Source organism: Eschscholzia californica, unplaced genomic scaffold (assembly GCF_041429995.1).
Source record: "Eschscholzia californica isolate CP2 unplaced genomic scaffold, dmEscCali1.0.p SCAF_5, whole genome shotgun sequence".
In the NCBI taxonomy this organism is placed as follows: domain Eukaryota; kingdom Viridiplantae; phylum Streptophyta; class Magnoliopsida; order Ranunculales; family Papaveraceae; genus Eschscholzia; species Eschscholzia californica.
Window position 1 is genome coordinate 53492394 of NW_028238472.1, and position 276705 is coordinate 53769098.

The window sequence follows — 276705 nt, forward strand, 5'->3', positions numbered from 1 at the left end:
GTTTTAATTTCACTTTCCAAAATGCATGTAAATGTTTCTTCTTTTTGGCACTTAAATTGAACTAAAAAGAACTGAAAACGGTGAGTTTTATTTCTCTTTACTTCTTTCCTTTGATTGAATTATTTTATATTGATCTTCTCCTTCTTCTTTGCAGGAACCATATTATCTCAAGGTTTGGTGCATGTTATTATTCATTTTATCTCAAGGTTTGGTAAGAAGTTTTCTTTTGCGTTATGTGATTGAATTGTAACAGTTTATTTGAAAGTTTTCTCCTTTATTCAGGGTGAAAACCGAATAGCGTCCCTTAATTCTCTTCACCAAAACCTAATAACTTGGAAACGACTGATAAAGCCGATCCCCTATTTATGTTCTTTTTGTAGGTTGTTTGATTTCGAAGTCCTCAAACTTTTGTATTGCAAGAAAGATTTGAGCCATCTCTACTTCCTTACTGTATATATTTTATTTTTGCTTGATCTATCGCTTAAGATACATACCACATTTTTAACTAAGTAGTTAGAACCACTGATTAAACTCTCATCCTTTACTTATTTTCAACATCTCCACCCATTAACTTAGATGAAATTAAACTTCTTACACAACTGCTCAAATTTAAAGTTATTTGAGTTTTTAAGTTTCTGATTTTCTTATTTATTCTGATAAATGATTATGATTTTCCTTTCAGGCTTAGAGTGGTGGCACATTTGAGACTAATAATGTTTGGACTTTCCGAATTTTATTTTCTGTTTAGTTTGTTTCTCTTTGTTCGTTGACAAAATTATATTAAGGTAATTGTAATTAATTGTCTCTTTCAGGTTCTGATTTTTATATTTTTTTGGGTATTATTCATCTTTCTACGTTGTTTGAGTTTTTCTAGGTTATGATTTTTATATTTGTTTGATAAATGGTTATGACTTAATCAAATGGTTATGACTTAATCAAATGGTTATGACTTTCATTTTCAAGTTTAGAGTGGTGGCTCACCTTCCCATACCACATTCGAGAGTGCTAAATTACAGACCTTCCCAATTTATGTTCTATTTATTTTATCTCTCCATGTTGTGATTGACGAAATTATATTTTAGGTCATTGGAGCTAATTGTCTCAGTTTAATAAGGGTAGTGATTGACTAACACAAAAATTTAGACGTGCTAGCACCACATAATATTCAGGTAGTAGGAGAAATCATGTCCGTTGGCGTTTAAATTTCCAAAAAAGTAATAATAAAGAGATGGAAAGTTTGAAAAACTGAAATATCAATCAAATTAAACCATTGGATGAAAACCTCAAGAGATTGAGCGACCAAAATTTATAAATGTCACTTATGACATGGCAAAAAAACTTATATATAGACTAGGTATCTCCCGCGCCTTGCGGGCGCGGTCAATCTCGTCGGACATACGCCAGTCGTCAAGCACAACGATTTTAAACATCCACCGGAGTGCATGTAACACGATATCTACGTAAATCGTTGTTTGACGTGGCGCAGACCGAGCAAAAACCTAGACGTGCTAGCACTACATGACATAAAACACAATGCTAGCACGTCTAGATTTTTGCTCGGTCAAACTAGTTGTTCAAACACGTCTCTAGGGTAAAACTTTGCAGCAAGATTGCAAGTATCATCACATCACTATGATTGAACGAGCAAATTAAGAGGTGTTTCATTGCAAGCAAGAGGAATTCACATCTATTGTATCATTAAACAAGTCAATATTGAAGTGACCCATTAATGTAATATGGTCATATTGTTGACAAGATCGCCTTGTACCCACTCTTAACGAGCACCACAACATGATACATAGTTTGAGGCTCTGAATAAATATATCCGAATCATCTTCTCTTACTTGTATCGAAAAAATTGCAAGTGTGACTAGATTGAAAATCATACGGTTATACCATTGAGAGGTGCGAAATAGGTATATATAAGGAAAATGGGACCCTGTCAGGACTCAATCTTGGCTGGATCTCGATCGGACTATGTGGCCTGAAAGAATTTAGATAGAGACAATCTCGCTTCAATCTCGACCTGGGTATGTGGCCAGACAGACTCACTTGATATATGAGGGTCTAAAGAGAAAGAAAGATTCTCTAAATGTACAAGGTTTCCCATTAGAGTTCAAGATTTACAACAATTGTGAACTACCAAAAACATGATGCGAGTTCTTTTACATACAGGAGAGATCGAGAAACAATCTTTAGTTCCAGATATTGATGGTTTAAGCTGTTGATACTTTTCTAGAATAAACAATGTACATCAGATCTGATCGCCCTGGATTTGGAGATATATCGATAGCCTGCATACAAAATCATGGGCCAAATGGATTAGTTTTGGGCCTTGATTCAACTCATTTGCTATATCAAAAGAGAGTCGAACGACAAGTAATGGGCAGAAAATCTCAGCCATTGTGAAAAGTAGTAGCATAATAGTCCATGGTTGTTATTGTTATAACAGAAACGATATCGGTTGTTATATTATTTTTCATTGAAACATGCATGATAAGAAAGTTAGCAAAATGGAAAAATTACATTATAAACGTTTACTTTTTCACATTAAGACAGTTATTTAGCTAAAAAACGGTCACTATAACAGTCAGTACGGCAAAAAGCAACTGATATCGTTTCTGTTATAACGTTTCTCTCAGGATGATACACATTTGATATCTAAAAATGAACCACACTACAAAACTCTATAGCGGAAAAAAAATATATATTGGAGTACCTGAGGAGGTTCAAAACCGCCGGAATAATGAAAATAAGATGCAACAATGAGAGCATGATCAGCATCACCAGTTGATGTCCATATAGATATCGCTTTTGTGAGAAAACAACGATTCGAGAAGCTGATTTCCCAATCATAACAACAAAAACTAAGCATATATTTTACGAAACAATAAAAGGATTTTGGCTGCTGAAATTCACAAATATAACTTTCAGGAAGTAAGCTATGTGATTAAAAATTTAAAATCATTTGAACCAATAGGCAATAGCAACCGTAAAATTCAAAGTTGAACTTTCAGAAAGTAAACGGTTAGTATTACCTCATTATAGCAAAACCTCCTGGCTTACGAACTCGGGACATCTCTTTGAACACGTCGATAGGTTTTGTTAAGTAATCAATACTTACCTGTTTGATATAATAAGAGGCAGGATAAGCCCAAAAGTAGAAGTAAACTAAGGAACAAGATCGAGGAGAAAAAGATTGGTAACTAGTAATCCAAGACGAGAGGTTTTGAGGGAAAAAAAATCAAGTTAAAGGTATTAACTAGTATCTACTTGTAGAACTGCTATGTGAAACCAATTTCGAGAAAAAATATATATGGAAACTAGAATAGGAGAAAGAGGTCGAAATTAAGGAGAAACTTACCACATTAGTTATGACATCAAAAGAGTTATCCTCGAACGGAAGTTTAGGGTTTAAATTCAAATCTTGTACAATATATTCTGTTAGTACCTGAAACATAAATGATTTGATTTACTGATATAGTGAGTATATTATAACGGTTAATTTTCCTTCAACTTAACCCCTCAAGGCTTCGAGTTTGCAACTAGAGATTCGTAGTAGGTTGTGCCTACTTAGAAATGGCAAGGCCTGGCACAGCCTGTCTACGATGCCAGCCTGCCACGGTCTCGAGGGTGGTGGCATTAGGGGACATCATATCGTCAAGCTCTGCCATGGTAAAGCCAAAAGTAGACACGAACAACCACATAACCCAGCCCCTCATGTGACCGCCCATGAGATGCAAACTGTTTAAACTTTAGAGTAGCTGAGCAAGTACAAGGAATCTGCCATGGAACTCGGGCGCCAGACCTTGCCCGCCACGGAATAGACCCATTGCAGATATGTTGATGCCCTAAGCAACGAGTGCTGTGACTATTTTCGACAAACAGTGAATCTCTATGTGAACTAGATCTGAAAGCTCAACATTGTTCTTAGAACTTCCAAAACTTCTAAACATCTTATGCACCATTAAACGTACCGGGTTACGCTTCAGCTCTTCATCGTTCATACCCATGCCTACTACCCTATCTTGCTTGTATCCTGATGGAAAATGGCTCACCTTCATTCACATAATATATTTTCACTAGTAAGATTGAAGCAACGAACAAAATATAGCAAGTTTAGTTTGAAAGAAGTGAAGATGCAGATAACATAAATTTCTTACCCAACTGCTGCATAAATCTAGTAAGCTTATTCCAGGAGTGTTACTAGGAGGGAAAACCTCCGAGTAGTACTTAGTAAGTGCAGCGATGGCAGGATCATCAATATGTGTCACAAAGCGTGGAGACTCGTAGAATACAGAATCCGATGACCTAAACAAGCCATCTGTTCTATTTTAGAAACTTAGTTATGTTTATCGAGAAAATGAATGATCCTTATAGAAACAACAATAAACATCTTGTACTCGTGAAACCCACTTCTGTAAGGTGGTAACATGAGTGTCTCCACTGGCAGACCAGGGTTTGCATCTTACTGTTTCAAAAAAGAACATCTCCCTAAATCCAGAGTAGGAGAATTAGAAGCTCGTCTCCTATTTTTTCGTGAAACGGCACGGTGGTTTTATAGCGAGGAACCGAGGACCATAAACCTTCAAGACCAAGAATCAGACTATGCTCTCGGAAATGAGAGACATACATGTTAGTATGTTACCACCCAACCAAAACCCGTTTTTCAAAAACCCGTCTTTTCCTATTGGAGAAACCAAGCTTTAAAATTTAAACCCAAATCTAATCTTAACCCAACCACAAAACGGACTACTTACTATACACAAAAGGGAATGATAAAAACACAAGAAGCAAAAATATGGAAGTTATGACAGAAAAGAAGTATGGAGTTGGGAGTAAATATACTCATCAAATCTCTGGAAATCCTCTGGTTTAAATGGGAATTCATCTGGCCATTCCACATTCTTCAGTACCTATTCAAATTTGATCCCAAAAACAAAAATAAATAAATTACAGTACACTTTTTCTATTTGCATTCGTGATTCTAAACTATAAATTAAGTAAACCCCAGAAATAAATAAAAAAATCCTAAAATATGTAACTTAAGAACCCTAACTCATTTAACTCCAAAAAAATTTGCCCTCAAAATGAAACCTAAACAAAAAAAAAAATTGTCACATAAGATCCAACTCAATCTGGATGCTTTTTCCGGATTTTATGTTGTAAGTCTAGCATTTCTCTTTAAGTTTACTTTCATCTCAAGTACACTCTTTGGTATTTGAATTATCTTGCTCTCTTTTTTATTCGCATGGAATACAATATAATTGCATTGGTAGTTATCCCTCGAAAGCAAACAAGAGTACACCATACATCTGCCGACCACTATTTATGCAAGTCGTGATCGTAGTTTGTCCTTGTAGTCTTCTTACATTCTTTCCAACACCGTTTCTTTGGATTCTAAACCTTGAAGCACAAACCCATCTTTCCATCATACAAGCAAACTACTTTGTAGTTGTTATAGTAATACGGAGAAGAAGAAGTAGGCCCAAAGGCTAACGCGAAACTCCAATTATGGAAATGTTTAGAAGGAGGCGGAATAAGTTGTTTTTTCTTCGTTAAAGGATTGAAAATACAAATGTAATTTTCGAGCAAAACCACAAGAAGGCCATGACAACTAGCTGAAATAATTGCTTGGTCGTTCTCAAACTCTTTAGGTAAGCCAAGAGAGATGGTTTCACAAAGTAAGTGGTTGGGCGAAGAGCGATCGAAAGATTTCTTCACAACGATAACTAAAGGATTAGTAATACTGCTCGAAAAAAAACTAGAAACGTTTCGATTAGTTTGACTACTAGTATGTTGATTTATAAAGGAAGAAGTAGAGATTAAGGAACCCCATCTTTTGTTTATAACTTTGAATGCAACTACGGTTTTTGCAGGCAGTCGTAATGATAAACTAACAGGTAGGCAAACCAAAAAGCCGATTTATATCCAGTTCACTTAGCTATTCAATTGTTATAGATAAAACAATGTGAACGGTAAAATTGACCCGAGATCGATTTTTATCAAAATTAAGACAAACAAACATCCTGATATCCAATCAGAAACAATTCCGATGTTGTGACATTCGAAAACAAATACTACCTTTAAGTGACATTTTCAGATGAATTTGTTGGAGACTGGTTAGAAGGAAGTTGTTCTAAATCTTCATCTTCGCCTTCTCCTTCTCCTTCTTTAAGAAAAAGATCTTCATTCTTGCTCAATCCAGCATGAACCAAAACAAGAACCATTCCAATCGAAATCGAAACAAGAATATTAACCGTCACATGAGTTAACAAAAGGGATAAAATCGTAACAACAAATAAAATAATCAAAATTATTCGATCGTCAATTTTGTAATTGAAGATTAATAAGGGATCGTCTTCGTGATCACGTAAGAAATAAAAGAAAACCCATAACAACATCATCAAAATGAAAATGATTAGTGAAATTGGATGATAAAGTAAACTAAGAAAAACAATTAGTAAGATTACGATCGAGTAATTTGTACGAAAGTAAGTGAGATTAAGTTTAATTCTTGAAATTGATTCTTCGAAGTTTATGATGTTGAAGGTATGAAAATTGATCATTTCTCTCCATGATCTTTGAGTTTTAAGCTCATATCCTAGCCGTTCTTTTGCTCGTGAAACGAATTCTAGACCGTTTGATTCTTGTGATGATGATGAAGTTGGGATTGATCCATACATCACCATGGATACTCTGAAAACTCCAAACTCTAGAGGAGGAGAAGTGAGCTGTTTTTTTATAGTTAGGAGGATTAGTGTGATATGGTGTATCAGTGTTGTTGGTTAATATAGTACACTTCAAATTTGTTAGACGAGATCTGGCAGTCAGATTTTGATAGAGGTTATTAACGCTGTTATTGAATGCCACGTTTACAAGGAGTATTGGAGATGGTATGACAGAGATACATGGTATTATTTTATGGGAGATTTTAAAAGGCCTCCCCATTTTTGTTAAAAGGCCTCCCCATGGTTTCGTTGACTTAGTAAAAAACCTTTGACTTAGCTTGGTTAAAGGGCCCCCCTCTTTGAATGGGTGAAAAAAACCCCTTTAAAGGTGTATTTCACCCACATCATTTGACCACGCCACGTCATCACCTTCTCCGGCAAGGTCGCCGGCCAAATTTCCGGCCGGCGACCTTCAATCTAAAAAAAAAAAATTCTTTTTTTTTTTCTTTCTCTCCTCTCTCTCTCTCTCTAAGAACTCCGGCGAAGGAACCCTTCGCCGGAGTTCGTCTGTTCGTGAGAACAGATCTGTTCTCACGAACAGACGAACTCCGGCGAAGGGTTCCTTCGCCGGAGTTCTTAGAGAGAGAGAGAGAGGAGAGAAAGAAAAAAAAAAAAAAAAAAAAATTTTGAAGGTCGCCGGCCGGCGACCTTGCCGGAGAAGATGATGATGTGGCGTGGTCAACATCACCGGTCTTGGGTTAAGTTTGACCTAACGGCGTTAACTTTGCCGTTAGGTCAAATATTGATGAAGGAGGTGCTCTTTTGTAGAGGGGGCCCTATAACCAAATGGGTCATAAAGAGAGGCGCTTTTAGCGGGGAGGCCTTTTAACAAAAACGGGGGGCCTTTTAAAATTTCCCTTATTTTATTAGTTTAATGGTGGGTTTGGCGTGAAAGAGCCGTTTAAGGAGTGTTTGATTGGCGTTTCTATTCTGGTACGGCAACTCAAAGTGAGAGAAAAAGTTTTCTCACGGTTGAAGTATCCAAGAAGAGAGGAAAAAGTGTCCACCCTTCACGTGTACATTAAGTAAGCCGTATCGTACGGTGTCCACATAATCAAGTTCTCACGCTACAAGTACGAACCCGTCCGAGACACGTGTATTTTATAAAAAATATAGGGATCTCAATATTTACGTTGTGGACTATCTTTTTTCTAGAGGTGTAGTTGAGTCGAACCGAGTGATAAGATGTTCAAGTTCGGTTAGTGTCTTTAACTGTTTGTTCTAGTTCGAATTCGATCGAGTAATTGTTCAATTTCTCGAACTCGAACTCGACTCGTGTATGTTAGAAAGAGCTCGAGCTCGATTGTTTTAAATTCGTTATCAAAATACTCCAAATCAAAACAAGTTCCTAAATTATCAAAATACTTCAATGATCATTTGTCGCAGACAACAATAATGATTAATGATTCATATTCCAATAATCTCTTAATGGTTGACATTTTAGTACAAGTTTCAACACTAATACGTAACTATGTACTACATTATTGTAGATATTATGTTAAACGAGTAGCTCGATTGTAGATATGTAATGATTTACATAAACTAGCATGCTTTTGGGCACGTGTTAAACTCGCACTTGTTAATCTTCGAGTCGAGCACGAGCAATCGTAGAACCAGAGTCAGAGCATCTCGTTATAAGCTTTGACCCTGGTGGATTCACTGGGAGGGACCAAAAAAAATGGAAGAAAAAATACAAAAGATAAAACAGATGAATCTCAACCGTAGAGACTTAGGGCAAACCATAGACATCATCCCTCCCTCCGGCACATTCCCACTTCAACTCCTCCTTTTTCATCTAACTAGGGTAAGTCATCTTACTTATATTCATACTAGTAGTTTTCATCTCCAGATTTCTCCATATTTTGTTATCCGGTTTATAGAAGTTATTGTTGATTGATTAATGAATTCCAGACAAATTAAAGATTGTTGTTCAAGTGATACTACTAATACTAGCAGTACTAGGGTTTGTAGTCCCCATCCTGTTAATGGTGATTGGTTGATATTTGAGGTACTAACCAGACTCCCTGTGAAAACCCTAGTTCGTTTTAAGACTGTTTGTAAGAGATGGCGTTCTTTAATTCAAAAAGATCAAAACTTTATTCATTCACACCTTCTTCTTAATCGTTTTCGTGTTCGTCGTCTATTTATCGTCAACCCTTTACCGTATAACGCAGAGAAAAAGAAGAAAGTGTATGGTGAAATCCACCCCATGGACACTTGGCCACACGAGGAAATGTACGTTACAGCTGAACTAATTTTGTTTGAAGGCGACGACGACGAAAATGTACTAGTGTACGTTGACACAGTAAGGGAGGTGGATTCGACTGATTACAATCGCATTTCGAACCCTGTTAACGGTTTGATATGTCTCATTGACTCACATTACAAGTATGCTGTTCGTATATGCAATATCAGTACCGGTGAATTATCACCATGGTTTGAATCGTCGTTGTTATCAGGAGAAAAAGAACGCGATGGGATCCCTTGCAAGAGGATGCAGCACAATCTCAATCGCGAGCCCAGCTACCAATTTGGTTTTGATCCTTCCACTAATCAACACAAATTGGTCTGTTTGTGGGATGTTTTTTCTGAAGGTCTCCAATATTTGATTTGTGAGGTATTGACAGTAGGGCGTCAAGGTATAAATGGTGATACTAAATGGAGGAGGATCGAAGAGGTCCCAGATGTATCACCTTGGGAACTAGGGGAGGATTCTGTTTATGTGAATGGTGTTATTTATTGGTGCAGTTGTGACCTTAATGTTGGAGCCTGGAAAAGTGAATATCGTCCTATATTCATAGTGGCATTTGATGTAGGAAGAGAGAAGTTCAGAAATATCACGGTCTCGGATTTCATCCTTGATCAACCTCCCTATCGTTTCCAAGGAGAATACAACCCCCTCGATAGTCCATATTATCGACAGTGTGAGTACGTTATTTTATTAGAAGTGAGTGGGCGTTTAGGCATGTTAGTTAGAATGAACAATTGTATGTTCAAGATGTATATATATGAAGATGATGATTACAAGTTGGAAGAGGAGATCAATAAAACGCCTATTGGTAGCAACGGTTGTTTTCCAAGTAAGAGCGTTGAAAGATGGAGTCAGGCGAGTAGTTTCACACTACCTTTTAACTTGGAGAAATGTGGTGTTAGGTTTTGTAAGTTTGTAGGATCAGATGACGAAATAATCTTAGCACAATCTGAGCGACCGGATTGTTATAAAGAAGTAGGGAAGAAGAAATGTGTGTCATTTTATTCTTATAATTGGAAAAAGGGCAATTTGAGAGAGTTTGAAGTAAGTGGAATCCCCTCGTCGGTTCCACATTTATGCACCGGAAGTTTTGTTACTACTTTCTTGGAGAACCTTCTACCAATTAACGATGACAAAGATCAAACTTCTAGCTCATTGTAGTGGATGGATCAAACTTCATTCACAGGTGATGTTATAAGCTTGTATGGAGTATTCTTTTTCGCTTTTGAGTGCACAAAGCTGACTTGTCTCTTATTCGAAACCTAGTTCATTTACATAGTCAAGTGTTTATGCTTTTAGGGTTTAAAAAATGGAAAGGAACCGAGAAACCACCTTTACAGAGTTCGAGAGTCAATATCATTATTGTTTTGTTTTTGGCTTGGTTCGACATTTCTTAAGAGGTGTGTGGCTGATGATTTCTAGAGCCTCGGCTGTTGGGGACAACCAGGGATATATATATATATATATCGACTGGTAAGATTCTGTCTCAGCCATGAACTACAGTACGAGTAATGATAGTAGACACCATCGTTTGCGCAGCTAAATATGGAGATGACATATTGTGGCCCGGGCATTTGATTATGAACCTGAAAATCTGTTCAAAATAGTGGCATAATGGTCTCTCCGAGTAAAATTTTGTTGATATGCATAAAAATAGAAGGTAAATCTAGAGAAGGTTTATAACACTTAAGTGATTGCTGTGGTTTTTTTTTTTTTTTTTTTTGTTGAGTGCTATGTGGCTTCTTGGTTAGTATCTTTTTGGTATGGAACAATTTGTATCTCACTATTCATTTGGATAGTCTTGCTTGATAATTGAATCATTTCAGTAGATATAATGTGAGACTTTATATTCATATTGGCCACATAATGGTGTTGGATCATTTCAGTAGGTATAATGTGAGTGTAAACAGTTCAACAAAAAAAAAATAATGTGTGTAAACATATTCGTATTGTTCACATAAACATATTCGTATTGTTCACATAAACATGTTTAGGATCATAAAATAGCACAATTGCTACATTTCTTTTATCTATACGTATTTCATTACTACTGGTACCTTCCTTAATTTTTTTCTGTTGTCAAAACGAATAAAAAAAATGTAAGATGCTTTTTAAATAAAATTTAAACAAATTTTTTTAGAGAAAGTATAAATGATGTAGTTGAGTATTTAGATCATAGTTTGTTGAGCTTTAGGCATAATTTGTTGGACTTTAGGCCATAATTTAGATGAACTTTAGTCTTTAGGTTTGTCTTGTTAAAATGTGACGGTTATAGTGTTTATCACATCTTAGATGTATCAATGTCATTTTAATGACTATGTCAGTCAATTTCTTAAAAAAAAGGTTAATTCTATTTTGGCCCCCTAAAGATGACCAACTGACCAAAATGCCCCCCTATAGATGTCCATCTTCTAATTTGGCCCCTTTTTTTGTTTTTACGTCCACTCTTCGGTTAGACGTTAGTGAAACATCATTTTTTTACCCAATCTACCCTTATAACTAAAGAATCTTGTTAGCTCGAAATTTTAAAATCCCAATGGTATTTATTATTAGTCAAATCTTGTCTTCAAATCAAACTAACTTCTTTAAATTTTTAAAATATCTTTTTAACTTTTCTTCTCTCCATTCACATCAACTCCATTAATATGCAAAAAAAATCATCTCCCCATCCCCATTAACAACCCTCCATTAAAATCCTAAAAGCTTAAAAACACTAACGGTACAAAAAAATCTAGAGAGAGAGGGAGAGAAAAACACTCCATTAAAATCTCATATTTCTTCATGTCTTCATTACTGAATCAATGTTAGTGCCTCCCCTGGACATTTTTTGTCTTCCCAAGCAGTAGGATCAATGTTGGTGCCTCTAAAGCTTGAAGCCTAAAAAAAATTCATAGAGTTAGTGGGTGGAGTAGTTGTAGAGGAAAAGAGGCAATCCTGGTGTGATTGCTCTCACTGAATCTTTGTACCTTAGAGGAAGACCTGAAAAATCAATTAATTTTAGAAATGAGTGAATCATGAAGAAATATGGGATTTTAATGGAGTGTTTTCTCTCGCCCTCTTTAGATTTTTTTGCACAGTTACTGTTTTTAAGCTTTAGGATTTTAATGGAGGGTTGTTTATGGGGATGGGGAGATGGTTTTTTTTGCATATTAATAGAGTTGAGTGAATGGAGAGAAGAAAAGTTAAGAAGATATTTTAAAAATTAAAAGAAGTTAGTTTGTTTTGAAGACAAGATTTGACTAATAATAAATACCATTGGGACTTTAAGAGTTAGGGCTAACAAGATTCTTTAGTCAGAAGGGTAAATTGGGTAAAAATTGATGTGTCACTAACGTCTAACTGAAGAGTAGACAGAAAAACAAAAAAAGACCAAATTAGAAGCTGGACATCTTTAGGAAGCTATTTTGGTGAATTGGTTATCTTTAGGGGGCCAAAATGGAATTAACCTCAAAAGAAAAAAAAAAGGTATTGCATCGAAGACCAAAAGAAGATTATATTCAAAATTGTATTTGAAATAGCAATTTATTTAGAAAAGAAGCATAGAAACCGTTGGTTATGCCTTTGTAGTTTGAAAAATAAAATCTCTTTGGTTGACCTGCAAATCTTGCCAATAATAAAATTAGTGTAGATCTTACTATCAACAATATCAACCAGTTGCAAAATTAAAATTTAGACTCGTCAAAATCACCATCTCATCTCCTATAAAAACAACTTTCCTTCCCAGCATCTGCCAACGTTTTTTTAAGGTCTGTTTGGTACCTATGAAAACAGGGAGTAAACATTGGTTTTAATTACGAAAATAGTTTTCCACCCTCTTCTTTTTTCGCTTAATGTTGTTAAGCGAGCAATGGACCCTTGTCGCTGCCTTCAACAACGGTGCAATGATAAAGTCATCGAGATGTAAACAAGATTGAGGGCGAAAAATAAAATCGAGGGCTAAACTTTTTTTAGACCTCATACGCAAATCTAGAGAGAGAGTTGACCCTCAAATCAGAGTTGTCGATTTTTAATCCTCTCTCAGATTTGCTTTGAATTCTTGTTGTCCTTGCATTTTCGTTTATAGGTGGTTTTATAATTGGTCTTTAAATATAAATGGACTTTTAAAACTTTCTAGCCACGACAATTGTTGAGGAGGCCCCCCGATCAGTTTCTTATAAAAGACTTTGCTCATTCTAGGCCAGAAGTAATTCTGGCAACAGTTGGCTAAAAAGTTAAGTATGTAATCTTCTACTCCTAAACTAAAATAAACATAATTTTTAACAGAGTTAAAATTTCAAAGCGAAAGTAATGTTAATGGATTGTTGGCCCATATCTAGTCTTCTAGAAGATTTTGGAATAAGTCCACTCATGGAGGGGCTTAGCATAGAATCCTTATAATCAAATGAAAGGGCTCTCCAAAAAAAAAAAGATCAATTCTATCCATGCTCAGGTTAAAAATTATGCATGCGTGAAACACGTGTGGTATTTTGCGAGTGCACGAAAAATAAACGTGATTTTGTTCTTGTGCAAAACACGCGTGACAGTTTTTTAGTTTTTTTTTTCTTGAAATTAAACTTATATTACACTAACCAACCACTAAAATTTGATTACCAACGAACCACTTTTAATTACATCTTTCATAACTCCCTTCTTTTGATTATAAAGCAGAAGTTGTTCAATTTTCTTTATGTTTTGTTCCAACTAGGGAATTTTGTTTATCGGACAGGAAAGGTTCTAAATCATGATGGTTTCATGGAGACAAATTAAAGATGCTCGCTTGAAGAGTATTAGTCTTGTTGATGATGAGTTGTAATTCACTCCTACATCTTTAATTGAAAAAGATGTAGGTGGACCAAACTTCATTCATTGATGTTCTTTAATTCAAGAAGATCAAAACTTTATTGATTTCCATATAGATCTCTTCTAGCAGCCAATGGATCAAACTTCATTCCATCCTTGTAAGAAGGTGGCTTGTTTGTTTCTTTTAGAGTGGTGATGAATCTGAACCATGAAACAACATTGAAAAACTTTCATCATTCAATTCATTACCACTCAAAAGAAATACAAGGTGATTACTTGGAATGCCCGAACCCAGAAGTACCATTGGCGCATGAGCCCAACTTAATTCCCACCCCCACTCAGACCTTTACTTACACTCCGAGTTACAAAAATCTATGGCTATTAACTTGCTTAAAATGAAATACAAGAGAAAAGAAACTGTAATTCTCATACTGCAAGTATGGCGCAGTTGAGTTCTGAGACATGTGTACTGTGTTACTTCTTTTTATTTATAAAAGTATACAGATCGTTGTCAACACTTGATAGCCCAAGTGATTAAAGTGTTGACGTATACTCCAAAGGTACCTGGAAGTCCGGGGTTCGTCCCCAGAGAAGGTGGAATTTCTGGATTATTGAACTTGGAATTAATAGGGCATAAATAATTGTAGATGGACTTGACCATATGTTAGTTGGGCTTTAGGCTATAGTTAAGATGGATTGTAGGTTGCTTTGGTAGTTATAGTGTTTATCACATCTTTGATGTATCAATGCTGGTAGTTATAGTGCTTATCACATCTTTGATGTATCAATGTCAAAGTAATGACTATTGTATATCGAAGTCAACTGAAAAACATGTATTAAAAAAAAAGGTATACAGATAGTTGAAATAATTTTTTTATAATATACATATTGACTATATTAAAAGAAGTTTTTGTTACTACAGACATAGAAAAGTTAGAATACATTTACATGTTCTGCCTGACTAAACATTTCTGCACTTTTTCTTCTTGGCATATAAGATACGTACGGTACATATAGAACTAACAAATGCAACAAAATAAACAACCTAATGCCGTTGTTTTATATAGTACATTCGGAGCAAAAGGAAGGCTAAATACGATGATCAAATACGGGGAAGTAGGTTCATATCGAATACGAGGAAGTAGATTCATACCGGGGGATTCGCCAAATCGATTAACCCTTTTCTCGACAGGTTAGTTATAGAATCTGCTATAACTCTAGCACTTGATTTCATATAACCACCTGAAACATCAATGTTTTTAGGTAAGTATCTTTGATTAGCATATGAGATAAGCAAGAGGCACTAAAGGAAGAAGTGACAGGAGGGAGAACTCAGTTCCAATTCCAGGGCAGGCACTGTGGAAGACTTAACAAAGTAGTCCAGAGGCAGAACCCACGCCATCGATCTATTGTCATGATTGGTTACTAGCCATTTTGAGTAGTACTATATGGAATCATAGACCACATTAGCTGCCATTATAGGCACACACACGCTAGAATAAATAGGTAGGGCCCAATGGTGGACCAACTGTCCAAGACGGTGCAGATATCTGCTTCCCCAAGAAAGACAGAATCTTCTGCACGTATTGTGGTCAGATGACGTGGTCCATATAGCATTACTCCATGTACCAACTACTGTGTACCATTTCCTCGACATTCCAAGGGGATAGAAAAACTAGACAGGATTGTATAGTGCAGCAATGTGCCACACGTTGCCCAACCAAAGGACTACCAAGTCTGACGGCTGACGCTAGTGGTAAAATTTAACCTAAAAGCTATCAGATGCTTCATTTAACAACTCACTATTATCAAGTCGGTTAATTCGTATTTGGCCACAACTATTGACAACAACTCTCCCCCATTTGGGACTCTTCTGCCCATCAAACCAATTGGGCTAGTTGGTCAAATGTTGGGAACCAAATGGGAACTAACCATATAAAAAAGTGGAAGAGCAGGTAACCTGACGTAAGCATAACAAGAGGGATCTTCCTTTCTTTCGCAAACCTAAACACCTTCTCATCTCTATTGATTACTCCATCTGGGCTAACCTGAAAGTTTAAGAATATAATTAGTACTTTTTGCCTAGTTTCTGGGAGGCAGTAAACACATTGTAGTGCATATTGTGTGATAATTTTAAAGCATGTTGCTTTTACGCTTCGCTAAAGCATGTTGCTTTTACGCTTCGCTATATTAATAAATGAAAGCTATGCGTTTATCAGTCATCGGATAATAAACATTAAGGGTAACTAAATTCAAATTTCATTAATCTTGTCTGCTCGGAACAATTAACTTAACCCGAAGGCTACATTACCTTTAACTTGCCCAATGGATCACCATCGAGGATATCAGTCCCAGCATTGTACACAACCAATTCAGGGTCAAATCTACTTCCAGCAACCTATAACTCGCATTGAGATGGTGCATGAGTTGCCAACAGTATAAATCAAGTAATAGAAGTTAGGAACACCGTATGGTGTTGAAGATAGAAAGAGGAACTGTGAAAATATTCATACCTCAAGTGCTTTATTTAATTGTTCCAAATACGCTTCTGTTGTGATACCGCTCTGTGAGAATCAAAGAGAAGAGAATATTATATCGATAAATGGAGCAACACATGTTATCACTACTTCAACGGGAAAAAAAATCCATTATAAGAGCGATAAATAGTTGTTTACCGCTACTTCAACCTTTTGATCAATGAACTTTCTTGCCTCAAAATCCTGAAAATATATTGTACACAAGTCGTCGAAGAATAAATGCATGTAACCGAGATGAAATGATAAACAATCATGGAAGGAAACAAAGCAGCAAGAAAATACTTTATTTTGGACAGAAATCAGATATGATTCTGTTAAATGAAATATCTTACAAAGGGATATATCTCAGGATTGTACATGTCCAGAATATAAACTCTCCCTGTGGGTATCACAATTCACAATATCAATACCAATAGACAATTCAAAAAGAGGGAAAGTTTCTGCCGTAAGAGGAAGCTAAGAGAAATCGTACTATCATTAGAAAAGTCTGCTTCATGCCCATTCCCCTGATGTGCATCAAGATCAATAATCATCACCCTGCACGTATTTACATAATGAATAGGTCACTACAGAATGGCTTCTACCCACAGATTATATGCTGAATTTGAATATCTACCTTGAGATATTCAACCGAATAAATGCGAAGATGATACAGAGAGAAATGTCTGCATATACACAGAATCCCCCTCCTTTATGTGCACAACAGTGATGAAATCCTCCACCGACGTTAATGGCCCATCCCCGCTCTTTTGCAAGCTTTGCTGCCAGAATGGTCCCTCCGACCTACCACTAGCATAGAATCAGAATCTTTGGACAGAGAAAACTGCAAGTAAATCAAGAAGCTGCAAGAAGAAAAAATTCACCTGCTTGCAGAATGGATGGAGGACTTTCATCTGCACGAGAGGATTGGGTAGTAATGCGACAGGCGGTACCTACGCAAGGCAAAGAAATTATTTACTAGTCATGCATAAAAGTAGTCAAACTATACTAACTTCGATTTCTCATCAATCACATTGCCTCTTCGTTCTTTAGAAAAGTGAACGTTGGTACCGTCGGGTGTCGAAAGAAAAAAGATTTTACTGGGGTTTCGTTAGACAGTCTTTTAGCTCATGTCGTCTATAGTTGAATCCCACTTACTAATTATACTGTTCATTTGATTCGAGACATAAACATTTTATGTGGACTTCCCTACTCCCATAAAGTGAAGTCCAAGCTAACAAACACTGATGTCAAGGTTACCAAGCAACCTTGTAATGAGAAGAGATATAAAGATGTAAGAAACATTCAGTTTCACGTACCTCGATTATTATAGACACGTTCAAACTAGATTTCAGGCTGCATAGATATGATTCTGTATGTACCTAATAAAAAGGGTTTAAACACTTCAATATTTCTTGATTGGTCAAATTTGATATAAAGTAAGGTGAAATTTTCGATAACATTAATTGTCCGTTAACCAAGCCAGGTAAAAGCTAATCTCTCCCTTTCCTTCTTTTTTCCAAATAAGGGTACCAATGGTCGGAAAGTCTATGATAAGTTTGACATTATTGATTCATATTTCATTGGCATGAACCCAACCCTATTGAGAATAAACTGATCATGGGTACTCGCTTTTGAACGAAATTAACAAAATCATCAAAGAGAAAGCACCATTAACATAGAAATACTAATTTACTTACGTGGTTACCAAAAAAATTAGCTTCATAATCAATGAATATGGTGGTGTTTGTTTTTTCTCTGTGTGAATTTGACTCGTCAGAATCTGAACTTTCTGAATCAAATGGACCCAAAATCAACCAATAAAAACTAACATTCTGAAATCCGACCTAGAAAGAATAAACATCACCTATATTTGAGCAGCTACTACTATAACAGTATAACCTAGCTCCACCAATCATGTAGTTAAAAAATGCACATATATTAGCATAATCGAGTCGCATTCGAATAATTGAAGCAACAATAAAAGTAAGCTATGAATAATATAATGCAACAATTACCACAAGGAGATCATCTTTTGAAGCTTCAACTGGTTCAACTATCCGACTTTTCTCCAAAACACCTTCGTTTATGAGGAATTTGCATATTCTTCCCCATTTTGAAGAATCAAATGGGTGCCTATAGTAAAATTAATTTTGTTCAACAATCAAAATTTCATTTCTAGCAAACAACATAATCAGAGCAATTACTAGGGTTTCAACTGATTAATGAAGAACACACTTACAGTTTTTCGATACCGAAAAATGAGATGTCGTATGAAGAAGAGTAAATCAGAGGAACCTAAACAGTAGTAGTTCACAAAATTAGAAGATTGAAAACACGAAGAGATTAGAGATTGAATTTGAGATATGAAGTTCTGGAAATTTTTTACCTTAGTTAGAGGAACATCAAAGTATAGTTTGCTAGTAAGGACTCGGTTCCGTTTTAGGGTTTCAACATCAACTGAAGAAGAAGAAGAAGAAGGTCCTGAGATGGCCGCGGAGGAAGAAGTAGTAGCCATTTCTCGTAGCGCGACTGCACCAGTGAGAGCAGAAGCGTAGCGAGTGAGAATTTGGTAGGGTTTAATGGCCGTCTGAAGAAGGTCTAGAGAGAGAGAGAGAGCACGGATCGGACGTGAGAGGGAAAGAGATGATGAGTCAACTCGAGATGGTCTCTTAAAACTGATACGTGGCAAGCACGTAGTATTTACCGCGCGGATGGAAAATGGTTATAGAGAAATACGTGGCTCTGTAGGTGGGTAATCTAATGAAATTTGCTAGGATACAAAATTATGGTGGCCAATACGTGGACAACCGTTTTTCTTATATGGACAACTATTTTCGGGCCCGATGTGAGTCAACTATGCTTGACTTAGTTGACTTTAATTTAATAAGAGGACAACTCTATAAAACCTTTAATATTAAGAGTTAGTAACTTGTGGACCATTAACAAAAATAATAATTAAAAATAGAAAACCTAGTTGTCTTCTTCATCATCATCTTCTTCATCTTGTTAATCTTCTTCTCACCTCATGAGTTTTGCTAAAAAACATGTACTCATTTCTTCGTCCACATTTATATTTCAATACATGAACTAATAAAATAGTAAAGTACCAATGTTCAGTTGTTTAGTCGTTCAAATGATTAGGAAAATGCTAATTGTCTTCAATTATCAATGAAGATTTGTAGCAATCTGTTATACTCATTTTGGTACTGCAAGGATACTGTTAACATGATTTTTGTTTTGTTTTTTGTTTGTCAGATTGATTATTTATTTGGAAGCAACCCTATAGAAGGAGGTCCATACATAGGTAGGTTTTGGAAACAACTCACCAAAACAGGCTCACCACAGAGGAGCATCAGTCTCAGTGATGAACAATAATGAAATTATAGATGGCCCAATGAGTTTTGCTTCCTATTTCTCAAAGAACCAACCAAACCCTAACGAGTTAATCGGTGCAATTGTTGGTGGACCAGACTTTTTTGTAACTTCATTGATCAAAGGTGGGGATCTCCTTACCAGTTTCCGACTCCCCTTACCAATAGCCATGCTTAGACCATGTACTTTTGTTAACTCCTCAGCTATTGTTTTGTGGGAACAATCACTGCTACTATTTCGTGAGACACTCCCAAAACAGTAGCAGTTAGTGGGCTCATTTAGATCTACTTGTTTGCCACTCCAAAAGTTTTCTCTCTCTAGAAATTTGAGTGTTGGTGATGAAGAAGAAGTAGTTGAAGAAGAAGACCAATCTTAGGGTTTATGGGGGAAAAAAAGATTTAAAATAGAACATCTAATTTCAAGAGAACTTGAGTGAAAATAATCGAAAGTTGTCCCCTTAAAAATTGTTGTCCATATAAAAAATTAAATTTTTCTGGTTGTCCACGTAAAATAGTTGTCCATATAAGAAAAACGGTTGTCCACGTATTGGCCACCAAAATTATGAGTGGAAAAAATTCCAAACAACACACTTTTGATGTTTTTTTTTGTTTTCTTTCTTTTTGCATCTTCTCTTCACACTACTATTAACTCTGGCAACCATTAATTCTAACAAAGAGACCAACACTAATTCTGGCGACTATCTCTTTTCATCTGTTCTCTCTCTCCCTCTCTTGTTATTCTCTTCTTGTGTCTCGGCAAAGGGGAACCCCTTCCTGGTACACTCGTAACCAGACGATGGATTCCAGCGAAGAGACTATACCCTTCTGCTGAACTTAAATAGAAAAGATGGAGAAAGGGAGAGGAAAGAAAAGTGAGAGAGAGAGAGACAAAAGAGAGGAAAATATATCGCCACACGTTGTCGCCCATCTCAAACGAGCGACTTGAAAGGTGTGTTCAGCAATTTTTTTTTTTTATTATTTTCCATCTTTTTCTCCGATATTTTCCCTAAACATTGACCTTTTTCTATAGCCACGGTGGTGGAAAGATAAGAAAAAGTTTCTGGTTGTTTGGATCTCCCCAATCCAGCACCATTCCTTCTCACTCTCATAATGAGCGCCAACAAACGATCAATGACAAGGACATTTTTGTATAAATGTTTTTCTCTTCTCCATCTACCTCTGCCACGGCCATCGATTCTACACCATCATTTCTCTCTCTCTCCTCACCCCTACTTTTCGTTGGAATAGATAGAGAGTAGGAGATGGATGAGGGAAGGAAAAAAATAAGTGATGTTGGAATGAAATGAAGAAGAAAGTAAGAGAGAGATATAGAGGAGAGAAATGATGGGGGAGACGAAGAAGAAGAAGAATTTTTGTTGGCGCCAACAAATTTGACAAAACCATCCCAGACAACTTTTAATGTCTAGTAGTAGCACACATCCGTATGATAAATTCACGTAAACTGAAACCAAGAAAATAGAGATGCAAATAGAAATACAAACAAAACTGTTATTTTGGCTTCAAAAAAAAAAGGTGGCCAATACGTGGACAACTGTTTTTTTATATGAACAACTATTTTCGGGCCCGGTGCGAGTCAATTATGCTTGACTTAGTTGACTTTGATTTAATAAGGGGACAACTCCATAAAGTCGTAAATACTAACAGTTACTAACTTGTGGACCATTTAACAAAATAATAGTTCAAAATTGAAAACCTAAGTTGTCTTCTTCTTTATCATCTTCTTCCTTCTTCTTAGTCTTATTCTTATTCTTGTACTGCTACTAAAAGTAAACTATAGTTTCTATCACTTCCTTTTGTTTTTTTTATCAAACCCTAGATGAATGAAAAAGATAAAACTCATCAATCTCCACTTCCCTTATTTTTTAGTAAACTATAGTTTCTACCACTTCTCTTTGTTTTTTTAGTGAACTATAGTTTCTACTACTTCCCTTTGTTTTTTATCAAATCCTAGATGGGTTTTAATCAAACCCTACATTGATGGGTTTTGAAAGAATACAAAACGATTTCAAGGCAAAAAATCAAAGTGAAGAAGAAATTCCCAGAATTTCGTGGGAAATCTACGAAAATATGCTAGATTTTCGTGGCAAGTTTCCTTCTGTCTTGCCAAATTTTCGTAGGAAATCTACAAAATTTGCAAGTCAGATTTTTTTTTTTACAAAAATTCAGAAATTAAGATTCTCGTGTTTTATCGATTTTCCACGAAACACGAGCAACTCTACTTGTTTGTAAAAAAATATAGGGTTTCGAAATTTTTGATTTCTAGGTTTTAAAAGTTTAACAGGTTTTAGGGTTTTTAGATCTAATCTTCTGGTTAGGAATATCCTTCAACAATTCCCTTCCCTTTGTTTGATGTCATAATCTTCTCCAAAAAAAATTCTCTCTCTAGAAGTTTGGGTTGATGATGAAGATGATGTAGTAGAAGAAGACCAAACTTACTTAGGATTTATGAGGAAAGAGGGAGGTGTTAAAATAATATATCTAATTCTAAGAGGACTTGAGTGAAAATAATAGAGAATTGTCCCCTTAGAAACTGGTGTCCATATAAAAAAATTAATTATTTTGGTTGTCCACATAAGATGTTTGTCCATATAAGAAAAACGGTTGTCCACGTATTGGCCACCAAAAAAAATGTTATTTGGTCCGAAATTAGGGGTCAACCACAGGTCCAAGGCTGATGTAATTGGTTCCCATTAGTTAGGGCATTTCTCTCTCTCTCCGCATGGGCCGATCAAAGAGAGTTGGCCGCATCAGCTTTCGGCTTGGGATTGACTCCCAATTTCCGGCCAAATAGCATTTATCCAATGACAACACTATTTTACAATATGATTAGGTTTCATGAACCATGATCATGATCCAAATCATCTATCCCTTTCGAGCTCTGTAGTGCTCATTCATATATGTGGTACTAAACTCAGACAAAAGATCGAATAATCATGAAAAAACAAATTTCATTTCTTAAGAAGAGATTTGGGTTACAGAATTACAGTAAATTACAGAATGAAAAAATGAAGATAAGAATACTAAATAATATGATAAATGCATCTGAATTCTTGTCAGTTGTGTTTAAATAAAAATAGAAATATACATATTTACCTTAAGAAGGCCTACAAATATGAACTGAATCGAGCGGTTAATGTCCGATGATCATGGAAGGAATCGGAGGGGAGGGCATATTGACGCGAGTAGAGAAAGTGAAAGAGCTACCTTGAAGTTTGTTATGTCGGAACATCTTTCGGAGCAGAAGAAGCTTGAGGAAGGGTAATATCTCCGACACCTTTGGGTGGTCCGATACTACAGCGATCTGTGTTATGTCTTGCTATAGCATCCTTTAATTTCTGAAACTGCAGATTATTTCAAGAGTATCATAAGTACACGTCTAGAATTCAACAACGAAAAAAAAGAACGGTTATGTGTCTCGGTTCATGACTAGAACTGTTAGAGTTATAGGGTAAGAAATTGACAATATAATCGATTTTCATCCAATGGGGTACTACATAAAAACAGTTAAAACGGTTGTGATGGAAGAAAACGTTCATCTTCTTTCCGAACCACGTTTACTCGAATGACTTCAACATATAGCTTTAGAGTTTAGACCTTTAGTATCTCATGATGGTTGCAGCATAGATGGTGTTTGAACTATTAAAACTACTCAATTAAGCAATACAAAAGCAAGTAAAGATTCACGAAAATCATGAACCTACCTTTGCAAGTGAGCATGAAAACGATTCCAACTCTCCATCTGCGCCACGATAGAAGTGGAAATAAGGTAGAACCTTTACGTTCAAACTTTTGCACATTGGCTTGTTCTCATCAAAATTCACTTTAAGGAATAAGATGTCCGGGTGCTCTTCAGCGATCCTGCATAGCTGATAGGTCCATAAAACGAAAATATCAGGACAAGAAAACGTCAAAAACACAAGTTTTTTCGTCAAAGTAAGAATGAAAAACATTGAAAATAATATCCAGATACTACATAGAATGAAAGTGCTGAGTGAAGTCTCATGTAATTGACGATATAGAATAAATCATTTCAAAGAAACACATTAATCAATGATATTGAAACTTTCCTTCAAGTCGAAAAAGATAATGAGCCATCAGTTGATCTATTTAGGAAAAATAGGAGACAAGTACTTTATGAGTAGTAACTAAAAGTTCATAGACGGATAAAGTAACTACAAATACATGGTACCTTAGGAAATAAAGCACGACAAGAACCACACCAAGTACCATAAAAATCAACGATAACCAGTCTTTCTCCTGCTTCGCTTAAGGCATTTAAAAACTCTTCTGTAGAATGAATGTCAATCATATTCGGTAGTGAACACCTTTCCCACCATTTTGGGCCATCTGTTTCAGCAATGCGCCCGTGTACCTAAAGTAACAGAATGAACAAGAAACATTTATCCATGTCTTCTCTGTGTTTACGTGTGAAATTTACTAAAGCATATTTTAAAAAGATATTCAGGATAGCATGCTTAATATTTTCTATACAGTACAACTTTCTCTAACAAATAAGACAGACATGAGAAAGATGCAAACAGTGAAACATGATAGGTTGTTTTCCTTTCGAAAGAGTTCACTCACAAGGTTTTTCTTTCTTCGATTTACCTTTTCCGTGATGGATGAACTGAAGTATTGGGGTGAACCTAAACTTTGTATCATATCATAGATGTTCATTTTATAGTAAAATTAAACACTTCTTACAGGAACGAGAAGGAGGTGTTTGTGATACGAATATTTGTGAATCTGATTACTCCGTTTTAGAAGCAACTGATTAATTTTAACCTCATAACACAATTCCAACAGTAGCATATTCATAACTCTTATCGAAAAGTCACATAAGAACATCATTATGATAGAATATTCCTACCCAAATTGTTCCAATACAATATTATTATCCAGACAAACCAATATTATTGAAACCTCTTAAAAGTGGGTATTCAACGGAGTGATGGAATTTATGCAGGAAGCTATCAAACCAGTCAAACCCTCTTTCCTATTTTCAGGAAACAACATCAAATATGCTCAAACTTTAAAATAAACCTTACATTTAGATAGTATGTATTATCGACATCAGACCTAATTACTCGATAATGAGAACCCAAACCCATATTTCACTGTACCAACTACATAGGACCTAACTACATAAGAGCATCAAGAGTTTTGTGTATAAACTGATTAATCTGCTAGAAAGCACCTCATTAAAGAAACATCAAGTTTCAAATGTGTCAGAAAACAAAATTTTGAGGTAGATATCATAAAAATTGAAACTTTTTTCCGCCTAAATGTGCATAAACGAACAATTCTTTACGTTTCAATTGTGCAAGCACCTAGTTTAAGGCTAAATCATCAACTAAAACCCTAATTTAGTGTTATCAAATCTGTAATCAAACAATTCTAATCCCAAATAGATCCAAATAATTCAAGGGTAATCATTGTTTTAACATCAAATTATACTAAACAAACAGTGTAAATTAACTAATCTAATCAATACTATCCAAAATTCTACCAAGATTACCAGAAGAAAAAACCCTAATTAAAGAAATTACTACTTACCCTCCATGTCTTTCGTCCTCTGATAACAAGGGGAGAAGAAAAAATCGTGTTATCTGAGATTTTCTTTTGTGAGAGAAGACTACTAGATTGTATTGAACTGGAAGAAAATCTTGGCAAAGAAGATACAGTAAGAGAAGAAGAAGACGAACAAGAAGAAGAGTGGAGTGAGTAAAGAGATAAACGAAGGATATCCGCCATTGGAGGAGATATAGAGAGAGAAAGAGAGTGAGAGTTTTAGAGAGAGAGAGAGAGGGGGGGTTGAGAGAACTTCTGTTGAATTTGAATAAAATATTAGTTTCTCTCTCTAAACTCGATGAACAAGTTCATCTGATCCGCCATGAGAGAGTGATGATAACTAGTCTCTCTCACTAGTCTTCTGGTTCTGGACAAGAAGAGTAGAAATTCCAAGTCTAGTAGATATGTGTGGATTGTGTGAAGGCAAGTTTCCGAACCTCAGTTACTAGACCAATACCTAATTCGAACCAGACTTTAGTTAGTTGGTTCTATTTTTATTTTTCTTGCAATCCAAATTTGCTTCGATAATCATTGCAAACGTATTGATACGAAGTGATAAGCACGATAGCTATTGAACTTAAATTTTTATAGAAATTTGTAGAAAGCAAATAAACTACTGGTCTAAAGTCAATCTAACTATTTTATTTATACTAAGTTCAATAATCTTGGATTTACATTCTTATAGGATCGAACTTGGGACTCTCGTATTATGGGATTGATACACTACCGACTGGGCTACCCGCTGTTAACTAGTTGGTCCTATTGTATAACCTAAACCGGCTAACAAGATCCCGACTACTAGGATTAGGAGCTTACCCTATTCAACTGAGGCTAGTCCAATAAAAATAGATCCATCAATTTGAGAGGGGTTGATTTGATATTAACAAATATTTAGTGATTTTGTTTTACGCGTCCATAACGAAAAATGCTCACGCGTTAACTCCCATTTTTGAATTAGGTGAAAGAAATCTTAAGGTAAACCATGTTCTTAAGACTTGGCTTCTGGTCTCGTGGTTATTTAGAAGGATGCACAATCAAGTGAGCTTCATGTGCCAATAAAATTTCAAATATACGCGATATTGATTAACACATCGTTCATTTCTTAAACCGATTTTTCTACATCTCTCTTATTCATTTTTTTCGACGACTTTGTCACCATCCACTCGCTCTCGTTAGGGATTCCTCATTACGACCCCGATTACCATCAATAAGATAACGTGTTTCACATTGTAGTTACCATAAGAGGAGTTTGGAGTTTCATATTTTGTACTTTTTTCTTATAAAGCTTTAGAAAAAAAACTACTCTATAACATTAGCAAAATTGTCTCATTCATAATCTCTTACAAAATTGTTGTTAAAATTTCACAAACTACATTGAAAAATGAGCAAAAATGGAGTATTATTCATGAACTAGACAAAAGAATGGATTTCAAAAATGATTGAGTCCCATTATTAGGAGCTCCATGAATATTCAAAATTGAAGTAATCAAGTTATATATCTCAACATTCTCAAAAGATGGAACTTTAATACCTCTACCAAATTGAGGACCATGAGCTATAAAAATACTTCTCATTGAGAAGAAAGAATTATCATAACCATGAGATCCACCACATTCTTTTCGCTTCGATCTTTTATGTTCTACCTTAAACCCTTCTTCGATTAATCCAATTACCGGTGGAATTCTATTACTCGTTGAGTAATGAAGTCGATCGGGTAAATTTTCCTTGAGAAATATCTTCAAATTCATCCCATTTTCAACTTTTCTTGATCTTAAGCCTTCCATCATTTTCGAAACAATGTTGGAATAAGTTGAATATGAACTTGTTGGAGAAGGATTAATGGAAAGAACAGGACTATAAGTTTGAACCCATTTTTTCGGAATTTCGATCCATGGTTTTAAATCATCAAGATATATAATTTTCTTATCACAAGTACTAACCATTCCATGATCACCCACCATTAAAATAGTAACATCTTCGAAAATATCTCTTTTTTCTAATCCATTTATCAATCTACCAATCATTTTATCAATTCTAGTTATTGCTTTTGTGATTTCAGGATCATCTGGTCCAAATTTATGACCTTGATGATCTGGGTCATCAAAATACAAACTCATAAACACTGGAATTTCATCAACATCAAGATCAAAATAACCTAAAATGGAATCAACCCTTTCTTCAAATTGAATTGAACTATTAAACTGTTTACAGAACTTTGAAGAGCAAGTCCAAGAACCCTTTTTTACCTCAGAACCAGGCCAGAAAAAGGTAGCAGCTTTGAATCCATGATTAACTACAGTTTCCCAAATTGGTTCTCCTAACCACCATTTAGGGTTATGAGATTCATGACTACCCATATTGAAATTTTCACCATTACCCAAATCTTTAAAATGATTATTGATTATACCATGATAAGCTGGGTAAAGACCAGTAACAATGGAGTAATGGTTAGGGAAAGTTAGGGTTGGGAAAACAGGGATCAAACCCAAATCTGCTTCAGTTCCATTTTTGATTAATCTATGGATATTAGGTGTTGGGGTTTTAAATTGATACCCAAATCTAAACCCATCAGAAGAAATCAAAATAACAACTGGATGATTGAGTTTAGTTAGAGGACGAGCTTGGGGAGGAATTGAGGGTTTTGATGAAGATGAGGAGGAAGAAGAAGAGAAGAAGAGGAAAGCAAAGATTATGGAAGTTGATAGAGAGATGAATGTGATGATAGAAAGAGAAATGAGAATGATTGTTGGTTTTGGATTATGGGGAGGATTTGAAAATGATTCTGATGAGATGGTATTTGAGGAGAGAAGAGAAGTTGATGGATTTGGAGTTGGTTCATTTTCTTGTTCTAGGGTTGTTGATGAAGGAGGAGGAGATGGTTTTGATATGGAAAATGGATCAATACCCATTGAAGAGATTTTGATATATTTTGAATGGTTGAATCACACAAGTTTCACATTAAAGTTAGTTAGTTAGTTAGTTGCCCCATTCCTAAATTTTAGATGAGTTTTGTATATTTTAGGCAATAAAATTTATTTTTCTTCCTAGTGTATTCTCTACTGTAGCCACCCCTACTGATTACCACCTCCGACCACTATCGAGAGGTCAAGCAGATACAATAGGCATCACGATGCAAAGAGGTTTGGTTGGAGATGAACGAACGCGGTGTGCTTTAGAAGAAGTAATATGTTATCGAGGAGTCTTATTAGAAATGACGAAACCGTTTCTGAATACTCAAAGTTTCATATCCGAAACGATTTTCCAAGAAATTGCTCGTCCTCCTATTCCAACAAAAGTATGAAGTGGTTGGGGGAGTCTCTCAAACCAGTAACTGATCTAGTTTGCAAAAATGCCCCAAACTATCACTTTCGTGCGACAGAAACCTCCTCTTGATCTAAACAGATAGACGATGGTTGTGGTGGTCAGACGAAAAGAGAGAGATGCTTAGAAAAAAATAATTAAATAAAAATGTTGGTCGCAACAATGACAGTTTGTCGACAACTATTACTAGCACAGAGAAAAGAAAAAATTGTAGTGTAGATGGTGGGAAACAAAATAAAAACACCAAATAAAAAGAAAATCAAAACAATTGTACTTTACATTTTGCACCCAATTTCCTGGCCCAATAAAATATATGGACATGCCTGCCTAGTCATTTAAGATAACATCCTAAAACTAAAGGTATAAAGCAATTGGTGCCACTAAGTCTTTTTCTCTCACTCCCTCACATGGTATAGTTCATCATTCATGGCAACCAAACTCTCCTTCTATTCACTTAATGATTTTTCAATCTCACCCAAGAATTTTACAAAACCCACTTCTCATAATCATCTTCTTTTCCCTCCATTGATTAGATCTCTTAGTTTTTGTGTTCCTAAAAGCATTTCATGTGGTAAAGGAAAATCTTTAGTATTTATAAGTCATGCCCTGAAAGAAGAAGAACAAGAAACCCAAACTCTTAATTCTGAGGAAAAATTGAATTTGGAATCAAATCTTTCATCTTCTAAGACTATACTTGTTATTGGAGGCACTGGAGGTGTTGGTATATATCTTTTTTCCCTTCTCTTGCTGCTAGTCTTCTTCCTATTGTCACATATTTTTCTTCATTCCAAGTTTCAAATTCTGTAAGTAGATTCAAATTTGAGTCTCTTTGATGTTATTAGAAGCTTTTATGTTGGGATAATCCCACATTGGTTGTGGAAGGAGTAGGAGTGAGTTTATAGGTTGGGGCGAGAGAGACCCAAAACCACCCACAAAAAAAAAATCTTCATTTTGCAATTGTATAGGATATTTAGGATTACTTTCTCTTGCAGGACAACTGATTGTAGCCTCCTTGCTAAGTCGAAATATAAAATTGCGCCTACTGCTTCGGAGTCGTGAAAAAGCAAAATCTTTGTTTGGTGAACAAGATGGAGACTTGCTACAGGTAATTGCTGTTAGGATTTTATAAGTTTGTAGACATTGAACTCAACCCAAATTGGTAAAATGAGGGGAGAGGTCCTTATTTTAAGCCTAACACTGTGTCTTTTTGTTGGGTTATATATAGCATAGGCCACCGTTGGGTTTACCATTTGTGGGCCTAGAGCATCTTAAGTTTGTAGGCATCCAATTCGAAACCAATTTGAGTGGAGGTTCCTTCGTTGAGACTAACGCGCGTCTTTTTGTTGGGTAATGTGGAACATATCATTGTGGGTATATCGTGTGTGACTCTTCCTTTGGTACCATATAAGTTTACTGACATCCAACACAAAACCAATTAGCAATGTGTGAAGAGGTCCTATATATAATATTGTCGGTCGCTCCTTTTGTCTACGTGAGACTATTCTAATAAATATTTCAATAGTTCTGTGTATCTAAACAAATTTCGATATGATAGGTACGGGAAGGGGATACAAGGAACCCAAACAATATTGATCCAACTATATTCGAGGTTTGTGTTTTCTAACTTCTTCTATTGCTAACTTCTCTATATATACTAAAGTTATATAATTATATCGGCGTGTAGGGAGTAACACATGTAATTTGTTGCACTGGGACAACAGCTTTCCCTTCGAAGAGATGGGTTGGAGACAATACACCCGAAAGAGTAGGTCAGAACATTATCAAGTAGGAGTAAACCATTATAAATACTTGTCCTTCCGATCCTTGGATTGGATTGATACGTTATTTGTAGATCGTTGTTTATCGAGTATTGGCAGGGCCAAGACGTACTAATCATCTCTATTCATCGTATTAAATGTTCATATTTTTCACTGAAATAATTGAAATATATCATTCGGACCCGATCATGAAACTTCACAATTGTAGTATCCCTTCGAATATATATATGCAGTAAAATGACCAAAACAGTGAAATATTTGGATGAACATTATGTTTAAAGTGAAATTTGGAATCCAATCACAATTCTATAACTTGGAGGGCCTATTTGAATCTTCTTCTCCTATTATCTTGTTCTCAAATTGTTTATACATCTTAATTATCGCCTTTAATATGTGTAAATATCTTGTAGACTAACTAGTATTTTTCATGTATGAAGATTGGGAGGGTATTCGTAATCTTGTAAGTGTTGTGCCTCCGACGGTGAAAAGATTTGTTCTCGTTTCGTCAGTCGGAGTGACGAAGTCCAATGAACTACCATGGAGGTATGTAAGTACTACTATACTAAGTACACCACTTATTCCCAAGTATATAAAGGCAGCGAGATGAGGTTTGTGACTGTGGAAATGCATATGGATCGAAACGGATAATGATTTTAAGTTGTTGTTAGTTATGGGTAAGCCATAAACACATTTCTTTAGAACTATTGATGTAATTGACACTTGACAAACTTTTTCGACAGTGTCATGAACCTCTTTGGTGTGCTCAAGTTTAAGAAGATGGGAGAGGATTTCGTTCGCAATTCTGGAATTCCTTTTACCATAATAAGGTGTTTTCTTTTTGGCATTTTTACTAGTTTTCAACTTTAGTTCTTCACAAGTAGTTATCTATAATATGTTATTGTGTTTGTGCATTAGACCGGGAAGATTGACAGACGGACCATACACTTCATATGATCTGAATACTTTGCTAAAAGCAACTGCAGGACAACGTCGTGCCGTACTTATAGGTCAAGGTATGTTTCCTTGACTAGGGTTTGGTTCATGTTTCCTCATACTTACGATAAACGTCGAATCACAAGAGTAATATAAGAACTTCAATGGCAATTTTATACTATAACCTAGTTCCCGGTTTGTCTAAGTACTAATCAACTAACAAAGGGCAAGCTACTAATAGTCTAGTTTCATTTTTTGTTTAACATTTCAGCTTCCATGCTGTTTCTTTTCGCATAATTTGTGCAAACTCTTTATCGTTATTGTGATTAAATCTTCAGGAGATAAGCTTGTCGGGGAAGTCAGTAGACTAGTAGTTGCTGAGGCTTGCATACAAGCATTAGATATCGAACTAACTGAAGGACAAATATACGAAATCAACTCCGTTGAGGTACGTACTGATAATCAAGTTTGATTTATTTGAGGTTGACCAGAAGGATCAAGTACTCTATTTAGTTTGGTTCTTAATAGTGGAACTATCTCAGATGAAGAGCTAATATAGAGATTATGTTTAATAATTCCATTAAAAAAACGAAAAGTTTAGGCCCTCTACGCGTAGCATTTAGATCTCCCCTAACTAATTAACGAAAGTATGCAGTCGGAGTGATATCAAATCACGTTCTAGCAAGACTAAAACCCATGTTCAATTCCGCCTGTAACTATTAAGATTTAACCACGAATTTGTCCTTGCTTATTTAAGAGAACGAGAAAATTGGGCGCTAGTCTTGGTTAGATAAGATATACTAGTATAGTTCATTCGCGTAACTCTTGCAAGGGTAAAAATCGCTTTGATGTTCACTACTGAGTACTTGATACTGGTGCAGGGTGAAGGACCAGGAAGTGATACTGAAAAGTGGACAGAGCTTTTCAAAGCTGCACAAAATCAATAATTTGTTATTTTGAGGTAAATATGTTGCTAGATGGAAAATGAATGTATACTATACAAAAAAAAACCTTACCCTTAAAACACTATGATGTTTTGCAAAGTGAAATATATATTTGAATCGGAAATCTCGTTTAATAATGTTTACTTTAACTGGCTTTGCATGCTTTTATCTCGAGATTTTGAAACAAATATCTGTATCAAATGCGTGTATTTCAGCTTATAAAACAAGTCTTAGGGTTCTCGTGGAAACCCTAAACCCACAATCTTGACATGTTCTAAAGGCCTCGTACCATTTTTAGGGTTACTCCATCCAACCTTCATGAGGGGACTTGGACAGATCATATTATTGAAAAATTTCTAGTACCCACAAAAGAAACTCATGATTTTAACATTCAAGCATATCCTTTACACAATAAGTACCAAAAACAAACCAAATCATAATAAGAAAAGAGAACAAAGCTAACCCAACAACAAAAGGCCAACCAACCATTACTATACCTAGACAAAGAACCAAACCAGAGAAGAAGAAAGACCTCACCACTGCCATAGCATTAACCCATTTCCCTTTCAAGAAAACCAAGATGGCGATATCGATCATATTCCAACCCATAGTTCCACCATAACAGATCCTGTTCAAACAGTTAGCTACGTATGAATGGCAATTACAAGTGAAGAGATTATATGTTTTGTGCTCAAAATGATTCATGCTTGATCGTAAGGCATCGTCCCATGTCATTGCCGTTCCGTTCTCTGAATGCCTATACCCTTGCTTACATGTGTGCGCAGACAAGTTTGGTGGGTAGCAACCCTGTGAAAGAATACATCAAACATATTATCGGCTAACGTTTCAATATTATTGTTACTAGTAGGTATTCTTCATTTGATCGACAAAACAACTTTCAATAGTGGAAAACTACACTAGGGAGGAGATAATCGTAGCATTAAGGGGTTCTATAGGAGACTCCCAAGTGAAAGCTAAATCTCGAGAAGAAAAATTATGCCGTCCCGAGCTCATGCAAGGACGGAACTGAGAATGTCTATGAAGGAGGACTGGTTTATGAAGGCTAGTCTAATGGATGGAATGGATTGACCCGGGCTCATTAGTATAAACCAGGAAGATCAAGATGATCCTAGTAAGGTCCTATAAGTAAGCATATATTAACTCAAAACAAAAAAAAAAAGTAAGCATTATTTCTCCGCGAGCTTACTAACGGGTCCACCACTCAAAGGGTGGGAGTGAAGGCCAGAAGCACCATACCCGTCATTTTCGCCCTAGTTTGAATGGCCCCTTGACATCCAAAGCTCGGAGGCAAGTAGCGCCTGCCACTTGCCAGGGCCGCTAGATTTAATGGGCCAGGATAGCGTATTCTAGATCGCCTATTACTCAGTTGAAATGCAACCCCAAGATTACAAAATTCTGTCCAAAATACAAAAGAAGATTGTTGAACACAAACTAGATGACAACTTATGCTAAGTTAATCGTGTTTGTCGACAATCAGAGTAGATTTATTGAGCCAAACATTTCTAAAATCCGATAGGGGTTCAAATACAAAAACGGAAAAAAGAAGACACTAAAGACTTACCTGTTCTCTGTTAAGTTGAACATATCTGGCTACACCCCCATATGCAAAGGCATCTACATTCACAAAATTTGATCCGTCAAAATCCAAGATAACTCCATCCTCACGGCATATGCCTACATGTCCGATAAACGGGGCTAGCCATGACACTACCGGCAGCGGAGTCCATACAATACAACATGGGAATCTCGCCTTATTTGGATCAACTTCATCAAGTGGCCATTGTTCGTGGAGCATGCTTTGTTTCGAACTCCTATCTTCCACATTGTCGGTCGCTTCCAGATCCATCAAAGAAATTCTTCGTGGGGACATTTATCATTACAAACTTCAATACTTCATGTTAAGCTACTCAAAAGTTATAAATACACATCAATCTTCTATCTTAGCCATAATAAAAATATAAAGTTCTTCTTAAAGCAACATACAAGGAGAAATGTGCTGCAACCAGATACTCTATCTAGACTTTCCTCATATAACATATACTATGGTTTCCCCTCTTCGACGTTTTTAAAAAAGCAAAAGGATTTGCAAGATTGAGAATGGAATGTTCAAGCTAAAGATCTCATTTATAACGAGGAATCCAAGAGCATTAACCCTTTAGAAGACAGACGCTTGTATCCATATCTATATTTGCCATTTGATAAATATTGCTCCAATGAAGTTATTGGTTCATTATGCAAGATAAGGTCCATGTTAGACGACTATAAGATTAGTAAGATAAACTGAAGGTCCAAAATTGATTTGAAGTATGTCACGGTAAAAATTGGAGGTAGTGATAGATTAAGTTTCTTAGTAGTAGGAACATATATATATTTCCTTCTCACATTCAAAGAAAAAATGTAGTATAAATATGATTTACTATGGTAAATCTGCTTGGTTACTGGAGGAAAGATCATGACTTTATTACAAAATATGAGCTCAAATCAAGTGTATCGAAAAGTAAACTAATGCATTCAAAAGAACCGGCCTTTAACACTTGATCCATCAAATTTAAGTTCACCACATTCAAAAGCTCTTATGTTAGTCCAAACACACAAACCAATTTGCAGTTAGTCCACATGAGTTAACAAACAACATGGTGTTAACGTTTACATTCATGTCTGAATCTACAAATTGTCATACCCCATTGAGATAAATTCATTTGCATTATCTACAAATCATAGCCCTCGAAGAAAACCCACCAAATCATAAAAGAAGATGCAAAATGCAAAAAATCACCTAATACCAAGCGAAGCCCATGGGTTTAATATTACTAAAATAAAGTGCAAAAACTCACAAACTTTAAGTTTAATCATAATGCAAAATTTAGTCTTTTTTATTATTTTATACACCAATATTAAGTTTACATAGTCCCCCCTTTGTCCATGTGGGACTATTCTCACAACCTTAATCTATTTGATTTTTCAGAATCTCAATTCCCAAGCATTAAAAAAACAATCTATTCAAATCAAAATATGGTATAGAATGTGGGGAAGTATATAGCATTACCACTTAATCTTAGAACTACCAACTTTTATACCAATATGACTAAGATTTTTAACTCACAATCACCAATTTTGACACTTTCAAGTTTCAAATAGATCATAGAATCTTTAAAATACAATCCACTAAAATCTTCATGAAATATAACCTAATTAAAAAAAAAACCCACTAACCCACAATCAAAATTGAACTTTGGGTATTCAAAAATGGATCTAATTTAATAAAGGAAAAAAGAAAATATTGGGTACTAACCTTTGAAAGGAGATATTTTTGAGGTACCCTTTGATGTTTGAGATTGAGTAGGTGAAGAAGAAGAAGATCTCAAAACCCAAGTTTGCATTTTTTTTTCTAGAGAGAGAGAGAGAGTTCAGAGTTGGTTTGAATACAAAGGGGGGTGGGAGGGGGGTTTCACTTGAAGGAAGACAAAGAGGGGGACGGTGAAGTAGAAGAAGTGGGAAGGTGCATGAACCTTTGGATAATATTTTTTTGTTAGTTAAAACATCAAAGTTTTGATGTCCTCAACTCTGCAAGAGGGTCGGGTCGGGTCTATGAGCCCTAATTCGACTTGTACACAGGTCGGGTTCTTTGATCCACACTCCAATTGGGCATCCTCACGATAAAAATATTGAAGGCACCGAGAAAATAACTGTGCCGTGAAAAAAATTTCTCCCCCGAGAATAAAGACTTTGATCAATTAGATTTGATTTAGGAGGCAATATTATTTTGAGTCCATAAAATCGACTTGTTTGTTTTTGTTCTTTAATCTTCTATCTAACCACCGACCACCACCACTAGCAGCACCACTACTTCCGACTACGAACACCACCACCACTTCCAGCTACGAACACCACCACCACCACTTTCAATCACTAACACCACCACCACTTTCAATCACTAACACCACCACCACTTCCATAAAATGAAGTGTATATAGCAGTAGTATAAAAAGAATGTGTCAAATGAGAAAAAAAACACAACAAAACATTATCTCTATTTCATATTTATCAAGTAATTGAGAAGTTGATGTATGAAAGAAATTACGAAAGTTGAAGCAGCAAAACAAGCATGAAGATTATTCAAATTGCATACCAACGGAAAGAAAAGGTTAAAAAAGTACGTTTGTAAACATTGATATTGAAATTTAAAAAATTGAACAAAAATAAGAAGAAAAAATTCAAGTATGAAAGAATTTTAGTCGCCTCCTTTTATCCAAGTACATTTTATTTCCAAAAAAAAGTTGATGATACTAGTTCGACATATGGATGTTAATTTGAGTTATGGAAAATTTGGAGAGCCATGATTTATAAGAATATGAGTCATTATGTAATAATCTAGAGAATCATAAGTTACTAATTTAAAGAGACATAGTTAATTATATTGATGTTCTAGAAAATCCTTCGAGTAAACAAGATCTGAAGTCTTGAGAGAGACCACGCTATAAATAGTTGTACGGAGATTTTCTTCAAAATAGAAAAAATGCAAGAAAAAACAACAGATCAAGTAGAAGCGAAAGAAAGTTTTGTGCAAGAACATGTACTTAAAGAGCTCTGTGCGAACATCTGACATGTATATCTACATGAAAACCCAAATCTAGACCAAGGCGAATGGGGGGGGGGGGGGGGGGTGGAGAGGGTCCTTATTCTTTTTAGATAGAGCAATTGTCCGGAGATTGTCGAATGAAGAGAAAGAGAAGAAAGGGTTGATAAACAGTCCCAAAAATGAAATCGTCTCTGACCATACATGGTTAATGTTTTGACCAACTCGAAAAACACATCGTCTCTGACAAGTATGGGCATTGCCTGTAAAACTTCCACATATGTAAATGGGAGAGGAGAAAGAGGGGTTTCGTTGTTCCGGTTTTGGGGTTTGGAAATTTCAGTTCTAGTTATTGGTTTAGAAAAGTTCAGATCGGTTCCTTTCTTATTCTGGTTCGGCAATTGTAAATAGGGTAAACTCAACTACCGATTATCGTTGAGTAGGGCTTGATGCGGTAAAGAAAGAAATCGTGATTACAGTATTTTAGCCTCTCTTCTCTTTTTTCCCTGGTATTTCACTTTTTTCCATATTTTAGGGTTTTTCTTTTATCTGGTACTAGCTAGGGTTTGTTAGGATTTTGTAATGGAGTTTGAAGTTGATGCCGCTACTATGAAGTTTTATGATGCCAATATTGAGAAGAAACGCAAGACTGAGTCGACGGTCATCGGACTTGTCAGTCCGTTTGGTACTTTTCTTGTTCACGACGATCATCAATCAGCATATCCCAAAGAAAACGGTGGTCAAATTTGTCCTGGCATTTACTGTCTCAATTCTGGTGTTACTTGGTTGCTTCAGAAAGTTCGTCATGAAGCTACAAAATTTGTAAGTTTTTTTATTCAATTTTCAAAAAATTTAAACTCATACTGAATTAGATGTGAAGTCAGATGTCAAATGTCTGACGACGATTTAGGTAGACATCGTATTACGTGCATCCTAGAGAATGCTTGTAAGTTGTATCCACTTTACTTGCACTACAAAGGTTTTCGACCCCGACGGAACTGGCCGCGCCCTTGTGGGGACTTAGTTCTGATAGTATGTTAAGTTTGTGATCATACAACTCAAAACCAATTAGCAATTGATTGGAGATGTCATTCTTGGTTACTAGGTCATCTTTTTCCCATGTGGGATTATTCTCATATATGTATCTAAAATGTTGTTGTTGTTGTATGTTTGTCATGAACCTTCCTGTAAAAAGGCGATCGCGCACCACTCTGAACACAATTCTGCTCCTACAGTGCAGCAAATGGTGATGTATTGTGAAAAGAATTTTGAATGGAGTGGGTATGAAGATAATGGAGGAGAGTTGCTTATTGCTGGGTTGGATGGGGAAAAACCCCAACTGTCTGTTGTCACTAGACATGAGGATGGGCGCGTCAAATATCGGAATGTTCGATTGTGTGCATGTGCTGGGTCTGGAGCTAAACATGCTAGAGAAGTGTTAACCAAGTTCAAGTTCACACCGAAAACCAAATTTGAAGAATATATTCATCTACTGAAGAAGGCTTTCGTCGCTGCTAAAAATGGAGATGGTGTCACGGGGGGCATTATATCGAGTAAGCTCGACAAACCCATTATTTAGATTTCAAATTTGCATATTTTAATTTGTTTCGGTTTTGTTTTTGTGTAGTTACGCGGGTTACCCTAGGGGGTAGGTGTAAGTTCATTTCTAACGAGGACATCGGAGTGCTTGAGCGAGAGGTTGAAGGAGTTGATGAAGCTCTCCAAAGAAAGAGAGAACGACGCAACGAAAGGAGGGTGCAGTCAAGAAGGCGAAAAAAAGCAAGGAATATGTAGGGTAAGAACCATGGCTGAAGAAAGGGGAGGATACAAGAAAGATGAAAGTTACTTTTTTTGTTTTAGTATCTGAGTTATAAGGTTGGAATGGATTCCGATGGAATGAACTGTTTGAGAATTGCTTTCTCTTCATCGAGTTTATTCTTCTCTTCGATATTCTTGGGTTTGATTTTCCTCTTTTCTTCAAGAATCCATTTCAAAAGCTTGTGTTGTTGTTTCGATAGAAATGGGTTGCTTCATTAATCACAGACTCTGTGATTAATGGTTGGAGCAACAGAACTCACAATGGAAGATGATGGAATCTCTGTCGCAATTTCACCTTTCTTTTTGCCATCTCTTCTCCATGTCGATAAAGGTCGTCGGCAAACATAGAACTCACAATGGAAGATGATGGAATCTCTGTCGCAATTTCACCTGTCTTTTTGCCATTTCTTCTAAAGGTCGTCGACAAACAACCATTGCCGTTACAAATACTCTATTCATACAGGGTGCTTGGCGCCTTATGCCTTCACATTAGTATCTCTAGTAAATCTCTTAGACTCTTACTCATCCAGGTGTAAGTGGAAAATCATGGAAAGGTAGGTACTTCTCTCCTCGGAAACCTCTCTGTTCTGGACAGTATTCCCTTTCTAAAGCTCGCTTTTCTGTTCGAAGAAATGCCGCAGAAGCATAAAACAACTTGATTTTGGGTAACCATAATTTCATCATAAAACTTCTAAAGATCGAGTTGGAACACTATGATTTCGGATCTAGGGTTCAAATAGATGACAAAATAGTTCTTAAATGAACTCTTGAAAGGGTAGTCACCGTAATTGGTGGTGGTGATGGAACGATAGGAGTAAGCAAAGATGGCGGTAGGGGTGGCCGGAAGAGGTGGTTGGAGTTGGTGGTCGGATATGAGGAAGAAGATGTGTTGTTTCCCTTTAAAATTTTGTATCCTAGAAAATTCGATAAATTCATAATTTCTCTTTAAATTTTCTACTCCGAATATTTTTTTTGTTTCCCTAAAACACCCCCCTTTAATATATCCATCACTATATATATGTGAAAACTTAACAAGAAAACCAAGTGCAGTACTAGGAAAGGGGGAAAAGAAACTCAATACTAGAGAAACAATAGAAACCTAGATCGAAAACCATGTTAAACTAGTTTCTCATTGATGATGCATGTGTGGAAACGAATAAATGGTGAAAACCTTTAAATTAGCATTCCCAAAGACGTAAATGAGTTTGAATGTCATCTGATCGATCATATGCGACTTCATTACCTAAAGTTCAAAATCGTAACCCTAGCCCATCACTTGGAACATATCTATGAATCCACGACCTATATGCAAAATATCCTAAAACTTATTTGTCATAAGCAAGTCATGGGCACAATGTCTTTGTGGTCTAAGTAGAATATGTACTTGGATTCATAATCTACTCAATAATTGTACGTGTCGATATTGATATACATACATGTTTCGCTCATTTCTATTGAAAATCAATGAATTTCGATCATCAATAATCAAACTCAAAACCAATTGGCAATGAGTAGAGAAAACTTAGATACTATATTTTTGGTTACTAGATCATCCTTCTCCCATGTCGGACTTTTCCGAGATACCCAGTCACAAATGGTCTTCAACAACATTGACAAGGTAAAAAGGTGCTAGATTTCAACCCATATAATCCACCACCATTAAAACTTAAGTAGAATTATATGTTAATTGAATAATCTTGGGATGGTATACTCTAGTTTGAAACCCTAACCTGATAGCAGATTGAAGATAATAATATGGATAAAGGAGTGGACTGTTTCAGCAAAGGAGATTACTTAAGATAACCATTAGTGGAATAAACTTCATCAAAATCCAACTACAAGAAATAGCGAGATAATAAAAATCAAACATCTCATATGCAAACTTCATAAACACGGAAAGAGTGAACATCAAGGCACTCTTTACGTCCTTTCACAGCATGAAGTTTGATCACATAAGGCGACAATAATATCACAGGGGATTCACTAGCTAAATGGGCAAGGAAACACAAGAGTAATTAATCGTACATGGTCTTATATACCTCCATCTATCTATCATTTGTATAATCACCATACTCTTAGTTTTTAGTTATCTGTCTTTGTTTCGACAACATACATAGAAATAAAATATTAACTTTTAAAATTTTACGAACAGACTATATTCTTAAAATGTTGAGAAATAGAGGACCACATTAGAATTAAGTCATATTTATTGTTAAGTGAAAGCACAAAGAGACTCATTTATTCTCAAAATAATCACACAAACAGAACACAAGTACATACAATTACATATACTATAATACAGATTACATGTCTTACAAGCTGCCCAATTATTATTTCACCAATAAGAAGAAGACAATCATCAACACGAAATAATCGCCACACACATAGCACTCCTTTTATGGAGATACCTATTGATCTTTATGAGCGGGTCTTAGACCTTAATGTTCAGATTCGGAACCTGAATTCCTCTTACACAATTCCTGAAAGAGGCGTAAGTATACGACCCTATGGCGCAATGTTCTGCAGTAGGCCTGTGAGCGCGACACTGCGTCATCTCTACAATAATTAGATTATTGTGTTAGTGTGATTAGTCACAATTAATGAAACAGATTAGTTTCCTTCTGAGAATTTATTATGCTATAAAATTGTAGATCCATCTACTTTATTTAGCACATTCACATTACTAAACAAGATCTCGAAACTCCAACACAATAATTTGTTGGTAGTGGTTCATAATAGTTCGGGTCGGTACGAAAACTCAAAATGAATTGTTCTCACATATAATATTCGACAAGTAAAGCTGATGGAAAAAACAATATGTAATTTATCTAAGTTGGAATTAGACTTAAATGGAAGAAAACATAAAATTCTGATAATACAAGAGAGAAAATTGTTACTTACCTGAAAGGAAGATAACAACCAAAACAAAGAGAAAGCAAATAAGAGAGGTTCTTGCCATAATCTCAAGTATACTTAATTAGCCTCTAATTAATGATTTTTGGAGATGCAATTAAAAGGTACTTCATTTATAGCATCATTACTCTTATTTATTTTTTTGTTGAAATGGGGAACAATATTTCATTAAAAGAGTGGTATCCCATTACCCTGTTTTTTATCAAGACGCGTATGAAGATTTGTCTACCCACTCAATCTCTTCTTCGTTTTTTTTATGACAATAATATTTCACTGTAGATTATAGTACTATTTACATTTTTTATCAAATGATGTGAAATTTATTGCAATACTGGATTGTGTGCATGTGTTTGGTCTGGAGCTAAACATGCTAGAGAATTGTTAACCAAGTTCAAGTTCACACCGCAAACCAAATATAACGAATATATTCTTCTAGTGAATAAGGCTGTCGTCACTGCTAGAAATGGAGATGGGGGCACAGGGGGCATTATATCGAGTAAGCTCGACAAACCCGCTATTTAGTTTTCAAATTTGCATTTTTTAATTTGTTTGGTTTTGTTTTTGTGTAGTTACGCGGGTTACCCTAGGGGATGGTGTAAGTTCATTTGTCACGAGGACATCAGAGTGCTTGAGACTTGACTAAGAGGTTGAAGCAGTTGATGAAGCTCTCGAGAAAAAGAGAAAACGACACAACGGGAGGAGGGCGGAGTCGAGAAGGCGAAAAAGAGCAAGAAAGATGTAGGAGAAGAACTACGGATGAAAAAAAGGGGATGATATAGTCTTTAACCTAGTTGATGAATGGTACCGATGTTTTACCCCCAAAAAGAAACACGAAAGAGGAAAGTTACTTATTACTTTTATAGTTTATAGTATCTGAATTGAGGTTGCTGTGAAATAACTCTTTTTTTTGAGAAAGTGTAACACCAAGCGAAACCTAGATGTTTTAGTTTCTCCCGTCGACATGCTCGTTCGATAACACAAGCGTAGGCGAAGACGAAACAAAAACAATATTCATTCACAAGGTACACCTCAGAAAGAGATCATAACAGAAGCTTAACTGTGAAACATCTACAGTTTTTCAAGCTATATGTATGTTGTTTCTAAGGGTTATAAGGTTGGAATGGATTCTGATCGAATGAACTGTTTGAGAATTGCTTTCTCTTCATCGAGTTTATTCTTCTCTTCGATATTCTTGGGTTTGATTTTCCTCTTCTCTTCGAGTATCCATTTCAAAAGCTCGTGTTGTTGATCGATGGGGATGGGTTGCTTCTTTCTAACAGGCTCTGTGATTAATGGTTGTTCTGTCACTGGAGCAATAGTACTGACAACGGAAGATGATGGGATCTCTGTCGCAATTTCGCCACTCTTTTTGCGTTTATCTTTCTTTTTCGTCCTCGTAAATAGGTATGCTACAAAAAAACATTGAGCCAGGCCAAAAGTTTAATGAATTGATCATTATATATGTGAAAACCTAGTGAGGGATCAAAGTGCAGAACTAGCAAAAGGGAAAAAGAAACTCAAGATTATAGAAACAAGAGAAACCTAGACCGAAAACCATCTTAAACTAGTTTCTCATTGATGATGTACGCATTTAACCTTAAACTAGTTTCTCATTGATGATGTACGCATTTAACCGAGTAAACGGTAAACCTAGTTTCTCATTAAACTGGCATCCAGAACGACATAAACGAATTTGATCGTCATCCATGATAGAGCGAAATCTCCAAACTCGTAAGCCTAATGCATCACTTGGAACATAGCTACGAGTCTATGAGCTATATGGAGAGTATCCTAAAACTTATTTTTCATAAGCAAGTCATCGACACGGTGTCTATGTCATAATACAATATATATAATATACTTCAATTCATATTCTACTCAATAATTGTATGTGTTGATATTGATACTAGATATAGATTTCACTCAATTCTATCGAAAATCAAAGAAATACAATCATTTAGATTTATTAATACAACCTCAGTCATTGTGTGATCAATCATAACGACTAAACCAAGTACTATTGAATGTGATTAGCAGAGTTAGCTCTACTGAAAGGATTATAGGACCTTAGGTCGAAACACCAACATGACACTTGTCTCAGAGGTTGGTGAAAGCAAGACCTATCGAAACCAGAAGCAATAATCAATAGTAGAAATGATATCGATCATGTACGATTACCCAATCACAAATGGTCTTTAGCAACATTGACAAGGTAAAGGTGCTCAATTTCTACCCTAGTAGTACTCAGTTCTGCTTTCTTCCTAAAATGAGCTTAACCAATTTCAGCTACTAAATTAGATACCCACCACCACTAAAACTTGATTAGAATTATAAAATGTTACTTGAATAATCTTGGGATGGTATACTCTAGTTTGAAGCCCTAATCTGATAATAACATGGATAAAGGAGTTCATTGTTTCAGCTGAGGAGATTATTCAAGATGACAATCAGTGGAATAAACTTCATCATCAGAATCCCATTACAAGAAATCAAAGATACCCAGTCAATAATAATAATCAAGCATCTCATAGGCAAACTCCACACAATACAGAAAAGAGTGAAAGAGAGAAGGGGAGGAGGGGGGAGCTAACCTCCAATGGCAAAATTGACAGTGAGGAGAAGTGGCCAAGCTGATTTGAAACGTCTGGCATATGATTCCTTGTGGGGGGGAAGAGTTGATGAAGAAGGTGGAGAATCCATTTGATTTGGTGAAGAAGACATGAGTTTGCCCCTGCTTCTTCTCTCTCTTTCTCTCACTCTTTGTACATAAATTTGTCTCACAATAAATGAAGTTTTGAGTAATAGGAGTTTTTCCTTGTGAATCAGACTCTGAGTAAGACTCTTTATATTCAACTTGTTTGTACATAAATGTGTCTCAGAAACGTTGTTTGCGCACAACCCTCTCACATGAGACCTCTCAATATACGAACAAATAGGTTTTTTTTGTGCAACTAAAACAATAGGAAAAATCTGAATGATATTCCCGGTCGAACTATTATGACTCATTAGAGCAACATTACATTTAAAAGATTAAAGATGTGACCCTTCCCTCATTGAGATTTGAGATTTGTTGCAGACGGTCGTCTAACTGTAATTGATTTAATGAGCCATGGTCACCTCTGGAAATTATGTTTGTCCACGTATTTCTTGTAGAGTATAACCCACGATAGACTTTTCTCCAATCCGTAAGACCGAACGGTGTCTCATTTTTTGCTAAAAGTCCGAATGACTAAAGTTTAAATGTTTTACAAGTGCCATTAAAAAAATTAAACTTTGTTTATATCTTACAAACTTGTTCACAATTTCCAGTTTCCAATGTGGTAAGAAATGACATTTTAGATATTCCATACTCCCACCCCCTTCCCCTTGTAAGAACAACTCTTTCCCTCCCTTCCTTGGTTCTCCAAAACTGATCTCAAGAAGATAAAGAACTAATAATATTATCGAGGGAAAATTTCGAAAGAATGTCATTAACATCAAAGTCATACGGTTTCTAATCTTCAGCTCTATTTTCTACCACCAACAGGACCACCAAATCCTCGTCCACGATACCCACCGAGACCTGATTGATGAACGAGTCAAAAGTTGAACGAAAATCGTGTTAAGAAAAAGAAAGTTGAATGAAAATACCATTTCTAATTGAAGCTTAATATCTTAAGAAAACCCGATCATGATTCACATTTCTAAACAAAACCAGAACGAAAATACCATTCAAGTAACGAAAATACTAATTATAACTAAAAAAAAGCAAACGGTGTAATGAAATAATTACTAACCTGATGGTGGAGGAAGTGCTCTCCGGCCCATTGCTGCCAATTCAGCACTAACCTTCTGTCCAGCTTCCTCGAGGATGCCGATAAGTTCCTTGGCAAATCTTGCATTCGCTGCTGTAAAAAATGTATATGCGGTTCCCTTCGCACCAGCCCTTCCTGTTCGACCGATTCGATGTACATAATCCTCCAGAGAGCCCGGGAAATCATAGTTTACCACATATTTCACATCCTTCACATCTGCCATCACCACCATATACATAAATACATATACACAGACAATGTCAGATTTCTTGATTAATACTCTTTAAATGTTCATACTTTTACTGTCAATTCTAAGAAATGACGAAAACTCATCGATCTGATAAGTGATCACCACTTAACCAGTACAATTGTTCGTCGTTCAGACAACAAAACAGTATGATTTTTAAGAATTAAGATCGAGTTTAGCGGTGGTGAAATTGGATTATAAGATAGTAGAACGATGTGGATGCGGGATATAAATGATAATAACATTCTTATTCTGGTAATACATACCTAAACCACGTGCGGCCACATCAGTTGCAGTCATGATTGGACTCTTGCCAGCCTTGAATTCTGAGAGAACCCAATCTCTCTCTGCTTGACTCTTATCACCGTGGATTGAGAGGGCAGGCCAACCATCCATCCGTAGCTGCCTCGTGATTTGGTCGCACCCTTTCTTGGTGTCCATGAATATGAGTATCCTGCTGCCATCCATGATATCTTCCAGCAGCTTCACCAATCTAAAATATCAAAATGCAAGAAAGTTAAATGACCCAATCCAAGGAATCACCGCAGAATAAACAAAATAAGGACACATACAGACGCACACAGAGATGTATGTATTATGAATTCCACATACTTATTGTATTTCTGACTCTCTGTGACGATATCTACATGCTGGCGAATTGAATGGTTAGCCTTCAAGTCGACGGAACCAATGACCACCTGTGCCAAGTAACCAATGATTTAAGCCTGAAATCAAAACAATATTTGGAGGTACTATAAGAGATTGCTAAGATAAGGGCTGGAGATTTTACCTTATATGAGTTGTGCAGAAACTGCCTTGCGAGTTGCTCAACCTCCTTTGGCCAAGTAGCACTCCAATACAAGGTTTGTCTATCGGGACGAATCTATATGAAGCAGAAGACATGGGACATCTTACAATTAACCCAAAAGGCAGTTATGGATCTATGTTCAACTTTTGGTATGTGACGACGTTAACTTAAAATATTCTTTACACGAGTGTCACAGAAAAGTTCTTCATTTCTCGTATACTTATTCCCGACACTTGCATAATATCTCAAGGTTATAAGTTATAACCAATTTGGTTTTAATGCATAAGGGCTCAACCGGTATATATTCTTATCAGTATACTCTAACCGAGTTTGTATATTTCTAACAACCAAAATCACAAATGACTAAGCTTTGATGGTTTAGTTGGTATTCAATAAAATACATGTAAATATAAGGATTTCTAACACACTGCCTGGTAATATAGAATGTATTGCAATTTGATTATACTCATGTATATTGTTAAGAAGAATATTTTATACCTGAGCAACAATTTTCTTCATCTGAGGTTCAAAACCCATGTCTAGCATCCGGTCTGCCTCATCCAAAACAAGGTAGGTAACCCTCCTCAAATTTGTATGATGGGATTCTATCATATCAATCAGCCTTCCAGGAGTAGCAATAACAATTTCAACACCTGAAGCGGGAAACTTATTTTATTTAGTTGACAGATGATAATAACCAAGAGTACTGTACACCTCTAAATCATCTCAAAATTACAAATTTTTGTTACCTTTCTGAAGATCTCGAACTTGAGGTCCTTTTGGAACTCCACCATATATACATGTGCTCTTAATCTTTGATGAAGCCCCAAACTTAGTAGTTTCTTGCTGTATCTGAACAGCAAGTTCTCGGGTTGGTGCTAAGACTAAAACAATTGGACCATCTCCAGGAGCTGAAATTGTTAAAGAAACAGACAAGTTGAGTTTAAATTCCACCTAATTTAAAACATAACTACATAGAGAAATTTTCAAGTACTTGTATTGAATATATATACCCAAAAATGGCTGAGCATTGACATGGACTATGGCAGGTAGTAGATAGGCCAGTGTCTTTCCTGATCCGGTCTCAGCAATACCAATGAGATCTCGACCCTTTAAAGCCATTGGCCATCCTTGAGCTTGAATTGGGGTAGGTTCCACGAAACCAGCCTTCAGAACTTCCTCCATGACATAGTCTGTAATCGACTCCAAGTAAGTACCATATATTTGTGCTTCATATAATACAGTTGACAAGAAATAGTTGTGGATATGTATATCATGTGATTCTTTACTACTGCACATGGACCTTACAAAAAATTGGACTTCTTTTAGCAATCGAAGAAAAAAAATATACATACGGATAATAGTTCATACTTTCAAACAAAAACAATATGATAGATTTTCATATTTTATAACATTACACTTGCTTTTCTAGCTTGGAAATACATTTTAACCAACTAAACTTACGAACAAAACTTCCATGCGTTCCATTTGATCATATTTTAGATGTCAAACATGAAATTTAGAGGTTAAACAAGTGCTTAGATACGATCTAACTCCTTTTTCTTTTCATTTATTTATGGTTGATAACTATATCTCAATTCAAACTATTTCTTTAACTAATCTTGAAGAAGACCTAAAAAATTACCATTTCTTATCCCTATGTTTCGATAACGTTAGGGTTTTAATTTCAACGAAATTTAACTACAGTTCTTCTAAAACCCCAATCACCCTTCGTACAAAATAGAAGCTCATGCCGCAAAACACCTAAATCTGATTGAATTTTTTTTCTATTTTTCATTTCTTTATGGTTGACAATCATTGCTCAATCAAAATTATAGATTTGTATAATCTTTACGAAGACCTCACCATAAAAAATCATCATTTCTCAGCACAATGTTTCACTAAAATTAGGGTTTCAACTTTCAATTCAAAACATAGTTAACTAAAGTTCTACTAAACCCCTATCACCCTTTCCCTAAAATTCAAGCTCATACTAAAAAGCACCTAACTTTAAACATTATTAAACCCAACAAGATGATTAAGAGTTCACTAACTCGAGCTAAATTAATCAACATTGAGCTAACTAAATTAAAGAAGCAATTGAATTTTCTAGGGCAAAAATTAAACCTGGAAACCCTATGTCACTGAATTCCTTAACTGGCTTAGGTACGTCTTTGCCCTCAACTGTTATCTGTCTTCTAAGACGATACTCCTCAACTTCTCTCTCTGTCATCGACGCAACAGAAGGAGATTCCTTATAGAAATTCTTCTCAAAATGAGTTAATCCGTCGAAATCAAACTTCTTCGGTGAAGCTGTACCATCACGTTCTCTCTTACTAGAGGAAGACGACGACCAATCACGACCATTTCCTTCACCACCACCACCTAAACCAGAATCACTAAACAAAAAAACCCTAATTTTAGAGAGAGAAAATAAACAAGTAGAAGTGGAGAGAAAGAGAAGGTTTTTTTTACCTTCGACGATCACGATATGAAGTAGGGTCGCCAGACCGGCTATCATAACGACTCATTGTGAGGATTCTAGAGAGAGAAAGAAAGAAACCCTACAAGTAAGTAGGAGTAACAGCAGTGGAGAAAGTAGCAGGATTCTAGAGAGAGAGAAACACCACAATGGATGAATAGAGAGAGAGAATTTTTTTTTTCAAGTTCGATTTTACCCCTCATTTTCTTATTAAGCTATCAGTGAGGCCCATGGGCTATTGAGGCCCAGTGCAAATTCATGTGGGACAGAATATAGATAATCTATAGGCACTCCCCGCGTGAAGTGGGCTCACTTGTAGGCCATAGTGAAAGGCCCATGAGAGCATGTCTAACCCCAGCCGGGCTGAGGCCATAAATTCAAATATATGGCCTCAGCCCCCCGCTCCAAGCCCAGCCGCTTGGAGCGGAGGCTGGGGCTCCTCATTCAGTCGCCCCTAACATTAGGGGCGACTGAATGGAGGCCCCAAGTGACCGTTGGGGCCCCAACGGTCACTTGGGGGACAGATCTGGCCGTTGGTTTTAATTATTTTTTTTAAATTCTAGAAAAACATAAATGTTAGTAATTAAAATACATCCCACCAAATGTCGGTCCCCGAATATATTTTTTTTCGAAAAATAGTTCAAACACGTATTTTATATATACATAAAATCACACACGTTTTTCGCACACCAACTAAAAGTGCACACACGCGTTTCCCACATGAACAAATTTTCGGCCTCAAGAGAGGCTGGGGCTGGAGCTGAATTTTAGAGGCTGAGCTGAGGCCAATAATTATAGGTGAAAAAGTGGTTTTTTCGGCCTAAGACAGGCTGGGATTGAACTTGCTCTGAGTACCTTGACCCGAAGTGAGGCGCATGGAGGTAGGTATATAGTTGCTCGCAACGTGAAGAGGGTCGTTATAGAATTTCCCCGTTTATGTAAAGTTTTCAATTTACGGTAGCTCATTTACTCGGAATTGTACAAGAAAACTAAGTGACTAGTACCGATGTCAAAGTTATATAAAATATAATATTTTCACCGGATTAATATAAAGTTTAAAAAGAGACATAACGGCTACTAATTAATGTCACATTTAAAAGAAATCATATGTACTCAATCTCCAAAATATCATATTTGCTTGTTCATTAATTTTATTAGAAAACTAATGCAACTTGCAGGTAAGAATAAATAGATTGCATTTTTTGCACACCTAAGAATTGGGTAGGTGCGGATTTTTCTTTTTTTTGTTGCAAGGGGTAGGTGAGGACTTTCCACAAATATTGTGAGCATGGGATGAAGTGTAAGGTTGAAGATGTATAGTAAACTCCGGAGGGATGAAATACTAGATGTACCATGAAATTATGTTTTCTCTTTGTTATACTCAAATACCCTAAGGTAGGAAATAAAATAAGGTGGAGAGTATATGGACGGACGGTCTTTGTTTGCAAAATCATCGGTTGTTGCAACAATGGTTTTGAGACGTCAACAACTAGTAGCCCAGCTAGTAAATGCATGTACGTTATAATGTGGAGGTCCCAGATTTTATCTAGTAAAAGTGTAAATCTAGAAATATTGAACTTGTATATAAATAAAAGTACTTCATTGACTTTACACACGATGACAATGGGTGGAATTTGGATATTCCTACATTTCAATATTTTGTAGCGTAAATTTTGAAGGAGAAAGGTCATGGGAGTTTCTCAATCCATTTTAATGCTTTACACATTTAGTAGTATAAATTTGAATTCCGAAAAGATCCTCATCTTAGTATTATCTTAATCTAAGGCTTTTCACATTCCCAAAGTATAAAAATATTTCATTATGATTCCACTCAAGTTGTTGATAGTGCTGACATAAACTCTAGAATCCTAGAGGTCTTAGGTCCGATTTCTACATGAAGTGAAATCCATAGTTATTAAAGTTGAGTTATTAAACAGTATAAATAGTAATAAAATTGTCAGGCTTACTGTTCTATGTTGTTCGGCATTTAGGTCCATTTAATTATCGAAGATGTAGCAATGTCTTGTAATAACTAACGTAGATCTTAGAGCATCTCCAATGGGACACTCTAATAAACACTCTAAAAATCTAGTCGTCAAGTGTCAAATAAAGATTCTCTTTCCTAGTGTCAATATAGAGACACTCTACATTTGTTTGGTCTCCAATGGAGATCTCTAAAATCTCTTACTTAATACACATGTCCCTCTTCAATTCAATAGATAAAAAGTAGTTGAAAAGTAAAGTTTTCTATTGGTTGAAATAATAAAGTAACACTTAGAGAGTCTCAAGTAGACACTCTCATTTTAGAGATTCTCTCTCTAGACACTCTATAATAAATGTGTCCAACTCATAATATATAGAGTGTGTAACAAAGTGTTCCATTGGAGATGATTTTTTAACAAAAACTCCAAAAAGTCATATGTGGCACTCTAAGTGTTAGAGATTGAGTGTCCCATTGGAGATGCTCTTAGTCGCTTTCTAAAATATAGTACATGAGAATGAAGTTGTCTCGCAATAAGATTAACACTTAAACTCTTAAAAACTATTATATTTGAGGTCAGTTCATTATATAACTTATAAATGTAATAGTTCCACATTATGTAATAGTTCTACATTGCTCGACAAAAGCGCGTAGAAATCGAACTCACTGAAACATCTTAAACAGAGGTCCACAAGGTTGTTGAAACATGGGATGAAATTGGTTGACTTTCGATCAATGATCTCAACGGTCAAATATGCAGGCAGCGAGTCTTGCGCTTGGGATGAACAGGAATGGCTCTATACTCAGTGATTCTCGACATCTTCTGACTTGACAAAAAGCTTTCTCATTTTTGGGAGCCAACCCATTCATTACCTCATTCATCATCTCTCTTTCTTTCTCTCTAACTCTCTACTCTCTCTCTCTCTATAAAAGGAAAGAAAAAGATAAAAGCTGAGAAAGACTGAACTCCATTTGCTACCTTCTATTTTGTCACATTCTCTCTCTCTCTCTACCAAAAAAAAAAAGAACAGAGAGAGATAGAGAGACAAGAGATGGGTTCAGACCTAATAATGTATAATATCATATTAATCGTTCTACTTCTACTATTCTCATGGTGTTCTTATGTTAAATCCTCTGTTTCTTACGATGAAAAAGCTATTATTGTTAATGGGCAAAGCAAAATTCTTATTTCTGGTTCCATTCATTACCCACGAAGTGTTCCTGAGGTATTTTAATCCAACTTTGATTCATGGGTATCTTCAATTTTGTAGTTTATTTCACTTTTTATAGGTCAATTTGATGTTTTCCACAAATGGATGTCTCTGATTTTCTTCTGTTCTGTTACTTCTCAAGTTTTAATGGCCATCCTGAGGTACTTTAATGGAAATTTGGGTAATGGGTATCTTCAATTTTCTTGTTTATTTCACTTTTTCTTGAGCAATTTGACGTTTTCCACAAATTGGAGTATCTCTGTTTTTCTTCATCTCTGATTGTTCTTCAAGTTTTAATGGCTATTCTGAGGTGTTTTAATGGGAATGTGGATAATGGGTACCTTCAATTTTCCTGTTCTTTCTCGCTTTTTTTCCGATTAATTTGGTGTTTTTCACAAATGGGTATCTCTGTTTTTCTTATTTATTTTGATTGTTGTTAAGATTTCTTCAAGTTCTTCAGAAATTGATTATCTGTTCTTCTTGTGATGATTGAAGATGTGGCCAGATCTTATTCAAAAAGCAAAAGATGGAGGTTTAGATGTGATTCAAACTTATGTTTTCTGGAATGGCCATGAACCTTCTCCAGGGGAAGTAAGGAACTATTACTACTTCACATTACTTCTTCTTTTTAGGGTTTTGGTAGAAAAATATAATGAACTTTTTGTTTTGCTTTTGTAGTACTATTTCAAAGATAGATATGACCTAGTTCATTTTATCAAGCTGGTGAAAGAAGCTGGTCTTTATGTTCATCTCAGAATTGGTCCTTATGTTTGTGCTGAATGGAACTTCGGGTAATCGAAAATCGAATACATGGTTGATTCAGTTCTATAAAACTTCAAGAATTTGAGTACTATTTTGTTATTTGATGATAGGGGATTTCCTGTTTGGTTAAAATATGTACCTGGGATCAGTTTCAGAACAGATAATGAACCTTTCAAGGTTTAATCTTTACTACCCATTGCCTAAAATCACTTGTTTATATTGTTTTTAGGGTTTACTTGATTCGCAGTTTAACTTTACGACAGAAAATTTATGTTGATAGGTTGCCATGAAAGGGTTTACTGAAAAGATTGTGAAGATGATGAAGGCAGAAAAGTTGTTTGAAAATCAAGGAGGTCCAATAATACTAGCACAGGTTAGAGTCTAAAAGACTATGATTATTCATCTAACATAAGGAAAGTTAGTTGAGAAGTTGAATTTTGACCTTTCAATGTGAATTACAGATAGAGAACGAGTACGGTCCCGTTGAGTACGAATTGGGTGATCCTGCTCGAGCTTATACTCAATATGTTGCGGAAATGGCGGTAGGTCTAGGCACTGGAGTGCCATGGGTTATGTGTAAGCAAGACGATGCCCCGGATCCAATAGTAAGTGCCTTTTTAAGATGGATATATGAGCCAAAATATTTTTGTTTTCATAGTCAAATGAATGAGTCCTACCTAAATAACCATCAAACGACATTGTATGTTGGAAATTTGGTCGGTGGGCGACGAAACCAAACGATTTCAAGATTTCAACTGAAATATGTCGAAATTGAATTTTTTTTTGTGATATTTGTTTGGTTATCTTGTTACAGATAAATACTTGCAATGGTTTCTACTGTGATTGGTTTTCTCCTAACAAACCTTTCAAACCGAAAATGTGGACAGAAAACTGGACTGGCTGGTAAGTCTCCTATATACTAACTCCAATCTTGCTAAAAAATTTGTTCATGTCATCCAAGTAGCATCAAAAGGAAACTTATAGCAACCTTATACCAATATATATATCTTGGTGTCCTTGTTTCGCTTTTGAACTGGCAGGTTTACTGAATTCGGTGGTGCTGTTCCTCACAGACCAGCTGAAGATATCGCATTTTCAGTAGCGAAGTTTGTACAGAAAGGTGGATCTTTTGTTAATTATTACATGGTAAGTTATTAAACGCGGTTTTGTTATGGTTTCCTGCCAGAATCTCGATAGTAACCCCATATCAACTAAAGTTACTATCCTTTTTGTTTCTTTGCTTTAGTACCATGGAGGAACGAATTTTGGTCGGACGGCTGGTGGCCCTTTTGTCGGCACTAGCTATGACTATGATGCCCCAATCGATGAATACGGTATGCAGATAGATATCCGTTTACATTGATCACAATAAACTTTGATATCGTGGTTTCCAGAATATATGACACGTAATGTAACGACCCGAGCCCAAACCCAAAGAGTACACGGGGCTTTGTTTTTGGTAAAGGCATCGCTAGCCCACCCAAAAGGCCTCGAAACATAATAAACTCGAGCTTGCACCTATACCACAGTCTATGCATGCTCCCCTAAGCAATGTGGGATATTACACATAATACATGTGCATTCTCGATTGAAGTACTATCATACTATTAGTTTCCAGTCATGGTTAAAACTATTTAGTAACGAGTTTCATTTTGTAGGATTACTAAGAGAACCAAAATGGGGTCATTTGAGGGATCTGCATAAAGCTATCAAGTTGTGTGAACCGGCATTAGTTTCTGGAGAACCCACTGTCATGATATTGGGGGATAAACAAGAGGTGCGTTTCAACTTGTTATTGTGAACTCCTCGAAAACTATATATTTTTTAGCTAACCTTTTAATAATCTTCTATTCACAGGCTCATGTTTTCGACTATAAGACTGGAGGTTGTGCTGCATTTCTCGCAAACTATAACACAGAAATTTCTGCACTAGTGTCTTTTGGGAATATGCATTATCATCTACCCCCTTGGTCCATCAGTATCCTTCCTGACTGCAACACCACCGTCTTCAACACGGCAAGGGTAAGGGTTAACTTACAGTTCAGGCATGTTCAATACAAAAACAGGTGCTTGTAACGCTCCAAGTCCAGTAGTTATCAATATTGTCCACACTTTTGGCACAAAACCTAAGCCCAGTGAATACAGGGTTTTGTTTCTGGCGAAGGCACCATGAGTCCACCAAAAAGGCCTTGTCACTTACTATGATTGAGCTCGCACCTATAACTATAACCTAGTCTCTGAACAATTTCCGAAGCTATGTGTGATATTACATTGTACAAATTTTCTTGGAGAAGTTCTGAAGTTCGATCAAATTCTCTTAACAGGTTGGGTCTCAAACCACACAGATGAAGATGGTGCCAGTAGGTACAAGGTTCAAATGGGAATCGTTCATTGAGGCACCTGCTTCGTATGATGACACACCAATCACAATAACTGGCTTATTGGAGCAGATAAATACCACAAGAGATACCACAGACTATTTGTGGTATTCGACAGAGTGAGTACTTGTCACCGTCTTTGCCATTTGGGTCACTGATAAATGAAACGGTTAGTCGAAAAATTGAAAGAATGCTAATACTGTTAGTGACATTTTTCTCTTTCATCTTCAGCGTAGAGATAGACCCAAAAGAAAAATTCTTGAAGAACGGACAATATCCTACGCTCACAGTGGTGTCAGCTGGTCATGCTTTGCACATATTTGTCAATGGTCAGCTCTCAGGTATATAAAATTTTGAAAGCCTCCTCCCCAGTCCCCATTGCATGAAGGGAGATATTTCAAAGTAATCTAGGCCTAGGGATTATGTTTCTTCAAGTTGTAATCGTTTATTGCATTTTTGACAGGAACTGCATATGGGAGTTTAGAAAACCCAAAACTCACATTAAATAACAAAGTGAAACTAAGAGCTGGAGTGAACAAGATATCCCTTTTAAGCATAGCTGTTGGCCTTCCGGTTCGCTTTCTCTCTCTCTCTCAATCTCTCAAACCCATTTTGTTTCATATTCTCTTTGATGAGTTTATCAATCTTTTTCTAAGCTTCCCCCTTATTATTATTGTGTTTAGAACATTGGCCCACATTTTGAGACATGGAATGCTGGGGTTCTTGGTCCAGTAATGCTGAGTGGTCTAAATCAGGGAAGAAGAGATTTGACATGGCAGAAGTGGTCTTACAAGGTTTCTTATCATCTTTACTTTTTCATTCCTTTGAATTCTTACCAAGAAATTAGTTCAACCTTTGATTCGTTTTATATGTACAGATTGGTTTAGAAGGCGAAGCATTAAGTCTTCATTCACTTAGTGGGAGTTCCACTGTTGAATGGGTAAAAGCATCTTTATTGGCTCAAAAGCAACCATTAACATGGTACAAGGTTAGAACCCTAAACCTTTGGTCTCATGAAACTAGAAATTAACTTTTATTATTGCAAAAGTCCAAACCGAGCGACATGATACGGTCTAACGTAGTGGGCCCAACAGCAACAAGGCCCATAACTCCTAAATGACGTCCGACTAAAATATGAAGACATTTATTGTTATGTAACTGTGTTGATTTTACGAGCGATTTATCGTGTGAGAGAGAGTTCTTTGTTTTCTCATTGGTGTAAATATCATTTGAAGCTTCAATCAACGATGATGGAACGGATATAGAATGGTATATAGTCTAGTCAACTTATGGTTCTTATAGTACCATATTGCATCATCTATTCATCTATATAAACTCTCATTGTTTCAACGTTCTTGATTCCCGCAGACTATTTTCAATTTACCGGATGGAAATGATCCACTGGCTTTAGATATGGGTAGCATGGGAAAAGGGGAAGTATGGATAAACGAACAGAGCATTGGTCGTTACTGGCCTGCTTATAAAGCATCAGGTACTTGTGGTAACTGCAGTTACGCGGGAATATACGATGAAAAGAAATGCCTAAGTAATTGTGGAGAAGCCTCCCAAAGATGGTAAGAGAAGGTTTAATCTTTCAAGTTTTTTGATAACTTCAATTTTTACAAGAATGAGAATGTGAACTAATGATGAGTTACATTAATATCAGGTATCATGTTCCTCGATCGTGGTTGAAACCAACAGGAAACCTACTGGTGGTTTTTGAAGAATGGGGTGGCGAGCCAAATGGGATTTCTTTAGTCCAAAGAGCTATTGATAGTGTCTGTGCCAATATATTTGAATCGCAACCAAATCTTGCAAACTATCAAATGCAAGTTGGTGCAAAAATTGACACTACAATTAGACCCAAAGCTCATCTACATTGTGGCATTGGGCTGAAAATCTCGTCGATTAAGTTCGCTAGCTTTGGAACTCCAGAAGGATCTTGCGGAAGTTTCAGAGAAGGGAGTTGTCACGCTCATAAATCGTATAATGCTTTCGAGAAGGTATATAAAAATAAGTTTTTGATTTCTCGCACTTCATATTGTCACTTTGAATAAAAAACGGACTCCTTCGTTCGTGAACTGTGATTGTTAGGCCCATAAGGCCGATTTCAGTCTTAGTCCGGGCTAGCCCACTAATAGTTCCCTTTCGAGATCCATAATGAGTTAAATATTTTTTGGATTAGCCTGGTCAGTCCATTAGTCTCTCTAAACAAGCCCCAGTGTACTGAAAAGTTTTTCCTCCTAACACGACGTGTTAAACCTAATATGACATATGAAAGGCCTACGTAGTTATTTGACTCGATCTCGCCTTGGTGATCTCTATAGTTGGATGTAGTCTTCATGCATTTATAGGAAATATAACAGAGACGTTTTCCGTTTTGTTTCTTGTTTTAATGTTTGTACAGAGATGCATTGGACAAAATTCATGTTCGGTATCTATAGCTCCTGAGGTTTTCGGAGGAGACCCATGTCCAGACACTCTGAAGAAGCTCTCAGTCGAAGCCATCTGCAGTTGATCCTTACCAACTTCCGTGGTCAAACATAAAAAGTTCCACACTTTCAAGATCTTCGTGACTTCAATTTAGACTTGTCCAAGATAGGTCCAAGCCTTGAGTTCATTAGACCACCCACCATGTCGATAAAGGCGACTAATGTGCATACATTTAGCATTGTTCTTAAACATGGAGGTGAAAGGAACTCAAAGTTTTGAGAGAGGCTTTGAGCACATTGGATACTGCAGCTTTTGTATCTCTTGTGCAAAGTATTCAACTCTTATGGAAAATGTGTTTTTGTATATGGAAGAAAGCCAATGTTTCAATGCCTTTTCCTTATAAGAATAAATCATAGGAGTTGGAAATTTTTTTTGTCTTTGGAATAGCACTACGGGTATATTGGTTTCTACATAAATTATTTGTCGGCAATAAAGTTGTGTTTCCCAATTGCATGCATCTTGTCTTACTCAACCGTCGTATCATTTCAGATTCTTACTAACATCTAACTATTTGTTTAGACTTACTATAAGTCTCACTAAAAGCTGGATAAATTATTCTTCGACAAATCAGATACAATGAGTATGACAAAGAAAGTAAGATCCTAAATTTCAACTCGAGTCATTTCGATTCCAAATTGATAAATAAAAAGTGGTTGTATTTTTTCTTTTTTCGAAAATTTAACTGGACTGACCCATTTAAATACGAATTGTTTGAATCAAATAGACTAGTCAAACAGGTGAGATTTGATAATAGCAACAATTTTTTATCCAATTGATACAAACAAATATAAGCCACATAGCAATGTAATTTGTTGCAATATACTAAAACTATCATTTTTTTAAATTTCATTTTTTAAAAATTTTCATTTTCACCAAAACACCCTTCACAGTTTCTACTTTTCCAAAATAGACCTTCTTCTTCTTCTTCTTCTTCTTCTTCTCTATCTCTCTGTGTTTCTCTCTCTATTCTATTGACAGTATTCTGACCAAAATACAAAAGAACCTTCACAAAACCCTAATCACAGAAACCACAACTTTCTCTCTCTCTACTCTCTCTCTCTCTCTCTGCAATCTTCAAAACTCAAATGAGATTTCACTAAGAACATTCTCAATCCACTCTTCATCAGTCTCCAAATCAAAATCAACATCAGCACTAAAGTTTTTGATGTTTTCTTCGTTTTTCATCACAACATTCGCTAGATCAGTAGCCGGCAAACTCAAATCCGGCAACGGCCAACCTGAAAATTGAATACTAGCCATCACAGATGATGAATCGTTTGAAATCAATGAACCACAACTCTCTTGATTTATCAAAACGAAATAAGATGATGATGAAGATGAAGATGAAGAGTATTTGGTAATATTAGGGTTTGAGATTTCTTTCTCTAGTAACTTCATCGCTGCTTCTTTTTCTTCATTCTCAAACTCACACAAAAACTCTTCTAAATAGTAATCTTCATCAGTCATTTCTACTGTTTTTCGCCGTTTTCCGACGCCACCGATGACTGATTCTTCTTCTGTTGCTGCTTCATCAACGGCGGCTGCAGCGCCGGCGTCTTCAGATCCTGGTCTCTTCCTCGTTCCACTCATTTTTTTAGAGAGAGAAGTTTTTTTTCTAGAGAGAGAAAGTTAGAGAGAGAAAGAATCATCCCGTCATTAGTGATGGGAGGTATAAATACTGACTTGTTTGACAGCGTGGCGGAGGCAGGTAGAAGTGCCACGTCAGAGGGAGTGTGAGTGGAGAAGACGATGACGTGGAATGTTGTTTGTTTTTATCTGGCAAAAGGGCGGGAATTTGGGATATGTTTATAGTATGTGGAAGCCGGACGAGAGAAGGTACATCTGAAATGTCGGTGGTTGTTATTTGAGTAACTGTACGATTATATATTACCCCTCCATGTTTGAATATTTACTAAGATGGGATTGCCACCCAGTGTCCTCCAATATAACGGCAGTTGAGGTAGACTACACGGTTGATGACCCCCATTTAATGAGGGTTAACAAAGATAACCATTAGTAAGATTGATTTTGGGGGAAACAATCTTTGGTACATCCAAGATTTGAGTGAAAAAATGTTAGATGCCCACCACCATCTCTTCACTTTACCCCCAACAAAAGTAAGTTAATCTCGGTTGTGTTCGACTGTAAATTTGCGGTTACGCAAGCGACTTTGTTAATCTCTCTAATAATTAGAGAAAATTATACTATTGCGGTCTCATTAGAGAAAATTATACTATTGCGGTCTCTAATCAATTTTGACAAAGAACATAAGTTCGACCGAGTAAAAATGAGAGAGTAAAAGCTCGAAGCGAACGGTGAAAACAAAATAAATTTTATGATTTTGGTTCACCCACATATAAATTCAAAGAGGAACACTCTCTAATGAAAGAGTATATTTTGTCGTTCACCCAGGTTAGAATAAAAACGTGGGTGAGATCCCCCATCAAGATGGGTTTTGGTTCTTTGGGTTTCACAAACAGACAATGTAGAAGGAGGTACAGAAGAAATGATATCCTTGCAGACTGCAGTGGTGGGTTATGGTGGGTTGTGCAGGTGAATTAAGGGGAGTCAAGAGTCTGAAAAAGTGTATTTCTTGAGGTGTAAGCAGGGACGGATCCAGGATTTTCACTTAGGGGATGCGGATTTATGTCCTTAAATAAATTTTTTTTTTTTGCAACACAGGAATTAACAAAACATTTATATTCATTAATTATATCAATACATCAACGATTACAAACGCAATTGACCTCTATGAGAGTTCATATTTTGAAATGTTCGCATAATCGATTCATTGTCTATTTCAATAAAAAAAAATTCAATAAAGACCACTAAACTACGCGGATCACTCATTTTGTTTCTTATGCGGGTTTTAACTAGTTTCATAGCTAAAAAAATCTTTCAAATGAGGTTGTTGCAACCGACAAAGTTAGTGCTAAAGTGATAAGCAAATAAACTAAATGATATGTTTTATCTCTCTAAGTTTCCACCAATGTTCTAGCAAGAGGTCCAATCCCATATTAATTTGAGAAATCATCATTTTGTCACATATCGTAAATGTAATTATCAAGCTGAGAACTAAGTAGCATAGTGTTAGGTTAAAAAAAAAATAGCATAGTGTTAAGACTACTGAAATCTGACGGATAAAATTCATCAAGATGCATCAACTTACTTTTACCGAAAAGGACAAAACCTCTAGATGGACTCAAAATTCATCGTTCGTGTATTTGGCTGTTTTCCCGAGCTCGAGCTTGTTCAAGCTCGACTCATATAAGTTTGAAAGAGCTCGAGCTCTCATTGTTTTAAGCTCGTCTATTAAAATACTTCAAATTAAAACAACTTCCTAAATTATCAAAATACTTCAATGATCATTTCTCACATACAATAATAATTATGAATGATTCATATTCTAATAATCATTTAATGATTGATATTTCCTGTACAAGTTCCAATACTAATACGTAATTATGTACTACACTATTATAATAGTATGTTAAACGAGTTGCTCACGATACACTAAAGAATAATCAAGCTCGGCTCGTTTACATAACCGAGTATGATTTTGGGCTCGTGTTAAGTTCGTATTTGTTAATCTCCGAGTCGAACACAAGCAATAGTCGAGCCAAACTCGAGCAGCTCGTTAAAAGCTCGGTTCGTGTACACCCCTAAACTAACCAATGTCGGAGTCAGTTCCGGTGTTGGAATGCAAAAATTATAGGGTTAGGGTAGATAAATTGAAATTTATAAGTTAGCATAGTTTAATTGAATAATTTCAATATAAAACAGTTAAAATACTTCAAATTGCTCTAACAGGGATTTGAACCTAGAAACTCAAGCTCCCACCCACCCACAACCCCGTGCTCGACCACTGGGCCAAACTCTAATTGATGTTATCTATATAGACGATTGGTTATATAGGTATAGTCGTACAGACACATATATAACAAAAAATAATACTTGAAGTGCTTGTTGAGGGAATCGAACTCACCTCCTCACTGTCATAGCCAAACCACATCTCACCCTTCTTCCACTGAGACAAGGCCGTTTTGTGTCATTGTAATCAGAAAATATATACATATAATATATATAACTATATATATGGATAACAAATTACCACTATTAGTTTTCTTTCTCGGGAGGATCCAGGGGGTGCGGCCGCACCCCCTCGCACCCCCATGGATCCGCCCCTGGGTGTAAGTCCCAAGCACTCAATATGTTGCATGAAAATGGGGTGACCATTTTTATCTGCTGAGATTACATGTTAGGACGGATACTATTGATTCTAGAGGAAAGAGAAATTAGAGAGAGAAACTAGCCAGATAGAAAGTCTGTCTGTCTGTATGGATCTGCAGGGATGGTCAAGTGTAGAGGTCCATACCAACAAATACTACATCCCTAATTTTATTAGATAAAGAACAAAAAGAAGTCATAAACTTTGGGAGCTGACCATGGTTCGAAAGTGTAATAGTCTCAATTCGCTCGCAAGAGTGTTTGGAGACTGAATTATACGTGTACACACAAACTTAGTAAATACCGAGACCTTTTGAGTAGGATGGTGGAATCTTAACAAAAAAAACAAAACTGTCTACTTCAATGGAGGACTGTGACAAGTCTCACGTGTCTCTCGAAAATGTCCAGAAACTGCACTATGGGTGTACGCTCAACAAAGGAGACGTGACTTGATTAGCTGAGAAGTGAGAAACAACATGCTCAATCGAGGTTGGCCATGTCACCATGCGGGTCGTGGTTGGCCACGAAAAATCAGACCATTTGGCACAGATTTTAGATGAACAGATTAAAGAAGCCCAACTATATGAATTTTCTCCAATATATGTTGTAACTACTATAGGGCATGAAAATATAGGGTCGTTATCTTCGGTTAAACATCATAATATTTTTTTTCTCGAGATACGCCTTAACTATAGGGCATGAAATCCTAGGATTGTTCGAGCTTGTTAAATCATTTTTTAGATTCAGACAAAAATGTCATAGAAGAAGAGTGTTTTTTTCTGTCACTAGTATGATAGATGCGTATGAAAATTTAATTGATGTATTTATAACCTTCCTCATTTTAATATATGCATAGAAAGGAATAAATACAAATCGAAAACTGTTCTTCAATTTTGAAACTTGGGAGTCAGTCAGATCTGAGTAAACGGGTACCTTCATTCTCACTCCTCCATACAACTCTCTGCTGAATCAGATCTGAGTAAATGGGCACAATTTTTGAGGCTATGATGCTATGAAGTTTCTCTCCATCCTCCATCCTGGGTCTGCAGAATTACTTCTTTCAAGTTCATGGACAAAGTTATGCCACATTGCCGTGTCGTCTTCCTAGTCGTGGAAATCTACATTTTATATATTCGAAGATATATCAGATGACCACGCTTAAAAACCCGTTTCTGCCATATATAGGTGGCTCTAATGAGATTGAAAGATCGAATAACCTGATGTTTAAAACCTGAAATCAGTTCCATGTTCACTAACGCTACCTCTCGAAAGGTCTCTAATTCTCTGCCAAAATTCTCTAGTCCTTCCTGTTCTCAACGGCCCGGAACTAGAATACCTCCGAAACGACCCAGACTCTTGTCTATCGATTCTCGAAGACGTACTAAACACATCTGAAGCTGATAACTCTCTACCAGCTTCGCGACTAGAGTTATACTCTCGAAGTGAATAACGGGTACGTGAAGATTCTGGCAAATGACCCGAATCGGTGCTGGTTCTAGTGTCAATATCGACACCAGACAAGTCTTCTTGTTCCTGTCCACAACTTTCCGATCCTCCTGTTTCTTTTGTTTCATCACATTCATTACAGACTAGTTTCAAGGCTTGAACAACTTCACCCATGAACGGTCGGTGTGAAACTTCTGGTTGAACACACATTGAAGCTATTGCTGCTACTTTTGCTACACTGTCGAATGGAAAGTTGGCCCCGAGAGATGGATCAATTATCATTTCCAATCCTTCTTTACTCGTAAGATATGGACGAGCCCAAGTAACTAAATTCTCTTGACCTTCCGGTTGTGTCATATCCACTGGTTTTCTTCCTGTTAGTAGTTCGAGTAGGACTACTCCGTAGCTGTAAACATCACTTTTCACGAGAAGGTGGCCTGTCATTGCATACTCGGGAGCAACATAACTGCAAAACAATAAAAAGGTCCCTATTAGAACAAGACAAATGAGCTAAGCTGTAATCAAATCCCAAATCGGAGAAAAAAAATACTTTGGAAATGGAAGAGGAGTCATCACAGCGTTATAACGGCCATGTGGCAAAAATGGGGTTCAAAAAGAAAAGGGAAAGAAACAAGAACATTTTCAACCTTGGAATGACAAATGGGTGTTATTTTCGTTTCTAAAACATTATATTTAACATTGATCCAGATATCATGAGAAAGAAACTCATACCCGAACGTTCCCATAACACGTGTTGTAATCTGCTGGTCTCCCTCCTCCAAAGCCGTTCTAGCTAATCCAAAATCAGCTACTTTGGGAGTAAAATCATGTTCGAGCAAGATGTTACTACATTTGAAGTCTCGATGAATTACATGAGGACTTGAATCTTCGTGCAGATATGCTAAACCTCGAGCTGCACCGAGTGCAATCTTAATTCTGGCTCCCCAATCAAGTGGAGCAGTATCCTTGTCTGGTCCTGAGAAAAATGAAGGAAACATCCAATCCATTCTTACAAGGATAAGAGAGAAAATAAAAAAAGCGATATCATATTCCTTAGCAGAACTAGTAGTTGGGATTGGTGGATCCACCCACCTACCCAAGTAACGCGTGGATCATGTCGGGATCAGGGGTAGGATAGCCCGAGACGATCCGATGTCGAAGTCTAAGTGTATAGAAGAACCCCAATATCATATGTATTTATATGTTATGTAATGAGTATGTCTTATAAACTTGAGTAAGAGGTAGTGAAATCCCGACCGCATTTCAGCCGAGTTACTCGGCTAGGATTGGTCGTGACCGGGTATCACCCACTCTAATACCAAGGTGATACCGTCGTCCCTAATGCTTACAAGCAGAAGATAGTACTGTGCAAAAAAAATTGAAATTACCATGTAAATGAGATTCAACACTGCCATTTGGAATTAGTTCGTAGACGAGGCAACGAGCGTTCTCCTCTATGCATATACCTAACAACTTGACTAAATTTCTGTGATGAAGGCGGCTAAGCATCTCAACTTCAGCAAGGAATTCCCTGCCACCTTGTTGATCATCTCTCTTAAGGACCTTCACAGCTACCAAAGTCCCGTCATCTTGAATACCTTTATAAACACGGCCAAATCCACCCTCCCCAAGTATTCTTGAAGAATGAAAGTTATCGGTGGCTTTTTCTATCTCTCTTGCACTGTAAGTTCTAGCAGATCCGGCATATGTTGTGATGCTTGAGCCAAATGACATTGATGCTGCTGAACTGGGTCCACTTCCGAACATCATAGACCCAGCAGTACCGGCTGAACAACAACAATAAAATGAGTAAAAGGAAATAAAGGAATACGAATTAAGATGTTGTTCGAAACCACTAGAGTTTACCCGATGGCTTTGAAAGAGAAGTTAGTGGGAGTGGGGTTGATGCAGGAACACGTCGAAAACACTTCAATACGAGAAGCCAAGCACCAATTATGCATAAAGCTACAGCTATGGAAGAAGATAAGACAATGATAGCAATCATGCTTCCACCAAGTCCACCATGTCTTTTCTTCCTCACGTCGACTCCTAGAGGTTGAATTGTCCTTCCGTTACTTCCATGACCAGGGTATGGTACTCCATCTATTGTTGTTATACTCGAGGCTGACGAAGGGGGCGAGGGAGGAAGACCTGAAGGCGAGAAGCAAGTTTAAAGCAGCTAATGATATCCAAGTTATTGTTAACGTTATAGATATCCAATTGGGAATTAGTGATTAAAGGCCCCAGACATTATATTCTTGATTGGGAGACTTCCCTTTTCCATGGGGATTATTTCTAGACGCCCCCTAACGTGTGACGTCTTTGAGTCTAACACATGTTCATTTTGTTGGGTGACGTGGACTACGCGCGACTGTCCGGCCTATCACTTGTGGACCTAGCTCTGCTACCATGTTAAGTTTGTTGAATTCAACTCAAAGCCAATTGGCAATGAATAGAGAGACCGTAGATACTATATTTCTGATTATGAGACTCTTCTCTGTCTATATGGGACTATTCCCACAGTTATAAAGAAAATAAATAAGAAGCTTAGTTATATATACCCGGATAGTGAACATATAATACTTCATAGTCACCAAAGAAAGAAGCCTTTATGGAAACTTGTTTGTGCCAGAATCTTTGGTAGGCGAGAAATGCTGTAGTGTAATCGAATCTTACTCCAAGTGGAACTAGATCAATAAGAACGACTGTTTTGTCTAGCTGCTGACCATCTGCATTTGCACCCATTATCCGAACTTGACTTAGTTTCATGAAAACCCCAGCTGCAAGTTCCTCAGCGAGCTCTGAAACTAATGGGAAAAATGTATACAATGCAACACCGAGACGTAATCCAACTTGCATCGGCAATACACAGGCACAAGGTGACCCAGGAGGACTATTCGTTAATGGCTGTATGCATGTTACTGCAGTACAATCTACACATGAAATCAAACTTATGTCAAATCTCCAAGGAAGATCAAAAGCTGAATAAAAGCCCGACATATATACCTTGATTGGGAGGCGGAGGCGGTAGTGCCGTAATTGGTGGTGGTGATGGTGACTTTGGTTTCCTTGAACTTGTAGGAGGAAGAACATGCCCTAGTGGTTAAATTATATCATATAGTAACAGTCATCAAACAGTACTTAGATTTCATTTCTGTCAATGAAACAAGTTTAAAAAAAGACATAATAAATATTGTCACATACTGTGTAAAGGGACACCTGGTGCTAGTAATGTTGATGGAGGAGACACGGGTAAATGGTGCCTGACCGTTGAAGGAAAGGGTGGTTCAACCGTGGCAACTGAAGGGGCTGTGACATAATATAAACATTAAATAAACCATAAAAAGGTATTACAAACAAATACATATATATATATATATATATGATATGTATTTGCTTATACACTAAAGGTTTCAACTTGTAAGCATGACTTTTGAACTATTTCTATTACCATGAATTGACGATGCAGGATATTGATTGCTTCGCCTCTTTGGGTGCACTGCCGGAGAATGTGAAGTAGTTGGGGGAATTACAGGACCTTGAAGAAAATAAAAATGCAATCAAAAGAATCAGCTTTCGGTTGTTCAAAGATCTGACTTGACGAATCGTTTTTTTTTTCAGACGAGATAGATGCTAGTAAAAAAATCAAACCTTGGTTATGAGACATAGGCGGAGGAAATGTACGAGATGGTGCGGGTTCAGGGCTACTTGCTCTTTTCCTTGAATGGTGATACTTATCAAATGAATGGATGGGTGAAGATGCAGGACTGTGTAACCAATTTCTTTCCACGGGTTTAGACAACTTTGAAGGTGCAGGTGTCGGTGACGAGGCTACAAAAAGAAAACAAATCACGAAAGATGTTGATAGTTATAAGCCAATCTTTTACTTTCTATATTCTAATCCAATTTTTTAACTAGAAATAACGATTGACTTGGAAGTTACTGTTTTTTGAGGTGTGGTTTATTGGTGGAGAATGGGCCGGTGTAGGTGAAGCAGCACTTGGAATTCCATGTCTTTTATGAGTGGCGGTGAATGGAGGAGGTAGTGTTGGAGAAGAATCACGACCTGCAAAACAAGCGTAAAGGCTCACAAGTATAAGTAATTTTCTCTCATTGCCTACGAGCTAACAATATTAGCTAGGTTATCACTACTGAATTAAACTATCAACATAAATATTCAGCATGTATCAGCTGGATTCATTTTGTCTACCTATGTTTCATTTCATTATATTCCTTATATGATTTCAATTAATTGGAGTAAAATAAAGAGGATTCTGTCTCGAATCAATGATCAAATTAGTATAATCATAAGGAGCACCTGGTACCATTGAGGGAGCTATTTTTGGAGTGGATGCGTGAATAATTGGTGACTTCGGTGGAATTTTTTTGGGTGGTGACTCAAAAGGTGCTGCATTTAGTAAATGAAAGAAGGTTTATTAATATTAGTACTTGAATAAGAGTCAAGTGATGGGACAAATATTAGTGATTCCACTACCTGGGGCAAGTGGCATTTTGATAGGAATCCTCTTTGTGGTTCCTCTTTGAGAAGGATCACTTGGTGCGATGGATGGTACAATTCTTGGAAGTACTCGAGGACTCGGAGCTAACTCATGTGAAGGCACAATCCTTCGAGAATTAGGAGGCATGGATGGAACAATTCCTTGAACGACTTGGGGAACTGGTCCCGACTTATTTGATGGCAGAACCAGTGGAGGAACAGGTGACACAGATGGTACTATTCGTGGAATGACTTGAGGTGTCGGTGCTGACTCATTTGGTGTTAAACGAACCGGAGTAGGTGACGCGGACGGTACAATTCCTTGAGAAGAGGGCACTGTGGATGACTTATTTGATGGGACAACTGGTTGACTTGGTGCTATTGATGGTACAATTCCTTGATCAACCGGAGCCGGAGGCACTGACTTTGACCTGTTTGATGGCACAACCACTGGAGAACTAGGTGGTATCGACGGCACAATTCCTTGATCAACCGGAGCCACTGATTTTGACCTGTTTGGTGGCAAAACCATTGACAAACTAGGTGGCGTGGCCGGTATAATTCTTGGAATAACTTGGGGAACTGGTGCTGACCCATTTGATGGCACAATCACTGGCGAACTAGGCGAAACGGATGGCACAATTCCATGATCAACTTGAGGCACCGGTGTTGGCTTATGCGATGGCGCAACCACTGGTAGACGAGGTGGCAGTGATGGTACAACTCCTTGATCAACTGGGGTCACTGATGCGGACTTATTTGATGGCACAATCACTGGAGGACTAGGTGGAGTGGCTGGTTCAATTCCTCGGTTATCTGAGGGCACTGGTGCTGACTTATTTGATGGCACTGGTGGTGACTTATTTGATGGCACAATCAGTGGAGGAGTAGGTGGCATGGCTGGTTCAATTCCGCTACCAATTTGGGGTGTCGGTACTGACTTATGTGATGGCACGACCACTGGTGCACTAGGTGGTGTTGACGGTACAATTCCTGGAGCTACTCTAGATTTTGGTGGTGGCACAGGTAATGGAGGACTACGAGACATAGATGGTACAATTCCATGGATGACTGGGGACACTGCTACCGACTTAATAGGTGACGAAGTTTGTTCCCTTACTTGGGGCCCCGGTGCTGATTTATGGGATGACACAACAGCTTGAGAACTAGGTGGGATGGACAGTACTGTCTCTTGGAAGGGTTGGGGCACATCTGCAGATTCATGAGGCTGGAATAGCATAGGGGGTTGTAAAACTGATCCTGCATATATAATAATGAAACACGAGGAAATTCACACTTCTGTCGCAATTGAACAGCAAATATCAAATAGAAAGTTGCCAATATTGGGGCTAAGCGCTCTTACCACTAGGCTGAGACGGTGAACTTGTTGGGCTGATCCTGTCATAGTTGATGCTAGGTACACTGTCTTCACTAAGAGAAAAAGTAGGAGAAATTCTCGGTGATGCCAATATACTGTACCCTGAAAGAAAGTATGAAGTAAGTCCATATTGTGTTCAAACTTTTGATCTGAATTAAGATTAGTTTTGTAGCACCAGCAAGTCCTCGTAAATAGTAAGTATGAACGATTTAGCTAGATAACGAGAAATCCATTAAAAAAGAACATCATTATAACGAGAAACCCATTTGTTCAAATATTCACTTACTAAACCGTTACAAGCTCCTATTTGTTGGTGTTTTAACTAAATTTACATGTAGGAGATAAGATTTTGTTGGATAATTTTGGGTCTCTCTCACCCCAAAAGCTAGCTCAAGCGGTATGACCTTTCCCACACTCATAAACTCACCCTATACCCCTTCCACAGCCAATGTGGGATTTATCCCAACAGATTCTATCGAGAATCTTTCTTTGCTTTTGCTTGAGGCAAACCTCAAATGAAGCTTAAGCAACAAAGATTACATTAAATGGTCATAGAAATTTGCCAAGACCGTATAAAAACGGGTTCCATGTGATAATTAGGGATAAGTTAGTATGCCAATGAACCTCTAAATAATGCTAACCACACTAAACATAAGAGAGCGGGAGGGCTCAATTTCTAGATCAACCCCTTAGAACGCCGAAAAACATGATTCTTTAAATAACAAGAAGATCTTCACAAAAAAGTTAGTGGGATTGAGCTACTAGAGTTACTCAGATATCCGAATTTCAAAATGGTAAGTTCTTATTAACAACTACCAATGCTACTCATGATTTATTTGATCTCCAACTTCATGAAAAATTGGGAATCTAAGCAAATTAAACTAAACTTCAAGCACGAAACACATCTAATATACCATTTTCGAAAAATTCGAATACAAATAAAATAAATTAGTTGCTGAGTTATGTTACATTTTACAGTGTTCTTGTCTCCCCAAACTCACCGACATCGAAAAATCCACAAATTTTAAACAATTATAGTCACCTACCCAGATCCCCAAAATTGCCTAAATTAACAAAAATCATCTAACCCATTAACAAATAGATCAAATCATGACATGGGTATTATTCAATCAAATCTTAAACCTAATAAAAACATTAGAATGTTAAAGTAAGTTCATTATTACCTGTAGATTTTTGAACCGGAAAAAGGATGAAGATGGTGATGAAGCAGAGTTTCATCTGTACTGGAAAACCCACTTTGATCTCCATTATTTTTTTCTCAAAATCCTAACAACCCAAACCCTTAAATTGAATTGAAAGAAGAATAGAAAAGAAGAACATAGTAAAGGAAGTGAAATTAAGATATGGGTAATCCTTGAGTAAGAAGAAAGTTAGATAACAGGAAACCCAGAAATAATGAAGAAGTGAGAAGAAGGTGGTTTGGTTAAAACCCAAAAATGAGTTGAAATCAAGTTTTGGGGTTCCAAGAAAAAGCTCTGAAATTTGTAAAAGTGAATTGAGTTATCCATGCAGATGAAAGAAGAACTCTGTTTCACCTGTGACTTATTATTAAACAGGGCTCTAACCAGAGTGGTGTGTGTTAGAGAGAGAGAGAGAGAGAGAGAGAGAGAGAGAGACTTGATTGTGAAAAGAAAAAGAAGCAAAACCCACAGCTCAAAAACAGTGGTATTTTAGAGAGAGAAACACTTTAGAAAGCTGAACAAAGTTACAACATATCATACAATCATAATAGTTTTTTCTAGAGAGAGAAACAGAGGTTGAAGAAGACAAGAGTCACGGAGCAAAAAACAGAGAAAAGGCTGAAAATTGGTTCAAAGGGGAAGAAATGGATGGAAAAGATGGGAGAATAGATTTGGTGTTAGAATATCTTAAGTGGGGTGGTGAGATTTTTTAACTCATTAAAATATTGAATTTTTTTTTGTGGTTTGTCAAACAACATTTTATTACTTTGATTTCTTTGAAGCCATCAAGACATAGATAAATGTGACATAGGTCAACTACAGTTGACTTCAAGTTTCATTGGTCGTGTCAAACATTTTAACAAGTTCGATAACGTCACTTTGACACATAATCTATTACAACATATGTCGAACATTAGTTTGACATGAATGAAAAATGAAACTATGAAAACAAAAGCATACACTTTAACAGGTCTAATATAGTTAAAGTCAGCTTAATATAAAATCTATTACAACATAAGTTGATCATCAATTTGACATGAGTGAAAAATAAAACTATAAAAAAACAACCCCATTCTTTATTATCGTCAATCGTGTAATTGAAAACCGACGATCTCTTTCCGGTAACTTTGATTTTTGTTCAGAATTTTAGATCAAATGTACCCCAAGGTGTGTCATTAGTTGAGGAACAAGTAAATAATACTCCACTAGTCTTTCAAAAAGTAATACTCCAATACTAGTTGAGTTGGGCCAATAAAAGGGCTATTGTCCCCATAAGTTTATTGGTTGTATTCAATAGGTGGGTCCATTTTCTGCCTATAAAAACTTGAATTGCTATCCCTAAAAAATGTTAGATTTTTATAGAGATTTTCAACCATTAGCTTGGTGAGATCCCATTTGTGGTGGACCATTGGTCTAGAAAAAGTAATAAGTTCCAAGGGCACAAGTTGGACGATTGATTTTTGTTCAAACTCTTTTTATAATGTTTTGTATTCTTCAACAATGGGAAACTTAGATTCCCTGCAGTGTTTTAGTGCTATTTACTACAAATCAATATCCCCATGTTCCTCTTGCAGCTTTTTATTTGTTTTGAATATTTATTTATTTTCTTATTTTTAGTAGTCTTTTCAACCAAAATAGTTTTTATGTACATTTTCACTTATCTAATACGTAGAAAATTAAACTGAAGACTAAAGCCGACGTTAATTTGCAACAACAAAAATACGCCGACGTTAATGTGTTGTAAGAGGGAAATGTTGCCACATTACAAGAAAACCCAATTAAGTTTGTTGTTAATGTGTACTCGTTTAATTGAGATTATTGAATTTTTTTTTAGATGTCCACTTTGTTCAAAAGTTTTTCATTAGCATAACAAAAGATAAACAAACTCTGATTGTATTTGTTTTACATAATTTTTAAATCTGTAAATTGAGATAAGAAATACAGAGGGTAAATATCTGACGAGACCAACAACACACATCTGTTTTAGTCAGTTCTATAGTTATTTGATGAATTAAATTCTAAAGTGATTTGACGTACGACTTTGTCATGCGTACAATCTTTTTTTTAAAGAATTTGATGGCCATTGTCAATAAAAAAACTTGTGTTTTCAATTTGAAACACTTCGGTATAAAATACTTATTAAGATAAAGTACTTTTTTTTTTGTTGAAAGAAGATAGATAAAGTACTTGACATTCGAACAAAAAATAAATAAATGTATAAATAGAGAATCAATACAAAATTCCAAACACTAAATTCTAAGTACAAAAGTAAGACACAAAGTAAGAAATCTATTTTTCCTTGAGAATACCATACAAAAATGGAGATAAGTGATTATGTAATAGAAAGTTAGAAGAATGAAAATGAGGTCTTAACTTAATTTCTTACCAAACAAAAGGGAATCAAATTGTTGAATCCTACCAAACAGCCTGAGAAGTCATTAGGTAATAACTTATTTTTTTTCTTGTATATTGTTAAATTTGGTGAAAGATAAAAAAATGATAATATTGAAATGAAAAATCGACAAACAAAAAGGCTACATCAGTAGATCAAAGATGTAGTATCTAATCTTTTGAGCTATTGACAATGTAATAGTATCTCAATTGATTGAATTCAGAGTGTGGCGTATTAAAATTCTTCATCATCTAAAATGAATTATTTTATACAACTTCTATTTTGTAGACTTCCGCTCATGGTTCGAGCTCAGAAAAGAAAGAAAAGAAGTCAAATTCAGTGGTAGATTATAATTTCTTTTCTAAGAAGAAGAAAGTGGTGGAGTGCCTCAAAACTATAATCTTTTTTCTTGGCTAAACTCAAACTACGAAAGCTAGTGGCTAGTGAAAGGAACATCAATGTATTTTGAATTATTATCAATATAGATGGGATAAAGTGTACTAGAGCCCACTTTACCAAACCCTAAAATATGGAGTAGTAATATTTGTGTTCTCCTTTAACCCATCTTATAAAGGTTGAAGATGGTCCTCCTTCCCAAACTAAGTTAGTGGTTAGTAAATTTCAACAAAAAAAAAAAGTTAGTGGTTAGTTTTTGCAACAAAAAAATAAGTTAGTGGTTGGTATGGAAATGCATTTTAAAGCAGAGTAGGATATCACTCTTTATATCTATTGGATTGTGATGTTTCTATTGAGTACTTTTGCCTTTGGAAAAGAGAAAAGAGGGAAAAATTGATAAGTAAGATATTTGTATTTAGATAATGAGGTCAATTATAATATTTTTGAAGTAGAAATTACCGGAAAAATAAAAATGTTTCAAGACCAGGAGAAGAATTTCTCCCAAATTCAAACCTCCTCTTGAAGCTTGATCTGTAAGGAAAAATAATATTTTTTTTCAAAGTAAAACTTAAAAATCCAACTCAAAAGATGGTTCTACTTCTACTAGTAGTACAAGATGATTGTTTTTATATTTTATTTAAGGGTTCGGCTTTAGCCTCTAATTTGTAACCAATTCAGCGTTTTGGTTCATACCTATCCGACAATTCGTCTTGGCCTCCGAAAACAAAAAATGTTTCAATATTTTTCGGAAGTACCATTACATGTCAAAATGAATTCGATCCCCAAAAATTTAAAACACTAAACGTCACCTCATCTCCTATTGTTTCATCCACTTCTTTCATATATCACTCTCTCCTCCTCATCATCTTCTCCGGCGAAGGTCACGACCAGACAAATTTTTTCGGCGATCTTCAAACTTAAAAATAAAAATAAATAATAATTAATTTTTTCTTTTTTACTTCTTTCTCTCTCTATACTAGGATTTGGGGATCTTCCCCAAATCCTAGTGCAGAGAGTGAGGGAAATTTTTAGTATGTTGTCGTCGGAGAAAATGATGAAATGGAAGAGAAAGAGATGAGATGGAGGTGAGATGTGACGAAGTGAACGAAACAAGAGGAGATGAGTTAACCTTTAACTTTTTACAAATTAGGGATTAAAATGAAATTACCCCTTTAATTAAGCTTCGAGTAATACTAAACAACCCAAAATTTGGGGCGACCACATGATAAAAGGTGATATAATCGGCCCATTTTTCTTTTCACACGACTTGGAATCGGCCCTAACTTCAAGCCCTTTTAATAATTTTATTAATTTTCAGCATGACTTTATGTGGTTAATTTATTTATTTATTACCATTATCTAATACGATAAATTAAGAGAGAGAGAGAGAGTATTATCACATCCTCTCAAATAATTTATAATACGATAAATTGTATGTGGCAAAAAAGCTTAATTAGGAGGTTCCCCACTCACACTTTTTTATGACATGTTATCTATTGTTTCTTCTTATTCACTTCTTGCCACTTATAAAGGGTTCCACTCATTCTTTTGGATTACCTAATCTCTTTCTATATAGTATCATATCAATCAATTAAACTAGAGAGAACTAACTTTGACATAAAAAAGAGTCCTATAAACTACCTTTATGTTAACCACCAACTGCTAATTGGAAACAATTTTAAATTACAAAAAGGAAAATCCCACTAATTTGATCTCTTTATCATAGAAATTACATTTTGGTGTGGTTAGACATAGAGAAAATTATGTCCGACCATATGCCGCAGTCGAATTAAGTTGAATAGTAGTGGTAAGCTTCCTTTTACTAAGGTAGACAAAAGATCTTCACAACATGTATTTTTCCTTTTAGAGAGGAATGCGAAAGGCTTGAAAAAGAAGTGTCATTACAAACCTAACACTCAAAGAACATTTTTATTTTCTGCATGATGTGCTTTTGATGTACCATAACACAATCATAGAGATGTCTTCTTCAAGCAATAATATCCATCTATTCTTCCATGAGAGCAATAGTCTAGCTATCATTCACATACTCTACTACTAATTTCTTATGTTAAGATGCCCTCAATTCCTAGTTCGTGTTTTTTTTTTCTTCAAATCAAAATTCAAAATGTTTGTTGCAGTCTAATTCCTCCGAGTGACTATTTTGGGTTTATTTGAATTATACGACATAAACTTAGATGATTGGGATTTAACACCACCGAAGACGATGTTTTTGGCTTTTATGGGTCTATACTTTAAAGATTGTGACTTAGCCAAGTAAAGTATGAGAGTGTGCATAGTAAGAAAAAAAACCTTGTGTGCCTATATAAATTCTTCTGATCTAGTTTGAGCCCAATCAACACATGGTCCTACTTTACAGTTTACACCCAAGCAGTACAAACTACATCTGGAAATTCTATTGGCACCACGTCATTTCGCTACATCTGGAAATTCTATTGGCACCACGTCATTTCTCATTGTTTGAGTGTGACACGTTTGAATCCGAAAATAACAACATCATAAATCCAAATTGAGTTAATTCATAATTCGAGTCAAATTTCAGATACGACTAAAAGATGCAAAATAGTTTATTTAGTTTATTTGTTGATCCACTTTCACATATGAAAGTGACTTGATATTGCATTATTGTGAGCTAAGTAGTTGGGAACGGGATCATACCTCTCCTAAATCACTTTTCTTATATTTAATATCTTAGTTAATGTAAAGTAGACAACAATCTCAATCTCATTTTTTGTGAGTCAATTGTCTACTCATTAGAATAATCTAATAGTGAACTAGGGATGGAGTTGGACCCATCCGAGTTACTATGAAATTGATGTTGTTATTCATGATTCAAGTTCATTGATCCTTATTTTAGACGTGAAGAAAACTGTTAAGTTTATGATCATCAAACTCAAAATCAATTGACAATGAATAGAGATGATTGTGGACATTATATCTTGGTTGCTAGATTGCTCTCCTCTCATGTGGGACTAATCTCACTCGCTCCTTTTGTTTTCTTTTCGGGTGACGTCGAGTACGTGTTTTAAACCTATCACGTGTGTGCCTAGCTATGATATTATGTTAATTTTGTAATCATCTAACTCAAAACCGATTGGAAATGAGTGGAAATGATATAGATAATGTATTGTTGGTTGCTACATCGCCATCCTTTCATGTAGAAATGGAAGTGAGTTTTGGCCTTTTTATGGTACTCTTAAAATTGAGTTAATTCCTATATGGCCCCCTACTTTGTGACCAGCTTTCTTTATGGCCCCCAAATTTCTGTAAATTCAAATATGGCCCCCTATTTTCATGGAAATGTCATAACTACCCTTCCCATTAATATATTTTCAAAATAAAATTAAAAACAAAATCCTAAATTCCACCTCACTTCCCTCTCCACCACTCATCTCTCTCCACGTCACCTATCTCTCCAACTCACCTCTCTCTCTCTCTCTCCAAGTCACACTCTCATGAAGGTCGCCGGCCGGAAAATTTTCCGGCCGGCGACCTTCAAACTTTAAAAAAAAAAAAAAAAGTCAGCACTCACATGAAGGTCGCCGGCCGGAAAATTTTCCGGTCGGCGACCTTCAAACTAAAAAAAAAAAAAAAAATTTTTTTTTTTTTTTCACTCATCTCTCTCTCTAAAAATTCCGGCGAAGGGGGTTTCCCTTCGCCGGAATTTTTAGAGAGAGGGAGAGATGAGTGAAAAAAAAAAAATTTGTTTTTTTTTTTTTTTTAAGTTTGAAGGTCGCCGGCCGGAAAATTTTCCGGCCGGCGACCTTCATGAGAGTGTGACTTGGAGAGAGAGAGGTGAGTTGGAGAGATAGGTGACGTGGAGAGAGATGAGCGGTGGAGAGGGAAGTGAGGTGGAATTTAGGATTTTGTTTTTAATTTTATTTTGAAAATATATTAATTGGGAAGGGTAGTTATGACATTTCCATGAAAATAAGGGGCTATATTTGAATTTACAGAAATTTGGGGGCCATAAAGGAAGCTGGTCACAAAGTAGGGGGCCATATAGGAATTAACTCCTTAAAATTTATTTATTGAGATTATTTTTTTCAACATACTCATGTGGATGCCTTTAGCACTTATGGGTCTCTCAAACACTCTCCTCCAAATTTATTTTTGTTGAGGGTGTCTTTAGAACTTATGTGGACGCCTTTCAAAGTTCCCAATTAATGATAGCTTGACATCCAAATGAAGTACATATAAAAATGATGAACCACAGGCATACCAAAACAATAATGAGAGAAAAATGTGATACATGTGTTAAAAGTATCTACTTTTATAATATGCCAAGAAAGCTTGTTGACCTAGAATGGGAAACAAATAAAGTAGTTTTAACTATTAGGGAGGGTATCTCATCAAAAAAAAACTATTAGGGAGGGAGGGGGTGGTTGATATTGAGACACATAACAAACTAGTGTCTTTATCTTGACCCAATTGGCTCAATGTGGGCCCAATTTCATCAAACCACATCATTATACTTCTACTAAAATCTTTAATTTTGTTTGTCAAACAAAGATTATTACCGACATGAGAATGTCTGTTGTTTGTGTATCCTTTATCACATTGTAGATTATGGTAGTTCTTTGTAACCTTTTAAGGTCTATATTATATTTAAATTACCATATAGTATGAGTTTATTTTGTCATCTTGGTATATCAATATCGTATTACTGATGGTATTTTGTGGTAGTTCTATGTTCATTTCGTTCTTAAATGCATTTGTATGATATAGATCTAATCTTTCACGAAAAAAAATATATTTGATAGCGGAGTTTCAATTAAAAGTATGAAAATTACAACTCATGTGTTATTTAGTTTTCCATTAAAAGTATTCAAGTTTGTAAGGGCTTGTAGATACAAACACAAATTCTTTGGAATCGTTAATGGTAGTTTCCTTTTCGTTGTTGCGATCGTCAGTGGTAGTTGAATTTAGGTTTTTTCCGGCTCATTTGGATGCATCCCATCTTGACTACTATTTCACCTTTATGTATCTAGATCACCCAATTTAAGTAACTTAGTCATATGAAATTATCATGTTTTGTTTATATTTTTATGAGCTTATGTACTTACAAAAATATGAACTATAAGATTAACTCATAAAATAAAGGATTGACTTGAAAATGGTAGAAATTAGACACATGCAAATAGAAAATTTTCCCTTAGATTATGCAAAATCCATGTGAATGAGCTCTTTAATTCAATTTAATGTTAATTTGGATTTAGCCGTTAGATATCAAACTTCTGTCGAGATGTTCAACCCATTGAAGATGGGTTATTTTCGTTTTGGTCCTCAATTTTTGACCAACGTTCCATTTTGATCCCTATAAGTATCTGACACTACGGTTTGATTCCAAAGGACAAAAAAGATCAATTTTTCGAGAAATATTCTTAGGGATTAAAACAGGATTCATCCGAAAAATGGTAAAACATTAAGTCCACATGATATCCTCTTCTGTTTTTCACTTCATCTCATTTCTCCTCTACTTTATCTCTCCACCTCACTCTTGCTTTTTCGACACAAGGTCGCTGGTTGGCGACCCTCAACTCCAACGAACAAAAGTTTTTTTTTCTTTTCTCTTTACTCCAACGAACAAAATTGTTTGAGACCCTAGATCCAAAAGAGAAATCTCTTGTCTGGGAGACTAGACTAGAAGGGTCACAAATCTTAAATCTAAATCATAATTCGACGAAAGGGAACTTCCTTCGCCATAATAGATGGTGAGAGTGAAGAAGAAGAATAAGGAGGAGGAGGAGGAGGAGGAGGAGAAAAAGAAGAAGGAAAAGGAGGAGAGATTGGAAATAGATGTTTTAAGCTCTTCTATTTCGACCTCTAAAGGTATTTTTGAAAAGTTAGAACTTTTTTGTCCTCATGGGGATCATAGCTGCGAGTTGTTCTCGATTTGGGGGGCCGAAACAGAATTAACTCATTAAAGATCCTTAAGTATTATATGAAGTTCAACCCATCTAGTGACACATGGATGTAAAGATGAAGGAACATACTCATACTAGTTTTGACTCTTCCATTGATAATTTAGAAACTAACCCATACCCCCCCATCCATAAACATCTCTCACTCTCTCTCTCTCTCTCTCTCTCTCTCTCTCTCTCTCTCTCTCTCTCTCTCTTGAATACCTTCATCCCCTCTTCTTCCTGCCATCTCATTCACACCTACACTCTTTCTTTGTCTAAAGGAAAGTCTCTCTAGTCTCACCCACAGTTTCTCTCACTTCTTTTAAGACCATAACTTAAACTTGATCTCTTCCACTACCCACACTACACTTTCTCTCTCTAAAAGGAAGTCTCTCTTCCACCCCCTTCACCTCTCTCTCTCTCTCTTCTTTCTCACTCTTGAAGACCTTCATCTCTTCCACTAGTCACCCCCACTCTTTCTCTCTCTAACAAGAACTCTCTCAATCCCCTCTATCTCTCTAACCATGATAGAAGAAACAGTTCCATCAATCTGGTCATTAATCTCTAGTTATTTTACTCCAACTTATCTCTTTCTTGTATTAAATCTTGTTATTGGAATTATAGTTATTTCTTCCTCTTTTGGATCTCACAAACCTAAATCATTATCACCCCAACTTCATAATCATCTTCATCAACCACAACAACAACAACACCAACAATCACCCATTGATTTTCTTCACCATGATCATCTTCATCATCATCAACAACAACCACCATTAGTTCGAGCTCCATCGGTTTTAGAGCGATTCAAATCGATTAATCTCTATCATTTTAAAGCAGAGGATTTTAACCCTTTTCATAGTTCTACTCATTTTCATCATCCTCCAACTGAAGAACCCATTATCAACTTTTCAAGTTCTGAAACAAATCATCATCATCAACAACAACAACAAGAATATCAACCACCATTACGACCACAACCGTTAGCTCGAGCTCCATCGATTTTACAGAGACTGAAATCAATCAATCTTTATAATTTCAAACCAGAGGATTTTAACCCATTTTCCTCCATTAACAACAATTTTCAACAACAATCTCAACCAGTTCAAAAACAGAGTTTGAATTCGACCCAAGTTCAAAAAAGAAGACAACAATCAAGGGAGAAAAACCCAGATGAGATTTTGAATCATAGAGCTCTAGATAGCAACAGATCCAAATCTAGAGATAAAATTAACATTGATGATGATTTTCTCGATTCTCTTGTTCTTAGTAAGAAAGATTCTAAATCGAAAGAGAAGATCAGTCCAGATGATGAATTGTTTCGTGATCTTCGAGCTCTGAACAAGAATAAATCCAAAACAAGAACTGAAATCAACAACTACAACAACCCAGATGATGAATTTGTGGAAAACAGAGTTCTGAACAAGAACAAATTGAAAAAATCAAGCTTCAATGGAAACGACCCAGATGATGAATTTACGGAAAACAGAGTTCTGAACAAGAACAAATTGAAATCAAGCTTTAATGGAAACAACCCAGATGATGAATTTATGAATAATTCAGTTTTGAGCAAGAACAAATTGAAATCAAGTATGAATAACAAGACACCAGATGATGAATTTGTGGATCATAGAGCTCTGAACAAGAACAAATCGAAGACGATACAACCACGTCAAAAAGTGAAGCAGAAGATACTAGTAAGTGCAAAATCAGATGTGATTGATCGAAATAAATTTGAGGAAGAAGAAGAAGAAGAAATGGAGAATCACACAGGTGGTGGTGGTGGTGATGATGAACATGTTGATGCAAAAGCTGATGATTTCATTAATAGGTTTAAGAATCAATTGAAATTACAGAGGCTTGATTCTATTATGGGATACAAAGATATACTCAAAGGTGGTGGTGGTGGTGGTGGTGGTTCTTCAAAATAATCTTCCTTCTTTTCTTAATTGTTTCTAATTAGTATATTTTTGTTGTTTGATCTTGTTTTAGGGTTATTAGATCAACAAATTATGTGAAAGTTTTCATTTTTAATAAAATTTAAATCATTTTTTTTTTGTCAATTTTTTGTTCTTTTGAACTGATTTTTGTTGGGGAAGGTGAGAGAAGGAAAAGAAGATGATCAGTGAGCCGTGACTGTAACATAAGTTAAATGGCGAAATTAACCTTTAGGTTTCGTGGCGAAGCAGATATCTTAATCGATTTAAAAAATTTGACGCGAAGAATTAGTTTTTTTTTTTATGAAATACGCGAAGAATTAGTTAGATTCAGAAGAACCAGATTCCGAGATAAAGAGGAAGATACTTTAATACCTTTACATATGTTCTTTATTTCAAATATTCTAGATCAGTGATACTCTAATTTGTGTTCACAATTTCAGTTGATTGGGTCCATTTCTCTGACCTCGACTTCAACTGAGATAAGAAATTGAAATGTATATCCACGAAGAGTCCCACATAGACAAGAGATCGGGTAAGAAACATGTGTCTTTGGCCCATCCCACTTATCTCAGATGATTTCGACCAATTAATTTCTATGTACATAGTATGACATAAACGTAATGAATGTTGTGGTTCCCACTCTACCTAGTATAATTATAAGTAGTCTCGCGTTACTTAAAAACTCTCCAATTCCGCTAAGGTACATATGGTCCGAGACTCTCTTTACTCACTGCTAATTAATTTTGTGCGAGAAACACATCAAATAAATTCGAATCTATAAGTATTAAGCTTAAACAATTATATATACTTTGTGTATTATTTCAGTTCAGTCCTAACATCACAATTCACACAATTCCCTATCCAATTGTCCAAGTTTCCCTTCGTCCGTCGTCGTCTGTATCTCCTCATCTCTCTTTTGTATATTTATCCATTTAGTCGATCCTATACATAGGTATACTTATTATATGGAGTTCATTTTTTTCACAAATATAGCAAGGGGATTTCATGAAATGTATGAAATTTACAAAATAATACCACATTTTTATGGTCGGTGGGAAGGTCTACTTGGAATTGAAGATTACTCCATGATCCCTTTTAAAGAGAATCATGTGCATTGAAGTGTACTTGCGTGTTCTTATTGGTTGTTACCAGCTTGACTAGTAGGAAAATTAAATACTACTTTTATAAAACCTAGGTCAAAACTCCATTATCAAATTAACCAAAAAGAGGCTTGCCAAATTTATAAAACAAATTTGGGTTGGACTCTTAGTACAATGCCCTAAAATTTAGAGTTTGGGTTGGCTCCTTGCTTTATGCAACCAATGATGCTCTTCTTTGGATCTAATTTGATGAAAGAGGTAGAGGGTGAGAATTCAATTTTGGGTATTGTCAACCTTAAATGCATTAATGTACTGTCAATTACTGTATATACTTGATTACTAATGTATTATCATTATTGTAGTAATATTATTTATAGGGATGACTTTATCTCTAATGGTAATCCCACTAGGCAAGAGCAATGATAAAGTAATGACATGAGAATCCGATAACGTTTTTATAATGCAAGTGCTACACTATATGCTGGGAGTCGTTGCTGGTCGTCATTGGTTTCTAGAAGGTTCCCGGTTGTTCCTTCTCATGTTTACGGGCCCTTTTAGCTGGTCATCATGACTGTGCCTGAAGGGAGACATCACTACTAGTAGTACAAAGATGTTACTTCCATTGACATGGACTATTACACAAACGGTACGATAAATGTCGACTTTACATTTTCTTTTATTTTTCTTTAAGTGTATCTTCCTATTTTACATAAATTGCACTGTTGGTGTGTGGCGATTCCAGAGAAGGTGTTTCTGTTCGCCCAAGCCTTCAGTCGAATCTAAAAGGCTCCACCCAGGTCACGGCAATAACTACAAGTCCCTCCTACCACCTGACAATCTCAAAAGCTCCCAAAGGCTTCATCCTGACATGACGAAGGTTGTAGTCCCTTTGATCACCAAAGGCTCCATCCAGCTCACACCAAAAGCAGTAAGTTCCTTCGATAACAATTGAAAACTCTAAACTTCCGCTGCTCTTAACGTCCCAGCAGACGGCTTAGCCATAATCCCTCCTATTGCGTGTTTGTGACTGATATCTCTTCAGTAATCCCATACTCAAAACGTCCCATCGCCAAAGTGGTTTCACTAGTCGCGAAACCATCCAAACTCTCGTGAGATAGTCTAGAGGGGAAGCACATTAGTCACAAACACCCTAAACAAAGTAGTATTAAGATTTTGAGTGGCTTGCAAAAGCTCTTGGTTAACTCAAGATTCATTGGTTTGAATCATATATTTTTTAGGCTGTCTCGGCGCAAAACAAGTGAAGGGGTTTGATGGAGACCATCCATCGAGAGGGCCTCTCGGCCAGTCAACTAATGGGCCTAACGGCCAGATTTTTGAATTAGAATAGTTTCTCGTTTATTATTTAGATTTCCATGTTTAGAGTCCTAGCAATCAAGGAAATAATCTTTAGTAGTTATCTTATTTCCGCATTCGAGTTTATCTAGGAAAGTCTAATCTCTATATAAGAGAAGTCCGGTCTGTCGTGTTCATCATTGAATTGAATTACAAAAACCCTTGATTGCAACTTCTTTTATATTTATTTCAGTTTATCGTTATTTGATTATCGTTTTCTTGTTAGTTTATTTAATGGATTCTAATAGTTTTACGCTTCCGCAACAATCTACATCAGCTGGTATCATGAGCCCGCAAAATCCTGATACAACAAACGAGAAATTTTTTTCTTTACCCTTCACCACGACTTCATCTCTCCACCATACTCCATCCCTTCTTCCAAAACCTCCGTATCCTGCGGAAAGGCATAACGTTTTCAAATCGAGACTCACCATCAACAATAAGGTGTGTGACTTTATTATTGACGACAATAGCGATGGAAATATGATATCACTTTGTCTCGTCAAAGCACTCGGTCTTCCTACTTACGACCACCCTTGCCCGTATAAACTCGATTGGATTTCTGACAAAAGCGAATTGGCAGTTCGCCAACAATGCATATTCTCGTTCTCAATCGGTTCTCACTATCGTGACTCTCTTTGTTGTGATATTGTTGACACGGAGAACTGTCCTCTCATCCTAGGACGACCATGGATTTTAGATGTTGATGCCGTACATAAAAGCCGTCAGAATACTTACGAATTTAGGTGGCATAAGAAACTTTTTATCCTTGTTCCACTCCAAGAATACTTACCGGGGAAAGAAAAAGTCGACAGCGTCAAGCCTAAGGATGCAGACCAAACAGCAGCAAAAGAGGAATTAGACGACAAAGACACAACTACTAAATCTACATCTATTGTAGAGAAACATGAGGTCTCTTGTTTGAGAAATTTTGGTAACTTCGAAAGACTTGATCTCGGGTTCAGTAGTCTTACTTTGCTTGAGGGCTTCAGCTCATGCGTCAATTTGAAGTGGCTTTCAATTTCCCATCATAAATTGCAAAGCTTTATGAGAAGTGAACATCTCCCTAAACTTGCTATGCTAAATTTCATCTCTGTTTGGGTTTTTAACGAGAGAACGAGAAAAGGAAAAGAAATGGGGTATTTGATTTATGGTTTGAATAATCTTTATGATACCGTTAATGGCGGTGGTAATATATGGATCAATGAGAACAATTTCAGGATCGTGAGGAAGATTGAGGAAGGTAGGCTTGATTATGTTTATCTTTGTGAAGGCCGAATTCAGCATATTGATGTTTTTCTCCAACGGCTTCCAAGGGTTTTAATAGTGTCTAGACGTGCTGTTCGGAAGAACAAGTTCGTTGATTTTGTAGATAATTTTGAACCAATCCATGGTATTCTTCTATGTGAAGACGAAGACATCGGCCCATCACTATACGGAGATGAAATGTCTGGTCTTTCTACTGAAGAATTAAATGTAATTAAAGGAATGGACATTAGTGACCCGACAGTTAGTCGTGAAAAAGATTCGATCGAATTAAGATTAGTTACACTTTGTCTAGAAAGAAATATACCTTATTTAGGTATATGTAGTGGGTCACAAGTTCTTACTGTTTCTTATGGTGGAAGTCTATATCAAGATGTCGGCAACGAGCTATCGAATAACGTTCGACAAGAGGATCATAACGCTGTTCATATGGGTTATGACAATTATGACGGATACCGACATGTTGTTCAGGTAGTGAAGGATAGTCCTTTACATGATTGGTTTAGGGATTCATTAGAGGAAAATCAAATGGAGATAATGGTGCATAGTTCTCATCATCTAGGTGTGAAAAGAGAACCGTATACTAACAACGGTGAGCCTCTACAATCAAAACAGTACTCTGAACTTGAAGTGGGATCTAAACTTCTCGAGTCCAATACCGCATTGAGTACAGAACAGGAAAAGAGATTGACACAAATGGGTGCAACAGTAAGGAATGCAAGTACATTCTTATAAAGGTTGAAGATGAATGAGGATAAGCAGAAGATAGCAATGGAAGATGGAGACACAGTATTCGGGGTCGGTGTTGAAGTGAACCTAGATTCACAGGTTTATAGGAACGTCAAATATCGCCCAAGACAACCTCAATACTTCAATCGTGTTGTAGTTGCAAATCAGTCAGAGATACTAAACTCCACAAAGGAAGAAAAATTCGACGAGACTTATAAAGAAGGAGAGTTCCAATTGGTTAATACTTGCTTCGACGATTTATTTGTTCAGTATCTAACCCCGGGAGATGGATTAGCTGTTTCGATTCACAGGATTCTTCCACATCCAATTGTGTCATCGTTGGTTTTATCTCTTGATATTCTTGAAATAATCACTAGTTTTTGGTTTTATTCATGGAACCAATGGGACTACATACATCACGTATCCGATACATCGTCCCTTCAAGGGTTTTCACATAGTCGATTGGTTATGTTCAGTGAAGAAGTCCATATGACATTAGTTCTTAACACATTACGTATTTCGAGTGCAATCGTGATTTTATGTGTTGATTTGGCTAAGTTCATTACGTCCTTGCATATCTACGACAGAGTCTCGGTTTATTATCATCACGAAGATGAACGTGGGAAGATTATTCAAGTACTAACGTGGTCCAATGCTTTCGAAGTTATTTGTTTCATTGGGAAAGATGTGGGTTCCTTCATCAACCTAGGAGATGACAGGCAATGTCGTTTTTGTGCACTACTACTGCTTTTGCGAGTATCTTGGCATCATACGATTCATGTTATATTTGGTGTTATGGTGCTTCTTTGTATTCTTCAACTTTCTGGCACATCTCGCGCAAAGTGGGAGCTAAAGATTGCCTTGGTGACGCCATTTAAACTCCACTCGGCACTTTCAAGAAAATCGGCCAGAAGAGGTTTGGTCCCTTCAAAATCGTCTCGAACGTTACCTTCAACATCGTTGATTTATATCCATATTACCCGGACGATCCAATTTATGTCGACAACAACTCGGGGGCAAGTTTTTCCTCGGCAGGGGAGTATGATGGAGACCATCCATCGAGAGGGCCTCTCGGCCAGTCAACTAATGGGCCTAACGGCCAGATTTTTGAATTAGAATAGTTTCTCGTTTATTATTTAGATTTCCATGTTTAGAGTCCTAGCAATCAAGGAAATAATCTTTAGTAGTTATCTTATTTCCGCATTCGAGTTTATCTAGGAAAGTCTAATCTCTATATAAGAGAAGTCCGGTCTGTCGTGTTCATCATTGAATTGAATTACAAAAACCCTTGATTGCAACTTCTTTTATATTTATTTCAGTTTATCGTTATTTGATTATCGTTTTCTTGTTAGTTTATTTAATGGATTCTAATAGTTTTACGCTTCCGCAACAATCTACATCAGGGTTGCTCCGGACAATGCTAGAGTTCTCATCCAAGGATCGTGTTGTTTTGCAAGTTATGTAATGGTTTTAGAAACAACCTTGTTCACTCCAACTCTGTTTATATTTCAAGTTAAACACAGGGTTGATTCAAGTGGTTTTTATCTTTACTGGATGATGGTTCATTTCAAAATCCAGCATCAACCCAATTTGTTTCATCTTGCACCAAAATATTGTGTCAATACTCCATCTATTGCTTTTTTTTTAGATCGGACTCCAAGAGTTAGGTAATATTATATGCAATATAATATGCGATGTTCTGCGTACTGTGATAGCATTGTTGATGCAAATAATCGGTCTATATGGTCATCGCGCACTTGTACACACACTTCAATCCACGAACACCAAAACAACACTTGTACATGCAATTGATATTTTTGTCCTCAACTATGGGTCATGGTTAGTTCTTTGGTCACTTCAAATTATTTTGAGGAAAAAGCTAAGTGTATTAAGTCACACAGGTAAAAGAACAGTTTAGATCGTAGTCAAACTTTGAAAAAACTTGATATTTTAATGAAAGCGAGTCATGAAGTATTTGTCATTGTAACACTCCTTATATTTTTAAATGTAGAACTTGCAGAATTTGTTTGTTAGTTTTGTTGGTGACCAATTTTAGCAAAACTAACAAACAAATACTAAAAATTCTTTCATTCAACACTTGGTACAGATAAAACAGCAACTACCAAATACTGCAAGTTCTAGGTTGGAATTCATTGCTTTGGCATCTCTTGCCATTGTCCTAATTTAGAGCTTTGTCATTGTTAATTGGCACGAGGCTATCTGAGAAAGTAGTAATATAACTTTTCGTGCATAAATGTACCGACGAGGGGATCCCACTTACTTCAAACTCTCTCCAACTTCTCTTCTTCCAATTGTAAGAATAAAAATACACACATTTCATTTTACCCGCTTCTTTATCACAATTTCGTCCCTCAGATGATGTTATGATTATCTCGTCATCTGATCCTACAAACTTACAAAACCTAACACCCATTTCTTCCCCAAATAAAAAGGCAATGTGATACTACTCACTTCACTCCATCTTCCATCGGTACTACTTGATAAACTACCATCGCTACGAATATGCATTCGATAAATCTCCTCTTTCATCTTGTAATCATCATCTTCATATATATACATCTTGAACGTACAATTGTTCATTCTAATTAACATAGCTAAACGCCCACTCACTTCTAATAAATAAACAAGCTCATTACGGTCAGTAGAATATGACTCACTGCCGAGTGGGTTGTATTCTTTGTCACAATCATCTCCAGGTTGATCAAGGATGAAATCAGGGACTGTGATTGTCCTAAACTTCTCCCTTCCTACATCAAATGCCACTATGCATACAGGACGATATTTACTATCCCAGAAGCCATTATAAAGGTGAAGACTGCTCCAATAAATAACACCATTCGCATAAACAGAATCCTCACGTAGGCTCCTATAAGATATATCTGGGACCTCTTCGATCCTCCTCCATCTACTATCACCATTAATGCCTTGACGCCCTATCGTCAATACCTCACAAATCAAATAATTTTGTTTAAAATCTCGAGAAGTAACTTTCCACAAACAAACCAATTTGTGTTCATTAGTGGAAGGATCAAAACCAAGTTGGTAGTTGGGCTCGGCGGAGCGGTAGTTCTTCATCCTATAGCAATCTTTTTCTTCTGATAACAATGATGATTCAAACCAAGGTGACAATTCTCTGGTACTAATATTGCATATACGAACAGCATACTTGTGATGTGCCTCAATGAGACATATCAAACCTTTAACAGGGTTTGAAATGCTATCATAAGAGGTCGAATCCACCTCCCTTACTATGTCAACCACAACAACATTTGTAGTAGAAGTGTCTCCTCCTTTGTTGTCGCCTTGATACAACATTAGGTCAGCCGTAATGTACGACTCATTATCATACCCTTTATCCCAATAGTTCATTCCTTGAAAATGATCACGCAGTTTCTTTCGTCTCTCTGGCGTCCTAGGTACAGGATTGACGATAAATAGACGAGGAAGACGTGAACGATTAAGAAGGTGTAAATCAATAAAGTTTTGATCTTTTTGAATCAAGGAGCCCCATCTCTTACAAACACTCTTGAAACGAAAAAGGTTTTTCACAGGGAGTCGAGTAAATATCTCAAATATGAACCAATCATCATCATCATTAACAGGAGGGGGACTAATAATACTACAAGGGTTTTCAGTTGATTTCATTCTCCACCTACCCTTATCTCCTATACAAGTAGTACTATAATTGAAATTCATCATCAAACAAAGATTGATCTTTTTTTCATAATAATAAACAAAATTCATCAAACAATGGAAGCAGATAAGAAGAAAACATATAAGTATGTACGACTTACCCTAGTTATTGGAAGATCAATTGATACGGCAAAAGAGACTCTGAACGATCCACCAATTTCAAGAGATCCAGTGAGAGAAAGGTTCTTGTTTGGTCTGTACTACTATACTACTACTAGTAGTATCTGAATAAACGAGGGAGGAGTTGAAGAGGGAGGGAGGGTTTCTTTTATGCCCTAACCCCCAACGGTTCTGATTCAATTACACCCAAAAAAAAAAAAACCACTCACTCAATTTTATCTTTGGATTTATTCCTTTTCGCCCCTTAGTTTCTTGTTAACTTCCTCTTTGATCCCTAAGTATGAAACAGGGTTGACAAACTGCTTCAATCGGGACTCGATCCTATGACCTCATGAGCTTAAGAGGGGTCTCCAACCGATGCACCAAAGGGGGTGGACCCCTCCATAGATTATTGGTGCCCCATCAATGCAATTTTTGGAGGAGTATGAGTGTATGAGAGGAAAAAAGAGCATCAAGAGGACTTTGAGGTACCTCTAAATTTATAAAATTTCTTCATATTTGAATTTGATGTCTATCGTGTCGGAAGCACGGGTTATGTTTAGTATGTGTGTGAGTGTGTGTGCAATGTGCATTAATATATATGGATGTTGTTGCTTCTTCTCTTAAAGGACATCGCCAGAAGAACTGTGGTATTAATGATCAAGAGGAGAATCGAGATGGTCTTGAATCTAATCTAACATGGAACGCAAATGATGTCAGCTAAACAAGTAAGCCACGGAGTTGGTGTTCGAGCTACGAAGGTGGAAACATCAATTACAAATTCTCTTGAGAGATCCCATTTTGAGCCAGTTATAGCGGAAAGGACTGAGTAATTATGTGAATATAAATATGGACAGATGCCTCACTTTGCTAGACCACCAACAATATCACTTTGCTAGACCACCAACAATACCGCCTACTCAAGTGTTTAGGGCTAACTATCCGCAAAGAACTTTCAACAAAAAAAAAAACTATCTGCAAAGAAAGAGATCGATCTTAATGTTATTTCATTGAAAGGAAGTAGCAGATAGATGTGGCGAAGTGTGTTTTATTATATGTGAAATGCATAGATAATCGTAGTGAAGATCCATGAAAGAAGTTTCTTCTATTTGGTATTGTTGATTGTTGGAATATTTAAATTGTCATACGTCCAAAAGAAACAAAATGGTGTTTATGGTTTGTCATGAATTTTATTAATATCATGACAATAAACGATAGGAAAGTCAAGAAAAAATATTTTCGATTACATTTATTCCGGTTGAAACAATATTAGGTCAGCTGTAATGTACGACTCATTGTCATGCCATATAGACATACAAAACCTTTCATTACTATCATCATCATACTCATCACTTGGCGTTGGTGGCCTAGGTATCTTTGCGGACGGTGGCCTAGGTAAAGGATTGACGATAAATAGGGTCTTAGAACGGTTAAGAAGGTGTGAATCAATAAAGCTTTGATCTTTTTCAATTAAAGAACACCACTTTTTAGAAACAGTCTTAAATCGAACTAGAGTTTTGACAGGGAGTCTGGTTAGTATCTCAAATTTTCACTATCTTCAAAAGAGAATCTTCAATTTGTTTAGAAATCATATGTATAAGTATGACTTACCCTAGTTTAGTTAGAAGAAGATCAATAGGTACAGCCAGAGACTGTGAACGACGATCCAACGGCAAGAGATCGGAGAGATAGAGAGCTTCTGATTACTATCAAGAGGAGGAATTGAAGAGGGAGGGTTAGTTTTATGCCCTAACTCCCAACGGTTCTGATTCAATTACACCCAAAAAAAAAAACACATCTTTGGTTTCTTTCCTTTGTGCCCTCTAGTTTCTGACTATCTTCTTCTTTGATCCCTTTTTTTGCCATGGGTAGGAATTGGTCTAGGGGCGGGTGCCCACGGGTTATATCACTTCATGTCCATTAAGCTCTTGGACTTAATGGGGTGGGTAATGTCAAAGTTCGTCAAGCCTTTCGCTATATGATACTCCTTCTAGGACATTAATATGTATGAATTTATTGAACTAGTATTTTATACATCATTTTAGGACATTACCACCATAACCTGTCACTATGGTAACCATCTAATAAATATGGGAGGAGTTGAAGAGGGGCATATCCTTTCGCGTATAGGATAGTCCGCCACTTACTTAAAATAATGTGTCTTCAGATGTCTCAAAATTCGCACGAGATGCTGGGGTGCTAACCGATTGATTTCTCAGTCATTTGAGTAGAACGATTCATTATTTATTTGATTGCTGGTATATCTCGACCACGATTAATATGGATGTTGGTATATGTTCCATTGTTCATTAATATTTAAGAATCTCTATTTCCTGAATACGGTAGATAGTGTGTTTTTTCATATATTAAATAGGTTTTTGTCCTACAATACTTTTGATGTGTTTGCTTCTTAGCATGTAGTGCCCACTAATTTTTTGTGGTGTATTATTTTTTGATGAAGTGTGGTGTATTATTTAGGGTTAGTTTATGAAAGGTTTGAACAGTATGTGAAGAGGAACTATATTTGATCACTTGATATCAATATAAGTTCTTGTACGCTTGCATCCGTGGTAGCTAGTGAGTGGTAAACATTGTAATGTAGTCGTGGTATGAGTTTCTTGTGACATTGTTTCTACGTCTCGTATTTTTCTTATGATATTATTTAATCGAATTGTTATGATTTCACATGCGTAATTGGGATTCCGAGACATTTCAGAGCAAGAGTTCTAATCTATTGCTTGCTGGTACTAATTAGGTAATTTAGGTAAGAAACCATAAAGGTGCACTAGTGCATTAGGAGCAAAGTGCCCTGCTGTTGTAGCGGAAATTTGGACATTTTTACTTAATGCTAATAAAATTTATATCGTTTTTCTTTAAAACTAAAGGGTTATTTCCCTAATGGCCCCCTACTTTGTGACCAGCTTCCTGCCTGGCCCCCCACTTTACGAGAAATACTCATATGGCCCCCTTCCGTTATAACACCGTTACTCTCTCTCTTCCATTTCTTTTCTCTCTCCTCCAACATGTTTTCTCTCTCTGCCACCTCGTCAAAACCAGCCACCTCATCACCTTCTCCGGCAAGGTCGCCGGCCGGCCAAATTTCCTGCAAGGTCGCCGGCCGACCAAATTTCCGGCCGGCGACCTTCAAATATAAAAAAAAAAATTCCTTTTTTTCTCTCTCTTCTCTCTCTCTCTAAAAGAAAAAAAAAATTAATTCTCTCTCCTTCTTCTTCTTCTTATTCTTCTCTTCTCTCTCTCTTCTTCTTCTTTCTCTCTCTCTTTCCCCCCTCTCTCTATTCTCTCTCTCTCTCGACCTCCGGCGAAGTCGCCGGAGGTCGTACAGAACAGAACAGAACACTGTTCTGTTCGACCTCCGGCGACTTCGCCGGAGGTCGAGAGAGAGAGAGAATAGAGAGAGGGGGAAAGAGAGAGAAAGAAGAAGAAGAGAGAGAGAAGAGAAGAAGAAGAGAGGAGGAGAGAGAATTAAATTTTTTTTTTTTTTAGAGAGAGAGAGAAGAGAGAGAAAAAAAGGAATTTTTTTTTATATTTGAAGGTCGCCGGCCGGAAATTTGGCCGGCCGGCGACCTTGCCGGAGAAGGTGATGAGGTGGCTGGTTTTGACGAGGTGGCAGAGAGAGAAAACATGTTGGAGGAGAGAGAAAAGAAATGGAAGAGAGAGAGTAACGGTGTTATAACGGAAGGGGGCCATATGGGTATTTCTCGTAAAGTGGGGGGCCAGGCGGGAAGCTGGTCACAAAGTAGGGGGCCATATGGGAAAAGAGAATGTGAGTATGACATGAAGATGTTAGTAGACTTTTACAAGGTAAGATTGTGTTTATTTTGATGTTGGAATCATCGGTAAGATTTTGTAACACATCTGAAAACCATCCCATTGTTTACTTTGATCTAAATTGCCAATTTCTCAATAACTAAGAAACCAACGAATATTATACCTTTACTCTCACAATATTATGAAATTTTGGTCCTATACAATATAATGTAATATAATTATTTTACACCTACAGAATTTTAGGTCTGGTCAGTTCACATTACCCTTGGCTGCTAAAGATCCCGGAATTGGTCGATGCCGAATCCGCTGGATTGGAGGGATCCTGAGCCACAAGGATCTTCAACGGGTTTGAAACGCTTTTGGCCCGATGAGGATTTTCAATATATAAGTTATAGTCATTCAATTTCATCACCACTCAAGGAAATAAACCCAAAACCGAAGTAGAATATTAGTTCTTTCATCAAAAAAAAAAAAAAGTAGAATATTAGTCCATGACATCCACTCGTATTTTCTCCTTACTATATATAAGTTATGTCATTGTTAATTGGCAAGAAGGCTCTCCGAGATAGTAGTAACATAACTATCTGTGCATACAGTTGGAACCGACAAGGGGATCTATCCCGCTTACTTCAAACTCTCTCCAACCACCCTTCTTCCAATTGTAAGAATGACAAAAAACACATTTCTTCTTCCTCACTTCTTCACAATCTCGTCCCTCAGTTGATGTCTCGCTGGATTCGTCCCGTCGAGCTCTTGAATTTAGACCTAAATTTTGTCCAAATACGTTTGTATGTCATTGTTAATTAGGCCAGTGTCGTGTTTGGAAAACTATGATACCCCCTTTCTTGACAAAACTGTAACGGAGTTAAGCTCCGTTTTGATATGAATAAACAAAGCAGTTTTCGTCAAAAAAAGGTTACATTTTACACTCATGGCGCTAACATCCTAACATGAATCGATCTTCAACATAAATATAATTTCTCCTTATTTTATACAAGGAAACTAAACCCAGGAAACTTAACCCAAAGTAACATAAATATCGATTAACACAATGAAACTAAACCCAAAGTAACATAAATATCGATTAATACAAGGAAACTAAACCCAAAGTAACATAAATATCGATTAAAACAAGCCACATTTGCAACAATACAAAAAACAAACCACCTTACTATTCATAAAGTTTGATCCATCCACTGAAATGATGTTAGAAGAGAGCTTTGTCATTGTTAACTGGTAGAAGGTTCTCGGAGAAAGTAGTAATATAACTTCCTGTGCACAAATGTGAAACCGAAGAGGGAATTCCACTTACCTCAAACTCTCTCCAACTGCTCTTCTTCCAATTGTACGAATAAAAAGACACACATTTCTTGTTTCCCACATCTTTATCACAATTCCGTCCCTCAGATGATGTTAAGATTATCTCGTCATCTGACCCTACAAACTTACAAAACCTAGCACCACATCTCTTCCCCAAACTAAAAGGCAATGTGATATTACCCGCCTCACTCCATCTTCCATTGTTATTACTTGAGAAGCTGCTTTGACCGCTAACAATAGGCGTTCTATTGATTTCCTCTTCGAACTTGCAATCATCATCATCTTCATATATATAAATCTTGAACATACAATTGGTCATTCTAACTAACATAGCTAAACATCCACCCACTTGTAATAAATTAACAATCTCATTACATTCATTAGAATATGAATCACTGAAGAGAGGGTTGATTTCTCCTTCGAAATCATCTCTGGGTTGATCAAGGATGAAATCAGGGACAGTGATTGTCCTAAACTTCTCCCTTCTTACATCAAATGCCAATATGCATATAGGTCGACGTTTACTATCCCATATGCCATGATGAAAGAGACAAGTGCTCCAATAAATAACACCATTCACATGAACAGAATCTTTGGCCAGGTTAAAATGGGCATCTGGGACTTGTTCGATCCTCCTCCATTTACTATTGGCATCAATACCTTTAGGTCCTACTGTCAATACCTCACAGATCAAATGAGATAAATTATCCCACAAGCAGACCAATTTGTGTTCATTAGTGGAAGGATCAAAACCAAATTGGTAGTAGGGCTGTGCGTCTGGATAGTTCCTCATCGAGTAGAAAGGGATGCCATTAGAAAGTTTTACTTCGGATAACAATGATGATGGAAACCATGGTGACAATTCTCTGGTACTGATATTGAATATACGAACAGCGTACTTGGAATTTGACTCAATGAGACATGTTAAACCGTTTAAAGGATTCAAAATGAAATCGTAAGAGTTTGAATTTACCTCCCTTAATGTATCAACCACTACATCTACTACGTTTGTAGCAACACTAGTAGTAGTAGTGTCTCTTGATCCTCCTCCTTTGTTGTTTCCTTTGTTGTTGTTTCCTTTGTTGTTGTTGTTGTTGTCTTGTTGAAACAATATTAGGTCAGCTGTAATGTACCACTCATTGTCGTGCCATTTAGACATACAAAACATTTCATTATCATCATAATACTCGTTCTGATTTATCTTTGGGGGCAGCGGCCTAGGTATCTTTGGAGGCCTAGGTACAGGACTGGCAGGATTGACGATAAATAGACGACGAAAACTCGTATTAGAACGGTTAAGAAGGTGTGAATTGATAAAGTTTTCATCTTTTTGAATTAAAGAACACCATCTCTTACAAACAGTCTTAAAACGAATTAGGGTTTTCACAGGGAGTCTGGTTAGTATCTCAAATACCAACCAATCATCATTAACAGGAAGAGGACTAATAATACTAGTAACATTCTTCTTCACATTCTTGTTGTTGTTGTTGATGGGATTAAATTTCAAACTGTTAGGGGCAAATTCAATTTCTATCCTTGTCGAATTCATATTTTCCACCTACCCTAGTTTGAAGACCCAACAACTTTGAGGTTCACGAGAGAGAGAGAGAGAGAGAATTAGAGGCCCTCTGGTTTCTATTGTCTAATTTTTAGGATGAGTTGAAGATGGAGGGGGTCTTTTATGCCCTAACCCCAACGGTTCAGATTCAATTACACCAATAACACATCCAACGACTTATATCCAGTTTTATCTTTGCCTTCATTCCTTTTTCCCACCTTGCTAGTTTCCTCCTCTTGGACCCCCTTTTTGTATTTGCCCCCTTACTTTTTGTCTATATTCCTTATTGCCCCCTTTTTGTATGTGGCGAGGAATTTCACCACTATAGTGCAATTTTGAGTCCACCACCATTTGGTTTATGGTTGGGCATCCACTCCGCATATCAGGAAGTCTTGTTTTCGATTTCCTTCGATGTTAAAATTCATACTTTATGGAACGTAGCTTTATCCAATTCATGATGTAACATTTGATCAAATTTCTTAAGTTTTGAAATGAGTCTCTCAATTTTGTTTTAATTACCATTTAGTCTTTTTAAATGAAGACCATTCCCTTTCTTTAGCGACATTTTTCCAGCCTTTTTCATCTCAAAACGAAATTAAGGGAGGCTTCTTCTTCTTTGGTTTATAACCTTTCTGTCTACGTAGTTTTACATAGACAGAAAGATGACTTCATAGCAACTTGACAAATAGATGCTGGTATTAGTGGTGGTGACGGTGGGTGTTGATAGTCATAGTGAAAAAGATGAAGATAGAGATGGAGAGAAATATCGGGTTATTTTATCTTGTTTCTTATTTTGAGATGAATATGATATAAAAAATATTATAGGTTTAATAGGTTCTGATATTTTGAGAGAAATATCGAGAGAGAGAGAGAGAGATGGGGTTCTTGTTTGGTATGTACTACTTTACTACTAGTATCTGAATAAACGAGGGAGGAGCTGAAGAGAGAGGGAGCCAGGGAGCGTTTCTTTTATGCTCTCCATCATAATGTCGCAACCCTTTCAAAGTTCTCTTTACCCAAAACTCCTTGACAAAAACAAATTGCAGCTGCCACAAACTCAGCTTCTGTAGTTGATAAAGTCACAATAGGTTGCTTTTTTGAACACCATGAGACAACACTTCAACCCATTAAGAACACGTAACCAGATGTGATATTCCTGTCTTCAGTACAGGTTATTTGATCCTATTTCTAAGAAAATCATTGTAAGTAGAGATGTCATTTTTGAAGAAGAAAAGCAATGGGATTGGAATGTGAGTTATGAAACACAAATAACTTTGGACTTAGAGATGATGAAGGCGGACATGAAGGGGCGACTGAAAATGAGAATGAAGAAAATATTGACGGAGAACTAGAAGACACTTGTGATAAAGAAGTCAGAGAAGAAGTTACTTCTTGTGTAGGCGAAGAGACAGTATGGGAATCAAGGCATATTTGTGAGAGGGAAACTCGAGATGGATGGTGACTATGCTAGTGGTAAAGACCAATTTGAGGATGAAATACATATGACATTGATGGTGTCGACCGATCCATTGCACTTTGAGGAAGCTGTGAAAAGTGAAAATGGGAGGTTACTAATGAACAGTGAAATTCAGGTCATTAAAAAGAATCATTTAGTATTTTGATTAAAGTAGGGGTCGCGAGAGAGCAGAGCATACCGCCCTGACATAATCGCGAGTCTGTTTATAGTCGTGATTGTTGTCATAGTCAACAAGGTTGAAACTTCCAGGAAAAAACTTCGAAATGAGAAGGCGATCCTCCCGGTGAACTGACCGTACCCCAAACCAACACAGATGAACAACTAGAGTATACTAAGGCGCTTGAGAGAACCATTTCAAAGGAACTCGGCGAAATGACCTCGTAACTACGGGAGAAGGGGTGCTCTCCTATCTTTTGATTAGGAAAGCGACACATACCAGGGGGAGGCGACTGTTTATTAAAAACACAGGACTCTGCTAAGTGGTAACACAATGTATAGAGTCCGACACCTGCCCGGTGTTGGAAGGTCGGAAGGAGAAGCGTTATAAGCTTTGAATGGAAGCCTTGGTAAACGGCGGCAATAACTCCAACTGTCCTAGGGTAGCGTAATTCAAACCAACATGAGTGTCAACCAGATGTTTATCTTGTTCACTCAGTCTCAAGCTCCCTCTCATAGACGATCAAATCATCTTTGGCATAGGAAGGTATGGGCACTTAAGTTGCAAAGGTTTAAGAACCTTGTTGGGTAAGAACATGGCACATGGACTTCCTCAACTTTCTGCCTCCACTGTGACCTGTACAGACTGCATTAATGGGAAGAGTTGAAGAGGTTTTTGTTTGGTCTATACTACTTTACTTATCTGAATAAACGAGGGAGGAGTTGAAGCGGGAGGGAGCCAGGGAGGGTTTCTTTTATGCCCTAACCCCCAACTGTTCCGACTCAATAATTACACCAAAACACATACAAGTACAACCACTCAATTTTATCTTTGGCTTCATTCTGTTTTACCCCCTAGTTTCTCGTTAACTTCCTCTTTAATCCATGCACAACAGGGGTAGCACTGAGTAGTTTCTCTGTTCTTTTGGCCTTTCCTCTGTATTAGTTGTTAGGTTTTCAACCACCGTTCGTATCTAATTTTATGTGGAAAACTACTATCTGCTAGGGTTGGGAAAATCCGAAAACGGACATCCTTCATGTGTGCCCGAGGACTCCTTTGACAAGGCATTGTTAAGAGAAACTAAATTAGATATCCGAGATTAATTATGTATGGAAATAGAAATATTTCGATCATTACGATTGAAATATTTAGAATTTTTGGTGAAAACCTGATAACCGACCGGCTGGTACCCGAGAAACTCGACAGGTTTGGGGGACTTGGAAGGGTTTTAGACATTAGGATTTTAGAAATTACCCTCCCGGTGAATGATATTGATTCCCTCCCCTACTATCTGCTAGAAAATACTAGTATTTTGAATAGAATGGTTCTAGTTGTCATTAACTTTGGATATTTTTTCTAGGAAATAGTGTCCGATCTTTATAAATTTGCAACTCTGTAACATTGTTGAGGAGCCTCTTAGATCACGGTCAACCTTCTACAACAATAAGTCCTATTTTCTTCTACGAATAAATCACCAATGTTTTGTAATGTAGACCACAAATAGACGTATAATCTTTTGGTTAGTCGATTTCATGGATTTCTTTTTTTTTTTTGTCCAGTTCAGTTTAATAACGTTTATATGGTTGTCCTGTGGTTCCTAGGAAATACAGTTTGGTGTATCAGCAGGCTCGCACCCACCTTGTTGTTATGTTTTGATGTGTTTGTTAGGATTTGTCTTAGTTTAGAGACCCTTAGTTTAACAATGATGTGGTTTTTTTTTTTTTGTTAAGAACAATGATGTGGTAGTGAATTAAGTATTTTTAAGGAGATGCATGATATTCATTTATGTCTGAATATGCGGGAACGTCCATGTGCATTTATACAAGGGTATTGTTTGGTGTTAATTGAAGCCGTATTGGACGACCAAGATTCAATCCCTTGGAGAATCAGATCAACCGTGTTGGAGATAAAAAGTAGAATGGAACATTTATAAGCTGTCACCCTCCGAGCAATCCCACGCGGTGAGAATGGGTTGCCCAAGCGGTTCTTTACCCTCCTTGAGGAGTTTTTTTTGGTCAACCCAAGGGTGTGACTGTGTTTCTTTTTTCTGTAACTTCATGTGTACTCTCCTTTAAGCCTGGTACTATTAGAGCATTCCCGCCCGGTGCTCCAAGCCCAGCTGCTTGGAGCGGAGGCCATAAATTCAAATTTACCAGTACTAATAAGGATATGAACTGATTTGAACTTATTAGAATTGCCAAAACACACTTGTAAATGACACTGATGCTCCTAAGGCGCTTTCTCCGAGGTATGTTCTTTAGTCTATTTTTTAACAAGAAATATCTTCGATATGTGACCAATAAAGCGACCAACGGCAAGGTTGCTCTTGTAGGCCGAAATGTTAAAATCCAAGGATGCACTCGGGTTTCAGCATATATGTGGCTGCCCTCTACTGAAATCTGATGTTAAAACACGTCTTGAACATAAATTGATATAACTGTGTTAATGAGAATCTTGTTAGAAAAGCTGTTTTCCTCGAGTAGTAATTGATTGAGAGTTTGAGACAGCTTAGTTGAGCATCTCTCGCTCACCGAGTAAATTAACAATGTTATGATAAGGTATTTTATTCGGTTAGCTTTTCGAAAGGGGCATTTTCTGTAAAAAAATAAAAATAAAAATAAAAAAATAAATAAATACTTCAATTGTCAATTCAGCTGGCTAAAAATGTATGGGTTGTGCTTCTTTTGGCGAATCTCTTCATCAATTGTCAATTTTGCCTTCCTAGAAGCTTGTTGGTGCTAGTATTAATATCAATAGCTTTTTCCTCCGGTGTATGGTTGATCAGGTAGGAACCCTTATTAAATAATGAGGCAAAAACTAATGTGGTTAATGAGGTGGAACACCCACTAATGCTTCTATTCTTCTTCTGGCAGTAAATATTTATCTCATTTGATTAGCTCAATTTTAATTTGGGCCGTGACTTAGATTTCTATTTAATCTTGGTAGGATAAATATAGATGTAGATGAGAATTGTGGACTTTTACAATTCCATTTTTTCTATCTTTCTGGTGATCTATTGATTTTATCATAAATAGATTTGTTTTGTGTCAATATAACAATAAGCATAGTGACGGGTGATGAAATTGAAAAAACTTCATATAACAAGCGTGAGGGGAGACATAAAACACACGTAAAACATTCATAACATTACTACATCCGGACCATTCTAGAACGACAAGACACAGCTAACATTCACCGTATTACATCGGTGAGACACATAATAATATACCACCCTTGAAAGACACATAATAATATACCACCCTCAGTAATCAGACCTAGAAATACTACACTTCATATAACATTCATTGGACATTAATTAAAAGACAGACATTGATTAGGGACAGACACATGATATTCATCAAACACTACTAGCAGGGTAACCAACATTGCCTTCATTTACCCTTCCATTTACCCTCATCAGGACTGCAATGTTGGTTACCCTGCTAATAGTGTTTGATGAATATCATGTGTCTGTCCCTAATCAATGTCTGTCTTTTAATTAATGTCCAATGAATGTTATATGAAGTGTAGTATTTCTAGGTCTGATTACTGAGGGTGGTATATTATTATGTGTCTTTCAAGGGTGGTATATTATTATGTGTCTCACGGATGTAATACGGTGTTCTCCTCACAAGGTTGACTGGCATCAATCATTGCAGTCCTGATGAGGGTCCGTATCTCCCCCCACTCCATGTCTTCCCGGTAATTTTGGAAGACATTCCTACAGAAAGGGGCCCCGCTACCAGAGAAAAAGGAAATTTCTCTATCAACTTGGGCGACAAAAGGAGGCGAATGATCGTTGGAAACCCTAGCATACATAATTTGCGGCACAGATCTACCATTAACTTGTTCATACGCAGCAACGATAACCGTTGAAGTAACAGTAGGCTTAGTTTCATCTCCAGGTTCAAACACCGCTTCTGGATGTTGTGCCCAGTAATCCCTCATAAAAGTTACAAACTGGAGAACTGACATCCGGCCATGAGTATTTCTCTTATTCTGGGAAGTAAGAAAATCATAATAAATAAATAAAATGATACAAAAAAAAAAAAAACAAAAAAAAAAACTTGCCATTTACTAAACTAATACCTGACGGGCTGCTTCATTCACGGCTCTAGTACAAGTGCGCCGCCGTCCGGAAATCATGGCCGAAACATAGTAGGGCTGCTTACTAAGCACGCGAATTTTGTTCACCTCCGACCAGCCTCCTACATCGTCGCCTGCAAGACCATCTGCACCTAAATAGATACCACGATGATTTTTCAAAACAATTAAAGTTGTACCAGTAGACCCCCAATCTTCATCCGACATACTCTCACAAGAAGAAAAGAGACTTGAAAAAACTAAGTGTGATCTAGTAGTGTTTACAAGACTTGAAGAAATATGTGCGATCTAGTAGTGTCTTAAATAGAACTTTGATTCGAAAATCAGGAACCGAAATTAATGAAGTTGCAGGAAGAAATAATGAAGTTGCAGGAAGAAATAATGATGTTACCAAAATCTCAAATAAGAGATTCAATTCATAGAAAAGAAAAAAGAGAGAGACACACCACATAATCCTTACTCTCTCGCTCCCTATTTTTCTTTCACAGTCATCCATAGACGCTCATTCCATCCTAAATAAATTTGGAGAGAAAGAAATACATAGAGATTTGATAACTTAATATCTCTCTCTATTCATTAATCTCTAACTACATCTCGTCCTCTCTTCTCAAATACTAATTGTGAAGACATTAGAGGTAGAGGGATAGGTAGAGAAGGCTTTATATATAAAATAGAATGAGAGTGGGGGTGGGGGGGCTGTTTTACATTATTATTATTATTTATTATTATTATTTTAGGGTTTAGAGAAGCCAGCTGTGCATTAATATCAATTAGGATGGGTCTTATCCTCCACGGGGTATAATCCCCACCGTTCAAGACAGCCTCGATGACCGTGCTGGAGTCCCCAATAAATAAAGCTTTTTGGAACCCTAATTCCTTTACCCTCTTGGACAAGAGACTTTACACATAGGTTGTCATTTTTTGAAAGAAATTTTCTGGAGAGGGAGAAGCACTTTTGGGGAGAAGTGACATCTCTCTCCAATTAATTAATGGCGCAAATTGGGACGAATTGACGGGACGGAGCCATTTGAAGTTCTATTGACCTTGATTTCAATCTAAGCCTTTCAAAATCAAAGGCTAAGATTTGATAACTCTTTACCCACATTTTCCAAGACATCTATCTCTGTGCCTGTGGAACCAAATGCCATTTTTTGTTGGGGGTACTACAGAATCCTAAATCCAATTCTCAACTTCCATTCACAAATCCTTACTCATTTTTGTTTCTTTCATAAACCTGACTTATTTTGTAGTATTTTATTTTTTTTGTTGAGAAGTTTTTATAAACTTTATTTGATTTTAATACACTAAATTTCCTAGTTTGTTGTATTAATTTGATTTCTATTATATTTCGTCTTTCTTGTGTTTACTTGTATCCATTTTCCGACATTTCATGTTTCAATTGTAATATGACATTTCACTTTTTGTGTGATGGAAGCCATTTAGCGCAACTAGTTCTTTACCATCAAATTAAGTTTTTTTTCAAAGACAAAATCAGTTTATAAAGAGACATAATGAATGTTCCCGAAACTCCTAATTGGACAAAATATCTGAATAATTTACTAGGGTTCGGGGTCTTCACTTTGTTCAATTTGAGCTTCCCGGTAGAAAGAGAGTAAAGTATTAATTTGTGAAAAGTGATTTTAATCGAAAATCAAAGGCCGAGATTGAAATCAAGCCTCTTTAAAATGTCACATCCATTCCGTCAAAGTTCCGTCATATCCCGTCCGTATTTAAACGAGAGAGAAGAAGTCATAAAAGCACTTAAAAGTCTCCAGCCTTATTTTTTTCAAAGTGGGACCACCCACGTAAAGTAAGTTGGAGTTTTGTCCATGTGGGCAAAACGGTTCAAAGGACCGCCTCAATGAACGGGCTGTTTAGACTTTTTGTTATAAACACTCCACCTCCTCCTTTGCATATTGAACGATGGTCATCTGGTGAGTTGTCATCCTTAAGAAGCAAAATAAATAAAATTGATTTTTAATAAATATGAGAAGAGATGTTTGGTCTGACAAAATCAGATCTTGGGGCGCGCATAGGCAAGTGGGGGAAGATGACCGTTTTAAGATTCACGTGATATGATGATAATGATTTTGTCACATCAGTCAGACAAGAGATTTTTTATTTTTGAAAATTTTAAAGGCTTAAATACCGTTGATAAAAAAAAAAAGACTTGATCCAACGATGTGTGCATGCTCCTCTTTCTCTGTCTAGCCCCAAAAGTAATTAATAACCCCACCCACTTCAGTTCAACAAAAAAAGAAACCCCACCCACTTCACCTTTGTTATAAAAAACCCCCACCTACTCCTCCTCTGTTATTGTAATGTACTCTTCCTCCGCTATTGTTATAACCCCACCCGCTTCACCTTAGTTTAAAAAAAAAGGTAGTAGTAGTACAATTGTGTCACCATGGGACTTGGGAGTCATATGTAAAATTTATTATATTTGTATACTAAAAAAAAGGTAAATCTTTCACCATGGGACTTGGGAGTCATATGTAAAAAAAGGTAGTAGTAGTACAATTGTGTCACCTTAGTTTATTTTCTTTTCTTTAAATACTAAAATTGTACTAATTTTGATACATTATGAAATAGGTATGTGCTCATAATTATTATAAAATGATTATGAAAGACACTTACAAAATTTAAAAATAGTTTCCACACTTGGTTGTTCAAACGGTTGATTACGTTAACACAAATTTTAAGATTTAAGAAGTTTCAGGTTCGATCGTGTGTAGGAACAGACAGACATTAATATAAACATTAAGTTCAATATTCACCATTCATACAATATACATATATACAAAAATACAAGAAACATACAATAATACAAACTTTGAGTTCGATATTCACTATTTTAACAATACACATATACACAAAAATACAAAATAGTATTGGAGATTAGATGGATCTTTTTGGTCAAATTTTTCCGAGTCCTTATAAGTTATTTTGTTAGATTCGGTGATCACTAGGGTTATTGATGAATCAAACTTTTTCAATTTTTATAGTTTACTCAGACAAAATTGACACAAAAAAGGTTAGTTCCATTGGTTGCTATGAATTTGTTATGAATGATCTATAGTTTTATAATTAGGGACTGAAGAATTGACACAAGAATTGTTTATCAAAATTGTTAATTCAGTTAGTCATTTACGAATGGTTTAGAATTTTATAATTACTTGATTAGGAATTGAAGCCGAAATTTCCTCTTCTATGAGTCATGGTTAACTGGATTCATTCAATACTAATCGGATATATACTTTTAATTATGGAAGACACAAAATAATACAAAAGCCCAAAAGAACAGAGAAAGAACACCTTAAATACTTTTAAATAAAAGGAAACCATGATTAATACCTAAAAGGACAAACTGTTTTAAAAAAGAAAAAAAGAAAGAAAGAAAGAAAGTGTGTTATTATTCCAATAAGAGAAGAGCGTTAATCAGATCTTGTAATTCATCAGATAATTAGAACGTACATTCTAAAAAATATACAACTATCTGAATTCTGTAAAATGTATGCAAAATTATTATCATTTCTTAGACATTATAAATAATGTACATATTGTAATTCATCAGACAATTTAAATATACATTCTAAAAAATGTACTACTATCTCAAAAATGTACCATAAATTTGAAAAACGTATGCAAAATTTTTTATATATAGAGGGATAAATTTGGAAAAAGTAAAATTCTGTTTTCTTAGAGATTGGACTTTAGTCCTATTTGGATCTAATTTTTGGACCTATGGACCATTTAAAGAAATGGGTTAATTTTCGTTCTGCCATCAATTTGTGATCGATTGACCTTAGCTCAAAAAGATGCTTTTCAAAAATATACAAGTGTATATTTCGTGTCTTAGGACACAAACAGTTGTATCAATCAAATATGACGACTTTCAAAATCTATTATTGCTATATTATAGATATTCTAATTATTATTTATTTATTTTCTTCTCATTTTAGTTATTTCATTGAGAATGAGAAATTTCAATTTGTTTTTTTTTTAACCCTTTCAATATTTTTCTAAAATTAGTTATTTTACTTCCAAAAAGAACACTGTTATTTTAAAAAAAACTATTTTATTTCTAAAAAAGACTATATTTCAAATTTTTGGAAAGACTTGTAGACAATTATTAGAAAAATATTTTGACTTTCTAAATTTATTATTGCTATATTGTAGAAACATCCCAATTTTTTAGTATTATACTTTTTGTTTATTTTCTTTTGTTTCTTTTTTCTTATATTAGTTATTTCATTGAGAGAGAGAGAGAGAGATTTCAATTTTTTTTAACTCTTGCAATATCCTTTGTTGTTGTTGTTGTTGTTGTTTTTTTTTTATAAAATTACTTATTTTATTTTTAAAAATTACACAATTATTTTTTTTAAATATGTTATTTTATTTCGAAAAAAAAACTATACTTTTAATTTTTGGAAGAGCTTCTAGACAATATCGTTTATTAAAAAAATATGTTTGTCCCAGTCAACGTTTTTCCTTCTGTTTTATTATATAGATGTTGACCTTACACCTTTTTTTTTCTCTTCTACATCATCAAATTTCGACCTCACCTCTTATTTTTCATGTTACCGGCAGAAGGTTGTCGGTCACCTCTTGTTTTATTCGGTAGTTAGTTTATTCGTTTAGTTAGTTTTCTCTTCAATTTTGTTATATAGATGACCTTACACCGTTTTTCCTTCAATATTTTAGTAAGTTTTTCATAGTTTCGGTTCTATAGTACTTAGACGAAGATTTAAGGTTCTTTTAGAGATTTCCGCCGTGTCAAAGCTTGACATACAACTCTTAATTTTGATGATTTATTTGTTTAGTTCATTTTAAATACGTTAATCTCAAATTTGATTTACTGCTTGAAGGCCGCGAAATGGCAATTTATATCCTTTCAGGAAGTTTACAGATTTGATCCCAAGCTAGTAGACGAATTCGATTCAGACCCAAAGGTAGCTTCCTTCTTTGTCGAATTTTAATGTTGATTAAAGATAGTTTGGTGTTCTAAATTAGCCCCTTTTTGGTTTATAAATTTTGTAGGATCATATGCAATTTATTGAAAGATGAACTAATCTCATGAAATTACCTATTTTCGATCTTAAGAAAATTTCATTTTATGATCGACTTATTGCTTTGTTATTGTACATGGTTTTTTTTTTGATGTACATGTTAGAATATTTAGCAACACTACACTGAACATGGATCAATTATGTTTTTTTTTTTTTTGTGGTATTATCATTTTATTGTTAATTCATTATGTTCATCTTGGCTCTTCTAACTGTCAAAGAGGACAAAGTGAAAACTAAAGTGATGCGGGTTTGTTTTGGTGGTAGTAAATGGACGGATACAAACTACGATATCTAGTGTGGCATCTATGGATCAGGTGCAGTCCAAAAGATGATTTGCCTTTCTCACTGCACAAGTAGCGATAGTTCTCTGGTATGTATGGAAAAGTAGGTGCGACGAGATTTTTAAGAATCAACAAGTAGATATTCATAGGCTCCCAGATAGTATCATTAAGTTTATCGACTACTTACACAAAAGCTTCATATTTCTTACACTCCTACTAATCAAGCTCAACATATTTGGGAAAGACCTCCTCCTCTGTTTTTGAAGATAGATGTCTCCTTTAAGACAGTTATTGAGGCCTCCATCTTACCCTTCACTCGATCAGTAGATGAAAAAGAGGCGTTGACGACTCTTACAACAATATTTTGAGCCAAAGCTAATGGAATACGAAGGATTATCTTGGAAGGAGATTCGCAGAGAGTGATAGATCAACTAAACAAGAAGCAGTCGGAAGCTCATTGGACATCGAAACATACCATTAACAAAATCCTATATCTATGTGCTTATTTTGAATTTATTTCGTTTAGATTTGTGCATAGATCAACTAATGTTACCGCTGATACTCTAGCCAAATCTATTCTTGACAAAACTGTAACGAAGTTAAGCTTCGTTTTGATATGAATAAACAAAGCAGTTTTCGTCAAAAAAAGGTTACATTTTACACTCATGGCGCTAACATCCTAACATGAATCGATCTTCAACATAAATATAATTTCTCCTTATTTTATACAAGGAAACTAAACCCAGGAAACTTAACCCAAAGTAACATAAATATCGATTAACACAATGAAACTAAACCCAAAGTAACATAAATATCGATTAATACAAGGAAACTAAACCCAAAGTAACATAAATATCGATTAAAACAAGCCACATTTGCAACAATACAAAAAACAAACCACCTTACTATTCATAAAGTTTGATCCATCCACTGAAATGATGTTAGAAGAGAGCTTTGTCATTGTTAACTGGTAGAAGGTTCTCGGAGAAAGTAGTAATATAACTTCCTGTGCACAAATGTGAAACCGAAGAGGGAATTCCACTTACCTCAAACTCTCTCCAACTGCTCTTCTTCCAATTGTACGAATAAAAAGACACACATTTCTTGTTTCCCACATCTTTATCACAATTCCGTCCCTCAGATGATGTTAAGATTATCTCGTCATCTGACCCTACAAACTTACAAAACCTAGCACCACATCTCTTCCCCAAACTAAAAGGCAATGTGATATTACCCGCCTCACTCCATCTTCCATTGTTATTACTTGAGAAGCTGCTTTGACCGCTAACAATAGGCGTTCTATTGATTTCCTCTTCGAACTTGCAATCATCATCATCTTCATATATATAAATCTTGAACATACAATTGGTCATTCTAACTAACATAGCTAAACATCCACCCACTTGTAATAAATTAACAATCTCATTACATTCATTAGAATATGAATCACTGAAGAGAGGGTTGATTTCTCCTTCGAAATCATCTCTGGGTTGATCAAGGATGAAATCAGGGACAGTGATTGTCCTAAACTTCTCCCTTCTTACATCAAATGCCAATATGCATATAGGTCGACGTTTACTATCCCATATGCCATGATGAAAGAGACAAGTGCTCCAATAAATAACACCATTCACATGAACAGAATCTTTGGCCAGGTTAAAATGGGCATCTGGGACTTGTTCGATCCTCCTCCATTTACTATTGGCATCAATACCTTTAGGTCCTACTGTCAATACCTCACAGATCAAATGAGATAAATTATCCCACAAGCAGACCAATTTGTGTTCATTAGTGGAAGGATCAAAACCAAATTGGTAGTAGGGCTGTGCGTCTGGATAGTTCCTCATCGAGTAGAAAGGGATGCCATTAGAAAGTTTTACTTCGGATAACAATGATGATGGAAACCATGGTGACAATTCTCTGGTACTGATATTGAATATACGAACAGCGTACTTGGAATTTGACTCAATGAGACATGTTAAACCGTTTAAAGGATTCAAAATGAAATCGTAAGAGTTTGAATTTACCTCCCTTAATGTATCAACCACTACATCTACTACGTTTGTAGCAACACTAGTAGTAGTAGTGTCTCTTGATCCTCCTCCTTTGTTGTTTCCTTTGTTGTTGTTTCCTTTGTTGTTGTTGTTGTTGTCTTGTTGAAACAATATTAGGTCAGCTGTAATGTACCACTCATTGTCGTGCCATTTAGACATACAAAACATTTCATTATCATCATAATACTCGTTCTGATTTATCTTTGGGGGCAGCGGCCTAGGTATCTTTGGAGGCCTAGGTACAGGACTGGCAGGATTGACGATAAATAGACGACGAAAACTCGTATTAGAACGGTTAAGAAGGTGTGAATTGATAAAGTTTTCATCTTTTTGAATTAAAGAACACCATCTCTTACAAACAGTCTTAAAACGAATTAGGGTTTTCACAGGGAGTCTGGTTAGTATCTCAAATACCAACCAATCATCATTAACAGGAAGAGGACTAATAATACTAGTAACATTCTTCTTCACATTCTTGTTGTTGTTGTTGATGGGATTAAATTTCAAACTGTTAGGGGCAAATTCAATTTCTATCCTTGTCGAATTCATATTTTCCACCTACCCTAGTTTGAAGATCCAACAACTTTGAGGTTCACGAGAGAGAGAGAGAGAGAGAGAATTAGAGGCCCTCTGGTTTCTATTGTCTAATTTTTAGGATGAGTTGAAGATGGAGGGGGTCTTTTATGCCCTAACCCCAACGGTTCAGATTCAATTACACCAATAACACATCCAACGACTTATATTCAGTTTTATCTTTGCCTTCATTCCTTTTTCCCCCCCTTGCTAGTTTCCTCCTCTTGGACCCCCTTTTTTTATTTGCCCCCTTACTTTTTGTCTATATTCCTTATTGCCCCCTTTTTGTACGTGACAATTGCAACGAGAAATTTCACCCCTATAGTGCAATTTTGAGTCCACTACCATTTGATCAAATTTTTAAAGTCTTGAAATGAGTCTCTCAATTTTGTTTCAATTACCATCTAATCTTTTTAATTGAAGTCAAAAGGTTTCAGCAGATTGAATTTTCTCTCCCCTTCTCTTCCTTGTGTGACATTTTTCCCCGCCTTCTTTATCTCAAAACGAACACTAGGGGAGCTTCTTCTTTGGTTTATAACCTTTCTGCCTACGTAGTTTTACATAGACAGAAAGGTGACTTCATCGCAACTTGAGAGATAAATGTTGGATGGTGGTGAAGGTGAGAGTTGATAGTCATGGCGAAAAAGATGAAGATAGAGATGGAGAGAAATATCGGGTCATTTTATCTTGTTTCTTATTTTGAGATGAATATGATAAAAATATTATATGTTTAATATGTTTGTAAGTTTTTTTTTTATTTACCCTGGAAAATTTCAAATTTACAAGAACTTTCTGAATCGTCCTTAATTAATGTTATATTGTTTAGTCAACATCCCCTAGTTGGAGTGGTCCGCCGTAGGTTTCCACACTCTTTTTTTAGGATACTATATTACCTTTGTAGTGGTGTCTAAAACCCTGTACTTAAAATTTTTACAAAGGCATCAGGTGTTTCTGTGATTGGCGGCCCTCTCTTGTGTAAAAAAGGCGTTTGCAGCCACGTAGTGGAGTTGTTTTCCTCTATTTTTCTTTTCTCTCGTGACATCCCACACAAAAAAAAAGCGAATTTCTAATATGAAAATTTTGATTTTCTCTCCAATTAGAAATGGACGAATTTCACACCAAACATTTAAAACCTTGGAAAAGTTAATCTGATTAAACCCACTGAAAATCAAATAACAAATAGTTCCAAAATTTATAGCAAGTGATTAATGGGTGTCCCAAATCTCTCCATCTGCATAAAATCAACAAAGTTCCATCGTTCTTTTTGCAAGCCCAATCTCCGCTTCTTTGTTTTGTCAAAGTAGTGTTCATCAACTCCAAAAGTGACCTAATTTTGAGCTTGTGAAACTCAAGCAAGCTGCAAGCAATTTGTATAGGGTAGCCAAAAACAGCGTATATACATACTCTTGATTTTATTCGACGGTACAATATAACATGAAACATGAAACATAGATTCTAAAGTTGGGCAGCCCAAGACTGAATATATACATGACATTCAGACTGTACCAACATCTCTCCAGCAAGTACAAGCTTACAGAGTTACAGGTTTTACATTTCAAAAAAAAAAGTTACGAAATCACTCCTCGGGACAAAAGAAAAGGTCAGGAAGTTCGAAGATATGGTTTCCTCTGCACATGTCCCTTACGACATCAAACTTGCTGCTATTTACAGCTTCGATACGGAATCCCTAAAATAGAAAAGAGATGAAGAAAAACAGAATGGTGGCATATTCACATTGAAGTCCTAAAATAGTACATGTACATCACATTGAAGCAAAAAACTATATAAAATTACTGTGACATTATCAATTTCTTCACCAAAATCAACAAATCTTACAACTTCAGCACAATAAGTTAGATTTCATCGACTGCGTAATCACAAAATAGATACTATAACATTCCTGCCGAATTTGACTGCACAATCACAAGAGACACATTAATATTCATGCCCTAATTTTTGTCCTAAGTTCGTCAAGTTTAAAACTGTAGAGAAATCCACTTGAAGATGAACATATTTGAAAGAGGATGCAAATCGAAGGAGAAGAGGTGAAGAAAAACAGAATGGTGGCATATTCACATTGAAGTCCTAAAATAGTACATGTACATCACATTGAAGCAAAAAAACTATATAAAATTACAGTGACATTATCAATTTCTTCATCAAAATCAACAAATCTTACAACTTCAGCACAATAAGTTAGATTTCATCGACTGCGTAATCACAAAATAGATACTATAACATTCCTGCCGAATTTGACTGCACAATCACAAGAGACACATTAATATTCATGCCCTAATTTTTGTCCTAAGTTCGTCAAGTTTAAAACTGTAGAGAAATCTACTTGAAGATGAACATATTTGAAAGAGGATGCAAATCGAAGGAGAAGAGGTCGCCCCTACTTTCCGCCTAGTTTATACTTTGTACTTCAATTCTTACCCTTGACGAGAACCAAGATTCGCCCCACCCTGGCTCCTCCCTTGGCATTGTAGTTCCAATGCTGAGAGTGGGTTTGCCCTGATCGGGTTTCAGACGGTTGTTGTATCTCTGGGTTCGGTCGGACACCGGGCGGTTCTCGGTCAACGACCATTTTTCCCAGGCCTAGCTGAGAGTGGGAAGATGGAAGGATTCACACTGGAGAAGAGTTACATATCAAATTCTATTGAATCTCTAGGTTACTAGGTTCATAAGCTCATTCGAGGTAATGCCAAATAAACACCGTATCAATTAGCGACTAAATCGTCGTGCACAAGTAGAACTTGAAAAAATTTAATCATTCAATTTCATCACCACCCAAGGAAAGAAACAGGAAGTACAAATAAAATATCAGCTCATGACATCCACTACTACTCGTATATTTCTCCTTTTTTTACAAGAAAATTAAGACCCAAAGTCATATAAATATCAATTAAAACAGGCCACCTTACTTCTCATAAGGACTGAATGAAGTTTAGTCCATCCGCTACAATGTGCTACAAGAGAGCTTTGTCATTGTTAATTGGCAGAAGGCTCTCTGAGAAAGTAGTAACATAACTTCCGGTACATAAATGTGGAACCGACGAGGGGATCTCACTTACTTCAAACTCTCTCCAACTACCCTTCTTCCAATTATAAGAATAAAAATGCACACATTTCTTTTTCCCCGCTTCTTTATCACAATTCCGCCCCTCAGATGATATTAAGATTATCTCGTTATCCGACCCTACAAACTTACAAAACCTAACACCACATTTCTTCCCCAAATTAAAAGGCAATGTGATACTACTCGTCTCATTCCATCTTCCAGCGCTATTACTTGGAAAACTACCATCACTACAAATAGGCGTTAGATTGATCTTCTCTTCCAACTTGTAATCATCATTTTCATATATATACATCTTGAACATGCAATTGTTTATTCTAACCAACATAGCTAAACACCCACTCACTTCTAATAAATAAACAAGCTCATTACGACAAGTAGAATATGATGCACTATAGATGGGGTTGTATTCAGTTCCTAAAACATCTCTAGGTTGATCAAGGATGAAATCGGAGACTGTGATTGTCCTAAACTTCTCCTTTCCGACATCAAATGCCACTATGCATACCGGACGATATTTACCATCCCAGATGCCATTATGAAGGTCAAAAGTGCTCCAATAAATAACACCATTCACATGAACAAAATCCTCCGCTATGACATAAGGTATATCTGGGACCTCTTCGATCCTCCGCCATCTATTATCACCATGAATACCTTTACGCCCTACTGTCAATACCTCACAAATCAAACATTTTCTTTGAAGATCTCTACAAAAAACATCCCACACACAAACTAATTTGTGTTCACTAGTGGAAGGATCAAAACCAAATTGGTAGTTGGGCACCGCGCCGCGATATTTCTTCATCCTATGGCAATTTTTTTCTTAGGATAACAATGATGATTCAAACCTCGGTGACAATTCTCCGGTACTGATATTGCATATACGAACAACATACTTGTAATGTGACTCAATGAGACATATTAAACCGTTTACAGGGTTCGAAACGCAATCGTAAAAGGTTGAATCCACCCCCCTTCTTGTGTCAACCACAACAACATTTGTAGCAGTAACGTCTTCTTTGTTGTTGTCTTGTTGAAAAAATATCATGTCAGCTGTAATGTAGGACTCCTTATCATGCCCATTGTCCCAATGGTACATTTCATCTCGCTAGTCATACTTTTTCTGATTTATCTTTGGCGGCCTAGGTACAGGATGTACAATAAATAGACGACGAAGACTCGTCTTAGAACGGTTAAGAAGGTGTGAATGAATAAAGTTTTGATCATTTTGAATCAAGGAACCCCATCTCTTGCAAACAGTCTTAAAACAGAGAAGGGATTTCACAGGAAGTCTGGTTAATATCTCAAATATCAACCAATCATCATTAACAGGACTACTACTACTACTAGTAGTGTTGTTAGTGGCAACTTCAATTTCTATCCTTGTCGAATTCATATTCTCCACCTTCCCTTTTCTCATATACAAGTAGTATTACAATTGAAATTGATCATCAAACAAAGATTGATCTTTTACCTTTTATTGCATAAAAAAACATAAACAAAATTCATCTAAGATGAGAAAACAATGAGAAAGATTTAACCAAATTTGTGTGGAATCTGGAGATGAAAACATAAGACTTACCCTAGTTTAGTTACAAGAAGATCAATCAATCCTTGCAAGAAGAGACTCTGAATCAATGATCCAACAACAACAACAACTTCAAAAGATTTACAACTTCAATTGTCTTATTAGTTTCTTGAATTCTTTTTTGCCAAAGATGATCTCATATTGCAATCGTAGATCTTGGGTTTGTTTCCTTATGTATATGTGATATGCGGGATTGATTTTGCTTTGTTTCGTTTTAGGGAGTATGTGCTACTATCGATGGTGTTTGCTTTGCTGGTGAAAATTCAATGAATGACGTGACTGCTTAATGTATATTCTTTTTATGTACTTTAATTAGTTGATATTATTGTAAATACGAGAGCACCTTTAGCTAAAATAATATAACAACTATGCTTTTATGAGAATTTGTGTGAAGTGGGATGTGAAATTTGCTGAATAAGCATATTTTTTTTAGGATAACTATTGTTATTAGTGACAGTGGTGTGCCGTCGTAAAAACCAAAATTGACCAGCTAGATTGACTGACAAACCAGATTTTTTATACCTGTTTTCTTTTCTTTTTTTGTTGATCAGATTTTTTATACCTTAACAAAGAGAAAAAAACGAGACACCTTTTGTCTAAAATAGTCCCACATTACAAAACTATATTTCCACATCGGTTGTTTTGACAAAATCATCAAATATTTCCCCATTACCTGCTATATTGGCATTTAACTCTAACGACATAAAATTTTAAGCATGAAATATGGTACATGAAAAAGGATCATCGCACGATAGTTCAAGAGAGAAGAACAAAATACATGGCCGAGGATTTTCGATATATAGAGTTAGCCTTAACTTCAAGAGAGAAGAAGGCGAATATAGTCTAAGATGGTTAGTAGTTTAGTGGATTTTCACTCTCTGGATCATATTCCCAACCTAACCACAAAATAAAACACACAACTTCATATATTACTACACATGTAATTATATCTAGGATCATCGTTTTTTGTTACTTCAGATATGAATTCCTACTCGAGGTTTAGATTGACTCAAGAACGATTTCATATTTTTTTTTTTTTTGTCTGACTCGTCCAAATGGACAACTTGGGTCGATTTTAGACCCACTTGATTCAGACGATTTATAGTCAAACGAGTTGGATTCAGAAAATGAGAAACAACAAACACTACCTGAACACTTGGCGGACGAGATCAACTTAAGCCGATTCCCCGTCTGTAGGCGGGGAGTAACCTGGCTGAGTTGAAGCACAAGTTTACAATTACTTTCTGCTACCACAACAATGTTTGAATATAACAAATTCTACTCATAATTTATACTAGGTCCAACTTTTTGAAGTTCAAACATAACCACAAGGAGGATCAATCGCGGGCTGACGCAGGCAACCCAGAGCACCAAGTTACTCGGGTGGAAGGCCAAGGCGAATTACACAGAATATGAACACTGTCGAAAAGGGTTCGACAAACTGCGCAGCAAAGAAAATGTACCCTAGTGTTTTGAAACCTGAAACATTATACCTATAAACACCCAAAATTTGAATATGTGGAAGGGAACAACAACAGAGAGATGTTGATAACAAATACATGATAAAGTTAGGAAAAGATATTAAGAAAGCAACACAAAACAAAGGGATGTCAAACAAAATTTCGATTTCTCATGTGTTACCATAGAATTAATTTCAAGTTGGGTCTCTGTCCCACTCTAGGGACCAAGGGTATCAGCCAGGGTTTCTTAGTCGGCTGTAAAATATTCCTCGGCGTTGATTATCTTAATCTACTATATTAATGTTGATATACAAGTAGATACTAGAACAAGGAAGGGCGACGAAGAAAGCTATCAAGACGGTAACCCCCTGAAATGTATAACAATTTCAGGACGAATTGTATGATGTAACTCAGACCAAGGACAGCGTTGCCTTATGTTTCTCGTTCCTTAAGCATGGAAAATAAGTATGAACTGAAACAAGCTTTCCGCCGCTACAATGTGCTAGAAAAGGGCTTTGCCATTGTTAATTGGCAAAAGGCTCTCCGAGAAAGTAGTAACATAACTATCGATGCATAAATGTGGGAGCGACGAGGGGTTTCCACATACTTCAAACTCCCTCCAACTGTCCTTGCAATTATGAGAATAAAATCACACACATTTCTTCTTACACACTTCTTTATCACAATCTTGTTTGCCAGATGATGTTAAAATTATCTCGTCATCGGATCCACAAACTTACAAAACCTAACACCATAACTCTTCCCCAAATTAAAAGGCAATGCGATACTACTCGCCTCACTCCATCTTCCAATGCTATTGCTTGGATAACTACCGTCGCTACCAATACGCGTTCTATTGACCTCCTCTTCCAACTTGTAATAATCAACTTCATTTATATACATCTTGAACATACACTCGCTAATTCTAACTAACATAGCTAAACGCCCACTCACTTCTAATAAATTAACACCATCATTACAGTTAGTTGAACCACCATCAAATAGTAGTAGTAGTTAGTAGTAACCTCCTAAGAATCTTCATTCAATCAAATGGCATCACTGTGAGAGGGAGTATCAGTAGTAGTATTAACTCCTTTTTTGTTCACAGGTTGTGAAAGTGTTGTCCTTCAAGTCGTATCTGCCTATTAGTTTAACGGAAAAAAAATAACATTAGTAATCTTGCACTCTTTTTCTCGTAAATTCTGTAAAGACGGATTGAAGTTCAATCCATCATCTACAATAAAGGGTTTTGTCCTTGTTAACCGGCAAAAGACTCTCCGAGAAAGTAGTAACATAACTTTGAGTGCATAAATGTGGAACAGACGAGGGGATTTCGCTGACTTCAAACTCTCTCCAACTGCCCTTCTTCCAATTGTAAGAATAAAATGACACACATTTCTTACCCACTTTTTTATCACAATCCCGTCCCTCAGATAATGTAATGATTATTTCGTCATCTGATCCTACAAACTTACAAAACCTAAAGCCATATTTCTTCCCCAAACTAAAAGGCAATACCATATTACCTGCCTCACTCCATCTTCCATTGTCAATACTTGAAAAACTCCCACCACTACTGGTAGGCGTACTATTGATCTCATCTTCTGACTTGTAATCATCATCTTCACAAATATACATTTTGAACATACAATTGTTCATTTGAACTAACATAGCTAAACGTCCACTCACTTCTAATAAATTAACGCACTCACCATGTAGATCATATGATGGACTACAAAGGCAGTTGTATCCTCCTTGGAAACGACATGGAGGTTGATCAAGGATGAAATCAGGGACTGTAATATTTCTAAACTTCTCTCTTCCTACATCAAATGCCACTATGACCATAGGACGAAATTCACTATTCCAGAATCCAAAATGAAGTTTAGAAGTGCTCCAGTAAATAACACCATTCACATAAATAGAATCCTTCCCCAGGCGATATGGTATCTTTGGGACCTCTTCAATCCTCCTCCATCTATTATCACCATGAATACCTTGACGCCCTATAGTCAATACCTCACAAATCAAATAATTTTGTTTAAGATCTGAAGAAGTAACTTTCCACAAACAGACCAATTTATGTTCTTTTGTGGAAGGATCAAAACCGAATTGGTAATTGGGCACTGGGTCCTGATAGTGCATCCTTGTGCAAGGGACCCCATCAATTTCTTTTTCTCCCGATAACAATGATGATTCAAACCATGGTGATAGTTCTCTGGTACTAATATTGCATATACGAACAGCATACTCGAAACTGGATTCAATAAGACATATCAAACCATTTACAGGATTCGAAATGATCTCGTAAGAGTTTGAATCCACCTCCCTCACTGTGTCAATGATTACTACATTGGTAGCAGTAGTGTCTCCTCCTCCTCCTCCTCCTCCTCCTCCTTTGTGGTCATCTTCTCCAAACAACAACATTAGGTCAGCTGTAATGTAGATTTCCTTGTATGGCCAAGTGTCCATATAGAAATTTTCATCGCGTTCGTCATCATACACTTCCTTCACTATCGCTGGCATCCTAGGTACAGGATTGACGATAAATAGATGACGAAAACTTGTCTTAGAACGATTAAGAAGAAGGTGTGAATCAATAAAATTTTGATCTTTTTGAATCAAGGAGCCCCATCTCTTAGAGACAGTCTTAAAACGAACAAGGGTTTTGACAGGGAGTCTGGTTAGTATCTCAAATATGAACCAATCATCATCATTAACAGGAAGAGGACTACTAGTAGTAGTAGTAGTATGAGTTGAAATAAGATCAATAAGAGCACTACTACTACTACTACTACTACTACTACTAGTGTTGGGTTTATCAGGAGGGGGTAGTGTGATTGATCTGAATAACTTACTACTTCCTGCTGCATTGACAAATAAGTCTACTATAGTGGAAACAAGACGACTACTATTAGGAGGAATACAGAGGAGGACATGAGTAATCAAGGGTTTACCAGAAGAATTCGTTGTCCTCATGTTGCTGCTCTGGTAGTAGTAGATAAAACCATTGTTATAATCATGTTGAGGTAGATATGGTGGAAAGTCATTACTACAATCATCATTGTCATCATCATGGGTGAGAAATTGATAATTGAAATAACTGAGTTTTTTATTAGTGTCGGACACTTGTAGATAAAACCCAAATTGTTTAACCCTCCTAGTGCTAGTATTAACCATCATTATCTCCCTGATAGTGGATAGGAGCAACTTCAGTGATTGTTCGTTTTGTTGAAAGAACAAGGTTGTTGGTATTGTTATATCATGAATCCCAATCTTCTCCTTATTATTGTCATTCACCTTCTTCTTGTTGTTGTTGTTGTTGGTGGTGGTGGTGGTGGGATTAAACTTCAAACGAGGAGCAACTTCAATTCCTCTCCTTCTCGAAAGCATTCTCTAAACCCCCTTAATTTAAGATGGATGGAATCTGGAGATGAAAGCATACGACTTACCCTAGTTTAGTTAGAAGAAGATCAATAGGTACGGCGAGAGACTCTGAATCAATGATGATCCAACAACAACAACAACTTCAAGAGATGAGAAGAGATAGAGAGAGCTGAAGAGGAAGGGATGGAGAGTATCTCTTTGCCCTAATCCCAACGAACACATCCAACGAACTCAATTTTATTTATATTTGGGATTCATTCCTTTTTGCCCCCCTGATTCTGTCCAGCTTCCTCTTTGATTCTCTACAAATAACCCCTATGGGTGCCCCAAACTCTGTCTCAACTGCATAAAGTCAACATTCTTCTTTTTACAAGCCCAATCTCCACTTCTTTCTTATTTGTCAAATTCAACTCCTTGAGTGACCTAATTTTGAGCTTATGAAACTCAATTAAGCTACAAGCAATTTGTGTAGGGTAGCCGAACAAGACTGAATATATATATATGAACTTTACTTTATTCGACAATACAATACAATATGGAACAGAGATTCTAGAGCCGAAGACTGAATATATACATGACATGCAGATTGTACCAACCTCTCTCTAACAAGTACAAACTTATAGAGTTATAGGTTTTACATTACAAAAAAGAAAAAGTCACATAATCACTTTAATATGGCATCAAATTTAGTGCTAATTACAACTTCGATAAGGAATCCCTAGTTGCACAGTTTTCTTCTTTTCTTCGAGAATAATGACACCCAACTCTCTATTTTGATTTTCCCTTATGATCAACACGATAAAACATTGTCAGATTCCGTTTCACAAAAGAGTTGAAGACGAACAAAATGACATATTCACATTGAAGCCCTAAAATAGTACATGTACATCACTTTGAAGCAAAAAACTACATAACATTACAGTGACATTATCAATTTCTTCATCAAAATCAACAAATCTTACAACTTCAGCACAATAAAAGTTGAAATATAATACTCCTCTTTTAGTTTTGACGGCGTAATCACAAAATAAATATAACATTCCTACCGAATTTGATTGCACAATCACAAGAGACACATAAATATTTGAAAGACGATGCAAATCGATGGAGAAGAGGTCGCCCCTACTTTCCGTCTAGTTTATACTTAATACTTTGACTTTTAGCCATTTTCTTGGCTGTCTCGGCGGGGTTGCTCCGTAGGATGCTAGCGATACTCGTCAGAGGGCGCAGCCAAGGATTATGTGTTGTTTCACCGAGTTATGTAATGATTTTAGAATATTTTAAAAATAACTTTGTGTACTCCAACTCTGGTTATATTTCAAGTTAACCACAGGGTTGATTCAAGAGGTTTTTATCTTTACTTGATGCATGTTAAGATTTATTAGGTAGAAAGGGTGATGGTTGAATTCAAAATCCAGCATCAACCCAATTTGTTTCTTCTTGCACCAACTCATTCTTTCATTACACCATCTATTGGGTTTCAAATTATTTTTAAATTCAGGAAAGTACCATATCCACTAGTTACTAATATGTCATTCAGTTAAGCAAGAAGAAATTAAAATACAAGACAACATGAAAGCTATAGCATCGAAAAAGTTTTATAATTCAATTTCATCACCACCGGAAGAAAAAAAAATTGTAAGTACCAATAAAATATCAACCTAAGACATCCTGTACCACTCATATTTTCTCATTATATATGAAACTTTAACCCAAAATAACATAAATATCGATTAGAACAAGCCACCTCCTATTCAAACAAGAGGGCTTTGTCATTGTTAACCGGCAAAAGACTCTCCGAGAAAGTAGTAACAAAACATTTGGTGCATAAATGTGGAACCGATGAGAATTTTCCACCTACTTCAAACTCTCTCCAACTGCCCTTCTTCCAATTGTAAGAATAAAAAGATACACATTTCTTCTTCCTCGCTTCTTTATCACAATCTCGTCCCTCAGATGATGTTATAATTATCTCGTCATCTGATCCTACAAATTTACAAAATCTAACACCACATCTCTTCCCTAAATTAAAAGGCAATGTGATACTACTCGCCTCACTCCATCTTCCAGCGCTATTATTTGGAAAACTACCACCGCTGCCAATAGGCATTCGATTGATTTCCTCTTCTAACTTGTAATCATCATCTTCATAAATATACATCTTGAACAGACAATTGCTCATTCTAACTAACAAAGCTAAACGTCCACTCACTTCTAATAAATTAACACGCACCCCATAATCAATATAATATGAATAATTGCAGAGGGGGTTGAATTCTCCTTCGATACCATCTCCAATTTGATCAGGGATGAAATTAGAAACTGTAATTGTCCTAAACTTCTCTGTTCTTAAATCAAATGCCAATAGGTATACAGGACGATGTTTACTATACCAGGTGTCATTATGAAAGTCAAAACTGCTCCAATAAATAACACCATTCACATGAACGGAATCTTCCGCCAGGCAATAAGGCACATTTGCGACCTTTTCGATCCTCCTCCATCTGTTATTTCCATTAATACCTTCACGCCCTACTGTCAATACCTCACAAATCAAAAAAGTTTGTCCAAGAACGGAAGAGGTAACTTGCCAGAGACAGACCAATTTGAGTTCATTAGTGGAATGATCAAAACCAAATTGGTAGTTGGGCTCTGCCCTGCTATAGTTCTTTAACCCCCAACACCCATTTTCTTTCGTTAACAGTGATGATTGAAACCATGGTGACAATTCTCTGGTAGTGATATTGAATATACGAACAGCATGCTTGTAACGTGACCGAATGAGACACATTAAACCATTTACAGTATTAGAAATGATATCGTAATCCGTAGAATCCACCTGGCTTACTGTGTCAACCATAACAACATTTGTACTGCCACTAGTGTCTCCTCTTTTGTTGTTGTTGTTGTCTTGTTGAAACAAGGTTAGGTTAGCCGTAATGTACGACTCATTGTCATGCCTATCGTACCAAAAGAACATTTCATTACTTTCATCATCATCATACTCGTTCCTCTTTCTCTTTCTCGTTGACGGCCTAGGTACAGGATTGACGATAAGTAGACGACGAAGACTCGTCGTCTTGGAACGGTTACTAAGGTATGAATTAATAAAGTGTTGATCTTTCTGAATGAAAGAACACCATCTCTTACAAACACTCTTAAAACGGAGAAGAGATTTCACTGGGAGTCTGATTAGTAACTCAAATATCAACCAATTAGCATCATCATCAATTTGTGTAGAAATCATCCCTATACCTTCCCCTGTCCCATATACATATTATAATTGAAATTTTTTAACTCTCTATCTATATATATATATAGAAATCGGATGAGATGAAAACATAAAAGTAAGGCTTACCCTAGTTAGAAGATCAACAAGGTGAGAGACTGAACGAGCCAACAACTTCAACAGATGAGGAGTGAGGCATTCTGATATGTATCATCCAATAAAGGAGGAGTTTCTTTTTTTTTGTTGAAAGGATAAATAAAGGAGGAGTTGAAGAAGGAGATTTTCGCCCCAACTCTCTCAACCGTTTTGATTCTTCTATAAGACAAAAAAAAAAAAATCCAATTTTCATCTTTGGATTCATTCCTTTTTGGCCGCAAGTGTGACAAGATTCATTTTTAATACCTGAAGACTTACAAATAACCCCATTTTCATTCCGCTTTTCGTTTGTTTAACATTTACTTACCTTTGTCAACTATTGTTAGCGCAAGTTGTGGATAATGTTGACATACATAAACTCCAAATTTCTGAAAGTCTCAAGTTCGATTTTTCAGAGGAGGTGGGTCCATGGTTTATTGAACTTGGGTTATGAAGGTATAAATAATGTTGTTAGACTTTAGATCATAATTTAGTTGGACTATAGATTCGCTCTTGTAAGAAATCGTGTTTATCACATATTTCATGTATCAATTTCCAAAACAATAAAATATCTCTTTCAGTTTTTTACGACAAGGGAAAGAATTATTTTCTTAGACGCGACTACACCCAAAATTTACATTCAAGTAAAATTACGGTGCACAATAGTTTTACAAATGGAAGATATTAGTTATAATAGATAAGTAACAAAGAAGTAAACTGAGACGAAAGAAAATGATTAAACAACCAAATGAAGTAATCTCCTCCGATATTAAAGAAAAGTTTAGAACAACATGGTGCTCTACATTGATCGACCAAAGCAAACTGTAAAACGGTAAAAGATATAACTTTTCTACTCATGTAATCGCACAAATGATTGTGTTTGTTTATATTTTAATGATGTTTATTTTGAGCAATGCGATTTTTAGACAGGACTTGGATAAAACAAGTTGACTAAGCATGATTAAAGACAAATAAAATACTAGAAAATAAAAAAAACTAGGCAGATTCTGGAAGAAATCTTACGTGGCTTGATGTAATTCGTACTTCCAATGATTTTGACAAACTAAATAAAATTTCTAAATTTCTTTCTACAGTCTGCCTCATTTTTTCTTGTTTCATAATTCATCCCTTCTATTTGAAGTATCAAACAAAGGATGGGTTGACCCGACCCGAACCGACGAAATATTAACAGAGTTGATTGGTATTTGGTATACCGTCAAAAAAAGATCAGGAATGTGAAAAAACGGCGCCATCGTTAAACTGAACCACTAAACCCTAAACCCTAGTTACAGAACTGTACTCTCCTGGGAAGCTCTCAAAGCTCAATCGTCGTTCTCCGCTTCAAGTAAGTTAGGGTTTTTCTCTGAAACTAGATTTATGAATAGGAATATTAACTACTATTCAAGTACTTCGGTGAAAATTTTGATAGATGAAGATAAATTGAATAACAATCAGTGAATCAAATTTAGGGTTTAAATCAGAGCATTTGAACGATTCAGATTTGGGTACTTGTTGCCTTTCAGATTTATTGTCATTTTTGTTCGATTTAATAGTAGCTATCTCTGCCCTTGTTTTCAAATTGGGGTTTATCCTTGTCTGAAAGAGAAATGTTAGCGCGAAAGTTGTCACCTTTAAGGTTCAAACATGGATTTCATCTTTCTTCCATTACTTCATGTATTAAGAATCGAACATCTCTAACTCAATTGATTATTGATTTTGAATCAAAACCCTATCAACATTTATGTGACCATAGATTTCAGTTTCCCCCAATTCATAGATCTTTCTCTTCAGAAATTAGACCATTTTTGAAGTTCATTAGAGAAGGAAACTTTGATGAAACCACTTCTCATAATCACCTGATATGTCCCGGTTGTGGCGTTTATATGCAAGAATCGGACTCGAAGCTTCCTGGCTACTTTATTAAACCCTCAAACAAAGACCCAAATTATAAAACCCGTTTTTTGAAAACCCCCATTGCTGAAGAAACCGAAATATCGAATTCTCTCAAGAAGGGAAACCTCGTTGAACTTATTGAACCCGAAATCCCAAATTCTAATGCTAGTCTGGATCCTAAACCAGTAGTTTGTGCTAGGTGTCACTCGTTACGTCATTACGGGAAAGTAAAAGACGCCACTGTCGAGAATTTGTTACCTGATTTTGACTTTGATCATACTATTGGTAGAAAATTGGTTTCAACAAAAGGGACCCGTTCGGTCGTTCTATTGGTTGTTGATGCGGCTGATTTTGATGGGTCTTTCCCTCGTAAAGTTGTGAAGTTAGTTTCAGATACAATTGATGAGAATTATGCAGCTTGGAAACAAGGGAAGTCGGGAAATGTACCTAGGGTTGTTCTTGTAGTGACGAAAATCGATTTGCTCCCTCCTTCTCTTTCGCCGACTAGATTAGAACACTGGGTTCGACAACGAGCTCGTGAGGGAGGAGCTAATAAAATTACTAGTGTTCATCTTGTTAGTGCAGTGAGAGATTGGGGCTTAAAGAATCTTGTTGATGATGTTTGTGATTTGGCTGGTGCTAGAGGGAATGTTTGGGCTATTGGAGCTCAGAATGCAGGGAAATCGACGTTGATCAATTCACTAGGGAAACATGTAGGTGGGAAGATTAATCAGTTAACTGAAGCACCCGTGCCTGGAACTACACTAGGAATTATTAGAGTTGAGGGTGTTCTTCCTGGTCAAGCAAAATTGTTTGATACTCCAGGACTTTTGCATCCACACCAGATTACTACGAGATTGACTAGGGAAGAGCAGAAACTGGTTCAAATGAGCAAAGAGTTGAAACCAAGGACTTACAGAATCAAGGTTAGTTCGCTGAACTGCTTACAGTTTAAAACATTGAATACGATATGAAATCAATATTTGTTAGTTTACTCTGGGAGACGATAAAATGCTCAAACTATGATTCATGCAGTAATCAGTATAGAAGTTAGTTTACTAAATGATAGTTTGAACTTAAAAAGTAAAACTGTATATGAGTTTGATGATTTGTCAATATATATTTGAAAGGCTTGAAGCACTTTCTGCTCTGACCAAAATTCATGATTCATGAAGAATTTCTTCACTCAGATTGATAGGGGAATATTATCACTGTCGTGTGTGTCACGTCTAAAATCGAAGAGTAATCATCTCATAACCCTAAGCTAAAATATCTTGGTTATATTTTGATTTCTTGTTCTTTGCTGTGCTTGTTTAATTTTTCCGTGTGTGATGTATGTTATGATCCGTCTCATACTGATTGGATAAAGATCTTAGGTCTGTCCGTTATCTTTTGCTTACTTTTTAATTATGACTCTCGTTTTTTATGTGACCGATCTTTGATTTACAGGCTGGTCATACTGTTCATATTGCTGGTCTCATGAGGTTGGACGTAGAGGAAACATCAACCGATACAGTTTATGTTACTGTCTGGGCTTCTCCATATCTTCCTCTTCATATGGGTAAAACAGAGAACATCGAGACAATGCTCGAAGACCATTTCGGTCGTCAGTTGCAGGTATCGTTTGTCCCCCCCTCTCTCTCTCTCTCTCTCTCTGAAACTTATAATGCAGAACAACATCTCATGGCGTTTTTTTCATTCTTTTGTCTTCATAGCCACCCATCAATGAGAAAAGGGTCGAAGAACTTGGCCAATGGGTGAGAAGGGAATATCGAGTTTGTGGTAGCAGTTGGGATGTGAGTTCTGTGGATGTATCTGCTGCTGGTCTAGGTTGGTTTGCTGTGGGATTAAAAGGAGAAGCAGTTCTAGGTGTCTGGACATACGATGGAATCGATATAACATTGCGTAATTCACTAATTCCTCAAAGATCACAGATGTTCGAAGTTGCAGGATTTACAGTTTCGAAGATTGTATCAACTGCAGACCGAGCTTCGAATAAGCAAACCAAAAAACCGAAGAAACAGAGTGACCAGAAAGAAGAAGCCGAAGGAGATGCAAGTTCTTGCTGACTGTGGTCATAATACTTGAATCTGTTAACTTCATGGGGAGTTGGGATTGAAGAAGGTGAAAGCTGAAGAAAGGCAGATGAAATGAGCAAGGTGTGATGATGATCGAAGAAGAAATATTTAACAGTTCTGATACTCAGAAATAGAAATATAGCCACGGGTAATGCGAATACTTATCTTTAGCTAGAGGAAAATAATGCTCTCTGTTAGGGCTAAATGATATTTATGATATAAATTCATTTGTTGTCTGTGAAGCATGTTCTTCTTGTATGGGATGGCATAGTGAGCATTGAAATTTTGAAGTCTAGGGTCAGAAAAGGTAGGCGACCTAGTGTAGTTGAGCTATTGATAACAAATCACTCTCAAGTAGTTGCAACCTAGTGTCATTCTTCTTCGACAACAGTTTGGTATGCGCATCCCAAGCTGCTTGGGGAGTTAGACATCTCTGATATGCTCTACAAAAATCATCTTTGATTGTTGTCTTCAAAACGAACATCGCTTTGCCCATTTTTATCTTCTTCCTTAATGAACCATTTGTGTCTTCTGCATCTGGTTGTTTGGTTTCACTACCATGCGCACATGTAAGACATGATACATGTAGACTAGGTGCTATATAATTTAGCTTTTTCATTCCACCAATAACTTGAAAATCACTCATTTTGCTGACTTTTACCTCTGATAACAAATGTTAACTATAGAAGTATAGGTAGACAACAAATTCTCTAATGAAAACAGAACTGAAATTATCTACTGACTTAGTCAGAAATAGTAACCAATGACTTTCTAGTGCCTAGTCAACATAGATGGTGGTATGACTCTAATAGACAATTAGGGAGAGAATAATCAACTGATTATTGAGTCATTTGAGGTACCAGTAGAAGATATGAATTTAAAAATAACAATTTTTAGGAATTAAAACCCATTCAGAATCTCCATGGGGATGGCATCTACTACTCACTTGCACATTCACATCCACCATACAGTGTATAATAAAGCTTGTAAATTACAAATAGTTATGTTATAGTACATGATGCGTCTTTATATACTGTACTTTTTTTGAACTTATATATAAGTTCCTCTTCTGAAGCCTCCAATGGTAACTTTAAGTAGGAGTCAATACCATTCAATCACTCCACCAGTGTTGCTCCCCGCTTGGTTTGGTATGGTTAAAGAACAGGTGACCTTGTTAATAGTTGGAAATCAAATCACATTGTATGAAGAGAGAAAGGTAAAACTTCACCATCAACCTCATTAACGATGACATATAACAAGGATAAAACAAACAACAAAATTTGGACAGCTAACACACGAACAACAATAATACCAAGCAATACCCAAACCTTACCCAAGTAATTGTTATTCATTAAATAGTGAAGTTTCCAATATTTTAAAAAGACAACACTCACAAAGTAACTAACAACTAGTAGTTGTTACTTTTCACAAAAAGAAAATCACACAAAAGTCCCAACGTTACTTAATGAAACTATAACCAACAACCATCTTTAATTTTTGAAAAGAGTTCCCCAGTACCCTTGATGTATCTGAGGGTTCTCACATGTTATAATTAATTGTCTCCTCATCTTACAAAATTCTTCCTCAAGATGTTCAGAGAAAAAGATTTCTAGATTTCTAGGATTTTGAGTTTGGATTGTTCTTGAAAGGAGTTAGATCGAGTGAAGAGTGGCGGGAAAGACAAATATTAGAATTGTGGATGAGGTGTTGGAAATCACTGATTTTATAGCGAGAAATGAGAATTGAAAGAGAGAATCTTCCAAATTTAGTTTGCAACAATCAAAACAGAGAAGATGAGAATTAAAAGAGAGAGGGAATCATCCAGATTGAGTAGCTATTCAAAAAATCAAAACAAAGAAAATGCGAAAGAGAAAGGGAATATTCCAAATTGAGTATATGGTCCAAAAGTCAAAACAGAAAAAATGAGAATAGAAAGAGAACCTTCCAAATTCACAAAAAAAAAAACTAACAGTGATAAGACAATATCAAAAAGTTTTGATTTTAGGATCAGAGACCAAATTTGGAAGACTCGTTGCCAGTTAAGACTATAATGATAATTAATACAACCTCGAAAGTGATAATTTATTACGATTATCTTTGTGTATTACTATTATTAATTAGAAATAGCTAAATAGAATAATTAACTAAGGTCGAGTGGTCGGCTAGAGGAAACCTATAATAGAAAAATCCGTGCATGAATCTCTAAAATTTTGAGGGGCACATATGCAATTTGGGAACATGCCAAGTAATGTAATTCTAGTTTATTTGTTTATTAATTAATATTATCTAAATAAATTAATATTATCTAAGTAGATTAATTACGTCTGAACATTTTAATCTCATAAATTCTTTTATTTATTTTTTGTTGTTGAAATATATAAACTAATATTAGGTTATGTAAATTCTTTCATCAAACTACATCATCAGATGCATAGAACGAATGAAATTCAAATCTTAATTTATGGAATTGGAACCTAATCCGTCATCATCAGAAGCATCAGATTTATAGCCTAGAAAAATGAATTTATGGAATGGAATTCAAATCTTAATTTATGTAATAGAAGAAGAGGTCCATGCATACCTAGGGGTGGGAATCGGTCCGGACGGGCGGGAAACGGACACTAACTCAACCGGTCCGAGCGGAACGGACACGAGTCCTAAGTGTCTATTCGGACATCCGGACAAAACGGGCGGACATTTCGAATTTTTCTCCAACAAAGTGCCCGTCCGTGACCGTTTTGATAGTCGGGCAAACCGGGTATCGGTCGGGCGAACACCGGTCACTAATGAACAAATAAAGAAACTTTTATTCGAAATTAAAAATGTTTAGTCGCTAAATACAACTTTCTAAAACTCTCACTTTACAATTCTAAAAAGTAAATGAATTCAAAATCGCAAGATAAGCATTGAGATTTCTCATGGATTATGATTGGTTTCTATGCTTCTTCTCATGGATTACGATCGGTTTATTGTGGATTCTCGAATTATTGATGAGATACTGAGATTTTGGAGGAGATAGAGACTAGAGAAGTAGAACGACGAAGACAAGATTAAGAAAAGTGATTTCTAGAGTTATTTATTTTTAGGGTTATTTCCCTAATGGCCCCAACTTTGTGACCAGCTTCCCGCCTGGCCCCCTACTTTACGAGAAATACCCATATGACCCCCTTCCGTTATAACACCGTCACTCTCTCTCCTCCATCATGTTTTCTCTCTCTGCCAACTCACGCCACATCATCTGTTGCGCCACCTCATGTTTTCAAACTAAAAAAAAAAAAAAAATTTCTTTCTTCCTCTCTCTCTCTCTAGAAATATTTTTTTTCCTTTCCCTCTTTCTCTCTCTCAAACTCCGGCGAAGGGGTTTCCCTTCGCCGGAGTTTGAGAGAGAGAGAGGGTGAGGAAAAAAAAATTTTCTAGAGAGAGAAGAAAGAAAATAAATAAAAAAATTAATATTTGAAGGTCGCCGGCCGGAAGTTTGGCCGGTCGGCGACCTCCGCCGGAGAAGGTGATGAGGTGGCGCAACAAATAATGTGGCGTGAGTTCGCAGAGAGAGAAAACATGATGGAGGAGAGAGAGTGACGGTGTTATAACGGAATGGGGTCATATGGGTATTTCTCGTAAAGTAGGGGGTCAGACGGGAAGTTGGTCACAAAGTTGGGGGCCGTTAGGGAAATAACCCTTATTTTTGCTCTTGAAATCTAATGGTTGTAGCTAACTCTACAAACCTACAGGCTTAAAATCAATCATATACGCAGGCGGGTATAACGAGTAAGATAAACAGACGGGTGTGGACGGGTTCGGTCGGGTGCTTTATCAAGTCTTTTAAAGTCTTGTTCTCATGGACGATAAAAGACTTGATAAAGCACGTGTCTTTCTTTTTAACTGCCTGATTTAATTAATACTATACACAACCCATACATAAAAGTGTGACGCAGTTTGTTGATCCACCCCGATACTAAAGTAAAGTGAGTAAGACTTATCAAAATTTGAGGGTGAACAACCTTCTATGCATTAAATGGATAAGTTCTTGTGTAATAATGATTTTGTTCAGAATTTGTCAGCCCCAGACAAAAATATTTTGAGGCCACATGATGCACTCCTCTAGAGAAGATCGATTTATGTTGTTATTAATTTTGTGATGAATTTATAAATTGGGTTGCAAAGAGAAATCAAACTATAAAAAGCTAAGCGGAACTTGGATTTCTGACCTTTGATATTAATACAATGATTGTGGTGTTTATAGAAGGATTGATACTGCCTGATCTGAAGGTATCATGTATATATAGCATAAGTTTCGACCCTATAATGTCTCAATTGTGCTGGTAAAAGAAGCTAGGTAGGCTAGAATCCATCTTCGTAACCACTGACTTGATCTTATCCATTGCTGGAATCCTTGAAAAAACGCTCAGTGCATCGTCTAAAAGTATCTTGAATGCTTGAAGAGTCTCAGTTGGAGGTTGAGTGACGGGCTCAGCTACAGAGTCGTGGCTGAGAATTTGAGGGCCCTGGGCAAAATTTGATTATGGGTCTTTCGTCCGATAGAAAATCACAAGCAAAAATATTGAACCGCGAGCGGATCAAAGATTTTTAGTGAGCATGACTAACTTGCATGATAAAAAATAATTTCTTTGTGGAATGTATAGTTTAAAGTCCAAACTTATTTTTGAATATGATATCATTTGTATCATGATTTTCTCATATGTATTTATTTATATATTGTTGGAATTGAAAAAACACTTATGGTGCGTTTGGTTGCAGGATTCTTAAGTAGGATTTCTATCAAAAGTGGAATTTGGTAGGAATCATGAATCCTTGGTCTGTTTGGCTACCAAGAATTCTAGGACTCTTGAATCCTAAGAATTCCTAATTCCTTAATTTGTATTGGACCAAAATCCCACCCTTCCCCCTAGGATTTGCTAGGATTTTGGATTAATGAACCTCAATTTCAAACTTAAAATCAACAAAAAAGTATTTGCTTCTACAAAATCATTATTTTTTTTCGAAATCAATATTTTTTTCCAAAATCATTATTTTTTTCAAAAATAATATTTTTTCTAGAGACTTTTAAAAATAATCAAATAATAATAAATCATAGGATTCTTAGTTGCCAGACAAGCCAAAAAATATTGCTAGGATTCATGAATCCGTGGAATCATGAATCCCAAGAACTCATGAATCCGCGGATTCATGATTCCGCCATCCAAACACACCATTAGATTTATTTTTCTTAAAAACACTTCAAAACCCAAACAACAAAATGGTTTAAAGAGGGCGTAACAGAGCATAAGTGAGTTTTGTTTTAGCAATAATGCTCTCATTCTCACAAAATTATTCAAAAAAGGAAGGAAAGAAAACAAGGAATACGAGGCAGTGGGGTTTGGGACCTGCGTCTCAAGTTTGCTAAAGGACTACTTTTACCAGTAGAGCTAAAGATCTTTACGATATTCTATTTGTATTGCTAGTTATATATTTTGTATTTTAGATTCACAAGAGATGGGCCTCTGTTCAGTGGGTGGGGGTGGGGGGGGGGGGCAGCCAGGGCAGACGCCCTTAAACACGGCCCTGCTCAGCTATGAATAAGTTTTGAAATGTGAGTAATATTTAATTAATATTATCTAATTAGTTTATCTGTTTATTAATTAAGAATATCTAAGTAAGATTAATTAGCTAGGTCCAAACATCTTAGCCTAAAAAATTCTGCACACAAGAGTCAGAATTATATTGGCTTTGGCCTTGGAGATCACACTGTTTTGCTAATGTTCACAAAAGCACATCTCTTTTTCTCTCATAATATAATGACACTAAATATAACATTAAAACACTTTTAACTAAGAGTTCGATCATAATTGACCTAAAGGTAGTAGTAGTAAGTAGCACCACGTTCCATCGTCGTCCTCGAAGAAGCAATGCATTTTTCTTCTCTCATTCTCTTCGCATTTACATATCAATCCTATCTATAGTTTCAGTTATAAGAGAAATACAATATTTCAAGTCAATTAAGTGCTTGCAAACTTCATCACGCTTCTTAATGCAATCTATCATGTCTTCCGTTTGTTTCCTGATAAAAACATAGTTATCGTTGTCCTCATTGTAATCAGCTAACTCAGTTTCGTCAAGGTCCGGTAGTCCTTGAAACATATCATATATGACACTACAAGATCTTCTTTGACAGTCGTCCTTCGATATCTTTCCAGTTTTTATCTCAATCTTTTTTAACAATAATAAATCCAAAAATTAAGATCCAAAACAAATACTAATAATATCCTATAAATAATAATAACAATAATAATAATAGAGTCCAGCAGTTTACTAGTAGTACTAATTTACCTTATATAGTTTCATGAGACAATTAAGAAACTCATCCCCAAGATATTTGTTAGTATGACTGGAAATGAAAGCCTCATGTTCCTCATCCAACAAAACAAACAGTTCCTTAAGAAAGAAAGAAAGAAAGAAAGAGGTAATAATTAGTAAATTATGCCTACGGCTATGTAGTTGGTCTCGATCTCCGTTTTGGTCCGGTCGTAGGCCGAGACCAAGACAGACCAAGAATCTCGGCCGAGACAAGATGTATGGCTAATAGGTACTAAGTAATAAGCTTAATTACCTGATTCTTCGTTACCTCAATTCTCTGGACTTTAAACACAAACTTACTCCAATCGTTCTTAATAAAAAAGAATATTATCATTGTGAAAATATTGTCGGCCAAATCCTAACTCGGTTTCTCGGCCAAGTCTCGTCTCGGTAGAGGGTCGACATGAGACCCGAGATTCTCGGCCGAGACGACCGGACCAACTACATAGGCCTACGAACATATATAGATAGACGATCTTGTAGAATCGTTTCATTATCATCATCTATGTAGTAGTAGTAGTACCTTCATATGCTTATTTTCGCGACGCAAATCTTCGTAATTAGCATGGTAGAATAGTGCTGATGATGTTCCACATCCACCATTCCTCGCCAAGTTGCCGATACGAACTCGCACCTTGTTAAATATATCATCTGCATATTTCAACTTGTCTTCAAGATTATACCCACTCCACTTACTTATACAATTAGAAATGTCTTCCCTGAAACAACAACATTCAAACCCAATAAGAATGTTAAAACATCATAGCTAGGGTTTAGAAAATCTAATACTAAAAGAAAAACAGTAATAATTAGGCCAGCTCTTATTAGGCCTAGGCACAATAACAACTCTTATTAGGCCAATATAAAATAGATGCATCACAAGAACTCTTATTAGGGTTTACAATGAAAATCCTCACATGCAATTAACTTATTCACTAAAAACTAACTATAAGAAATCTTTAATTTATGATATTGAAACCCTAATTCAAGAACATCTGAATAGAAATACTAGTATAACCTTTAACCTAGTTGTAAATTCTTTTCATTAAAACACATCATCAGATGCATAGAGCGAATAGAATTCAAATCTTTAATTTATTATATTGAAACCCTAATTCATCAGAAACAACAGATTTATAGCCTAAGGAAAAAACAAAACTGAATTGGTGGACAAAGTAGTAGTAGAAGTAGAAGAGATCCATACATACCTAAAAGACTTCAATCTTTCAATAAGTGGTAGTGATTCATCATTATTTACCACCTCCATGGTTCTCTCTCTCTCTCTTGCTTGCTTTTTTTTGGGGGTTTGAAAAGAAGAGGCACTATATAGGAAAATGCTAAGTGTAGAGAGAATCTTTTTGACCATCTGTCAGCTGGTTCTCTCTCTCATATTTCCATCTTTTGTCCACTTTAAAGTTTTGTACATAGGGCCATAGGGGTTCTTATTTGTGTATTTTTTTAATCTCATTTAATAATTTTACCGATAGGATCTTTTTGTCGACTTTTAGAATCTTCTTTAATTCTCGATCTATAAAATTTTTGTGTCTGTGTCTAGTCAGTTCCTTATCTCCATGAGCCACTTTACATTTGAAAGTGTGTAACTCTCATGTAGTTATCAAAAGAATGACATTATCATCCTCGTACCACTTATGAATGAAAGAAAGTATCACTTGGTCAAAAAAAATAGATTTTAGAGTTGTGGATGGGAGGCTGAAAACAACTGGTTCTATATAAGAAAGTAGAAATGAAAGAGAGAGAATCTTCCAAATTCAGTTTGCAAAAAAATCAAACAGACAAAATGAGAATTAATTGATAATAGAAAGAGAGAGAGGAACTCTTCCAAATTCACTATATGGTCCAAAAGTCAAAACAAAAAAAATGAGAATTGAAAGAGAGAGGGAATCTTCCAAATTCAGTTTCGTTCCAAAAATCGAAACTTTTTCGTATTGTCTTAATTAAGATTATCTAAGTAGATTAATTAGGTCGAAACATCTTAGCCTAAAAAATTCTGCACAGAAGAGTCGGAATTATATTGGCTATGCCCTTGGAGATCACACAATTTTGCTAATGTTCTTGATTAAGTGATGATCACAAAAGCACATCTCATTTTCTCTCATAATAAAATGACACTAAATATAACAATCAATTCAACTTTTAACACTAAAACACTTTTAACACCAAAGCTTTCAATAAGAGTTCAATATAACAATCAATTCACAAAAGCACGTCCTACATATGGTTAGTGGTGTCTGCAGCACATATGCAACCCACCAGTTAGATCAGGCAGCTCTAGAGACACCCCAAGTGAGCATAACTTGACTTGTTTGTCCGTTTTTGGTTGTCTTTGATTTTCAACTTCATGATGTAATTCTCATTAGCCTTTTGGCCTATTAATGAAGTTTGATTCCAAAAAAAAATTAGAGTTCAATCATAATTGACCTAAAGGTAGTAGAAGTAGTAAGTAGCACCACGATCCATCGTCGTCCTCGAAGAAGCAATGCACTCTTCTTCTTCTCTCATTCTCTTCGCATTTACATATCCAACCTATCTATAGTTAGAGTTATAAGAGAAATACAAGAGGTCAAGTAAATTAAGTGATTGCAAACTTCATCATGCTTCTTAATGCAATCTATCATGTCTTCCATTGTTTCTTGATATCAGCTAACTTGCTTTCGTCAAGGTCCGGTAGTCCTTGAAACATATTATATATGAGACTATTACCCGATCTTCTTTGACGGTCGTCCTTGGATATCTTTTCAGTTTTTATCTCAATCTGTTTTAACAATTCTACTCATAATGTGAACATTTAATAGCTAAAGTGGTTGATAATGTTCACATAAATTTTAAAAGTCTGAAGGGTCTCAAGTTCGATTTATCAGTTTTGATACTCAGAAATAAATATATAGCCACAGGTATTGCGAATACTGATGTTTAGCTAGAGGAATAATGCTCTATTCGGGTTAAATGAAATTTATGGTATAAATTAGTTTTCCATGAACATTTGTTGTTTGTGAAGCATGTTTTTCTATGGAATGCCACAGTGAGAATTGAGAATTTGAAGTCTAGGGTTATCTCTCTCAATTTCTCTAATTTCGACTTCGTTCTTTCTTTTGAGAGAGAACTATGTCCAAGAAACTCTGCAGAATGACTCCATAAACCCCTAACCTCATGAGGGGATGTCTGTCTTTTATCTTTTGAGTAGGAAATCAAATACATACCAAAGGGTACTAATATGTTAAGCATTAACATTTTGTATAGAGTCTGACACTTGCTGGGTGCTAAAAGGTACCAAGGCGAAGTGTTGTAAATTGAATAAGCTCATCCCTGGTGACGTAAACATGCATGTGAACTAGTGATTCGAGTAAATTTTTTGAAACATTTCCTTTCGACTGACTTGTCTAAATGATTGATTAATTATTTAAAGTCTGTTTGAGTCAAAGGAGTTAGAGCATCTCCAACCTAGTCCTGGCTGAGGTAAAAAGTTTGAATTTTTAGCTTCTGTCAGGTAATGCAATCCCAGTCTCAGCCTGAATCGACTACTTCAGTCGACCCTAATATTAGGGTCAACTGAAGTCTCACAACATGACCGTTGGGAATTCCGAACGGTCATGTTGGGGTTGATCCTAACTGTTCGATTTTATCCAACGGCTAGGATCTTCTCCAATTTTTTTATTATCTTTTTTGAAGTAATTAATTTTATTCTTTTTTTTCTTGAACTTCATTTAGTTTTAATTTTTTAAAACTCTAATAAAAACTCACGCATTAATAATTAAAATACATCCCACCAACGTGTCGATCTCCGAATAATTTCTCAAATTTAAGAAAAAAATATTATTTCGAAAATAGTTCAAACACGTGTTTCTTACATACACAAATTTACACACATTTTTTACAAGTCTACAAAAATTTCACACACGCGTTTCCAACGTGCATAAATTTTAGGCGTAAAGAAAAATTGCGATTGGAGCTGAATTTTTTAAGCTGAGCTGGTGCTGAAATTTTTGGAGGAAAAAGAGCAGGTGGAGTTGGAGATGTTCTTAGGGTCGGCACAACTCACATGTAGGGGAACTTGGTGTAACCCAGGCAGCCCCCCATGTGCCTTCAACCAAACGGTTAATGGGACTTTTTCTCTCCCTCTCTTGTTTCTCTCTCAAAATTCTCCCAAGAAATGAACTTATCTTGGTTATATTTTGATTTCTTCTTTTTTGTTGTTTGATTATTTAAGGTCCATTTGAGTCAAAGGAGTTACTAGATTTTAGCAATGAAAAATAAACACAAACATCACCTCCCTCTTTACCTATACTTTTTTATTTGGTTCGGGTATGGGTTTTGGGGGTTGACACTAAGTCTGTCAAAGAATATCTGAATATTCTGTAATCGTATTCAAATTTTAAGAAAATGTCTGAAATTTCGGATACGGACCCGGATACTCATGGTATGATATCAGATACACCAGTATTGGGCGTGTGAATATCCATATTTGGAACTTTTTCTGAGACATTTTGAATTGAATGTGAACGGAAAGAGAGAGAGAGATTTGTATAGAGAGAGATGAATACAACGAAGATGGTGATGATGATGCAACCTGTACAACCAAGAGCAAAAAGAACCTGTCTCTGGGTTTTAAGTCTTGTCTCTTTTCTCTTCTTAATGTTGGTGGCACCAAAACTTCCTCACCCTCCCAAATACAATTGCCGGAATCCTTGAGATACGGCTCAATGCATAGTCGTCTAGAAGTATCTTGAATGCTTAAAGAATCTCACTTGGAGGTTGAGTGACAGGCTCAGCTATGAATAAGTTTTGAAATGTGAGTAATATTTAATTAATATTATCTAATTAGTTTATCTGTTTATTAATTAAGAATATCTAAGTAAGATTAATTAGCTAGGTCCAAACATCTTAGCCTAGAAAATTCTGCACACAAGAGTCAAGTTATATTGGCTTTGGCCTTGGAGATCACACTGTTTTGCTAATGTTCTTGATTAAGTGATGATCACAAAAGCACATCTCTTTTTCTCTCATAATAAAATGATACTACTAAATATAACAATCAATTCAACTTTAACATTAAAACACTTTTAATCTTTAAATAAGAGTTAGATTGTAATTTAACTTAAGGTAGTAGTAGTAGTAGTAGTAGTAGTAGTACGCTTACCGCTACAACAACATTGAAATTTATTTAGTAGCACCACCACAGTCCATTGCTGTCGTCCTCCAAGAAGTAATCATGTACTCTTCTTCTTCTCCTTCTCTCATTCTATTCCATCTATAGCTTCAGTTATAAGAGAAATACAATATTTCAAGTCAATTAAGTGATTTCCAACTTCATCACACTTGTTAATGCAATCTATCATGTCATCCATTTGTTTCCTGAGAACAACATAGTTATGATTGTCCTCATCGTAATCAGCTAACTCTTTTTCGTCAAGGTCCGGTACTCCTTGAAACATATTATATATGACACTAGAACATCTTCTTTGACAGTCGTCCTTCGATATCTTTCCAGTTTTTATCTCAATCTGTTTTAACAATAATAAATCCAAAAATTAAGATCCAAAACAAATACTAATATCCTATGAATAATAATAGTAATAATAATAATAATAGAGTCCAGCATGCAGTTTACTAGGAGTACTAATTTACCTTGTATAATTTCCTGAGACAATTATCAATCTCATCCCCAAGATATTTCTTACTATAACTGGAAATGAAAGCCTCATGTTCCTCATCCAACAAAACAAACAGCTCCTTGAGAAAGAAAGAAAGAAAGAGGTAATTAGTAAATTATGCCTACGGCTATGTAGTTGGTCTCTATCTCTGTTTTGGTCCGGCCGTAGGCCGAGACCGAGACGGGACCGAGAAACTAAAAAGATGTATGGCTAATAGGTACTAAGTAATAAGTTTAATTACCTGATTCTTCATTACCTCAATTCTTTGGACTTTAAACACAAACTTACTCCAATCATTCTTAATAAAGAAAAAATATGAAAATATTGTCAGCCAAATCCTAACTCGGTGTCTCGGCCAAGTCTCGTCTCGCTAGAGGGCCGAGAATCGAGATGAGACCCGAGATTCTCGGCGGCGGAGACCAACTACATAGGCCTACGGACATATATAGATAGACAATTCCTTGAGAAAAATTGTTTCATTATCATCTATATATGTAGTAGTAGTAATAGTAGTACCTTCATCTGCTTATTTTCGTGAAGCAAATCTTCGTACTTAGCATGGTCGAATATATAGTGCCGATGATGCTCCACATCCACCATTCTTCGCCAAGTTGCCGATACGAATTCGCACTTTGTTAAATATATCATCTGCATATTTCAACTTGTCTTCAAGATAATACTCCCTCCACTTGCTTATACAATTAGAAATTTCTTCCCTGAAACAACAACATTCAAACCCAATAAGAACGTTAAAACATCATAGCTAAGGTTTAGAAAACCTAATACTAAAAAAAAAACAATACTTAATAATTAGGCCAACTCTTATTAGGCCTAGGCACAATAACAACTCTTATTAGGCCAATATATAATAGATGCATCAGCACAAGAACTCTTTAATTTATAATATTGAAACCCTAATTCAACAACATCTTAATAGAAATACTAATATAACCTTTAAGCCCCCCCCCTCCCCCAAAAAAAAAAAAGAATTGTGGGAAGAAAAAAAAAATCATCATGAAACTTAACCTACTTGTAAATTTTTTCATTAAAACACATCATCAGATGCATAGAATTCAAATCTTTAATTTATGATATTGAAACCTTAGTTCATCATCATCATCAGAAACAGCAGATTTATAGCCTTAAGGAAAAACAAAACTGAATTGGTGGACAAAGTAGTAGTACTAGTAGAAGAAGATATCCATACATACCTAAAAGACTTCAGTCTTTCAATAAGTGGTAGTGATTCATCATTATTTACCACCTCCATGTTTTTTTCTCTCTCTCTTGCTTTCTTTTTTTTCTTTGGGGTTTCTTAAGAAGCAATAGTGTATTTTATATAGGCCGCGACTTTGGGGAATAAAGAAAAGTCTCTGAGGAATAAAGACTTAGTCAATTAAGATTGACTTAGAGAACATATTTATTTTTTGGCTCAAAATTTTACTAAGTTGTATACTGCCCCCTAATCTTCATCTTCATCCTTACCTCAGCTCAACCCTAAAACCTCCAACTACCACAACTTCGCTACCGTCACCACCACCACCATGTCACCTTCATCTTTCTCCTCCTCTCTCTCTCTCTCTCTCCATTCTTCTTCTTCCTCTTCCTTTCCTGATTTATTAAGGTTAACTGAACAGAAACTCATAGGAGGGAAATAGAAATCTTGGTTCTTCTCCTCTATCAACTCTCTTACCTAAAACCAAAACCCCAATCTTTGATTGTCGACCTGAGGAATTCTACAGTAATAGACTCAATCACCCTTCTCGCCAAACCAAATTTTCTCCTCATTTCTTATTCATAGAAGGATCAAGGCTAGAGAGAGAGAGACTTAGGTTTTGTTCTTATGTCCGGTTGCACCTATCTATCATCTGCGTTATGATTAACAACAATAGAATCGGCAAAGAGATGATATCTTCATCTCCTGCAGACCCTCCCTTACCAGGTTTGAAAACCTATTTCAAAACCCATCCCTATAGTTTCTTTCATCATAACAACAACAAATCCATAACTCACGTAATAGATGAACTTAGAAAGGTGCTTTTGGTGATTGAAAGGTGATTGAAAGGTGATTGAAAGGTGATGAACTTAGAAAGGTGCTCTGGTTACCTAATTTAATTTCTTGGCAGTGATGGTAACAGGGGCTTTTGGTGATTGAAAGGTGTGGCTGAGGTTAGGTGAAGATGATGATTAGGGGGTAAGAGACAACTTAGAAGATTTTTGGGTCAAAAAATAAGTATGTGTTTTAAGTCAATCTTGATTGACTAAGTTTTTATTCCTTAGAGACTTTTTGTTATGCCCCAAAGCCGCGGCCTTTATATAAGGAAATGCTAAGTGTAAAGAGAATGTTTGACAAAATTTTCGATCAGTCAGCACGATTCTCTCTCTTTCATATTTCCATATATTTGTACACTTTAAAGTTTTGTACATAGGTGCTCTTATTTGTGTATCTTTTTATCTAGTTTCTCATTTAATAATTCTACCCATGGTGTCAAAACATTTAATACCTCTAAGTGGTTGATGAACTAATTCCTACAGCAACTATAAAAATAGAGAAATGATAAAGTTACAAAAGATTTTGACAAAAAAATGTTCTCAGCTGATGTGGCGGGTGTGATTTCAAACTTTGACCAAATCTAGGTCGTTGAGAGATGAAAATCACAACCGCCACATCAGCTGTGAACTTTTTTTGTCAAAATTTTTTGTGATTCCAGCATCTCACATAAAAATATATCTATCCATCAGAAAGACGAGGGTGATACATCCAATCAGACTTATTTTAAGTAGATCGGTCCTTTAAGCACCTTCCCTAAAAAAGAAATATCATTTGAGACTGACAATAGTGTGGCGTTAAATTATGCAGCATAAGGATTTCACTTCTAAACTATGGACCATAACATAATCAAATGTCGGAACGAAATCCACCTGGTGTGTAACTAGCAAGACTGTCTTCCTTGATAAAACTCCTGTGACGTATTCCTACATAACCCAAAGTAAGAAATCATCACTAGGAGTTAAAAGACCCACCAAAAACATTAACGGGAGGATAAAAGAATTTGATATTACATTAAATAATCTTGTTGCAGTATAAACATCAACTGCACTATGGATCTTCTAAGATATATATATATATATATATATATATATATATATTTGGATCCTGATAAAGTGCACGAGCAAGTTGAATACGTTGTTTTTTACCGCCACTCAGATTTTAAGCTTTTATAGAGGTAAACAAATTACGAGCATCGAGAGGAATCACCCACTGCATAGCATGTAGTTCGAGGGGCTCAATGGAATCTAAAAATATCTGAAGAAAGTTATAAGTTGCAAAAGTAGCACTTGAAACCACAACAGGGGCTGCCCAAAAGACAAAACCGTTATATGCTTTCTCAAATGTGACAACTAACAACAACTTATACTCCTCTTTCTTGAATTGTTCAATGACAAACTCCCAATCATACATCTTTAATACCTTCATCTTCATCAAAAAAAATAAAAAATCTTTAATACCTTCATGTTCACAAGAGCCTCTGACGTAACCTTTAGCCTCTTGTCATGTACTACGTGTGACCTGACGGACACTTTATAACCCAAAGAGGGGGAGGGGGAGACATCGAAAAGAAATATAACATTCAAAAACCACAACCAATAAAAGAAATGCTTGTTGTTGAAATGACTTTCCTTGGTTGTGTCTTTGTTTGCATGCACCCGAGATGAGAATCAATACGCGATGTATCGACATAGGAGAATTAAACGATAAACTCTTAGGCTAAAGCGACGTAGAAATGAAAAGACCAAAGTTACACAGGCTAAATAGATTTGGATGGGTATATGAATGAAAAATATGTATATACGTTTCGTTATGTAATTCTTTAAAACTCAGGTTAATAGGTGAAAATTATCTCTAAAGCGTGACTCGCTTCTAAAATCAAAGAATAATCATCTCATAAACCTAAGCTAACATGTCTCGGTTATATTTTGATTTCTTGTTTTGTGTTGTTTGATTTTAAAGTCCATTTGGGTCAAACGAGTTACGGAAATCGAAACACTAACATCAACTCCCTCTTTAGGTATTACATTTTTGGTTTGGGTACGTGTTTTGGAGGTTGACATGGATATGTGAATGGTAAATTGTCTCACATCGGATAAGATACACCAATATGGAGTTCAACAAAAAAAAAAAAAAGAAAGATACACCAATATGGGGGTCCGATAAATATCAGTATTTGGAACTTTTTGAGACATTTTGATTTGAATGTGAACGGAAACAGAGAGAGGAATAGAGATTTGTAGAGAGAGAAAGATGAATACAACGAAGATGGTGATGATGATGCAACCTCTATTACCAAGAGCAAAAAGAACACGTGTCTGGGTTTTAACTCTTCTCTCTTTTCTCTTCTTAATGTTGGCTTCACCTAAACTTCCTCACTCTCCCAAATACCATATCTTCTCTGACATGAGAAATTTCCTAGGTTTACACTAACCCTTATCAAACCCTCTACTGATCTTTCCTTCTATTTTTTTTATAATACGATTCTTCTTTCATATTCTAATCCTCATTTTGTTTCTGGGTTTTTTTCAGGAGTTCCAAATACCTTGAATGTTATCTCAAATTTCCCTTTTTTGATTGTGGGTGTTCTTGGTTTCATCCTTTGTTTTCAAGGAAACAACTTTTTTGTGATTAGGTTAACTTTTCTCACTGATTTGTTTATCTAAAGTTTCACCTTTTCTTCATTTTGATCATATATATAGTTGAGAATTTGATGGTTGGTATTTTTTTTGTGATTGGGTGGTTGTAGTTTGAGAGGAGAAGTTTGGGGTTGGGGTTTCTTCTTTGCTGGAACTGTGGCAATTGCATTTGGGTCTGCTTATTATCATCTCAAGCCTGATGATGATCGAGTTATTTGGGATCGAATTCCGGTTAGCATTTCTGTTCAAATCTATGTTCTTTGTTTGATTATTAGGGTTAAGATTGTTAATATCTATAATGTATATCACCTTCATGAATCATGGACACTCCAATTGGGGATTTATCCCAAAACTCTGACCTATTCAGGTCTCCCAGCCTTATACCATGTTAGCATTTCTCTTCAAACCTATGTTCTTTGTTTGATTATTAGGGCAAAGCAAGGAATCAAATGTTGAAATATTTCGTTCGAAATGAGCGAAATATTTCCATTTCCATGCCTACCAAAGTTTCCATTGAAGTCGAAATTTACTAAGTGTTTCTTGACAATGCTTTGTCAATGAAGTACATTTCAAAATTTCCGCCAAAACCAAAATTTCCGCCAAAACCAAAATTTCCACCGAAAATGAAATTTCATTCCTTGGGATTTAGATTGTTAAAATCACGGAGGCTCCAATTGGGATTTATCCTGAAACTCTGACCTATTTACGTCTCCTAGCCTTATAACATGTTGACAACCATTTGCTCTGAAAATTTGAAGCCTTTTAGATTAGAGGCTAAGTCGAAACCAATAATTTGTATTGAGAGAGGCTGTTTCTTATAGGATAGTCTTACTGTCTGGCTTGGGGTAATTAGTCGATATCCAAGATCATTCGACCTGTTAGGAACCCCCAAAGGCACCAATCCTAAGTCGTCTACTCCGGCTACTAGCCGATTTTAGCCAGTTAATGGTTCCACCCAGAGTCACCAACTCACAATTTATATGACAAGATTGTGTGGTTCAACTCAAGTATAACACATATACTAATAAAGTGTTTTTTTCTGATGCAGATAATGATTGCATATTCTTCGTTACTTTCTGTTTTTGTTGTTGAAAGGGTGGGCGAAAGAATTGGTGTTACGTGTTTGTTTTCACTTGTGGTGCTTGCTCTTGTTAGCGTTGCTTATGAAAGGTTATAATCTCATGTCATGTTGCTTATTGTTTTAATTATGTCATATGGTTGGGAACATATATAATATAGCATAACTTTCTTCCGAATTTGCTATGTTAGCTGGTTGCAGGAGTTTTGACGATCTTAGGTTGTGCATGATATTCCAACTAATTCCATCTATTGCAATTCCAGCATTGGCATTTTTATTTCCACCTAAGTATACACATTCGAGATATTGGTGTTGGGTTGCAGGTAAAGATTACGAGTCTCGTAAACTTAGATTTTTTTCTCCCTCAATTAGGTTATGAACGTAAAAAAATTATATGGAGGTTTCTAATTGGTTTCATCCTAGATGATGTACGAGTTTTCAGTTGGAAATGCACTTTCAATTTTTTTTTCATGAAAATGAAATGATTTGGTTTACCAGAGATAAAGCAAAAAAATATTCGGCAATACTATTTTCCTCACTTATTAAAGTCTTGTCTGTAATTTTCCTCATCTCATAGAGCTTGAATCGGGGATCAGGAATCGACCCTCTGGACGATCCTAGCCAATCCCCATCCTTCAGTGCTAGTTTTTTTTTGTGCTAGTATTTCCTAGTGCAAATGAACAGGATTGTAGGCAATTTCTTCCGTGGTCCTTGTTGGAAATTGAGCTTGTTAAGACTAGGTTCATATATTCTGCTAACACGAGCACCGTTCTAGAGCTAATTCCGATAATTCTACTTTGTTCTGGGTCATTAGATTTTGCTCTATACCCTATAAATGACCCGACAAAGGCATTTGTGAAGTTCCTTGTTATGTGTTCACTTATGTATCTTTTTCTTTCATTTGATATTTTTATTGATGCATACGTACCCAAATAAAATAATTTTACTCCACTTTTAAATTCCCGTGCATATATTTTTTTCTTAACTTTCCTTTTTAGTATCTGAAAGCAATTTTGTGCAGGGATTTACCTTCTTTCGAAATTTGAGGGTCTCGCCGACAGGAAAATATATGGTTTAGACCATTACATCATTAGTGGGCACTCATTGGAACATTTATGCTTAGTGATGATTCCGGTTTTGCTCAGTATCATGCTTATGTACAGAAGTATTAAAGTTCCAAGGTAATCGTTTTACCAAATTTCAGCCTTCTATCAATTCACTCTTCTTTATACTAGATTAACCTTGCCAAGCATTTCTGCGAGATATAAACATCTTTTCGTTGTAGTGTTCTTTCGTTTTCTGTTTACAAACAATGAGTAATGAAAGCATATAACTTTGATGCATATCTATGGTTATACATCATCAAGATGTGATAAGCACGATAACCGCCTAAGTTACACCAATAATTAAAGGGGGTTAAAGTCTGACAAGATAGAGCCTAAAGCCCAACAAACTTATTACTATTATGTATACCTTTAATACCCAAATTCAACATCCATCAATTCCACCTCCTCTAGGAGTCGAACTTGGGACCTCCAGGGTGTGGAGTTTATGTCAACACTATCAACCACTTGGGCAACCAAGTGTTGACACTATCTAGTTTTTGTGTTTGAGTGGAATATGGCAAAACACGGGCAATGGTTTTGCTTGTATTTTTTCCTGCCTTTGTTATTAGGTCGTTTATACTTACCATTCTATACTTTTAGAGCAACCATTACTTTATACTCAACCATCAAGTATAACTTTTTCTTCTTCGATTTTTAGAGAAAACAAATGAAGAAGAATCATTTGTACATAAAAATGTAAGATTTCTATACTTGATGGTTGAGTCTTCTACTGTGTGGCGTGGGAGAGACTCAACCATGCTCGGGCTCGGAGCCTCGGACCAAGCCGAGCCAGGACCAAGTCTTGAGCTCAAGTACTCACATTTTAAAGTGGCATTTCATGTATTACCCTAAAAGCATAATATGGATGTACACAAGATAATGCTTATAAAATCTCACACCCACTTAAATGTCAGCACCAAGTCCTTGTATCAAACACGACAAAAACGTAAAGTACCAAAAAGGTCTATCCATATGATATAGTTATGCACTAAGACCTAGTTTTAGATAATATCTTCTTGTGCTGATACGATACGAACATGTGATTGAAAAACAGGCTAGGCGAGCTTAAAGATTGTCAATGAAAAACTGACCTTGGTTTAACCTAACGAAAGTCGATATTCAGCAAGACAAGAACGAAACAGATAGATGATTCAAAAACATCTTTTGAGTATAGAAAGGTGTCCGATTCTCGACTAGTTTTCAAGATTATCAGCAGAGACAATATGGGTGGGTGATATTTGTATCTGATCATCGTCGAAGGAATCAGAGTAAACGGTACTGGTAAGTCTTCACTGCTTGCTACTTTTACCTAGAAACTTTGTGAAAAATTATCTTCCATGTTAAAATTTAAGCTTCTTTCTTTTACTATTGAGATTTTTGGTTACATACAGAACTAGAATCTCTCGGTTGGATGAAACGAAAATATATTCTATCCATGATAAATTTGACAATGTATTATGTTTTGGCAAGCAGAAGAGGACAGAATAGTTTTCTCATTGACTCTAGCTGGGTAGAGTAAGTCATTCGCTCGCCAGTAGGACTGTCGATTGGGCTAGGCTAAAGGCCTTGGATTCTGGCCTTTGGGCAACCCGTTTTTTTTTTATCACGGGGGCTATGGGTCGTTGGACGGGGAGAGTTGACCCTCAAATCTAGACCGATCATTTCCTTTCGTGCGTGTCAGCCTTAATAGTCGAGGGCATATAGTCCGCTGATCACAAATTTCGGTCAAACAAGAGAACTGTTGTTTGGCAAGAAAATGAGCCGACTTCAGTCCGAAAGTTGATGTGGCAGGCGCTCGTTGGTCAAAATGTTTTTCTCTCTACATACCCGAACCTATGGGAGCCGGCAACATCAGCTTTCCGGCTAAGGTCCCCATTTTCTGACCAACCAGCGTTTTTGCACAAACAATAATTGGGGAACCGCCAAAATTAGCTGTAATCTAGAGAGAAAGTGGGAGGATTATAGGACTCTCTTTCTCAAAACTCCCCACCATGAATAATCCTGGATCAACAATCACCAACCCAAGTTTCCCCACAACTAAATCTCAATTACCCGCCCGGCTTACCGTCTACAACCACCAATGTGCCGCAGCTCAAGAACCATTTGTCGTTCTTGTTGTCTATGGTCCACCAGTGTAATCGTTGGAATCATCATCCTTCTGCCATTGCCGGAACTGCAATTTGGGTTCTATATCGTCCTCAGCGACCTTCTTTCTCACTCGCAGCTCTTAAATTCAATCAATTCAACATTACAACAACCTCAAAGATGATTCTATTAACCATCTAAACTCAAATCTTGATCTCACCATTTCTACTCAGAAACTCTAATAAAAAGATCACCTTCTTCTACGATTCAATCTCAATTTCGGTTAAATCTATGACATTAATGTGGGTAATGGAAATTTCTCATCTTTCATCCATGGACAGGAGAACACAACTATATTACAAGGTTCAATTAGTACTAATAGTGGTGATAATGTTCTTGATTCTTCTTCTTCGAGTTCATTGAAATCAAATTTGAAGTAGAAAAGTGGGTTACGATTGGAGATTGAATTTTTTTTTGAACAAGATTGGAGATTGAATTAGAAACTAAAGTGGAAGTAAAGATGGGTAATTTGAAAACTAAGAGATTTAAGATTAGGGTCACTTGTGTTGGAATTCAATCTTTGATTTCTTCTAAAGGTAATAAAACTTCTTCAAGTTTATCTTCATCTTCTCATCCTATATGTAAGGTTGATCTTCGAATTAAGATTTGGAGATGGACATTTTGATTATTAAAATTGTGTAATACCAATTTCTTCTTTTCTTCTCTTATTTGTTGTAAATTTTAGCAGAGTTTGTTGTTTGATTAAGTTTTTGTTAAAGATAATACTTAATTTATAAAATTATCATGAAGTTGATCCAACAACCAATAATCATGGTTCCTTATAAAAACCAATAGTTCATTTAATTAGCTAATACTACTAATTAAGAATATGACTTGTGAGTTTCTTCACCGGAACCTTAACCTCCGATCAACTTTCAGAGTCGAGCACATCCACCCCGGTACGTGACTCTGACAATCGAGTAACTCTCTCTACCTACATTTCATATAGTCAATATATATTCTTGTGCTTAACACATATCAGAGAAACATTTCAACTGAGGTATGTGGACGAACATAAATTGGAGAGAGAGGTCAAGAGATAGTTTTCCGACAAGTTATCACTAAGCAAGTAAAAAAAAACAGCCACTTATAGTGGCTAAACCGGACATATTTACAAAGAAATCGTTTGTACATTTTGTTTCTTTCATCTAAGTTGCTATAAGACACATCTTTGGGCGGAAAAAAGATGAGGAGGAAAAAGAGTTTAGGAGGGAAACATCGGAAGCGGTGGTGGGGCAGGTAGTTTAATTTGATGCAAAAGCGAAGAACCTTACCGGAGCTTAACATCTCATAGAATGCCGATACTGGTGGTACATGACTGTCATCATCTCGTGCCGTAAGGTGTTGGGTTTAGTCCTGGAACGAGTGCAAGCCTCGTGTTTAGTTGTCAGCATTGATTTTGGAACCCCAAACAGAGTGCTAGTGATAAGCACTGATAATATGTGGGGAGTGTCTATAGAACTCATCTGCAAATATCCTAGTTGCGGTGCTTATAGAAGTACTTCGGTATATATTCTCCTTCTTGCGTAAATTCCCGGCAAACTTATTCTGTTCAGAAAAAAGAAAAAAGACAACAGTTTTAAAGAGAAATTAAGAAGAGAAATCAAAATCAAAGAATGGCGGAGAAACCTCAACGAATTAGGGTTTTATATTGTCCTGTTTGTAGTTTACCTGCAGAATATTGTGAATTTGGACCTGATTTTGAGAAATGCAAGCCTTGGTTGATCGAGAATGCTCCTGAACTTTACCCTGATCTCCTCAAAGGTATAAACAATGAAAACCCAAAACCCTAATCGCTAAATCTGTTCAATATCTGGGGGAGTCTTTGTTGTTTTTCTCTCTCAACTGATTTCATTGTTGTTTTCAGAACTAAATGACAAAGAAGCTGATAAGGTTTCCGAACAGTTTCAATCGGTCGGAATTACGTTCGGCGGTGGTGGTGGTGGTGGTGACGGCGCCACTCCTGCAACTTCTACTGGTAACCCCATTAATGGGTTTTCTTGTTTTCAAGTTTTGTTCATTAATTCAATACTAGTAGTAAATTTGGTGTATTTTTTGTTGTTGTTGTTGCAGATGGTGGTACTTCAACATCTAAAGAAGAAGTAAAACGTCTTCCTGGTGGGAAGATTAAGAAGAAAGTAAGATCATTTAGTGGTTTATTTGAATATCAATCTCATAAGTTTCTCACTGAATTTTACATCATTTGTTAGAGTGCTTGTTATCAGTTTTTTATACTATTATTTAAGAAAATTTTTAGGATTTTGTGGATAATTTTATTTGAAAGAAGGTTAGCTAATTGTTTGTGGTGAAGTTCGAACGAGAAAAGAGTAGGGTTCCATGAGCATGAAGTTAAGTAATTAAGTTTTCACCGATAATATCTTTCGAAACACATGACCATGATTATATGAAACATAGAATGAATAAATATCTACCAATATCCATGGTAGATTTGATTGATGAAAAGTTATCATGAAGAAACAAACGTTTGTCGAAGCACAATCTTTGAACACATATAACATTGGAGTGATCCCACGTTGGTTGTGGGAGGAGCCGATGAGGTGGAGGTCACTTTACAAATGCAAGGGAAACACTCACCTCTTGAGCTAGCTTTTAGGGTGAGAAAGGCTCAAGAACACTTGGGGGGTGAGGAAGGTCAAAGACCATACCGATAGGTTAGCAACCAGAAAAGGAATTAAAAAATTCAGGATTAGATCATAGGTTTTATCGGGTCCTTTTTTAAGATACTGCTATTTCGTCCGCGTGAATTTTGCATGTTTTTGAGTAATCGAAATTGAAGGTTTCACTTGGTTTCTGTTCAAGTATGTTGTACTTTCCCCATTTTGTCTAATTTCATCATTTGCTTCTGCAATAACAAAAATAGGAGCTCCCAGTAAGTTTATTCTTACGATGATTATCCGATTGTTGGTGTCTAGACTCTTTAATGTATAATTGATTAAAAAACGGTGACCATATATCCAAAATGATCTCAATATTATGCTCCTACTATTGTGCTTGTTGATTAAAAATTTGTGTTATTGGACTACCACTTGTCTTATATTAGTGGTTCTGTTTCATAGTAATGATTTACTAGATGCAGTTTCAACTCTCCATCATAGTTGAGAATGAAGACTGAGGATGAAATTTCTTTTGTGTAGGATAAGAAAGAAGTTATTATTGAAAAAGTTGTACGAAACAAGCGAAAGTGTGTGACCATCGTGAAAGGACTAGACCTCTTCGGTAAGCAACATCAGCACAGTTGTTTTTTGCTTAAAAGTTCATTATATGCAGTAGTCATTTCAAAAGTTTGATGATCTTAATGCTATCCAATGTTCTAACTCAATGATTTTTGTTGCAATTACGTTTAAGGTGTTAAATTGAGTGATGCTTCAAAGAAGCTAGGGAGAAAGTTCGCATCCGGAGCGTCTGTTGTTAAGGTGAATTGGTTCCATAAATCGGATGGTATGTGGTATAGTTTGATGCTTCTGTTTATCTAACTCCGATAGTCCTTTTTAGGGGCCAACTGAAAAGGAGCAAATTGATGTCCAGGGAGACATATCATATGATATTGTGGAGTTCATCACAGATACCTGGCCTGATGTAATGCATTCTAACTTCTTCATTAATCTATGTCCAAACTGTTCCATTTTCGTCCTTTTATTTTATTTACGTGACTCATGTGTCCCATCAATGTGAATTTGACATGTGTGTTGTTAGTTTTTCACTACTGAATTGGTACCATGTTAGAATGAAAACTGAAAACCGTTCCATTCTACTCTTCTACTTATTACGTTTAGCCTAAGCTCACAAACTAGACAGTACCTGAATGATCGAACAAGGAAAAAAACAAAAATTGTTGTGCTCTTTTCGAACTTTGAGACTTCACAATATTCTATGAATTGAACCCTGTAATATTAGATTCCTTCTAAAAGGATCATCATACATAGATTCAGATGCTTGTATTTCTCTTCCCCACTTCCCAAATTTCTAAAAGGGAAAAAAGATCTAGGAAATATATTCACGTTGTCCTCTAATACAGGCTATAGCGTCTTAGTCATGTGATGTACTGATGTGGACGGAAGTGTTTGTGCAAGCGCTTAGTCCCACATTGCTTAGGAAGACCTTCCCAACCTAGGTTAGACCATAATATCTTGTCTTACATATCGGCTATGCCTTTTGGGTTGATTTGATGTGTAGATTGGTCAGAAAGTGAAGCCTTGGGTGGTCTAGGGCAGACTGTATGCCAATGAAAAACTTTGTACCATATATAGCCTGGGTGGTGCCTGGACAATATAGTAACTGGTATTAAGAAGAGTGTTCCATAATCATGTCTGTTCTTCTCTAGACGCGTATGAGATGTAGTATTTTAATAAGATTAAGTCAAGCATGATATCTTTATATTAAATCATGTAACAGTTTTCTTCTCTTGGTACCTTCCGTTTTCAGGTCCCAGAAAATGCTATTTACTTCATCGAAGATGGCCGAAAGGTCGCTGCTGCTTGAAAGTTAGTATGTTCATGCAAAGAAGACAAAACTTGGTACAATGATAAGCCAACCCTTCTAAGAAGTGGAGGGATAACGGACTTCTCTTCGCCGAAACTGATAAGTAAACGGATGACTTTTGAATCACGTTATCGAATGTAATACAGTGAGAAAAACCTATTGATCATAGGTTACAGTATAGTAATTACCATATGAAAATGGGTTTAGAGATATATGGATTAATTTTATGAATAAGACAGTTTGAGTTATGCAGTTTTCCTTTGTCTCAAGCACTAGATGGGATAATTTCTTTTTGTTGAATGACCATTCCTCTTTCGGGTTTACTCTTTACGGTTACGGTGAAACAGGCCGACTCGGTCGCCCACCATGCCGGGTATTTTTTCATTTCTACCTTCCCCAAGGATGGTGAACATATGAATGTTAGAAACTAAAAGGATGGTGAACATATGAATGTTAGAAACTAAAAGGATGATGAACATATGAATGCTGGAAACTAACTGGCACATCTTTCATGTTCGATATTCTGATTAATCGCCTTTTTTTATTGCCCATTGACACAATTTAGTAAGGATAATCTTCTTGTAAAGTTAGGTCACTATTGTAAAAAGAAATCTTGATTTGAGCTCGGCAAGATTTGACCTCAGCACGGTCTCGTGCCAATACCCAATATTGAAATTGTTTTACACGAAAAGATTCGTCTTTTGAAGTAGTAAACATGGAAATTTAGCATTTGATACAAATATTTAACAGAAAGCCATGAATGCTATAGGAGTACAAACAATTGATAGTACGAGGTTTTCGCCATCAAATCAAATTTCGAGAGAAACAAAACAGGGTAGAGAGAGTCTACAATTTTGTTTGTCTCGTGACAGAATGTATCAGTTTGCAAATGTTACTGCTGCTTACTTTCTAATGAGCCTCCGAGCCCACTTGTTCATCCCCAATTTCAGTTTTTTCTCTCTCCTGTAAATTTACAAAACAAACAATAGACTCTTAAATATTGAGTTATGCTGTAGGTAACAGTCTCTGTCCGGCCGAAGGCCAAGACCAAGCTGAAGCATGAGATTATTGGGCATCTCGGCTGAGATACACTACGTAGATACTGAGTCCATAGTAGACTCTTTGTTCTTCTGGAAGCAGGTGTCTAGAGAACTCAATCAGGTTACTGATCACTTAGCTAAAGTTAGATCCTCAATTGGTGAAGTAGAGCTATACCTAGCTGACTTTGATGATATGACTAAGCAGCTTATCCAACAGGATAAGGTGGCCATTATGCCATTATCAGACTGAGAATTTGCAAATGATAGCCACATCCATACAAACTCAGATGTACAAACTACAGAGTTACACTGTTTGATGCAGTTTCTGTTTTGGCTTTTTAAGTGGGTTAGAATTTCTAACTTCTTATTTTTGGAATTGAAAAAGACTCAGCCACCGACAAAAGTGGCATGAATCCTATGCAATGGTTGGATTCACGCCACTTTCTCTTGATGAAAACAGGGTGAATCCAAGCCGTTGGATAGAGAGATTCACGAGAAACTCAAGCCACTTTTGTCGGCTTCCTAATCACGGTTGTTTTGGAATTCTGTCTTTGTATAGATAGGCGTAGTTATCTTTACTAATGTCTGGTTTCTTTTCATGGGTTCAAGCCGTGGAGTGGAAAAACAAGACAACTAGAAGAAGAAGGTCTGTAAACATTTCATAGAAAAGAAAAATGTCTAACACAAACCTCAAGATATCGCATTATAGCCTGATCAATCTGTGCTTCTTCACGATTTCTGTATGAGCGTCTAGAATCTACACCAACCAAGGGAAATAATGGCATTACTACTATACCACCATGGTTAAAAGGTGATAAAACTTCAGGAAAAACCATAAGTAACAAATTGGAAATGTTATGTGGTTTCACCTCATGATTAACTTCAACATCTTGTGTCGGATTCACAGCCTTCAAAACCTCGAAGAGGATAGCAGCAGTTTGATATGCCTTGGTAAGTTTTGCACTAAGTTATGGAAATAAGTATTAAACAAACAAAGATATACCACATTACAGATATATTTTCCAAGCAAATAATTGAGTTCATAACAGCAAACTAACCGATCGGACTTATCGGCAGCCTCCTGCAATTCTCCGATGTATTTTTTGTAGAAATGTAGATTGAAACTCTGCATTTCACGTGCATCACTCTTTTTTTCTCTTCCCATTAGAGTTGGATCATTTTCCTGAAAACGGGTAAAGAAGAACTCGGTGAACGCTGAATGAAAAAAAGAAAGCACAAACAGCGTCATAATGTTGTACACTCAGTAAAGCTACTCATGCAGCCAAAATATAAGCGATTAAAGGTAAATACGTCGAAGAAATGAGCATTGAAGTGAGGAAGTGAGCTATGGAATTCTTGTGCATATATTTTCACTTATCATGCAGAAGATGATAACAGAAAGTATTCTTGCAAAATCTAACAAATGGAAAATGTGAAACTTATAACTTAGTGGCACCAGATCTTCTCGTTAAGCCGAAATAGAGTTTGAGAAGTACAAAACAATAAATTTACCAGCACTAAACACCTTCTCTAATTCGATTGCCTTTAACTTCGTAACCAAAATTACAGGTCCAGCTCCTGAAAACTGTGATAATGTGATTTTAAACACAACAAATCCCTTCAGAAACATTATCCCAGCAGTATTCACAGTGCCTAGTTTAATATATCAGAAAGATGCTATTACATCCCAGTAAATGAGGATTTGTTATTGCGTTACCGTCGAAGGCATCATGACAAACCTCAGCCAGAATTTTCAAGTACAAACAATAACTAGAAGTAATACCAAGATGGAGCTTCATCAAACTATGACTACTAAAAGTAGAGAGTGGACTTCAGCCTAAATGCTCAGTTATTTTGTTTAGACTACGACTTTACAGACTCTTTTATGGCCCATGCCGTAGTGGGATAGATTAATACAAGAATAAGAATCTGGTTTCGTGCCCAGGCAGCTCGAGTAGAACAATAACATAATTCAAATGAATTGGGCGGATTTCCGGAACTCGCACTTCCTACATGTCTTGGTAGTATCATGTGTTGTAAAGTTATCAGGATATCTATACTCACTCCGGCAACAAGTTGAACTACTTTGACTGCTAGTAATTGGTGATGAGATGTGTATCATTGTATCCATGCATTTTGTCCGTCAGAACCGGAGTGTTAAAGACTTGCGTTGTTATGGCAATTTGGGTTTCCCATTTAAGATGTTGCCTACCTTGTAAAATACAAGGGAAAAGTCTCTTGGAAATTAATCACAACGATACGAAATGGAGTTATAGTTAAAATCCTTACAAAGAAATTTCCTACTCACCCTTTCTAGACGTTGTAGAAGTGCAGTCTTGAACTGACGAACAGTACGTCCGCTAGATGTTGGATCCAACTTGTGAGCTCTCTCATAAGCAAAGAATCGACCTTTACGAAAACAACATTTATACATCAGATTATACCCGTAGTTAACACAACAATCATTTGCAGATACATATATAAAACACACCAAACAAGTTTACTAGACTCTTATGCAAGATGACTAAACCTAATGAAATGAACTAATCTTTATAATTAGAGATAAACCTAATGAAATGAAATATCTTTATCATTAAAGCTAAACCTAAAAGAAAAATATACAAATTTAACACGATAATTCACAAAATGAAACTTAAACTCAACAGATTGGATAAACGAAGCCTTACATAGATAAGCTACTCTAGGATTTTGAGGTTCAACTTCATTAGCAACACGAAGGATAGGTGCAATCTCTGAAAGAGATGACGGAACAGCTTCACTATAAAAAATTGATTCACCATCATGCTTTCCAGCAGTTTGAGTCCGCGTGATCCGCCTTTGTGGAGTTTGCTGATCATTACTCCTACTGAACGACATTTTCAACCTCAGAAACAAAGGTCAAAGTCAAACTCTGTTTCTAACTTTCTTGGATTTTTACTATAGCTTTACAACAATACTTAGACATGAAACTAGAAGTAGCTTTAAGTTGTGAAATGGGTTTGAATTGCCATTGCTCTGGTAGATGAAACCCGAAGTTCAGAGAATAAAACAACAAAGTCAAGGAGAGTAGAGAGAGAGAGAGAGAGAAAAGGTAAGCTTGACTTTAAGCAAACCTAGAAGAGAAGTAAAGTTCAATTGGAAATAAAAAAAGAACATGCCAACAGAATAAACCACCAAGAAAAAGGAAATAGAAAAAGAAGAACACGCCAATAGAAGAAAAAGGAAATAAAAACTTTTATCTTTTTTTTACTGGTAAGTGGGACTGGTGGAATCTGACTTAATAAACGTTATTTATGAAATCTCACCCAATTCAATTGAAACTTGCATACAGTAACTTTCTTTGCCAATATTTGGTCATACCTCTGGTTCTACTGTTCTAGTGACTTGAGGAAGCAAGAATGACGGTGTCTCACTCGTCTGGCACGTCTCATTCTGAATAGTCTAGTTGACCCACGATCAACCCAAATCAGCAGTTCAGATAAATCATCAGATGCCACATTTCAGACAAAAGCAACAATTTAAAATTGACACAGAGGCAATTTAGACTTCAAGTCAGATTTCTGATCTGACTAAGAAAAAACAAACTCTACTATAATCAGCAAATAGTTTGAAGCTTAATCATATAAATATAATTACTGACTGAACCCTAAGCTACCAGTCCAAAAAAAATCAAAATCAAATTAGGGCATAAAAAATAGTAATTCGAAGAGTAAACTTGAAGGTCTCCAAGAACATCAACACCATTTCTGGGATTTGACAAATATGTATCGTTCGTGACATCAAAATGTTGACCTGCTAGGGATTGAAGATTCAAAAATGAACAGAAACAAAATCATCAAAATAAATAGTTAAAGTAGAGAGAGAGGGGGAGAAATCACACGTTGAGTGAGAGTTGAGAGCATTATCATTCGAGGCCTTCTCCTAACTAAAATACTAGTAGGTTATAAGTTGATTAGGGTTTAAGTAGCGTTGAAGATTTTGAGTTTACCAGTAGTACGAACACCACCACCAGGAAGAGGAGATGAAATCGAGATCAAACTTGTTCTAAACCTTCTTGTTTTTGTTACTGATGCTCATGGAGACTGTAGAAGAAGATGAGATTTGGTAGTTTTTCTGTCTCTTCGAGTGCTTTATATCAACTCTCTCTCTCTCTCTCTCTCTCTGTAGAAAAAACTGTTTTAAAACAGAAACGATTTTGTGCCCTTCTTCCTGACCCAAATAAGGGCGGGAAAATATCTGTGGCCAGACCCGTGTCCGAACCGAACCCCTCTTGTGATATTATCCAAGGTGAGGGATCGCGCACATGTCACAGTCATTTTGGTGACCAGACCTCGCCTCGTGCAAAGAAAACGTCTGGTACAACGTCTTGTATCGTGACCCAACAACAAACCAGGTCTCTCGTGCAACGCCTGGTACAACGTGGACCAGACGACAAACGAGACCTCGCGTCGTGCAGAGAATCCATAACGTGTTGTATCGTGACCCGACAACAAACCAAGACTCCTCTTGTGCAGAGAATTCATCTGGTACAACGTGTCACATCGTGACCAGACGACTAACCAGGCCTCCTCTCGTGCAAAGAATCCGTTGGTACAACGTGACCAGACGACAAACGAGGCCTCCCCTCGTGTAGGGAGGCGATACATCCGTTTGACACAACTATTAAACGAATCGTTGTGACACGCGACAAACGTGGCTTGGCCTCGTACGGGGAGGATAGCACTACACCCTTATTTTTGCAAGTTCACTGTTTGGAGTCCCAATATGCTATTTACTTCATGTTGAATCAAAGATGCCACTTACTTCATCAAAGCTGGACGCAAAGTTCGCTCCTGCTTGAAAGTTATAGAATGTAGTAACGTCTGGTACATCACCCAACCCTTTTAACATGTGGAACGATAACAGACATCTGAATCACGTTATAGAATGTAGTAACGTAGTTTTCCTCTTCTGTATCGAGCTTTAAACAAGCATTATTTGGGATAGTTACTCTTTGTTGAATGACTATTCCTCCTTTGGATCGGGTTTATTCTTTTTGGTGAAACAGGCCGACTCGGTGGACCACCATGATGGATATTTTTACAATTTTACCTTCCATAAGGATGATGAATATATGAATGTTAGAAACTATCTGGTTTATCTTTCATGTTCGACATTCTGATTAATCGCCTTTTTGTTACCCATTGACACATTTTTCTAAGGATAATCTCCTAGTAAGCTAGGTCACTACGATAAATATAATTCTTAATCTGAGATCGGCGCAGTGGGTTGAGAAGTTTGAGACTGAGTTTTGACTTCGGCAGAGTCTCATGCTGATTCCCAAGCAATGTGGGACTATAACAGTTGGACCTATTATGATATTTTTACATGAAAAGATTCGTTTTTTGTAGTAGTAAACATGGAAATTTAGCTTTCGACAGAAATACTTAACAGAAGCCACGGATGCTATATGAATATGAAAAATCGATAGTATAAGGTTCTCGCCATCAATTCATATGTTCAAGAGAAGCAAAACAGGTAAAGAGAGAGTCTACATTTTTGTCTATCAATTTGTAAATCATAACGTTGCTTACGTTCTAATGAGCCTCCTCCCAGTACCCTCTTGTTCTTCCCCAAATTTGGTTTTTGCACGATCCTGTAAATCCACAAAAGAAACAATAAACACCGCCTAAATGCAAAAAAGAAAAGATCAGCAGAAGATCAATAAGTGCATACCTACTTATTGCTCTTATATATGTCACTGTCATCGTATCAGTTCTCAACTTCTTTGTCATCGTCATCTCCATCAATGTTTTCAAGAACATCTTCCTCAATAGCCTCTTTGGTGAACCATGACACAGCATGAGGAATAAGTTCGTCTCGAATTGTTGATCTTCAAAGACATGAACAACACAGTTAGAATATGTCACAACATTTTATTACATTATAATAAAATTCAGTTCTATCACAGATCTGATAAAGACCCAGAGTTTTTGGAGTTAAGGGTTTATGTTTTATAGGACGATGACTTCTTTATCATATTGCATAGAAGACAATCTTAAAATGATAAACAAGAACGAAAGATCGAAACATCTTACCCAATGTTATAATCTTGTTCCATTTTAGTTGCGAAGTTTTTAGCCTATTCAAATATCATAAAGAAAAGAAAAAAATATGTTACTAAACATCAGTGTTGATTGTTAACTGCCAATTAAGAAGAAGAAGAAGAAGATGCTGCTGAACTTACAGTTTGATCTTGTGGTGGACTGAAGAAATTGAAGAAACTTTCACAATCTTCAGTTTTAATGATAGTTTTTCCATATATCGGTCCCTTTTTTGGCTTAGTTTTCACGACTTTTTGTGTCAAGCTCTTCCCTGGGTACCATTCAATCTTCATCCTACAAGTGCCAAACCGAAGTGATCTTTTTAATAAAAAAAATAAATTAGAGATGCAATTCGTCGAAGGCAAATGAGTTGTCCGAGTTGGAGTTTGTTTTAGTTGGTGGTGGAATTGTCATTTCAGGTTTTATAATGACTCAACCAGATTCAAAATCAATTACTCGTACGAGTTAGAATAAACAATCACTCTTAAATCCGAGTCTAGTCAGTTCAGATCTCGAGTCAGATGTCATATTTGACTACAGAAGAAAGGAACAACTTACGAACTCACCCAATTGCTTCTTGCAGAATAGGAATAGGTTCAACTTCATCAATCATCTGATAGGTTTTTGTAAGGATGGTATTCTTGAAATAAGGATTAGTATCGAAGAAGAAATCAAGTTTAAAACCCTTGGGTTCATCAGTCCTACACCATTTGATATCTTTCAGATATTTGAGAGCATCTTCATCATGCTCTGATATCTAAATGCCACAAAAGTCGAGTAAAACAAAGATAAGTTAGTATACGTAAGAGAGGGAGGAAGGCTGTCAAATTTTAACTACGATTTTTATACCTCTTCCAGTAGTATTTTGTTGTTCTTCATTGCAGTAAGCCAGAAGTTAGGGACTCCTTTCTCTGTACGGGACAAAATAAGATATAGATCTCAAAATACCGAATTAAGATATGGTGTTTTTTTTCTGTCTAAATCTGGCTAGTCGGCTGACTTGTTTTTGTCCGGTGTACAATAGCCATTTGAGCATATTTCAGACAATGGACTCTTAAAACTTACTGATCTTATGTACGAGTCAAATGTTACCTAAAATCAGCTTCAGTCAGTTATTCGGACAAGAAACAAAGATTCCAAAATCAGTTCAGACAAGTTCGTTTTAGAAATAACTAACAATACATGAACTCTAATTGGAAAATGTTCCTAATACTGTAATTAAACAAATATAAACTTTAAACTTTTCCTTTACTTGGTACCTTTTGTGGCTTTATCCTCTTCTTCGTCTAATGCAAATTCACTCGAAGCTACTTCAACAATACCATTCACGATTTCGTTCCTCTAAAAACAAAGCATATAACACGACTGAAGATGATTAGACACTTTTTTGAGAAATCAGCAGCCAAACTAAACAATATTTGGATTACAGAGATAATATCAACCACGTCATTAGCATTGTGAACCCTGAGTTGAGAGGCGTAAGCTACATAGATTATCTATGAAGATTGTGGAGAACCCATACATAGAGTCTCATAGTCATCAGAAAACGATGAGCCAGGCTCGTCCACTATGCCCAGCCCGTTGTCCTGGATAAGCTCGGCCCTGTTTAAGGCCCAAATGGCAAACTAGTCTAAACCCATGTGAGGCCCTTCACAGGCTTAGACCTTGCCTAGCCTGTTTAAAGCCCCGGACAGTCAGATTACCCCGACTTGTTCTCACGACTCAGTGTCAACGAGAGAGAAACAATACAGAACGAGGGTTTGTCTTCTACATGAGTGCAATCATTCACCAAAAATTGTTGTGTTAGGTTGAAAACTTTACCTTTGTGTAGAGTGGTTCATAGTGCTTTTGATATTTGGCTTCAAGTGCGGCTCTCTCCTCAACAAACTTTGCTTCCAATTCATCATGTCGCCTCTGCACATAGAGAAAAAAATAACGATACACTCAAGGTTCACCTCGCTAGAAAACCAACTAATAGCTCCTTTAAGTTTGTTAATCATTTTGGGCATTTCATGGAAAAGAATAGAAGCACAGTCTTACATCAAAAATAGGATTCGAAAGTTCAATTTCATTTTAGAGAATGTATAAACAAATAGAAGTCGTAACAAATTGACTGTAGCATTGAATAACTGGACAAGAAATACCAAAATATGTAGCAGATGCATCACCAGGCCACGTTATTCTTACTTAACTTTACAGCATGAACTTCTCCTAATCAAACTAGTTTGTTACCATTTGATCCCAGCTATATATATATATATATATATATAGAATAACCCAACAACTTCAAAGCTTAGACTTTAGAATGTATAACATGCAATACTAATTAAACCGTAAACCCACCACTGAAAAGAGAAAATATAAGCATAAGCAATTTGAAGAGCAGACCTGAATTTCTTTAAGAACTTCAACACGCTTCCTCACATTAAGTGGAAGAGTCTCCATGACGAGGACATCGAGACGTTCTGTTGCTAACCTTCGAAGGTTATCCTGTACAAATCCAAAATGTATAAGTGCATAAGAAAACAATCAAATAAAGGTAAAAGTAGGAAAAGCAATATATAAAGAATAGGATTGAAAATTGAAGTCTAGTATAGGGAATGTCTAAACAATAATAGTCATTGGATAATTTAACAGGAAAGCTTAATAATGTCTAGCAGATACATCATCAGTACATACTACTATTTTTAATTAACTTGTAGAACTGCTCTAGCATCTGCCCGAAGCGGGTCAGGGACTGAGCAGCCTGGTCTGGCCGGCCAGCCAAACAACTGGAGCTGGAGATGGTTGGTCCGAGCGGGCGCTAAGCCTGTTTAGAGTCCTACAATGAGCTAATCTGACCCGTATAATGAGTACAGGAATGAGAACGTCCTCGGGTATCCTGGTCCACTTTAAACAACTAACATATACCTATTATGGAAGCACACTAGTTTTCTCTCTCTTTTTTTGTTGTCTGAGTCTGACTCGTCTGGCTAGTCAGATTCTGAGTCGTCTGAGTCAAATTGACACAGAATCAACCCAAATCAGCAACTCAGATGAATCAGATGTCACGATTCGGATAAAAGCAACATTCCAAAATTGACTCAAGGCATTTCAGACCTTGATTCAGATTTCAGATCTGACTTAGAAAATACAAACTTTACTATAATTGGCAGATACTTGGAAGCTTAGTCATATAACTATAACTACTGACTAAACCCTAAGTTACCACTCAAAGAAATCAAATTAGGGCATAAGAAGAAGGAATTCAAAGATCAAACCCGAAAATCTTGAAGAACATTAACACGATTTATGTCAGTAGATGAAAGTTGGTCGTTCTTGACAACAGGATGTTGTCCTGCTAGGGCTTGAAGATTCTGTACAAAATCCAAAAGTGAATAAAACTAGAATCATCATTCATCCAAATGAAGTAGTTGAAGTAGAGAGAGAGAGAGAGAAATCACTTAATCAACACCTTGAGAGTATTAGCGAGACCTTCTTGATCAACGGGAGCTTCACATCACAAATTAAAGAAAGAAGAGTAAATAAAAAGTTCAATCAAATTCTCCTAACAGAAAATACTAAAATGATTGAGTTGATTAGGGTTTTGGTAGCGCTGAGGATTCTGAGTTTACCAGCAGTACGATCACCGCCGGGTAGAAGAGACGAACTAGACATGTCGGAAACCTTCTTGTTCTTGTTACTGCTGCTGCTCATGGAGACTGTATTTTCTCTCTCTAAGATAGGAGAATCGAAGGGAGAAGATGAGATTGGCGGTGTCTCTCTCTCTCTAGTCTCTGGTAGTGGTTTATACAACTTTCTCTCTCTAAAAAAAGTTGTTACAAAACAGAAATGGATTTGACGGTTTCGTGCCCTTCTTCGTGAACCAAATAAGGGCGGGAAAATATCTGTGGCCAGAGCCAGACCGGTGTCCAAACCCGTGTCCGGACCCGTCTATACAACCCGTCTATACAACGAACTTACAAACCTTTGTGGTATTATTTCAAAAAATGGCCGAAGTGATACTGTGATAGGGAGCTTTAGGCCCAGTAGTAATTCGGCAGTTTTGGTGTTTATCACATCGTCTCGATGTATCAAGGCCTTGGAACAACTAACATAGATCGTAATCGATTTCTCAAAAAAAAAATGGAGGAACTGATAGGGGGCACACCCGTCCGGCACCAACTATAAAAGGGATTGTGTCGTATCGTGATTAGACATTAAACTAGGGCTAGCCTCCTACTTGGAGGCGTTTGGACACAACTATATAACAAATCGACAAATCGTGTCATATCGTGACCAAGTGACAAACTAGGCTAGATGAGTTCATGTTGTGAGAATTTTCTAGAACTTCACCGGAATCTGATAGCTCTAAAATATGTTTCATTGTGAGCCCTGAGCCCCAAGCACCTCGAGCCAAAGCCCGATCGCTGCACGTTTGGGAATCCTTCTCCATTCCACTTAGTTGTCTTCAATGAGTTGCCAAACAATTCATTATAAAGACCAACTAATTTCACTAGTTCAACGATGTGGGACTTTTAAGTTACGAAGAGAAATGATTGAATGTCATATCTCATCTAGAGGTGGGCCTCGCCCCGCCCCGCCCCGCCAATGTGGTAACCAGCAAATAAAGGAGTCTTTACTGGTAACAAACGGGTGAGTTTCATCCTCAATTAATTTCTTAATTGATATAAACCCAACAATACCGTAAGGATGATGAACGTATGACTGTTACAAACTATCTAGCATATCTTTCACGTTCGACATTCTGATTGATCGCCTTTTTATGACACATTTTTTTAAGGATGGTCTCTTAGTAAGGTAGGTCACTACAATAAAAAGAAATCTTAATTTGTGCTAGGCACAGTGGGTTGAGAAGTTTGAGACTAAGTTTTGGCATCGGTCTCGTGCCGATCCCCAAGCATTGTGTGTGGGACTATAACAGTTGGACCTATTATGATTGTTTTACATGAAAAGATTCGTTTTTTGAAGCAGTAATTAGTAAACATGGAAATTCAGCATTCGATAGAAATATTTTACAGAAGCCATGAATGTTATACGAATATGAACAATCAATAGTATGAGGTTTTCACCATTTAATCATACTACAAAAGAAGCAAAATAGGGTAAAGAGACTATATCAATTTGCAAATCTTACCGTTGCTTACGTTCTAATGAGCCTCCCAGTACCCTATTGTTCTTCCCCAATTTTGGTTTTTTGGCGCTCCTGTAAGTTTACAAAACAATCAATAGAGTCTTAGTTACTGAGTCTATCTTGTCTGAACATATGTTGTCTAACTGTGATTTGTTTTAGTCAAGCACAAAATAGTTATTTTAGATTATTTCAGACAGCAGACTCTTTGTTCTTGTGACTTATCTTATGTCTGACTCGAATAGACTTAAAATCACCCCGACTTATCCATCTAGACAAGTTAGACACAAAAGTCAGATTAAAGACAAACGTTCTGAAATCTTACTAGAGTCAAATCATATCTTGAGTTGGATTTAGGTCTAAACAAACACCTAAATGCAAAAAAGAAAAGAAAAAAGATTAGCAGAAGATTTATAAGTGGCATACCTTCTTATTGCTCTTGTATATGTCATTGTCATCGTATCAATTCTCACGTTTGTCATCGTCATCCCCATCAATGTTTTCGACAACATCTTCCTTGATAGCCTTTTCGACGAACCATGATACAGCATGAGGGATAAGTTTGTCTCGAATTGTTGTTCTTCAAATGCAGGAACAACACAGTTGGAATATGTCAAAACATTTTATTACATAATAATAAAACTCAGTTCTATTGCAGATCCGATAAAGACCCAGAGTTTTTGGAGTGAAGGGTTTAGGGTTTATGTTTTATAGGACGATGACTTCTTTATCATATGTGCATAAAAGACAATCCTATAATGATAAACAAGAACGAAGGATTGAAATATCTTACCCAATGTTATAATCATGTTCCAGTTTAGTTAGTGAGTCTTTAGCCTATTCAAATATCATAAAGAAAAGAAAAAAAATGTTACTAGACATCAGAATTGATAGTTAACTGCCAATTCAGAAGAAGAAGATGCTGCTGAACTTACAGTTTGATCTTGTGGTGGACTGAAGAAATTGAAGAAACTTTCACAATCTTCAGTTTTAACAATAATTCTTCGTCCCTTTTTTGGCTTAGTTTTCAGGACTTTTTGTGTCAAGCTCTTCCCCGGGAACCATTCAATCTTCATTCTACAATTGCCAAATCGAAGTGAGTTTTTTATAATAAATCAAAGATACAAATCATCACAAATAAGTGAGATGGTATCTGTTTTCTTCGATGATTGAATTGGAATAGTCCATGGTGGACTTGTCTTAGTTACGGGTGGAATAGTCATTTCAGGTATATATCTGACTCAAATGGATCCAAAACAGTCATTCGTACGAGTTAGAAAAAAAACGAATATTCTTAAATACGACTCTAGTCAATTCAGATCTCGAGTCAGATGTCATATTTGAGTTACAGTGGAAATGAACATCTCACGAACTCACCCAATTGCTTCCTGCAGAATAGGTTCGACTTCATCAATCATCTGATAGGTTTTTGTAAGGATGGTATCCTTGAAATAAGGATTAGCATCGAAGAAGAAGTCAAGCTTGAAACCCTTGGGTTCATCAGTCCTACACCATTTGATATCTTTCAGATATTTGAGAGCATCTTCATCATGCTCTGATATCTAAATGCCCCGAAAGTCGAGTAAAACAAAGAAAATTTAGTATAAGCAAGAGAGAGAGGAAAAGTGTCATACTTTAACTACGATTTTGATACCTCTTTTAGCAGTATTTCATTGTTCTTCATTGCAGTAAGCCAAAAGTTAGGGACTCCTTTTTCTGTACGGGACAAAATAAGATATAGATCTCAAATTCTGAATTAAGATATGCTGTTTTTTCTGTCTAAATCTACCAAGCCGGAATCTGACTTGTTTTTGTCTGGGGTACAATAGCCATTTGAGCATATTTCAGAGAATGGACTCTTAAAGCTTACTGATTTTACATACGAGCCAAATGTTACCTAATATCAGCTCAAGTCAGTTATTCAGACAAGAAAAAAAATATTCCAAACTCAGCCTACCATTCTGACAAGTCCGCTTGAGTTTAGAAAAAACTAAAAATACATGAAAATGTTCCTAAAAGTTAAATGAAACTATATAAGCTTTAAACTTTCTTTTACTTGGTACCTTCTGTGGCTTTATCTTCTTCTTGATCTAACGCAGATTCACTCGAAGCTACTTCAACAATACCATTCACGATTCCGTTCCTCTAAAAACAAAGTATATTACACAACTAAAAATAATTAGACATCTTTTTTGAGAAATCAGCAGCCAAACTAATCACAATTGGATTACAAAGACAATATCAACCACATCATTAGCATTGTGAACCCTGAGCTGAGAGGTCTAAGCTACGTAGGTTACCTATGAAAGTATGAACCTATGAAAGTATGAAGATTGTGGAGAACCCATACATAGAGTCATAGTCACTAGAACACGATGGGCGAGGCTGGGCCACTATGCCCAGCCCGTTAGCCTGGATAGGCTCGGCCCTGTTTATGGCCGACATGGCAAACTTGTCTGAACCCATGTGGGGCCCTTCACAGGCTTGGACCTTGCTTGGCTAGTGTAAAGCCCCGTACAGTCAGATTACCCCAACTTGTTCCCACGACTCAGTGTCAACGAGAGAGAAACAATACAGAACAAGGAATTGTCTTCTACAGGAGTGCAGTCACTCACCAAAAATTGTTGTGTTAGGTTGAAAACTTTACCTTTGTGTAGAGTGGCTCATAGTGCTTTTGGTATTTGGCTTCTAGTGCGGCTCTCTCCTCAACAAACCTTGCTTCCAATTCATCATGTCGCCTCTGCATATTGAGAAAAACATAACGATACACACATGGTTCACCTCGCTATAAAATCAACTAATAACTCCTTCGAGTTTGTTAAATAATTTTGGGCATTTCATGGGAAAGACTAGAAGCACAGTCTTACATCAAAAATAGGATTCGCAAGTTAAATTTCATTTTAGAGAATGTATAAACAAATAGAAGTCGTAACAAATTGACTGTAGCATTGAATAACTGAACAAGAAATACCAAAATATGTAGCAGATGCATCACCAGGCCACGTAATTCCACGTAATTTTTAGTTAACTTTACAGCTGAACCTCTCCTAATCAAACTAGTTTTGTTACCATTTTTGCCCAACTATTGATCAAAAAGCATGTAATAATTGAGATGCACAAGCTTAAAGAATAACCCAACAACTTGAAAGCTTAGACTTTAGAATGTATAACATGCAATACTAATTAAACCGTAAACCCACCACTGAAAAGAGAAAATATAAGCATAAGCAATTTGAAGGGCAGACCTGAATTTGTTTAAGAACCTCAACACGCTTTCTCACATTAAGTGGAAGAGTCTCCATGACGAGGACATCAAGAGGTTCTCTTGCTAGGCTTCGAAGATTATCCTGTACAAATCCAAAATGTGTAAGTGCATAAGAAAACAATAAAAAAAGGTAAAAGTAGGAAAAGCAAAATGTAAAGAATAGAATTGAAAGTTAAAGTCTTGTATAGAGGATATCTAAACAATATTAGTCATTGGATGGTAGAGTTGAATAATTGAACACGGAAACTTAATCTCTAGCAGATGCACCATCAGTGTATACTATTATTAGTAACTTGTAGCACTGCTCTAGCGTCTGTCCGAGGTGGGCCAGGAACTGAGCAATCTGGTCTGTCCCGGCCAGACAAACAAGTGGACAGGGACATGGTTGGGCCGAGTGGGACCTAAGCCTGTTTAGAGCCCGACGATGAGCTACTGACCTGTATAATGAGTACTGGAATGAGGACTTCCCCGGGTAGTCTGGTCCACTTTAAACAAGTAACCTATAGCTATTATGGAAGCACACTAATTTTCTTTCTTTTTCTCTCGTTGTCTGTGTCTGACTCATCTGGCTAGTCAGATTCTGAATCGTCTGAGTCAAATTGACCCAGAATCAACCCAAATCATTAATTCAGATAAATCAGATGGCATGATTCAGATAAAAGCAACATTCTAAAATTGACTCATGCAATTTCAACTTTGACTTGGAAAATACAAACTCTACTACAATCAGCAGATAGTTGGAAGCTTAATCATATAACTATAACTAATGACTAAACCCTAAGCTACCACTCAACAAAAATGAAATTAGGGCATAAAAGGAAGCAATTCAAAGAGCAAACCAGGAAGTCTTGAAGAACATCAACATGATTCAGGCCAAAGCAACATTCTGAAATTGACTCAAGGCAACTCAGACCTTGAGCCAGATTTCAGATCTGATTTGGGAAATACAAACATTACTATAATCAGCAGATAGTTCCAAGCTTAATCATATAACTATAACCACTGACTAAATCCTACTTTACCACTCAAGAAAAACAAATTAGGGCATAAAAAGAAGCAATTCAAAGAGCAAACCCGAAAGCCTTGAAGAATCTCCACATGATTTCTGGCAGTAGGCGAAAGTATGTGATTCGTGCCATCAGGACGATGTCGTCTTAGGGCTTGAAGATTCTGTACAAAATCCAAAAATGAACAAAATTACAATCATCATTCATCAAAATGAATTAATTGAAGTAGAGGGAGAGAGAGAGAGAGAAAGAAATCACACCTTGAGAGCATTAGCAAGGCCTTCATGATCAGTGAGAGGATTGAGAGCTTCACGTCACAAATTAAAGAAGAGTATGAACAGTTTGATACAATTCTCCTAACTAAAATACTAAGGTAGAAGTTGATTAGGGTTTCGGTAGTGATGAGGATTCTGAGTTTACCAGTAGAACGACCACGACCACGGCCAGGAGGAAGAGACGAACTAGACGTGTCGGAAACCTTCTTGTTCTTGTTACTGCTGCTCATGGAAACTGTATTTTCTCTCTCTAAGATAGGAGAATGGAAGGAAGAAGATGAGATTTTGTGGTGTCTTTCTCTCTCTCTCTCTAGTCTCTCGCACTTCTTTAATAACAACTTTCTCTCTCTAAACAACTTTCTCTCTGTATAAAAAGTCGTTTCAAAACAGAAATGGATTTTGACGATGTCGTGCCCTTTTTCCTGAACCAAATAAGCGCGGGAAATATCTGTGCCCAGACTCGTCCGAATCCGTCTATGCAACAAACTTACAAACCTTTGTGGTGATATTATCAAGGTCCGCGGACCTGATAGGGGACACACCCGTCTTGACGACACCAACTATAAAACGGATCGTGTCGTATAACGACTAGACGTTAAACAAGGGCTAGCCTCCTACAGGGAGGCGTCTGGACACAACTATATAACAAATCTACAAATCGTGCCATATCGTGACCAAGTGACAAACTAGTCTAGCCTCCTACAAAGGGGCGATACATTGGTCTGACACGATTATAAACACAGGTCGTGTCAGAGATCATGACCAGACAACAAACCAGACCTCGCCTCGTACAGGGCAGATCACAACTCACCTTAATTTTCGAAAGTTCGTTGATGAGAATTTCAGATCCTATCATCTTATGCATGAGTTGATGTTGTAAGACTTTTCTTAGACATCACCAGAAACAAATAACTATAACAAATTTTTTGCCGTAAATGAGCAGCTTGTTTGGAATCTTGATCGAGTGTTCTAGTGGGACGTGATTCCGGTAACTTCAACGTTCGTGGCAGTTGTGATTGTTCACATTCTAAGACGTACCTTGCCAAAGTTATTATTAGTGTGTATTTTGTAACAACAATTGCAATTGAGGTTTCATGGAGGAGTATAGTGTCACAATTCTAGACATGGTGTGCCTTTGCGGCGTAGGTGTTATTGTGACCGGTTAATAATTCAAACGTTGTTTAGAAGCGAGTTGAGACCCATCGTTTTCGTGATGACAAGCCTCATTGTGAACCATAACCACTTCCATTTTTACCAAAATAGCAAATAGAGATAATACATGAGGTAACTTTTTAAGATATTGACTATGATTTACGTTAGTCATTACATGTCATTGATGCATCATCAAGATATAATAAACACGATATCTGCCAAAGTTAAACCAATAATTGGACTCTTAAAACTATAGGTTCCAACAACTCTGGGAAATGAGTTCAACAAAAAAAAACAACTCTGGGAAATGAACCTGGAACACAGGCCCTGAGAATTGAACCTATGACCTCTACGATTTTGAAATTTATGTCAACACTTTCAACCACTTGGGCAACCAATGTTGACTAAATGGGTTAACTTGGAACAAAATATTAGAAAGAATAAAGAGGTAATTCTTCTTTAGCTCCTAATTTGTTACTAACTCACTGTTTTGGTTCTCATAAGTATTTGACAATTCGTTTGGTCTCTAAGGGCCAGAAAAATTAAACTCTTTCTGTATGTACTTCTAAGGGGCCAAAAAGAAATTAACTTCACAAAATTTTAAAACAAACTAAATTCACCTCACCTCTATCTCGTCTATATCATTACCTCCCTCTCGCCACTTCATCATCTTCTCGGGTGAAGGTCGACTTCGACTACTTTTTTGTGGCGACCTTCAAATTAAATATGTTTTCCATTTATTTTTTCTTCTTCCTTATTCTTGGGGGCAAAATAAATTGTCCCACACTTATGAAGACCAAAATAGCTATTTGATCACAAATTGGGGGCTCAAACGAATTAACCCAATAAAAAACCTCAAGCTAGGGGCGTATATAGTGAACCCCCACTATCTTTTCCTTCTCTCTCTAGAACTACACTTTCTTTCCTGAACTCCACGGCGTAGATCCGAGGAGTCAAAAAGTAATTGCTCTCTTCTCTCAAACCCCTCAGTTTTCATCTCTATTAGGTCTGATTCTTACTCTAATATCTTGTTTATTGTTCTTTATTCATTCTCTCCGAAATTTTATCTTTTTTACCATCCGAATCTCGTTTTCCCCCTGTATTTTGGTGTTTTTTTGTACAATTTGATGGAAATTTTGTTAATTTCTTAAATCTTTGCTACAGATTGTGATATGATGATTTGGGTATGAGATTTATTGGTTACTGGTAGATCTATTATGATAATTTTTTAATAGTAAATAGGGAAAGATTCATGATTTATTGTTCCTATATGTGTAATGAATTTGTTGTTAAGTCGGTCGGAAACCCTAGTAAGTAACCCAATTGTCAATGTATAGATAGGGCATAGATGTTATTTACTTGGTCACGAAGCTTCCCTTTGTTCATGTAGGATTGTTCTCACACCGTCACACAGCCACGCCGTCTCGTGCATAGGGCGTCTCGTGCGTATCATTCTTTAAGCGTAACAAGTGATTTTTAGTTAGGTGACGTGTAGTGTGTTGAGTGGTTGGGTCTATCACGTCTGAGTCTAAATCTTAGTATCGTATTAAGTTGATGGCCATCTAAGTCAACCAATTTTGGGGTGACGTGGAGCATGTTGGGTCGTTGGACTATAATGCGTAAGCCTAGATTTAATATCGTATTAAGCTCATTGGCGTCTTAGGCGAAACCAAATATTGCGAGAATAGTTCCACATGGACAAAGGGAAGTCTCATGATCAAGTAAATAGTATCTAGGCCCCTTGTTGCCAGTTGGTTTTGAGTTGGAAGCTGACAAACTAGTATTGGACTCGTAAGCTTCTATTCATGTTACTTGTATGACCATCTCATGACTGAATTGTGGGGACTTCAAAAGTATACTTTATGGTTTAGTTGTATTACTGTTCTTACTTTCCCTGATCAATGGTGTCTCTCTGCGATTTTAAAGAGTTTTGAGGCTCTTGAAGAATTGAAGTATCTTACCCACTACTAGTATCAGTCTTTAGAGAAGTAATCAAGTCAGAGCTTAGAGTATTATAAGTAGGTACTCTCAACGTGTTCCATAAATTACTTGTAATGGTCTAAACGTTCGTATGTTAACTCCCTGATTGCTTTCTACTGCTGAAGTTCTGAGTTTCGGATCCTTTTTTATGACCCTTGATCTTTAGTTGTTGATTCTAAATCTGATATTAGTTATTATACTCAAACGAACAAAAAAGTAGAAAATGTATCTGTTCTGTTTCAGTGCTACTTTCTTTAGTAATTTCTACGAGGTTCCATTAGATTATTTTCTTTATACTTCATAAGTTGCATGGTTCTGCATATGGTGAATATAATGTTTTATTTTATGTGTCAGTCATGGCGGGGTTGGCACCCGAAGGATCTCAATTTGATGCAAAGCAGTATGATTCCAAAATGAATGATCTGTAAGCCTTCTCTTTCTTTTCTTTTTCCCTTAGTTTGATTTTCATTGGAAACTGCACATTTATAGATGATGTTCAATCAATGTTCCCTTTTTTTTAAATTTCGATCAGGCTTCAAGCAGATGGACAAGATTTCTTTACATCATATGACGAGGTCTTCGAAAGTTTTGATGCAATGGGTCTACAAGAAAACCTCCTGAGGGGCATATATGCATATGGTATGTGTAGCTAGTCTACTTTCTGCCATAAAACTTTTATAATGTGCTCTTTTGTGCTATCCAATTCTTTTCTGACTTGCTTATTTCATGGCGAGGCCATCTAAAAATTCAAATGTGTCTTTTCTACTTATGAAATTTTTGTGGTTTACGGTGCAGAAGATGACGTATTATCTGCCCTTGACTATTGATTCAGCTATTGCAATATTGTCTTAGGTGCTGTTTGTTTTTTTAGTTTTTTTTCAGATCTGAAATCTGAATTGGGCTCCAATTCAGATTTCAGATGTTTGTTTTTGTATTTAAGAAATTCTGAAAATTAATCTCAATCGGGCCTTGGTCTGAATAAGCTGAAAAAGAGCACACATAATTCGGACTTCAAAACAAGTCTGAAATCTTGGCCCATCATCTGAAATTCGTCAAATGACGAATCTGCCCCTGTGATTTAGGAAAAATTACACCACCAGCAAACCACAACCCACCGGCAAAACCACAACACCAGCACCTCAAGCCACCACCATCAGACCACTGCACCACCAACATTAGACTACAACACCACCACTCTTAAACCACAACACCACCACCAACATTAGACTACAACACCACCACCATTAAACCACAACACCACCACCATTAAACCACAACACCACCACCAACATTAGACCAGAACACCACCACCCTTAAACTACATCACCACCACCAACATTAGACCACAACACCACCACCCATAAACCATAGCACCACCACCAACATTAGACTGCACCACCACCACCCTTAAACCACAGCACCACCACATTCAAACCAAATCAGCACCACCTCTACAAAACAACCATCAGCCTGCACCACCACACCATCAGCCCACACCACCGCCATCTTCGATCAGAGACAGAGAGGGATACCACCACCACCACCATCTTCGGTCAGAGACAGAGAAGGCTTGAAATATTAACCATTAGCCCACACCACCACCATCTTCGATCAGATACTAAAAGAAGTCCACACCACCACCATCTTCGATCAGAGACAGAGAAGGCTTGGGAATCACAGAAGGGGGAGAGAGGGGGGTAAGAGAGAGAGAGGCGGTAGAAAGAGGATTAGGGTTGCTTAGGTTTTTTTATTTAAACAAGGGAGGAGTGAGAAATTAGAAGTTAGGGTTTGTTTGGCTAAAATATCAAAGAGGGTTATAAGTGTCAAAAATTATTTTCAGACAGAAGAATTCAGATTGAAAAACAAACGTACTAACTTGTAAAAGTATTCATCCAATTCAGATTCAACCATTTCAGTTCAGCCTATTCAGATTCAGAAAAAAAAAACACAACCTTAGTTTCACAATTAACATAGTTATTGTTGAGTTTTAGACACCACAAACCCATTAACAATGAGTAGGAGGTCCATACATTACAATACTTGGTCATAAGGCTTCGTTTTGTTGGGAGATGTGGAAGACAGTAGGCCACATGTTTGGGCCTACCTGGCTACCTCTGGTATAAATATTAAGGTTGTAGATGTCCAAGTCAAAATCAGTTGGCAATGAGTGGTGTGATCCTAGACATTTTAATACTTGGTCATGAAGCTTCATTTTGTCCACGTGGGACTATTCTCAGTGTCACATCTTTCTTACTTCAGTTCGCACGTAGCTTTGCATGATGTAGTGTTTGTTGCTGACATTAATATGTTATTTTTTGGTTTGAAGGGTTCGAGAAGCCTTCTGCAATTCAACAGAGGGGAATTGTACCCTTTTGTCAGGGACTTGATGTCATTCAGCAAGCACAATCTGGAACTGGGAAAACAGCTACATTTTGTTCTGGAATTTTGCAGCAACTTGATTATAGTTTACTTGATTGCCAAGCATTGGTTCTTGCACCAACTCGTGAACTGGCACAACAGATTGAGAAGGTTATGAGAGCACTTGGTGATTATTTGGGTGTAAAAGTTCATGCTTGTGTGGGTGGAACTAGTGTGAGAGAAGATCAACGAATCCTTTCGAGTGGTGTTCATGTCGTCGTTGGTACCCCGGGTCGTGTATTTGACATGTTACGCAGGCAATCACTTCGCCCTGATAGTATTAAGATGTTTGTATTAGACGAAGCTGATGAAATGCTATCACGAGGTTTTAAGGATCAGGTATTTTCATGGTACACTTTACCTTTTTCTTTTAAAATATTCGTTTGTTCTTACTGTTTTGGGTCTGATTGAAGCAATACAAATATATCTAGATCTTATCGTTCTTCTTTTGAGGCAAAGCAATTGGAAACAAGATCGGCTCAAAATCGCGGATTGGGGAGGTCCTCAACCGTGCCGAGTGGTTTTTATTAACTCTTGTCTAAATATAAGACACCTTTTAATACATAGGCCACAAAATTCTCATTATTCAAGTCTACTCCCAACTACTTATGTTTGAGCTCATAAATCCTAATATTGTTTCTTCGCACCCCTTACGGCATGAATGTTTGTTAGGGACAATCATGTTAGAGACGACTTCAGAATATCTATTCAACTACATTCTGACTATTGAAATTTTTTTCTATAACAGATCTACGACATTTTCCAGCTCCTCCCCTCGAAAGTCCAGGTTGGTGTTTTCTCAGCCACAATGCCTCCCGAGGCACTCGAAATCACAAGGAAATTCATGAACAAGCCTGTCAGGATTCTGGTGAAGCGAGACGAACTCACTCTTGAAGGTATTAAGCAATTTTACGTAAATGTTGAGAAAGAAGAATGGAAGCTCGAAACTCTTTGTGATTTATATGAGACATTGGCTATTACTCAGAGTGTCATCTTCGTCAATACTCGCCGAAAAGTCGACTGGCTGACTGACAAAATGCGTAGTCGTGATCACACAGTCTCTGCTACCCATGGAGACATGGATCAGAATACTCGAGATATCATTATGCGTGAATTCAGATCTGGATCTTCTCGTGTTCTAATCACAACGGATCTCCTTGCTCGTGGTATCGATGTCCAACAAGTTTCCCTTGTTATAAACTATGATCTACCCACACAACCAGAGAACTATCTTCATCGAATCGGACGAAGTGGTCGATTTGGAAGAAAAGGAGTTGCTATCAACTTCGTAACAAAGGATGATGAGAGAATGTTGTTCGATATTCAGAGGTTTTATAATGTTGTTGTTGAGGAGCTTCCATCAAATGTTGCTGATCTCCTTTGAGCTGAATTCTTGTCTGTTTCCTAGTAAGAAACCTATTTATATTTTATCCTTTTCGCCAGTACTATTCAGATGTTATCTTTTAACAGATTGAGTCTTTAATTTAGGGTTTCCAGACTTGAGTCTGATCGATATGTTCTTTGAGCTTGTGAAGTGTGATGGATAATCTCCTATTATCTGATTAGTAGTCTCCATTTTTGGACTTCATATGTTTGTTAAGTACATTAAATGTCTCTCAATTAGCAAGTACAATTTGGGTTTGATCCAGTTTCCTTCTAGTAGCCCCCAATTTTTCTACAATCTCACTATTAACCCAAGACTAATGTTTCGGGACACAGAAAACAGCCGTGATAGACTTCCCGGCCACTCTCCCGGGTGAATCCCGGCGGGGTGAGGTGGCCGGGCCAGATTTAGAGAGAGAAAGTGAGGGCCGGGATTCACCCGGGAGAGTTGCCGGAAGTCTACTAATTTCCTCCCACCGCAAATCGTTGTAGGAAAAAAATATTTATTCAAAAGAATGTTGTATAATTTTTAGGATTCCACAAAAAGGAATAATATTTAGAGGCCATTTTGCTAAATTTGTTTATCTTCTTTTTAGCCGAAGCGAGAGAACAAGAAAAAGTAGATTGATTGGATTTTTAGTAGGAAGCCTACTTGACTTGTCCTGTTTGAGGATTTGATGAATGAGAGTCGTCAAAAACAAAAATTACGGAGTCTCTACCAACCAACCACCACCAAATCTCTCCTCCCTCGCTCTTCTCTCTCTATTTTTCGGAACTCTATACTGTTTGGTATTCAGTCAAAAGATGGGAGTGTCAGGAGGTATCAGAAACCCTAATTTGGTGCAAGTGGGGGTGATGAGGTTAAAGAAGTCGAGAATATCGGTGTGCCCTTGAGAAGCCATCACCCTAACACGTGACCAACATGCAAGGATGAATTCACCTCTCCACACCAATAATAAAGCCAAAAATATGACTCACATAGTAGTAATACCTTACTTCCACCATGCCCACTTTTATAAGTGTACAAGATGAAGTAGAGATATTCTTAAATTAGGTATCTTGTATTTTAGAGTGGATCTATTGACCAATTCACAATGGTTTGGTCAGTAATTTTTCAAATCATATTAAATGGCTATGGTCTTGTTTGGAGCGGTTTAGTTACTATTGAATATCGAATCAACCACGAAAACAATGCTTCTAAAGAAAAATGTGTCGAACTATTTAATATCATATTGAAGCCCGAATAAACACCTACCACTACAAACTTTTGTTTAATTAAGAGAGCGTGCACGTCTCTCAACCAAAAACTTTTGTTTTATTAAGAAAGCGTGCACGTTTCTTAACCAAATTCCAAAGGGTCGGTAAGTGATAAGCCTATTTAAAAAAATATATTAGGTTTGTAAGGTTTATTCTTTTGAATTTTTGTTTTTACCTCGTGCAAACACCACTAAGGTGTTAATTGTTTGGTAAATATATAGATATGTGTAAGAACAAGTTTAGTTTTTTATGCAACACAATCTAAATTAATTTTATTTCAGTGTCAAAAAGTTTTTTTTTGTGTTAAAAATGTCAAAAGAAAGTTCTCTTCCGATGAATAAATAGAAATATCACCTAGTAAATTTTTTTTGTCTACCTTTTGCTTTGTACATTAAGATAACGCATGACATACAAAGAACAGTTTATTCGATAAATTCACAAACTAATAAAATTTTGGACTCAGTAAAGATTTTATATTAATATTGGACTTATAGTGCTATTAAGGTCATTTTATGGACCATAACTAGAAATTTGGTAATCTAAACAGAAATTTGGTAATTGTACTCCCGAATCACCTTGTTTGGGGAAAAAAAAGTCTGACCCTTATTAATTTCATTCCGACTTTGTTATTTTAAAACACTTGCCACACATTTCAATCAAAATCTCTTTTGCTCTCTCTCTCTTTCTCTGACTCGTCTTCTCTTTCTCTCTCTAGTTTTAATGGCGGTTTCAATTTCGACTGAAAGTTTTGATCATCAAACCAAAAAACTTCTTCTAGAAGATTCATTAGTTCCTAACAATCATCTTCTCTCTCTTAGAAGAAGACCTAACGCCACCAACAAAACTCTAACCGACGACGGCGACGAAGATATTGATACGATTGACCGGCGGATCAAAGAGAATCCATCATCATCATCATCATATATTAGTTCTTCTTCTAACGATACGAATTCCGATGAGAAATTAAATCGGAATCCGTTGAGTAATGGAGAAGAAGATTCTTCTAGTGAGAAGAAGAAGATTGGAAATGGTGAAGATCATCATCATCATCAAGGTCGAGAAGAAACAACTAATTTTGCGATTAAACCTTCTTATCGAGCTTCTGCTCCTGCTCATCGAAGAGTTAAAGAAAGTCCTCTTAGTTCTGATGCGATTTTCAGACAGGTTTGACTGTTAGTAATGAATTTGCTCTTGTTCAGAAGTTTGTTTTTGTTTATTTTTTGAGTTTTTTTTTTTTAGTTCAATTAGTTGAATGAATCAGTGACAATTACATGATTACAGATATAAGTTATGTTATGAGATTATCTGTTAGCTATACTAGGTCAAGATTTTCATCATAAACACTGTATTGATTAGCTAGACACTAGGTTTTGACATATGTGAGAATAGTCCCACATTGGAAAAAAGGTACTCGGCTAACCAAACCAATTATTTAGATTGTCTCGTCTTTGCTAATTGGTTTTGAGTTAGATGTCTACAAACTGAACATTGTATCAGAGCTGGGCCTACACGTTATAGGCCCAAAGGTCGCAGTTGCTTCATGTAGAAAAGGACTCATGTTAGACTCAAAGAATGTCACAGATGATCGGGCCTGTGGGAACAGTCCTAGTAGAAATCACCTAAAATAGACGCCGTTTAGATTCAAAGAACCCTTCCTGTGATGGGGGTGTTAAAATAGTCACGTGGGAAATTAGTACTCTAATAACGAAGAATGTAGCAATATATAAGTTGAAGTTGCATAATTAGCGAGCAATGGTGAAAAATGTCGGCTAATAGAACGAGTATTTGAAATTTAAGTGTCAACTTGTTTAAAAATGATTGTACATCAAGCCGAGAGCTCCTATAGCATTGACTCAATATGATGGTTCAGATTATTCAGATGTCACTGTATTGGTATCCCTGATGGAAATATAAATTTCTTAATACTTGTGAAGAGGCAGTCATGGTTATGAAGCGTATAATTTATGACCATACTATAAGCTGTCAAGCCCTCCATGGTAGGTTATTGCCCCATTTGACTAACCTAGTTATGTAGGCTTCACTGTAATCCTCTTAACAATATTGGTCTGGTTTGTTTCAAAAATCTAAGATAAGTCTGGTTTATTTTTGTTGGGCTAAATGTTTGCCGTAGTACAAACATTCATCTTATTTAGATGTAGTGAGTAATTGGGGGGCGTGTATCTCGTAAAAGGTCCATCGTCCTCCCCAACCCTTGTATAGTTTCTTTTTTTCTTCTCTTTATATATTAATTCAAACTTCCAAAAAAAATTTATGCAGAGCCATGCTGGTTTATTCAACCTCTGTATTGTTGTGCTGGTTGCAGTGAACAGCAGGCTAATCATCGAAAATCTAATGAAGGTTTGCTCCCATGTACTCAGAATACTTTTCAATGAATCATTTATTTGTGTCTAATTTTTTTTTTTGAAACTTTTATCCGTGTCTCATTGCCCTGCTAATTTCTTGCCTTTCCTTTACCTAATCCGTATTTTACAAAAGTGGTACTAGAGGCTAGCAATTTCAGATGACCAATTGTTGCTTGTGTGCAGTACGGTTTGCTGATCGGAACAGGATTTTGGTTTAGTTCTAGATCACTGAGAGATTGGCCTCTTTTTATGTGTTGGTGATGTTTCTACCCTTCGATATTATTTTTTTTTTGTCGAGGGAAAATAGAGAACTTGCATTTGGGTACTTCTAAATCACACCATGAATGTCCTGATATGAAGCACTTATAAGCCGCGATTCTTTATGTATTGCAGTCTCAGCCTTCCCATTTTTCCTCTTGGTGCTTATGTAGTAGAGAAGTTGGCACAACGAAAATTGGTTTCGGATCTGGTAAGGAGTTAAGTTTCTTTCGTCTTGTGTTCTCTGTTATTTGCCTAGTTATTTTAGCATGTTTATTCTACTGCTGTTCATAGATAAGTAGATTCCTTTCCTTTTTCGAAGTTCTTTCTTCTAGTCATCAGCCAAAAACCAAAGTAGTTATGGTTCACTAGGCTTGCCAGTATAACTTGATTGTCGTTTTCATTCGAACTTTCTGACTATATAAAGCTTTGCCTGCAGTCAGAACATTCTAGTTTGTAGGCTACACTTTTGGTTATTGGATTTACACAGTATCTCAAACTTCACCTGTTGGATAAAGTATTGATCAATAGTCTAGATCACCGATGAGCCATGACCATGTAACTTAGTGAATGTTGTTGGTAGTTGCTAAGATCAGGCAAAACAAAACAAATGACAAAAGCGAAAGTAGAGATATTGGCTTCTAATTGGATGTTCACTAACTTGCAGGTTGTTGTTTCTCTTCATATAATAATTACCGTAGCTACAATGTGTTATCCAGTTTTTATGATCCTAAGGTGAGTATAATACAATGCTTTCAGCTCTTAAGTTCCTTTCATTTTGAAAATTTTCTTTAACACTTGATTGTTTTACAACTAAATACTTACACTTGTATTAGTTTCTTAAAACATGAGCAGGTTTGATTCTGCAGTTCCTTCTGGCATCACCCTTATGCTTTTTGCAAGTGTTGTATGGCTGAAACTGGTTTCTTATGCGCATACAAATTACGATATGAGAGTGCTATCTCGGTCAGTTGACAAGGTAAAAATTGATATCCCTCCCCTTCAATATAAATCTAAAGAAAGAAAGTTGGCAACGCAATATTGTACCTCAGAATGTATGAAGAAAATCATGAGACTTGGTGTGTCTATAATCTATGTAAAGAAATTTAAGACGTGCAGAATTAAGATGAAGCTGCTCATCAGTGACATAACTCTCTCTGGCACCGCCAGAGATATAAAAATATCTCATTTAAATTTAATACAATAATACAATTTTAAGTCTCTGAACTTAGTTTCTGCCCTGCATGTTGGACCATGACTCATAATACTTTTAGAAAGGTCAGACTAGTAGGAGATACATTGAAGTACCGTTAGGTGTAGAATAGTAGGGCAGGCTCTAATCTTGATACTCCGAAGCTGTCATAAGTTATGGGAACTGTAAGTTACAAACTTAGAGACAATTAATCGTCAACTTGTCATTGATGTCAGACATCTAGGGAATCTAGCACTTTCATGCTGTTCATTTTTTCGAATCTATGTTAATCTTCGAAAATATATGAAGAAATATTTACTGCGTTTTTTTTAACATACTAGGAGGAGAAGTCTTGCAATTCTACAGATATGGATGATTCTTATAATGTTAGCGTAAAGACATTGGCATACTTTATGGTGGCTCCCACATTGTGTTATCAGGTAATCTTGCTAGTTTCACAATCGATTTTGTTTTTCTTGTTTACCGCACCTTTCCTTCTTACAGATTCTTATTAGGCGCAAAGAAGATGATATTTAATTAATAGCATGAATATTTGCAGTTCTTCTGTTCCATTATAATTGTTCCTTTCTTGGTCATACTTCTTTGTCATTATGTATAGACAAGCTACCCTCGTACTTCATGCATCCGAAAAGGTTGGGTTATCAGACAATCTATTAAGCTGGTGATATTTACTGGAGTTATGGGCTTTATCGTAGAACAAGTAAGTCGCTTTTTTTCGTATCAAACAATCGACTTTTGAATTTTGATTGCTTTCTTATTAAAATATGTGACGCTAATAGTTGTAGTAAGATACTTTGGTGGGAAAACTTTGCAGTACATCAATCCAATTGTCCAGAACTCTCAACATCCATTGAAGGGGAATCTTCTGTATGCTATAGAGAGAGTACTGAAGCTCTCAGTTCCTACTTTATACGTGTGGCTCTGCATGTTCTATTGCCTTTTCCACCTCTGGTATTGCCTTCTTCTTCTGATCTAGTGAATGACTTTTATATTCTTGCAGAAAGTATGAATTTGTTCTCCATACTTCTTTCTCTCGGCAAGATGAAACATTGATAGTCCATAGTTATACGTTCACTAGATTGTACTCTAGAATAAATTGCCGACGAAGTTGTTAGTTTTTTGTTCTTTATCTTGCATAACCATAACATGTTTTGATATGAAAAATTTTCAACTGTTTTTGGATTTGAGGAACGTCTGTACGATATTCTATCCAATCGAAACTTCACGCACGTGTATCAAACCTGTGTATTATTTTTTTTTTGTTATATTTTTCCAACGTAAGGTGTCTCAAGTTTGTGGTATATTTAATGTATACAGGTTAAATATACTTGCTGAGTTGCTTCGTTTTGGTGACCGAGAATTTTACAAAGATTGGTGGAATGCAAAAACGGTCGAAGAGGTAAAATTTCTTACGCAAGATTTGTGCTTTTCTGAGTACACAGGAGACTATTTGGTTTTCTCAAATTCTTTCGTTTTTGTTTTGTGCATCTTTTGTGCTCGACTTTCATCAGTATTGGAGAATGTGGAATATGGTATGTATCTTTACCCTTAGTTTTTTTTTTAAACGATTGTTATATGTGGGATTTAATGAACAATTCTCTTGCTTATCAACTATGATTTGCTCATCCAGATGTTCGCATAATTACTTTTCTAGTCTCCTTTTGATGCTTTCGGAAAAAACTTAAATTACCATGGGTTGACATTATTTAAGTCAAAATCCGTAGCTAACGACGCCATTTATTTATACGATGCTCATTACAATCTTTTCCCTATTTGGTGAGGAGGAAGAGGCGATATGCTTGTGAGATTGCTTGATGTACCTAAATTTAATTGAAATCTCCCTCTTAAAGTTCTTAAACAGATTCTTCACTTGGAATTTTCGTATAAGAAAGACCAAGGATCATATACATCAAAACGCTGCGTAGTTACTCAAGTACTCTGATAATTCAACCAGGAGGCAGATATGCTCATAAAATCTTATACTTCCTACTAATTGTAGTTCATACACATCACTTCCCTTGTACAGACTGCAGAGGGGACCAGTACTAAATATCGTGAACAGTGGCATACTCTAAAACAGTTGATGTGCGGGCTGAGCATGTGTGTTAAGTAGCACTAAAGTGCATCTAATAGGGAACGCCTGTTCACTTTTTTGGTCATGAACTCTCTTCGAGGATTTTCTTAACTAAAAAGCTGGTGGATTGATTCTGATCAGGAACTCTTTGATTGCAGCCTGTTCATAAATGGATGGTTCGTCATATTTATTTTCCGTGTTTAAGGAATGGGATACCTAAGGTAAGACCGTCCTTGGCCTAAGTTATACGGTCCTGCTAAATCTAATCCTCTAATCGACTCTGATTGCAAAACGTTGAATGTTTTAGCATGCAATTCATCCTGAAATTGTTATTCATTTCAGGGGGTTGCTGTCTTGATAGCCTTCTTCGTCTCTGCCATATTCCATGAGGTATGCCCTTCCTTGTTCTAGTATCCACTTATATACCTAGAAGTCTATGACTATACAGTAGATTAAGATAATCAGCGGCGAGGAATTTTTACCCCCCGACTAAGAAACCCTAGCCGAGATCCTAGTCCCTACTGTGGGACATAAGCCCAACTTGAAATTAATTCGATGGTAACACACGAGAAATCAAACTTGCTATGCCGTCTCTTTGTTTTGTTTTGCTTCTCTCTTCTCCTTACTTTATCATTTATTTGTTATCAACAGCTCTGTATTGCTGTTCCCTGTCACATATTCAAATTTTGGGCATTCATAGGAATAATGTTTCAGGTAAGCTTCTACCCAGCAATGGTTTTCTTTTATCTTTTTCATTCATGCTGTTACTTAACTTCCAGTAACATTATCCTCACATTGACGTTCTCGAATAACTTAACCTGACTTATAAACTTACATAACTTTCACCTTCTAAAAAATGACTCTAATTCTCACTGTATTGTTATCGTAAAATCGATCGTGCAGGTACCATTGGTGATTCTTACAAACTATCTGCAAAATAAATTTCAAAACACTATGGTACGTTTTCTTTCACGTGCAGTTCCTTGAGCCCTTTTTGGGAGTGTTCATATTCTACGTAATTCGGTTCGGGCTCCCACATCAGTAATTCGGAGCTGGGGATTGCCTGAGTCAACCCAAGATTTGAACTTCAAATAGTTGGAACCTAGTATAAAATATTAGAGTAGAATTTTGATCCCCGGACGTTGTTATGTTAGCAAAAAGTAGTCTTAAACTTCGGCTTCAACTCAGCCAGGTTACTCCACCAACAGATAGGGAATCGACCTAAGCTGATATTCTGCAACTGTTCAGATAGTAGTTTGTTGGTTCCCATTATCTGAATCTGACTCGTTTGACTATAAATCGTCTGAATCAAATGGGTCTAAAATCAACCCGAATCGTCCATTTAGACGAGTCAGGCAGAAATAACAATCTGAAATCGGTCTCGAGTCAATTTGAACTTCGAGTCCAGATTCAGTTTTGAGGTAGAGAAAAAACAACCACGATCTTCAACATAAAGACATATGTAATGGTTAGTAATGTCTGAAGTTGTGTTTTTATTTTGTGGTTAGGTTGGGAATATGATATTCTGGTTCATATTCAGTATTCTTGGACAACCAATGTGCCTCCTTCTTTACTACCATGACTTGATGAATCAGAGAGAGAAAATCCAGTGAACCAATCATCCTATATACTGATAACAGTGGATAAAGTTTTTGGTAATGGAAGTCAGTCTAAATCTTAAATGTACCTGCAGTTCTTATCTCTTGAAGTTAGGGTTAATTCTATATATCGTAATTCTCCATCATTTGTATTTACTTAGGGTTTTGCAATCTTCAGAGTTTCATGTACTATACCTAATGCTTCAATTTTAAATCGTTGAGAGTTGAATGTCGTTATAACAGGTAACGGGGAAAATAACTGATGTAGAAATGTTTTTTGTCAAAACAGATGTGCAGAGAAGTAGAAAAAATGGTAATAACAGTAAAAAAAAAAAAAAAAAAAAAAAGAAAAGTAACGAAAAAATGATATTCTGGTTCATGTTCGGTATTCTTGGACAACCAATGTGTCTCCTTTACCATGACTTGATGAATCACAGAGAGAAAATTTAGTGAACTACTAATCATCTTAGCATATACTGATAACAGTGGAGAAAGTTTTTGGTAATGGAAGTCGGGCTAAATCTTAAATGTACCTGCGGTTCTTCTCTGTTGAAGTTAGGGTTAACTCGAAAATCGTCTGTCATTTTATTTATTCAGGATTTTGCTATCTTCAGAGTTCTCATGTACTATACTTGATGCTTCAATTTTAAATGGCTAAGAGTTGAATGTCGTTAAAATAACTGATGTAGTTTTCGTGTACTAACTTCATGCTTCAATTTCAAAACAATGATCTGTAGATTCCAAAAAGTATTAGATTGTGACAATATATTTTTAATTTTATTAAATTTGAGAACATCCGGATCAAATCTAATGGAATGAATTGGGGTGATTATTTTCGATGATATGTTAAAAGTATTAGTTTTCTTGTGGGACTATTCTAGCACTATCGGTAGATAAAATGTGCTTTTTGTCTATTTTTCAGATAACATCTCGTTGCATTGGAACATTTAAATGTTGGCTAGTCTGGCTAACGCTGAACTTAGTAAAAAAAAAAAAAGAATTGAATTGTCAGCGTGTATCGAACATTTGAACCCTTGACCTAGGGTGGAAGACCATTGAATGCTGAAACGCATTAAATTTCTGGTATTAGATCCATAATCAAATAAGTGTGTGTGATTGTTCCAGAAGAAATGAAACAAAAGATACGTTGAAACTAGGATTGTTATCGTACTAGGTCTACCTAATGCTAGATGGAAAGGGATAAAGAGACGCATAAACTTATATTTCATTTTATACAACAAAGTTTTCATCATATTGCAGGGATGAGAGAGTATATTATTAGAATTTAAAAAAAGAAAAATTGTTCGAAAATAGTCATTCTTGGGCAGGCTTAATGGATCACGGATTTTTTCTTAATATATTCGGAAGTTTTTTTTTAATATACCTTAAGTTGGAGTAGTTACCAAGTTGGTTTCCACCTTTGAAGTCTTAGATGAGACACATCGTCATACTCCTTAAGTATGGTGATAATTACGAAAAAAACTCGTTGTTGTAGGAAAATAAGAAAAAATTTCGAGGAAATAAATTCTAAATGGAAATAATTTTCTCTTTGTTTCCTCCAAACACTACCTGCTTTTAATGTTTTTATTTATTCTTCCTCCATCTTCCTTCCCACTCCTATCAAGTCCGGCGACTACAAATTTTGGCGACACTAAATATGGTTGTAGATGATGAGAAGACAATGAAGTTGCGGATTATCTTTGGTCGGTGTCTGCGACTTGTAAGGTCAAAGGTGTGTTTGGTGATTCTTTTTTTTTTGGTTTTCTACTTTTTCCCCAGAAGCTTTTCTTATTTGTCCGAATCACGGATAAAAAAAAAATCCACCCAAAATGGATTTGGGTTTAGAAATTGCACTGTCCAGGTGAAATTCCAATTTGCTCGTTATGAATGGCACACATAGTTATGTGTAATATTAAAGGGGTCAAAGACAAATCTAATCAGAAGCCAAGGGGGCAAAACGAAACAAATCCAAAGATAAAATTAAGTCAGAACCGTCGTGATTAGGGTTTTGAAATTTGTACGAGACAGAAAGGCCTCTCTCTTGAAGTCCCTCTCCTGATCAACTGATGGATCTCATTCCTCCTTTCAACAAAAAAAAGATGGATCTTATTTCAAGTGCTGATACACCTAGTAGTATTAGGGTTTGTAGTCCCCGTCGTCCTGTTAATGATGATGAAGATTGGTTGATATTTGAGGTACTAACGAGACTCCCAGTGAAAACCCTAGTTCGTTTTAAGAGTGTTTGTAAGAGATGGTATTCTTTAATTCGAAAAGATAAAAACTTTATTGAATCACACCTTCTTCTTAATCGTTCACGTCTTGGTCGTCTATTTATAGTCAACCCTGTACCTATGACGCAAAAAGAGTATGATAAGCGTGCTAAAGAAATCTTCCTTTGGGACAATGGACCTGATAAAGAGACCTACATTACAGCTGACTTAATGTTCTTGTTTGGAGATGACAAAGGAGGAGGAGACAAAGGAGGAGGAGGAGACAACACTCGTGCTGCTGCTGCTGCTGCTGCTGCTACAAATGTAGTAGTAGCAGTAGTTGACACAGTAAGGGAGGTGGATTCGACCGATTACTGTTGCATTACGAACATTGTAAATGGTTTAATATGTCACATTACGCCAAGTTCTGATGTTCGTATATGCAATATTAGTACTAGAGAATTATCACCATGGTTTAAAACATATTTGTTCTCTGAAGAAAAAGAACGTGCTTGCTGGAGTATATGTCGCAGGACAAAGCGCAGGTACCAATTAGGTTTTGATCCTTTAACTAATCAACACAAATTGGTATGTTCTTGGAATGTTTATTCTGAAGATTCTGTACGCCAATATTTGATTTGTGATGTATTGACGGTAGGGCATGGCGATAATAATAGATGGAGGAGGATCGAAGAGATCCCAGAGGTCCCTTATGACCTAGGGGAGGATCCTGTTTATGTAAATGGTGTTATTTATTGGAGCAGTTCTGACCTTAATTTTGGATCCTGGGATAGTGAATGTCGTCCTATATTCATAGTGGCATTTGATATAGGAAGAGAAAAGTTCACAAAAATCACAGTATCTGATTTCATCCTTGATCAACCTCCATCAGATTTTACTCAACACCGTTCTGATCATCTTGTTACTTTATTAGAAGTGAGTGGGCGTTTAGCTATGTTAGTTAGAATGAACAATCGTATGTTCAAGATGTATATTTATGATGATGATGATTACAAATTGGAAGAGGAAGTCAATATTGGTAGTGGTGGTAGATATCCAAGTAATAGCGTTGGAAGATGGAGTGAGGCGAGTAGTATCACATTGCCTTTTAAGTTGGGAAAGAAAAGTGGTGTTAGGTTTTGTAAGTTTGTTGGATCAGATGACAAAATAATCATAACATCATCTGATGGACGAGATTGTGATAAAGAATCGAGGAAGAAGAAACGTGTGTCTTTTCATTCGTACAATTGGAAGAAGGGCAGTTGGAGAAAGTTCAAAATAAGTGGGATCCCTTCGTCTTCACGCACCACCGAATGTTTTGTTGCTTCTTTCTCGGAGAGCCTTCTGCCAGTTAACAATGATAAAACTAAGGTAAGCTTGTTTTAATTTATATTTATACTACTTTTTGGTTTGGTTCTTTCTCGGAGAGTCATATTTCAGACCTGAAAGGACCCAAATACAGCAGCAGGTATTGAGTGGTTGTTAGGAGAAATTGACCCTCTATAGATTATAGAAGCAATCTGAATGCTTAAGTTTTTTTGTACAGCCTGCCTATCAAGGCAGGGTAGAACTTGATCGAAAAAATATTGCAAGAATATTCTGAGTAGAACTTGTGAAAGAAATTAGGGGTTTTTAACTTTTTATATATCGAAAATCCTCAATCATTTGTATTTACTTTAGGATTTTGCTATTTTCAGAAAAGTATTATTTGTTTTCAAGTACTTACTATATTTCTTTGTTATGCTTAAACTTTAAATCATTGACAGTTGAATATCATTATAACAGGTAAGGGGGGAAATAACTGAAGGGGTGGAAAGGAAGAGAAAGAGAGATAAGAGGAAGAGAAAAGAAGAGTGAAAAATCTCTATGCACTCATTGCCAACATTTTCTCATCACATACACACTTAAGTTCCGTAAATTAAATATAATTTACCGATAAATTTTAAGATTTATCCAAAACTAGAAGCATATACTGATAGCGAATGTGTTTTTTTTTAAGACTCAAGACTCGTTACATTTTTACATGCCATAGATACTTAATGAACATATTACATCGTGAATTTGAATAAATTCAATAACTAACATCTCACAAATATATTGAGCCCTACAGCCGCATAGAAATCTTTTAAGGCCACCATCCTCTCACACATGAGAGCACATTATTTCTAAATTTATTTAATTTCAAGTCAAGTTCAATAAATTATAGGTTATGAATCGAACTTGAGACTTCCGACATGGGAACTAGATGTTCAACCACTAAGCAGTCTAAGCCAAATGGTGTTGGACATGTGGTATCTTTTTAGATATCGAGATAATCTGAATTGGATTCAGATAAGGGTTCTGAAATTGCAGTATAGAGTTAGAAATTCGTAATTCTGTTTTCGGTTGCAGTATAGGGTTCTGAAATGACAACCACAAACATATAAAGAATTCAAGTTTTGAACATGTAATGCCTGAATTTGTTCATTAGAAAAACAATTACCTCATATTACCATCTCAGCTTCTTTAATGTCACTTGGAATCCCAACATCAAGTCTCATCGTTAGTTTATACTCTTCCGGCACAGCAGCACCTGCTTGCACACAAAACTCAACCACAGCTGGTGCTTGCCCGTAAAAGTTCCTTAGCTTCGCGTTGTAAAGGAGGTCCATTAACATCAGGCAAATGCCAAACGTACCTCGGTGGCAATAAATCATCAAGAAGTGCTGCCCATTGTATTGCTGATGCTTATAGGCCCCACAATTCTGTGCCTTGTGAACGCTAGGTCCTACGTGCAATTCCGGGCAATAGCCGCACACTCTTACTAAATATTTTCTCATCAACTTTTTCACTCCATGTCTCACCTTATCCCAGACTTCAAGTGTTTCCTCGGCAAGCAAGATTGTTTCTTCAGATTTTGATGGAGATTGATCTATCTCAGAAACAAGTAAAATCTCATTCAAGGAATCTTTAGCAATCTCTGTTGTTTCGTCAACTAACTCGTCTTCGTTAGCATCAATAATCTCATTCCTCCCTATGCGAATAACTGGTTCTCTCCTCTTTGTAGGAAACTCGGGTAAGATCAACCCCAGCTTGTATACAAAGTTCGATGATTGCTGGTACCCGGGGGACTGAAAACCTCTCTTCATGAGATATACGTTGCCCCAGACGGTCAAAGAGATGGTAAGCTTCAATGGGCAAGAAGATATCGTCAACTGTCGCCACTCCCCATTCGTGCTGGTCCTTACGGACCTCAGTACGTTGACCTCTGCATGACTTGAATGAATGGCCAACAGGTCCCACATGAATTTCGTTACACCACCTGCGCAAACATAGATAGAAGATACTCACTACAAAGTACACGCTAAAAATGACAATCTCCAATAGTTGCATTGAAGTACAGATATTACACCACCAGTGAAAGAATACATCGACATAACAGGCTTTAGGTAAGGTATAAACCACTCCACTCAGTTTTAATTAAATTGACAAAGCTACAGAGGTTGAAATAGAAGATCTCCCCAATTCAAGTTTTTCTCCAAACTCATAATGGTCAATATACAAAGAATCGAGTCTTGGAAAAATCTCCAATCTAATATATATCTTAAATCATTAACGATTTATGTAAGAAACCTAGAGCAATTAGATGGAGGCATATCAAATGCATATAAAAAGGCTTTGCAGGTCAAGCGAGGATTTGGCACTCATCTAACAACACATGGTAGTATACCATAAGTTGTATACTTGACATATCAATTTATTTATTTTTTGTTTAAGATTGCACCACTAAAACATGTAAACAAAGAAGAAAAGCGAGGCAGATAATTACTTGCAGGCTTGAACTGGCACCACTTTCAACAGCTTCTTCAGATTGTTTATCAGCTTTATCCTCGCATTATATACTTCGTATGCAACTGGTATAAGCTTTCGTACTAGCAACCCGTTTCTTGGTGGTGGTTGTACTGGTTTCTTGGGCTGCCCCTTCCTGCTCTTTTGCCTCTCCCTAGCAGCTCGTCTGAGTTCCACAATAGGTACTGGGAAGGGTTTCTTCTCCTTTTTAGAGTAGTAGCGAGGGAAATCTGCATTTTGCGGATGATTACTTTTAATCACGGATACTTTCGAGCGTGGGCTTAAAAAGCAAGGTGGGACGACAAACATGAGTGGATGTTTAAGCTCATTGCCACTACGCTGCAGCCAAAGCAATAAACGGATTAGCTCTGTATGAAAATTATACAGTACATAGTTACTTTAGCAAGCGAAGCAGTTTGAAACCACGGAATGTATTTAATAGCATTGCTTGGTGAAAGACAAGTAAAAGAAATCAAGAGAATTTCTTCCTATTATTGACTGTTAAAGACTCAGAAAGAAAATATGAACATTGGTAACTTCAGATGTAACATAACTCACCCACAGAACTGGCAAACCTTTTTACCTTTACGTATCGGGGCGTAGAATTTGAAGGTGAGAAATATTGGAAGCAGTGAACTTCACGGGGATATGAAAAATTGTGTTTGTTGTTTCTCGTTATCTGGATCTGATTCGTTAGGGTTAACTCAATATATCGAAAATTGTCGTTCATTTGTATTTACCAAGGATTTTGCTATTTTCAGAAAAATATTTGTTTTCATGTACTATATTTTTTTGTTATGCTTAAATTTTAAATCATTAACAGTTGAATATCGTCACGGCCCGCCCTAAGTCGTGGTGGGCCTAAAGCGAACTCTCAAATTGAGGCCCTTTAAAAATTTATAAGAAATTTTCATATATTCCTATTACTAAGGTGATCTTATTTTTAGGTTACATTGTTCGGATGCACAAACAAATTTTTATAAAAAAAAATTGAACAACTTAAAAATAATGTTTTGTGTAATCAAAGTATAAATTGGTGTCTTTTAACATGAAATGCATATTAATTTCAAATATGTGTAACCATTATAAATCTTACTTACCACTTTGTTTCTAATAGAAAATGACAGACCATTACGGTAGCACTTACATTAGTTCGATTGCTATAACAACTTTTTGAAATTGGTTAAAGAGAAAAATTTCTTGGTAATGTCGTGTATATGATAATATGTAATTGCCTCGAAGAAAACCTCTTATAAAATAACTACAAAATTTTGTAAACCTTAAATTGCAAATGAATAACAAAACTAGCATACGAATAACAAAAACTACTTCCCAAAAGTAAAAGTCAATTTAATTTGTATTGATGATCAAGAAATTTCAAAAAAAAAAGTTCAACAAAAAAAAAAAAAAAAAAAAGTTCAACAAAAAAAAAAGAAATTTCAAAAAAAAAACATGAGAGAATTTATTACAATAAGAAATTAAATAGGAATTTATTACAATAAGAATTTATTACAATAAGAAATTTTGTAAACCTTAAATTGCAAATGAATAACAAAACTAACATACGAATAACAAAAACTACTTCCCAAAAGTAAAAGTCAATTTAATTTGTATTGATGATCAAGAAATTTCAAAAAAAAAACATGAGAGAATTTATTACAATAAGAAATTAAATAGGATATCTATGAAATAAATTAGTTGAGATTGAAAAGGATAAAAAACTCATGAAGACAACGGGGATCGAACACATGACCTCTCTAGTTTCAACAGTGATGTTTGCCAACTGAACTAAATGGACATATGTTTTCATCTATTGTTTAGTTATTTATATAATCTGTTCAGGACTTAGGGGCCTTATGTTCCCATCAAGACTGGGGGGGCCCAAAGCCACCGCTTTGGTGGCTTTGGGCCTAGGCCGCCCCTGAATATCGTTATAACAGGTAATGGAATTTAACTGAAAAGAGACAAAAAGAAAAGAGAGGAAGAGAAAAGAAGAAAAAGGAGAAAGAAAAAAATAGTGTTGGTGGTGGTGTGCGGAAGTTATGGTGGTCAGGATTTATGGGGCGGAGGTGTGGTAAAGATCAAGGGTTAAATACAGTGGTAAAGATCAAGGGTTAAATACAACTTTATAACATACTTTTACAACAATATTTTGTTATTCCAATTTACATCTACAAGATACTTTTACAACAATCTATATAATAAAATAGGTGGATGGGTGCTGACTAGGACAAACATCTGGATAAATCCAGTCGTCCGTCCCACATCAGCACTATCATCAGCCATTGGATTCAGCCAAATTTGTTAGGTGGCCATCTGGGCGCACACACTGCTTTCCTATTTTGCCAAGGGACATTTCTTCTTAGTTCACGAGTCGTATCTTGTCACTTCGCTGGAGACATGTCCTCTTCCTCACTAAAAGCCACACTTGAATCATTTTCCTTTGGTTCTCTCATTTTCTGTTAAACTTCATCTTCGTAATAGAAATTGGTCATAAGTTTGTGTTGGTTCTCTCAATCTCTGTTGGATTCTGGCAGGTAGAACGATTCATTGGTTGGATTAGATAAACAAAAGAGACTAATCTGGACAGTGTCAATCAAAACAAAATGATCCATCTTTCATAGACAAAAGTCTGATCTAGACCGTGTCATGTTCAATCTAATTAGATTTTCATCTCATTCTCTTACTTGGGCAAATTTATTTGCATATTCTGTTTCTTTTTACTTTAAATGTTGGTAGGAAGATTAGATGGATTAGATAAATTAAATTTGATCTTTCTGAATATTTTTGAGTAACTGTTAGGTAGATTTAAATCTTGCCATATATGTGTTCGTCAAGTTTTGGTTTATTTCTTTACGTGTTTGATCTTGTCATGTATGTGTTTGTTGAAATGTCTAATAGAAAGAACATGCCATAAAATTTTGATTATTCTTCTTCTTCTTCAATATCTCCTGAGAAAGTTTTACAATCTTGCAAGAAAAGATCTAATTTTCTTCTTTTTAAATCATATTTCTCTTATTTCCATAGAGACATTTTTAAATTTATATTTCTCTCTTTTGGTTTTTTTGGCAGTGATTGTGAGTGAAATTGCCAATTTTGCTGCATATTCATATACTTTTCCGATTCTTGTAAGTCCCTTGGGCGCTTCAAGTATCATTGTTTCTTTAGAATACAAGTTTGATGTTGATGGCTGCCAATATTTCTTTTGTTTCTTTTCAACCTTAACATTTCTTTCCTGCGGAGCAATACTAACTCATTTTACGTCGGCAGAGAAGCTGCACATTTTTGGTGTTCTAGGGTGTGTTCATTATATTTCTCTGGAGACCTATCAATCTTGATATTATCAGGGGGATTGTCATCGATGTACAAACTAAGGTATTGAGTTGCATTTAAGCAACTAAATGCTCTTCTAATCTCGCAAGTATGTTATCTTCTTTATTGCGATCTATCCAATTCATATTAGGGTTGAATTTTTTATATTTGAATCTCTAAACTCCCATTTCTCACGAGTTCAACTTCAACTTATAATTTTATTTTCATTCCCAGGAGATCATGTTTTAGAAATTAACGGGGATGCGATCAACGAGGTGTTCTATGAAGCAAAAAATGCGAACTCCAGGTTGTGTCTGTCTCTTGCTCCACTGAGGTGAATCTCTGTTGGATCTCATTTTGTTATATCCAACTTCAATTCTAACAGTTGTTCTCGAGGAGCTTGACGTTTCCAATTCCTCTATTAGAGAATTTTCACTCTCTTTGGTATTCGAAGTGCTTAATAATTCGGACAGTGGATTCTCTTATGGTGTACTTCAATGGTCATGTTTTTGTTGCACGGCGAACTCGTCAATTTATCATATATGTAGAAAAACTACAAAGTATAATCACGAAAAAATATGGGATATTAAAAGTGCAAAAGAAGATTCACTCTCCTCGGTCATGAAATCTTTTCTCGCCAACTCCTCTTTGTTTCTTTCCCTCTTCGATATCCAGTCCAGGAGACTCCATATCAGATGTTACTGGAACTCAAAAATAATATGTCTCAAATGTCTGACTGGATTTTAATTCTTGAGTAATTTATTAATGTGTTCATTATTGTTAAGCTTATATAGTATTCTGAATTGCAGGTAGTGCCCGACTCTTGGCATTGCTTCCTCTTTGAAAGGTATAACTTTTGTTTCTCTGTTATAGTTGTTGACTCTAAGCGAGGGTGTCTGATTATTATGACTTTACATTTTGCTTTTTGTTCTTGATGTGATTGACTATAAGTTGAGTCGATAACGTCAGTCCTATCGGGCCTATAAATTTTGCGTTTGACGCTCAGATTCACAAGTTCATTTGAACTCTTTTCGGTTCATATTATTAGTTCTTATGATGAGTTTCGGGATCCATTTTCATGTTTAATTAGCTCGGAATATATGGTTTTTCCCTGTGAGAATCTCTTTTTTCTGACCTGCAGTTTGAGACTAATTTCTTATTAACGTACATGTTCGATTCCACGTAAATTACAAATAACTTATCCAAGCAGGCTAATGGCACAAAAACAGTTGCTCTCCATAAAGGTATCCATATAACTTCAAGGAGATAAAATGGCCAAGTACTTTACTGTTTCCTTTACATATTTTGAATTTGCTTTGATTGGATCATCTTCATTACTTTTGCGAAGTTCTTTTGGATAACTTTTTATGGAATTATTGACAGTGGCTTACTCTGGAGGAGAACAATGTGGATTCTCACAGTTCCCTAATTTTGGGTTGCAAGCGTGGGAAAGATCGCCCATATTTATCTTATTTCCATTAACTATGTTTATGGTTGATATTTTCTTATAAGAGTGTCTTGAATCCTTCAATTTTGCAGATTTTTTGTTTTAGCTTGACTTATCTTGGACCAGGGTTGCTTTGTTCCCATCTTGGCATCTCCTGAACCTTTAGAGTGGTGCTCTCGTGGGTATAATTTGGTCATCGATACATGGACAAAACGACAATGATACCGTGCAAAGTTATTAAACCACAATCTAAAGAGTGTGAGGAGTTACAAGGTATGTGTTAGTTTTCTTTTATCGAAATATATACACATTACCTGGTAGTTTTTAACCGTCGTATGCAATAGTTTTTTAACCGTCGTATGCAATTTCACCATAAACTCTTAAGTCCGTGACCTATTATTTATCTGATCAATTTATTCTAAGACACCAAATTTGTTCGCTACAAATGATGACACTTAATTACTCGCAGGGGCCCAAACCATGAAATCTTGGAACCATCAGCTTCAGGAAAAGTTTTAATGGTGATGGTAGAAAAAAACAAACCAAGTTGGAAACTACGAAGAGAGAGTATCTTTAAGTTTGAGGTTGACGGTGCTATCGATATAACTTTATCACCAAGAGGAAGAATTTGAGATGCCTTAATTCCCAATTTCATTGTTGGTTTCACATTTTTTTTTTTTGTTTTTGGAATCTGATAACTTCATTGATTAGGCAAAGCCAAGATGGATTAGAAGGTTTCACATTTAGTGGTGTTTAATTTTAGTATTATTAGCTACGTTCTTCTAACATCTACCTAAACATTTTAACATTGATTTTCTTTCATTGTTAACATATGTTTCAAATTTTGTAAATCACTGTTTTGTTAATTTTATTTAAAGAGATTGTTGCAACTTCTTGTAAGTCTCTCTATAGGTAAGTGCTCCACAAAAGGCTCCGTGCCGAAGGCACGGGCTATACCCTAGTCATATAGAAGTTGAGACTTTATTATAAGATGTCAAGAATGTGAATGGACAAGGCTAGTAATTAGATACTCTTCGTCCAAGAATTCAGGCTTTTACGCAAGGAACGCGTGTGCTTTCTGACATTGAGTGTTGCCAAGAGATCACTACTTTGATACGCTACATTTGAGACCATATTCTGTCTCATATTTCTTTGCCCGCCTCAAAATATTTATTCCTTCCTTTTCGACTGGCCTAAGGGCCGTATAGAAACCCTTGAGGTTATTCTAGCGACACGGAAATCTATTTATTTATAAAACTACTTTATTTCTAAATAAATCGAAAATTTCGACTTCAATGTGCATCGAGTATCTTTTTAGATAATCAAATAAGGGTTCCGAACTTGCAGTAGAAATTCGTCTTTCCCCATCATTTATCATAGAGTTTTTTCGGTAGGTAGATACGAAACTAACGGATCTTAGAATGAAATTGGGGCTATTTGTATATTGTGGGGAGGATCTTAGAATGAAATTGGGGCTATTTGTATATTGTGGGGATCAAAAAGGAAGCTGGATAGAACTAGGGTGCAAAAAGGAATGAATCCCAAATACAAAATTGAGTCGTTAAATGTGTTTTGGTCTAAATCAAATCAAAACCGCTGGGAGTTGGGGCAAACAAAGAAACCCTAAACCCTACTCGGTTACACGAACCAGATGGCCGGATTGATCTTGGAACTAGGGTAAGTCATCTTCTTATACAATTTCATAATAGTTGATCAATTGTTGATGATGAATTTCAATATTACTATTGGTAGTAGTAGTAGTACTGCTTTTGTTTCAACTGAAAACCCTAGTAGTATTAGTCCTCCTCCTGTTCATGATGATTGGTTGGTATTTGAGGTACTAACCAGACTCCCTGTCAAAACCCTTCTCCGTTTTAAGACTGTCTGTAAGAGATGGGGCTCCTTGATTCAAAAAGATCAAAACTTTATTGAGTCACACCTTCGTAACCGTTCTCAAACAAGTCTTCGTCGTCTATTTATTGTCACCCCTGTACCAAAGAAGGCAGGGACAATTAAGAAAGAATGTGATGATGATCATGATGAAATGATGCTTTTCAACAATTGGCCTTACAAAGAAATCCACGTTACAGCTGACCTAAAGTTGTTCCGACACGACAAAGGAGGAGACAACACCCGTGCTGCTACAAATGTAGTAGTTGTTGACACAGTAAGGGAGGTGGATTCAACCGAATATGAATTCATTTCGAACCCTGTAAACGGTTTGATATGTCTCATTGAGTCCGAGTTTGAGTATGCTGTTCGTATATGCAATATCAGTACCGGAGAATTGTCACCATGGTTTGAATCATCACTCTTATCGGGAGAAAAAGAAATTAATGGCATCTCTTGCGTGAGGATGCACTATAGCCATGTGAAGTCCAACTACAAATTTGGTTTTGATCCTTCCACTAATGAACACAAATTGGTCTGTGTGTGGGATGTTTATTCCGAAGATCTTCGACACAGATATTTGATATGTGAGGTATTGACGGTAGGGCGTCAAGGTATAAATGGTGATACTAAATGGAGGAGGCTCGAAGAGGTCCCCGATGTCCCTTCTGACCTATCAGAGGATTCTATTTATGTGAATGGTGTTATTTATTGGAGCAGTTTTCGACTTAATGCTGGACATTGGAAGAGCGAAAATCGTCCTGTATGCGTAGTGGCATTTGATGTAGGGATGGAGAAGTTCAGAAGAATCACAGTCCCTGATTTCATACTTGATCAACCTAGAGATGATATTGGAAGAGAATTCAACCCCCTCAATAGTCCATCGTATTATACTCCTTACGGTGAGTTTGTTAATTTATTAGAAGTGAGTGGGTGTTTAGCTATGTTAGTTCAAATGAGCAATTGTCTTTTCAAGATGTATATTTATGAAGATGATGATTATAAGTTGGAAGAGGAGATCAATAGAACGCCTATTGGTAAATATGGTAGTTTTTCAAGTAATAACAATGGAAGATGGAGTGAGGTGAGTAGCATCACGTTGCCTTTTAATTTGGGGAAGAAATGTGGTGTTAGGTTTTGTAAGTTTGTAGGATCGAATGATGAGATAATCGTAACATCAACTGAGGGATGGAATTGTAATAAATTAGTGGGGAAGAAGAAATGTGTGTCTTTTTATTCTTACAATTGGAAGAAGAGAAGTTGGAGAGAGTTTGATGTAAGTGGGATCCCCTCGTCGCTCCCACATTTATGCACCGATAGTTATGTTACTACTTTCTCGGAGAGCCTTCTCCCAGTTAACAATGACAGAGCCCTGTTCTAGCACATTGTAGCGTTTAGCTATGTTAGTTAGAATGAACAAATGTATGTACGAGATGTATATTTATGAAGATGGGGATTACAAGTTAGAAGAGGAGATCAATAGAACGCCTATTCGTAGCGGTTGTAGTTTTTAAATCAATAGCAGTGGAAGATGGAGTGAGGTGAGTAGTATCACGTTGCCTCTTAATTTTATATATATACATACATATACTTTTAATAGTAATTAAAACCTTCTTTACTGCTTACATTTTTCTACTTTTGGACGTTCCACTGTTACATTATACATGAAACACATTAATCTAGAGAGATATTTTACGGTCCTAGTTGGTGTGCAAGATCACGTAAGATGTACCTACTAAAGTGGCTGGAGTACATTAAGAAAGCCGACATACCTTCACTGACCAACCAAGAAAACCAAGATCTTGGCACAGCATTAGTTTCGGACATTTCTCTTTCAAGTGGGAGGATACCGTAATGTTATCGAACTTGAAAGGAATAGTCCTGGCATTGTTTTCTATCGTCGTAATTCCAGCTGGGAAGTTTGCAGAAGCACACCTCATCCCTAAAATTCCAGACCTATCTAAGTAATCACCAAAATGAAACCACAATATATTCCCATAACTCTTACTAGCAGACATTACACAAAACTGTTGAGATGAAGTAACAATAGGAAGCCTTTTTAGAAAAAAAAAATGTCTACGACGGATTCCCCAAGTAAGAAAGGTCAAGTAGCTAAGTGATGAAAATCACGTTTCAAAATAAGTTATTCCCTAAAACTAAAACTATCCCATCTTGATAATTCATTGATTTTAACACATTATACTATTCAAGTAGTATGGGAAATATGGTAAATGACACTCTACGTCTTTAACACCGTAAAGAAATTCGTGATACGCCCTTATAAGAAGGTAAGCTTGTTCTAATTCGTCCGGTTAACGATGGTAAATGACACTCTAAGTCTTTAACGCCGGTTAACGATGACAAAGCTCTCTTCTAGCACATTGTAGCGGATGGATCAAACTTCATTACGTCCTTATAAGAAGGTAAGCTTGTTCTAATTCATGGACTGATATTTTATTTGTAACTCTTGTTTGTACTTCCTGTTTCTTTCCTTGACTAGTGATGAAAATGAATCATAAAACTTTTTCAATTCGGTGGTAACACACGAGAAATCAAACTTGGTTTTACATCTGTTTGTTTTGTGTTGATTTCTTAATCCCCTTTTAATTTTATCATGAGTATTTGTTATCAGCAGCTCTGTGTTGCTGTTCCCTGACACATATTCAAATTTTGGGCATTCATAGGAATAATGTTTCAGGTAAGCTTCTAACCAACAATGATTTTCTTCAAAACACTAAGGTACGTTTTCTTTCCCGCACAGTTCATCGAACCCATTTCGAGAGTGTTCATGTTCTATGTAATTCTATTCGACCTTCCATCCAAGTAACTAGGAGCTCGGGGTTGCCTGAGTCAACCCGAGACTGATCCTCCTAGTTGGAACCTATTATTAGAGTAGAATTTGTGATCCTCCGCCCTTGTTGTGTAACCAAAAGGTTGTCTTGAATTTCGGCTTCAACTCAGCCAGGTTACTCCACCCACAGATCGGAAACCGGCCTAAGCTGATCTCGTCCGCCAACTATTCAGATAGTGTTTATTGTTTCTTGTTATCTGGATCCCGTTCGTTAGGGTTAACTCAATATATCGAAAATTGTCGTTCATTTGTATTTACCAAGGATTTTGCTATTTTCAGAAAAATATTTGTTTTCATGTACTATATTTCTTTGTTATGCTTAAATTTTAAATCATTAACAGTTGAATATCGTTATAACAGGTAATGGAATTTAACTGAAAAGAGACAGAAGAAAGAGAGGAAGAGAAAAGAAGAAAAAGGAGAAAGAAAAAAAATAGTGGTGGTGGTGGTCGTTGGTGTGCGGAAGTTATGGTGGTCAGGATTTTATGGGGCGGAGGTGTGGTAAAGATCAAGGGTTAAATACAACTTTATAACATACTTTTACAACAATATTTTGTTATTCCAATTTACATCTACAAGATACTTTTACAACAATCATATAGAAGTGAGACTTTATTATAAGATGTCAAGAATGTGAATGGACAAGGCTACTAATTAAATACTCTTCGTCCAAGAATTCGGGCTTTCACGCCAGGAACGCGTGTGCTTTCTGACATTGAGTGTTGCCAAGAGATCACTACTTTGATACGCTACATTTTAGACCATATTCTGTCTCTTATTTCTTTGCCCGCCTCAGAATATTTATTCCTTCCTTTTCGACTGGCCTAAGGGCCGTGTAGAAACCCTTGGAGGGTATTCTAGCGACACGGAAATCTATTTATATATAAAGCTACTTTATTTCTAAATAAATCAAAAATTTCGACTTCAATGTGCATCGAGTATCTTTTCAGATAATCAAATAAGGGTTCCGAACTTGCAGTAGAAATTCGTCTTTCCCCGTCATTTATGGGCGTCGCATAGAGTTTTTTCGGTTGGTAGATAGGAAACTAACTTAGAATGAAATTGGGGCTATTTGTATATTGTGGGGATCAAAGATGAAGCTGGATAGAACTAGGGTGCAAAAAGGAATGAATCCCAAATACAAAATTGAGTCGTTAAATGTGTTTTGGTCTAAATCAAATCAAAACCGCTGGGAGTTGGGGCAAACAAAGAAACCCTAAACCCTACTCGGTTACACGAACCAGATGGCCGGATTGATCTTGGAACTAGGGTAAGTCATCTTCTTATACAATTTCATAATAGTTGATCAATTGTTGATGATGAATTTCAATATTACTATTGGTAGTAGTAGTAGTACTGCTTTTGTTTCAACTGAAAACCCTAGTAGTATTAGTCCTCCTCCTGTTCATGATGATTGGTTGGTATTTGAGGTACTAACCAGACTCCCTGTCAAAACCCTTCTCCGTTTTAAGACTGTCTGTAAGAGATGGGGCTCCTTGATTCAAAAAGATCAAAACTTTATTGAGTCACACCTTCGTAACCGTTCTCAAACAAGTCTTCGTCGTCTATTTATTGTCACCCCTGTACCAAAGAAGGCAGGGACAATTAAGAAAGAATGTGATGATGATCATGATGAAATGATGCTTTTCAACAATTGGCCTTACAAAGAAATCCACGTTACAGCTGACCTAAAGTTGTTCCGACACGACAAAGGAGGAGACAACACCCGTGCTGCTACAAATGTAGTAGTTGTTGACACAGTAAGGGAGGTGGATTCAACCGAATATGAATTCATTTCGAACCCTGTAAACGGTTTGATATGTCTCATTGAGTCCGAGTTTGAGTATGCTGTTCGTATATGCAATATCAGTACCGGAGAATTGTCACCATGGTTTGAATCATCACTCTTATCGGGAGAAAAAGAAATTAATGGCATCTCTTGCGTGAGGATGCACTATAGCCATGTGAAGTCCAACTACAAATTTGGTTTTGATCCTTCCACTAATGAACACAAATTGGTCTGTGTGTGGGATGTTTATTCCGAAGATCTTCGACACAGATATTTGATATGTGAGGTATTGACGGTAGGGCGTCAAGGTATAAATGGTGATACTAAATGGAGGAGGCTCGAAGAGGTCCCCGATGTCCCTTCTGACCTATCAGAGGATTCTATTTATGTGAATGGTGTTATTTATTGGAGCAGTTTTCGACTTAATGCTGGACATTGGAAGAGCGAAAATCGTCCTGTATGCGTAGTGGCATTTGATGTAGGGATGGAGAAGTTCAGAAGAATCACAGTCCCTGATTTCATACTTGATCAACCTAGAGATGATATTGGAAGAGAATTCAACCCCCTCAATAGTCCATCGTATTATACTCCTTACGGTGAGTTTGTTAATTTATTAGAAGTGAGTGGGTGTTTAGCTATGTTAGTTCAAATGAGCAATTGTCTTTTCAAGATGTATATTTATGAAGATGATGATTATAAGTTGGAAGAGGAGATCAATAGAACGCCTATTGGTAAATATGGTAGTTTTTCAAGTAATAACAATGGAAGATGGAGTGAGGTGAGTAGCATCACGTTGCCTTTTAATTTGGGGAAGAAATGTGGTGTTAGGTTTTGTAAGTTTGTAGGATCGAATGATGAGATAATCGTAACATCAACTGAGGGATGGAATTGTAATAAATTAGTGGGGAAGAAGAAATGTGTGTCTTTTTATTCTTACAATTGGAAGAAGAGAAGTTGGAGAGAGTTTGATGTAAGTGGGATCCCCTCGTCGCTCCCACATTTATGCACCGATAGTTATGTTACTACTTTCTCGGAGAGCCTTCTCCCAGTTAACAATGACAGAGCCCTGTTCTAGCACATTGTAGTGGATGCATGAAACTTCAGTCCATCCTTACGAGAAGTAAGGTGCCTTGTTTTGATTTATATTTTATCTATAACTATAAAACAGATCGATGTCTTCATCAACCATAAGAGATCATTTTTTTTCACCTTACTGAAACAGAACTATAAACTCCAACCCATCAACATCATTACAAGAAAATTACATCACATCATAACTAGGGTTTACTTAGAAAACCTAATACTCCCTAAAAGATAAGATAAAATCGAATATACAGACCTCCTCCAAATTGATAATTTCCTCCTCACTAGCCCAGCAAGCAGCCTAGGAGTAGGAGGCACACAAACAAGAACAACAACTCTTTATGTTAGGTAAAAATATAATATCACAAGAATTTAGCTCTCCCCCTTTGATTGAATTCTTCCTTGTCACACTAGAGAATTTTGTCTCTCCCTTTGGCTTTCAACCTTCAAAATTCAAACATCAACAACTGATAACCTAGAGAGAGAGAGAGAGAAAGTCTATCATTTTTTTTCAATCTCTCAGTATCCTTTTCCGAATCAAACAATATAATTATTGAATTCATTTTGTACGGCGATTTCTACTAAAAATTCAACATTTAACCCTAATTTCATTCAAACAAAAAAATCAGAAATTAGAAAATAAAAAAACTCAAAAGTAACGATTCTTAAAGAAGATGAAGCGAGAGAACGAAAGTTTTTAGTCTTCTTTCTTTCTTTCTTCTGATGGTGATAATATTGATTGTCGTATGACGATGTTGGTGGTGGTTTTAGAAGTAAATGTGTAGCGGTAATGTTTATGGTTGTGGTAGTGAAGGTGTGGTGGTGTATGTTTAGTAATCATTACGCCGGAGGTAGAGGCGGTTGTTTAGTTATAGTGAGCGGGAGGGTGTGGGTGATGGTGGTAAGGGAGGTTTGATGGTGGTATAGAAAATGTCAAATCTTTAGGTTGAGAAAAATTAAAACTTTAAACGAAAGTTAATCATTTTATTTAAATGAAGTCGATAGTATTTACGTCTCTAAGTAGGTAAAAAATCTTACTTATTTTGTTGTCAAACGACACCCAAGTTATCTCAACTAAAGTAAGACAAAAATATAATGTAAAAAATATGCATTGGGCGAAGATGGAACCTGCGTTGTTTGGTTTCCTTCCCATATCATTTACCAACTAAACTAAAGTAAACTATGTGTTGTTTTGAGCTAAACATATAAAAACAAATCGTAGGCCCCTATATTTTAACTTTTACGTCTTCCAAGAGGCCCTTTTGATCCTAGGGCCCGAAGCGAGGCTTTGCTCGTTTTGGTCCCAGGGCCGACCCTGGAGGTCGAGAGATCGTGTCTCGGTGGAAGCAATTTGCCATCAAAATTTATCCTGTGTAATTAGGCTATTAATAATGTAATAAATTGTCTGATTTTAGGCTTCTTTGTTGTCGGGTTTTAGACCTCTTCATTTTTTGTTTAAATTAGGCGGTTATCATGCTTATCACATGAAAGCTTCTAAGTTGTCGGGCTTTAGGCCTCTTTCATTCTTGCTTTAAATTAGGCGGTTACCATGCTTATTAGATCTTCATGATGTATCAATGTCTTATAACAACTCTCTCTCTCTCCGTCTCTCTCTCTACTCTCTAACTGTTTCTCTCTCTTAACCGTTTTCAGATCTGGGTTTTTCCTCCGGCGAAGGGTCCTCCCTTCGCCGGAACACTGTTTCCTTTCCGTTGTAGTTTGTTTCCTCGCCATTAGTAATCACTAGGATCCTCCATAATGTGGTTTTTGCAGAGTTTCTTCTTTGCAGGGAAAGGGAAGAAATCCTCTTACTCTTTCATCTTTCTTTCTATCTTCTATCTCTACAGTTTTACTGCATTGGGAGTTAGATCATTGGTGGTAAAATCTTTCGAGGAAGTGAAAGAAGATTATTATTTAGATCATCATTTCAAATCAATCACTAAACTATGTTATTGGACAAAAGGCAGAGTTCTTCGAAATGTTCCGATCGGTGGTGGTTATCGAAAATCAAAGAAATCGAAACAAAAAGAATTATGATCTTGTTGATGAAAGGGTAATTTTGAAGATGGGTTATTTCACGAATCTGAAAGTTTTAGTAGTTAGATGATGATGAATGGTTTAGAAATTCCAAACAGAATTAATTCAGATTATCAAGGATTATGTGATTTCCAAAGAACAGTAATTGATTCTGATGTTGCCGATTATGCTAGTATTGATTAACTGATCTTCTCAGAAGAATTCTGATGTTGGTGGTATTATGAAATGCGGCTTTACCAAGGATGATTAATCTACTACAACAATGGCAGTTGAGAGGAATGTAAATTAGTATCTTCTTTATTTTTGTAGTATGAGTTAATTGTATTATTAGTATAATAATTTCGTTATTGTCAGACCTTTAGGGTCTCCTTTCACGGATCTTCTGGATCCTTTTGTCAGACTTTTAAGGTCTCTATTTTCGGATCTTTTATGATCTCTTGTGTCAGTGTCTAGTCCAATTTCTTTCCCTTCATGAGACGCTTTGCATTTAAAAGTGTGTAACTCTCATGAAGTTTTCGGATGAAATAACAAGAATTCATACATGTAATCATTGTGATTTAATCACTTATTAATGAAATTTGTTCCTTTCGTTTCAAAAAAAAATGTCTCATGACGACTAACGTAGATCGTCATAGAATTCTCAAAAGGAAAAAAAAAGGGGGGCGAACAGGAATAAATCCAAAGATAAAAGGGAGTGGTTGGATGTGTTCTTTTTTGGGGTGTAATTGAATCGGAACCGTTGGGGGTTAGGGCATAAAAGAGACCCTCCTCTCTCTCTTCAGTTCCTTACTTCTAGAAGGCTTCTCTCTCTAGATATCTCGATCTCTTGATCTCCCTCCTCATCTATTGAAGTTGTTGGATCATTAAGTCTATGGCGGTATTGTTCTTCTAACTAGGGTAAGTTTTGGTTCTCCATGTTTTCTTCTTATCAGATTTCATTCATTAACAACAACAACAACAAGAATGAATTTCAATTTTAATGATGAATTTCAATTTTAATACTTGTAGAGAATAGGAGAATGAATTGGAGAAGGATAGAAATTGAATTCGCCCCTAACAGTTTGAAATTTAATCCCATCAACAACAACAACAACAAGAATGTGAAGAAGAAGAAGGTTAGAAGATGTAACAATGATGAAATTATACAAGCACCTAACAATACCCCCTTTGAGATTATAGTCAGGGAGATGATGAGTTATACTAGCAGCAGTAGACCTAAACAATTTGGTTTCTATATTGTGTCCACTAATCAAAAACTTCTCACCCAAGATGACGATGATAATTGTCGTCCTCGTCGTGACGACTTCCTCACACCGTATCTACTTCAACATGATTATAACAATGGAATTATTTACTACCAGTGCAGCAGAAGAACTTTTGCTATACTAGTCTTTGTGAATGCAGCAGGAACTAGTAAGTTATTCAGATCAATCACACTACCCCATGATTATTTTGTTGAACCCAACAACACTATTAGTACTAGTAGTCCTCCTCCTGTTCATGATGATTGGTTCATATTTGAGATATTAACCAGACTCCCTGTCAAAACCCTTCTCCGTTTTAAGACTGTCTGTAAGAGATGGGGCTCCTTGATTCAAAAAGATCAAAACTTTATTGAGTCACACCTTCGTAACCGTTCTCAAACAAGTCTTCGTCGTCTATTTATTGTCACCCCTGTACCAAAGAAGGCAGGGACAATTAAGAAAGAATGTGATGATGATCATGATGAAATGATGCTTTTCAACAATTGGCCTTACAAAGAAATCCACGTTACAGCTGACCTAAATTTGTTCCAACACGACAACAAAAGAGGAGACAACACCCGTGCTGCTACAAATGTAGTAGTTGTTGACACAGTAAGGGAGGTGGATTCGACCGAATATGAATTCATTTCGAACCCTGTAAACGGTTTGATATGTCTCATTGAGTCCGAGTTTGAGTATGCTGTTCGTATATGCAATATCAGTACCGGAGAATTATCACCATGGTTTGAATCATCACTCTTATCGGGAGAAAAAGAAATTAATGGCATCCCTTGCGTGAGGATGCACTATAGCCATGTGAAGTCCAACTACAAATTTGGTTTTGATCCTTCCACTAATGAACACAAATTGGTCTGTGTGTGGGATGTTTATTCCGAAGATCTTCGACACAGATATTTGATATGTGAGGTATTGACGGTAGGGCGTCAAGGTATAAATGGTGATACTAAATGGAGGAGGCTCGAAGAGGTCCCCGATGTCCCTTCTGACCTATCAGAGGATTCTATTTATGTGAATGGTGTTATTTATTGGAGCAGTTTTAAACTTAATGTTGGAGCTTGGGAAAGCGAAGATCGTCCTGTATGCGTAGTGGCATTTGATTTAGGGATGGAGAAGTTTAGAAGAATCACAGTCCCTGATTTCATACTTGATCAACCTAGAGATGATATTGGAATAGAATTCAACCCCCTCAATAGTCCATCGTATTATACTCCTTACGGTGAGTTTGTTAATTTATTAGAAGTGAGTGGGTGTTTAGCTATGTTAGTTCAAATGAGCAATTGTCTTTTCAAGATGTATATTTATGAAGATGATGATTATAAGTTGGAAGAGGAGATCAATAGAACGCCTATTGGTAAAGATGGTAGTTTTTCAAGTAATAACAATGGAAGATGGAGTGAGGTGAGTAGCATCACGTTGCCTTTTAATTTGGGGAAGAAATGTGGTGTTAGGTTTTGTAAGTTTGTAGGATCGAATGATGAGATAATCGTAACATCATCTGAGGGACGGAATTGTGATAAAGATGTGGGAAAGAAGAAAAGTTTGTCTTTTTATTCTTACAATTGGAAGAAGAGAAGTTGGAGAGAATTTGAAGTAAGTGGGATCCCCTCCTCGGTTCCACATTTTGGTACCTTAAGTTATGTTACTACTTTCTCGGAGAGCCTTCTCCCAGTTAACAATGACAGAGCCCTGTTCTAGCACATTGTAGTGGATGCATGAAACTTCAGTCCATCCTTACGAGAAGTAAGGTGCCTTGTTTTATATCATCATTTCAAATCAATCACTAAAGTACGTTATTGGACAAAAGGCAGAGTTCTTCGAAATATTCCGATCGGTGGTGGTTATCGAAAATCAAAGAAATCGAAACAAAAATAATTATGATCTTGTTGATGAAAGGGTAATTTTGAAGATGGGTTATTTCAAGAATCTGAAAGTTTTAGTAGTTAGATGATGATGAATGGTTTAGAAATTCCAAACAGAATTAATTCAGATTATAAAGGATTATGTGATTTCCAAGGAACAGTAATTGATTCTGATGTTGCCGATTATGCTATTATTGATTAATTGATCTTCTCAGAAGAATTCTGATGTTGGTGGTATTATGAAATGCGGCTTTACCAAGGATGATTAATCTACTACAACAATGGCAGTTGGGAGGAATGTAAATTAGTATCTTCTTTATTTTTGTAGTATGAGTTAATTGTATTATTAGTATAATAATTTCGTTATTATCAGACCTTTAGGGTCTCCTTTCACGGATCTTCTGGATCCTTTTGTCAGACTTTTAAGGTCTCTATTTTCGGATCTTTATGATCTTTTGTGTCAGTGTCTAGTCCAATTTCTTTCCCTTTCATGAGACACTTTGCATTTAAAGGTGTGTAACTCTCATGAAATTTTTCGGAGGAGAGAAATAAGAATTCATACATGTTATCACTGTGATTTTAATCACTTATTAATGGAATTTGTTCCTTTCGTTTCAAAAGAAAATGTCTCATGACGTAGATCCTCATAGAATTCTCAAAAGAAAAAAAAAAAAAAAAAAAAAAAAAAAAAAAAAAAAAAAAAAAAAGGGGCGAACAGGAATAAATCCAAAGATAAAAGTGAGTGGTTGGATGTGTACTATTTTGGGGTGTAATTGAATCGGAACCGTTGGGGGTTAGGGCATAAAAGAGACCCTCCTCCTTCTCTTCAGTTCCTTACTCCTAGAAGGCTTCTTTCTCTAGATATCTCGATCTCTTGATCTCCCTCCTCATCTATTGAAGTTGTTGGATCATTAAGTCTATGGCGGTATTGTTCTTCTAACTAGGGTAAGTTTTGGTTCTCCGTGTTTTCTTCTTATCAGATTTCATTCATTATATATATATATAGAGGGAGAGAGAGTTAATCGTTGTTGATGATGAATTTCAATTTTAATACTTGTAGAGAATAGGAGAATGAATTGGAGAAGGATAGAAATTGAATTTGCCCCTAACAGTTTGAAATTTAATCCCATCAACAACAACAACAAGAAGAATGTGAAGAAGAAGAAGAAGAAGGTTAGAAGATGTAACAATGATGAAATTATACAAGCACCTAACAATACCCCCTTTGAGATTATAGTCAGGGAGATGATGAGTTATACTAGCAGCAGTAGACCTAAACAATTTGGTTTCTATATTGTGTCCACTAATCAAAAACTTCTCACCCAAGATGACGATGATAATTGTCGTCCTCGTCGTGACGACTTCCTCACACCGTATCTACTTCAACATGATTATAACAATGGAATTATTTACTACCAGTGCAGCAGAAGAACTTTTGCTATACTAGTCTTTGTGAATGCAGCAGGAACTAGTAAGTTATTCAGATCAATCACACTACCCCATGATTATTTTGTTGAACCCAACAACACTATTAGTACTAGTAGTCCTCCTCCTGTTCATGATGATTGGTTCATATTTGAGATATTAACCAGACTCCCTGTCAAAACCCTTCTCCGTTTTAAGACTGTCTGTAAGAGATGGGGCTCCTTGATTCAAAAAGATCAAAACTTTATTGAGTCACACCTTCGTAACCGTTCTCAAACAAGTCTTCGTCGTCTATTTATTGTCACCCCTGTACCAAAGAAGGCAGGGACAATTAAGAAAGAATGTGATGATGATCATGATGAAATGATGCTTTTCAACAATTGGCCTTACAAAGAAATCCACGTTACAGCTGACCTAAATTTGTTCCAACACGACAACAAAAGAGGAGACAACACCCGTGCTGCTACAAATGTAGTAGTTGTTGACACAGTAAGGGAGGTGGATTCGACCGAATATGAATTCATTTCGAACCCTGTAAACGGTTTGATATGTCTCATTGAGTCCGAGTTTGAGTATGCTGTTCGTATATGCAATATCAGTACCGGAGAATTATCACCATGGTTTGAATCATCACTCTTATCGGGAGAAAAAGAAATTAATGGCATCCCTTGCGTGAGGATGCACTATAGCCATGTGAAGTCCAACTACAAATTTGGTTTTGATCCTTCCACTAATGAACACAAATTGGTCTGTGTGTGGGATGTTTATTCCGAAGATCTTCGACACAGATATTTGATATGTGAGGTATTGACGGTAGGGCGTCAAGGTATAAATGGTGATACTAAATGGAGGAGGCTCGAAGAGGTCCCCGATGTCCCTTCTGACCTATCAGAGGATTCTATTTATGTGAATGGTGTTATTTATTGGAGCAGTTTTAAACTTAATGTTGGAGCTTGGGAAAGCGAAGATCGTCCTGTATGCGTAGTGGCATTTGATTTAGGGATGGAGAAGTTTAGAAGAATCACAGTCCCTGATTTCATACTTGATCAACCTAGAGATGATATTGGAAGAGAATTCAACCCCCTCAATAGTCCATCGTATTATACTCCTTACGGTGAGTTTGTTAATTTATTAGAAGTGAGTGGGTGTTTAGCTATGTTAGTTCAAATGAGCAATTGTCTTTTCAAGATGTATATTTATGAAGATGATGATTATAAGTTGGAAGAGGAGATCAATAGAACGCCTATTGGTAAAGATGGTAGTTTTTCAAGTAATAACAATGGAAGATGGAGTGAGGTGAGTAGCATCACATTGCCTTTTCATTTGGGGAAGAAATGTGGTGTTAGGTTTTGTAAGTTTGTAGGATCGAATGATGAGATAATCGTAACATCAACTGAGGGATGGAATTGTAATAATTTAGTGGGGAAGAAGAAATGTGTGTCTTTTTATTCTTACAATTGGAAGAAGAGAAGTTGGAGAGAGTTTGATGTAAGTGGGATCCCCTCGTCGCTCCCACATTTATGCACCGATAGTTATGTTACTACTATCTCGGAGAGCCTTCTCCCAGTTAACAATGACAGATCCCTGTTCTAGCACATTGTAGTGGATGCATGAAACTTCAGTCCATCCTTACGAGAAGTAGGGTGGGTGCCTTGTTTTGATTTATATTTTATCTATATAACTATTGTTTGTATTTCCTGTCTCATGATTTTTGATGAAATTGAATGCACTTTTGGTCCGGTACTGCTTGAGTCATATTTCAGACCTTGAATGCACTTTTGGTCTGGTACTGCTTGAGTCATATTTCAGACCTTGATGAGCCCAAATACAGCAGATTTCCAGTGGTTGTGATAACAAAAAAACGCTTCATTTTACCATCTCTCTGTCTCTCTATCTTTTCTTTTTATATTTCATTCACCTTTTCCTTGATTAGAAAGATTTAGAATTGGGGAAAAGAGAAAACAGACAGAAAGGAAAAATGTATAAGAAAAGAACACTAAGAAATCTAATGCTTTTCATTCAATCAAGTAGACACTAGTTAAAAGATGACACGAATTAAAGAACATCATTCAATCAAGTAGACACTAGTTAAAAGACGCGAATTAGAACACGAGTTAAAGGCCCCTGCCGTGTTAAAGGACACTAAAATTAGAGGAAATGGAGACATTGTGTCATTCTTCTTCTTCTGGTAGTAGTAGTAGTATCCACTGAAGTTGTCTTGTTTCATTCCCCTTTCCCCTTTTCCTCCTTCCCCTTGGAAGATGAAGAACCAGAACCACCACTCCCCTCTTCCTCCTCCCTCTTCTTCTTCTTCTCCAGCTCTATATTTTCCAGATCGCATAATTTAATCATTTCCTCGATAATATCATCGATTTTAGCAGTAAGATGTATCTCAAAATCGTTGTCAGAATTAATCAACCGAATGTTGGTCTGTCCCCCGCTCTGTGGTAGTTCAAGATCATTCTCATTCGGTGGATATGGTCGACTGGTTGCCATCATAACAGCTTTAACCCTCCTTGTCACTTCTGCCATAGTCATCTCAACAGTATAAGACTCTAACTCAAGCTTAGCCAGATCCTTGCCGCTGCCGGAAAAGAAATAGTCCTCGACAATTTCAACCTTCCTTGGTGGGTTTGGAGGCTTATATTCTGCTGCCCACATTTGACAAACATTCTCACCACCAACACCAATACCATCATAACCCCCAATAGCTACCGTAGAATTTTTATCTTCTATGGTTTTTTTATCTTTTGGCTTCCCAAGTTCAGCAACCCAAAACTCTACTACAGATTCGGCAAACTGTTTAACTGTCATTCGACCTTTGCCTCTAAACAAACGATTATTCTGAAACCAAAACCAAAACCATAACCATTATCAATAATAATGGGGGTGGAATATTTAAAGCAGTTATTTAATCAAATCCATCGGTATTCTTGAAAATCCCCAATAGACAAGAATTAATGGTTCCAAAAATAAACCCTACCAAATAAAAACTAGAGAGAGAAAGAAAACTAAGAGATTTTAGTTAAAAGATTGAACCATAGATATAGATAAGAGATCAGAGATTTTTATTTTATTATTTAAAAAATTACCTTGGTGACTACGGACTTCACTGCTTTTCTGCAATTTGGTGAAGATCCTGAAAGCATGCAACTGAGATAGTAAGGTTTAGGGCTCAACACTTGAATCTTCTTATCACCCAACTGTCTCATTTCTCCATCTTCTTGTCTAGTTGCGAGACCATCAATCGCAAATATAATACCACGAACATTTTTTAGCATGATGAGAGTTGTTCCAGACATCCCTTCATCTTCCATTTCTCTCAATATAGAATATAAACAGAGAGATATAGAAATTGATGGAGAGTTTCTTAAGTGATTGAAGTTTTCAGATAGTGTAAAAAAACTTACTACAACTGCTTTTAAATAGTGTCAAAGGAAGAGCTCAACGGTAATATTCAAACGGTAAGTTTTTTTTGAATTTTCAACCGTTGGGGAGGGGGCCTTTTAGTATAGTAGTGGGTGCCATTACTTTTACTAAAGGCAGACGTAGGTGCGCCCTAAGGTAAAAAGTTTTTTTTTTTTTTTGCAGAGGATGACGTCAAACATATTACCCAATTAGTAATGGAAAAAATGAATAAAGAAAAATAAGTTTCAAGTACAAATTGAGTAAGAAACTAATTAGTAGAAGAAGAAGAAAACTGACATAGATCGATCTATGGTAGTCAGTCACCTTTCTATTCATTTCTCTCTCTTTCTCTTTCTCATCTTATGAAAAAGAGATCTATGGGGGGGTGAAATAACCTCCCTTCCCTTAACAACAGACTAGATCGAAAGATGATCTATAGAAAAAGAGAGATATATGGTTGTAAGCAATATCTCTCTCTCATTCTCTCCATTTCATTACAATTAACTAGTGAAAATATTTTCTTTGGAGAGAAAGATGGAAAGAAGAAGGAATAGAGAGAGATAGATGATTTAACAACAACAACAACAACACCAATCTCTCTACCCATTCTTCTCTCTCTCCCTCTCTCTCTCTCTCTCTCACTCAAAAGACTGACTGCATCATCTAGGAGGGTTGAAGAAACAAAGAATGAATGATCAAAGAGAAAAAGGAGAAGGGAGAGGAGGCTTTTATATATAGAGAGAGTGAGTGGGTGTGTGCAAGTGGGGTGTGGGGTGTGGGTTGTTTATTAGTAGTTGTATATTTAATTTAGGGTTAGAGAGACAGTAAGGATAAGCATGCAAACACAACCGTTGGATTGGATTAAATAAATATTTGATCAACGGATTATAATAGCTCTTATGTCTTTAATTTGAAATTTTTATCACTTTGTTGGATTGACGTGATAACGGCTATCTATCTATCTATCTTCTCCACTTCCCGACGCTCACTTCCTTCTTCTATGGGCCACAAATTTTCTTGCCCTCCCGCTAGTCAAATTACGCGTTACGTCTTGTCATTTCAGTTTTTTATTTATTTATTCAAAACCGCCTCTCCACTTCCCCGTGACCCATGGTTTTCTTTTTATTACAACTAGTTAAATTTCTTTTTTTTTTTTTTTTTTCGGAAGTCGACTACGAGCTACGGTCTACGTATGTAGTTATATTTGGCACTTGATGCATCATAGATGTGATAAGTTCGATAACCGCCCACTTCAAACACTAATAAGACCGGGTCTATAGTCCAACTATACATGCCCTAAAGCCCAACAACATTATTTACACCGTAATAGTTCCAATTCAAATAACCAAAGATTTCACCTTCTCTAGGATTCGAACTGGGGACCTCCAGGGCTTTATAGAGTTTATGTCAACACCTTAGGACCACTTGGGCTACCAACTGTTGACTACTAGTAGTTAATTAGGTGCCCCATGTTTTTTTGTAAGAAATCGACTAAGATCTGCATCAGTCGTCACAAGGCATTGATTTATCGAGACGATGCGATAAGTACGATAACTGTCAAAATACTACTGAGCTTAAAGTCTAACGAATTAAAACCTCTATAGCCTGACGAATGAAATGGCTTAACGTTCTTCAACAGACCAAAACTCCGGCGAAAGAAAACCCCTTCGCCAGAATGGTCAGAGAGAGAAATGAGAGATTTCTTTTTTTTTTTAAGATAACCAACTGGAAATTTTTCTGCCCGACGATCTTCGTCGGAGGAGAGAGTGGTGAGTTAGAGAGAGAGAGAGGTGAGTTGGATAGAGAGAAAGAAAGAGGTGAGTTGGAGAGAGATGATTAGTGAAAAGGGAAGTAAGGTGGAATGTATGTTTTATTTATTTTGAAAAAATATTTATAGGAAGGGTGGTTAAGACATTTGAATCAAACAAATAACCATATTCGAATTTAATGTTTAAAAACCATCTTGAAAACTTATATCTTCCTCTGATTAAAAAATCACAAACAATTGCCTTAACCTAGTATAAGAGAATGTAAAGAGATTGGACAAAAAGAAGCGAACTTACTATCAATCCAAAACTGCTAGCAAAATTATTACAACCAATAATATATTTAAGTATTTAACTACATTAAAACCATGAGTTGTACAAAGCAAAGTGAAATGTAAATAAATTGCATTTGTCCCATTCAAATCTCAGTGTTAGCACTAAAGTATGACCTCGCTCGGTCTTTTGCTATAGGTTCCGACCCTTTGTTAAACAACCAATTGTTTTAAAGCAGACTTGGTTGAATCCTAGGCCGCAACTGAGAATTTAGAGGCCCATTGTCGAATTTAAACTAGAGCCTTTTTGTAATAAAAATAGGGTTATTTCCCTAATGGCCCCCTACTTTGTGACCAGCTTCCCGCCTGGCCCCCTACTTTACGAAAAATACCCATATGGCCCCCTTCCGTTATAACACCGTCACTCTCTCTCCTCCACCATGTTTTCTCTCTCTGCCAACTCACGCCACATCATCTGTTACGCCACCTCATTACCATCTCCGATAGAGGTCGCCGGCCGGCCAAATTTCCGGCCGGCGACCTTCAAATTTAAAAAAAAATTTTTTTTTTTTTTCTCTCTTCCTCTCTCTCTCTCTAAAATTACTCTGGCGAAGGGAGACCTTCGCCGGAGTGGTCTGTTCTTCACGAACATATCTCAGTTTGTTCGTGAAGAACAGACCCGGGTCTGTTCTTCAAGAACAGATCTCGGGTCTGTTCATCAATGAACAGACTGAGATCTGTTCGTGAAGAACAGACCTTGGTCTGTTCTTGAAGAACAGACCGAGATCTGTTCTTCAAGAACAGATTTTGGTCTGTTCATTGAAGAACAGACCACTCCGGCGAAGGTCTCCCTTCGCCGGAGTAATTTTAGAGAGAGAGAGAGGAAGAGAGAAAAAAAAAAAAAAAAATTTAAAGTTTGAAGGTCGCCGGCCGGAAATTTGGCCGGCCGGCGACCTCTATCGGAGATGGTGATGAGGTGGCGTAACAGATGATGTGGCATGAGTTGGCAGAGAGAGAAAACATGGTGGAGGAGAGAGAGTGACGGTGTTATAACGGAAGGGGGCCATATGAGTATTTTTCGTAAAGTAGGGGGTCAGGCGGGAAGCTGGTCACAAAGTAGGGGGCCATTAGGGAAATAACCCATAAAAATATGAAGTAAAAAAAGGAAGACTTATTACATTCCATTGAGTTTTTCTCTCTTTTGATTTATTTTACCTCAATGTTAGTAAATAATCCGATTCATTTTTTATCCAAGATGATGTGGAGTCAAAAGTCAAAGCCTATGCCAGACATAAATGGCCTTTGATGTCGGGTCAACTTTCTCTCTCTCTCTTGATCGAATTTCTCTCCTTTATCTTGGTCATCGAATTCTTTCCCTATGTCTTCTCAGAAACTGTCTGTGATGGCTAATATTAGCGGATCAACTGGCTTTCTTTTCTCTCCCCTTACCTCAGCCATTGAATACCTGTTTCGTGCCAAATATGCATTGGGTCACACGGTCAAGTCACAGTCTACTCGATCGACTGTTCGGTCACAGAGTCAAGTCACATTCTACTTGAGGGATATTGAATAATTTCTCATTCAAGTATGCACGTATCTGTGGCATAGAAATTAGGGTAAATTATAGGCTATTCAGTCGCTTAGTCTTAGAATTTATCTCTTATAAGTGGCTCGATATCAGAGTATTAATCATCTAACTACAAACAACCGAACCATTTGAACCAAAATTACAAGAAAAACAACCACATTTTTTTCAAACAGAAGTATACATTATTTGGCGATTTAACATAAGTTGTTGGTCGTTCAAGTTAACAGGCGATACCATAAATTACAGAAGGTTAAGAAATAAAGAATTAAACGACATGAAAGAAATCTCAAGTGAATCATGGCAACACACGTCAGAAAATAGTGAGCTTCGAAAAAAATCAAGACGAGGGATGTCAGACTGAGGGAGATTCATCATACTCTGGTGGAGATAAAGCTGCAGCAATCCAGTTTGATACGGATGTCTGCTCCGACTCAGAATTCGAAAATAACGACAGAGGTGTTATTGCAACCTGATATCGGAAACATGAGCACAAGAGAGGTGGGGTTTAATGGTCTGAGCCGGATTATGAAAAAGAAGAAGAAATAAGAAAGAAAATCGTTTACACTTACGAATCCATTTTCGATTGCTCGGAAGTCCAAATCCTCATCGGTGTCTTTTCCCTCTTTAACCACAAACTGCAATCATTTATTCGCTATTATTAGAGAAAGACTAAAAAGGGCAACAACTTCGAAGTGTTGGAACCTATTCAAGATAGCCATCTTTATACCTCTAGCCGGAAGTACTTTTTGACTTGTTCTGAGTCTATTTTACCGGCAACTCCGACTGATTCTACTTCAACATTCTTCCGTTGTGTGTAAAGGCGTCGTGCTGCACCCTGCAAACATATAAGAGAGAGAGAGTGAGATAGATGGATCACTCCAGAGATAATGATAGGTCTTAATGAGGTACTCACAGCTGCAGATGCATCTCGGCCAAGTTGTGCAAGTTGGATGCCTAGACTTTGTTGATTCGACATAAAATGTCCAGCAGCAGGATGCTTATTTACCGATACAGCAGTCCAACTTGGAGTGGGCCTCCACAAACTCTGCTTAGTGACTTTGAAACCCTATAAAAAACGGCGTACAAAACACATAGACGAGCAAAGAAAGTGGAGATTACGATCCAAAAGGAGTAACTTTGAGAGACAGACTATGTTTGTCGATCAAGAAGTGCGCAAGGAAATGAGGAAATTGATCCAAAAGTGAGGAACTTTCAGAGACAGACCTTGTTTGTCAACGGAGAAGTTGGAATTTCGATATTCAATGAGCAACTTCTAGGGAAAACCCCTTTCTCAATATCTATCAGAGCTGCGTTTATTAACGGTAAACACACATTGACTGCATCATTTAAATCACTTTCTCGGCTCACTTCCTTCTTCCTAACAAAATGTTCGAATAGACTCATAAACATGATCCCAAATACAAAAGTGAAACTATCGCGAAAGAAAATATCATCATTATGACGAAGAAGAAGAAGAAGCTTCCACTGACCAGTTCAATGAAATCGAAAGAGATGGTACACCAGAGAGTAAAGCCTCTCTAGCTCCGGCTACAGCTCCTGAATAGAATCTGGTAAAATTTTCAAGTGAATAAAATTTGAAGAGTGGGAATCTTGTTATAGTATTTTAGCAGCAAGAAAAAGGACATCACTCTCTAGTTGATCATAAATATAATCAATCACTAAGAAAAGAATCCGGTTTCTACTTACGAATGATGACCACAACTTGATCCCTTGTTAATTCCACTTATTACCTAAATATCGAAACAAAGCAAACACCAATGCCCACATATAAGCAATAAAAGATCGATAAAATCATTCTAGGTCTCCCATAAAACAATGTAATCCATACCAATGCAGGCTTAGACCATGAAAACAACGCCCCGGATAAAGCTAATGAAACACAATCGACGGGGGTTCCTGATCAATGATCAACAACCAATGTTGCACTCATTACTAAATTACAAAATGAGCAGTATAACAGTGCCTTAATTCTAACTTCAAAACAAAATTTTAATGACCCGAACCGGATAAAGGGTATTACCAGAAACCTCATAGGCAGTTACACCACTAATTTCAGCAGAGCTAACCAACAGAGTTTCGCCAAGCGTCACTGAATGACCCGAAACGGATCGATCCCTACATCAAAAGCCATAAAGAAATAAACTATTCGAATCAATTTCTCCCCAAAACCCAAAACCCTTTTGTATTGGTCAACATACTATTAAGGGAGCGTGAACCCGTAACACCTCAAACCCCAAACCTGGACGGGCGAAACCAAGTTCATGACCACTCGCAACAAAGCCTGTGGCAAAACCTAAGATTTTTGAAGGCAATGTCAACCAAGTTGAACTCATTTTGTCCTCAAAACCCAAGGTTTATTTTCATTATTTGAGCTTAAATTGAACCCTAGATTGGATAAATATCATCAGGTCCTAAACTTTTTTCAATTTTCAATCAAAACCCCAAATCAAATTCAGCACTACAATGATAAAGAAATGAAAGTGGGTAAGTGTACAATCTTCTTAGGAAGCCTAAAAGTGAACCCTAAATTGGATTAGTATCAATGTCAACCAACTCAAACTCATTTTGGCCTCAACCCCCAATTTATTTTCATCATTTGGGCTAAAACTGAACACTAGATTGGATTAATATCATCAATTTTTTTTTTTTTTTTTCAATTTTCAATCAGACACCCAAACACACCCAAATTTGACATTAAAAATCAGAAAGAAAATGAAATTAGGTTAAACTCACGATTTAGGAGCACAAACTTGAACATTGAAACGACCTTCTTGAACTAAAGCTTGTACAAGTGAAGTAAGACCTAATGAATCAATTCCATCAGCATTTGTAATTAAAACAATAGGTTTTGAACTATCAATGTCTGAAGTAATGGTGGTTGTTTCAGTATTAGATGAAGAAACTTCAGAAGACCCATCATTTTGATTTGATTGATCTTCTTCTTCTTCTTCATTACCCTTTCTGTTAATTAAAACTTGTTGAAGATTTGAAACTAAACCAGGGGGTAATAAGTTATTAATCTTGGATGAAGTAGTCATTGAAGTTGAACAAAAACCCTAAAAATTGGCGGGGGTGGAAGATGAGAGATTGGGGAAAAATGGGTTTGATTTCAATTTTACAAATGTTTGTTTGGGGAATCAAATGGGTGGATAGTTTGAAGAAAAATGAGTAAGAGAGAGAGAATTGCTTGTTGGTTTGTAAGGAAAAAAATAGGGATTCGAATTTGTGATTGGAAGGGAAAGGAATTAAAAAGGGATTAATTCAAGGGTTATTTCCCAAATGGCCCCCAACTTTGTGACCAGCTTCCTGCCTGACCCCCTAGATTAGCAAAAATACCCGTATGGTCCCCTTTTTCAGTTATCTTTAACTTTCCGTTACTCTCTCTCCTCAATTTCCTCTCTTCTTCTTCCTCTTTCTCCCCCCCTCTCTTCTTCTTTCTCTCTAGACCTCCGGCGACTTCGCCGGAGGTAGGACAGACCTTCAAGGTCTGTTTTGATAGTTGAACAGAACAGACCTTGAAGGTCTGTTCTGTTCCACGAACAAGAACAGAACAGAAATCTGATCTGTTCTTTAACAACACAAAGAACAGGACAGATTTCTGTTCTGTGAACAGATTTCTGTTCCGAACAGAACAGAACAGATCTATGTTTTGTTCCGAACAGAACAGATCTATGTTCTGTTAAAGAACAGATCTCTGTTCTTTAACAGACCTACATTTATATGTTTAGAGAGAGAGGGATATGAGAGAGGAATTTATATGTTTAGAGAGAGAGGGATATGAGAGAGGAAGAAGAAGAGAGAAAGAAGAAGAAGAAAGAGGAAATTTTAAAAAAAAAAATTTAGAGAGAGAGGTGAGAGAAATAATTTTTTTTTTTTAGGTTTGAAGGTCGCCAGCCGGAAAAATGGTCGGCCGGCGACCTTCGTCGGAGAAGACGATGAGTTGGCTAGAAGATGAGGTGGCAGAGAGAGGTTATGAGATGGAGGAGAGAGAAATGTTGACTGGTTAACGGTGTTATAACGGAATCTCAAAAAGGGGGCCATATGGGTATTTTTGCTAATCTAGGGAGCTAGGCAGGAAGCTGGTCACAAAGTTGGGGGCCATTTGGGAAATAACCCTTAATTCAATTGGTTGACGATGCTTATTAAGAATCTAAATGAGTGATTATACAATGTTATTTATCTTATAGAGAACAATGTAGTCCGTCGCCCCATACCCAACTCGGTGGTGGAATCAGTTTGTTATCAAGATTTATCTAACGTAATTTAGGCAAAATAATATGATAATTTTGTCGGACTTTAGGCCTCTTTATGTTGTCGGGTTTTAAACCTCCTTTATTATGATTTAAATTAGGCGGTTATCAGTTATCGTGCTCATGTGCTCATCACATCTTTGTGATCTATCAATTCCTTGCAACGACTAACGTATATCGTAGTCGATTTCTCGAAAAAAAATGTAGTTCCTTTCGATGTTCCTTACGGGTGGCAACAACTTGTACTAGCCCCATTTCAAAAAAGACTTGTAGTAGCGCTTGGGGTTTTGTCCAGACTGTAGTACATTCTGAAGTAAAAAGATTTGAATAATAAAAATGAAAATCTGTCATTCGTTAAATTTGTGCAATCAGAATGATTTTTAGTAGTTTTATGACACTTAGGACGTTCGATATATGATGATACATGGTAATATGAGTAACAATGAAGAAATCACAACTGATCTCAATGTCGAACAAACAAAAAAATTGTAAGTGATATTACTTTCATGGCGCCATAGATTTCTATTGCACTTCATTGTGCCTAAGTTGCATTTGATTGTTTTATAAAGAATGAGAGGGTTTTTTTTTTTAAGAATGAGAGGAATTCATGAGAAGCAAATGCTAATTCTTATTTAGTACAACTTGCACTTTCTTTACGTTAAGAGAAGAAGAATATTAGATGTATAGATTCATTCGATACATTTGAGTATTTCAAAACACAAACAATTAGATTTTATTATCTATTCTTGAAATTTAGACACAACAAAAAGTAAAACTTAAAAATCATTCTAGGAATTCCTATCTACAACGAGTGTCGCTTATGACAAAAAAATATATAAGAATTTGTGTGCACTTATAATCGGAATTATCATATTTCGGTGGAGGTGAAAGGTGAGGGAGACATATAAAAGAGAAATACATTGATTGTCACATGAATGATTTTATGATGCGACTAACTTGAAGAATTCAAGCCATCGACGTTACATGGTTCTTTTAGTGAAAGTTGATAGTTGTTAAGGAAAGATAGATATACAACTAAAAGGACTTCACCTTTCGATCTAATTTTGGCCTAACACTACCTAACAATATTTTCTAATTATCCAAAATATGAAGAAAATTGGGAATTTTATTCATAGAAGATGGGCCTCATTTGAGGAGAAAATGAATGGATGGATAAAACATGAGACCTAAAACCTTTCATCTCACATTTAATGACATGATAAACACCCTCCATCCTTCTATGTTTATTTTTTATGCCCCCACCACCCTTTGACAAACTACCCATCATTTATTAAATACATCAATTATTATTTAATTTTTGCACAATTATTATGTGATTGTACTTTAAATAATCCTACCTTTTTATTAGAGAATTTTGTTGTCAAGAAGTTTGATAATGTGATCAATAAAATGATGAACATTGACCTACCCACTATGAATTCTCTACACTCACCAAATTTGGAAAATATAAAAAGCCCAATTTAAGGATTACCATCAAGCCTAAAATTAAAACTTCACTTGGTATATCCACAGGGAACTTCCAATGGGAAATTTTAAAAGCACTCACCAATTTTGCTATATACACTCACATCAGAAGTACATTACTATTCTTTTGTTCAAGTTAAAGGGGATTTGAGTGCAACTAACAAACATGGTGAGTGCATTTAACATTTCTTAAGTTCTATAGGCCCTCCCCCAACATAATATTTATGGGAGGGAGATTTTAAAAGGCCTCCCCGTTTTTGTTAAAAGGCCTCCCCATGATTTCCTTGACTTAGTAAAAAACCTTTGACTTAGCTTGGTTAAAGGGCCCCCTATTTGAATGGGTGAAAAAACCCCCTTTAAAGGTGTATTTCACCCACATCATTTGACCACGCCACATCATCACCTTCTCCGGCAAGGTCGCCGGCCGGCCAAATTTCCGGCCGGCGACCCTGCCGGAGAAGATGATGATGTGGCGTGGTCAACATCACCGGTCTTGGGTTAAGTTTGACCTAACGGCGTTAACTTTGCCGTTAGGTCAAATATTGATGAAGGAGGTGCTCTTTTATAGAGGGGGCCCTATAACCAAATGGGTTATAATGAGAGGCGCTTTTAGCGGGGAGGCCTTTTAACAAAAACGGGGGGCCTTTTAAATTTCCCAATTTTATATACACTTATTATTTTTATCACAGTTATATCTCCTTTGACTTGAAAAATGAGTACTTAGAGATGTGAGGGCCTAACAACAATGGTGAGTGGATTTAAACTTTCGTCTTTCCTATATGTTTGTTCATATGGAGAGAAGCGGCATTAGCAAGCAATACTGGTTGTAGCTGGTATGGTGAAGTATTAGTTTAAAACGGGTAACTAAATAGTTTGTCACAAAAGGATCGGGCGACATGCTGTTTGTTTATAGACCAACTTGGAGTTTACTCCTAAATATGGTGCTCTTTCGAGCACCTTTACTTGACCTACTTCCTAAGCAAAGTAATACTAAAAAATACTACTTACTAGATATTGCCACGTGTGTTAAAGAAGTTTAATCAAAAGGTGATTTGCTCATTCAATCAAATTACCTCATTCTCCACTTCTTTTTTTTTTTTTTTGTTGAAAACCTCATTCTCCACTTGATTCCACTATATTTGAATTATTATTCCACACATGCTTATCTCACCTCCTTTTTCAGTCAAAAATGATTTGGGGATTCATCTCAAGCACACTCTAGGGTCTTTTCAACAAAAAAATATGTATGTCAGCAAAAAAAAAAAAAAAAAAAGAACAAAAGAAACAGTACGCTCTAGGGTGGCACACTCCAGGGTGGCACACTCCAGGGTCTGCTCCATAGCTAAGTTGGTTAACAAGACATTTTGGTTTTTTCATAGTCTAAAAAGACCAAAATATGTCTTGTCATATTAGAGAGAGTACACCAATACACCATAGAGTATGTTACTCATAGTTGATCCACACCCAAACTCAAAAAAAGAGCATTTACATACTTCAAACTCATCACTCGATATTTATATCTGTCCCTCTCTCACAAAATAACTCAATAATAAATACATCATACTTAACAATAATTTTTATCTGTGAATGTACTTTGGTATAAGATTTCAAATATAACGCCCCCAATCTTCTGGGAAGAAACTATGTAAGAAAAGCCCAAGATTTGGGCCCAAATACGAAAAAAAACCCACTCGGGAATAATAATGTAAAAAAAACCCAATTTTTAAACTGTTGGCAACACTTTTGAAACTATTACAACACTTTTGAAACTGTGACAACATATATAATTATGTATAAACAAAAACAAATTTGTTCATACATTTACAAAATTGTTGAGAGCAAATTGTGTTTTGTTCAGAAATTTTCATAAATGTTTTGCAATTTCAAATTTTGGGTTTTTTTTGCATTATTATTCCGGGTTGGGCTTCATTTGCTATTTTGACCCGAATTTTGAGCCTTATAATTTTCCTCTCTTTTGGGAACTATATTATTTGGTTGACAAAACAAGAAGAAACACATTGCTTTCTCTAACCTTTCTCTCTCCTTTATAACTCTTATCTTAATTTTTCCTCCCTTTCTCTAGAGATCTCAATTTTCTTCATATTGAGCCGAAATGCAAAGTGTAACTGGAATTCCTAACGAAGTAGTGGTAGTTGGAGGTGGATCGGGAAGAGGATTAAGGTTAGAGTTAACGCCGTCAACAATAGATTCAACGACGGAGACGTTACAAAATAGGATCGAAGGGTTAATAGAAGAAAATCCAGTGATAATATTTAGCAGAAGATCTTGTTGTATGTGCTACGTAATGAAGAGGTTGTTGTATAACTTAGGGTGTACCCCAACAGTGATTGAATTGGAAGAAGGTGAGATGAGTAAACTGCCACCGGGGGCATATAATAGTGTTTCCGGTGGACGGGCACCGGCTGTTTATATAGGTGGGATCAATATAGGTGGATTAGAAGGTTTAATGGGACTTCATCTTAGTGGTAATCTTGTCCCTAAACTTGTTCAGGTTAATAGTGCTCTTTGGTGTTGATCTTTTGGTAGTTGGCAAAATTTGATAGTCCACATAGGATTCAAGTCGAGTGTCTTGTTTTTCAGGTATTTTGTTACCGCAGTTTGGTTTTTGGTTGGTGATGGGATTGCACGTGTTTATGGATTGAGCGAGATTCAAACTGGGAAAATGGTTCAATCAACCAATGCCTTTCGCTGAACAACTTTAAGTATTTTCAGAATTCGTAGTCCAATACATATGACTAAAGTGTGGAGCAATGTGGTGAATTAGCATATGAGAGAGACTCACGATGCTATTGTAGTATTGATAGCAAAACTATATGCAAATATAATGTTTGTTTTGATTTATGTAAAGGGGGGAAATGAATATATTGAAATATTTCCTATTTTTTGTTTGTTTTATATTTATTACAAACTTTGCTTTATATTTGATTTTTATCTTTTTTTGTTGAAATGCTTTATATTTGATGTTACTTGATAGGGAAGGAACCAATGCAATTGCTTCCACAATTTTGGGTGGATCCTTTAGGAGTCACCAATATGGTCCTTTTGTTTGGCTGGATTATAGGAAAATTTCTCTAAAAACCAAATGAGTTATGAGGGTAAAAAGTACTTAAAAGAAAATCAAATACAAACTTGAATGTGCGGCATAAACATAGACAATGACACTATTTGACAAATTACACATCATTTTAGTAATTCTACGTTACGAATACACACATTATTATCCTTATACTGTACCTGATGATCATTAGTAATATCTTTTGATATACGGTGGAATTGGTCGGAACGTAAATATAAAGATAAGTAAAAAAGGAAAAAACTTGACCAAGTAAGAATAAATCTTATTTCAACAAAAAAAAAAATTAAAAAGGAATCACAATAATTGTCGGGTTTTAGGACATACATTTTTGTTTAAAAATGTAAGTATATTCCTAAAGATTCTTTCTTTTTTCTTTGTTGTGATGTCATTTCTATTCCTAATTATTTATTTCATTATTATTGAGAAGGACAAACTATTGAACTATTTTTTTTTTTTTTGTTGAAATAACAAACTATTGAACTAAGCTATCACTAAGGTTGGTTCCAACTCAATCTTAAATTGATTGTATTCTTTATTGGTTTTTTTTATTGAGGCTTTTAATTTGTCAACATTTGTATTTAATTTTATAATTTATATTATCCTAGGTTGAGATATTTACATATAAAAAAGATGAAACGGCTAGCCCAAGGAGGATTTGAGGAGCACAATAAGGTTGATAGAGTAGTATCAACAACATCACCCATCATCATTTGTGAAGAGCCATTGCTGCCATTGGATCACCAATTAACCACAAACCACCTTATAGTAGTCATGAAGAGTCATTGGATCGACAACTAACCCAAACCCGTCTCGTTCTTCTTCCTAACATCGTTGCATATGTAAATTGACGAATGACGAGACAAGTCAGGTAGTAAACATTCCAATGCTATTTTACCCAAAAATAAGAGTTGACCGTGACCCGAACGCTATATGACGGTCTCTAATTAGCCCAAGTATTTTTCTTTTCACATGTCCGGACTAGTGGGAGCCGCCCATACCAGCTTTCAGTTTGTATTCAACTTCTATTTTCGAACCAAATAGCATTTTTGTCATGAACATACTTAACCTAATTAGCTATTTAATGGGTAGCTGTCCGACCAACTATAGTTGTACGATATACTATCCAATGGAAAACGAAAATAAATTGTCGAACAATTATAGGGGCTGAATAGTTAGTTGGGAAAAAATATGGGGCAGAAAAGGAATTAAAACATGACTGCATTTACAACTTCAAAGTTGATAAAATGAATTGTATCATCAAAAGTTTATCTGAGCCAGCTTATCTCACTTCTCTTGAAACACCATGGCTACTACTATGTGTTCATCATTTTCAACTTTTGTACCACAAATTCCAATTAACTTGAAAAGACAACTACCCATTTCTTTATTTCACCCTAAATCATCATTCTTCTCTGTTTCTCCTAAAGCTTTCTCTTCTCAAACCCTTAATCCAACATCAAAAGGTCTGCTTCTTCTTTACTATTTTTCTTATGGGTACTACTTGTTTATACATTAATGGGTGTCTTTTGATTTGTTTATTGTTTTCCTAGTATGGGTTATGAATTTGCTTATTGTTTTTTGTGATATTTAGTAAATGTGTTGCTTACTTTCAATTATAACTTGCATTTGCTGGACAAAGATTTACTGTCTTTCATGACTATGAGGTGTTTGTAGTTATGTCTCTATGAATCATGGTTGATTTAGGAAACTTGTATACTGGACTGCTCATTTTAGTTAATGGGTACCTTACTTAATTGGCTGTAAATGGTTATAAAATTTTCGACATTTTAGTAACTCTTATTGTGAGCGAAACCTTAGCAAACATCAATGTTGTTTGTGCTTTACACCCACACAGCTAAGCCCAAAATGTAGGGGGTTTTGTTCTTGGCGAAAGCTCTGCAAGCCACCCAAAAGGCATCGGCCGTGGCAAAGACGCATGAATTGCCTACCCACCAGAGTACGCAGTGACACTGTCGACCTCCTACATGCTCGGTCTTGTCGTCACTTAGTCACCAGTCACGTGGTGTGAGGTTAAGTTTGAGTTCGCACCTGCAAACCAGGCTTTGGACGCTCTCCGTAGTGACGTGGGAGTATTTCATTTATGGTGTAATGGCATTAAAAGTGTAGATAGTTAAGTAGTTTAAACCCAGTTTAACAATTGGGACACTAGTTTATAGTTTGAGCCTTACAATTGGGTTATTGGGAGTTCACCCAGCAAGTAAGTTGAGCGGATAGGCGTGTCTGGTCGGATTTATGAATCTGTAGGTCACAACTCAACTTGAGCGAAATTGCCTAATTGTGTCCCAACCTGCTGGCTTGGTTTTAATGTGGTCAAGATTTGGATTCTGAAATGCATTAGTCTTGTAGTGGTTCAATTCGGTCGAACATGAACCAACAAGAACTTGCTGAAACTAATCAAGTCACATTCTTTTTGTTGTTGCAATATTTTTGGGTTTGGATCATGTGTGAAACCATATATTTGATGTTTATTTTGGCTTAGTTACAAAATGCAATTAGATATAGGGATTTTGCTAATTTGTTTGGCTTTTGATTGGAAGTAGATGATGCTCCAGCTCGAATAGGTTTCCTGGGTCTTGGAATCATGGGTTCTCCAATGGCACAAAATCTCATCAGATCTGGGTACCATCTTATCGCACATTTTGATAAATAAATTAGATGAAACACTAGAATTTCTTAAACTTCATATCTTCTGACGACTCCACTGAGGCTTATGCACCGAAGTTCTTTAGACTTAAGCACTCTCAGCTCAGGGTTCTGCGACAAAACTTTGTTTCTTTACCTTCACTAATATGTTTTGACTTATCCTCAATCCTGGTTTTATGTTATTTCAAGCAATTCTGATTCATTTTTTGAATTTTAGGTGTGATGTCACCGTATGGAATAGAACAATGAGCAAGTGTGATCCCCTCATCAGCTTAGGAGCAAAGTAAGCTTTATAATGTTGGAATATTTATTGTCTCTGGTGGAAATAATTCACCGTATGGGTCATAAGAGTAAACCTACTAAATGAAATATCGTTGACAAGATCTTTCTTTTTGCACCTCAAGTAAATGTGAGATTCGCGGTTCGGATTATCCACTTCCCAGTTTCTCCGTCTGGATATTTCCGTATCGTTATAGTTTGTTCTGGTAGGAAAAATAGGACATACCAATAGCCATTTCAGGATTATTCTCGAAACAATGAACCTAGAAATATTAAATTTGATGAATGTTATTTATGTGCAGATATAAAACAACCCCTGAGGAAGTTGCCGCAAGTTGTGATGTCACATTTGCAATGCTTGCTGACCCTGAAAGTGCAGTGTGTATATTTCGCTTGTCTTTTACGATTCTTGTATTTTTATTAGGCATGCCTTACTAAGTTACTCTTTGTAGCTGGATGTTGCATGTGGGAAGCACGGAGCTGCAAATGGAATGATTGAAGGAAAAGGGTAACCTATGTCCTCTGAAATAAACACACACGCACTCACAGCACGCAGACACACACAGGGATATCATTCACATCTTAGTGTACAGTCTGATCCCCTCCCCCAACCCCTTCGGACTCTTCGAATCTAGTCGCGAAAATGTCTAACTCGGAGCTATTATGAGACCATGTGACCAGGACCTAGTTATAAGGTGTGCTTTGTTGCCTCTCGACTGTAATAAGGTTGTTTTATTTATTGCGGAAACTTTTCCGTTGTGGTGAACATTTGTAGGTATGTGGATGTTTCGACTGTGGATGATGTTACATCTAAATTGATTAGCCAAAAAATTAAAGCCACCGGAGCACTGTTTTTAGAGGTGAGTAGGAATTCTTTTTGTTGTCACGAGTGATCAGAGTTGTATCATTTTCTGAGCATGTTTTTAATCAAATCTATAGTAATTTTCTCAAAGGATTTCTGTTTTAGATTTACCTTTTTAATAGGCTCCGGTTTCAGGCTCCAAAAAGCCTGCTGAAGATGGGCAGCTTATATTTCTAACTGCAGGTAACTACTATTTCTCGGATACTTTATTACTTCAAAATGAATTATAGGATGTAGTTTACTGCCTCGGTCCGACGATTTCTAAATGCAAATGAATATTTAATTCAATCCATCAAACATGTTTTTCCATCACTGTACTTTGTAAATATGTTCCATATTTTATGGTTAAAATTGTCTTGAATATGGGCTACTTTCAAGGAAAATGTTAGTTCTGGGGTGGGTTGTCGAGTTCGTCACACGGCTCAAATATTTCTACCTCCCCCTTGCATATGGATTCGGGTTTGACCCAAACCACTTTCTTTTGTCGTCCAAGTTGCTTATTGTAAACACGGGATTTCATTGTAGAGAGAAGTGAACTGTTTTTTGAGTTAGAGAGAGAGAGTGGGAGAGAAAGAGACGCGTAGAGGGGTTATGGCTCGAAGAGAGCTCTTCATTGCTCACAGTGAAATAATTTCGCCACAGTGGAATGTGGAAATTAGTCTTACCCACTGAACCACACAGTCTCTTATGTGATTATTTTCATTGTTTCTTCCCCGGGTTCTTCTACTTGGTTACAACACTATCCATAATTTCTTGCTCATGAAAAAGCTATCAAGTTAAATAACACGGTCAGGATTCAGGACCTCTCATTGAACTGACACTGTAGCTACAATTGCGCAGGGGACAGATATCTATATGACACAGTTGCTCCATTTTTAGACATCATGGGAAAGGTACGCTCCTAAACCCATATCTCTCCAAAAATTAATGTTAGTTGAGTGCCTAAAACTTGATCATCTTAAACCTTTCCTCTTTCTCGATTTACTGTAATCAGTCAAGATTTTACCTTGGGGATGTCGGAAATGGAGCTGCAATGAAACTTGTTGTCAACATGATAATGGGAAGGTATGGAAATTCCTTTTTGAATGATAAAATTTGCATATAGAATAGGATTTTGACCTCCCCTTTCCTTCAGTACTTGTTAGTAATGGTTCCTTCATTTTCACAATTACAGTATGATGGCTTCTTTTGCCGAAGGTTTGCTTCTTAGTGAGAAAGTAGGATTGGACCCGAGTGTTCTGGTTGAGGTATTGATCAAATCAAAATCATTTTTTCCTTGTTCATATCATTTCCTTCATATCGTAAGATGACCCTTCGAGTGATCTATTTGCAGGTAGTTTCTCAGGGTGCCATAAGTGCACCAATGTTTTCAATGAAAGGTCCTTCAATGGTTCAGGCGACGTATCCAACTGCATTTCCCTTGAAACATCAGCAAAAGGTTCGTAATTTTTCAGTCTGCAACTAATTAGCTTGGCTGTAGCCCGATCAACCGACTACTGGGTCTTTGGCAGCCAGCGTTAGCCCATTAAGGGTCCGGTTCAGTGGGAGCCCTTAAGCCCAACGGGTATAATGTTATTGGATAGACACTAGTTCACCCGAGCCAATTGAAAGTAGCTTATACAAACTAGCCATCTCTATAGACATTCCGGGTTCCGTCTATCACCATCGACTCCATTAGGAAACTACTGAACGATTATCCATGTGATTTCAGAACTGAACTTGAAGGTTAGAAACTTAGAATCGATAGATATCGTCGACCCGTATGTATTAATGCACAAACACTAACTATATATGAGTATTTCGATGATGATACAGGACCTAAGACTTGCTTTAGGGTTAGCAGAATCAGTGTCACAATCTACTCCAATTGCTGCAGCTGCTAATGAACTGTACAAGGTAGCAAAATCTCATGGTCTAAGTGACCAGGATTTTTCAGCAGTAATGGAAGCTTTGAGAACAAAAATGCGAACCCCTGCGGAAGGGTAAAATCAGTTTTCATGTGTATGGTGTCGTCTCGTCGGAGTTTCTTCCGGTGAATGAGTGCCAGTCCTTTAATATGAAAGCTGAAGATTTTCTTTGTATGTAAACATTATCTTCACTCTAATGCATGAGTTGATTTCTTCATTTCCTTTACATGTTCAAGTATCAAGATGTAGGCAGGTTATGAACTCAGATTGTACATCCAAATTGTTCCACATTAGTCCTAGATGGGGCACACCATAAAAGTTCATAAGTTGGGAGAAAAGTTTCACCTCTTAAACTAGCTAGATTGGAGTATAGCAGATTGGAGAATAGCGATGTTTAACCTTGTTACTTCCACACGATGAATCATCACACCGATCAGCTTCGTCGACCAGCTAGTGTTGGGGAAAAAAATATACTCAAATCGCTTTCTCTCTAATTATCTTGTCAAGGCCGCCACCCGTGAGCCTTGGGGAAAAAGCGATTTTAGCCTCCTAACAGATGTTATCGCATATATATACAGGATCTGAGGGGGTTGGGTTTACGTAACAAAAGCATGAACATTTTGTACATGGTTGGGCTGTAGTCTAACAACAGAGGTTGTTGATATATTAGCAGACAACTAGTAAAACTTTCTGTCATCCTTTCATTTGTCTCCTAATAGAAGTTGAATACATGGAGTACTGAAATTCGTATGTCACTTCATTTGTTATAGAAGTTGAATACATTTTGTAAACAATTAGTACTAAAATTTCCGTTCACATCGATTGACCCAAAATTCTAATCCCGCAAATTCAACATCTACCAATTATCTACTTCATTTACTACTTAAATTGGAGATACTAATAATAAAATATATATTGTCATAAAATTTGATTAATGCTAATTTTGATTAGAGATACTAGTAGTAGTATAGGAGTAAAAGATAATGTTAGATGTGATTAGTAGGAACCAATAAAATTAGAGCACGTGTAGGAGTAGGAATGAGGATAACAAAGAGCTAGCTAGCTGGAAATATGGAAACAGAAAACTTGATGAAGAGCATGACTCTTCTACTACTATCGACTCTTCCTCCTCCTCCCTATCTTCTCTTTTCGTTCTCACTTTTAAAAACACACCTTCACACAAAAGAAACGAGAGAGAGAGAGAGAAAGTAGAATTTCTGAATCGTTCTACTAGTAGTATTTCTACTGTTTAAAAACAACAGTGAAGTGAAGCTATATATATATAGCAGAGTAGGTAATAATAGATGGATTTCATTATTGGAGGAGGAGGAGGAGGAGGAGGAGGAGGAGGAGTTCGTTCTACTAGTAATCTTACAGCAACAATGGCGGCGGTGGTTTATCCTTGTTCCCTACGGAAATACTACTCATCTACTACAACTAAACTTTTTTCTCATCCTTCTTCTTTGTCTTGTCGATTATCATCATCATCATCATCTCTTAGAAGAAGACTAGTGTTGGTGAATGCTAGTAGTAATAATAATGTTGTTGTTGGTGTTAAACAAGAAGAAGAAGATTTCGTTGATGAAGAAGATTATATCAAAGCTGGTGGTTCTGAGATTCTCTTTGTTCAAATGCAACAACAAAAATCAATGGATAATAATTCACCTAACATTTCAGATAAGGTTTTCTTTTTTCTTCTTCTTCTAATTATGTTCTTCAATTCAATTCTTTGGTAAAATAAAAAATCAGATTATTTAGGATTAGAAACTTATCAGAAACCAAGGAATGAAAATTTTGGTACACATGGAAATGTAAACATTTAGACCGAAATGCTTCGAAATTTATTTCTTTTGACAAGACATTGTTAAGGGTTCCCATGTGTTAAGTTTCTTGGTTTCTAGATACCTATTCTCCTGTGGGACTATTCTCTCACACGTCCCTCCCTCACCGGTGACATTCTTTGAGTATCTCCCATGTGGGACTATTCTCACGCGTGACATTCTTTGCGAATAACATGTGTGGGCCTAGCTCTGATACCATGTTAAGTTTGTGGTCATCAAACTCAAAACCAATTGGCAATGAGTAGAGAGGACCTAGACATTATATTATTGGTTGCTAGACACCCATTTCAGATAAGGTTTTCTTTTTTCTCTCTTTCCTTTTTCTAGAAAATTATCTTCTTCAATTCTTTCGTAAAATGAAAATCATATTATTTAGGATTAGAAATGTATAAGAAACCAAGGAATGAAAATTTAGGTAGACATGGAAATGGAAAGATTTCGGTTCCGATGTGTTAAGTTTATTGGTTGCTAGATGCCTATTCTCCCATGTGGGACTATTCTCACACGTGAGGGTCTCTTATACCATGTTAAGTTTGTGGTCTAGCTCTGAATTCATTGTGAGGAACACAACATTTCCCGTGAAATTTAATTTCTCGTTACGAGGTTATTATAGAATCAGAGGGCATATCAAGTCAAGTAGTTAATTAGTTGTGTCATATGGATTAATGTTGATACAAACTTAAGGAAAATCAAGCTGGAAGACTTGATCCATGCTCATATTCGTGCTTTTCATGATTTTGATCCATTGAACCACGAATCATGGCAAGCCACATAGGATTTGTGCCATAGTGTGCCTAGTTTTTCTTGTTCCCTAACATTGCTCTTGATTCCGCTATACATCACAGATATCGTTTATCGGCTCCCTTGCCAATATGCACTATACCAGGACTTTTGTTGTTTATCTCCCTTGGACGATAAACATCCCATATCTAATATAGACTACATAGGACTAATCCAACCTCATGTAAATTCTTTGTACGCCTAATGACTTTACCTCATTACAGTAGTAGGTAAAAATCTATATCGTTGTATGTTTTCCTTATCTAATAGGTATTAAACATATAGTGTTTTTCATGGTTTAGTGAAGCGCATCTTCTGTACTGATACATTTTCTCTATGAAATCCCCTTTTACTTCCTTCATGCAGTTGCCTCCGATATCTATAGGGGACTCCATACTTGATTTGGTAATAATTGGTTGTGGCCCAGCTGGTCTTTCTCTGGCGGCAGAAGCCGGCAAACTAGGACTGCAAGTTGGCCTAATTGGTCCTGATCTCCCATTTACTAACAATTATGGTGTGTGGGAAGACGAGTTTATAGGTATTCCGATTGTTATCATTTATTTCTAAGGTGTTAGTCTTACATTGATTGGATAATTTAAATGAAAGCATAACTGATATCTGTTTTGTTCTTTCAGATCTCGGGCTTGAAGGTTGTATTGAGCATGTTTGGAAGGATACAATTGTATATCTTGACAGTGATGATCCAATTATGATTGGTCGTGCTTATGGAAGAGTGAGCCGAGAGCTGCTATACGAAGAGTTACTAAAAAGGTAAACTGGATTTTCCTTAATCGGTGCACGAATGCATTTCTTCATACTGGATTTTCCTAAATCGGTCCACGAATGGAGTTCTTCCTATTATGTCCTGTAGGTGTCTAGAGTCGGGTGTTTCATATCTGAACTCTAAAGTGGAAAAGATTATTGAAGCTACAGAAGGACATAGTCTAGTAGCTTGTGAGTCTGGGAGTGTTATACCTTGCAGGTATTTGTATTCTAAATCTCAACTTTGAACTATGGAGTGAAAGGTCCTTGGTTCCGACATCTCCTCTGTTGTTACAGGCTTGCTACTGTTGCATCTGGGGCAGCTTCAGGGAAACTCTTACAATATGAAAAGGGAGGTCCTCGTGTTTCTGTACAGACTGCTTATGGTTTGGAGGTTGAGGTAAGTAACAATGTAAATACTATTAGTTTCTATCGAGTGTGATGCTTCAAGTCGATTTAATAGACTTCCTTGTAGAAAAACTCTATTGACATATAGACACTCATTGGGCGTAATAAGAATGAGTTCATCTCTATTAGCACCTTATTCTTCTGCATGGGGCGAGTACGTTTATAACTTGTTGGAGAGAATTATTCATTTTCTGACCCTTCTTATTCATATTTACATCTTTTCCCTTCATTAGTGACGCTTACACTTCGATACAAACTAGTGTTCCGTGTGTACAGGCTAGACCATGTTACTTAACTATGTATATCAATTTAAGCTTTTCCCTTAAGATTTTAGTCTTTCGTCTGAAAATTCAACTTACACACATACCTTGACTTTCAACTCTGTTCTTTTCATCCTTCAAACTATTATCCTATGGAAATATTGTATGTTAAAGAAGACTAAGGAGTAAGGATAGTTAAGACCTAAAACCCATTCTGTTCAAATAATTGTTTCAGGTGGAAAACAATCCGTATGACCCCGGTCTAATGGTCTTCATGGACTACAGAGACTACGTGGAACAAAAAGTTCAATGCATGGAAGAAGAATACCCATCATTTCTCTACGCAATGCCCATGTCGCCAACAAGAGTTTTCTTCGAGGTTTCATCTATCTCCTTTAACCTTTGAAAAACTTCATAAGCATAATTATCTTTGAATTCTGGTCTTAATACATAGACATTATGGTTGCAGGAAACTTGTTTGGCTTCAAAAAACGCCATCCCGTTTAATCTATTGAAGAAGAAACTAATGTCAAGATTGAAGACGATGGGCATTCGTGTTACAAAAGTCTATGAGGAGGTATTTTTTTTATTAACTTTTGTGAAGCTGCAGATTGAATAATAACTTCCCATGCAAAGATTTTGTGTCTTGGAATATTTTATTGCTGTGGAATCAAATCAATATAGTAAAGATAAATTCAACATTTTTAACTCACTAAGTCACTAGACTTAACATAACATTCGGGTGATTTCTCGATTTTGTAGTAGTATTGGTGCTACTAATGGTTAGCTGGTTTTTGATTTTCTTAACCACATTCTTCACAGGAATGGTCTTATATACCTGTTGGTGGTTCCTTACCAAATACTGAGCAAAAAAACCTTGCTTTTGGTGCAGCAGCCAGCATGGTACATCCAGCTACCGGTGAGAAACCAGTAAGTTCTGCCTTCTTTCATTTTGTTCGTCTAAAAATATTTCTTTTTCTTTTCCTTCTTTATGAAACAGGATATTCAGTTGTGAGATCTTTATCTGAGGCTCCAAAATATGCTTCTGTCCTTGCAAACATTTTGAAGCAAGATATTCATTCGAACCCGTTGGTTACTCATCAAAGTAGTACCATAAATATCGGAATCCAAGGTACGTATATCCAGGGCATATCGTCACAATTTCCTTGAGCACATATATATATATATATATATATATATATATATATATATATATATATATATATATATATATATATATATATATTTCGTTTCTATGGTCGGTATTATACTAGGCATATATGAAGGTAAGTTTACAAACTTTTCGTATGTTACTTTGTGTTACAGCATGGAACACCCTTTGGCCACGAGAGAGAAAACGGCAAAGAGCATTCTTTCTCTTTGGACTAGAGCTGATTTTGCAACTAGATATCAAAGGCATAAGAACATTCTTTCAGACCTTTTTCAGCTTACCTGATTGGTGAGATTGATCTTCCATTTCCACTGAATCTTCCAATATACTTCATTCACACTTTTAAACTATTCTCTGTGATCTTATAAACAAATTTAGTTCATTTAGTCGAAGATGTATGTATCTGGGGTTTATGTCGGAAACATAGATGTAGCTTTCCTTGCTGAGAGCCAAGAAATAGCAAGACACAAGCGAATGACTGCAGTTTAGAAATATCAAATATAAACTAGAAAAGCCGAGAAAGTATAAAATATATTTCCGCAATAGTATGAGTTGCAGAAAACAGGGTTTTGATCTAAACTGTGTTGACTGAGACAAGAATATATTCGAAACACAAGAACACCACCCACATTCTGTATTTCTTTTTTCTTTTACATTACAATTCGTATTTTGGAGCCTAAGACAAGGATAAGTTTGGTGAGTATTTTTTTCTTTTTTATTGCAGGATGTGGAAGGGATTTCTTGGATCACAACTATCATCGACGGATCTCCTTCTTTTTGCTGTATACATGTTTGTATTAGCACCAAACAGTCTCCGTATGGGGCTTGTAAAACATCTTCTTTTCGATCCTACCGGAGCTGATATGGTAAGAACATATCTTACGTTGTAGTTTCACATTTTCATTTTCCCTCTCCTCTTACTCTTTGTATATATAGTAGTACTTCATCTTTATTCTGAGAGAGATATATAAAATGTTTCGAAATACTTTAAGAGTTTGATGTCACAGTTAAGTTTCTTATTTTAAGTTGATCAATGGGTTCAAAATATTGTTTTGTTCCATCTCTTTATCTACATTATCGTTCTTCGGTGTTGGTTCTAAGCGAGTTTTAGTAAAAAAATTGTATCTTAATCATGTAATGAATGATGAGATTTTCTCATAAGAATGAATTACACAAGAACCTTCGACGAGGTTGAGGCTGGAATCGAAATTACATAAATATGATAACAGGTAAGTTAGGCTTAGACATGAAGCAGAAATAATGCAAACATAAGTTAAAAAGAAAAAGCAAATAAAGTTCCCAGAAAAGTGAAGTTGATCTCTCACGGCCATGCCTGAGAGCATTGTGAGTCAATGGACAAAAGACACGGCCGGAGAGCATTGCGAGTCAATGGACAAAAGACTTTGAGAGAAAGTACTAATAAAACTTTGAAATTACATGATTATTTACACTGACCAACTGGACTACTTACTAAAAGGAATGAAGCCTCAGTACACTAGAGAGGGTCCCTTTACCACGTACGTAACAAAAGAATTTTGCCCAACCGAAGATTTCTTATGTAAATCTGAAATTTAGTAGTAGTAGTTATTTCCTTAAAGAGGATGTTTTTTTTAAACAATAACGCCATCAATCGTATATGGTTTTAAATCTCAGTCGTGGAGGGAGAGAAGTGAGGTGGAGAGAGAGAAGTGAGGTGGAGAGAGAGAGAGAGCTGAGGTGGAGAAGCTATTTTACTTTCCCCCTAGATAAAATTGTCGAACAAAATTGACCAATTTTTGACCAAGTCTTCACACCCCGGAAACTATTTAGCTTTCCCCAAAGCGCTGGCCTAAAAAAAACCGGAGTTTAGATTAGGAAAGTACAAAGGGACTTGGCTAATAAATTAAGAGTTAATTCCTATATGGCCCCCTACTTTGTGACCAGCTTCCTGTATGGCCCCCTTTTTTCGTAAATTCAAATATGGCCCCCTATTTTCAGGTAAATGTCATTACTACCCTTCTTAATTCTAAATTTAAAACATTAAAAAAAATTATTTCCACCTCACCCCTCTCTCTCTCCACCTCATCTCTCCCTACACCTCACGCCACTCTCTCTCTCTCCAATTCACCTCTCTGTTCGTGAACAGATCCTCCAGCGAAGGGAAACCCCCTTTGCCGGAGTTTTAGAGAGAGAGTGGAGAGATTTTAAAAAAAAAAGTTTAGAGAAAGAGAGGAGAGATAAATTTTTTTTTTTTAGGTTTGAAGGTGGCCGGCCGGAACATTTTCCGGCCGGCCACCTTGCCGGAGAAGAAAAGGTGAGTTGGAGAGAGAGAGAGAGGTGAATTGGAGAGAGAGAGGTGGAGAAAGAGTTGGAGAGAGAGAGAGGTGAATTGGAGAGAGAGAGAGGGAGAGGGGTGAGGTGTAGGGAGAGATGAGGTGGAGAGAGAGAGGGGTGAGGTGGAAATAATTTTTCTTAATGTTTTAAATTTAGAATTAAGAAGGGTAGTAATGGCACTTACCTGAAAATAGGGGGCCATATTTGAATTTACGAAAAAAAGAGGGCCATAAAAGAAGCTGGTCACAAAGTAGGGGGCCATATAGGAATTAACTCATAAATTAAAAACCCCCCAAAGTCAGATCCAGTTCAGAAAACCTAGTACTAGCACAAGGGAGGTGGAATTAACGAGAATCAACAGCTTCACCCGTTCTAAAACGCGTCTTCCTCCTCTGTATTTTTATTATTCTAATTCCTCTACCACCCACAGACGAAGAAGGACATCTAAGGACATTTGATCACTTTTTATACTCGCCCGAAAAGAAATTGCACATTACAGCTGACCTCGTGTCTGAAGAAGAAGAACAAGTATACAACAACAACAATGGTGGTGGTCGCCCCACTGGCCGTGCCACAAAGCTGAAACTAGTGGTTGACACTGTAAGGGAGATAAACAAGCCTTCTTATCATACTATTTCAAAACCTATAAACGGTTTAATCTGCCTCATTGATAAGTATACAAAACCTGTTGCTCGTATATGCAATATCAGCACCGGAGAACTATCATCACTTTCGTTTCCATTGAACTATAATGTGGCTGATGTGGATGAATCCTACGCATTTGGTTTTGATCCTGCAATTAATGAATACAAATTGGTATGTGTGGGGACGGACAACGAGATGGACCGTGCACCTTGTATATTTTGTGAGGTTCTGACAATTGGGCGCCTAGGTGGTATTAAGAATAATAACACATGGAGAAGGATCAAAGAAGCCCCACAATATCAACCAGAAGACGATTATGTTTATGTTAATGGTGTTATTTATTGGTATGTTCCTAATTGGTTTATACTTGATGGTGACTACCGTCGTGCAAGCTTTGTGGCATTTGATATAGGAAGTGAGAAGTTCAAAACAATCACAATCCCTCATTTCGTTCTTCGTGGTGTCCAAATTCCTAACGACATTTTCAAATTTGATAATAGCAGTAAATTATTTGAAGTGAATGGGAGTTTAGCTATGGTAGTTCGACTGAACATTCAGACGTTCAAGATGTATTTATATAGAGATGATGGCAAAGAGGAGGAAAACATCAATGGGATGTCTACCACTAGTGCTTCTCGTAGGAAGAATGGAAGATGGAGAGAGAACAACAAAAGATGGAGTGAAGTAAGTACAATCACATTGCCTTTCCAAATGGGAAATGAGCATCGTGTTAAATTTCATACTTTCCTAGGATCAGATGACAAAATTTTCATGACAATATCTATTTTGGGTAAGGAGAAGAAGAAATGTGTGTCTATTTATAGTTACAATTGGAAGAAGTTTAGTTTGACAGAAGTGGATGTAAGTGGAATCCCGCTTTGGATTCCACAATTGTGCCCTCATAGTTTTTTTACTACTTTCTCTCAAAGTCTTTTGTCCATTGACTCACAATGCCCTCCGACATCGCCGTAGCTGGGAGATCAACTTCACGAAACTTTATTTGTGTGTTTTTTTTTTAACTTGTGTTAACATTATTTCTGTTTCATGTAAGCTTGGTAGTTTAAGAAAAAAAAATTGGATTGATTGATCTGTTTCATGTAAGCTTTAGCGTGTTAGGGAGATCGACATGGTGATCGTCACGTGATATTATTTGGTCTAGCTAATACTTCGAAGACTGTTTGGTGTCAATACAAACATATAAACAGCAAAAAGGAGATCGGCCGATGATATAGTTGTGATCTAAAATACTAATCCTAATGTAAAAATAAAATAAAATAAAATAAAAGAATGCGTGTGTAGTTCTTGTGTTTTAAATATACTTTAGATGAAACCCCTGTTTTCCGCAGCACCCCATTCGAACCTACAACTCATACTAGTGCAAAACTGCAGTCGTTTGCTTTTGTCTCGGTATTTCTTGGCTCTCAGCAAGGAAAGCTAAATGTAGTTTCCGACATAAACCCCAAAACCTATATTTGTGGTTCTATTTTGAATATCTTGCTTCAAAATGTTTGCAAGGACAAAAGCATATCTCAAATAAAGATCTAACAACTGAATATATCCTATTTTCACGACCGAGGAAAAGAAAAAGAAATATTTGGATATGGACAAAATGAAAGAAGTAGGGCATAACTTGTTTCTCATAGGTGGCTGGATGCACCAAAAGCCAGGTTTTCTTTTGTCTGTGCTTGGTAAGAAGGAACCACCAACAAGAGGTATGTAAATAAGCCTATTCCAATTAAGACACAATCTTTACTTGGTAAATATGTGTTGAGTTTTTCAAATAATGAATAATAAGGGTCAACAAATAAAATCCGATAATTTTCTTTTCTCCAACAAGTTATAGATGTACTTGAAGTTGAAAGTGTCAATAGAGTTTCTCAACAAGAAATTCTATTACCGCTTCGAACTTTTAGAGTATAAGTCAACACTTTAACCACTCGGACAACCATATGTTTTTTATTTTTCTTAGAGAAACGTCTACTTACTATGAGGTCCCAGTACACCAGAGAGGGTCCTTTTACCACGTAACAAAAGAATTTTGCCAGCCCAAGATTTCTTATGATCTTTCACACGTAGATCGAAGTGGACTTCCAAAAACAAAACAAAAAAAAATTCTCGAAAATTTAGTTATTTCCTTAAGATGGCGTTTTTTTTCCTTTAAACAATGACGTCATCAATGATGTCTGGTTTTAAATCACAGCCGTTAAAAAAAGCAGAGTTTAGGTTCGGAAAGTACAAACTTGGCCAATAAAAAAGGCCAGCGCTTTGGGGAAAGCTAAATAGTTTCCAGGGTGTGAAATTTTAAAGGGAATATGTAAAATTTTAGAAATTTTTCCGGGGAAATAAATTTTAAGGGGAAATAAAAAAAAACACTCCACCTCACCTCACTCTCTCCACCTCACCTCTCTATCTGTCTTCTCCGACACGTTTGCCGGCCGGCAACCTTCAACGTAAAAAAAAAAGTTTTTTTTAATCTCACTGTAAAATATTTTTTTTAAATATCTCTCTCCTCTCTCTCTCTAGATCTGGTGAACCAGATCTGGTTCGCCAGATCTGGTCTGCGAACAGGCCATTAGAGGTCTGTTCGCAGACCTCCATGAAGGTCTGCGAACAGACCTAGATCTGGTGAACCAGATCTGGTTCACCAGATCTAGAGAGAGAGAGGAGAGATTTTTGTTTTTTTTTTAAAATTTTTTTTTTTAGTGGGAGAGATAAAAAAAAATATGTTTGAAGGTCGTTGGCCGGAAAATTTTCCGGCCGGCGACCTTCGACGGAGAAGACGATGAGGTGGAGAGAGAGAAGTGAGGTGGAGAGAGAGAGAGAGGTGAGGTGGAGAAGCTATTTTGCATTCCCCCTAAATAAATTTTTTTTTTTTTTTTTGAATAAAGCTTTCAAATAGATATAACATCCAATGTAAGTTACAAATTCTAGTTGATGAAAATAAGATAACTAATGTAGGATGATAAAATGAACTGAAAGGACCAGAAAACTAAATAAGCTCTAGTCAGGGGTTAAAGCATGATTTCGCCAAGTTATGAGCCTCCATGTTAGAGATTCGGGGACAGTATTGTAAATCGATATCCACCGTTGAAATGTGTCCACGAATCTTCTCTATATCACTGGATAGGCGCCACGGAGGTTGGCAATTAGGGTGTGAAAGCATCTCCACCATCAACTTGCTATCCCCTTCTATTATATAAGCCTGGATCTCCAACTCTTGACCTAGCCGAAACCCTAGCTCAAATGCCTTCATTTCGCTGTGAAGCGGCGAAACCGATGGAAACCTGATCTTCTTTGTCCCCAAAATCTCTCCCAAATGATTTCGAGCTATAGCTCCAACAGCTGCTTGTGGTGGATTGAAAGCACCATCAACATTTATTTTGATTTTGGAAGAAGGAGGAGGCAACCATTGTGTTTCCTGTTCATCAACCAGATCCGAAGAGATATTAGTCAAAGGGGTAAGTATTTGTACCTCTTTCTTGGCTAACCACCAGCAGCGAATCGGATCTGGTTAACAGATTTGACCAATTTTTGACCAAGTCTTCACACCCCGGAAACTATTGGGAAATGCTAAATGTACAAAGAATCTTCGACAAGATTCTTGACAAAATGCTAATTGAACGGTCCCGATCAAAGTCAAACTTTGAAAAACTTTGATCAACTTTTGTCTTTTAGTGAAAATGAGTCATTAAGTCAAGAATTTTGTCAAGGACTTTGTACATGTAGCACTCCCGGAAACTATTTAGCTTTCCCCAAAGCGCTGGCCATAAAAAAACCCCAAAGTCATATCTGGTTTTCTATGTCCGCGTAAAACCCTCTCTCTCTCCGGCAGTTCACAATTGGTGCTCATACTCCGGTGGGTTGGTTCTCATACTCCTGTGAGTGAATGATGATGGTGTTTTATTTTATGTATTCTCTCCTGCTAATTAATTAAATCAAGGGTTTTATAGTATTTAGTAAATCTATCTTCTCTTAATAGCTATTATTAAATTTATAATTATATTAGGTGGTTGTGGTTGTGGTGGTGGAGATGATTTCTAGAAGACTAGTAGGTATGAATAAGATGATGAAAGGTGGTGGTGCTTTTAACCTCCCCATCTTCAAAAGAAAGAAGAAGAATATTTTTAGATACAGAAAATATCAGCTGAAATGGAAGCCCAAACCCCAAAGGAGAAGAAGTGCAGAGCTGTAGAGAAGAAGAGAGCATTGGATGCTTTAGCTAATAATGATGTTAGATACAGAAAATACACATTGGAAGAAATTGAAGTTGCTACTAATCATTTCGCAAAATCACTGAAGATTGGAGAAGGTGGATATTGATGAGACATGAAAATGTCCCATCTTAGTCTCTTAAATTGGATGAGTTAGTCTATCTAGGGCAAGTTATTTGTGCAAAACGGATAAAAGTCGGGAAGAATGCAGACTAGGGATATTTTGGTCATTTTGTGATTCTGAATTCATGATCAGTATTAGTACTCGGATGGAAAGTAGAATCCAAGACGAACCCGTAGGCGAAAACGGAAGTCAAATCAGAGCCGGATGAATAAAAGAGAGCGAGTCAAAGTTCGGGTCGAAATTGGTGAACCAAAAGTCAAGAAGGACACGTGGCATGCATCTGGCAAGAAATCGTACGAACCGGAGAAGTCGCGGGTTACCTTCTGTCACAGCTAGAAATACACCAGGCAATTACCAACCATCATCTTCTTCTTTCCCTGTTTCTAAAAGGCCGGCGCTTTGGGGAAAGCAAAATAGTTTCCGAGGTGTGAAGACTTGGTCAAAAATTGGTCAACTTTGTTTGACAATTTTATTTTGTAAGTTGTTAGAGGGAAATAAAAACCTCCACCTCACTTCCCTCCACCTCACCTCACTATCTCTCCACCTCACCTCTCTCCCTCTCTCCCTCTCTCCACCTCACCTTTCTCTCACCACCTCACTCTCTCTGCCACCTCACCTTCTCGCCACCTCATTGTCTTCTCGGGCAAAATTCGCCGGCCGGAAAAATTCCGGCCGGCAACCTTCAAACTTAAAAAAAAAAATCTCTCTCCTCTCTCACTCAAGAACTCTTTTTTTTCTTCCTCTCTCTCTCTCTAGATCTAGAGAGAGAGAGGAAGTCTGTTCAAGGTCCCGGCCAGACCTTGAACAGATCTGGTTCAAGGTCCGACCGGGACCTTGAACAGACCTTGAACGGATCTGTTCAAGGTCTGTTCATCTCTCTCTCTCTAGATCTAGAGAGAGAGAGGAGGAAAAAAAAGAGAGTTTTAGTGAGAGAGAGAGGAGAGAGCAAAAAGTTATTTTTTTTTTTTAGTTTTAAAAGTCGCCGGCCGGAAAAAATTTCCGGTCGGCGACCTTGTCGGAGAAGAGAGAGTGGTGAGAGAGAAGTGAGGTGGAAAAATTCTCCATAAAATATATTTCCCCGGAAAATTTTTAAAATTTTACATATTCCCTTCAAAATTTCACACCCCGGAAACTATTTAGCTTTCCCTAAAGTGTTGGCCTTCTAAAAAACGACCGACCGACTACCGGAAAAGGAAAGAGCCGACTAAGCAACCGACTCGACCAAACAACCGACTTAAAGAAGCCAACTTGATGAAGGAAACAAAAGGAAAGAAGGAAGAGGATAACCGACTGATTCTCACCATTAAAGATCCAAAATCGAGACCTAGAGAGAGAGAGGGAGAGGTTGAGAGTTTACAGCTTCTCTTTTCTGTTTCTTCTTCTTCTTTATTCTTCTCTTAGTGAGAAAGAGAGGTGTATATTGAAAGAGTTAGAGAGAAAGCTGCTGATTTGTAGAGAGAGAAAGAGATTGAATTATTTATAAAATCCATTGAAATCATCTTTTTCTTCTTCTGTTAGAGAGAGAAAGAGAGAGTTATAGTATTGTTTTAGAGAGAGAAAGAGAAAGGTTAGAGTGAGAAAGAAGGAGAAAACAGTAGAGAGAGAAAAACCAGTTGAGGACAATAATTTTCCCACAGAGAAGTATTTTTCGAGAAGACGAGAAAACTATTTTCCCTAAGGGTCTGTTTGGATGTGCAGAAAAAAAAAGTGAAAAAAAAAAGTATTTTCTCTCCAATTCTTTTTCTCTTATCATTAATTGAACCATGTCTTTGATATTCATGGGTTTCTAACTCTCCCACTAGGATAAAGGATGAAACCCTAACATGAGTATTTGGATTTTGATATCGTATTTATTTTATTATCTCGTTTAAAGTGCTTAAAGTTTCGAATTAATCGTACTTCGGTTAGTCTAATAAACTAACAACTTGGATTTGAACTGCAATATATTTTAAGTGCAGTGGGTTATGGGTTTTGATCATTGGTAAAGTGTTTAATTGTCTTATTTTCCGAAAATTGAAGATTGATTTCTAATAATTTTTGAGTTATCAAAAGAGGGATAATAGTTTGAATTAGATATTAGATTTGAATATGATTGTTAGTGGTGAATTCCAATATCCTAGATTTACTGACTTATAGTTTTTCATCACAACTTTATTTTATTTTCTAAGTTTCAATTTTTAGCTTTCCAAACATCTTCTCAAAATTAACTATTTTCTTTCCTAGTTTATTAGTTAATTTTAGGTTTAGGTTTAATTCCAAACAAATCTCCGTGGGATCGACCTCGTAATACTTGCCATATTCACATACGGTTCGTGCACTTGCGAGTTTTAATTTAGTCTAGTTAGTCTATTATTTAGGTTCACTAGATTTCACATCAGATATGGCCCTGTATATAAAGCTACACTTGATCACACTCGAGTCGCCATTAAGGTTTTAAGACCTGATGCAGCTCAAGGAAAGAAGCAATTCCAGCAAGAAGTATGTTCTAAGTTCAGTGCAAGTCGAATGATTTAAGCCCGTGACTTGAGCTTGAACGCTCATGTCTATTGTTTAGTCCTGCATAGTCTAGGAAGACCTTCTAGACATGGGTTCCAAGAGAGGACCTTGTCTTAAAGATTGACTAATCCATTTGAGCAGGCTTGGCGTCTAAGATGCCGATGACCGTCAGGTACTGAATCCTCCGGTGGCCTAGAGCAGGCTCATGCCAATGGAAAATCCTATACCATGTGGAACTAGGCTGAGTGGGCCTCTGTGGTACTTAAAATAAGGGATTTCCGAATAGATAAGTTAACACTTTATACTCAATCCGAAAACTATTTTTCGTATTGAAATAACAGCGAAATTGGCAATAATTTCACCAATAGAATCAAACCTCTTGGTTTGTTTTCGTACTAAGATCCTTATATATAACTCTGTGCAGGTCGAAGTGTTGAGTTGCATGAGACATCCCAACATGGTTCTTCTTCTAGGTGCCTGCCCTGAATATGGGTGTCTGGTCTACGAGTACATGGATTATGGGAGCCTAGATGACAGAATTTTCAGGAGAGGAAACACTCCTTCGATTCCATGGAGGGTAAGATTTAAAATAGCAACAGAAATTGCGACTGCTCTTTTATTTCTTCACCAAGCAAAGCCAGAGTGATGTTTCTTAACTTGAGATTCAAGTTTGTCATTCTTTTCCATCTTGGTACAAATTAACCTCGACTTCAATCTCATTCTTCTTAGTACAAATTATTTCATAATCACACTTGAGTTTCTTAACTTGAGATTCAAGTTTGTCATTCTTTTCCATCTGGGTTTTCAAGGATTCATCTTGTTTGGATGAAACAACTTTGAGATTACTTAATTCTTTCTGAAGCTCAGCAATCTCAATCTCACCATTGATCTTGTCCTGCTCAAGCTTTGCTTTTTTTGCACCTATCTTCTCTAATTCACTTGTCTGATTACTAAACTTCTCTAAAGCTTCTTTCAGTTTTCTACTGATCAAATCTTTTTCATCCTTCAATAATTTATGGGTTTCCTCTTTCTCTCTCTTCTCTTTAGCTGAAGCATCCAACTCCATTTTCAACAATTCAAGTTTCTCTAATGCTTCTGTATAATTCTTGTTCATCTCAATCGCTTTCGACTTCAATTCTTCTTCATTCTTTCGAATTGCAGAAATGGCAGCATTAAGCTTTTCAACTTCCTTTTCTAATTTCTCTATCTTCGCCAATTGATTAGTTCTCTGTTCTTCCGTCAAAAACTTGGAAACAATCCATGGAGATTTTTCTTGGATAGTTATATTGTAAAATTGAACAGCATCGTGGGATGTGTGAATGAAACAAGTCAAACCATTGACAGGTTGTGTAGCTCCCTTAATACAGTTCGAACTAAAATGGTTTACAAAATGAACTAGTGCTCCTATACCATTTTCAACAAAGTCAGCTCTCAACAAAAAGTAATCATGGGTTTCATTAAATCTTCCTCTTGACCTTGGTATTGGTGGTGATTGGGCGATAATAAAGAGACTAGGGTTTTGTAATTTTGATCTCCTAAGGTGTGAAATAGCAAAGTCATGATCTTTATGAATTATGGAATCCCATCGTTTACAGACTGAACTCAAACGAATAAGTGATTTAACTCGTAATCTAGTCAGTATCTCACACATCACTGCATCTTCACCCAGACCTACAAAACCACCATTGTTAGTACTATAAATAGGAGGGTTTGAAATTATTTTACCTCTGGTTTTCTGCTTCCCAAATTTGTTGTTGATGATGGTGTTGTGACTAAATTTAACAGGAAAGGAAACACCTTTCGTCTTCCTCTTACTCCTATTCTTCTTCTTGTGCTTCAATATGTTGTAGTTGACGAGGTTGAGACTGGATTTAACAGGAAAAGGAACATCTTTCGTTTTCATCTTAATCTTATTGTTGTTCTGATTCAATTTATTGTTGTTGATGGGGCGGAAACTAAATTTGACAGGAAGGGTAGCAGCTTTTTTGGTGTTCTTCATGTTTAGGAGGCAGGTCAAGATGTTCTGGAGAAATAACAACGTTAGGGTTTCTTTATGTTGAGTTTCAGCCGCCGCTACTTTATCTTCAAGTATTTTCGTCTCCGATCCCATAAGCTTACTAACCTGTTCTCTCTTCTCTTTTGCTACTTTGAGAAGAATTTCGTTGAGAGTTTTCAAACTTGCTATTTTCTCAGATCGATTGTTCTCAACATTTTCACTAGGTTTTACTTCATTTGACATTGTCTCTTTCGGTGGTGACTGAGAAACCTCTTTGAGATTGATTGGCTTTTCTTGATGAGAAACCTCTTCTTGTTTTTGGTGAGCAACCAGATCAGATGACTTTTCTTCTTGATGAGAATCTTGAGTATGAGAAGATTTCTTCTTTGCCATTGGATATTGAAAGTGAGGAAGTAAACTATCTGGATTACTGGTATCCAACTGAAGTGCATCAATTTGATGTTGATGGGGAGTTGGTTTAATTGGTTGTGTGGAATAGTAAAGAGAAGATGGTATAAGAGGTGGTTGTGTAGAAAACACTGGTGGTGGTGACGGTTCGTCCGGTAGTGGTTGTAGTGTGATTCGTTTCCGGAACCATGTGAATTCGAACGTGTTGTTGCGACAATGGTGAGTAGCATTGACGTCGAAGATCCATGGTCTACCAAAGATAATGGGACAAATATCCATGTCTACTACGTCACACGTAATGAAGTCACGATAATGCGAACCCATGGAGAAAGAGAACGAACATTGTTGTTGTACGTGCAACTCTCTCTGAGAAGAAGTCCAACCGATTTTGTATGGAGTCGGATGGTCGGTTGTCGGAAGGTTTAGTACTTCGATAAGACGGCGAGAAACTATATTTACCTCACTGCCATTATCAATCATAAAATCACATACCTTGTGGTTAATGGTTAGACGTGATTTGAAAACCTTATTTCTTTCGGGATGATTTGGTGGTGAAAAAAAATTTCTCTCTTTTTGCTCAGGAATTTTAGGGCTCATGATACCAGCTGATGTAGATTGTTGCGGAAGCGTAAAACTAATAGAATTCATCGATAAAAACTAAGAATAAACGATAATAAACGAAGAATAAACTGAAATAATTAAAGGAAGAAGATGCAATCAAGGTGATTTGTATTTGATATTCAATTCAATGGTTCAATAGACAGACTTGACTTCTCTTTTATAGAGATTATTATTTCCTAGATAGACTCAAATAAGAAAGAAAATAAAAGAAGATAACAACTTAAGGATACTTTCCTTGATTGCTAGGACTCATAATTATAGGAACTCAAAATACTAAAATATAGAAACTATGCTAATATAGCGACTTGGCCATCGGGCCCCATAATATCCTGGCCGTGAGACCCACTTGCCGGATGGTCTCCATCACAGAGCCACTTGTTCATCGTGATCTTAAACCTGCTAACATTCTACTAGACCGTAACTTTGTCAGCAAGATTAGCGATGTTGGTCTATCGAGATTAGTCCCGCCTTCTGTTGCTGATACCGTTACCCAATATCGAATGACATCAACAGCAGGAACTTTTTGTTATATTGACCCAGAATATCAACAAACAGGAATGTTAGGGGTCAAATCTGATATATATTCTTTCGGTATTCTGTTGCTTCAAATTATTACTGCAAAACCTCCAATGGGTCTCACTCACCATGTCGAAAGGGCGATCGAGAAAGGAACTTTTGCAGAAATGCTCGACCCAACAGTTCCAGATTGGCCCATGGAGGATGTTTTATCTTATGCAAAAATGGCTCTTAAATGCTCTGAGCTAAGAAGAAAAGATAGACCAGATCTTGGGACAGTTGTCCTGCCGGAACTTAACCGATTGCGATGTCTTGGAGGAGGTGAGTCAAGTGGAATGTCTCACAGCAATTATCCACCACGTTCTCCCGATATGAGCCGACCAAGGTTCACGAGTGGAAGTCAGGTTAGCTCGTTTTACTTGCCAATAATCACAGGTAGTTTAGGAAATAACCTCTTTGGATAAACTAAGCTATTAGGGAAGCTTAAGATCTAATTCGTAAATGAGTCCAGTTAATCTTCTCAACCTTTTAGAAATTGTTTCTTTATCTGAAATCTGACTCGAGGTCTAATTGTCTGGAATCAGATTTTAAAGTGTTTGTGTGTGTCTGACTCGTCTGAGTGGTTGGTTTGGGATGTTTTGGCTTCATTTGAGTATTCAAATTCAGACGAGCCAGGTTCAGACAATGACAGTACAACAAACACCACTTAGGTTAGAAACGGTAAACCAAGCCAAAAATATTTTTATATATAGTACATCTGTGATGAATGTTTCTTAAGTGTCCATCCTCTAAGTCAAGGATTCGAGACATAGAGTCATACCCTTTAAAGTATGATGATCTTTTCAAAAAACGAAAATAAAAATTTCAATAATCAACAAGGACTTTGATGCATCATGGAACTTTTAATAATCTAGCCAAGTTTAGTCTTCGTAAATAAATTATGTGAAATAGTGGAGTTTAAATGTATATTAAAATATCAAATAACATTACTAGCATGTGTGTTTTAATTTCGTTTCATTATGAATGATAACCAGGAGAGACTATCGAAGAGCAATGCTCAAGCGGGAACCCCAAGCAAATGTTCGTTTGAAAACTACGGAAGAATGTCACCTTCACTTCCAAATGAAGGGGGGAGGCCTAAGAAGTTGTTTGAAAACATTAGCGACAACGAAGGAAATGAGTAGTAGTTGTATCTTTTATCGAATAAGCAAAAAAAAAAAAATGAATGAATGAAAGAAAGAAACTTGTTTGAAATGAAAGTTTGTAAAACAATGTATTTATTCTTCACTTGCAAATTCATTTGTCGAAATTGAGTTGTTGTCTTTCTTTGTAATGTATGAACCACAATTTTACAAAATAATCACATTAATTCTCCTTTCTAAACTAATGAAAAGATGCCAGAGTTTGCTACAGAATTTGGTTACACAAAAAAAAAAAAAAAAAGGGTATTTTAGTATTTGGACACTTTTTGACCTGAATAATATTTTTCAAATGTTTTGTGTTTTTCTACTTGTTTTCAATATTATTTTGATCTTTCTAGAAATTACTAACACTTGTGAAAAGAGAAAGGACAAATGTCTCTTTCATCCTCATGGACTTGACCCAGCACCATACCGTTAAAGGTGGTCGAAGCTAACAAGGTGCCAGGGAAGAAGACTAGTTTGAAGCCTGTAGAGTGAAATACATCCATGGTGGTCGAAGCTAACAAGGTGGGGTATCTTAATCAGAAATTGCTAGGAGGGGATGAAGGGATAGGATGTGAGAAAGAAGATAAGTGAGATCAGGGAAGATGAGTCTCTAAAAGGCAGATGAGTCTCTAAAAGGCTGGGAAAACCTTCCACCGATCAAAGATCAAGACAATGAGGACCAAAGAACAAACTAGAGAGATGGAGTAGTAGACATGATTCACAGATCTGTTCCCCCTCAAGTTATGATTGTGGATTGCATCAAGAAATGATTCACAGATCTGTTATACCTCAAGATAAATTTAAAAATATTTAGTTTAATCTGTCTTTGGTGACCAAAACCATTTACTGATTTCCTCAATCACCCACAAGTGTCTCACTCGCTCTTTCCCTCTTTAAACCAATTTTCTCTTGCTTTCAAATACAGAGCAGTCATCTCCTCAATCGCCCACGAATGTCTCACTCACTCACTCACTCACTCACTCTTTCTCTCTCTCTCTTTCTAAACCATTTTCTCTTGCTTTCAAATACAGATTACTCATCTCCTCAATCACCCATCAATTGCTCTGTTTCTTTCTTCTCTAACTCCTCTCTTTTCTTTCTTCGTATACAACTAGTTGGGAAGGATTCATGAATAATATGTGAAGCTATAAAAACACAAGATGAATTCTCAAAGTAAAAGTAGTAAGAATCTCCAGACGTTCTCAAGGTAAAAACAGTAAGAATATCCAGACGTTCTCAAGGTAAAAACAGTAAGAATTTACAAGCTCAGTGTCTTATTTCAACCAAGAAAAAGATTATTCGTCTTCATTAGCACTTAAATCCATCTCATCTCAGATCCTCTTGACATCTACCAATTGGTAGACATCCCCACGCCTTCCCTCTTGTAGTCGTAGGTTTCTCCTGCAGGGGAACACATTTTTCAATATGAAAAACTTAACTTTGAGTTGGTCGAGTCAGATTCAAACGAGTCAGATGATTCAGACTCGTCTAAATCGGATCTAATGGTTTAGTTTAGTTTTTCATTTTTACCTGACGGGCTTGAACAGTGAATAATCTATCTCTGAGATTACCGTGGCCTCTTCATGCTGCGTCGTTGCCAGTATTTCTCCAGACTGCAATATTCATTTTAAGGGAAACTTTGTCAATAGTTTTAGCAATGGGTGACGAATTATACTATCATTAACTTTCAAAGATTTTCACTTACAGGCCCAACAAGGGTGGAATGGCCCCACACCGTAACACCATCAGAACCCACACTACGTGCCGGCGAACATGTTACCACAAAAACCTAATGTTCCAAAAAAGGCATAAAAATTGTAGAATTAATAGAGGAATTGTAAAAACAATTAAGAATTTAACTATAATATTATAATAATAAAAGGTAAAAACAGTAAAGTAAGACCAAGAAAAACAGTAAAGAATTTCAATACCTGATTGTCGGCAGCCCTGGGGTAAACAAAAACAAAATTAGCACAATAATACAAAATTTCAATTTCGAAACACTAATTGGTTTGTGGGTCGATAGAAAATTAGCACATTAACAACAAGAAGGAAGATGCATCATTTACCTCGCCCGTTGCAATAATTCCCAGTGCAACGGACCCGTAACCATGTTGAATGCCCCTGGGTAGCACAGAAGGTGAGCACCTGTTGTAAAAACAACATTTTTAATTTGAAGCTCAAAGATCAAATTTCGAAAAAGAAACAATAACGCTTGTAGAAAAGACCATACCTCTTGCTGCACAAATCGTTGATAGCTCTTGGAACCCGATATCATAACCGATACCGACACCAATCCGGCCAACATCTGCACATATGATCACTTGATGATCAGCTTAGTTATACTAGTGATCAATCCATTTGGATACTAGATGATTCATTCTTGAAGGAGTTATTATCTCTCTCATCACCTTTCTATATGCATGTTCACCATTACACCTCTTCTCTCACATTTATTTCTCTCTTTCTCACTTCTTTCTAATTCTAGCTACATTTCTCATCTCTCATCTCTGTGACTTCTTTCTCCCTCTAGATTCTCCCCATTTGACAGATAAAGAGTACAAATATTATTGAAGCTAGCAAGCACAGACACCCATGCACCAATGTACTATACTAAAGCCAAAATAGATGATGACCCATAAATGAACAAAATAGTAGTAGTAATTATATACTTTACATATATATGACCTATACCTTTTACTTGAGATTCATAATTGGTTCTTCTAACATATGTTAGGTTATAATTATTTTTTCGTATTAAATAAGTTAAGGTCTAACAAGCGTGTAGGTGCACTAGCGGTGTCGTTACATACCTGTATCAACAACAGTGGGATTCCCCCCAGCTGTGAGAGTCTCGGATTTCTTGAAGGTGATATCAGGAATGTCAACGTCGAAAAGATGGATCTGCAACCACAACCAAGATGTTACCTTCAGACAATGTCACAGAGTAAAAGAGTTCTCTTGTTCTAAACTGCTTCTCATTTGCAGCATGGAGACCATAAAGGATGAATCGCCAACTAGCCTACATTATGAGAACATTGAGAAGAATGCATAAATGCATACCTCTCTGTGCTTGGCAATCAATTTCCCGTCTGTCCCAAAGACACAGCACGTATTGTACAGCTTATCACCAGAGCGCTCCGGAATAGAGCCACCGACTATAGTAATCTGGAACCTGCGAGCAGCTTCAGACAGCATAGCAGTTGATGGAGATGCATCGTCACCAGCATCGATATCCTCGGCATAAACTGGGAAGCTATCATTTGAATACGGACAATTCCAAATTTCCTAAGATCAAAGGCAGACAAAACATAAGAAGATAAATTGATATTTTGTATCTAAGAAAAAGAAAATTCAGACTATTTACCATTAGTTCCACTTTCTTAACTTGTCTTTCCTTTCGTGACACATTTATTAGTATAAGTTGGCTTTGTGATATAACCTATACCCGTAAAATATTTCAGCTCATTCTTCTTAATAGTATACTCTGACGGTTCTATGTTTTTTATCACTAGTCCTGTGATATGTTAGAAGCTCCCTAGACTAATTTTTCCTTTGTCGAAAATGATCCAACAACTCTTCTTAGGCTTCAACTCGCGAGTTTGGTCGAGGTAAGTTTTGCACTTGATTCGTACAGGTTTGGCCAGGGGCCGAAGCCTAAAAGGTACCGGCATGTATTTTTTAACCAAGACCAACACAAAATTTGGTTTTCTTCGCGATTCCTTGTATCCAAAACAATCAAGAAAAATATAAGAGTCGTGGTTCTGGTTAACTTACAGGCAACAGAACAAGGGCGGCACCCTCTTTCGCAGCCCTTCGAATGGCTTTACGGGCATGACGAATATTTCTAACCTTGTCAGCAGTTATAGACAATTGGCACATCGCAATCTTGAACTGAAAAAACAGGAAGATTTTTTTAGATGTTACTGTTGAAACCATCACATGAAAAACTGAATCAGGAATTACAAAATTCAACAAAGTATCAAATACAGAGATAGAGATCTTGCCTTGGTGAGAGGGGGTGAGGGAGAAGGAAGGGCAGGAGGAACCCTAGCCATGCCAGATGCGGCGCGGATCGCGTCTCTGATTTCCTTCTCTCTCCGTAACTTGGAAAGATCGTCATCAAATAAAACCCTACCGTCAACTTCTCCGTTTTTCAGTTGCACAAGCAAGACTACAAGAAATCAGCCAAATTAATTGTTGCATAATCAAAGTATAGTACATTAAATAATCAACTATAGTACAAGAAACCTTACGCCTGGTTCTGTTTTTAGAGTAAACACCCTTGTTCGCTTCTACGAGAGCGTTCTTCATTTTCTCGAGATATCCATCCAATGGAGTTTCAGCCTCGAATTTACGGAGGGGCATGGCTTCTCTTGCGAGTTCGGATCCTGGCCCCTTGCAGACATGTCTGTTCATATACACTCTCATATATTTAAACTCCTTGTTAACCCAATCAATGCAAACCAAGCGTGGTTTGGTACCCTTGAAGCCAGCCAGTAATATATGACCGTCGGTTACTTGGTCCTTGTGGAGACGATCATTAAACAGGGTAGCTACTGTCTTCACGGAAGGTGAATCTCCAAGTTTACCCATGTGTTTGGTAATCTAATAACAATTAAGAACAGCATTAGATTAAGAGAGAAAATGATGTACACAAACCCTAGTTATCCAGTAAAGGATTTCGCCCTAGCCTAAACATGTATTTTTTCTACTCCATGAGGCATATTTATCATAAGAACAAGAATTAGGATAATCTTCTTTATTTATAAGAAGTATAATTAGGAAAGAAAAGATACGTACAATAACCCTAAATTTGGAAATTACACTTTGTAACCTAATTCTTAACATCGAGAAGGTTGTTCTAACACTAAAATAAGGAAAGAAAACAAATAACGAGTAATCAGAACAAGACCTAATTCGATCAATCATAATAACAGATCAAGAACAAAGACCTAATTCGATCAATCATAATAACAGATCAAGAACAAAGACCTAATTCGATCAATCATAATAACAGATCAAGAACAAAGACCTAATTCGATCAATCATAATAACAGATCAAGAACAAAGACCTAATACAATCAATCAGAATAACAGATCAAGAACAATATAGGTAATTCAATCAAGAATAACATAATTCGATCAAAGAAGAAACGTAATTTCGATCAAGAAGAAACCTAATCACTTACATAACGCGCAACGTCGTCTCTAATGTTACTGAAGGAAGAGAGATTCCCTGAATTAAAACAGTAGAAACCTCCACCCAGTTTCCCACCGCAGAAAGTCGGAGCAGCCTTCAAGTAGCTCCGTCCGTCAGATACAGTCCCATCGTGACCGATAAGGATGCCGGACGGAGTCGTGATTCCGACGAGATTAATTCCTGACCTAGTTTCATCAACATTCTTCCTCTTCTTCCCCATTAATTTCTTTCTCTAAACAGAACTATCCACTTCTTTTTCTAAGAACAGAATTATCCACTCAAACCACAATCTTTCGCTCTAAGTAAGCGGGTGTTATTTTGATTGTCTACAAAAAACGATGATTCTGATCGTGGCCGTCCATCTCGAAGTATTTATAAACCAAATGCACTTCTACAACAAATGGAGGGATGGGATTTCGTAATATCGAATATTTAATCGATAGCAAAAACCCCACTTGGAGGTTTATTACCGATAAAGAACTTACATGTGGCCGTCCTTTAGGGCAACGACTAGACACCCCTCTCTCTCTCTCTCTAAGCCCATGAGGTCGTGGGATCAAGTCAGCGTGTAAGCAGTTTGCTATCAAGATTTCATTCATGCGTTGTAACGACTAACATAGATTGTAGTCGAATTCTCAAAAGATAAAGTCTAAATCATTTTTTTTTATTGAAGTAGAATATGGCAAGTTGAAGATATAACACAGGGGGTTTTCACCGATTCTGTGGTTATGTAATCTACCAAATGCACTCATCCAAAACCTCACAACTGACCAGAACACACTTTCGAAGTGAGTGACCTGATCCCGAACAATGGAATTTACCTTCCTTCCTATTCATCAATACTTTTCCTCCTACTCAATCATCAGACCGTTTCATATGGCGACCGTCTAATTCAGATAAGTTTTAAACCAAATCCTTTTACAAAGAATTATTAAACCAGACCAGCACCCTTCCTAATACAATCCCCAAATTTGATTAGAAAAAAATTTGATGGGAACTCTGGTTTAATTCAAAAAGTTCGTTGATTTATTTGAAAAATAACGATTACCGGTTCGATCATGACCCACCCGATTTATACAAATACTATCTTTAACGTGTTCAATTTGCAATCATAGTGAACAAACCATCAATCATCTCTTACTGGAATGTTCGTAAATAAAACAAATCTTCACTGACTTTGGAATTCAGATTCCTCCAACAAATTTACCACCAACAACTACAAGTTGTCTCGATCAAAACCCATGATAATTATAATTTTTTTAAGAGCTATTTTCATTTTAACACCTTAATTTGTTGACTAGCTTCTTTTTTAACCCCTTATTTTTAATAACTTCAAAAAATGACTCACTTTTTATAAAACCGTGACACTTTAACTTTGACACTTAATAATCCTTTCAACAAAAAAAGAACCTAATAACTGATGATGAAGTTGCCAGTGTTACCACTCACCAATACGACCCTAGCCGTGGTGTAATGGCATCATACCAAGTTGTTAAGTTTTACGTAGAAGAAGAAGCAAAGTTATGGGTGACGACTATAACTTGAGAAAAATACGGTAAAGACTTGGAAGAATGGACTCTCAACAAACATAAAAACAAGTATGGATGTGGGGTATGGAGGGGCATCCAAAAAAACAGAGTGTATCAGCACTGCTAACAGTTATCGATTCAAAGAAAACCCACGACCCAAATCGACAACAAGTTCTGGTAAGCGAAGGAAGACCAACTTAAAAGGAGACGGATGATTGTCGTAAACAGATGCATCCCTATGTAAACGAGCTAAGGAATCCATTAACCACTTATTCTTACACTGCCAAGTAACCAGCAACCTTAAAGATCAGTTGGTGTCCTCCAAGTAGTATTGCAGATGTTTTGGAATAATGGGCATGGCTCGAAGTCAGGAAGAGCAAGAAGTTCATTTGGAATATCATTCCCGCTGCAATTATAATGGCAAGACAGGAATAAAAATTCAAGGAAGACAACGTTAACAGCTGAGTAGATATAGAAGACATTAAAGGTTCTATTTTTTGCGTGGTCTAGGGTTAAAAAGGAATATAGAGACATATCTTATATATAAATATGATAGTGAATTGGGAGGCTTGAGATATGTAACAAGTCCCACCTTTTGTACTCTTCACTCTTATTCTACATATTTCTTGTGTTTCAATATATATTAAATTTTCAAAAGTTTTACAAACAACCAAACACGGTCGGTAGGGTTTCCTTTCACCGCCGATACGAGATGTGCTCTTGTGATTCTCGATCGCTGAATACCACCAGATCATCTCTTTCTTCTTGAACATGGTAATTAGGGGGCGTGAGTTTCCCGCGAATATGCTGGTTCCCCTTTCGCTCTGTTTTTTACTGTAATAAAATAAAATAGACTTCGACCAAAGAGGGAAAAATATTGGAAAAGGGTTGGTCAATATAGGGGAAAAGGTCAAGTAAGGTTGGCCACACACACAGCAGCACAGCACAGCAGAAAAGGGAAGTTGTGTATTCAGCTCAGACTTTTGTGTCCACTGCTATGCTACTGGTGGGGTATGTTTTCTCATGAGACTAGCTGCTAGATAGATTCATTCAGCCAATCTAAGTAATCACAATGATTTACATTCTTAAACCTACTATTTGTTCCACTCATAAAATCAAATATGCTCCACGGCATATGATAATAGGATATTGGCCTAAAAAATTCTTGACATGATGATGAAAGGATGGAGACCTCAAAAAGTTCATTCTCAACTTAGATTGTAGATTGTAATTGGACTGCATGAAGTTGAAAATCTCTAGTAATCCATGATTAGTGATACTTACCACAATGAATTTGTTCTCAATCTCTGTACACACCACTCAGTCACATTGTGGGAGTTTAATCATGTGTTGAACTTGTTACACGAGTTGCTTACCAAAACCACACATGTTTACCATATCCGTAGGACGATGTACGAGTTATCGTCTATCTAGTGTCTGAGAGATAAAGGAAGTTGGTGACTTGATGATAGGGAAACTGGCGACTGAAAGTCTTATAGTGAATGATGATTGTCATTATAACTGCCTTACAGAAGCGAGATTTCTCGTCCAACAAGTTCTGACCCGAATAAAAGTTTGTGCACTGTCTCAAAGAGAGGCCTTGTCAAATGAACATGTTTGTTATTCATATGTAGTACTTCTAATCATGCATTAATGTCACATTTTCGATTATTAGTAGTACTTTAATTAACAAATAATTAATCCTTGAAACAGTGGCATAATCGTTATTAATTGGAAAAACCAAGGGTTGAAATAATAGACTCTCCCTATCCACCCACACTTTTAAGCTAGCTAGTTCATTAGTGTGACTAATACGGATCTTGTATAGTATGTGTGTAATAAATAAAAAAGAAGCTCTCAAACTCTGAATTTTAATGGCGATTTCAATCTCCGACTATATTTGTCATTAAAACCCCCTACCCATTTCTCTTCTTCCTCTACCAGTTGATGGGTTTCCAGCAAAATCACAATAACAGTGATGGAATGATGTCACAGAAGAGAGTTAACAGTCCAAGATTTTCTGGACCCATGACCAGAAGAGGTGCATCTTTCAAACGAAACAATACCCATCACGAGATCGAACTTCAAATTAATTCCCCAAGATCAGATACCCAAAATAATAATAATACACTTTCAGTTGATGGGTTGGATTCATTTTTAGATAAGAAGCAAACACAACAACATCAGAATCAAAGACTTCATCATCTTGGGTCTCCTTTATTTGGGAAGAGTGTTAGAGAGAGGAAAAAATTAGGGCATTTGATGTTCTTGGTATTTTGTGGAGTTTGTTTATTTTTAGGTCTTTTCAAGATTTTCACAAATGGGTTACTTGGATCTGCTGTTGAAAGGGCAAGTTTTCATCAGGTTAGATTTTTTTTGCTTAATTTGATGTTTTTTTTTCAGTTTTTAGTAAAAAGTGTGCCTAGTCATGAACTTGGTTAATTCTAGTCATCTGCTTTTCCTAATTTGAGATAATCTGTCTTACTAAAAAAAATCAAAAAGGATCTCTCAATGGTGGTTTTATTTGCCAAATTGGGATTGCACTTCTGAAATTATGTTCTAGTTGATTCATGAAAAGAGGAAAGATATCATACTACATATATTGTTTAATGAGAAATCGAAAAAAATCATTTTTTTTAAAGAAAATTATGGTGCAATATTGCAATTATAACAGATCCATAAATTGCAGTTTCCTTTCTTCATAGTTGGCCTGGGTTTTTGCTGGTCTCTCTCTCTCTCTCTCACACTCATGGTTAACAGATTAACTGTTGTTCTCTGGTTATTAATCGATAAGTCGATTTCTCTCTGTCTTGGCTTGATTTAGACAGAGTTTCCTTTCTCTAACTTATAGAGAGATAAACTAATAAAGAATAATTAATATTCCTTCTTTCGGGCTAACCGTGATAGGTGTTAATTTAGTCGAGGCAAGAATAAATTCTCTTTCCTTAAGACATTTTACACCCCCGTAACAGTACCAAACGTTAGGGTGAATGCCTTCGGGATACAACGACTAACCTTTCAGAATTTTAAGATGGTACTTCTATATTCTGAAAGCGGACGAACCTGTGTCAGTATTATGAGCTCTTGGACTAATGCGAATGATCTTCTAGACGCTTCTGAAATTCAAGTTCACTCGAGACTTCTTTCTTCCTTTTCTAGATATTCTAGTCTATCCAGAACCTCTAGAAAAAACTTCTTTAATTAGATATTCTAGGCCAACCAGAACCTCTAATTGTTAGAAGGGAAGAGAAGAAGAGAATGAATTGAATTGATGAAAAATGAAGTGGGTTTGATGGGTTTATATAGGAATTGAATAGGTGTATAATGTCTTTTGGGTTCAAAAGACATAGCTGTTCGAAACCAGGGGCTATAACTGAATATTATAGTCGGTTTGATCTTGGGCCATTGGATCGCGCTTGAAAACGCGGACGGAACGCTGGCCGTCAGATCCGGTTACGCGTGCCCGCGAGAAGCCCGCAGATGAAGGCAGCTACCGTTAGATGCTAGCCCGGATCTATCCCGAACGCGGAAAGAACGCCATCTGTTGGATCGCGCGTAAACCCGCGCGATGAACGCTGACCGTCCAGATTGACGCGCGTCCTCTTCGCGCAAATGCCCCCTAACATGACTGTTCCTCTTTGACAGTTCAGTACCTATTTCAACCGATTTTTCGTTCAAACTTTAACCTTGAATTTCTCATTCATCCGGAATCGGATTTGAGTGATTCTTGGCTCTAAATTGTAGAGCTCGACGAGACGAACGCAATGGCGCGTTCCGTTTCTGAGTTTGACGAGTCGGCTCGAGCCAAAATAGGCTCCGATTCCAACAATCCCCCACATGAATGAAAATTTGAGGTTTTATGCTATGATATATGCAGACATACTATACTGACAGACTGACACTGACAGAGCTCATAAGCGGAACTTCGCTGCATCGGAAGAAGGTAGTCTTTCGACTTTGAACCTTTCCTAGTGAATAACTACAAGGTCTACAAGGACGGCAGTGAACTTTACGTCTTGAACTGGGTCCTGGGAATTGTAATCCAAAATAGTTATCACACAGCTAATCCCTTACTAACTTAGGTTCTCGGTTGTGTTCATTTCGGCCCTGAACATTCCCGATTTCGTGTGTGCTTTAGAGAAGTCTGCCTAAACGACCTTCTCACGGAACCGGCATCAATTCACACACATATAGGTTATCCGTACTAAGGTATCCTGCTATACCTCACGTTAGAATCAAGTTCTAAGTTTTCGGATTAATTAAAAGCTTAATGCTTAACCTCTCAACGCAGGTAACACTGTTGTCATCCTAGGAATGGGTAAGAGATAGAGATCTCTTACAGTGTTACTGTCGAGTCAGGATATAGCTTCAGTTGCCCTTTGAACCTAGATCGTGGGATCTCCAGTCATCTAGGTAGGGTTTCACCATGCCTTTACTCATTTACTTAGGCGTTAGCCCCATTCCCTTTGATGATGCAACTACTAACTCTCTAGATAACCCTTTTGTAAATGGATCCGCTAGGTTATCTTTGGATCTTATATAATTTATAGTTATGATCCCTTCAGAGAGAAGTTGCTTAACGGTATTATGTCTCCGACGAATGTGTCGAGACTTACCGTTGTACATCTTGCTTTGTGCCAGTGCAATCGCTGCTTGGTTATCGCAGTGTATGTTGATTGCAGGCACCGGCTTTGGCCATATTGGAATATCTTCAAGGAATTGTCGCAGCCATTCTGCTTCTTCCCCTGCTTTATCTAGAGCAATGAATTCTGAATCCATTGTGGATCGAGCAATGCACGTTTGCTTCGAAGATTTCCATGATATGGCAGCCCCTCCCAGTGTAAACACATAACCACTGGTTGACTTAGTGTCGTCGGTATCTGATATCCAATTTGCATCTGCATATCCCTCTAAGACTGCGGGATATGTGGTATAATGGAGTCCGTACTCCTTCGTCTTTCTTAGATACCGTAACACTCTCGTTATGGCGTTCCAATGTGTGTTATTCGGGTTACTCGTAAATCTACTTAGCTTACTAACTGAGTAGGCTATGTCTGGTCGAGTACAGTTCATTAGGTACATCAGACTTCCAATAATCCGAGAGTACTCTAATTGTCTTACTGCGCTCCCTGTATTCTTCATTAAGTGAATACTTGGATCTATCGGAGTATTCGCCACTTTGAGGTCATCTTTGCTGAATTTTTCTAAGATTTTCTCAACGTAATGCGTTTGAGATAGACTTATCCCTTCAGCCGTCTTGGAAACCTTAATTCCAAGAATGACCTCTGCTTTCCCTAAATCTTTCATATCGAAAGTTTTCGAAAGCATCTTTTTAGTTGTATTAATGACATCTAAATTATTTCCCATAATTAGCATGTCATCTACATACAAACATAGAATAACACATCCTTTAGCAGTTACCTTTGTATAGACACATTTATCACATTCGTTGATCTTAAATCCGTTTGATAATAATGTGTCATCAAACTTTAAGTGCCACTGCTTCGGAGCTTGCTTTAGCCCGTATAGTGATTTCACTAACCTACACACTTTCTTTTCTTGTCCCGGAGCTATGAACCCTTCTGGTTGGTTCATATATATCTCTTCTTCGAGTTGTCCGTTTAAGAAAGCGGTTTTCACATCCATCTGATGAATTTCCAGATTATATAAGGATGCTATAGCTACTAACACTCTTATTGAGGTGATTCGACTAACTGGAGAATAGGTGTCGAAATAATCTAACCCTTCTTTTTGTCGGAATCCCTGTGCGACAAGTCTTGCTTTATACTTGTCTATAGATCCATCTGTTTTCAATTTCCTTTTGAAAATCCATTTGCAGCCTAGAGGCTTGCAACCTGGTGGGAGGTCTACTAGCTCCCATGTATGATTTCCCATGATGGATTCTATTTCACTATTAACAGCTTCTTTCCAGAATGGAGCTTCTGGAGTAGCCATTGCTTCTGTGAAAGTCCGAGGTTCATTTTCTACCATATAGGTTAGAAAATCAGGACCAAATGTCTTAGCTTTCTTTGTCCTTTTCCCTCTTCGAGGTTCGAGTGTTGTTTCCTCGATTTCCATATCATCTTCTTTAGATGTTTCTAGACTTTCCTCTTCCTCATCTCTTACACGTTTTCTACTTTCAGATGAGACTTCTGAATTCTGTTTGAAAGGAAAGATGTGTTCAAAGAACTTAGCATCTCTCGATTCCAGAATGGTGTTTACGTGTATATCTTCGATTTCAGACTTCTGTACTAGAAATCTATAGGCGCCACTATTTATTGCGGGCCCTATGTATACACAGTCCACAGTTTTAGGTCCTATCTTGACCCGTTTAGGAGGAGGGACTAATACCTTCGCCAGACACCCCCACACTTTCGTGTACTTAAAGGATGGCATCCTTCCTTTCCATAACTCATATGGAATTTTACCGGTCTTTCTATGGGGTAACTTATTTAATAAGTGATTCGCCGATAATATCGCTTCCCCCCACAAGTTCTGAGGTAAACCAGAACTTATCAAGAAAGCGTTCATCATTTCCTTTAAGGTTCTGTTTTTCCGCTCTGCTACACCATTTTGTTGAGGCGTATAAGGAGCCGTTGTTTGATGAACTATGCCATTCTTCGCACATATCTCGGCGAAAGGAGATTCATATTCTCCACCTCGATCACTTCTCAAAGCCTTAATCTTTTTATTAAGTTGAGTTTCCACTTCGGTTTTATAAAGTTCGAACTTATCGACTGCTTCATCCTTACTTCTTAGTAAGTAGACATAGCAAAACCGAGTGGAGTCATCGATAAAAGTGATGAAGTACTTTTTACCTCCTCTGGTTTGAACCATCTTTAAGTCACAAATGTCACTATGAATTAAGTCTAGAGGTTCTGTATCTCGTTCTACAGATTCAAACGATGTCTTGGTCATCTTTGATTCTACACATGTTTGACATGTTCGTTTTGAATCAATTTCGACTTTTGGAATTAACTCTAAGTTCATTAATTTCTTTAATGACTTGTTATTCACATGTCCTAGTCTTTCATGCCAAATATTAAAGGACTCACCAATATAAACTGAATTATTAACTTTATTAATAATAGACGCCTTTGGCGTTACAGAGGTTACATTTAGTTTAAATAACCCCCCACATAAGTAGCCCTTCCCAACATACATCCCATTCTTAGACAGGACGAAGTTGTTTGACTCAAAGACTAGTTTGAACCCATTCTTACTTAGAAGAGAACCAGAAACCAGATTCTTTCGGATATCTGGAGCATGAAGTACATCGTTCAAAGTTACTTCCTTTCCTGAAGTGAACTTCAGAATGATCTTCCCTTTTCCTCTGACCTGGGTGGTTGAGTCGTTTCCCATGAACAGGGTTTCTCCTTCACTTATTTCGTTATAAGAGGAGAAGAGGCCTTTGTCACCACAAATGTGACGAGTAGCTCCGGTGTCGACCCACCACTCTCTCTGGTTGTTAACCAGGTTGACTTCAGATACCACTGCACAGAGGTTCAAGTTCTGAAGTTTCTCAGTCACTTCTTCGGCTTCAGTAACCATAGCACACAGGTTCTGAGTTTCGGTATCTTCTATCAGCGAGGCTTGGTCATTCGGCTTCTTTTGTCTGTTGCCGGTTTTGGAACGACAATCCTTTGCCATATGACCTCGTTTGCCACAGTTGTAGCATAGGCCGAACCTCGTCTTTTTCTTCGGCTTTCCTCCGTCTTTAGACAGATGCTTACGCTTCTTACTCGGACCGGTCTCTACGACGTTCACATTCGAGAGTCTTTCAGAGTTCTTCTCGGCAATGCGACTGTCCTCTTCGATTCGAAGCTTTAGGATGAGTTCTTCAAGGCTCATATCCTTATTCTTGTGGCGGAGATAATTTTTGAAGTCTTTCCACCCCGTGGGTAATTTTTCAATTAGGGCTCGGACCTGGAAAGGTTCATTCGTTATCATGTTCTCTGCCTGTAGTTCCTGTAGGAGACTCTGCAGTTCTTGGACCTGGATCATAACTGGTTTTGAATCAGTCATCTTGTAGTCCAAGAATCGTCCTACGATGAACTTCTTGACACCCGCCTTCTCAGTCTTATACTTATTGATAAGGGTGTCCCACAGTTGTTTAGACGTTTCTATAACCGAATATAGATTATAGAGTCCGTCATCTAGACTGTTCAGGATATAATTCTTGCACAAGAAGTCTTCTAGTTTCCATGCCTCTATTTCAGCGGTACGCTGTGCCTCATCCTCTATTTCTGCATGGGTGGGTCTCTCCTCGGTTAAGTATTTAACCAGACCCAATGTCGTTAGGTAGAACATCATCTTCAACTTCCATCGGTTGAAGTCAGTTCCTTTGAACTTCTCTGGTTTTTCCCCATTATTTGTGTTAGGCGGAATAACTCGCAGAGTGGTTCTTGTTCGTGCCATTTCCTTTTCTGAAACACACAGAAAGTATACCAAATTAATATCTTATAACCAGAGAAATAATAATAAAATGTCTTAAGATTGTTGTTCTCTGGTTATTAATCGATAAGTCGATTTCTCTCTGTCTTGGCTTGATTTAGACAGAGTTTCCTTTCTCTAACTTATAGAGAGATAAACTAATAAAGAATAATTAATATTCCTTCTTTCGGGCTAACCGTGATAGGTGTTAATTTAGTCGAGGCAAGAATAAATTCTCTTTCCTTAAGACATTTTACACCCCCGTAACAGTACCAAACGTTAGGGTGAATGCCTTCGGGATACAACGACTAACCTTTCAGAATTTTAAGATGGTACTTCTATATTCTGAAAGCGGACGAACCTGTGTCAGTATTATGAGCTCTTGGACTAATGCGAATGATCTTCTAGACGCTTCTGAAATTCAAGTTCACTCGAGACTTCTTTCTTCCTTTTCTAGATATTCTAGTCTATCCAGAACCTCTAGAAAAAACTTCTTTAATTAGATATTCTAGGCCAACCAGAACCTCTAATTGTTAGAAGGGAAGAGAAGAAGAGAATGAATTGAATTGATGAAAAATGAAGTGGGTTTGATGGGTTTATATAGGAATTGAATAGGTGTATAATGTCTTTTGGGTTCAAAAGACATAGCTGTTCGAAACCAGGGGCTATAACTGAATATTATAGTCGGTTTGATCTTGGGCCATTGGATCGCGCTTGAAAACGCGGACGGAACGCTGGCCGTCAGATCCGGTTACGCGTGCCCGCGAGAAGCCCGCAGATGAAGGCAGCTACCGTTAGATGCTAGCCCGGATCTATCCCGAACGCGGAAAGAACGCCATCTGTTGGATCGCGCGTAAACCCGCGCGATGAACGCTGACCGTCCAGATTGACGCGCGTCCTCTTCGCGCAAATGCCCCCTAACATGACTGTTCCTCTTTGACAGTTCAGTACCTATTTCAACCGATTTTTCGTTCAAACTTTAACCTTGAATTTCTCATTCATCCGGAATCGGATTTGAGTGATTCTTGGCTCTAAATTGTAGAGCTCGACGAGACGAACGCAATGGCGCGTTCCGTTTCTGAGTTTGACGAGTCGGCTCGAGCCAAAATAGGCTCCGATTCCAACATTAACAACACCACCTTACACTTGTAACTTTGTAAGACCCATTTTATTTTATTTTAGTTCTTTTTTTCCCTCAGAAGACATTGTGTGAAAGAAGTATGCCAGAAAAGCAAATGAAAAACATTTACATAAAGGGTTTAAAGCTTTCAATGATCATTACTGATCTGGGCTTTCTTCTGTATCAGTTTTTAAGCTTTAAGTTATGATGAAGACTTCATTTTCCTTGTGAAGAAGTGGGTAATTTTCATTGGTCATGTTGAACAAGTGATAGTGATCTTGAAAATGTGAAGGAAAAGATGGAGGTTCTAATTTGTTATTAAGATTAATGATTGTTGGGCGAATTATGCATACTTAGTTCAATGAGAAATGATTCGATCACTTCGGGCCTCCGCTGAAATACGTTAACTTTGATCTGTTTTCTCACAATTCTCATATTATGAACTTCTTACCTCTAACTTCTTTCTTAGTTCCTTATTTTTAAGCAACTTTCTTCTTACCCATAGTTTCAATGCAAATTTCAAGAATAAAACTAATAACTCGAAAGAAAACAAAATAACTCATAAAACTAATAACTCGAAAGAAAACTCAATATAACTCACCGCATGAAGGGAACTCAATGATGAAATCTCCAGCTTTCCATAGTTTTAAAGTGGATTCACCATGTTCAATGATGGAATTATGGGATTAACCATTATTTCTAGGGTTAGGAACAATTATTTTTGGGGTTGAGAGATTTTTACGCTAGGAACTGGAAGATTATGGGATTCTCGGCTGAAATCGACGAAGAGAACTGATTCGAGAATATTTGGACGGGAGATGGTGGGACGATGAAGAGAATTAATTTTCCCCAAAGATTAGTAACCTGCATATCTGCATTTTCAAGGGTGAGATTTAAAGGTGAAATTTTTTAACGGTTACATTTGAGATTGACGGCCAGATTTATCTCTTGGTTTGTCTTTGGTTTTGTTAAAGACTTTGTCCCAGTCGGCACTCATCATTCTGTTTTATATAATAGATTTTAGATCACTACTATCATCGGCCGATCTCGTTTTTGTTTATATGTTTGTATTGACACCAAACAGTCTCCCACTCGTTTTTGTTTATACTAGGGTACATCTTGTGCCTTAGGGCACAAACACTTGTATTAATCAAATGTTACGAAATTTATTGTTATATTTTATTGAGAGAGAGATTTTTATTAGCTATTATTTTTTGTATTATTTTTTTGTTTCATTTCTCTTAAATTAGTTATTATTTTATTCAAAGAGAGAGATTTTAATTTCTCTTTTAACCCTTGAAATTTACCTTGTTTTTTTATTCTTAAATTAGTTATTTTATTTCTAAGAAAAAAATGATTATTGTTTTTCAAATAGGTAACTTTATTTCTACGAAGGACTATATTTTAAATTTTGAGAAGTGCTTCTAGACAATATCCTTTATTAAAAAAAGATGTTTGTCCCAGTCATCGTTTCCCCTTCTGTTTTATTATATAGATATAGATGTTTGTATTGACACCAAACCGTCTCCCACAGTTTAGCTAGACTAAGTAATATCACGCGCTATCACCATGGTTGATCTCCCATTCTCCCTAACGCCCCAAAGCTATGTGATAAATTTTTTATTGAGTAATGTAATTGATAATAAGAAAACAGATCAATCAATCCAAATAAGTAAACACAACAACACAACAACATCAGAATCAAAGACTTCATCATCTTGGGTCTCCTTTATTTGGGAAGAGTGTTAGAGAGAGGAAAAAATTAGGGCATTTGATGTTCTTGGTATTTTGTGGAGTTTGTTTATTTTTAGGTCTTTTCAAGATTTTCACAAATGGGTTACTTGGATCTGCTGTTGAAAGGGCAAGTTTTCATCAGGTTAGATTTTTTTTGCTTAATTTGATGTTTTTTTTTCAGTTTTTAGTAAAAAGTGTGCCTAGTCATGAACTTGGTTAATTCTAGTCATCTGCTTTTCCTAATTTGAGATAATCTGTCTTACTAAAAAAAATCAAAAAGGATCTCTCAATGGTGGTTTTATTTGCCAAATTGGGATTGCACTTCTGAAATTATGTTCTAGTTGATTCATGAAAAGAGGAAAGATATCATACTACATATATTGTTTAATGAGAAATCGAAAAAAATCATTTTTTTTAAAGAAAATTATGGTGCAATATTGCAATTATAACAGATCCATAAATTGCAGTTTCCTTTCTTCATAGTTGGCCTGGGTTTTTGCTGGTCTCTCTCTCTCTCTCTCACACTCATGGTTAACAGATTAACAACACCACCTTACACTTGTAACTTTGTAAGACCCATTTTATTTTATTTTAGTTCTTTTTTTCCCTCAGAAGACATTGTGTGAAAGAAGTATGCCAGAAAAGCAAATGAAAAACATTTACATAAAGGGTTTAAAGCTTTCAATGATCATTACTGATCTGGGCTTTCTTCTGTATCAGTTTTTAAGCTTTAAGTTATGATGAAGACTTCATTTTCCTTGTGAAGAAGTGGGTAATTTTCATTGGTCATGTTGAACAAGTGATAGTGATCTTGAAAATGTGAAGGAAAAGATGGAGGTTCTAATTTGTTATTAAGATTAATGATTGTTGGGCGAATTATGCATACTTAGTTCAATGAGAAATGATTCGATCACTTCGGGCCTCCGCTGAAATACGTTAACTTTGATCTGTTTTCTCACAATTCTCATATTATGAACTTCTTACCTCTAACTTCTTTCTTAGTTCCTTATTTTTAAGCAACTTTCTTCTTACCCATAGTTTCAATGCAAATTTCAAGAATAAAACTAATAACTCGAAAGAAAACAAAATAACTCATAAAACTAATAACTCGAAAGAAAACTCAATATAACTCACCGCATGAAGGGAACTCAATGATGAAATCTCCAGCTTTCCATAGTTTTAAAGTGGATTCACCATGTTCAATGATGGAATTATGGGATTAACCATTATTTCTAGGGTTAGGAACAATTATTTTTGGGGTTGAGAGATTTTTACGCTAGGAACTGGAAGATTATGGGATTCTCGGCTGAAATCGACGAAGAGAACTGATTCGAGAATATTTGGACGGGAGATGGTGGGACGATGAAGAGAATTAATTTTCCCCAAAGATTAGTAACCTGCATATCTGCATTTTCAAGGGTGAGATTTAAAGGTGAAATTTTTTAACGGTTACATTTGAGATTGACGGCCAGATTTATCTCTTGGTTTGTCTTTGGTTTTGTTAAAGACTTTGTCCCAGTCGGCACTCATCATTCTGTTTTATATAATAGATTTTAGATCACTACTATCATCGGCCGATCTCGTTTTTGTTTATATGTTTGTATTGACACCAAACAGTCTCCCACTCGTTTTTGTTTATACTAGGGTACATCTTGTGCCTTAGGGCACAAACACTTGTATTAATCAAATGTTACGAAATTTATTGTTATATTTTATTGAGAGAGAGATTTTTATTAGCTATTATTTTTTGTATTATTTTTTTGTTTCATTTCTCTTAAATTAGTTATTATTTTATTCAAAGAGAGAGATTTTAATTTCTCTTTTAACCCTTGAAATTTACCTTGTTTTTTTATTCTTAAATTAGTTATTTTATTTCTAAGAAAAAAATGATTATTGTTTTTCAAATAGGTAACTTTATTTCTACGAAGGACTATATTTTAAATTTTGAGAAGTGCTTCTAGACAATATCCTTTATTAAAAAAAGATGTTTGTCCCAGTCATCGTTTCCCCTTCTGTTTTATTATATAGATATAGATGTTTGTATTGACACCAAACCGTCTCCCACAGTTTAGCTAGACTAAGTAATATCACGCGCTATCACCATGGTTGATCTCCCATTCTCCCTAACGCCCCAAAGCTATGTGATAAATTTTTTATTGAGTAATGTAATTGATAATAAGAAAACAGATCAATCAATCCAAATTTTTTCTTGAACTACCAAGCTTACATGAAACAAAAATAATGCAAACATAAGTTTAAGAAAAAGGCAAATAAAGTTTCGTGAAGTTGATCTCCCTGCTAAGGCCGTGCTCGAGAGCATTGTGAGTCAATGGACAAATGACTTTCAGAGAAAGTAGTAAAAAAACTTTGAGGGCACAATTGGGGAATCGAAGGCGGGATTTCACTTACATCCACTTCTGACAAACTAAACTTCTTTCAAATGTAACAATAAACAGACACACATTTCTTTTTCTCCATACCCAAAATAGATGACGTTATGAAAATCTTGTCGTCTGATCCTAAGAGCATCTCCAATGCAAAACTCAAAAAAAACTCAAATTGTCCTATGTGTCAAGGCTCAATTGAGTTTCTCTTTCTTAGAGCATCTCCAATGCAAAACTCAATCTTAGAAACTTGAAGTGCCACATAGGATTTTCTAAGTTTTTCTTAACAAATCATCTCCAATGCAAAACTCAATTAGAATCTCAAAGATGATGTGTCGAGGGTGGAATAGAGATATCTCAAGAGGACACTCTATTTCTAGAGTGTCCTCTTGAGATATCTCTAATTGTCCAACTCATCAATATCTAAATTTCAACCAATCGAAATCAAGTATTCGTATGTTTCCAAAATAACTAATTATTTTTTTACAAAAATAACCATGCCACATAAGTAAAAAAAAACAAGTTTAGAGTTTTGCATTGGAGACATACAAGAATTGAGAAACTCTATTTTCGCCACCTATGAGTGAGAATCTTAATTGGAATTCGACAAATAGGACGAATAGAGATTTTTTTGAGTTTTGCATTGGAGATGCTCTTAGATGTCAATGTTAAGATCCTCAATTCAAAAGACATCTCCAATGCAACACTCTAAAAACCTAAAAATAACTTAGGTGTCATTTATTAGATGGTTAGATTTGCTTTTAATGTTGAGTGGCCAATTGAGATCCTCAAAAGAAATCTCAAATATTGAGTTTCTTCTTGAGATATCTCAATATTAAATGATGCCACGTCATTTTGAGATCCAAATTGAGTGTTGCATTGGAGAGAGTTTTTTACAAAAAACTCAAAAAATCCTAGGTGGCACTCTAAGTTTTTTCCATTTGAGTGTTGCATTAGAGATGCTCTAAGAAAGTATGAAATTTAACACGATGGTCATTTCCCATTTGGAAAGGCAATGTGATTGTACTTCACTCCATCTTTTGTTGTTCTCTCTCGATCTTCTCTTCTTTTCTCTCCTTATTTCACTCTTCGTACAAGAAGAACCAGCATTAGACATTTTATTGGTCTTTTCCTCCTCTTTGTACTTGTTACCATCTTTATATAAATACATCTTAAACGTCTGACTGTCCAGTTGAACTACCATAGCTAAATTCCCATTCACTTCAAATAATTTACTGATATTATCGAATTTGGAATTGTCATCAGGAATGTGAATGTCACGAAGAATGAAATGAGGGATTGTGATTGTTCTAAATTTCTCACTTCCTACATCAAATGCCAGAAAAAATTCTCCTAGCACAAACGATTTAGTAGGACAATTACCAGGATACCAATAAATAACACCATTAACATAAACATAACCATTTGTTGGGAACAATTTTGGGCCTTCTTTGATCCTTCTCCAATAATTATTATTATCACTAGTAGTAGTACATCTACCAATACCAAAAGAAGTAGAATTTGATGATGATGATGATATATTGCTAGCAGTAGTAGTAATAATACCTCTTCCTCCACCTATATTACCTTTGGAAGTAATCTTTCTTCTACTAACCATATTCTTCTTCATTTCAACAAAAAAAAAACCATATTCTTCTTCTTTCTTCTTTCTTTTGAAGATGGGGAGGTTAAAAGCCCCCATATTTCTTTTAATCGTAAACAAGGACTTCCCTATCTTATGATCCCTCTTGGTTAACGCCTATGAGGAGGGGAAAAATAAATTTAAATTACAACATAAATTACATTAATTTCCCTTAGTAGATTTTAAGTGAAATAGTTAGGTGGTTGAGAGAGAAAATATGAAGATATGGGAGAGTGGGTTAGTTATTTAGATCTCCCACGATTTTATAAGTGGAGAAAATTGATAATTTCTAATATGCAATCCGTGGGAAAAAACAGGAGAGAAATCTGTGGGTAGTTATTCTAACCAATTTTGACTGATTTACATATCTACCCTTCTCTTTTTAGTCTATTTACATAAAAAAAGATTTTATGTCATCCGTCGGATGTGTTTCCAACCAAATCTCTAAAATAAAATGGTCAGTCTTATCCCCTGGATAACGGACTGACCTGTTTTAATAGTATAGATTTTGGTTGCTTTTTGAGTTTGGCCCCCATATTTCTTTTAATCGTAAACAAGGGCTTCCCTATCTTATGAAACCAACATTCTCACATTCTTTTGTGTGTTTAACTTTTAGGGGTTATGTAGATGATCAAGGAAGCTTTGGTGGGTATGAACGAGAAGACTGGTTCAAGTTCAACAAAGGAAAAATGACAGGAACAAAGACATCACTTTCAGAACAGATATAGAAATCCAAAGCTTTCCGAAGTTCAACACTTCCTTCAGGTTTTAAAAACGTTACAAAATCAAAAAGGGTTTACTAGTATTACATAATTTTATTTTTTTTTAAATCTTTGTAACCTAGATTATAATACGAGTATCAGTATCTAACATCAGTCTGACGAAAATATAACATAAAGTATAGTTTGGATGAAATGTAAAGAGAAAAGAAATAGTAAAATTTGAACTACAAGAAAAATAATATATAAAAAAAAAGGTGCATAAGTGGGGGCAATTTAAAAATAAACAAAATGTAGGAGGACAACACAAAATTAGCTTAAAGCAATGGGTTTTTTGAGCTTACCCCCTCGTCACTAATTGGTAATTGAGTTTACCCCCCTCAGTGACGGGTAATTGAGAGCACATATGTGGCACGCCAGATATGTGTGCCAGGATTCGGCCGGGAGAGATTCCCGGGCATAGCATCATTTTTGGAACCAGATATGACTGACATTAGTGATGACGTCCTTGTTTAAAGAATAATAATCGCCCTCTTGAGGAAATAACTAAATTTCACATTTACTTAGGATTTTTTTTTTTTTGGTGAAAGATCGTAAGAAATCTTGGGCTGGCAAAATTCTTTTGTTACGTGGTAAAAGGACCCTCTCTAGTGTACTGGGACCTCATCCCTTTTAGTAGTAAGTAGATTTTTACTTTCATCTTTATTATTTGTAGTTTATATCTATTAAGAAAATGAATAAAATATTCTTCGCCCGATCTCAACAAAATGAAAATTTTCAACTATAAAAACTTCAATGGCGGGCTACACAGATATCTCTAACAGTAATTTACGGGAGGATTTTATTGTCTGACGGATATCAGGTTTTTGGCATCGCTGCTTCTGCGTTAACAATAGCAAGAGATAAAGAGAGTTGTATTGTCATGCATTACTTAATTTTCAAAATAATTATGTTTTGTGTATTAGATACAACTAAGACTCAAACACTTCAAACAAAATTGCATGTACATTGAAGAACAATCTAAATAATCAAAACAAAAGGTTTTGGAATATATATTTGATCTGCTAGATTTCGACGTTGTTTCCTCTATCATACTCTCTCATATAGTGGAATAGCATTTAGATTTATGAGTTTGCCAGTAAAGTATGGTAATCTTCTTTTCCCAAGTGACCTGCATTCTGCATTATCCAATTCGAAAAAATGATATAAGTTTTAACTAGTGATGCGTATTTATACTAACCTAAATAATAGGCTAAAATAAACCCGTATTTTGTAATAAAAACCGCAAGTGCACGGGTCTATGTAGTGTAGACCTAGCAAGTACGGGTCGATCCCACGAAGACAAGTCGAAACTATATTTTAATCTTAAACTAGTGAATAAGAAACTTCGAAATCGTTTTGATGATAAAGTTAAATAACAAAGCGAAAATAATAAATGATTGAAAGAAAATCAATACGGAAAAAACCTAGAGATTTTGAATCCACCCACGAAATACTTAGAAAGAACATCTAACAAATTAAGCAAACACTTTTTTATCACTCAAACTATAGAATATGATATGTCTAAAGTCCGGAAAATATTTTCTTTAAAACAGTCTTAGCTTTATATCCACTATCGTTTTAACATTTAAAATAGTTTAACTATTACTCATCAAACAAATAAGAATAGACCATCAAAGACTTAATCTAAGCATGATATATCAAATCTAAAAGCATGAGTAATGAAAAATTAATTTAAATAATAAATACTAAGTGGAAATCAATACATGAAGAACAATAAAGTATCGGATTAATTTATTACTGTATCTCTAAAAGCAATCTCATGGGTTTCATCATCTTCTCTAGATGGAGGATTAGAAACCCATGAGTACAATAATCATGGTCATAGTCACAGAATGATAACAAAAGAGAAGTACAATAAAAAATATCACCGAAACTCTTAGTTCATTTGCTCCTCCTTTGCTACCCGATTTTGTACTCAAGTCCTGCTCACAAATAATGTAAGTCTCGGCCAACTTCTCCTGTTTTCAACTCTAGAGATACCTTCTTTTCTGCTTCCCAACTACCCTTTATATCTCCCCCTTGGTCGATTAAATTAGGGTTCAAAATTTCACTAACAAACCCATCCAGGAATCTCGTTGGAGAATGAGGCTGGGTCAATTAAATAAGTTGGATAAATATGAATCATACCCACAAAGTGATATGATGGATGGTGGGACCCTTTTAATTTCAACAGAGAGGGTAAATCTATTTCAATGGCCACGGTGACGTCATCACCATACATCCACGTGAGTAGGTTGGGATAACTTTGATCTTTTCATTTCTAAGTCCCTGAAAAGTGGTCGTCACTACAATTCACCCCTTTGAGATATTTCTACTGCAACATAGTTCCAAAACTAATTTTTGTTGCATGAATCAATTCACTTGGCACCAAATTATGCTCTTTTTTCTTTCTTTTTGGGTTGTTCCTGTCCATTAGTTTATCATAATCAACGACTAACAAACGGAAATTGACGACAAATAATTGAGTTCTAACGAACCCATCAACTAGAGTGAAAATGTTAATTGATCTCACTCTCTAATGGTCTATAGCAACCTTACCTGGTTCATCCTCTAGATAACTTTTAAATCGAGAATACCCATTTGCAACGACGTCGAGATCGTCAAGACTGAAGTTGTAGCACTTTTTTAATGCCAAGTATAGCACCTGAAAGGAAAAACAATAAGTCGAAACCTAGCTAACAAACCACACATGAGCCAACAACTGGTAGCCCAGTTGGTCAGTGCATTACTCTGCAATGCAGAAGTCCCAGGTTCAATCCACCGGAAGTGCAAATCCGTGGAATATTGAATTTGGGTTATTATTAGTATAAATTATGTAATAAATTTGTCGGGCTTTAGGCCTCTTTCATCTTGTTGGGCTTGAGGCCTCTTTCATGGTTTAACTTAGGCGGTTATCGTGTTTATC

The 276705-nt window shown here is 36.5% G+C and overlaps 37 protein-coding genes, 3 long non-coding RNA genes and 5 pseudogenes across 62 annotated transcripts; 22 read left to right on the forward strand and 23 right to left on the reverse strand.

Moving 5' to 3' along the window:
• Positions 1–1639: 1639 nt before the first annotated feature.
• LOC147540653 (uncharacterized) lies at positions 1640–6714 on the reverse strand. The gene is made up of 9 exons (XM_086644910.1): positions 6085–6714; positions 5309–5406; positions 4849–4969; positions 4164–4324; positions 3978–4058; positions 3365–3451; positions 3039–3124; positions 2720–2840; positions 1640–2294 (listed from the first exon to the last, which is right to left on the reverse strand). The coding sequence occupies exons 3-9, from the start codon at positions 4904–4906 to the stop codon at positions 2217–2219; spliced, it is 672 nt and encodes a 223-aa protein (XP_086501036.1). The 5' UTR covers positions 4907–4969; positions 5309–5406; positions 6085–6714; the 3' UTR covers positions 1640–2216.
• LOC147540654 (PRA1 family protein F2 pseudogene) lies at positions 5925–6711 on the reverse strand (annotated as a pseudogene). Its single transcript, XR_015226450.1, has one exon. The product of XR_015226450.1 is annotated as a PRA1 family protein F2 pseudogene (transcript).
• Positions 6715–8391: 1677 nt separating the features above from the next.
• On the forward strand, positions 8392–10814 carry LOC147540655 (putative F-box protein At1g32420). 3 transcript variants are annotated; one of them, XM_086644913.1, is made up of 3 exons: positions 8392–8535; positions 8906–10168; positions 10282–10814. In XM_086644913.1, the coding sequence occupies exon 2, from the start codon at positions 8941–8943 to the stop codon at positions 10141–10143; it is 1203 nt and encodes a 400-aa protein (XP_086501039.1). In that variant the 5' UTR covers positions 8392–8535; positions 8906–8940; the 3' UTR covers positions 10144–10168; positions 10282–10814. The 3 variants fall into 3 exon arrangements, with proteins under 3 accessions (XP_086501039.1, XP_086501038.1, XP_086501037.1); XM_086644912.1 differs by having other exon boundaries at positions 8906–10814; XM_086644911.1 differs by having other exon boundaries at positions 8393–10168.
• A 3804-nt stretch (positions 10815–14618) lies between these two features.
• Positions 14619–21038, reverse strand: HDA2 (histone deacetylase 2). 2 transcript variants are annotated; one of them, XM_086643350.1, is made up of 14 exons: positions 20338–21038; positions 18667–19050; positions 18520–18575; positions 18296–18413; positions 17597–17659; positions 17162–17230; positions 16915–17081; positions 16771–16835; positions 16631–16677; positions 16437–16481; positions 16275–16325; positions 16073–16159; positions 15722–15809; positions 14619–15003 (listed from the first exon to the last, which is right to left on the reverse strand). In XM_086643350.1, the coding sequence occupies exons 2-14, from the start codon at positions 18793–18795 to the stop codon at positions 14909–14911; spliced, it is 1080 nt and encodes a 359-aa protein (XP_086499476.1). In that variant the 5' UTR covers positions 18796–19050; positions 20338–21038; the 3' UTR covers positions 14619–14908. The 2 variants fall into 2 exon arrangements, with proteins under 2 accessions (XP_086499476.1, XP_086499478.1); XM_086643352.1 differs by lacking the exons at positions 17597–17659; positions 20338–21038 and having other exon boundaries at positions 18667–18945.
• Positions 21039–22600: 1562 nt separating this feature from the next.
• LOC147540657 (thioredoxin-like 2, chloroplastic) lies at positions 22601–25592 on the reverse strand. The gene is made up of 4 exons (XM_086642092.1): positions 25229–25592; positions 23862–24044; positions 23374–23538; positions 22601–23013 (listed from the first exon to the last, which is right to left on the reverse strand). Exons 1-4 carry the CDS (start codon positions 25424–25426, stop codon positions 22888–22890), a joined length of 672 nt encoding a protein of 223 aa, XP_086498218.1. The 5' UTR covers positions 25427–25592; the 3' UTR covers positions 22601–22887.
• A 937-nt stretch (positions 25593–26529) lies between these two features.
• Positions 26530–28163, reverse strand: LOC147540658 (nucleotide pyrophosphatase/phosphodiesterase 1 pseudogene; annotated as a pseudogene). The gene has a single exon (XR_015225703.1). The product of XR_015225703.1 is annotated as a nucleotide pyrophosphatase/phosphodiesterase 1 pseudogene (transcript).
• A 734-nt stretch (positions 28164–28897) lies between these two features.
• LOC147540659 (NAD(P)-binding Rossmann-fold superfamily protein) lies at positions 28898–32356 on the forward strand. Its single transcript, XM_086644914.1, has 9 exons — positions 28898–29285; positions 29557–29669; positions 30120–30173; positions 30249–30333; positions 30780–30885; positions 31083–31169; positions 31258–31355; positions 31614–31723; positions 32157–32356. Exons 1-9 carry the CDS (start codon positions 28991–28993, stop codon positions 32220–32222), a joined length of 1014 nt encoding a protein of 337 aa, XP_086501040.1. The 5' UTR covers positions 28898–28990; the 3' UTR covers positions 32223–32356.
• Positions 32357–32572: 216 nt separating this feature from the next.
• On the reverse strand, positions 32573–35746 carry RTE1 (protein REVERSION-TO-ETHYLENE SENSITIVITY-like protein (DUF778)). Of its 2 annotated transcripts, none has more exons than XM_086644915.1 (3): positions 35533–35746; positions 33802–34143; positions 32573–33026 (listed from the first exon to the last, which is right to left on the reverse strand). In XM_086644915.1, the coding sequence occupies exons 2-3, from the start codon at positions 34108–34110 to the stop codon at positions 32604–32606; spliced, it is 732 nt and encodes a 243-aa protein (XP_086501041.1). In that variant the 5' UTR covers positions 34111–34143; positions 35533–35746; the 3' UTR covers positions 32573–32603. The 2 variants fall into 2 exon arrangements, with proteins under 2 accessions (XP_086501041.1, XP_086501042.1); XM_086644916.1 differs by having other exon boundaries at positions 33802–34096; positions 35533–35739.
• Positions 35747–36746: 1000 nt separating this feature from the next.
• Positions 36747–38766, forward strand: LOC147540661 (uncharacterized). The gene is made up of 3 exons (XM_086643793.1): positions 36747–37638; positions 38012–38369; positions 38444–38766. The coding sequence occupies exons 1-3, from the start codon at positions 37399–37401 to the stop codon at positions 38608–38610; spliced, it is 765 nt and encodes a 254-aa protein (XP_086499919.1). The 5' UTR covers positions 36747–37398; the 3' UTR covers positions 38611–38766.
• Positions 38767–42654: 3888 nt separating this feature from the next.
• Positions 42655–44247, reverse strand: LOC147540662 (uncharacterized). The gene is made up of 2 exons (XM_086643234.1): positions 44139–44247; positions 42655–42956 (listed from the first exon to the last, which is right to left on the reverse strand). Exons 1-2 carry the CDS (start codon positions 44245–44247, stop codon positions 42655–42657), a joined length of 411 nt encoding a protein of 136 aa, XP_086499360.1.
• Positions 44248–44790: 543 nt separating this feature from the next.
• Positions 44791–49066, reverse strand: RH20 (DEA(D/H)-box RNA helicase family protein). Its single transcript, XM_086639156.1, has 10 exons — positions 48872–49066; positions 48524–48795; positions 47410–47589; positions 47146–47307; positions 46895–47049; positions 46379–46471; positions 46201–46286; positions 45855–46081; positions 45324–45557; positions 44791–45109 (listed from the first exon to the last, which is right to left on the reverse strand). Exons 1-10 carry the CDS (start codon positions 48925–48927, stop codon positions 45054–45056), a joined length of 1521 nt encoding a protein of 506 aa, XP_086495282.1. The 5' UTR covers positions 48928–49066; the 3' UTR covers positions 44791–45053.
• Positions 49067–51512: 2446 nt separating this feature from the next.
• LOC147540664 (beta-galactosidase-like) lies at positions 51513–58137 on the forward strand. Its single transcript, XM_086639155.1, has 19 exons — positions 51513–52085; positions 52566–52661; positions 52749–52861; positions 52943–53009; positions 53113–53205; positions 53294–53437; positions 53647–53735; positions 53873–53978; positions 54079–54166; positions 54491–54609; positions 54690–54854; positions 55157–55329; positions 55442–55551; positions 55674–55783; positions 55894–56004; positions 56088–56198; positions 56579–56784; positions 56877–57213; positions 57618–58137. The coding sequence occupies exons 1-19, from the start codon at positions 51912–51914 to the stop codon at positions 57726–57728; spliced, it is 2523 nt and encodes an 840-aa protein (XP_086495281.1). The 5' UTR covers positions 51513–51911; the 3' UTR covers positions 57729–58137.
• A 4597-nt stretch (positions 58138–62734) lies between these two features.
• LOC147540665 (uncharacterized) lies at positions 62735–71223 on the reverse strand. 4 transcript variants are annotated; one of them, XM_086644762.1, is made up of 15 exons: positions 70437–71223; positions 69238–69354; positions 67872–69134; positions 67695–67784; positions 67320–67442; positions 67028–67207; positions 66828–66914; positions 66596–66685; positions 66383–66472; positions 65938–66309; positions 65243–65527; positions 64765–65163; positions 64109–64352; positions 63148–63842; positions 62735–63048 (listed from the first exon to the last, which is right to left on the reverse strand). In XM_086644762.1, the coding sequence occupies exons 1-14, from the start codon at positions 70519–70521 to the stop codon at positions 63155–63157; spliced, it is 4113 nt and encodes a 1370-aa protein (XP_086500888.1). In that variant the 5' UTR covers positions 70522–71223; the 3' UTR covers positions 62735–63048; positions 63148–63154. The 4 variants fall into 4 exon arrangements, with proteins under 4 accessions (XP_086500888.1, XP_086500886.1, XP_086500885.1 ...); XM_086644760.1 differs by having other exon boundaries at positions 66581–66685; XM_086644759.1 differs by having other exon boundaries at positions 62735–63842; positions 66581–66685.
• Positions 71224–79236: 8013 nt separating this feature from the next.
• On the forward strand, positions 79237–81229 carry LOC147540666 (uncharacterized). The gene has a single exon (XM_086644917.1). It carries the CDS (start codon positions 79691–79693, stop codon positions 81095–81097), a length of 1407 nt encoding a protein of 468 aa, XP_086501043.1. The 5' UTR covers positions 79237–79690; the 3' UTR covers positions 81098–81229.
• Positions 81230–87485: 6256 nt separating this feature from the next.
• On the reverse strand, positions 87486–89576 carry LOC147540667 (F-box/kelch-repeat protein At4g19930-like). Of its 2 annotated transcripts, none has more exons than XM_086644919.1 (2): positions 89370–89576; positions 87486–88987 (listed from the first exon to the last, which is right to left on the reverse strand). In XM_086644919.1, the coding sequence occupies exon 2, from the start codon at positions 88942–88944 to the stop codon at positions 87961–87963; it is 984 nt and encodes a 327-aa protein (XP_086501045.1). In that variant the 5' UTR covers positions 88945–88987; positions 89370–89576; the 3' UTR covers positions 87486–87960. The 2 variants fall into 2 exon arrangements, with proteins under 2 accessions (XP_086501045.1, XP_086501044.1); XM_086644918.1 differs by having other exon boundaries at positions 87486–89240.
• A 9849-nt stretch (positions 89577–99425) lies between these two features.
• Positions 99426–102520, forward strand: LOC147540668 (uncharacterized). Its single transcript, XR_015226081.1, has 3 exons — positions 99426–100712; positions 101635–101947; positions 102145–102520. It is a non-coding gene; the product is annotated as an uncharacterized LOC147540668 (long non-coding RNA).
• On the reverse strand, positions 100734–101872 carry LOC147540669 (uncharacterized). Its single transcript, XR_015226080.1, has 2 exons — positions 101758–101872; positions 100734–101667 (listed from the first exon to the last, which is right to left on the reverse strand). It is a non-coding gene; the product is annotated as an uncharacterized LOC147540669 (long non-coding RNA).
• Positions 102521–112505: 9985 nt separating the features above from the next.
• On the reverse strand, positions 112506–119481 carry LOC147540670 (uncharacterized). Of its 2 annotated transcripts, none has more exons than XM_086642357.1 (2): positions 119402–119481; positions 112506–114489 (listed from the first exon to the last, which is right to left on the reverse strand). In XM_086642357.1, the coding sequence occupies exon 2, from the start codon at positions 113634–113636 to the stop codon at positions 112719–112721; it is 918 nt and encodes a 305-aa protein (XP_086498483.1). In that variant the 5' UTR covers positions 113637–114489; positions 119402–119481; the 3' UTR covers positions 112506–112718. The 2 variants fall into 2 exon arrangements, with proteins under 2 accessions (XP_086498483.1, XP_086498484.1); XM_086642358.1 differs by lacking the exon at positions 119402–119481 and having other exon boundaries at positions 112506–114305; positions 114414–114489.
• A 1369-nt stretch (positions 119482–120850) lies between these two features.
• On the reverse strand, positions 120851–122785 carry LOC147540671 (F-box protein At4g19940-like). Its single transcript, XM_086642356.1, has 2 exons — positions 122625–122785; positions 120851–122527 (listed from the first exon to the last, which is right to left on the reverse strand). Exon 2 carries the CDS (start codon positions 122511–122513, stop codon positions 121017–121019), a length of 1497 nt encoding a protein of 498 aa, XP_086498482.1. The 5' UTR covers positions 122514–122527; positions 122625–122785; the 3' UTR covers positions 120851–121016.
• Positions 122786–123727: 942 nt separating this feature from the next.
• On the forward strand, positions 123728–126843 carry LOC147540672 (P-loop containing nucleoside triphosphate hydrolases superfamily protein). Its single transcript, XM_086642113.1, has 3 exons — positions 123728–125449; positions 125973–126140; positions 126239–126843. The coding sequence occupies exons 1-3, from the start codon at positions 124238–124240 to the stop codon at positions 126590–126592; spliced, it is 1734 nt and encodes a 577-aa protein (XP_086498239.1). The 5' UTR covers positions 123728–124237; the 3' UTR covers positions 126593–126843.
• Positions 126844–132360: 5517 nt separating this feature from the next.
• Positions 132361–134659, reverse strand: LOC147540673 (uncharacterized). Its single transcript, XM_086644255.1, has 4 exons — positions 134164–134659; positions 133479–133674; positions 132929–133033; positions 132361–132808 (listed from the first exon to the last, which is right to left on the reverse strand). Exons 1-4 carry the CDS (start codon positions 134319–134321, stop codon positions 132539–132541), a joined length of 729 nt encoding a protein of 242 aa, XP_086500381.1. The 5' UTR covers positions 134322–134659; the 3' UTR covers positions 132361–132538.
• Positions 134660–137026: 2367 nt separating this feature from the next.
• Positions 137027–146993, forward strand: LOC147540674 (Alkaline phytoceramidase (aPHC)). 2 transcript variants are annotated; one of them, XM_086640154.1, is made up of 8 exons: positions 137027–137137; positions 142866–143096; positions 143207–143309; positions 143424–143544; positions 144362–144483; positions 144593–144714; positions 145413–145572; positions 146552–146993. In XM_086640154.1, exons 2-8 carry the CDS (start codon positions 142928–142930, stop codon positions 146577–146579), a joined length of 825 nt encoding a protein of 274 aa, XP_086496280.1. In that variant the 5' UTR covers positions 137027–137137; positions 142866–142927; the 3' UTR covers positions 146580–146993. The 2 variants fall into 2 exon arrangements, with proteins under 2 accessions (XP_086496280.1, XP_086496279.1); XM_086640153.1 differs by lacking the exon at positions 137027–137137 and having other exon boundaries at positions 142859–143096.
• On the reverse strand, positions 138079–140190 carry LOC147540675 (uncharacterized). Its single transcript, XM_086643358.1, has 4 exons — positions 139836–140190; positions 139141–139340; positions 138599–138703; positions 138079–138474 (listed from the first exon to the last, which is right to left on the reverse strand). Exons 2-4 carry the CDS (start codon positions 139276–139278, stop codon positions 138208–138210), a joined length of 510 nt encoding a protein of 169 aa, XP_086499484.1. The 5' UTR covers positions 139279–139340; positions 139836–140190; the 3' UTR covers positions 138079–138207.
• Positions 146994–147553: 560 nt separating the features above from the next.
• LOC147540676 (NDR1/HIN1-like protein 3) lies at positions 147554–148111 on the forward strand (annotated as a pseudogene).
• A 1067-nt stretch (positions 148112–149178) lies between these two features.
• LOC147540677 (translation machinery-associated protein 22-like) lies at positions 149179–152394 on the forward strand. The gene is made up of 7 exons (XM_086640155.1): positions 149179–149406; positions 149510–149620; positions 149716–149780; positions 150798–150879; positions 151009–151076; positions 151156–151239; positions 152086–152394. Exons 1-7 carry the CDS (start codon positions 149259–149261, stop codon positions 152140–152142), a joined length of 615 nt encoding a protein of 204 aa, XP_086496281.1. The 5' UTR covers positions 149179–149258; the 3' UTR covers positions 152143–152394.
• Positions 152395–152820: 426 nt separating this feature from the next.
• Positions 152821–157362, reverse strand: LOC147540678 (callose synthase). The gene is made up of 8 exons (XM_086640157.1): positions 157171–157362; positions 156543–156623; positions 155870–156066; positions 155491–155591; positions 154241–154365; positions 154052–154145; positions 153872–153939; positions 152821–153105 (listed from the first exon to the last, which is right to left on the reverse strand). Exons 3-7 carry the CDS (start codon positions 156057–156059, stop codon positions 153886–153888), a joined length of 564 nt encoding a protein of 187 aa, XP_086496283.1. The 5' UTR covers positions 156060–156066; positions 156543–156623; positions 157171–157362; the 3' UTR covers positions 152821–153105; positions 153872–153885.
• A 1246-nt stretch (positions 157363–158608) lies between these two features.
• LOC147540679 (nucleosome assembly protein 1;3-like) lies at positions 158609–163215 on the reverse strand. 2 transcript variants are annotated; one of them, XM_086640159.1, is made up of 12 exons: positions 162880–163215; positions 162720–162757; positions 162526–162621; positions 161654–161755; positions 161087–161179; positions 160525–160606; positions 160115–160176; positions 159832–160022; positions 159409–159559; positions 159260–159303; positions 158902–159054; positions 158609–158817 (listed from the first exon to the last, which is right to left on the reverse strand). In XM_086640159.1, the coding sequence occupies exons 1-11, from the start codon at positions 162959–162961 to the stop codon at positions 158934–158936; spliced, it is 1062 nt and encodes a 353-aa protein (XP_086496285.1). In that variant the 5' UTR covers positions 162962–163215; the 3' UTR covers positions 158609–158817; positions 158902–158933. The 2 variants fall into 2 exon arrangements, with proteins under 2 accessions (XP_086496285.1, XP_086496284.1); XM_086640158.1 differs by having other exon boundaries at positions 158898–159054.
• A 989-nt stretch (positions 163216–164204) lies between these two features.
• On the reverse strand, positions 164205–169558 carry LOC147540680 (nucleosome assembly protein 1;3-like). Its single transcript, XM_086640160.1, has 12 exons — positions 169089–169558; positions 168929–168975; positions 168736–168831; positions 167642–167743; positions 167044–167136; positions 166460–166541; positions 166051–166112; positions 165774–165958; positions 165332–165473; positions 165190–165233; positions 164823–164976; positions 164205–164471 (listed from the first exon to the last, which is right to left on the reverse strand). The coding sequence occupies exons 1-11, from the start codon at positions 169171–169173 to the stop codon at positions 164859–164861; spliced, it is 1056 nt and encodes a 351-aa protein (XP_086496286.1). The 5' UTR covers positions 169174–169558; the 3' UTR covers positions 164205–164471; positions 164823–164858.
• A 1171-nt stretch (positions 169559–170729) lies between these two features.
• Positions 170730–176081, forward strand: LOC147540681 (eukaryotic initiation factor 4A-9). 2 transcript variants are annotated; one of them, XM_086640942.1, is made up of 5 exons: positions 170730–171055; positions 172430–172499; positions 172608–172714; positions 174402–174832; positions 175242–176081. In XM_086640942.1, the coding sequence occupies exons 2-5, from the start codon at positions 172432–172434 to the stop codon at positions 175875–175877; spliced, it is 1242 nt and encodes a 413-aa protein (XP_086497068.1). In that variant the 5' UTR covers positions 170730–171055; positions 172430–172431; the 3' UTR covers positions 175878–176081. The 2 variants fall into 2 exon arrangements, with proteins under 2 accessions (XP_086497068.1, XP_086497067.1); XM_086640941.1 differs by having other exon boundaries at positions 170935–171101.
• A 1593-nt stretch (positions 176082–177674) lies between these two features.
• Positions 177675–184868, forward strand: LOC147540682 (diacylglycerol O-acyltransferase 1A-like). Of its 4 annotated transcripts, none has more exons than XM_086642470.1 (16): positions 177675–178297; positions 179411–179491; positions 179680–179753; positions 179890–179965; positions 180422–180489; positions 180610–180733; positions 181288–181386; positions 181566–181667; positions 181782–181918; positions 182285–182366; positions 182479–182499; positions 183200–183262; positions 183384–183431; positions 183693–183755; positions 183945–183998; positions 184550–184868. In XM_086642470.1, exons 1-16 carry the CDS (start codon positions 177854–177856, stop codon positions 184652–184654), a joined length of 1641 nt encoding a protein of 546 aa, XP_086498596.1. In that variant the 5' UTR covers positions 177675–177853; the 3' UTR covers positions 184655–184868. The 4 variants fall into 4 exon arrangements, 3 of the variants coding, with proteins under 3 accessions (XP_086498596.1, XP_086498598.1, XP_086498599.1); XR_015225815.1 differs by having other exon boundaries at positions 177707–178297; positions 183183–183262; XM_086642472.1 differs by having other exon boundaries at positions 177707–178297; positions 181291–181386.
• A 1774-nt stretch (positions 184869–186642) lies between these two features.
• On the forward strand, positions 186643–188942 carry LOC147540683 (F-box protein At4g19940-like). The gene is made up of 2 exons (XM_086641839.1): positions 186643–188220; positions 188635–188942. The coding sequence occupies exons 1-2, from the start codon at positions 186706–186708 to the stop codon at positions 188704–188706; spliced, it is 1587 nt and encodes a 528-aa protein (XP_086497965.1). The 5' UTR covers positions 186643–186705; the 3' UTR covers positions 188707–188942.
• Positions 188943–189215: 273 nt separating this feature from the next.
• Positions 189216–191023, reverse strand: LOC147540684 (APO protein 2, chloroplastic-like). Its single transcript, XM_086641840.1, is given in 5 exon segments — positions 189216–189476; positions 189478–189551; positions 189554–189902; positions 189904–190150; positions 190658–191023. Coding segments are annotated over 5 exon segments (1143 nt in total). The 5' UTR covers positions 190987–191023; the 3' UTR covers positions 189216–189332.
• A 2025-nt stretch (positions 191024–193048) lies between these two features.
• Positions 193049–196326, forward strand: LOC147540685 (uncharacterized). Its single transcript, XR_015226151.1, has 8 exons — positions 193049–193214; positions 193750–193805; positions 193948–194052; positions 194224–194323; positions 194799–194836; positions 195131–195233; positions 195373–195709; positions 195906–196326. It is a non-coding gene; the product is annotated as an uncharacterized LOC147540685 (long non-coding RNA).
• A 693-nt stretch (positions 196327–197019) lies between these two features.
• LOC147540686 (putative F-box protein At1g70970) lies at positions 197020–200803 on the forward strand. Of its 3 annotated transcripts, XM_086643969.1 has the most exons (3): positions 197020–199749; positions 199962–200024; positions 200538–200803. In XM_086643969.1, exon 1 carries the CDS (start codon positions 197160–197162, stop codon positions 198705–198707), a length of 1548 nt encoding a protein of 515 aa, XP_086500095.1. In that variant the 5' UTR covers positions 197020–197159; the 3' UTR covers positions 198708–199749; positions 199962–200024; positions 200538–200803. The 3 variants fall into 3 exon arrangements, with proteins under 3 accessions (XP_086500095.1, XP_086500094.1, XP_086500093.1); XM_086643968.1 differs by having other exon boundaries at positions 197020–200024; XM_086643967.1 differs by having other exon boundaries at positions 199962–200803.
• Positions 200804–201496: 693 nt separating this feature from the next.
• On the forward strand, positions 201497–205336 carry LOC147540687 (putative F-box protein At1g32420). Its single transcript, XM_086643236.1, has 2 exons — positions 201497–202744; positions 205283–205336. The coding sequence occupies exons 1-2, from the start codon at positions 201497–201499 to the stop codon at positions 205334–205336; spliced, it is 1302 nt and encodes a 433-aa protein (XP_086499362.1).
• Positions 205337–205802: 466 nt separating this feature from the next.
• On the forward strand, positions 205803–208835 carry LOC147540688 (uncharacterized). Its single transcript, XM_086639007.1, has 2 exons — positions 205803–205983; positions 206095–208835. Exon 2 carries the CDS (start codon positions 206106–206108, stop codon positions 208044–208046), a length of 1941 nt encoding a protein of 646 aa, XP_086495133.1. The 5' UTR covers positions 205803–205983; positions 206095–206105; the 3' UTR covers positions 208047–208835.
• Positions 208667–211378, forward strand: LOC147540689 (uncharacterized). Its single transcript, XM_086639006.1, has 2 exons — positions 208667–209155; positions 209271–211378. The coding sequence occupies exon 2, from the start codon at positions 209282–209284 to the stop codon at positions 211226–211228; it is 1947 nt and encodes a 648-aa protein (XP_086495132.1). The 5' UTR covers positions 208667–209155; positions 209271–209281; the 3' UTR covers positions 211229–211378.
• A 254-nt stretch (positions 211379–211632) lies between these two features.
• On the reverse strand, positions 211633–213751 carry LOC147540690 (uncharacterized). 2 transcript variants are annotated; one of them, XR_015224899.1, is made up of 3 exons: positions 212728–213738; positions 211721–212479; positions 211633–211669 (listed from the first exon to the last, which is right to left on the reverse strand). XR_015224899.1 is itself a non-coding variant. In XM_086639008.1 (2 exons), exons 1-2 carry the CDS (start codon positions 212950–212952, stop codon positions 211859–211861), a joined length of 846 nt encoding a protein of 281 aa, XP_086495134.1. In that variant the 5' UTR covers positions 212953–213751; the 3' UTR covers positions 211633–211858. The 2 variants fall into 2 exon arrangements, 1 of the variants encoding a protein (XP_086495134.1); XM_086639008.1 differs by having other exon boundaries at positions 211633–212479; positions 212728–213751.
• A 3057-nt stretch (positions 213752–216808) lies between these two features.
• On the reverse strand, positions 216809–219955 carry LOC147540691 (uncharacterized). The gene is made up of 10 exons (XM_086643702.1): positions 219424–219955; positions 218711–218805; positions 218519–218586; positions 218377–218420; positions 218160–218237; positions 217894–218047; positions 217583–217735; positions 217397–217504; positions 217239–217304; positions 216809–217138 (listed from the first exon to the last, which is right to left on the reverse strand). Exons 1-10 carry the CDS (start codon positions 219726–219728, stop codon positions 217022–217024), a joined length of 1188 nt encoding a protein of 395 aa, XP_086499828.1. The 5' UTR covers positions 219729–219955; the 3' UTR covers positions 216809–217021.
• Positions 219956–226711: 6756 nt separating this feature from the next.
• On the forward strand, positions 226712–231451 carry GLYR2 (glyoxylate reductase 2). The gene is made up of 12 exons (XM_086639009.1): positions 226712–226985; positions 228084–228162; positions 228404–228469; positions 228768–228843; positions 228918–228973; positions 229241–229325; positions 229450–229510; positions 230168–230220; positions 230322–230392; positions 230502–230574; positions 230661–230765; positions 231143–231451. The coding sequence occupies exons 1-12, from the start codon at positions 226826–226828 to the stop codon at positions 231311–231313; spliced, it is 1056 nt and encodes a 351-aa protein (XP_086495135.1). The 5' UTR covers positions 226712–226825; the 3' UTR covers positions 231314–231451.
• Positions 231452–232260: 809 nt separating this feature from the next.
• Positions 232261–237501, forward strand: LUT2 (Lycopene beta/epsilon cyclase protein). Its single transcript, XM_086639011.1, has 11 exons — positions 232261–232916; positions 234222–234393; positions 234491–234626; positions 234727–234837; positions 234915–235017; positions 235521–235664; positions 235755–235862; positions 236108–236204; positions 236286–236417; positions 236612–236744; positions 237181–237501. Exons 1-11 carry the CDS (start codon positions 232539–232541, stop codon positions 237344–237346), a joined length of 1680 nt encoding a protein of 559 aa, XP_086495137.1. The 5' UTR covers positions 232261–232538; the 3' UTR covers positions 237347–237501.
• A 174-nt stretch (positions 237502–237675) lies between these two features.
• Positions 237676–251002, forward strand: LOC147540694 (uncharacterized; annotated as a pseudogene). The gene is made up of 7 exons (XR_015225911.1): positions 237676–237685; positions 239200–240275; positions 243549–243748; positions 246128–246227; positions 246670–246892; positions 249640–250190; positions 250821–251002. The product of XR_015225911.1 is annotated as an uncharacterized LOC147540694 (transcript).
• On the reverse strand, positions 246836–248943 carry LOC147540695 (uncharacterized). The gene has a single exon (XM_086639698.1). It carries the CDS (start codon positions 248926–248928, stop codon positions 246919–246921), a length of 2010 nt encoding a protein of 669 aa, XP_086495824.1. The 5' UTR covers positions 248929–248943; the 3' UTR covers positions 246836–246918.
• A 1134-nt stretch (positions 251003–252136) lies between the features above and the next one.
• On the reverse strand, positions 252137–256571 carry LOC147540696 (omega-amidase, chloroplastic-like). Of its 2 annotated transcripts, XM_086639699.1 has the most exons (12): positions 256166–256522; positions 255230–255581; positions 254981–255147; positions 254751–254867; positions 254037–254261; positions 253787–253877; positions 253207–253281; positions 253043–253121; positions 252905–252920; positions 252679–252762; positions 252504–252586; positions 252137–252374 (listed from the first exon to the last, which is right to left on the reverse strand). In XM_086639699.1, the coding sequence occupies exons 1-12, from the start codon at positions 256394–256396 to the stop codon at positions 252305–252307; spliced, it is 1590 nt and encodes a 529-aa protein (XP_086495825.1). In that variant the 5' UTR covers positions 256397–256522; the 3' UTR covers positions 252137–252304. The 2 variants fall into 2 exon arrangements, 1 of the variants encoding a protein (XP_086495825.1); XR_015225021.1 differs by lacking the exon at positions 252905–252920 and having other exon boundaries at positions 253034–253121; positions 256166–256571.
• A 2984-nt stretch (positions 256572–259555) lies between these two features.
• Positions 259556–260161, forward strand: LOC147540697 (O-fucosyltransferase 35-like; annotated as a pseudogene).
• Positions 260162–276705: the final 16544 nt, after the last annotated feature.

Coding starts and splice junctions, on each gene's coding strand:
- LOC147540661 (XM_086643793.1), top strand. CDS start 37,399: ATGGAGTTTGAAGTTGATGCCGCTACTATGAAGTTTTATGATGCCAAT. Junction 37,639..38,011: donor GTCATGAAGCTACAAAATTT/GTAAGTTTTTTT, acceptor TCCTGTAAAAAG/GCGATCGCGCACCACTCTGA. Junction 38,370..38,443: donor CACGGGGGGCATTATATCGA/GTAAGCTCGACA, acceptor GTTTTTGTGTAG/TTACGCGGGTTACCCTAGGG.
- LOC147540664 (XM_086639155.1), top strand. CDS start 51,912: ATGGGTTCAGACCTAATAATGTATAATATCATATTAATCGTTCTACTT. Junction 54,610..54,689: donor TATTGGGGGATAAACAAGAG/GTGCGTTTCAAC, acceptor TTCTATTCACAG/GCTCATGTTTTCGACTATAA. Junction 56,005..56,087: donor GGCAGAAGTGGTCTTACAAG/GTTTCTTATCAT, acceptor TTATATGTACAG/ATTGGTTTAGAAGGCGAAGC.
- LOC147540690 (XM_086639008.1), bottom strand. CDS start 212,952: ATGGAAGATGAAGGGATGTCTGGAACAACTCTCATCATGCTAAAAAAT. Junction 212,480..212,727: donor TGAAGTCCGTAGTCACCAAG/GTAATTTTTTAA, acceptor TTTTGGTTTCAG/AATAATCGTTTGTTTAGAGG.
- LOC147540667 (XM_086644918.1), bottom strand. CDS start 89,220: ATGAAATCAACTGAAAACCCTTGTAGTATTATTAGTCCCCCTCCTGTT.
- LOC147540655 (XM_086644911.1), top strand. CDS start 8,632: ATGAATTCCAGACAAATTAAAGATTGTTGTTCAAGTGATACTACTAAT.
- LOC147540679 (XM_086640159.1), bottom strand. CDS start 162,961: ATGAGCAGCAGCAGTAACAAGAACAAGAAGGTTTCCGACATGTCTAGT. Junction 162,758..162,879: donor CGGCGGTGATCGTACTGCTG/GTAAACTCAGAA, acceptor TGTGATGTGAAG/CTCCCGTTGATCAAGAAGGT. Junction 162,622..162,719: donor GTCTCGCTAATACTCTCAAG/GTGTTGATTAAG, acceptor GATTTTGTACAG/AATCTTCAAGCCCTAGCAGG.
- LOC147540665 (XM_086644760.1), bottom strand. CDS start 70,521: ATGGAGATCAAAGTGGGTTTTCCAGTACAGATGAAACTCTGCTTCATC. Junction 66,915..67,027: donor GCCTATGTCTCATAACCAAG/GTTTGATTTTTT, acceptor ATTTTCTTCAAG/GTCCTGTAATTCCCCCAACT. Junction 65,164..65,242: donor TTCTCTTTCAAAGCCATCGG/GTAAACTCTAGT, acceptor GTTGTTGTTCAG/CCGGTACTGCTGGGTCTATG.
- LOC147540675 (XM_086643358.1), bottom strand. CDS start 139,278: ATGCAGATGATATATTTAACAAAGTGCGAATTCGTATCGGCAACTTGG. Junction 138,704..139,140: donor ACGAAAATAAGCAGATGAAG/GTACTACTATTA, acceptor TTCTTTCTCAAG/GAGCTGTTTGTTTTGTTGGA. Junction 138,475..138,598: donor GTCTCAGGAAATTATACAAG/GTAAATTAGTAC, acceptor TTGTTAAAACAG/ATTGAGATAAAAACTGGAAA.
- LOC147540674 (XM_086640154.1), top strand. CDS start 142,928: ATGAATACAACGAAGATGGTGATGATGATGCAACCTCTATTACCAAGA. Junction 143,097..143,206: donor TGACATGAGAAATTTCCTAG/GTTTACACTAAC, acceptor GGTTTTTTTCAG/GAGTTCCAAATACCTTGAAT. Junction 143,545..144,361: donor TTATTTGGGATCGAATTCCG/GTTAGCATTTCT, acceptor TTTCTGATGCAG/ATAATGATTGCATATTCTTC.
- LOC147540671 (XM_086642356.1), bottom strand. CDS start 122,513: ATGATTTCTACACAAATTGATGATGATGCTAATTGGTTGATATTTGAG.
- GLYR2 (XM_086639009.1), top strand. CDS start 226,826: ATGGCTACTACTATGTGTTCATCATTTTCAACTTTTGTACCACAAATT. Junction 228,470..228,767: donor CTCATCAGCTTAGGAGCAAA/GTAAGCTTTATA, acceptor ATTTATGTGCAG/ATATAAAACAACCCCTGAGG. Junction 230,393..230,501: donor GTCAACATGATAATGGGAAG/GTATGGAAATTC, acceptor TCACAATTACAG/TATGATGGCTTCTTTTGCCG.
- LOC147540677 (XM_086640155.1), top strand. CDS start 149,259: ATGGCGGAGAAACCTCAACGAATTAGGGTTTTATATTGTCCTGTTTGT. Junction 149,781..150,797: donor GTGGGAAGATTAAGAAGAAA/GTAAGATCATTT, acceptor TCTTTTGTGTAG/GATAAGAAAGAAGTTATTAT. Junction 151,077..151,155: donor CCGGAGCGTCTGTTGTTAAG/GTGAATTGGTTC, acceptor AGTCCTTTTTAG/GGGCCAACTGAAAAGGAGCA.
- LOC147540691 (XM_086643702.1), bottom strand. CDS start 219,728: ATGACTACTTCATCCAAGATTAATAACTTATTACCCCCTGGTTTAGTT. Junction 217,736..217,893: donor CTTCTCCGTTGACAAACAAG/GTCTGTCTCTGA, acceptor CGTTTTTTATAG/GGTTTCAAAGTCACTAAGCA. Junction 217,139..217,238: donor GAGCAATCGAAAATGGATTC/GTAAGTGTAAAC, acceptor TTCCGATATCAG/GTTGCAATAACACCTCTGTC.
- LOC147540687 (XM_086643236.1), top strand. CDS start 201,497: ATGAATTTCAATATTACTATTGGTAGTAGTAGTAGTACTGCTTTTGTT. Junction 202,745..205,282: donor ACAATGGAAGATGGAGTGAG/GTGAGTAGCATC, acceptor TGATCTTCTCAG/AAGAATTCTGATGTTGGTGG.
- LOC147540696 (XM_086639699.1), bottom strand. CDS start 256,396: ATGGGGAAGAAGAGGAAGAATGTTGATGAAACTAGGTCAGGAATTAAT. Junction 254,262..254,750: donor CCGCCCTTGTTCTGTTGCCT/GTAAGTTAACCA, acceptor CTTTGATCTTAG/GAAATTTGGAATTGTCCGTA. Junction 252,375..252,503: donor TCACTGTTCAAGCCCGTCAG/GTAAAAATGAAA, acceptor GTTCCCCTGCAG/GAGAAACCTACGACTACAAG.
- LOC147540670 (XM_086642357.1), bottom strand. CDS start 113,636: ATGAAGAAATATCGCGGCGCGGTGCCCAACTACCAATTTGGTTTTGAT.
- RH20 (XM_086639156.1), bottom strand. CDS start 48,927: ATGAGTCGTTATGATAGCCGGTCTGGCGACCCTACTTCATATCGTGAT. Junction 46,472..46,894: donor TGAAGAAAATTGTTGCTCAG/GTATAAAATATT, acceptor TGCTTCATATAG/ATTCGTCCCGATAGACAAAC. Junction 45,110..45,323: donor AGCACTTCCTCCACCATCAG/GTTAGTAATTAT, acceptor TTCATCAATCAG/GTCTCGGTGGGTATCGTGGA.
- LOC147540678 (XM_086640157.1), bottom strand. CDS start 156,059: ATGTCGTTCAGTAGGAGTAATGATCAGCAAACTCCACAAAGGCGGATC. Junction 154,366..155,490: donor TTCTACAACGTCTAGAAAGG/GTGAGTAGGAAA, acceptor ACCCGTTTTCAG/GAAAATGATCCAACTCTAAT. Junction 153,940..154,051: donor ATGTTGAAGTTAATCATGAG/GTGAAACCACAT, acceptor TGGTTGGTGTAG/ATTCTAGACGCTCATACAGA.
- RTE1 (XM_086644915.1), bottom strand. CDS start 34,110: ATGTCCCCACGAAGAATTTCTTTGATGGATCTGGAAGCGACCGACAAT. Junction 33,027..33,801: donor TTCAACTTAACAGAGAACAG/GTAAGTCTTTAG, acceptor ATTCTTTCACAG/GGTTGCTACCCACCAAACTT.
- LOC147540680 (XM_086640160.1), bottom strand. CDS start 169,173: ATGAGCAGCAGTAACAAGAACAAGAAGGTTTCCGACACGTCTAGTTCG. Junction 167,744..168,735: donor AGATTCTTCAAGGCTTTCGG/GTTTGCTCTTTG, acceptor GGATTTGTACAG/GATAATCTTCGAAGCCTAGC. Junction 165,234..165,331: donor GTCCACCACAAGATCAAACT/GTAAGTTCAGCA, acceptor ATATTTGAATAG/GCTAAAGACTCACTAACTAA.
- LOC147540659 (XM_086644914.1), top strand. CDS start 28,991: ATGGCAACCAAACTCTCCTTCTATTCACTTAATGATTTTTCAATCTCA. Junction 30,886..31,082: donor TCCAATGAACTACCATGGAG/GTATGTAAGTAC, acceptor CTTTTTCGACAG/TGTCATGAACCTCTTTGGTG. Junction 31,170..31,257: donor ATTCCTTTTACCATAATAAG/GTGTTTTCTTTT, acceptor TTTGTGCATTAG/ACCGGGAAGATTGACAGACG.
- LOC147540657 (XM_086642092.1), bottom strand. CDS start 25,426: ATGGCGGATATCCTTCGTTTATCTCTTTACTCACTCCACTCTTCTTCT. Junction 24,045..25,228: donor GAGGACGAAAGACATGGAGG/GTAAGTAGTAAT, acceptor CTGTTACTTTAG/GTACACGGGCGCATTGCTGA. Junction 23,014..23,373: donor TTTCATGCTCACTTGCAAAG/GTAGGTTCATGA, acceptor AATAATCTGCAG/TTTCAGAAATTAAAGGATGC.
- LOC147540682 (XM_086642470.1), top strand. CDS start 177,854: ATGGCGGTTTCAATTTCGACTGAAAGTTTTGATCATCAAACCAAAAAA. Junction 182,500..183,199: donor ATTGGAGAATGTGGAATATG/GTATGTATCTTT, acceptor CTTTGATTGCAG/CCTGTTCATAAATGGATGGT. Junction 183,999..184,549: donor ATAAATTTCAAAACACTATG/GTACGTTTTCTT, acceptor TTTTGTGGTTAG/GTTGGGAATATGATATTCTG.
- LOC147540673 (XM_086644255.1), bottom strand. CDS start 134,321: ATGGTCAAAAAGATTCTCTCTACACTTAGCATTTTCCTATATAGTGCC. Junction 133,675..134,163: donor GAAAGATTGAAGTCTTTTAG/GTATGTATGGAT, acceptor TTGTTGTTTCAG/GGAAGACATTTCTAATTGTA. Junction 133,034..133,478: donor GCGAAAATAAGCATATGAAG/GTACTACTACTA, acceptor TTCTTTCTTAAG/GAACTGTTTGTTTTGTTGGA.
- LOC147540689 (XM_086639006.1), top strand. CDS start 209,282: ATGAATTGGAGAAGGATAGAAATTGAATTTGCCCCTAACAGTTTGAAA.
- LOC147540672 (XM_086642113.1), top strand. CDS start 124,238: ATGTTAGCGCGAAAGTTGTCACCTTTAAGGTTCAAACATGGATTTCAT. Junction 125,450..125,972: donor CAAGGACTTACAGAATCAAG/GTTAGTTCGCTG, acceptor TTTGATTTACAG/GCTGGTCATACTGTTCATAT. Junction 126,141..126,238: donor ATTTCGGTCGTCAGTTGCAG/GTATCGTTTGTC, acceptor TTGTCTTCATAG/CCACCCATCAATGAGAAAAG.
- LOC147540695 (XM_086639698.1), bottom strand. CDS start 248,928: ATGGATATTTGTCCCATTATCTTTGGTAGACCATGGATCTTCGACGTC.
- HDA2 (XM_086643350.1), bottom strand. CDS start 18,795: ATGGCTACTACTTCTTCCTCCGCGGCCATCTCAGGACCTTCTTCTTCT. Junction 16,836..16,914: donor ATTCGGTTGAATATCTCAAG/GTAGATATTCAA, acceptor AAATACGTGCAG/GGTGATGATTATTGATCTTG. Junction 15,004..15,721: donor TCTTGTTATGCTTACGTCAG/GTTACCTGCTCT, acceptor TTGATGTTTCAG/GTGGTTATATGAAATCAAGT.
- LOC147540662 (XM_086643234.1), bottom strand. CDS start 44,247: ATGGATTCTCCACCTTCTTCATCAACTCTTCCCCCCCACAAGGAATCA. Junction 42,957..44,138: donor TGTCAATTTTGCCATTGGAG/GTTAGCTCCCCC, acceptor GTTTTTTTGTAG/CATACCTATTTACGAGGACG.
- LOC147540688 (XM_086639007.1), top strand. CDS start 206,106: ATGAATTGGAGAAGGATAGAAATTGAATTCGCCCCTAACAGTTTGAAA.
- LOC147540681 (XM_086640942.1), top strand. CDS start 172,432: ATGGCGGGGTTGGCACCCGAAGGATCTCAATTTGATGCAAAGCAGTAT. Junction 172,500..172,607: donor GATTCCAAAATGAATGATCT/GTAAGCCTTCTC, acceptor AATTTCGATCAG/GCTTCAAGCAGATGGACAAG. Junction 172,715..174,401: donor GAGGGGCATATATGCATATG/GTATGTGTAGCT, acceptor TTTGGTTTGAAG/GGTTCGAGAAGCCTTCTGCA.
- LOC147540653 (XM_086644910.1), bottom strand. CDS start 4,906: ATGTGGAATGGCCAGATGAATTCCCATTTAAACCAGAGGATTTCCAGA. Junction 3,452..3,977: donor AAGAGCTGAAGCGTAACCCG/GTACGTTTAATG, acceptor TTTATGTTTCAG/GTACTAACAGAATATATTGT. Junction 3,125..3,364: donor TTGATGTCATAACTAATGTG/GTAAGTTTCTCC, acceptor TATATCAAACAG/GTAAGTATTGATTACTTAAC.
- LUT2 (XM_086639011.1), top strand. CDS start 232,539: ATGGATTTCATTATTGGAGGAGGAGGAGGAGGAGGAGGAGGAGGAGGA. Junction 234,838..234,914: donor GGGAGTGTTATACCTTGCAG/GTATTTGTATTC, acceptor CTGTTGTTACAG/GCTTGCTACTGTTGCATCTG. Junction 236,418..236,611: donor CATAAATATCGGAATCCAAG/GTACGTATATCC, acceptor TTTGTGTTACAG/CATGGAACACCCTTTGGCCA.
- LOC147540666 (XM_086644917.1), top strand. CDS start 79,691: ATGATAGAAGAAACAGTTCCATCAATCTGGTCATTAATCTCTAGTTAT.
- LOC147540683 (XM_086641839.1), top strand. CDS start 186,706: ATGGATCTCATTCCTCCTTTCAACAAAAAAAAGATGGATCTTATTTCA. Junction 188,221..188,634: donor TTAACAATGATAAAACTAAG/GTAAGCTTGTTT, acceptor TCATTATAACAG/GTAAGGGGGGAAATAACTGA.
- LOC147540686 (XM_086643968.1), top strand. CDS start 197,160: ATGATGAATTTCAATATTACTATTGGTAGTAGTAGTAGTACTGCTTTT.